Source organism: Halichoerus grypus, chromosome 7, assembly GCF_964656455.1.
Source record: "Halichoerus grypus chromosome 7, mHalGry1.hap1.1, whole genome shotgun sequence".
Classification (NCBI taxonomy): domain Eukaryota; kingdom Metazoa; phylum Chordata; class Mammalia; order Carnivora; family Phocidae; genus Halichoerus; species Halichoerus grypus.
Window position 1 is genome coordinate 21237316 of NC_135718.1, and position 288358 is coordinate 21525673.

Genomic DNA, 288358 nt, shown 5'->3' on the forward strand with positions numbered 1-288358 from the left:
CAGATTCATATTAAAAACCTGTGTACCCTCCTTTAATTACTCACAGGCAATTGTTATAATGAATCTAATGTTTGTCATTCACATTCATTTCTATATTTCCTACTCATGTATGGATTTTCATATAACCTACAATATTCCTATTCTATCTTTTTAGACTTTATAAAATATTTTGTTCCCAGTCTCCAAATTGCTTTTTTACCCATTAAGTATGCCTGAGAGATAAACTCATGCTGTTTCAGGTCTAGTTCATTTACTTCTATTTTTTTTTTTTTTTGTATTCCTTTTTATGAATATACAATAATGGGTTTTTCCATTCTTAGGTTAATGGGCTTTAGGTCATTTCCAGTTTTCACTATCACCACAATGCTGTGGTGAACATCTGTACACATGTCTGATGTCTGATAAGCAGGTGGATATAGAGCATGTTAGGAGTGGAAATGCTGAGTTCTAGTCTGTGCAAATTGCATTTTTATTAACGTTTTCCAGACAGCTCTCCAAAATGGTTGTGCAACTTACTGAGTCCTTATTTTATAAAATTATATTTTTCAATGCTATTAGCCCTTTAGGAATTGACATTTATGCTGGTGTTTGCTGTCAGTCTTGCTCAAGGCACTATACATAACTCCAAGGCCCTAAACTGCTCTGGTGTCCAAGAACAGGGACACAAGATCACTATATTATGGATCTCTATCTCTCTACTGTTATTATTGCATGGCCTAAAGCCACAAGAGTTTAGTGTCCATAACATATATTGCAATATTTGTTTCAGAGGTACAGATCTGTGTTAAGAAAAAAAAAAAAAAGAAGAAGATAGCAGGAGGGGAAGAATGAAGGGGGGGAAATCGGAGGGGGAGAGGAACCATGAGAGATGATGGACTCTGAAAAACAAACTGAGGGTTCTAGAGGGGAGGGGGGTGGGGGGATGGGTTAGCCTGGTGATGGGTATTAAAGAGGGCACGTTCTGCATGGAGCACTGGGTGTTATGCACAAACAATGAATCATGGAACACTACATCAAAAACTAATGATGTAATGTATGGTGATTAACATAACAATAAAAAATTTTAAAAAAGTTTAGTGTCCAAAGCATATGAATTCCTTCTTCCTAACACTTAACTATTTAGAATCCTTTCATTTCAAACACAGCTTCCGTTATAATTTAAAGTTTGGTTTAATGGCAAAGGGCTGCATTTATCTAAGTGTGATCTGTTTTAATTAGATGAATTGCAATCTAATTTAAATGCTGTATTCTCCCTAGTTCTTGATAAGCTTAATACCCTTTCTTATTGTGCTGTGGAATACCAGCACCACAGGGCAGTAATATGGCTGCTAAGATTGTAAAGTCTGGATAACTATAGACTTCAACTAATTCCCCATAACTTAAGTTTATTAAATACATAATGCCTCATAGCATAATTTAAGTAACAATGAAGTATTCAGGCCATATTTCAAAGGAAAGGCACATGCTAAGTGATCATTTAAATAAGAATTAACAACCAAGAACAGTCCATTCTGATTTAATGTTGAGCTTAATACTTTTTCTTTCTCCTAACAGTTATTTTTCACTTGACTTTTGGTAACTCCTACAAATATGATTATGAATCAGGATAGATAGAGGTATATCTCCATTTGGCCTTTTGTTCAATAAGGATTTGAGGTGGCTTCTAGATTTTGTTTTACCAGGTTGTTTTATCTGTAAGTATTGTATACATATTGAAAAGTACATAAATAAGTATCTAATAATGAATTTTCCAGTGAATACACCCATGTAATTAGCATTCAGATCAAGAAAATGAATGTTATCTACAAAATCTTAGAAGTCTTTTTGGGCCCACTTCCAAACATCCCTACCAAGTTAACTACTATGAAAGGGTTTTTTTCTGTTGTTGTTGTTTTTTAATGATAGTCAGATACTCATTTAAACATTAGACCAAATAGTTCCTTAGGAAATAAAGTGAGTAAAGGATTAACCTGGAGTCAGAACAGGCAGCAGAATGTGAATTAAGCACTAGGTTGGACTTTGTGATGCCTTTCTAGTGTCCACTCTATTACATTCCACAACTACTCAGTTTGCTTTTACTTCCATTTAAAAGTGAAAAGAAATTCAGCAGCTAATTGAATGATGTTATCTTTCCATTATGAAAAATTAGATTCTCTGCCCTGGTTGTGTGCCTTCAACCCCAGGTAACCCTCCACTATTAGTTTTTGTTAGTTTCAGTTTTTTGCCCCTTACATTTTGTCTGAAAATAAGTAGAGCAACTGGAGGGAGCTTATTTTCTTTCTTTCTTTCTTATTTCTTTGTAGGACAAATAATCAGGCTTACATCAATCTGTAATTCTAAACAACACTCATAGGATATGCTAGCATCACAACACACCTCTGACTAATATCAAAATACATTATTGAAATTCCTTTTCAAGCAAGGACAAGTCAGACATACACAACGAGTGTAGTACCTATAGCCTGTAGTTGTTTCCTCAAGATTCATTTTAGTTTTTGAGTTGAGGTCAGGTTATTTGTGATGTGACCTCTGCCAATTAATGAATAAAGGAGTGGTAGTTAAGGTTAGACCTTACTTGGGAGGCACTAGACAGTGACTGAGCAAAACGATTATACAATGGCCTAGCCAGTTTCACCCAACATGGAATTCCTCAAACAGATGATCTTTGCTCTGGTATCCCATTAGGCTGCCAGACTATTGGAAAGACTGATAATTTTTCAGCTCCCTCTGTCAAATTCTGGCCTTCCACCACCTTTTGTTGTGCATAGAGTTTGTACCCATAACTGTAATAAGAGTTTGTACCCGTAACTGCTAATAAGAGTTTGTACTCTTAACTGTTCAACATATGCTATTGTAAAATCTAACCTGGAAAAATATCAGTACAGTTGTTATTTCTTAACTTATTGATTCTAGTCATTCTGATAGGTGTGAGGGGATATCTTATTGTGGTTTTGATTTGCATTCTCCTGATTAGTGATGTTGAGCATCTGTTGGCCATCTGTAGGTCTTATTTGAAAAAAAAAAAAAATGTCTATTTAGGTCCTCTACCCATATTTTAATCAGATTGCTTTTGGTGTTGAGTTGTAAGTTCTTTATACATTTTAGATATTATTCTCTTATCAGATATATCATTTGCAAATATGCTCTCCCATTCAGTAAGTTACCTGTTTTGTTGGTTTCCTTCACTGTGTAGCAGCTTTTTATTTTAATGTAGTCTCCGTAGTTTATTTGTGTTTATCCCTTACCTTAGGAGATTTATCTAGAAAAATATTTCTATGGCTCATGTCAGAGAAAAAGGAATCCCCATGCACTGTTGGTGGTAATATAAGTTAGTAGAGCCAATATGGAAGACAAAATGGAGGTTCCTCAAAAAAGTTAAAAGAAATACCCTATGATCTATTAATTCCACTACTGGATGTTTACCCAAAGAAAATGAAAATACTAACTTGAAAGGATATATGCACCCCTATGTTTATTGCAGAATTATTTATAATAGCCAAGATAGGTTGCTTCCCTAAATCTCCACTGATAGACAAACGGATACTGAAGATGTGGTATATGGTCAATGGAATATTATGTAGCCATAAAAAGGGAGGCGATCTTGCCATTTGTGACAACATAGATGGACCTATGGGATATTATGCTAAGTGAAGTCAGACTGAGAGAGACAAATACCATAGGATTCTACTTACAGGAGGCATCTAAAAACCAAATGAATAAGCAAACACACAAAAAGCAGACTCACACCTATAAATACAGAGAACAAACTGATAGTTGCCAAACAGAAGGAGGGCTGGGAGGGCAGGCATAATGTGTGAAGAAAAGTGGGAAATGCAGGCTTCCAGTTAGGAAAGTAATGAGTCACAGGAATAAAAGGTACAGCATAGGGAATGTAGTTAACAATACTGTATTAACTCTGTAAGAGGACAGATGGTAGCTACACTTGCAGTGAGCATGGCATAAAATATAGACTTGTCAATCTGTATGTTGTAGACCTGAAACTGAAGTAACATGGTATGTCAACTATACCTAAAAAAATTTCAGACCGCCTAAGCACAAAGCCATTTCCATGATGTCAGTCTCTAAATATTTTAGTTAGTTAAGGTTTTGTTGGATGGTTTTAGCACAAAAAGCTTGAAATTTCAGATTCTATTTTTTGTGTTTTACCACCAGTTTTACTCATAATACCTTCTGCGAGTCCTTTTAGTGTCCTCTACACTTAGGGGCCATTGCTTCTATTTTTGAGCCTCTATGTCCTTTATGACATTATCAGTCCAGACTCTACTATTTTCCAAATCATTCTATGTTAAGGACACTTTCATCTGAGACTTCTTTTAGGGATGAGAAGGATAGATGTATTTAACAACTGAAAGTACTTGGCTGCTTCTGGAAATAGATTTTTCAAGAGATTTGCCAACAGAATCTGTTCAGCTAGCAAGACTCTAGGGGCAAAGTACTTATTTCCATAATGTCCAATATGTAGTATAACTCTGGGCCAATGAGACTAGACCTAAGGCTACCAGTTGGTGAAGGGCATTTCTACTTTCATGGTGAATTGTGCTACACACACACACACACACACACACACACACACACACACACACACTATGACCACATTACCACTCTACAGGAAGTCAGCATCCCAGCCAGAATGCCTCATCAATTCTATCTTTTTTAGGCTGGTTGATCAATTCTATCTGATCTGTGCCAGGGAGATCAAGTCTAAAGTTATGCACCAGAGCTTATTATCTCAACTCAATTATCTCCTCTATGTCTAAGAAATTATATACATTAGGTGAAATAATACTTTTCTCAGATAAGTTTGAGAACTTGGATCATTTTAACCTGATATTCTCTAATAATCTAATTACAAGACAGAATGCATTTGTCTCTAGTTAGTGATTATTATACTTAAAACATGGAAAATGAATTTTTAGGAGATATAGAAAGAGGTTATCAAGAGTATTATTAGGTCGGGGCACCTGGGTGGCTCAGTCGGTTAAGTGTCTGCCTTTGGCTCAGGTCATGATCCCAGGGTCCTGGGATCGAGCCCTGCATCAGGCTCCCTGCTCCATGGGAAGCCTGCTTCTCCCTCTCCCACTCCCCCTGCTTGTGTTCCCTCTCTCGCTGTCTCTCTCTGTCAAATAAATAAATAAAATCTTAAAAAAAAAAAAAGTATTATTAGGTCAAATGAAAGCTTCAAATTTTATAAGGGAACATACCACTAGCTAGATTTGGTTTTATATGCCATTAGGTAATTTCATATGATCAGGCAAAATTAGGGAGAAAGTTCAATCCGGATTCTCACTAATGCCACTTGTAGAACAAGAAACTTGGCTTTGACACTCTTCTTTCCCCTCCTCCTTCCATATCCCTTTTAAGTATTTGAATTCTACTTACATAACAGGCACTGTGTTAGGGTCCATGTCCCACCCTTCTTTAGTTTGTCGTTGATGGTTTGCTTCTACCCATCTCTACCACCACCAAAACCCACACTTGCCTCTTGTTTCGACTAGTCTCCTAGGTGGTCTCACATCCTTGCATACCTCTAACCATTCTTCAGAACAGCAAGAGTTTCTCCCCCTACTCCTATCCCCCTCCCAAATCTGATCAAGGTAGAAAAGGTTGTCTTCTCAACTCTTTAATTACTTCTCAGATAACAGCTTTGGAATACTTATGTTGAGCTAGATTCTAGGGGCAGGACATGGGAAACATATGATCTGTCCCAGTACTTAAGGTGTTAAGACTAGCACTTACCATTCCACTGAACTACAGGTTCTATCTGTGGGCAAGGAAAAAGAGAAAAACAAAAAAACAAAAAACTGAGGCATATAGATTGGAAAGGAAATAAAAACAGCCTTTATTTGCAGATAAGACTTTCTACAATAACTTATTACTTCTATTAAATTTTTGGTGGACTTAAGTTTAACCAACATGTGGGACTGAAGATGAGAGTCCATTGTGTTTCTATACACAGACAATTACTGGAAATTAAAGTATTTTTCATAACAGAATATAAAAATAGGGGACAATATGAGGAGGGACCTGCAAGACTTATATAGTGAGACCTATAAAACATTACTGAGAAGACATAAATAGCTATACCATGCCCACAGATCAGAGGACAATATTGGTGATACGATGTCAGTTCTCTTAAAGTTGGTCTACATATTAGACACCACCATAAACAATTTCTACAAGAAAAGCATTACAAGCTGAATCTAAAAGTATAAAAATGCAAAGAACCTAGAAAAGCCACAACTTTGAAGAATTAAATGCAAAGATCTACACTGCTTGACTTTGATTACTCTAGCTTGAAAATGATTTTTGAAGTGTAGAATTGGAAAATAGACCAGTAGATCAAAGGACAGAATACAATTCAGAAATAGACCCATATAAAATAAAGTAAGTTTGAAAAATAAATTAAATGGGTAAAGGATACTTTTCCTATAGTAGTGCTGGAAAAACTAAATATATGTTTAAAAAAAAGTCCATTCTTAATCTCAAGCTTTGTAAGAATTAAATTACAGCTTTAAATGCAAACTCAGAAGTTCTAAGTCTTCTGTAGGAAAACCTAGGAGAATATTTGAGATTATACATGAAACACAAATTTTAGATAATATATGGTCCATAAAGAAAAGTATAATTGTACTTTTTCAAAATGCAGGACTTCTTTTCAAATGACATTATTAAGATGAAAAAAGTAATCCACAAACCCAGAAAATGTTTGCAAATCTGGGAGTTTTATCTAGAATATATAATGAAATAAAGAACTCAATGAGAAAATAATCAAATGAAAAAATGAGCCAAAAATTGAGCTGACAAAAAAAAAATGTTAATGGCAAATAAATACATGACTTGATGTGTGCAATATCTTTAGTTACTATCAACTTCATTGGCTGCAGTGAAGATTTGGAAATGTAATTTAAAATTACAATGTAATACTATCACCTATTAAAAAAAACAAAATTATTAAAAGGTCAAAATTAAGTAAGAAAGACAGACCACCAAGTATTTCAGATATGGTGAAAACAGAATCCTCATAAAGTGGAAATGTAAGAGGGCACAACCTCTTCAGCAAACAGGTATTTTCTTAAAATATAATATAGACCCCCCAATGCAATTCTAATTCCAAGTAACTACCCAGAGGACTGAAAACCTATGCCCACACAAAAACTTACACAAACTGCCTAGCTGCATTGTTTGTAGTAGTCCCAAACCAGTTATGGCTTCCATGCCCTAAATATTGAATTCTACTCAGCAATAAGAATGAACCATAGATATAGTCAACAACGTAGATAAACCAAAATGATTATATTGGAAGAAGCCCTACTAAAAGATGACATGTTGTAGGGTTTTTTTAATGTAAAATTCCATAAAATATCAACTAAGCTGTTTTGACAAAAGATAGAGCAGTAGTTTTGTGGGAAATAGAGGGAATAGAGATGGTCAAGACTGAGGAATTACAGAGGAGTAGAAGTAAATTTGGGGGAGTGATGGATATGTACATTATATTAATTGCAATGATTTCATAGGTACACACAAGTCAAAGTTAAAAATTCTATTTAAGTATGTGCCATATGTTTCATACTTCAGAGTTGTTGATAGTCTATTGTGAAATGAGTAAAAAATGCTGCTAGATGGAAAATGCTCTTAAGAAATTGCAGTGCTTGGGGCATCTGGGTGGCTCAGTGAGTTAAGTGTTAAGTGTCTGCCTTCTGCTCAGGTCATATCTCCTGGTCCTGGGATGGCCCCAAGTCATGCTCCCTGCTCCCCGCTTTTTCCTCTCCCTCTGCCCTTCCCCCCTCCCCACTGCCTCGCTTGTGTGCGAGCTCTAATAAATAAATAAATAAATAAATAAATAAATAAAGTCTTAAAAAAAGAAAAAGAAATTGCAGTGCTTTCCTTAACATTTTTTTTTTTAATTTTTTAAATGCCATTTTATTTTTTTATTTTTTAAAGATTTTATTTATTTTTTTGACAGAGACATAGCGAGAGAGGGAACACAAGCAGGGGGAGTGGGAGAGGGAGAGAGAATAGCAGGCTTCCCGCTGAGCCGGGAGCCCGATGGAAGGCTCGATTCCAGGACACTGGGATCATGACCTGAGCCGAAGGCAGATGCTTAACGACTGAGCCACCCAGGCGCCCTTTCCTTAACATTTCTAGTATACTTCTGGTTGTCTGGATTTCCAGTCTTGAGAAGTGTCATTGTGTTAACTACATCTTTTATTTTCTATATTCTGATGCTCTGACCTCTGTGACTTTGCCCCTCCCAGAACTAGCAAATTTCCTGGGGATAGTAAACAACTTACCCAGTGAGAAAGCTTTTCAAATGCAAGCATACCAATCCAGACTTCAAACTCCAGTTAAGCACAGAATTTAGACTTGCTTTCAGTATGGATAACCTGTCTGATTATAGCTTTGTGAATTAGGTTACCCATTTCTTTACTATTAGTTTCTAGTTATTAACTAATGTCACCAAATATTTGGTGGTAAAAGCAATAAATATATATATCTCCAGTATTGAGTTTTTGAGACAGCATAATTATACTGTCAATTTTTTGGCTATCAAGGAGTACATAGATTCTCTCAAAGCCATTTATATCCTTTAGTTTTGGTTTCACAGGCTGTCAAGATGGTAAGACTCACTTTTCTTTACTATGCTAGTCATTGTGTCAAGGAAAACATGCCTGTGATCATCACTTTTCAGTAGTAAGCCGAATCTTTACCTTTACTTGCTAAGCAATTAAGTGCACAGTTATTATAATAGTTTAGATGCCAAGGGTGAGGGGACCAGAGACAAAACAGCTCTGGGGAGCTATGGGGTTACAGTTAGCTGTTTAATATGTAACAACTAGTGATTTATTCATTAGCGATAAGGTGAAAAATGTGCTCCTTCTACAATATGTCTTCCCTACTTGGAGCTCAAAGGAACTATTCTGAGAATGTGGAGTTTGACCTTTTTTGTGCAAATTTCTTGAGTTTGCATTCTCATGAATTAAATATAGAGCACACATTATTCAACCTTAATGGCCATTTAAATGTCTGTGAGTAGCCTCCTCTCAATCACAGATATATTTTACACATAAATCAATAGAGACACATGGTAACCTAGTACTTAGGACCAGGACTTAAAATCCTGACAGCTCTCCTTGGTTCTAGGATTTGCATCACTATGGGGTGATCTCACTGGTCTAGGACTTCTCTAATTCCTCAAATGTTCACTTCTGTTCAATACTGCTCTTTCAATGGAATTTGAGCACACCTAGGATTTGTTTTGTGCTAGATCTCAGAGGAATATTCAGGGAACATAGGATTTATCCCAGGTCTCAGAGCACTTGGTCTAAGTCCAGTTAGACTAAGTTAGTGTAACACTGGAAAGTTAAACTTGTGTTAAGAAATGGAGAACAAGATACAACTTTATATAATTAGATGGCAATCAGTAGTTACAGATGTAAGTGAATGCTTTAGTAAAGCTCGGCAACAGAGGACAGTGTTCAGAAACCACTTTCCTACATCTGAATTCCACATTTACCACTAGTTGTGTGGTCCTGTGTAGTTCAGCTATGATCTTGCTCTGTTAAATTTGGATTTTACTATCAACCTCAGTGGCTGTAGTGAAGATTAAATGCAATAATCTATGTAAGTGTTCACCATAATGCCTGGTTAAGATCTAATCTTGCTAAGAAGCAGGAGCTCCACTTTTCCATGACAAGCCTATCAAGAATGGAGGCCCTTCTATAGGAAGTGAAGTTTGTCCATAGAAGTTGGAAAAACATTGAAATCATAGTCAAAGGGGAAATTTGTTGTTATAGTCAGAGTGTTGAGACTTCTTACACTGAGTAGGAAGAAAAACGAACCAAAAAGTTCAAAAGTTACAAGTCCTTGAAAAACTGAGAAAGAACAAATTTATCAGAATAGAAAGACAAAACTAAGACCATGAGCTATGTTGGAATGTTGAGGGATAAGTTTATATAGAGATTGCTCCACGGCACAGGGGTTAACTTTCATGTTAGGGAGCTGGGCAGAATTAAGGAAGAATTAAATGAGTTTAAGACATTATTTTGGGTCAGGATAGTAAAAGCTACATAGTTCTATGTATTGTTTAGATAATACCAATACTGTCAATTCTATACCTTACGTTCTAGGAAACAAATGAGTATATACAAAAATGCTAGTGCAAGTTATAGAAACTTAGTCAAATAAACAATTGAGACCTAGAGGTAGTATGCAGTCCATCTACAGAGAATGTGTGGCTCCTGGTCTATAGTATAATACCTGCATGAAATATACGCTTAACTAAAAATAGTAATACTAAGAGCAGCTAACAGGTATGTAGCATACTATGTACCAGGCTCCCTAATAGAGACTCTTTCCCTATTTTAACTGATTTAATTAAACATTTACATTAGAACAGATTATAAATAGCAGGGTTTGTTGCTATTCCCCAGCATAGGTACACAGCATAGCTAAGTAAGGTATAACATAAGGTATATTGGTTATATTTGTAACAGTTCAGAGGAAAGAATGTCAAAGAGGTATGCAGAAGTTGACCCATAGATCTGTGCTGAATTTAAGTAGACAGATGAGAACCTGGAGCTGTAGTTATTTCCCAGTAACCCGACCACCACCATTGAAATCATCATCTTCGTTGTGGTCATCAGCACTACCACCTTTATTATTTCTGAGCACCTATTTGTATATCACGGGCTATTGCATTTAATGCACTTAAGCCTTGTTGGAAGAATAGTCTTCCATTCTGTATGAATGCTGTGATACTCAGTATAAATAACTTTCCTAAGTTTATGAAGATAAGTGGGGGCAGGAGAAGAGGGAAGATCAAGACTTGAATCCATACTGGGTGACTTCAAATTCTACATATTTCCCCTGTGCTTTAGGGGGCCTTTTAAAACAAATGTCAAGATGGAACTACTACAACTGGATGTGGCATTCTACATGCAAAGTCATTGCGTTTTCTTTAGTGAAATGAAGAACCACTAGAAATAGACAAGATTACTATATACTAAGTCTTGTTTTTGTTTAAGAAAAAGACATCTGTTCTAAATACTTCGCTCTTCATGAGAGAGTTCCACTCTACCTACATCACCAAGATCTCAGGTCTATTATTCACATGGAGGAAATATAGTGAAACCAGAGTTCTGCTTTTATTTGGAGTATAGAAAGCTGCATAGGAATGTTACCCCCACACTAACAATTATAAACCCAAGCTAGATTGTCCATAAAGTCATACATCTGGTGGAGGCACAAAAGTTGAATTCATAAGGCAATATGAACCCAGAAAAAAACTAAAATTCAGAGTATTAAGTCTTTCAACACCATCCCAAGACAGGATAGAAGGTGCAAATCATTTCATCCTTGGCAGAGAAGCAGGACTAAGATGTGGCCAACATGAAAGTAGATAAAAATAAGAGACCTCAATTCTCAAGTTCTTCTAATTGGCTTTCCCCAGATGGTTATGAATATAGAACATAGTTTAGCACTTAAAACATGAACTTGAAAAAAATTAAGTCATACTTCAAAATGATTTCTAGCCTCTTGAGGTCAGGAACAAGGTCTTACATCCTCTCCATTTTTACAGAGTACTGTTTTGATACTTCAAGGTACTCCCAGCAATCAGTTTAATTCAAAGAACACAGGTCATTGTAGTTTCTTTTTTCTTTCTCCCTCCACTGAAAAGAATATGAATTGGATCCAAAATTATAGACATGAATTTATCTATTTTCAGCCATTTATTCTGAGAGCTTAGGCAAGGATTTAATTAATTGTTCATTATGTAATTTTAAGGTTAAAATAAAACACGTCATGGGTCTAACACAGACCCTACTTTCAAACATACTTTAGTGATTGCAAAGACAGTCAGGGATTTAACCACTTCTCTTTTTTTTTCTTTGCAAATATTACAAATTATCCATGGCAGATTCTCCCTACACTGAGCCTATTCAAAGCCTCAAATTCTGCTCAACACAGAGGTACATGAAACATCTACAAACTAATAGGACCTGGCAAGTGGCTAATGACCTTTGTAATATCTCTGGTTTAATAAGAGTGGATACATGGAAGCAAATGAAATTGAAAACCTGATAGTTCAAAACCTTTGAGATGCAGCAAAGACAGTCCTACCTGCAATACAGGCCTACCTCAATAAGCAAGGGAAGTCTCAAATACACAAACTAACTTTACACCTACAGGAGCTAGAAAAGGAATAAATAAAGCCTAGAACCAGCAGAAGAAAGGAAATAAAGATTAGAGCAGAAATAAATGATATGGAAACAAACAACAAAAAACCCAGTAGAACAGATGAAACTAAGAGCTGGTTCTTTCAAAGAATAAAATGAGAAACCCCTAGCCAGAGTTACCAAAAAGAAAAGAGAAAGGACTGAAATAAATAAGATCACGAATGAAAGAGGAGAGAGCACCACCAACACCAAAGAAATACAAACAAAGGGGAACCCTATTACACTATTGGTGGGAATGCAAGCTGGCACAGCCACTCTGGAAAACAATATGGAGTTTCCTCAAGACATTAAAAATAGAGCTACCCCATGACCCAGCAATTGCACTACTAGGTATTTACCCCAAAATACAGACATAGTGAAAAGAAAGGGCACATGAACCCCAATGTGCAGCAATGTCCATAATAGCCAAACTGTGGAAGGAGCTGAGATGCCCTTCTCAGATGAATGGATAAAGAAGATGTGGTTTATATATACAGTGGAATATTACTCAGCCATCAGAAAGGATGAATACCTACCATTTGCATCGACATGGATGGAACTGGAAGGGATTATGCTAAGTGAAATAAAGTCAAGCAGAGAAAGACAATTATCATATGGTTTCACTCATATGCAGAACATAAAGAATAGCGTGGAGGACCACAGGGGAAGGGAGGGAAAACTGAATGGGAAGAAATCAGAGAGGGAGACAAACCATGAAAGACTCTGGACTCCAGGAAACAAACTGAGGGTTACAGAAAGGAGGAGGGTGATGGGGTAACTGGATGATGGGCATTAAAGAGAGCATGTGATATGATAAGCACTGGGTGTTGTACTCAACTGATGAATCGTTGAACGCTACATCAAAAACTAATGATGTATTATATGTTGGCTAATTGAACATAATAAAAAAACACACAAACTAATAGATTATGAAAAAATTATATGCCAACAAATTGGGTAATCTGGAAGAAAGGGACAATTTCCTAGAAACATACAAACTACCAAAACTGAAATAGAAATAGGAAATTTTAACAGGCCCATAACCAGCAAAGAAATTGAAGCAGTAATCAAAAATCTCCCAACAAACAAAAGTCCAGGGCCTGTTGGCTTCCCAGGAGAATTCTACTGGACATTTAAAGGAGAGTTAATACCTATTCTTCTCAAATTGTTCCAAAAATAGAAATGGAAGGAAAACTTCCAAATTCATTCTACAAGGCCAGCATTACTTCAATTCCAAAACCAGCAAAGACCCCACTAAAAAGGAGAATTACAGACTTACATCACTGATGAACATGGATGCAAAAATTCTCAAGATACTAGCAAATCAAATCCAACAGTATATTAAAAAGATTATTCACCACAATAAAGTGGTATTTATTCCTGGGCTGCAAGGGTGGTTCAATATACACAAATCAATGTGATATACCACATTAATAAAAGGATGAAAATCATAGGATTCTTTCAATAGATGCAGAAAAAGGGTTTGACAAAGTACAGCATCCATTCTTGATAAAAACCCTCAATAAAGTAGGTATAGATGGAACATACCTCAACATCATAAAGGCCACATATGAAAGACACAGCTAATATCATCCTCTATGAGGAAAAACAGAGCTTTTTCTCTATAGTCAGAAGCAAGACAGGGATGTCCACTCTCACCATTACTATCTAACATAGTACTGGGAGTCTTAGCCTCAGGAATCAAACAACAAAAAGAAATAAAAGCCATCCAAATTGTCAAGGAAGAAATCAAACTTTCACTTTTTGCAGACAAGAGGATACTCTATGTGGAAAACACGAAAAATTCCACCAAAAAATTGCTAGAACTAATACATGAATTCAATAAAGTCACAGGATAAAAAAAAGTACAGAAATTTGTCACATTTCTATACACAAATAACAAAGTAGCAGTAAAAGAAATCAAGGAATCAATCCCATTTACAATTGTACCAAAAACCATAAGATACCTAGGAATAAACCTAACCAAAGAGGTAAGAGATCTGTACTCTGAAAACTATAGACAACTTATGAAAGAAATTGAAGAGGACACAAAGAAATGGGAAAATATTCCATGTTCATGGATTGTAAGAACAAATATTATTAAAATGTCTATGCTACCTGGGCACCTGGGTGGCTCAGTTGGTTAAGCAACTGCCTTCAGCTCAGGTCATGATCCCAGGGTCCTGGGATCAAGTTCCACATCAGGCTCCCTGCTCAGCCTGCCTCTTCCCTCTGCCTACCCCTCTCCCTGCTTGTGTGTGCATACACTCTCTCTGTGAAATAAATAAATAAGATCTTTAAAAATAAATAAATAAACTCAGTTTCACTGTAAAAAAAAAAAAAAAAAGTCTATGCTACCCAAAGCAATCTACACATACAATGCATCCCTATCAAAATATCACTAGCACTTTTCACAGAGCTAGATCAATCCTAAAATTTGTATGGAACCACAAAAGACCCCAAATAGCCAAAGCAATCCTGAAAAACAAAAACAAAAGCTGGAAGCATCACAATTCCAGACTTCACACTATATTATAAAGCTGTAATCATCAAGACAGTATAGTACTGACACAAAAACAGTCACATAGATCAATGGAACAGAATAGAGAACCCAGAAATGGACCCACAACTCTATGGTCAACTAACCTTTGACAAAGCAGGAAAGAATAGTGGAAAAAAGTCTCTTCAACAAATGGTATTGGGAAAATTGAACAGCAACATGAAGAATGAAACTGGACCACTTTCTTACACTATACACAAAAATAAATTCAAATTGCATGAAAGTCCTAAATGTGAGACAGGAAATCATCAAAATCCTAGAGGAGAACATAGGCAGCAACCTCTTTGACCTCAGCCATAACAGCTTCTTACCAGATGTATCATGGGAGGCAAGGGAAACCAAAGCAAAAATGAACCATTGGGACTTTATCACGATAAAGAGCTTCTGCACAGTGAAGGAAACAATCAACAAAACTAAAAGGCAGCCTAGGGAATGGGAGAAGATATTTGCCAAGGACATGTCTGATAAAGGGTTAGTATCCAGCGTCTATAAAGAACTTATCAAATTCCACACCCAAAAAACAAATAATCCAGTTAAGAAATGGGCAGAAGATATGAATAGACATTTTTCCAAAGAAGACATACAGATGGCTAACAGGCACATGAAAAGATGCTCAACATCACTCACCATCAGGGAAATACAAATCAATATCACAATGAGATACCACCTCATACCTGTAAGAATGGCTAAAATTAACAGCACAGGAAATAATAGATATTGGCGAGGATTCAGAGAAATGGTAACCTTATACTGTTGGTGGGAGTGGAAACTGGTGCAGACATTCTGGAAAACAGCATGGAGATTCCTCAAAAAGTTAAAAATAGAACTACCTAGGACCCAGCAATTGCACTACTAGGTATTTACCCAAAGGATACAAAAATACAGATTCAAAGAGGTACATGCACCCCAATGTTTAGAGCAGCACTATGAACAATAGTCAAACTATAGAAAGAGCCTAAATGTCCATCGACTGTTGAATGGATAAAGAAGATGTGGTACATACATGTGTGTACACACACACACACACACACACACACACACAAGAATACTATTCAGCCATCAAAAAGAATGAAATCTTACCATTTGCAATGACATGGATGGAGCTAGGGTGTATTATGCTAAGCAAAAGAAGTCAGAAAAAGATACTATATGATTTCACTCATATGTGGAATTTAAAAAACACTCACATGTGGATTTAAGAAACAGAGGAACATATGGGAAGGGGGAGGAAGAGGGAAACAAACCTTAAGAGACTCTTAACAATAGAAAACAAACAGGGTTGATGGAAGGAGGTGGGTGGGGGATGGACTAAATGACTGATGGGTATTAAAGAGGGCACTTGTTATAATGAGTACTGGGTATTATATGTAAATGATGAATCACCAAGTTATATTACTAAAACCAATACTACACTGTATGTTAACTAACTAGAATTTAAATAAAAATTTGAAAAAAACGTGTCTGTTAGCCATTTGTATGTATTCTTTGGAGAAGTGTCTGTTCATGTCTTCTGCCCATTTTTTGACTTGATTATGTTTTTTGGGTGTTGAGTTTGCGTTCTTTATAGATCTTGGATACCAGCCCTTTATCTGTAGTGTCATTTGCAAATATCTTCTCCCATTCTGTGGGTTGCCTCCTTGTTTTGTTGACTGTTTCCTTTGCTGTGCAGAAACCTTTTATCTTGATGAAGTCCCAAAAGTTCATTTTTGCTTTTGTTTCACTAGCGTTTGGAGATGTATCTTGAAAGAAGTTGCTGTGGCTGATGTCAAAGAGGTTACTGCCTATGTTCTCCTCTAGGATTTTGATAGATTGCTGTCTCACATTGAGGTCTTTCATCCATTTTGAGTTTATCTTTGTGTATGGTGTTAGACATGAACAGACACTTCTCCAAAGACATACAAATGGCTGACACATGAAAAAATGTTCATCATCATTAGCCGTCAAGGAAATTCAAATCAAAACCACATTGAGATACCACCTTATACCAGTTAGAATGGCAAAAATTGACAAGGCAAGAAACAACAAATGTTGGAGAGGTTGTGGAGAAAGGGGAACCCTCTTACACTGTTGGTGGGATTGCAAGTTGGTACAGCCACTTCGGAAAACAGTGTGGAAATTCCTCAAAAAATAAAAAAGAGAGCTACCTTATGACCCAGAAATTGCACTACTGGATATTTACCCCAAAGACACAGATGTAGTGAAAAGAAGGGCTGTATGCACCCCAATGTTCATAGCAGCAATGTCCGCAATAGCCAAATTGTGGAAAGAGCTGAGATGCCCTTCAACAGATGAATGGATAAAGAAGATGTGGTCCATGTATACAATGGAATATTACTCAGCCATCAGAAAGGATGAATACCCAACTTTTACATCAACATGGATGGGTCTGGAGGAGATTATGCTAAGTGAAATAAATCAAGCAGAGAAAGTCAATTATCATATGGCTTCACTTATTTGTGGAACATAAAGAATAGCATGGAGGACATTAGGACAAGGAAGGGAAAAATGAAGGGGGGGAAATTGGAAGGAGAGATGAACCATGAAAGACTATGGAATCTGAGAAACAAACTGAGGGTTTTAGAGGGGAGGAGGGTAAGAGGATGGGTTAGCCCAGTGATGGGTATTAAGGAGGGCATGTACTGCATGGAGCACTGGGAGTTGTACAAAAACAATGAATCGTGGATCACTGCATCGAAAACTGGTGATGTATTTTATGGTGACTAACATAACATAATAAAATAACATTTAAAAAAAGATTTGAAAAAACAAACAAGGTGGCAAGGAGGCAAATTATAGCAGTCAACTGAAAAGCATAAAATACATGTTGAAGAAATACTTGAGTTGAGGAGTTGATATGACAGGAGATAGAAGACCATGATAGGTTCAATGAAATGAAAATTCTAGGTGTTTACAAGAATAAAGTGTACATTAGTAATAGAAGAGTCAAAGAGAAGCCAGATAAATGCTTTTCTAAACTGTGCCAAAGAGTTTGAACCTTACACCAGAGAATTTTAAGTAGGGGAATGGGATCAAGTTTATATTTTCAGAAGAATATCTAACTGTAATGTTAGATATTGGGACAATAAATTTAATAATGTTAGATATGACAATAAATTGGGAGGGGCAGACTTGACACTATAAGAGCAGTTCAGATCTATTTTAAGATTATAGTTAAGAGGAGAGTGATGGCTTCTGCAGTGGGAATGGGGAGAACTAAGATAATTATGACTGGGAATGTCTTGTAGCTAATGTTTAGAAATACTAAGAAAGATTTCTAAATATCTTGTGATTTATATCCCCAGTGACTTCCCTGCCCCACCATGAGATTATCTTAAAGCAAATCAGACATTACATCTTGTCATCTATAAATATTTCTATCTCGAAACATTAATTTTCAAACCTCACTATTATAACCAAAAAAATAGACCATTCCTTAGTATCATTTATACCTACTTGATGTTCAAAATCTTATATAAGGTCTTTTTTAAAAGAACAGTTGGTTTCCTCAAACTAGAAGGCAAAGTAACTCATTGCATGTGGTTAATGGCTCTAAAATCTTTTTAATAGGTTACTTCTCCATTTTGAAGAAAAAAAAAAAAAGAAGAAGAAGAAGAGGAAGAGGAGGAGGAAACCAAGAAGAGTTGGTTGCCTATTGGAAGAGGTTATCAAAAGGACCTGTCCATCAGTTGACCACTGAGCTGTACCTGGGAAATTGGAGGCTTCTCACATCTCCCTTGTCCTTGTAATGTAGGTCTGGCCTACTATCTTCATACTAGCTGCCATTTCAGGGATGCAGCCTTCAGAGGATAAGGTGGTATTGAGACTATTTGGACTGAACACATGCCTAAGCCCAGTTAAAACCCTTCTATATACTTTCATAATTCTGGTGGGTTGGTGCAGATATCTACTCATCTTGCAACAGTCCAGAGCAAGCCTCAGATGGAAGTTTCCTTGCTTATTAAAGCTGCCTCTTACCAATCTGAAGTGGTTTGCCTCATTTTTAAGTCTCTCAGATTTCACCCAGGAAACTCCTGAGATTGCAACCCAGCAGTTAGTTAGTAGCTTTGCATATAAAGGAAGGGAAAACAATGCCCGAACTAATGAATTTTGTTGTCAAGATTGAGAATGCCATTTGTTGAGGTAGAAATCACTGGAGAAATGGCAAGTTTGTTGGAATGGATAACAAATTCTGTTGATATTTTTCATTGAAGAGGACCATGTGATATACTGACAAATATGCTTCATAATCAGGTAATATCACCAGTCCATAGTTCAGAGGGAATGAACACCTCCAGCCATGGGTTATGACTAAAACAGTTTTTATAAGATTGTTTATGGTAAGTGTCTAAAGAGAAGGGTAAAAGCCTGAGAACACGATATTGAAAATTTTTACTCTCTTATATTTAGGAGTTAAATACAGTAACTCTAAATACTTCTCTGCTTGGATTTAAAGAAGTCTTTCTTGAGATATTGTAAGAAGGGCAAATATGGATCCATAGAAGCCAACTATACAAATAGTATACTGTGAGAAAGAGTAATTGATTTTTATTAAGGAGGCAGGAGAATGTGTCTTAAGTTTGAAGCTGTGCCATAAAGAACATTTAAGGAACTGACAGATGGATATGGGGTAAGAGGGGAAGATACCCAGGCAAATGGGAGCACTTGCACAAAAGCAGAGGAAAGGTAAATAATAGTGTTAGATGGCTTCCAAGCAACTGGCACAAAAATATAGGAACTTGTTAAATGATTGACTTATTGATGTAATGATGGAAAACTCATTTCAAGTAGGAATTCAATATAAATACTACCATCCCCATATACAAAAATAGGTCTTGATCCTGATCCATATTGACTTGGTTCACTCACCTAGAAAGGGTTCTGATGTACTGTTACTAAGTCCACCATACTGTGTGTGCCTCCCATCAACTTAAACCCAAACTTGTCAAACAGGTCATAGAGAATAGCAGTGAGTTTTTGCACGTAACTTCTACACCATTCATTTGTCTAAAACTTGATGTTAGTATTTCAAGGTCTATATTTGGAAGGAAATGTTCATTCTATTTCCCTGATTGTAAACTAGTACTTTATGAATGGCATTTAGAGGTATTAGATGGTATTAATGGCATTAGAAGGCTAATCCTATCTCAATTCCTGAAATTTCTCAACAGAAACACTTGCAATGTTGTACATTCCTTAATTGTTACAGAAAGGAAGAGCACTTTTCAGCAATAGAGCTCTTTGAAATCATGATGATGTGATTGATTGCTTCTATTATAATAATCTTTCCTCTTGATAAGAGGATGTTTTTCTTCCTTTTCTGCTGCTAACATAGTTACCATATAGTATGTAATCAGACCAGGCCATAAGTGAAGGTTTTGGATTCTCTAAAACAAAAGTTGCCAGCTGATGTTCAGGGGACCAAATCTCGTTTGCAGGAGTTTTGCATGTTCTGCACACAGGTACCCTGAACAACAATGTTTCAAAACAAACACAAAGATAGCGGCCATATTTCAAGTTAGTGAGAATCAATCTGTATTTCTGGCTCCTCCTTAAAAAATACACACGCATGCATGCATGCACACACACAAACACATACACACACACACACACATCAGCTGAAGCTGATAAAAAGGACTGCTCTTTGTTAATGTAAATTACAAAATGGAAACCAAATTTGAAAACTTCCTGAGCAAACAAAACCATTTAAGCCACATAAGCAAAAAATATCTAGCTTATTTCATGAGCATAAGTGCAACTTAGGCTCTTATAAATGCCTCTGATAAAAAAAATCCTTTCTAAAATGGTTTAAGATAATTTAACCAATCTTCTGCTGTCTAGAAACTCCCACTGTAATAATCAAGCATTGTAGAGGTTAAACAACTCCCTCATTCTCATTTTATATCACTTCACTTCATATCAGTTATGGATTTGAAGACTTCTAGCTCATGAACTGTTGTACGTACAATAAGATCTTACTAAAAACTATTTTACTGATATGATTTTAATTTTTAGCATTTCTGGATTTGACATCCTTTGAAATGCACTTGCTGGTTTGCATAATTGCTACTATTTCTAATTCTCAACTTTGAGGCCAACAGAGGTTGTCTTTCTATATAACAATCATACTTAAACTACCAGTTTTAAGCAAAGGAAAGTCTTTATTGCATTCCTGTCTCTAGCAGACATGGGACCATCAAGTTAGACCAAGAGAATAAGATGTTTTTAACACCATAAATAAGTAAACAACAACAACAAGGTACTTTTCCATAGAAGAGAAAAAGCATTTGTGCCTATTATGCAAACCAAATGTGAATGGGGGGAGGGGGGAGCAAATCCTAATTTATTAACTATCAATAAGGGTCCAAAAAACAAACAAAAGTTCATGTAGAAGAGGTGTTAAGTATTAAAGAATTAAAATTGGAGAAAGAAAGCATTAAAATATCATGAGGCTAACAAGATCTGAGATACAGCTGAAAATGCTACCAACCCAAAGGTTGATGAACAGTAAGGAGAGAATGAAATTATTTAAACTTGGAAATTCAGAGCCCTACAGAGAAGGAATTCAAATCTGTGAGAAGGGGTTACTGCTTACTGGTGTTTGTATCTCTAGGCTAAGATGAGATACCCAATTTGGCTGGGACCCAGAACTCTAAAGAACAGGTGCTGACAGGCTGGTGCTGGAGTCTGAGAGGCACAGCAGAGCTACTTCTGGAACTGTTGGGATGATAATGAAAGGGAATCCACTGCCGGTATTGGAGTAACTTGCTCCTGGTGGGATGAACAAATTTGCTAGGGTCTTGCTAAGAGATTAAGAAGAGTGCCCACCCAAACACACACCCCAAGAGAAAACAAAAAACAAGAAGCAAAATGATAAGAGACAACAAATCCCTTGTACTTTCTCCAACTTTCTAGTCTCCCATTACTGTGCCCTCTCAGTAAAATTTAACAGGAGGCCGCTGGCAAAACAGAAATGAGGTGTAAGTCCCAGCTGCAGCTGGGAAGCAATACTTCAATAATTGTCAGTTATTGAAGTATTGCTTACCTAACTAGTAATTTAGGAATTACTTACCTAACTAGTAATTTAGGAATTCGTTTGGGTCTACAAAGTTCTTCCCTATTTATGTCATTCAATGTATTTGATCTCCACATAGCAGACATGAGGACATCCATTTTCCATATGAAGACATCAGGTTAGAACAAATGACATTTACATAACCAACAGCCTATGGATTGCAGAGTCAGCTTTAGAACATAAAACTTAGCCTACCCTTCCACTGTTGCAATAATCACAAGATGCAAATCCTACAGGCAACTGAACCCTTAAGGCTACTTGATTCCATGAATCCTGATCTCCTGCAGCAATAGAAAGCTGGATCTTTGAAATGCTTATTGTCCCAAGTACAGATGATAGGCATTTGTCTTAATTAAATTCAGAATAAAATGAAATGTCTACAGCTGAAAATATGGGATATCCAAGATCAACTGACTGTAATGTTCACTGAAACAATTATATGCCTTTTACAAATGCTGGAAGAATACAATTTAATTTAGCACCTTAAAATAACTATCTAGAGAGGTAACACCCCCCTTCTCCTGCCCCTGTGAAAGAAATGGACTCCAGTTCGTTTTAAAATAGGATTTTCCTCACCCTGCCACCATACAAGGTGAATTACCACGACTAGAGGAAAAAACAAATGTATCCCTACCTCGAGGGATGGCATTCCTTCTTGCCATGTGCGAAAAACAAACAAATGTTGGTTTAAAAGCTGCACATAGTTGTGATGTCTCAAGGTTAATGGCAACTTTGAGCATTTTGCAGTTGTGCAGCATACAACATAAACAATTCTAAAGGTCAACCTGTTTTCCACAGAAGGCTAGTTGTGTAGATGCTTGATAAATGTTTTTTTAGGAGAGATGCATTTCTACAATTAAGTTTAGCTACATATGTATTATGTTCTAATTGCTGGACTTACTAGTATCGTTATTTTAGTGGGCATTATAGAGCTTTATGTATTTTCCAAGTTTGTATGCCAAAAACTGAAGACTTTTTCTAGGAACATCTGCAGAGAATTATGCTAATAGTCCATGAAACAGATTTGGAAAAACATTTATTTAAACAGATAACATTTTTGGCCCTACCACCAATACCCTTATCTTTTACCAAAAATTTACCCGGAAAGAAAAGTTCCACTTGATTTCAAGACTTCTTTTTCTCCACTGCTATTTTATGCCCCAATGACACATACTTGGGTTGATTTTGTTATTTAGTACACAACTGTAGTTCTTTTACAAAAAAAAAAAAAAAAGATAAAAGATTACCAATAGAAAATATGCTAAAGAGCCCTCCCAAAAATCTAAGATTTTTCCTCAGGGCTATTTCAGGGTAAATGTGTATTCAAAATTCCACAGTCTCTCTCTTTTCCCCTGACAAAGCCAGACTGTTTCCTCCACTCACTAGAAAAGGGCCTTGTCCCTTGTGATGTGAATGTAGAGAAGTCTGTTACAAATAGTGTTTGCATCTCTTAGTGTGTGTAGCCTTCTTGACTCAGGCACCCCTTAAAGGAAGAGGGACTCTGAGAGTGGCTGTGGGCTTGGCTTTTTTGGATGGAAAAAAGATGGTAAAAGGGAGAGGGGAGATAGAATTGGCCAAAATACTTACATCTTTTCATTTCAAGCTGCCTTCTCCTATCAAAAGATACTAGAGCTAGAAAGGTCATCCAACCCTCGCCTTTTACAAGGAAGAAACAGAACCATGAAGTGGCTTGTCCAAAACCCACAACAGACACACACACTAGCTTCCAAACAAGAAATAAACCTGAAATCTCCTATCCCTTCATGCCTGGTTAGTACTTACTCACTGAAGAGCCTTCTTCAGGTGGGCTGGGTTAGGTTGAGATGAATTTCACATGGTTTACATCTATGGCATCTAAGCCTGGCTAATCATCAGATTCCCCTGGATTTCTTTTACAGCTACAGATTTCCGGGTCCCATCTCACAGCTCATGATATCAAAATCCTAGAGACTGTATTTCTCCAATCTAAAATCTGTCCCAGTGGTCTGAGATCATAAAAGTTTGATATCTCTGGAGAAGATAATGCATTTTGAGAATCATGAGATATAACTCAGTTTGTCCTAGACTTGCCTTTATTCTATATGTAAATATAAAAGGTTCAGGAGTCAAGAGTATGATTGCTACTTTGACCATGCCTAGCTAGGCCTTGCTATATGACATATGGTGAGTTGGTTACTTTTTATTTTTTCAAGTCACACTCATTCTGAAAGCTGGGTTACTATGACCTGTCTGGAGGTCCTATGAAAGACTAATTAATTACTAGGAGAAGAGGACTTTAATCTTTCAACAAAAATCATCCAGAAATTATAATCTGTCTCTCCATTTAACAACACTTTAAATTCCAAATATGCCAAAATGATGGAGAAACTTCCAAGTGATTAAAAACAAACAAAGCCTGCTCTATACATAGACCCAGGATCTGGATACTTCATACAGAAATATTTTTTTGGACGAGAAACAGGTGCTCTGCAATTTAAAAGCATATTTTACCCTAAATAGACTGGTCTTTCCCATTTCTGTCTTTCTCTTTAAAGTTGGGCTATCTCACCTGTTTTCTGTTTGTTTGTTTTGTTTTGTTTTGATTTTCTGTTTTGTTTTTAATGAGAATAAAAGGACAAGTGGTATTTTCATTACAGATAAGAAATATATGTTTTAAGCATACTCTGGGGAAATACACCAGTTGTCCAATTATGATTAGAAGCAAGCTGCCATAGAAAATGAAATTCTACCGAGGTCTCTTATGTATTTGCATGTTTGCAAGGTGCAAGTGTTTATACTGACAGAAGAGGGTTTTCAGATCTTGCAGGTAGCAACAAGATCAAAAGATGCATTTTAAACAGAAGAACAAACCAATAGCTGAAATTTGACTTCTAATTACCATAAGTCTCATATTTTTTTCCTATTTTATTGTAGGTATGTAGACTCTAAACTGTATTCGAAATTCTGTAGTTAGAGACAGTTCACTTCCTGGAGCTGTAGGTGAGAACAGCATTGCTTCTTGCATCTCACAAGTCAAGGTTATAAGCAGCCATCTTTGTTATCAACACCAAAACACCTTTCCGTGTAGCTGTTGTGTGTGAGGGAGTAAACAAAGTCTGGAAAACAACGTGAAGTGATAGTTAAGAATGTGAGCTCTGCCATCAGACTTCCTGGAACCAAAGCCTGACTTCATCATTTTACCAGATGTGTACATCTGGGCAATTTACTTAACCTCTCTATGGCTCAGTTTAGTTGTATGATAAATGACAGAGATGATAATATCTCCAACATTGAATGTTTCCAAAGTGTTAGATCCTATAATGTCTGACAGATACTCAGCAAAGTGTATATTTAGTAGCTGGGACCCAATAAATGGAAATACTGACATGAAGAATATGGAATTATAATTATGGAGTAAATTAATAATAATCCAGGGAATATAATATTCTAATATAACCAAATGAGTTAACAAATATTTATTGAGCATTTTACTATGTGCCCGGAATTGAGCTCTAAGATGAAGATGATATAGAAATCTTCTTGCCTCAGAGAAAACCTAATAAACGTGGGTAAGGCATAAATAACTGTTAATGATGCCACAAGGCTGGCTGTGGTAAATGTTCTAAATTCAAAGGAGGAAGGGACTAGTAAATATAAGGGAGGATTCATGGGTGAGGAAACACTGAAGTTTGACCTTATAAGAGGTATAATTTTGCCAGAAAGAGAATGAGGGGGATGATATTCTAGAGTCAGGAAATGGACTGAACAAGAGTATGGCATTTGGAACAGGCAGGTATATTTAAGAAACAATGAGTAGATCCTTTGTTTGTAGCAGATTCCTTTTGTTTTGAAAATCAGAGGGAAACACAAGGTTGCATCCTGGGCTAATGGAAGAATTGAAATGTGGAGGCAAATTTGAGCATAGTGTAGACAGGAATTATCCGGTCAAGCCTAAGTTTTCAGGAAGCTCCCCAGTACCTACAATGTCATAGGGAAGTCCCACTTCGTGTGGGAGGTGAGTGAATGTCCTTTGATGTCTTTCTGAAGGTCTGATTTGTGGCTCAGCTTTGCTTGCCATGGGGAGCCAAGGACAGGCCACCAGCAAGGGAATAACGAGATGAAAGAGGTGATTCCTGGCCTCTGCTCTGCCAGATATTCAAAGTGTAACCATGAGCAAGTCTATCTCCCCCTCAGACTGCTACTCCCTTCATGGTTTCTCTTTTACAGACTGACTGTGAGAATTCAATGAGCTAATTTCTATGGCAAGTGCTTTGTGGGTTGTCAGGAGCTGTGTTAATAAAAGAGTAAGGAAATTAAGATAAATTTGATAATATCCGCTGAGATTCATATTGAGAAAAAAGCAGAACACAAATCCAGCTTTCAGCCCCCAGTCTCTTCTTTCCTCCGAGCCCCAACCGTATCAATACTTCCATGGGTAGAGATCTCTCGCTCTTATGCTAGACACTGTGATAAGTGCCTTGTAAACATTATTTCTAGCCAGCACCTCCACTCCATGAAGTAAGCACTACTGGCATCCCAGTTTACAGATTAGAAAAAGGATGCCCAAGGCTCCCTCATTCACAGTGGGCCAACCCTCTGTCATAAACCACTTTTGCAATGAACCTCCAAGTTTACATCACAGGGGCCCTGAGGCCAGGGACCAGCTGCTTACATGCTGCTCCTTATGACCTGGGTTTCAGGGTACCCAGGAAGGCCCACTGCTACCACTTTCCCCTATGTTACGCTCTTGGCCTCCAAGCACCTCCAATTTGCCTTCTTGGTTGACAATATGTTCATTTTAAAAATTAGAGAGAACAGAAGCACATACTAAATGGTCTTTTGGTTACTGATGGCCTATCATGGTGCCGTAGAAGGAGCCATGCTAGAATGTCCTTCAGAGAAGCTTCTGACTCTGATTCAGCCCCTAAATTCCCATGTTCCCTCAGGCAAATAGTTTAACCACTTTGAGCCTCCGTTTCTTCATCTGTAAAAGAGACCACTGCCTGCCATTTTTACTTGCTAGAATTCTTATAAAGATAAAATTAGGTGACAGGTAATGGAGTAGATTTGTGAACTCTGAAGCACTGAGATGCTAATCCCCGTTGCTTAACAGCAGCTTAATGGAGTGATGGAATGGAATATAAAGCAGTGAAATACAAAACCGGACTTGAATTCAGGCCCCAACAATACCATTTAAAACCATGTGATTTTATTCAGGTGAATTCTAGTCTCTGAGCCTTTTTAATCCAATATCAAGGGATATAAAATCTACTTTTCACAGCAAGATTGCAGGGATAAAAGTGGGAAATTGCTTAAGACTGAACTCTACAAATCATTTTAATATATGCCATAATTCATGACTGCTAGCAATTAATATACATTAATTTTTTATTATAAAAAACTTGTTAGGGTATATTATAACTTGTCAAATAGACTCAAGGTGAATGGGTCTCTTTGGGAGGCTAAGTAACCCTGTTTAAAATATGAATAACCTGTCTTAAGAGGCGATGAGAGGGTTGAAGAAGACACATCAGCCTATGAGGTAAACCTCCTTTTAGTGATGGAAGGGTTAACAAGACTTAAAGAATGGATGCTATTAATGATACAGTCAGCTCTGGGCTAGGCCAGCTCCCACTGTTTCTCTTGGCAGTGAGTGCTGGATCTGCTTTCATCATTCATGACCTTTTCACCCTTGGAAGAGCAGCTAAGACAGCTTCTTGCTGTGAGGGGCCCAGGTAACCAAGTTCTTGGAGTAAGATCAAGACTTTCTTGCAATCTGTCATGTCTTCTCCTTTGATATTTAGCTAGGCCCGGGGCTTGCTCAGTGCTGTTGTCTAGGGGCCCTATGCTGCATGGAATGAACTAAATGTAGCCCTTCACATGTCTTTAGTTTCCAGTACCTCCAGAGTCCAGAAAAAATGAAGGAAGTTGTTTGTTCTGAAAGGGAAAAAGTAGCCTAAGAGACAGCAGGTGAGTTATCACTTAAGAAACCAGTGTTTATAGGTCTTACATGGACTTTGGGGTCAGCCCCATCATTGTCTAGCTTTGTATCTTTATGGTGTTATATAACCTCTCTGGGTTTCAGTTTTCTTATCTGTTCAAAGAGGACAATAATGCCAAACTTTCTTGGTTGTCATGAGAATTGCTTGAGTTAATGGATAAAGAAATTAGCATAGCAATTAATTCATGTTAAGTATCTAAAGTACAGTTGCTTTTACTGTTGTTTCTTTCCCTTTGCAGATCATAGAAATATGGGGGATTTTGCAGTGAGCTTGGGCTGGTTTGTGGCATTCTGAAGAGTTTTCTTTAGCACTAATGATAGACAAGAGGATTTGCTAGAAGCTGTGGGGAATACAAAGATGTTTACATTGTGGCCCTGTCTGTAAGTAGCTTCAAAGCCAGCTGGTAAGATGGAGCATATGTAGAGAATGAGATCTAACAGAAGGAGATGCATATGGGTGCCTAATGAGGGGCCCAAGTGGCAAGTGCTGCAGGCGCTGAAAGGCGGAAAGGTCACGCTCTATGGGATGAAGTTGCTGGAGACCTGAGGTCAGACAGACTAAGTTTGAATCCCAGCAACACTATTTGCTAGATGTTGGCCTTAAGTAATTATCTTGCTACTATGATGTCATTCTCTCAAAAATGGGTGAGCAATTGCCACTAGCTTAGGTAGTTAAGGTGACATATGTGAATTTAGAATATAAAAAACATTTGCAATGGTACCCATTACTCAGTAACTGCCCAGAAAATCTTATAACTATCATTGTCATCTCTGTTCTAGACTCTTCCACATGATTTCCCTGTACCCTGCGGGCTTCAGAACGGCTTTCTTAGAAGCTAATTCTAATCATATCATTGATTTTGACAACAACCCTGCTGATTCACACTTGAGTGTAAATGAGATAAACAAATCTCACATCCTCAGCTTTTCAGGATCTGGACACAACCACCCTTCTCCTTTAAATACCCCCTCTGTCTTCATCCAGTCATTAAACCAAAATAAACAGTGAATCTCTTCCCCTCCTGCTAATGTGTCTGAGCTTTCTTGATCCTTTCAAAGTTCTCCTTGGTTTTTCCTCCTTTCCTCCCTCCACCTTGCATTCTTTATGTACTTCCATCGTAGCCATAATCTGTATTAGTCCTAGCACTATGGCTGGTATATATTAAGTGCTCAGCAAACATTTACTGGGTAAGTGCATAAATGAATGAATGACTATATTTAATAATTGAATAGTTTTTAGAAGAATTGCACTATGTGAGATGTTTTCCCATCACTATAGACTACCTAAAAATCCAACGTCTTAGTTGAGTTTATGAATTATTTCATCCTCAAGGGAAAAACCCCCAAAATAATTAGTAATAATAATATAAAATAATATTTTACTTTAGGGTGACCAAAAATAAGTATAAGCTCATCTTACTTGGAACTTGAACACGTTGGTTTAGAGAACATGCTGTCATCACATCTTATTATAAATAGGGTAAACTCATATCTGCCTTTCCAGGAGAGTTCCAATTTATGACTATTATTCTGGATTAATTTTAAAAAGCACCTTCTTTCTCTTTCAAAAATATTCTGATTTGGGTGATAAATTATAATGTCACCCTAATTATAAAGAAGGTTTACTTTTAATGTTAAAACAAAATTAAAAGATCGCATAGTCAGGAAGTCCTAAGGTAATTAACCCTGTCTATAGACAACATCCCAAGGGCAAGCTAGCATCATTTACATCATACAAAGTATACAGCTTATCTTTCAAAAATGTTATTAGGAGTCCTCTGTGAACTACTGTTTTTACACTCTGCTACATAATGGTCTGCTTATTATCTGCCTCATACACATTCTTTTCCTTCTTTTTCCTGTATCTTGGGCCATGAACAACAGGAAACAGGCTAAAGACCTACAGACACAGGCTAAAGATTCAAAATAACTCTCTTTGGGGTTTAAGTGATAGAAATACAAATCACATCCATTATGGTGTGCTAAATAATGACTCCACAGGGATATCCATGTCCTAATTCCCAGAAATTATAACCATGTTGTCTTACATGGCAAAAGGGACTTTGCAAATAGGATTAAATTAAGAATCCTGAAATGGGGAAAGTATTATGGATATGGCACAACATAATCACAAGGTCCTTATAGGAGGGAGACAGGAGGGTCAGAGTCAAAGAGATATAAAGATGAAAGCAGAAGTCACACAGGAAAGAAGATGCTACACTCTTGGCTACCAACATGGAGGAAGGAGCCAGGGAATGTAGGCAGCCTACAGAAGCAGGAACAAACAGGAAACACCTCTGCCAATGCTTTGATTTTAGCTCAGTGAACCTGATTTCAGACTTTGACCTCCAGAGCTATATGAGAATAAATGTGTGTGTGTTTTAAACTGCTAATTTTTTTTTTTGTAATTTGTTATAGCAGCAATAGAAAACAAATACACTGACTCACTGAAAAAGAGCAGTATATATGCTAGCATAACTCAAAATTTCATGGGCACCTTGCTTCAGATTTGACTGGATTCAATGTCACAAAAAAACCTCTCTCTATTTCTCATTTCTGCTTTATCTGGCTGGTATTCCTCACATAGAACCCTAGAATCTCCACAATAACATTCTCATAACTGCAAGTCTGGTAAAATATAATGCCGCATTTCTTATGACATAGACAAAAATCCTAATAATTTTACTTGGCTCAGTTTAGGTTACAGGTCTATCTATCATGGTAGAGGAGGGGGATTTGATATGGTCATTGTGTCCTAGGTCATATGCTCACCTCTGAATCTAGAGGGAGATGGGGGTCAACCCAGTGAAACTATATGAACTAAAGGTATGAGCAGTTTTTGGGAATTTTAGGGTGGTTCTATTAGGAGACTGAAGTATGATAATACTGGGCAGGCAAAATCCATACAAGTCACTGTTATCAGCCTTATGAGCATTTTTATGTTTGAATAGTAGATTAGTTGTTCTAACATGAGAAAATGTCCATGTCTTACTACAGGAAAATGTATTCCTCAACAGTCTCAGGCAGGTGTTCCTAGTTGGGTAAGTTTTGTTTATTTTTGGTTTTGTTTGACAAGATATTCTCCTTCAAGTGGCATGTCCAGTTCTTGAGTTAATTCCACATTATGGCTCTATTATCCGTGTCTACAGAGTTCTCTCCTATGAGACAAAAGATGGTTACAAAGGGTGGAGGATCAACCATGGGAGAAATTTATAGGTGGGGTCTGAAAATAGAATTCATCATTTCCATCTGATTTCATTGTCCAAAACTCAGGCATGTAGCTGTACTAAAATATAAGGAAAACAGGAATGTTATTATCTGTGAGCATAAAAGGAAAAGAGAAGTGTTTGGTGAATTGCCAACCAGTTTTTCCCATAGACTCATTCTTATAATTGGTTTCTTTCTATTCCCTAGGATCAATTTCTATACTCCAGGTATGTTAACCAGTGTCTCACTTATAATAGACAGAGATACTCAAGACAAGGGAGCACTGATAGTTTCAGAAATAGGAAGTGCCACAATTTCCTGGATCCTTGCCATTGCTGCTCTAGGGATTGGCTATTTGGCCCCCTTAATGCTAAGTGCCTGCTTAGATTCCCAGTCCTGGTCCATCAAGGTGGTGCTATCTCCAGGAAAAGTGAGTGTCTTTTCTACCAGTCATATTTTGTCCAACTCCATTCCCAAACTGACCACATTAGCTCCCAATCTTGTTTGCCATTTACCTACCTGGTTTTGATGGAGGAATTATTATATCCTTATTTTCCTACTTTTAGTAATTTTTTTTTTTTTTTTTGTGAGAGAGAGAGAGATAGCAAACACAGCAGGGAGGGGCAGAGGGAGAGGGAGAGAGAGAATCTTAAGCAGGCTCCATGCCCAGCATGGAGCCTGATGCAGGGCTTGATCTCACGACCCTGAGATCATCACCTGAGCCAAAATCAAGAGTTGGACACTTAACCAACTGAGCCACCCAGGCACCTCATCCTACTTTCAGCAATTCTCATGACAACATTTCCTTTCCTACTTTAGTTAAAAGTCTTTCAATACCTCAGAAATAATGCTGATTTATCACTTAGTTGTAGACATTTTCTCCAGGCAAGTTTTGGTTTCCATGATCTAGGCTCTGAAGTGCTTCTGTTTTTACTCACTTTCCAAATAAAACCTGTGGACCTAAGAAGGTGGCTAAGCAAGAGAGGAATTGGTGGGGGGAGTGGATTGGAAAAACAGGAGGGAGAAGGTGGGTACTTTTCTCCAAGCCATTCATGGAGCTTCTCCAAAGAAGGAGAACAAGAAAGGAGACTGGGGAACAGAGGATAACAAAAAGCTGGAGAGTCAGAGGCAAGGGGCAAAGTCACAGTGCAGCACCCTTCTGAAGATCTCTGAAATGATTCATTTGTCAGCAAAAGATACCAATAGGTTAAAAGAACAGAGCTTTGGCCATGCTGCGAGTTTCCCATGAGAGAGTCGATTCTTTTATTTTTTCTAGTAGTACACTGTAATCTTCCTTCAGGCTCTCCAACAAAAGTTTCATAGGGAAACCTCCTGGAGAATTCTGACAACTAGCAAGTGCATGTATAAGTTTTTATGAATTATGTCATTTCTTATGAACATGTAAATAATAATAACTCATTCTGAATGGGGAGCTCTGATATTTTATTATATAATATCTGATCATTGTCCAATCACACACTTGTACATGGTCTTGCTCCCTGCTTTCAGAGGATTGATCAGAAATAGGTCTTCTCTAGCCTGAGCAGACATCACAACCCCACATTATAGGCAACTGAATGGTCAAGAAAAAGTAAATTAAAAGTAAGTGATAACTGAGATAAAAATGGGGAAATGAAAGAAATAAGTAGAATGGGTGGGTTCTAGAGGGGAGGGGGTGGGAGGATGGGTTAGCCTGGTGATGGGTATTAAAGAGGGCACGCTCTGCATGGAGCACTGGGTGTTATACACAAACAATGAATCATGGAACACTACATCAAAAACTAATGATGTAATGTATAGTGATTAACATAACAATAAAAAATTAAAAAAAAAGAAATAAGTAGAATGGGGACTACAAAGGAGCCTTTTATAAAAGCATATCTTTTCACCAATAACCATTGATTTGTTAGCAAGCTTTTGTTGAGCATCTATTATTTTCCTATATGTGGTTTCCTGAGAATATCATGCAGGACTGTCTGTGAAAAAAAATAAATGCAGTGAGGGAGGAGCAAGATGGCGAAAGAGTAGGAGACCTAAATTTCGTCTGGTCCCAGGAATTCAGCTAGATAGGGATCAAACCATTCTGAACACCTATGAACTCAACAGGAGATCAAAGAAAAGAATAGCAGCAACACTATGAACAGAAAAGCGACCACTTTCTGGAAGGTAGGATGTGTGGAGAAGTGAATCTGAAGCAATATTTGGGAAAATAGGCCTCGGGGAAGGGAGCCTCCGTCAGCCGCTACCAGCAAGTGATAGAGCAGCGGAGCACAAAATTGGAACTTTTAGAAGTCTGCTCCACTGAGGGACGTCGCTCCAGTGGCTAAATGGGGGGGTGGAACCCTCACTGGGACAGTGTGGTCTCAGGACCCTTGGGGTCACAGAAAGACCGGGGGTGCCTGAGTGCGGCAGAGCTCCTAGGTATCAGAGCAGGGAAGCCGGCTGCAGAGACAGAGCCGAGGAGCAGGCTCTCAGCTCGGGGTTGCCATAAACCATGATCCACAGCACAGTCGGGCCACTGCTCTTCCAGCAGGGACACAACAAGCGGCAGATCCGGTGAGACTCCCATTCCTCCCCCAGGAAGAGTGGTGCAGGAGCACACCACAGGGATCTGCTGGGTTTGGAGGCTCCACACGGGGTTGTGTGCCAGAGACAGAGATGCTCGGTCACAGGCCAGGTGAGCACGGAGTGTGGCCAGAGACCGGGGAGATGGGAGTGATTGCTTTTCTCTGGGGGCTCATTGAGGAGTGGGGCCCTGAGTTCTCGGCTCCTCCAGGGCAGAGATGGGGAGGCTGCCATTTTCACTCTCGTCCTCCAAAGCTGTAGGGAAAGCTTGCAGGGAACAAAACCTCCCAAGAGGAAACTCGAGCAGATTACTTAGCCCGGACTGGGCAAGGGTGGGGCAATTCCGCCTCTGGCAAAGACATTTGAGAACCACAGCAACAGGCCCCTCCCCCAGAAGATCAGCAAGCACAGCCAGCCAAGACCAAGTTTACCACTCAATGAGAACGCCAGCACTAGGGGAATACAGCACATAGAATTCATGGCTTTTTTCCCCCTGATTCTTTAGTCTTTCAAAGATAATTTTTTAAGTTTTCTTTTTTTGAATTTTTCTTTGGCCCTTTTCCAACCAACATCTTATCAATCCCTTTTTTTGAAATCTTTTCTTTTTTTCATTTTTAGAGTCATATTCTATCCTTCATAGTAGCATATTCTATCCCTTCAGAGTAGTTAACCTTGTTTTTGGTATATATATATAAGGTTTTTCTTTCTTTAAAATTTTGGGATAGAGTTTCTTCTAACAGACCAAAATATACCATAAATCTCTAGTGTATGGCTTTGTTCTAGTCTCCTGCCTGATCACATTCTCTGCCTTTTTTTTTTTTAATTTTTCTTCTTTCTTTTTTCAAACAAATTCTTATCTTATCAATTCCTTTTTAAAAATCTTTTTAAATTTTCATCTTTACAGTTATATTCCATCCCTTCATCGTATTTACCCTTATTTTTATACATATATGTTTCTCTTTCTTTAAAATTTTGGGAGGCAGTTTCTTCTAACAGACCAAAATATGCCCAAAATCTAGTGTGTGGCAGTGATCTAATCACCAGCCTAATCATATTTGATCATATTCTTTTTTTCTTTTTTTATCTTTTTCTTTTTTTCTTTTTCTTTTTTCTTTCTTTCCCTTTCTTTTCCCCCAGTTTCAGGTCTCTTCTGATTTGTTTAGTGTATATTTTTCTGGGGTTGTTGTTACCCTGCTGGCATTTTGTTCTCTCATCTCTTTTCCTCTGGACAAAATGACAAGACAGAAAAAAATCACCTCAAAAAAAAGAACAAGAGGCAGTACCAACTGTGAGGGACCTAATCAATATGGACATTAGTAAGATGTTGGAATTAGAGTTCAGAATGATGATTATAAAGATTCTAGATGGGATTGAAAAAAGCATGGAAGATACTAGAGAAACCCCTTTGGAGAAATAAAAGAACTAAAATCTAACCAAGTTGAAATCAAAAAGGCTACTAATGAGGTGCAATCAAAAATGGAGGCTCTAACTGCTAGGAGAAATGAGGCAGAAGAGAGAATTAGTGATATAGAACACCAAATGATGGAAAATAAAGAAGCTGAGAAAAGAGAGATACACAACTACTGGATCATGAGGGCAGAATTCAAGAGATATATGATACCATAAGACGAAACAATATTAGAATAATTGGGATCCCAGAAGAAGAAAAAGAGAGAGGGGGGCAGAAGGTATATTGGAGCAAATTATAGCAGAGAACTTCCCTAATTTGGGGAAGGAAACAGGCATCAAAATGCAGGAGGCACAGAGAACCCCCTCAAAATCAATAAAAATAGGTCAACACCCCAACATCTAATAGTAAAACTTACGAGTCTCAGAGACAAAGAGAAAATCCTGAAAGCAGCTTGGAACAAGAGATATGTAACCTACAATGGTAGAAACATTAGATTGGGAACAGACCTATCCAAGGAGACCTGGCAGGCCAGAAAGGACTGGCATGATATATTCAGAGCACTAAATGAGAAAAATATACAGCCAAGAATACTATATCCAGCTAGGCAGTCATTGAAAATAAGAGAGATAAAAACCTTGCAGGACAAACAAAAACTGAAGGAATTTGCAAACACGAAACCAGCCCTACAAGAAATCTTGAAAGGGGTCCTCTAAGCAAAGAGAGAGCCTAAAAGCAATTTAGACCAGAAAGGAACACAGACATACACAATAACAGTCACCTTACAGGCAATACAATGGCACTAAATTCCTATCTTTCAATAGTTACCCTGAATGTAAATGGGCTAAATGCCCCAATCAAAAGACACAGGCTATCAGATTGGATAAAAAAACAAGACCCATTGATATGCTGTCTGCAAGACACTTATTGATATGCTGTCTGCAAAGACACCTCCAGATTGAAAGTGAGGGGGTGGAAAACCATTTACCAAGCTAATGGACACCAAAAGAAAGCTGGGGTGGCTATCCTTATATCAGACAAATTAGATTTTAAACCAAAGACTATAATAAGAGATGAGGAAAGACACTATATCCTACTTAAAGGGTCTATCCAACAAGAAGATCTAACAATTGTAAAATCTATGGCCCTAACATGGGAGCAGCCAATTATATAAGCCAATTAATAACAAAAGCAAAGAAACACATCGACAACAATACAATAATAGTGGGGGACTTTAACACCCCCCTCACTGAAATGGACAGATCATAAGCAAAAGATCAACAAGGACATAAGGACTTTAAATGACACACTAGACCAAATGGACTTCACAGATATATTCAGAACTTTCCATCCCAAAGCAACGGAATACACATTCTTCTCTAGTGCCCATGGAACATTCTCCAGAACAGATCATATCAACTGGTACCAAAAGATTGGGATCATTCCCTGCCTATTTTCGACCACAATGCTTTCAGAAAGAACTCAAATACATGGAGGCTAAAGAGCATCCTACTAAAGAATGAATAGGTCAACCAGGAAATTAAAGGAGAATTAAAAAAAATTCATGGAAACAAATGAAAATGAAAACACAACTGTTCAGAATCTTTGGGATGCAGCAAAGGCAGTCCTAAGAGGAAAGTATATAGCAATACAAGCCTTTCTCAAGAAACAAGAAAGGTCTCAAATACACAACCTAACCCTACACCTAAAAGAGCTGGAGAAAGAACAGCAAATAAAGCCTAAACCCAGCAGGAGAAGAGAAATTATTAATAAAGATCAGAGCAGAAATCAATGAAATAGAAACCAAAAGAACAGTAGAACAGATCAACGAAACTAGGAGCTGGTTCTTTGAAAGAATTAATAAGATTGATAAACCCCTGGCCAGACTTATCAGAAAGAAAAGAGAAATGACCCAAACAAATAAAATCATGAATGAAAGAGGAGAGATCACAACCAACACCAAAGAAATACAAACAATTATAAGAACACATTGTTAGCAACTCTATGCCAGCAAATTAGATAATCTGGAAGAAATGGATGCATTCCTAGAGATATATCACCTACCAAAACTGAACCAGGAAGAAATAGAAAACCTGAACAGACCTATAACCACTAAGGAAATTGAAGCAGTCATCAAACAAAAGCCCAGGGCCAGATGGCTTCCCAGGGGAATTCTACCTAACAATTAAAGAATAATTAAAACCTATTCTTCTGAAACTGTTCCAAAAAATAGAAATGGAAGGAAAACTTCCAAACTCATTTTATGAGGCCACCATTACCTTGATCCCAAAACCAGACAAAGACCCCATCAAAAAGGAGAATTACAGACCAATATCCCTGATGAACATGGATGCAAAACTTCTCACCAAAATACTAGCCAATAGGATCCAACAGTACATTAAAAGGATTATTCACTACAATCAAGTGGGATTTATTCCTGGGCTGCCAGTTTGGTTCAACATCTGCAAATCAATCAATGTGATGCAATACATTAATAAAAGAAAGAATGAGAACCATATGATCCTCTCAATAAATGCAGAAAAAGCATTTCACAAAGTACAGCATTGTTTCTTGATCAAAACTCTTCAGAGTATAGGCATAGAGGGTACATATCTCAATATCATAAAAGCCATCTATGAAAAACCCACAGCGAATATCATTCTCAATGGGGAAAAACTGAGAGCTTTCCCCCTAAGGTCAGGAACATGGCAGGGATGTCCACTATCACCACTGCTATTCAACATAGTATTAGAAGTCCTAGCCACAGCAATCAGACAACAAAAAGAAATAAAATGCATCATAATCAGTGAAAAAGAAGTCAAACTCTCACTCTTTGCAGATGATATGATACTTTATGTGGAAAACCCAAAAGACTCCACCCCAAAACTACTAGAACTTATACAGGAATTCAATAAAGTGGCAGGATATAAAATCAATGCACAGAAATCAGTGGAATTTCTATACACCAACAACAAGAGAGAAGAAAGAGAAATTAAGGAGTCGATCCCACTTACAATTGCACCCAAAACGATAAGACAGCTAGGAATAAATCTAACCAAAGAGGCAAAGGATCTGTACTCAGAAAACTATAAAATACTCATGAAAGAAATTGAGGAAGACACAAAGAAATGGAAAAACGTTCCATGCTCATGGATTGGAGGAACAAATACTGTGAAAATGTCTATGCTACCTAGAGCAATCTACACATTTAATGCAATATCTATCAAAATACCATCGAGTTTTTTCAAAGAAATGGAACAAATAATCCTAAAATTTGTATGGAACCAGAAAGACCCCGAATAGTCAGAGGAAGATTGAAAAAGAAAAGCAAAGCTGGTGGCATCACAATTCCGGACTTCCAGCTCTATTACAAAGCTGTCATCATCAAGACAATGTGGTACTGGCACAAAAACAGACACATAGTTCAGTGGAACAGAATAGAGAGCCCAGAAATGGACCCTCAACTCTATGGTCAACTAATCTTTGACAAAGCAGGAAAGAATGTCCAATGGAAAAAAGAGAGTCTCTTCAACAAATGGTGTTGGGAAAATTGGACAGCCACATGCAGAAGAATGAAACTGGACCATTTCCTTACACCACACACAAAAATAGACTCCAAATGTTTGGAAGACCTAAATGTGAGACAGGAGTCCATCAAAATCCTAGAGGAGAACACAGGCAGCAACCTCTTCGACCTCAGCCACAGCAACTTGTTCCTAGAAACATCACCAAAGCAAGGGAAGCAAGGACAAAAATGAACTATTGGGTCTTCATCAAGATAAATAGCTTTTGCACAGCAAAAGAAACAGTCAACAAAACCAAGGACTACCAACATTATGGGAGAAGATATTTGCAAATGACATATCAGATACAGGGCTGGTATCCAAAATCTATAAAGAACTTATCAAACTCAACACCCAAAGAACAAAGAATCCAATGAAGAAATGGGCAGAAGACATGAACAGACATTTTTCCAAAGAAGACATCCAAATGGCCAACAGACATATGAAAAAGTGCTCAAGATCACTTGGCATCAGGGAAATCCAAATCAAAACCTCAATGAGATACCACCTCACACCAGTCAGAATCGCTAGAATTAACAAGTCAGGAAATGACAGATGTTGGCGAGGATGTGGAGAAAGGGGAACCTTCCTCCACTGTTGGTGGGAATGCAAGCTGGTGCAGCCACTCTAGAAAACAGTATGGAGGTTCCTCAAAAATTTGAAAATAGAGCTACCCTATGACCCAGCAATTGCACTACTGGGTATTTACCCCAAAGATACAAACGTAGTGATCCCAAGGGGTATGTGCACCCCGATGTTTATAGCAGCAATGTCCACAATAGCCAAACTATGGAAAGAGTCAAGATGTCCATCAACAGATGAATGGATAAAGAAGATGTGGTGTATATATATATATATGTATATACACAATGGAATATTATGCAGCCATCAAAAAACCCCTGGAATCTTGCCATTTGCAATGACGTGGATGGAATTAGAGGGTATTATGCTAAGCGAAATAACTCAATCAGAGAAAGACATGTATCATATGATCTCACTGATATGAGGAATTCTTAATCTCAGGAAACAAACTAAGGTTTGTTGGAGTGGTAGGGGGTGGGAGGGATGGGGTGGCTGGGTGATAGACACTGGGAAGGGTATGTGCTATGGTGAGCGCTGTGAGTTGTGCAAGAATGTTGAATCTCAGATCTATATCTCTGAAACAAATAATGCAATATATGTAAAAAAAAAAAAAAAGAAGAAGATAGCAGGAGGGGAAGAATGAAGGGGGGGAAATCGGAGGGGGAGACGAACCATGAGAGATGATGGACTCTGAAAAACAAACTGAGGGTTCTAGAGGGGAGGAGTGTGGGGGGATGGGTTAGCCTCGTGATGGGTATTAAAGAGGGCACGTTCTGCGAGGAGCACTGGGTGTTATGCACAAACAATTAATCATGGAGCACTACATCTAAAACTAATGATGTAATGTATGGTGATTAACATAACAATAAAAATTTAAAAAAAGAAGAAGGAGAAGAAGATAGTAGGAAGGGAAAAATGAAGGAAAATGAAAACTAAATAAAGAATGATGAAGAAAAATGGGGTGGGTGAAAGAAGAGAGAGAATGAAAGAAGACAAACACAATTTCAGATGTTTACAAATTCCTGCATTTGAACCCACCAGGTTGATCTCATAAAGCCTGATACTGCCACAGTGGAGCCCTCATGACTTTGCTTCTCTATTGGCTTTCCAGATGGGTTCTGGGCAGAGATTTCCAGGCTGACTTGGTTGCGAAGTCTTGAATCATATTTCTGAATATAATAGAAGATTTCTTGTAAGCCACTAAATGGAAGTTCACCAAGTGAAATGAGAGAATCGAAACAGGAATATATAAATTCAACCAGTAATGGGTGGGAGAGTTTCTATATAAGATTAAATTTCCCTTTAAATATTCTACACATTTTTAATAGTAAGACTCTTAATATTTCAATATAGACCATGACAGTGACATTTTCTTCTAGTCTAAAATGAAATAAATAGGAGAGGGCTTGTTTTGATATATTTTGCATACTAGCTGTTAATGCATTTGACAAATTAGTTACTATTATTAAGACTCACCTCCAGTCTCAATTATCATTTGCATGGGAAAAACAAGACAAAATCTAGATGTATCTATCATACATCTCTTTCAAAATATCCAAACACCTTAACATGGCCTTCTTAGTAGTTTTGCACTGTGTTGATTTAGCTAAAATGGAAGTGTTTCCTAGAATTCTCTCCCTGTAGGCTCTATGTTAGGATTATTCACAAAAGACATATGAGTAAGATTTTGAAGGCACATATGAAGTAGCAGTGATGTTTACACTTGGAAAGTTGGTGTAGGGTCAGGCAATGTTGTAGTTCTTGTACACTGAGAGTCTTAGATCCTCCCTGTGGTTTGATCTAGTTAATGGCTCACAACAAGGTCTCTCTCAACCTTCAGACACCCAGATAGAAGAGTGGGAATGGTTCCAAGTTGACCTTAGTGCCTTGAAGCCAGACTGTATCCTCCTAGGACAGGTGACTTTTCTCTGGGGAGATAGTTATTTAGGATGTCACATTGAATCCGTGTAACCAGGCCATATTTGACAGGGGAACAGACAGAAAGAACAATTTCTGCCATAAGTACAAGGCTTTGCTATTTCCCAATGAGGATGAGGAAAAGATGTCCTGCTATAGCTCCTTCCAAAAGAATATACTTTTTTCTCTCAATTTTATCAGCCTCTAGATGAATACATGTCCCGGTCAGAGAAGGTTGGTCCTGAAAGAGGTTAGAAATTCCCTACCCAATTACATTTCAGTTCCAAAAACTAATTAATTTGGATAATTGACTCTCAGTTGGCAAAATGGAAAAATTCTAAAATTGAATTTTCACATATGAATTCTTAGTAATAATCACTAATCTTAGAAAAAAGAAACTCAGGTTTAAAAAAAAGTGTCATAAAGAGATAAATTTTAAAAACAGGTTTTTCTTCAAACTGTTTTATTGAATATTTAGTATCAATGTGTTGAAAGAAAATTCTGTACATGAAGGCAAAATGAAAATGATTCTTTTATATAAAAGAATCATAGTCTTTCCACCTAAAAGTAACTTGGGTAGCCATTTTGGTTGGATTTGAGTCCATACAGTATCACCCATCTGTATACATATTTTCTATTAAAAATACTCTTGTGCTATTCTATAATGTTTTTAAGTTTTTCAAAAACAGATTAAAATTGATATATTTTCACATTAATGATTGTACTTCTATAACATCAGAGGCATCAGTTTAAATAAGTAAATATGCTTAAATATAAACTGTCAGTTGCATAGGTTTGTAGTTGGAAGTTGTGGCCAACTGGATGGCAATAGTGGCTTGTTCACTTTGAGGCATTTCTTCAAATCTTTCTGAGCTGGCAGCATGAAGATATCTTTCCACAGGTATAAATGCCCTATTTTAATAATATAATCCTGATGAGCAATGACTTTCATCATTTACAGGAAAAGACAGCCTAAGACAAGCAGATGAACACACAAACAAAAAATGAATCAAGTTCAAGGAGCTTCCAAGAGTGGACTTCTGGAGGGGTAGAGGACTGTAGGACTACACTGTTGTCATTCTTGAAGGTAGTTGAATTCATTATGAATTCTCCTTCTGTCTGGAGCCATTAGGGAAGAACCTTAGCTCTAAAAGGCTGACTCCCAGGGAGGTAATAAAAGGAAATCTTTCTGGGGCTACACATTAACTTCACATGGAATAGTTCATGATTAAAAATAATGTTTGTTTTTATGGGACATCTTCTCTTGTAGAAGCTACCCTACTGGGCTACAGATTTTAATGTCATTGAGGTCTCACTTTATATGAGAGCAATAAATGCATTCCTGCAGAGTTGGGGTGATTTAGATTTAAAACAATTAAATTATATTTAGAATGCACTTGGATAACTCAATGTTTAAAGGAACCCTAGAGTGAATCCCTTGGAAACTTAAAGAATCCTTTGGTTCTGTGAATAATCATGGTTCTTGAAACCTCGCTGAATTGTTTGTGCAAGATCAAATTTTTATATTGAAGGAATGGAGTCTGTGGTTTTCTCTCAGGTAAACTGTGTTCATTAATGAGATTCTTTGTTTTAAATGGTGAGTTTTTGTTTATTTTTGTGGCCATCATGTTTCTTTCCTGAAATGTGATTTTTTCAGTTTTCATCATTATTTATATCATGCTAAATATTTTATATGTAATATTCATATTGTAGATTATATTTAGGTAAATAGAGAAAAAAATGGGAGTCAATTAGAACCCACTATTTATCACAGATTGAGAGCAAAACAGAAACACTATTATAATCATATCAACAAAAGGACTCTTCCCAACTGTGATAGAAAGAGAAGATGCTCAGACCAAGAAAATGTGTCAGAGACACTAGTGGGGGATCAAGAATCAACTATACAAAACCCATTACTAAATATATTAACTTTTACATTATTTGCTTCTGGTAGAAAAAAAAGAAATAGACCCCCCCAAAAAAAACAAAGACTAGCAGAAAAGGATGACAAAGTAGATCCATCTTTCAGGAAACTATAATTTATAAATTATTTAACAAAAAAGTGGCATTCTAGATTTATTTATGGAGCAAACTTCAAAACAGAGAAAGCCATTTTAGATTTTCTCCTATTATTATTATAGAACTGTGCTGCCATAAATACTAGATTTACACATAAATAGGTCACATTTTCCACCAGCCTATTATGAAGAATGTAAAGTATTGCTAGCTTGAGAGTTCAAGAAATGTGCCTGAGACAGTGTGGGTCACATCCATCATTACAAGCAGAGCAAAGCAGGGAATACTTTATTTTATATCTTATAATATACTACTAGCAAAAAAAAAAAAAAAGTAGGGCAATAAATTCTTTGGTATAAATACATATAATAACCCCTCCCCCCAAGCACATCAGGAAGAAAGAGGACCTATCCATATGCTGTCTACAAGAGACTCATTTTGAACCTAAAGATACATCCAGACTGAAAGTGAAGGGATGGAGATCCATCTTCCATGCCAGCAGACCTCAAAAGAAAGCTGGGGTAGCAATTCTTATATCAGACAAATTAGATTTTAAACTAAAGACTGTAGTTAGAGACACAGAAGGACACTATATCATTCTTAAAGGATCTATCCAACAAGAAGATCTAACAATTGTAAATATCTATGCCCCCAACATGGGAGCAGCCATCTACATAAGCGAACTGTTAACCAAAATAAAGAGTCATATTGATAACAATACGTTAATTGTAGGAGACCTCAATACTCCACTCTCAGCAATAGACAGATCATCTAAGCAGAAAATCAACAAAGAAATAAGAGCTTTGAATGACACAGTGGGCCAGATGGCCCTCATAGATATATACCAAACATTCCACCCTAAAACAACAGAATAAGCATTCTTCTTGAGCACACATGGAACATTCTCCAGAATAGACCACATACTGGGTCACTAATCAGGTCTCAACCAATACCAAAAGATTGAGATTATTCCCTGCATATTCTCAGACCATAATGCTTTAAAACTGGAATTCAATCACAAGAAAAAATTTGGAAGAAATTCAAACACTTGGAAGCTAAAGACCACTCTGCTCAAGAATGTTTGGGTCAACCAGGAAATCAAAGAAGAACTTAAACAATTCATGGAAACCAATAAGAATGAAAACACATCGGTCCGAAACCTATAGGATATTGCAAAGGTGGTCCTAAGGGGGAAATACATAGCCATCCAAGCCTCACTCAAAAAAATAGAAAACTCCCAAATTCACCAACTAACTTTACACCTTAAAGAACTAGAGAAAAAGAAACAAACGATGCCTAAGCCACACATTAGAAGAGAAATAATTAAGATTAGAGATCAATGAATTAGAAACCAGAAACACAGTAGATCAGATCAACTAAACTAGAAGGTGGTTCTTTGAAAGAATTAATAAGATTGATAAACCATTGGCCAGACTTATCCAGAAGAAAAGAGAAAGGACCCAAATTAATAAAATTATGAATGAAAGGGAGAGATCATGACTAACACCAAGGAAATAGAAACAATTATTAAAAATTATTATCAACAACTTTATGCCAATAAACTGAGCAATCTGAATAAAATGGATGCCTTCTTGGAAACCTATAAACTGCCAAGACTGAAACAGGAAGAAATTGACAATCTGAATAGGCCAATAACCAGTAACGAGATTGAAGCAGTGATTGAAAACCTCCCCAAAAACAAAATCCATCAGGGCCTGATGGATTCCCTTGGCAATTCTACCAAACAATCAAAGAAGAAATAATATCTATTGTCCTGAAGCTGTTTCAAAAAATAGAAACAGAAGGAAAGCTTCCAGACTCATTCTATGAGGCAAGCATTACCTTAATCCCAAAACCAGGCAAAGATCCCATCAAAAAAGAGAATTTCAGACCAATATCCCAGTGAATATGGATTCCAAAATCCTCAACAAAATCCTAGTTAATAGGATCCAACAATACATTAAAAGGATCATCCACCATGACCAAGTGGGATTCATCCCCGGGATGCAAGGGTGGTTCAACATTCACAAATCAATCAATGTGATAGAACACATTAATAAGAGGAGAGAGAAGAACCATATGGTCCTCTCAATTGATGCAGAAAAAGCATTTGACAAAATACAGCCTCCTTTCCTGATTAAAACTCTTCAGAGTATAGGGATAGAGGGAATATTCCTCAAGTTCATAAAATCCATCTATGAAAAACCCACAGTGAATATCATCCTCAATGGGGAAAAGCTGAGAGCCTTTCCCTTAAGATCAGGAACACATCAAGGATGCCCACTCTCATCACTATTGTTCAACATGGTACTAGAAGTCCTAGCCACAGCAATCAGACAACAAAAAGAAATAAAAGGTATTCAAATTGGCAAAGAAGAAGTCAAACTCTCTTTTCGCAGAGACATGATACTTTATGTGGAAAACCCAAAAGACTCCACCCCCAAATTACTAGAACTCATACAGCAATTCAGTAATGTGGCAGGATACAAAATCAATGCACAGAAATCAATTGCTCTCATATAAACTAACAATGCAACTGTAGAAAGAGAAATTAGAGAAATGATTCCATTTACAATAGCACCAAAAACCATAAGATAACTCGGAATAAACCTAACCAAAGAGGTAAAGGATCTATACTCTAGGAACTACAGAACACTCATGAAAGAAACTGAAGAAGATGGAAGATGGAAAAACATTCCATGCTCGTGGATTGGAAGAATAATCATTGTTAAAATGTCTATGCTACCCAGAGCAATCTATACCTTCAATGCTATCCCGATCAAAGTTCCAATGACATTTTTCAAAGTGCTGGAACAAAGAATCCTAAAATTTGTATGGAATCAGAAAAGACCCCAAATCGCCAAGGAAATGTTGAAAGAGAAAAACAAAGTTGGGGGCATCACGTTGCCCGATTTCAAGCTATATTACAAAGCAGTGATCACCAAGACAGCATGGTACTGACACAAAAACAGACATATTGACCAGTGGAACAGAATAGAGAGCCCAGATATGGAACCTTAACTCTATGGTCAAATAATCTTGACAAAGCAGGAAAAAATATGCAATGGAAAAAAAGTCTCTTCAATAAATGGTGCTGGCAAAATTGGGCAGTCACATGCAGAAGAATGAAACCCAACCATTCTCTAACACCATACACAAAGATAAACTCAAAATGGATGAAAGACCTCAATTTGAGGCAGGAATCCATCAAAATCCTAGAGGAGAACATAGGCAGTAACCTCTTTGACATTGCCCACAGTGACTTTTTTCAAGGTACATCTCCAAAAGCTAGTGAAACAAAGCAAAAATGAACTTTTGGGACTTCATCAAGATAAAAACTTCTACACAGCAAAGGAAACAGTCAACAAAACAAAGAGGCAACCCACAGAATGGGAGAAGATATTTGCAAATGACACTACAGATAAAGGACTGGTATCCAAGATCTATAAAGAACTTCTCAAACTCAACACCCAAAAAACAAATAATTAAGTCAAAAAATGGGCAGAAGACATGAACAGACACTTCTCTGAAGATGACATACAAATGGCTAACAGACACATGAAAAAATGTTCATCATCATTAGCCATCAGGGAAATTCAAATCAAAACCACATTGAGATACCACCTTACACCAATTAGAATGGCAAAAATGGACAGGGAAAGAAACAACAAATGTTGGAGAGGTTGTGGAGAAAGGGGAACCCTCTTACACTGTTGGTGGGAATGCAAGTTGGTACAGCCATTTTGGAAAACAGTGTGGAGATGCCTCAAAAAATTAAAAATAGAGCTACCTTATGACCCAGCAATTGCACTCCTGGGTATTTACCCCGAAGACACAGATGTAGTGAAAAGAAGGGCCATATGCACCCCAATGTTCATAGCAGCAATGTCCGCAATAGCCAAATTGTGGAAAGAGCCAAGATGCCCTTCAACAGATGAATGGATAAAGAAGATGTGGTCCATGTATACAATGGAATATTACTCAGCCATTAGAAAGGATGAATACCCAACTTTTACATCAACATGGATGGGACTGGAGGAGATTATGCTAAGTGAAATAAGTCAAGCAGAGAAAGTCAATTATCATTTTTTTCCACTTATTTGTGGAATATATGGAATAGCATAGAGGACATTAGGAGAAGGAAGGGAAAAATGAAGGGGGGGAAACCGGAGGGAAAGTTGAACCATGAGAGACTATGGACTCTGAGAAATAAACTGAGGGTTTTAGAGGGGAGGGGGGTGGGAGGATGGGTTAGCCCAGTGATGGGTATTAAGGAGGGCACATACTGCAAGGAGCACTGGGTGTTATATGAAAACAATGAATCGTGGATCACCACATCAAAAACTAATGATGTATTGTATGGTGACTAACATAATGTAATAAAATAAAATTCAAAAAAAATCAGAATGGAAATATAAAAGCCTCACTTCTGTTGGAGCTATTATCTTGACTACCTTTTCAAAGTGACCCTAAACCAGCCCTCACCAGTTTTTCAACATTCTCTTTTGTGAATGATCACTACTGCCAGAGTTAAGAAGATGACATTGAAATTTATGATAGTTAAATTTTATGTGTCAACTTGGCTAAGCTATAGTTCCCAGTTATTTCACCAAACACTAACTTAGGTGTTGCTGTGAAGATATTTTGTAGATGTGAGTAACATCTACAATCATTAATTGTAAGTAAAGGATTACTTTTAATACTGTGAGTGGGCCAGATCCAAACTGAAAGGCCTCAACAATGACAAAAAAAAGTAATTTTCCAGAAGAAGTAATTCTGCATCAACACTGCAATATTAGCTCTTTTGCTCAGCCTGCAAGTCTGCCCTACAGACTTTGGACTTGTCAGCCTCCAAAATTACATAAGCCATTTCCTTCAAATTCTCTCTCTCTCTCTCTGTATCTCTGTAAATATGTATCCTACTATGTGATTAGATGGATAGATAGACGATAGATAGATGGTAGGCAGATAGATAGATAGATAGATAGATAGATAGATAGATAGGTAGATAGATAGATAGATAGGGGATGTAGATACATATGTCTATATGTATCCTACTGTTTCTGTTTCTTTGGATAAACTTGTTCATGAATCAGAGAATGTACCAAGGGGCTGAATTTTGAAGTATGGTTAACTTCCAATCTGTCCAAGAGGATTTATCAACCTTTACAGGCTCATTTTCAGAAAACTTGCTTTTGCATACAGACAACTTCACATTCAGTCTCTGATGGCTCAGAACCACCTGGCAGAAACAGGTACAATTATTTGAGGACACGAACTTGATAGACCCAGCATGTGTGCATGGTAATTTTTAGAGCAGTTTTGGCTCTAAAATCTTAGTTCTATATCCTTCATCATCTTGTTCACCCTCCTTAAACCCTTTCATGAACTATCTTCTTTCCAACTTAGTCTTAATTCCTAAGGACATAGGTGATATATAATTCTCAACTCTTGCAAAAATACATTGGATCCTTTCTACTTCTGTAAATGGATAATTTTACTACTCAATATGTAATAGTATATTACCACCAGCAGCATATTTTTGATGGCCCTTTACACTAAAATGTAATAGTATAAATGAGATACCTAAGTAAGAAATCAAAATGTTTCTACTCCATCCTTTATGTGTGCACAAATCAGATAGCTTATTGTATGTGGGTAATAATATACCGTTTTATTATAAATAAGAAATGGTTTTAGAAAAGAAAAGCTGTTATAAGGTAATCTCAATAACTTCTTATTACCTCACTGTTTTACATTTAGGTTTATGTTTGATGACTTTTTGTGTAATGATTTATTGTACTGTACTATCTTATGCTTATATCATTGAAGCAATTTTATAAAGATTGAGAATCAATTGGATTTAAAGAAAATTTGAATGGAAGTTTAACTTTCTATTTAAATAAAAATATTACCATGCAGAGATAAGAAGGAAAAACACACATACATGATAGTTCTTCCTCAACTATGTTTATAGAAGACTAGTAATTTTCTGAAACATGTCTTTCTTCTTACTGCACCTTGTTTATAGCCTATAAAACACTTAGATTTATTCCTTCTCTGTCCCTGCAATACGACTGGTGATAATTTCTTAGATGCTTTTCTGTACTTGCACTTACATATTCCTTCCCAATTTTTAGACAAATATAGCTAAATGACTCATTGCTCTTAAAGAGAGAGAGAATGGAACTAAGAGAACACTTAATGTGTCAATAATTAAGTTATTATCTCTCATTTATAAGTACACAAGCCTCTACTCTGAAAACTGTGATTGTATGAAGAATGGATCTAGGGATTGGAACATAAAGATAAGATTCTGAAATGATATGATAATGGCCTTGGCTGTGATCACAGCATTGAACTTTTTTTCAACAAGAAATTGATACTAAAAATCCAAATAATGCAACAGACTAGTGAATAATTAAGTCATCACTTTGGATTAATTGTGATGAAGTGCCTACCTAAATAAGGAGAAAAAAGTTTGTGCTGAGCATGACAATTAAACATGTGTGTGTATGTGTGAATGTATGCAGGTGTGTGTGTATGTGTGTAGATGTATAATATATGTGTCTTGTATACTACGGTCTTGACAGAAATAAAGTGACAATCTCAGGTCTTAAAATTTCAGCTTAAGTTGCATTAAAAAGGAAAAAAAAAACAGGACAATGGGTATGCCAACATAGAGTATTCTCATCTCTTTCAGATCCTCCCTCTTACATTGAAAAGCTCTGGAAATTGCACAACAACAACCATAGGAAGTCTCTGAAAGATAGGAAACAGAAGCCATACTGCCTAGGAAACTCAGGACATGAGGAACAACATGGTGGTGAGTTCTTGGGGTTTCCTTATTGCCTCCTAAATAGCAAGACAGAGCATCACAAGCCTTCAACCGAGAACTGCCAAATGGCCTAGACAAAATCTCCAAGGAAAGTCTTCTCATATTGAAAAAGACATAAATAAATGAAGAGGCATACTATGTTAATGAATTAGAAGATTCAACACAGTAAACATATTAATTATTGAAAGTGATCTCTAGGCTTAATTAGATTCCTACCAAAATCCCAGAATGTTTTAGTGGATATAGACAAGCTTTCTCTAAAGTTATATGGAAAGGCAGTGACCCTAGGCTATTTAAAGCAATCTTAAAGTGGGGGAAATTATTCTACCCAATATTAAAGTCTACTAGATAGTCACATAAGAACACATACAACTCAATAGCAAAACAGTAAACAATCCATTTAAAAAAATGGACAAAGGACTTGAATAGACATTTTCCAAAGAAGATATCCAAATAGCCAACATCATGAAAAGTACATGAAAGGCACATGAAAAGGTACATGAAAATGTGCTTAATATCACTCACTCATTATCAGGGAAATGTAAATCAAAACCACAATGAGATATTACCTCACACCTGTTAGGATGGCTATTATCAAAAGACAACAAGTATTAGAAAAGATGTGGATAAACAGGAAGTCTGATGCACTGTTGATGGAATTGTAAACTTGTACAGCAACTGTAGGAAACAGTATGGAGGTTCCCCAAAAAGTTAAAAATAGAACTAGCATATGATCTAGCAATTCCTCTTCTACATAGATAACCTAAGAAAATTAAATGACTGTCTTCAAAAGATATCTTTACCCCCATGTTCATTACAGCATGATTTAAAATAGCCAAGACATGGAAACAATCTAAGTGTTCATCAATGGATGAATGGATAAAGGAAATATGAATATTTCACATATTATATATATGTAATATTACATATATGTAATACAATATAATTAAGCTATAAAAAAGAAAGAAATCATGACTTTTACAATAATATGGATGTATCTTTTGGGCATAATGCTAAGTAATGTAAATCAGAGAAAGATGAATACTGTAAAAATCTCACTTATATGTAGAATCTAAAAAGCTGAACTCATAGAAACAGAGAGTAGAAGGGTGGTTGTCAGGGGTGGGAAGTGGGGGAAATGGTGAAATGTTGGTCAAAGGGTACAAACTTCTAGTCATAAGATGAGTAAGTTCTGGGGATTATAGTCACAGCATGGTGACTATAATTAACCATACTGTGTTATATACTTGAAAGGTCTTAAGAGAGTAAATCTTAAATGTTATCACCACACACACACACAAATGGTTATTATGTGAGGGGATGAAGGTTTTAACTAACCTTATGGTGGTAATCACTTCCCAATATACACATGTATCAACTTGTCATATTTCATACCTTAAATTTATACATGGTATGTCAGTAATACCTCAAAAAGCTGGGGGGGGGGGGAAGAAAAGCAAAGAGTCTGGGCTTTGGCCCAGGGCAGACCAAGGAAGTGAAGAATAGGTGAAAAATACAGACTCATATCAGGTCAATAACAAGGTAGAAGGCTCACAGATTATATGGTGGCATTCAATATGTATTTTTGAGTTCTGGGATCTACAGCCTGGATCCCCTAGAGGCACTTATAAGATGTCAGATGCTATGTTGGCTGGATGCCACCTACAGAAGTGTATTTCTAAATTCTTATTGGAAACTTAAATCTGGAAGACCAAGAATAGAATAAAGTGATGTGGAAGACTTCAGCGTCAGAGCTGGAGACTCTTTCTAAAATAGCCTAAGTTTTGGGGCGCTTGGGTGGCTCAGTCGTTAAGTGTCTGCCTTCAGTTCAGGTCATGATCCCAGGGTCCTGGGATCAAGCCCCGCATTGAGCCGCCGCATCTGGCTCCCTGCTCAGCAGGAGGCCTGCTTCTTCCTCTCCCACTCCCCCTGCTTATGTTCCCTCTCTTGCTGTCTCTCTCTCTCTCTCTGTCAAATAAATAAATAAAATCTTTAAAAATAAATAAATAAAATAGTCTAAGTTTCTTCCCAAGATGCTTGGGCACTGGGCAGATTTTTTAAAGGTAGTAGATGTCAGCTGGATGCCCCAACCCTTTTTCTTTAAAAGTATTTAGAAAAACATTTTGGCCAATAAACAATTACATGAATGTTTCTATTTTTGGATTAATGATTATATTTTGCCTTGTATATGGGTATATCTACACTGCTTTTATTCTTCCCTCTAGATTGTAATTATGAGAATAGAAGGTATGGTTTATCCATCTCTAAATCTTTTTTTTTTTTTTTAAGATTTTATTTATTTATTTGACAGAGAGAGACACAGCGAGAGAGGGAACACAAGCAGGGGGAGTGTGGAAGGGAGAAGCAGGCTTCCCTTGGAGCAGGGAGCCCGATGTGGGGATCGATCCCAGGATCCCGGGATCATGACCTGAGCCAAAGGCAGATGCTTAACGACTGAGCCACCCAGGTGCCCCTATCCATCTCTAAATCTTTCCTCCTACCACTAGTTCTACTTAATCTAGTGTCTTAAACATGGTAGGAACACAATATATAGTGCAAAATTTAATGGAATTTCCTTAAAATGTGTGAAAAGTCATACTACCCTTAGGACATATTTAATCTCTCTGACAGTGTGATTTTTCTCCTTGCCACCAGCAGCACATCTGGACCTAACTTGTTTGCCCATACTTCCTTCTGGGTAACTAGAGGTGAACATTTTGCTGACCTTAAGTTATTTGTCACGATCACTTAAGATGAGATCTTTTCATTCTCCACAAAATTAATGAAAATAAATAAATGTGGGTTTATTAAAAATTGATAATTGGAAATATTTGTGTAATAAACTTGGTCAGATTATGCCTATGAACTTGAAACATCTCATTCATTAATAATATTCTGCTTTAAAAATAAACATGAGGATGCAAAAAAGAAATCTGTTAGGAGAGTAGATATGCTAAGTGTTCTTACCACAATAAAATAAAACAAAAATGAATATTTTAACAGTAAAAAAAATAAAAAAAGCAAAGGCACAAACATTTCACCAAAGAGAATATAATTGCAGGTGATGCATAAGCACATAAGATATTCACCATAATTAACCATCAGGGAAATGCAAATTGAAACCACAATGAGATTTCATTACACATTTATCTGAATAGCTAAAACTAAAACAATAACAACAATAAAAACAAAGTGACAACACCAGATGCTGACTAGGATGGGGAGAAACTGGGTTATTCCTAGATTGCTGATGGAAATATAGAATGGTCCAGCCACTCTGGAAAACTGTTTGGCAACTTTTTATAAAGCTAAACACGCAATTTCCATGTAACCCAATAACTGCACATTTTGACATTTTTCCCAGGAAAATAAAAGCTGTGTGCACATAAAAACATGTACAATAATGTTCAAAGGAAGTTAAGTGTAGCTATAAAATGGCAACATGAGGGATTTTTATGGCAATAGAGCTGTTAAGTATCTAAACTGTATCAATGTCAATATTCTGCTTTTGATATATTACTATAGTTTTACAACATATCCTCTTTCAAACTGGGTATACACGATCTTTGTATTATCCCTTACAACTGTTATACATCTGTAATCATCTCAAAATTAAAAGTTTAATTGTAAAGAAGTGCTTAAATGGTGGTTCTAAAACAATCTCTTAATTATTTACAGATGTACTTACTGCAAATTACAATTAATGTTTAATAGTGCTAGTTCCAATACCACATAAATGAATTTACAGATTTACCTACTTTTACTTGTCTCTCCTATCCTAAATTTTACATTCATGTGGGTTTCAGAATGAACCTCTTCCTCATCCAATTAGTCACCAGATTCTACTAATGATGAAACATTTAATCAGTTCCTAAGACATTCTGAACAAAGGCCAAACCCAAATATTACTTTGAAACACGCTTCACGGTTACATTTTTTTTACTCCACTTTAATTGTCCCCTTAAATTGTTTGATTATTGCTTTTCTTTCTTTTCACTTCAGGCCATATTTATTGACAGAAATACATCCAACCTCTCTAGAGAGCTTGTACATTTTGGTCTACAAAAAGAGTATCAACATAGAGACTTCATTAAAAAGGAAAGTACTACAGAACGTCATAGAGGTTATATGACTTTTAACACTTCTGTAACTGGAGGAACGAAAGCCTCTGAGTAAGCACAACTGTACAATGCAATTGGCTCACTGTTTTTCTGCAGAAAAGTAATTATGTCTAGAATTAATAGTACGGTATGAAATCTAGTTATTACATTTACAGTGCTGTTATGCACATAAAATAAATATATTGACTTAAATAACTGCCTCTTGCCTCTGCTATTGATGATTCTGGATATATATTCTATGTCTCACTAGCCCATATCGAAGACATCTTCCTTCAAGCATCTTGATTTAGTAAAAGTGGTGGGAGCAAAGACAGCTAGATGTTGATTTACTGTTAATGAAGAAAGCACCAAGGCTGGACTGACCTTTATTTAACCATATCCCATTTTAATTTAGAAAAATTCAGTCAGCTTTAAATGGATAAAAAAAAAAAAAGAAAAGAAAAGAAAACATGATTTTCTTATTTCCTTTTTCCTATCCTGGGGGAAGAAATAAAGAAGTAAACAGAATTGCCTGATCATCACAAAGAGCCACTCCACATTACTTTGATGTGGAGACACGGGAAATTGAAATTTATAGCACCAAGGGCACAGCTCCCTAACTGGTTTGCCCATACTTCCTGCTGGGTAACTAGAGGTGATGGGACAGGTCATCCTGATTGTATTTGTATTATTGGCTTGCTTTACATGTTCATCACATTTCGGTTATCCAGTTCATTTTGAGAAAGCTCTGTATTACACTGAGAGTAAGGTTGCATTACACATGGACAGACAACCCTTGGAATTCAGTAAATATCATTACATTTTAAAAATAAATTTTTCTCAGATTTTCATTTGCCTCCTTGTCCTTGCATCCTTGTCCCTGTCCCTTGAATTAATTTTACTCCTAAACTCACAGAAGCCAGCTGAGATCAGGGTAGGTCCAGAAACTGGCAATCTCAAATGTTCCTCTTGAGTGTTCTGTTCACAAACTTACCACGGGTATTATTCTTTTCCTAGAGGCACATTTCAAGTCTCAAATATACCCTATGTATTCTAGGCATACAATAGGACACTATATGCAGTATGTGTAATGATGAAAACTTTTTGAAGTCAAAATTATCAGAAATAAAATTTCTGGTCCATCACATATGAGTTTTTAACCTCTCAAAGCCTCATTTTTCTTATCTGTAAATTCTAACATACCCCCAGAGAGTTGGGATAAAGATAAGGTGTAATATAATGAACGTAAAAAGAAATCATCACAGTGACTAGATCAGAGTATAAGCTAAGTAGAATATTTTTCAAGAGAATCTCTGGGCTAGAATAGATTTGAAGAAGAACCTGCTAACTATATTACTCCCATAGACACTCAGACTTGAAATAGTCTATTCAGTCTATCTGATCCTTAGCTTTTCAGTCTATCTGAATAGACTAGAAAAAAGCTAAGGATCTTCAACCTTTAGTTTATCTATTTCTTCCCTCCTCCTTCCTCTAAAATCCATTTTGGAACATTCCATCAAGTATCACTTTAATCATCATTTACGTATCTCTACTGATAGACATCCATCACCTCTTGGAGAAGCCTTGTCCATAAGTAAGTAGTTTTGAAAATGCTTTCCAATATATAAGCAATGCGGGATCCAGTACATTCCACTCACTGAGGCTAATTCCACCATTGGGATCATAAAGAACAAATTTAACCTCTCTTCCCATTTGACAGCCCTTTGGGTATTAAAAAATACCTACTATGTCCTCCTTTGACTTCTCTCCTTTAAGGTTGTTTTACACTGTTTCCCAAAGTATGAGTTTTTGAAACCTAACTTTTTGTTTACCTCCCTGATCCAAGTGCTCTAGTCAAATACACTCCATATCTAGAGTCTTGGTTTCTATGTCCTTTTTTTGTCCTCTGACAAGTAACCCATCTTTAGTTTTCTCTTTCCCTGTTTTTAGTCAGTCCTTCGTTTGATAAGTGAAGACCAAAGTTAATTTGGGGGAGTGGTATTTGTATTTGTCTAGGCTTCCGTAAAATGATTCCTACATTTTTTCATCTATTTTCCATTTCTTAGCAATGCAAGATGCTTAAAGACAAAGGCCATTGCCAACAAGAGAATCTAAGATTTTAAAGTTGTGACGGGTGATATAAACAGAATTGAAAGAACACTTGGCCCAAATTCCTGTTATCATAATCATGTTCAGATTAGGCACTTGAGGCACCAGGAGGTTAACTGACTTCCAGAATTCATACAACAGTATTAGTCTCCTCCCTACTGTTCAAGGGCTTCTTGTAACAATAGAATTTTCCATTCACTTGGTACAGATATCTCAAGACAGAGCCCATACATTTTTTTAACCTGAATACCCTTTCTGAGATAATATTTAAATTTCAGATTTTACGTTAAAGTCATAGCTTTTCAGTTTCTTTTAAAATGGGGCTCTTGCAAGTTCTAAGGCCACATTCCCACTTTCCATGGAGCTCAATGGTGCTTGTGCTATGTAGAAGGGATCACACTCCATGTGACCTGGCTAGCTTCTGTAGGTATAAAGTTTAACATACTAATTTTGCAAAGTATTGCATAATTTTACAAGCATTCTCATATCTACCATTTTTATTTGAGCTCATGACAATACTACATAGTATATGGAACTGGTATAACAGTAAATGTGTATTTTAGTTGTATTGAGATGAGATATCTAGTGTGTTAGGTAGGGGTAGTGTGGTGCAGGGATGTGGAATACAAGTTTTTAATAAATGTTATCTATAAACATTTCCTTCAGACTAGGCAGTAAAAGTCAGATTTACTGGTATCAAATATAGGGATTCTACGACAGTGACACTAGCCATACTCACTGATTCATATACCTCTCTTATCTCCAGTTTCTGGATCATCTCAAAATTAAAGTCTCACTGGGCTGCCAATAAGCACTCTCTCATCATCAGGTACTAGATGAGTTACTGGAACATCTCAACATGTTGCCCCCACCCATCTCACCTCCATATTCCTGTATGAGGAGTGTGAAGAGTGTCCTGTGTACAAGGTGACCCATAAATCATATAGTCAGATCGGATATGGGGAAGACTAAATGCATTTTTTGTGACCTGTTAACACTGACTGCTAAAATGCATATTTTAAAAACTGGGTAATTGAATGCCATGCTTCATTGAGTAAATCACTGGCCATAGGACTGCAGCTGAGGTCCTTTTCAAATATTTCTAAAAACTTTGCAAAACTGATTGGTCATATAAATGCCTGACTTTTCCTTTGTGAATGAATATCAATCCGGAAAAGTTTCCTGTCAAAAACCTAAGTTCTTCATCCCTCCCCAACGCATACAAGTTTCACAAAGAAGATACGCAAGTGGTTCATGACATCATAAGATGCTCAGCACTATTAGTTATTAGGGAAATGGAAATCAAAACTACAGTCTACCACTCTATGCCCACTAGGATGGCTACAACTGAAAAGATAGATAATTATAAGTTTTGATAGGGATGTGAAGAAATTAGAACCCTCATATACCATTGGTAAGAATGTACAATGGTACAGCTGCTTTGGATAACTCTAGATGTTTTTTGAAAGTTTAAATATAGAGATACCAATATGGTCCAGGAATTTCACTCCTATATCCCCAAGAGCAATGAAAAAATATGTCCACACAAAAGCCTGTACTCAAATGTTTATAGGAACACTGTTCATAATTGCCAACAGTGAGAAAAGTTTTCATCATCTCATGAATAGAGAAATAAAATCCATACAATGGAATATTATCCTGCAGTAAAATCAACGGAGTACCAATATGTGCTAAAACATGGATGAACCTTGAAAACTTTATCCTACTAGAAAGAAACTAGTCACAAAAGATGACATATTGTATGATTCCATTTACCATTTCATAATGGTAAACCTATAGAGACAGAAATTCCATTAATGTTTGCTAGGGCTAGAAGGAGGGGGATAGATAGAAGTGACTATAAAGTGCCTGGGGTTCTTGTGGAGGGACAAAATTAGATTGCATTTTAAAATTAGATTGTGGTAGTTGCAACCTCGTGAACATTCAAACAACATTGAACTCTACCTTTAAAGGGGCAAAATTTATGGTTTGTGAATTATATCACAGTAAAGTTATTAAAGTACATTAATAAAATAAAATGAGAGGTCACAATCTCTTTGTCCAATTCTTCATGCTATCCTTAACAGGGAACAGTCACAGTAATAATAACTCTTGAATATTTTTCTAGGGTTCCTTTCCACTCTGGACCGAGGAAGGTAGACCTCGGTTCATTATTGGTTTCCATTCAAAGAGGAGCACATTTCTTCCCCTCCAGTTATATACTGTGCCCTATTAGATTTCTCATTTCATGATTCCTGAGAGTCTACAGTGAGGTGTCCCTGTGATGTTTTGAGATTTGGAAGCATCAGGCATGAAAGACATAGCTAAAAAAGTAGAGAGAGAGAATGAATGCGGACTCTCCTAAACCATAGGGCAACACCAGTGTCCTCAGTCTATGCTATATGGCATCTTGGAGTTTGTGTTTGGGAGGCAGCTGTTTCACCTTCTTGTGCGTAAACTGTATGTGCCTGTGTGCATGTGCACCCTTTAATCCTTGAATCATTTGTAGACACAATAAACATTAGAGAAGCATACACTCATTTTTTTTTAAGTAGTACTTAGTAAACAACTACAAATGACTGAAAATCCAGGGTAAGTAGACCCAGACTATTTTTGATTAGAAAAGATGGTTGGTTCTGTGTATAAGGAAACATAATTGATATCTGGTGCTTTTCTTAACCAATAATATTATTTTTTTCTGATAACCTCTCATTACAGAATAAATTTTACCATAAAAATAGGTTATTTTGTCTTAAGCCATGGGATTTTTAAAAATGCATTTTATAGACTATGCAAAGTCATACAAATATAAGGTATTATTATGTGTAATAACACAAAACTGCCTTTAGAAGTGTTATCCCATTGGGCTTTAACCATCTTTCAGCTACAGATACAAGTTTCTTTTCTCCCCAGGTAGCTGAGATACAGATTCCTCTGATAAAGGAAAAGTCTGAAGTAGAGAAGTTACTACTTGTTAGCATAAAGAGTGCAGGAGGAGAGAGGCTCTTGATGGTGATGAGGTGGAAAAGTTTGGGGGAACATTTCTTTTTATTTTCTGATCTGTTGATTTGGAGATATCTGCAATCGTCTGAATGGAGATTTCCCACAAACAGGCTGATATAAAGTCCTGGAATTTCGAAGAGAAATGTGGACTGAAGAAACAGTTTGGAACCATCTGTGTTTATGGGGTACAGAAACCACAGTAAAGGGGCATCAATGTGGCTCAGTCTGGTAAGCAGGCCAACTCTTGGTTTCAGCTGAGGTCATGATCTCAGGGTTGTGAGATCGAGCCCCATGTTAGCCTCCATGCTCAGCACACGGTCTGCTTGAGATTCCCTCTCTCCCTCTCCCTGTCTGCACATGCACACTCTCTCAAATAAAGAAATATTAAAGGGACGCCTGGGTGGCTCAGTTAAGTGGCTGCCTTCGGCTCAGGTCATGAGCCCAGGGTCCTGGGATCAAGTCCCACATCGGGCTCCTTGCTCAGCAGCGAGCCTGCTTCTCCCTCTCTCCCCCTCTGCTTGTGGTCTTGCTGTCAAATAAATAAAATCTTAAAAATAAATAAAATAAAACAAAAAAAATAAAAAAGAAATATTAAAGAAAGAAAGAAAAAATTAAAGAAAGGAAGAAAGCAAGCACAGTATAAATGCAATCACCTGGGAAGGACCTATGGGGTTGAAAAGCCAGAAGTTCCAACTCCTTTGAGAATCATCTCAATAGAGGAAAATAAGGTACAGAAGATGCTTATGTTTCCTCTTGGTTACATGGCCAATAAGCGATAATTCCAAAAAACTAAACCAAGTCCTTCTGCCTGAATCCCACATTCTCTTCTCTAAGCTAATCTCTCTCTGTACCACAAACACCTGTTGAATGCTCACCATGTACACAAAATGTATAAGTCCCCATGAGGAAAGAAAAAAAGAAAAGGCAGGACCCCTGAAAGGAGTATTGTCACAAAGAGACTGTCCTCTACAACATGTCTAGAATCCTTCTCCATTGTCTCTACTTCCACTCCTTCCCCTTAGATAGACATTCATTGTGCCATCTTTGAACCATTAGAGGCTTTCATATAATCTGAAGCCCCAACTTTGGTTCCTTCATTTTATTTATTTATTTATTTATTTATTTATTTATTTATTTATTTTTAAAGATTTTATTTATTTATTTTGACAGAAAGAGAGAGAGAGCACACAAACAGGGGGAGCAGCAGAGGGAGAGAGAGAAGCAGACTCCCCGTTGAGCAGGGAGCTCAATGTGGGGCTCAATCCCAGGACCCTGGGATTATGACCTGAGCTGAAGGCAGATACTTAACCAACCAAGCCACCCAGGCACCCCTGGTTCCTTCATTTTAATTCATGATTAGAACACATAAACCAGAATTATCTTACAAAGTCATCCCTCCTATTACTCTCCTTTATCCATAGAGTAAAAATCCAACACCCTTAGTCCCAAACCAGTCTTGTTCATCTGCTCTAACCATACTGGTCTCTCTTATTTCCCTCTTCAACCCAGGATAAAACCTCTGAAGAAGCCAGACTGATTCTTCCCAGTTCATCATTCAAGATTCTGCATCAGTAGACGTATTTTCCAGGCTTATAAGTTCTTACTCCATTTTTTCTACCCATCTAAGTTGCACTTATTTAAAAGATTCTACTTAAATGTCATGTCCTTTGAGAACATGTCCCTTAGAATCACAGGCTGTTATTACCTCTATACACCTACTTTCTACAACTCATTTGACTTAGAATATATTGCTAGATAAATTTCTGAATTTATATCATTATTAGAACAACTGGAAGCAAAGACCTCTGCTTTATCTGCGTTTGATCAGTTGTCTAGTTAAAGAGATTAAACAAGTTAAACTAGAACAATGACAAACTGAACACAATATACATAAGTAATTAAAACAACAGCATTTATTAATGACCCAGCTGTGAGCTATCATAGGTAGAAAATCAGGTTTAGGCATAGGACACTTGAGTTTTAATCCAACAATTGCTTCACAGAGAAAACAGTTCCTAGCTGCAGCATTATATTACCCATAAAATGCAAATAAGACCACTTGTCCCTAGTTATAGGAGAAATTGAGTAAGGAAAATAATTAACAGTAAGCTGCAACTGCACCTTCTTGGATGACATCAGGTTTGAGTTTTGAAACCTCAGGGCCTGTTCCAGAGTGTATTCTCCTGAGCCATTCCACACTGTACCTGAGGGCTTTGAGAAGACTCTAATCCTCCAAACACTAATTAAAATAAAAGGCTGCCTGGAGACCCTAGAGAAGAGCTCTGTCAAGAAGCCAATTAGCTTAGGTCCACCCCTGACTCTGCCTGCTCAGTACTTACTTTAAGGCTACTTTCCTATTCCCTTTTTATTTTATAACCTGTAATTAGTTACTGTGGCATATAATTTCCAAGACCACAGGCAGCATTTAACTGCAGCATCAGGGCATCTGGGATAAAGACCAACTCTAGGGAGATTGTATATTGGGTGATTAGAGCACCTCAGGACAGAACATCCCATTGTCTGAGGCATTTCGCTGATTTAAGGATCAAAAAAAAAAAAAGACTCTTTGCTGATATATCATACCAGATACCCTCCATTGTGGCCGTGTGATCCAGCTGAGAACAGCACGGACTTCTGAAAAAAGTATCCCCTCATTGTCACATCAGGTTTCTAGGTTGTAACCAGATGCGTCTTGGTCCTGAAAAGAATACAACCCTCTTCCCTTCACCAAACAACAGAAGGAGGCATCTTGGACTCTCATTTCAAATTATGAAAGAACTGTACCATGGTAAAATAGGAAAGGCTGGTTTTAATTTGACATCTCAGAACAGCACCCATCACACACACACACACACACACACACACACTGATCTTTATGATGATTATGATGTCTCATAATCTCTCACCTGCTTTTAACCCTTCCATATATTTGAAAAATGTTAATAACTAATTACTTCTCCTGGGATTATACTCCTTGCTATTCACCCTTTAACTTACTTTTGAATACCCACATTTGCTTTACTCAGCCAGATGTTTTTGTTTTTTTTTTTAAGATCTTATTTATTTATTTGCGAGAGAGAGAATGAGAGATAGAGAGCACGAGAGGGAGGAGGGTCAGAGGGAGAAGCAGACTCCCTGCTGAGCAGGGAGCCCGATGCGGGACTCGATCCCGGGACTCCAGGATCATGACCTGAGCCGAAGGCAGTCGCTTAACTGACTGAGCCACCCAGGCGCCCCTTCAGCCAGATGTTTTGAAAGATGTTTGGCTCAAACTACAAAAGGCTACTGCCCTCATGGATATTCGGGTTACTAGAAAGAAGGCAAAGCTAATGTTTGTGGCTCACTTCTATGTAAGGAACAAGGAAGGTTATATGCATCATTTTGTTTAACATCTACTATAAAGTCAGTATTATTAATCCCAGTTTTAAAAGAAGGTAACTGAGATATGCAGAGATTAAATAAATATTTAAAGTTCACAGATACAGCAATGTTAGAGATCCAATTTGAACTCAGGACTGTCTCCAAAATCCCTATTCATTTGCTGCAACACCGTTTATAATAATTGTAATACAATATAAAACAGTTTATAGCTTAGACAAAAGAGGAACTGTCAGAGTGGAAATTATCCAGATGCTGTCTTTGTTTGAAACTGTATTCACATGCCTATATGAAACACACAATAAAATTGAAAATGAATAGATATTTTCTGATAAAATATTACAGAGGAAGAAATACTTTGTGGCCAGGATGCACATCAATGGAAATCATGCATTACAGGTAAGCTTGGTCTGAAGACCTCTTCCTAGAGTGGTTCTCAAATGCATAGAGTTTCTATCACTTAGGGAAGGTTTTGTATGTACAGGCATTGTGTATATGGACAAAAGAAAATTTGTAGTACATTTGTAGAATACACAGATCACATTGGCAAGTCAGGCACAGGTAGGAAGAACTTACTTATCCATAGCTTTGTATAAAATGCCACCTCAAAGTGTTTAAAGAAGGGAAAAGATATAGAATGTAAGTGGGGGTGCATTTTACATGTACCTAAGTAGATGGAGAAAAATCATATCAGAATGTATGTCTCTCGTTGTTTACTAAGAATGTGGACCATCTGCCTATTCAACATCATCCCTCTTTATAATTTTATTCCATTTTGTTTCCTTGAATTGACATATTATTCAAAGCTTTCAGCTCTCCTTCCTCAGAAGTTAGAGCTCCTATCATCAGCATTACCAATTTGCAGTTGACATCACAACTCACTTTTGTAGTTAAGGGATGTGGATTTAAAAATAAATTTAAACAATTTATATGAGGCCTTTGTTCATAATCTATAACTCCAATCATTCTTAATTTCTTTCCTTCTCTAAAACCTGAATATCTTCAATGATTCCACAAAATCTTGGCACACGCTGTTTCCTTTTTTATGCTGTACTTTACTTGAATTATTTTTTAAGCTAATTCAGATTTTCACTCCTAGAAAGTTTCTGTGATTCCTTGAATCCAGGTTGGCTTAGATTCCACTCCTTTATGCTTCTATATCACCCCCTGTGTGTATGTGCATATTTATGCATGCTATACATCTTTTTCTGTCAACCTCCTCCTTGGATAAAATGCTCTCATACAGTGGTCCCTGGCTTACAATCTTTGCAGAAAAATAACTTCATCTTTCATTGTTTCAAATAAGATATTCTTGAAATGTTTCATTGGTCTATTTGAAGGATGGGGCAGTTCCAGGAAAATAAATAGTCTTTACTAAATTATAAAACTCTATATTTTATAAATCTCACTTGTTTGTACAATTCATTATGTACTTCATTTCTCTTTTGTCCATATTCTTTATATGCTAGATAATGTGTGCACAATCAATCATTTAATGATCACCACAACCCTGGGTGTCATGGTCTCAATTTCACAGATGAGTAAATAGTTTCAGCAATATTATATAACCTGCCCAGAGCCACCTGGCTTGTTGGAAGTGGTCAGAAGATTTGAACCTGAGTATGTGGAAGTCCAGAGACCTTGCCCCATTCATGATGGTGTGGCACTTGCTATCCTTGTCTTCTATTTCATTTAGAGTTACAGTTATACCTAGATATTTTGGGGGCTTTCCGTTTCATACATAGGCCTTATGCTTTTTTCTGCAACTTGTTAATTATAAGACATTTTCTCTCTAAGAACATGGTACTGAAATGATTAGATTTCTATCAGTAGAGTCTTCTTCCCAAAATGTTCACTGTCTCTCAGATGAAACAGCAGAATAATTATAGGAATTGAGAGCAGGATACATGTGAGAAACAGTGGAAGCAACTAGCTGTTCCTCTGTAATAATGATAAAGTCTGAATTTGAAGGATCATGTTTGTAATTTGTTGCCTCCTTATATGACTTTTACACCATCTGTATGTGGGTTTCCTAGCAAATGGACTGAGGATGAGCTTAGCATGATTTGACCTCACTGATCAAAAACAGAAATGGTGCTTTAAAGTTCTAATGAAAATAAATCAACTTGAACTAGATCATCAAGAGGCAATTTACGTAAGGGAGTGGAGACATAGCTGATGGAATAATGTCTTCCTCCTTCTCTCTGCTAATGTTTCCATTTCCATAGCTGGTTTTAGCCCTTAAAATAAATCATCAAAAATTAAAACTAGAAAAAGAGACATAAGATACATATGGAATTACAAAAAAAGTGAGATTTATAAAATATTCACCTGCAATGAAATTGTGTTTGATATTATCTTATATTAAAGACACATAAATATAGTATCCCTCTCCTTCTGGTTCTCCTCTATGCCGACACATCAGGACAATGTTATTGAATGATTCCATTATAGGGAATGAATATGGACAACCGATGTCTTGCTTACTTGTTTTCCTGTTCTCAAGAAGGTATTCTTCTAAATGTAGTCATGAAAGATAATTGGGACAATTATTCCTTGGTATGTATAAATTCAGTTTAACTATGTGTGATTGACCATGCCAGTCACTGTTTAGAAATATCCACAGTTAGGGGCGCCTGGGTGGCTCAGTCGTTAAGTGTCTGCCTTTGGCTCAGGTCATGATCCCAGGGTCCTTGGATCGAGCCCCACATTGGGCTCCCTGGTCTGCGGGAAGCCTGCTTCTCCCTCTCCCACTCTCCTTTCTTGTGTTCCCTCTCTCGCTGTCTCTCTCTGTCAAATAAATAAATAAAAATCTTAAAATAAAAAAAAAAGAAATATCCACAGTTACTCAATAGAGTAATTGTGGAGATTAAATGAGACAGTGCATGCAAAACACCTCACCAGAATTTGAATGGGTTAGTACTGAGGCTGGTATGAAAGAGGAATTTATGAGCTGGTGACTGTCCCTACCTGACTATCCTGCATCTTTATCTCAATTAGTGCTATTCCCTTAGAACAAAGTAGTTAACTATGCTTTGTAATCAAGAACAATTACTTCCCTAAACCTATTTCCTAATTTATAAAAGCACCTAGTTCATAATGCTGTTCTAAAGATTAAAAAAAAAAAGATAATGCATATAAAGAACTGGAACAGTGTCTGACACATAATAAATAATTAGTAAATGCTCTGCACTGTTACAAAGGTTGAGGATTTGCAAAGACTCTGAATAGATTCCCTCAAGAATATCAAGGATCAACTGTAGTTACTGTGATTTAGTGCTGGCATGGTTGCAAGTTCCAGATCCCTAGCATCAGTCCTGATAACAAATTATTTCTATAATAGGTTTAAAAATCATATTTGGGGGTGCCTGGGTGGCTCAGTTGGTTAAGCGTCCAACTCTTGATTTCAGCTTGGGTCATTATCTCAGGGTCGTGAGTTTGAGCCCTGTGTCTGTGCTCAGCGCAAGGTCTACTTGAGATTTTCTCTCTCTCTCTCCCTCTCCCTCTGCTCCTCCTCCATTTGTGGGCTCTCTCTCTGTCTCTGTCTCTCTCAAATAAAAATAAATAAATAAAATATTTAAAAATCATATTTGTGCCTACATATGTTCTTAAAGATGGGGGTTGGGAAGTGGAAGGCACAAACAATGTCCCTCTGCTCTCCCATGTACTGCAGCCATCGCTATTTAGTCCTAGCACTCTTTGTAAGCCCAGGCCAGACCTTAGAATCCCTCTAAACACCTACAATAATTGGATTAGAGCACAGGAGAGGTGACTTATTTGACATTGCTTTCATGGAAACTCAATCTGATGCCATTATTTTGAATCACAGCTGATAGAGTTGATTTGGAAAAGAGGGATAGAAAAAAATCTGGACAGGACAATGACAAAAAATGACTGCTATTCCTTTGAGCATCTTCTAAGCCCTTCCTCTATTATGAATATAGATATATTCCGATTCATACAGAGTCTCTTTTCCAATGGCAGAAGTATGCACTGGTTCAAGAGAGGAGGGGAAAGGAATAAGACAGAGAATGCCAGCGGGCATTTTTCTTTAATGTGTGGCTAAACATCCCTTCCTTAAGCTCTTGCCCTTTAGGGCCACTCATTTATCCTTTAACAGCCTTTCACAAGGAGTCATCTTCCTCATATCTTCTCCCCTTTGGACTCTTGGTTCAAATCATCCAGTTGGAAGCCTCTCTGTACATCCAGTCTGCACATGGTTTAATAGATATAGTAGCTTCCTTCACACTGCCCTGCATTTGTGAGGATACCTGAGTGACTCTTTGAAAGGGACACTAACATTTTTCTTCTAAACTCCTTCTCACCTGAGTAATTTCTGTAAAAGCTCCTGGATAAGACACTCCCATAGGCATTCTGGGGCTAATTCCAGCATAGTTGCAATGAATAAAGTGTTAATAGGAAGTGTATTTATGTTTTTTATGAGTCATGAGGCTCTTCTTTCATTACAGCCAACTCAGAGCACAGGACCTGTTGGGAATGATAAAGGATCATTCTCGTTATAAACTCAAATTTACCTCCCTTCTACCCATTGCAACAGCCTTTATCAGAGTAAGACATGACCATCAGAAAACAGAGCTTCTCAGAAGAGTTTAGTTTTATTTACGATGTGAGGCCAAGCAAATCATTGCTTTCTTTCCCCATATTTGTGGAATGAAAAATGGAAAGTGTGTCATTTGGTGGATACATAACAACATAAATATCATGATATTCTCTTAAGAAAACAATTTGCAGTTTACCCATCAGTCATTTGCCCAGGTCATATTAATTACATTAATTATTTCTCTCCCTCTCATTGAAAGAAATGAGAGAGAAGGGACAAGAGACAGAAAAAAGTAAAACTGATTCACTGAGGAGGAGACAGAAGAGATGAGAGGATGCAGGCAAGAGAGGCAGCCTCTCTTCTGAAGGCAGAAGTTAGGTTGTGAAATGACTAATAATATAAAACATATTGCAACAGTGGGGGGTGGGGTGGGAGGGATGGGGTGACTGGGTGATGGACACTGGGGAGGGTATGTGTTCTGGTAAGCGCTGTGAATTGTGCAAGACTGTTGAATCTCAGATCTGTACCTCTGAAACAAATAATGCAATATATGTTAAGAAAGAAAAAAAGAAGAAGAAGAATGTAGCAGGAGGGGAAGAATGAAGGGGGGGAAATCGGAGGGGGAGAAGAACCATGAGAGACAATGGACTCTGAAAAACAAACTGAGGGTTCTAGAGGGGAGGGGGTTGGGAGGATGGGTTAGCCTGGTGATGGGTATTGAGGAGGGCACGTTCTGCATGGAGCACTGGGTGTTATGCACAAACGATGAATCATGGAACACTATATCTAAAACTAATGATGTAATGTATGGGGATTAACATAACAATAAAAAAATTAAAAAAAAAACATATTGCAACAAAGTATAAGTTAAATAAATGATGTCTGGTTATTGAAAAACGCATTTCTTCCCAGTATCTACCAAAACTTAATATTTTTAAATAAAATTGAATGAAACAAGACTGGTCTTGTATGCTAAATAATAAATATTAGCCTTCTTCTGCTTTATGTTTCACCTGGAGATCTCAAAATTTGCTCAGCCAGGCCAGTCTTTTGCAGGGTCTCATTAATGGAGATAAATGAAAACATTTATTGAGTGGGTAATTAAAGTGAAATGAGTTTCTTCTCTATAAATGTAAGAAAATTAGGAATATCCCTTCTCAATAATTTCCCCAGCCTCTCTGCTGGAGGGTCCCTGCTTTTCAATCACTTCTTGTTCCTTCCATTCTTCTGTATTATGTAAGCCAATATTATTTTGTTACCAGTGACAAAACAAAAGTTAAGTCAAACTACTTTAAAATTAAAAAAAGAAAAGGAAATCTAAAGGATGTCCCTGAATGTGCAGACTATTCAAAAGAATCATTGAGTCTCTCTGCCTATTTATGACTTGTTCCTTGATATGACTTTATTAGTTTTATCAAGCTAATGCCCAGGAGCTTCAGCCCTGAATGGTCATTAAAGTGTATGATAGCTTGAAAAAAGCATGGAAGATATTAGAGAAACCCTTTCTGGAAAAATAAAAGAACTAAAATCTAACCAAGTCAAAATCAAAAAGGCTATTAATGATGTGCAATCAAAAATGGAGGCTCTAACTACTAGGATAAATGAGGCAGAAGAGAGAATTAGTGATATAGAACACCAAATGATGGAAAATAAAGAAGCTGAGAAAAAGAGAGATAAACAACTACTAGATCATGAGGGCAGAATTCAAGAGATAAGTGATACCATAAGATGAAACAATATTAGAATAATTGGGATCCCAGAAGAAGAAAAAGAGAGAGATGGGCAGAAGGTATATTGGAGCAAATTATAGCAGAGAACTTCCCTAATTTGGGGAAGGAAACAGGCATCAAAACCCAGGAGGCACAGAGAACCCCCCTCAAAATCAATAAAAATAGGTCAACACCCCGACATCTAAGAAGTAAAACTAACGAGTCTCAGAGACAAAGAGAAAATCCCGAAAGCAGATCGGGACAAGAGGTCTGTAACCTACAATGGTAGAAACATTAGACTGGCAACAGAACTATCCACAGAGACCTGGCAGGCCAGAAAGGACTGGCATGATGTATTCAGAGCACCAAATGAGACAAATATGCAGCCAAGAATACTATATCCAGCTAGGCTGTCATTGAAAATAAAAGGAGAGATAAAAACCTTGCAGGACAAACAAAATGTGAAGGAATTTGCGAACACGCAACCAGCCCTACAAGAAATATTGACAGAGGTCCTCTAAGCAAAGAGAGAGCCTAAAAGCAACATAGACCAGAAAGGAACACAGACAATATACAGTAACAGTCATCTTACAGGCAATACAATGGCACTAAATTCCTATCTTTCAATAGTTACCCTGAATGTAAATGGGCTAAATGCCCCAATCAAAAGACACAGGCTATCAGATTGGATTAAAAAATAAGACCCATCAATATGCTGTCTGCAAGAGACTTATTTTAGACCCAAAGACACCCCCAGATTGAAAGTGAGGGGGTAGAAAACCATTTACCATACTAATGGACACCAAAAGAAAGCTGGGGTGGCAATCCTTATATCAGACAAATTAGATTTTAAACCAAAGACTATAATAAGAGATGAGGAAGGACACTATATCCTACTTAAAGGGTCTATCCAACAAGAAGATCTAACAATTGTAAACATCTATGGCCCTAATATGGGAGCAGCCAATTACATAAGGCAATTAATAACAAAAGCAAAGAAACACATCAACAACAATACAATAATAGTGGGGGACTTTAACACCCCCCTCACTGAAATGGACAGATCATCTAAGCAAAAGATCAACAAGGAAATAAAGACTTTAAATGACACACTGGACCAAATGGACTTCACAGACATATTCAGAACATTCCATCCCAAAGCAATGGAATACACATTCTTCTCTAGTGCCCATGGAACATTCTCCAGAATAGATCACATCCTAGGTCACAAATCAGGTCTCAACCTGTACCAAAAGATTGGGATTATTCCCTGCCTATTTTCAGACCACAATGCTTTGAAACTAGAACTCAATCACAAGAGGAAAGTCAGAAAGAACTCAAATACATGGAGGCTAAAGAACATCCTACTAAAGAATGAATGGGTCAACCAGGAAATTAAAGAAGAATTAAAAAAATTCATGGAAACAAATGAAAATGAAAACACAACTGTTCAGAATCTTTGGGATGCAGCAAAGGCAGTCCTAAGAGGAAAGTATATAGCAATACAAGCCTTTCTCAAGAAACAAGAAAGGTCTCAAATACACAGCCTAACCCTACACCTAAAGGAGCTGGAGAAAGAACAGCAAATAAAGCCTAAACCCAGCAGGAGAAGAGAAATAATACAGATCAGAGCAGAAATCAATGAAATAGAAACCAAAAGAACAGTAGAACAGATCAACGAAACTAGGAGCTCGTTCTTTGAAAGAATAAATAAGATTGATAAACCCCTGGCCAGACTTATCAAAAAGAAAAGAGAAATGACCCAAATAAATAAAATCATGAATGAAAGAGGAGAGATCACAACCAACACCAAAGAAATACAAACAATTATAAGAACATACTATGAGCAACTGTATGCCAGCAAATTAGATAATCTGGAAGAAATGTATGCATTCCTAGAGATGTAGCAACTACCAAAACTGAACCCGGAAGAAATAGAAAACCTGAACAGACCTATAACCACTAAGGAAATTGAAGCAGTCATCAAAAATCTCCCAACAAACAAAAGCCCAGGACCAGATGGCTTCCCAGGGGAAATCTATCAAACATTTAAAGAAGAATTAATATCTATTCTTCTGAAACTGTTCCAAAAAATAGAAATGGAAGGAAAACTTCCAAACTCATTTAAGAGGCCACCATTACCTTGATCCCAAAACCAGACAAAAACCCCATCAAAAAGGAGAATTACAGACCAATATCCTTGATGAACATGGATGCAAAAATTCTCACCAAAATACTAGCCAATAGGATCCAACAGTACATTAAAAGGATTATTCACCACAACCAAGTGGGATTTATCCCTGGGCTGCAAGGTTGGTTCAACATCCACAAATCAATCAACGTGATACAATACATTAACAAAAGAAAGAACAAGAACCATATGATCCTCTCAATAGATGCAGAAAAAGCGTTTGAAAAAGTACAGCATCCTTTCTTGATCAAAACTCTTCAGAGTATAGGGATAGAGGGTACATACCTCAATATCATAAAAGCCATCTATGAAAAACCCACAGCGAATGTCATTCTCAATGGGGAAAAACTGAGAGCTTTCCCCCTAAGGTCAGGAACACGGCAGTGATGTCCACTATCACCACTGCTATTCAACATAGTATTGGAAGTCCTAGCCACAGCAATCAGACAACAAAAAGAAATAAAAGGCATCTGAATCAGCAAAGAAGAAGTCAAACTCTCACTCTTTGCAGATGATATAGTATTTTATGTGGAAAACCCAAGAGATGCCACCCCAAAACTGCTAGAACTCATACAGGAATTCAGTAAAGTGACAGGATTTAAAAATCAATGCACAGAAATCAGTGGCATTCCTATACACCAACAACAAGACAGAAGAAAGAGAAATTAAGGAGTCGATCCCATTTACAATTGCACCCAAAACCATAAGATACCTAGGAATAAATCTAACCAAAGAGGCAAAGAATCTGTACTCAGAAAACTATAAAATACTCATGAAAGAAATTGAGGAAGACACAAAGAAATGGAAAACATTCCATGCTCGTGGATTGGAAGAACAAATATTGTGAAGATGTCAATGCTACCTAGAGCAATCTACACATTTAATGCAATCTCTATCAAAATACTATCAACTTTTTTCAAAGAAATGGAACAAATAATCCTAAAATTTGTATGGAACCAGAAAAAAACCCGAGTAGCCAGAGGAATGTTGAAAAAGAAAAGCAAAGCTGGTGGCACCACAATTACGGACTTCTAGCTCTATTACAAAGCTGTCATCATCAAGACAGTATGGTACTGGCACAAAAACAGACACATAGATCAATGGAACAGAATAGAGAGCCCAGAAATGGACCCTCAACTCTATGGCCAACTAATCTTCGACAAAGCAGGAAAGAATCCGCAATGGAAAAAAGACAGTCTCTTCAACAAATGGTGTTGGGGAAATTGAACAGCCACATATAGAAGAATGAAACTGGACCATTTCCTTATACCACACACAAAAATAGACTCAAAATGGTTGAAAGACCTAAATGTGAGACAGGAGTCCATCAAAATCCTAAAGGAGAACACAGGCAGCAACCTCTTCCACCTCAGCCACAGTAACTTCTTCCTAGAAACATCGCCACAGGCAAGGGAAGCAAGGGCAAAAATGAACTATTGGGACTTCATCAAGATTAAAAGCTTTTGCACAGCAAAAGAAACAGTCAACAAATCCAAAGGCAACCGACAGAATGGGAGAAGATATTTGCAAATGACATATCAGATAAAGGGCTCGTATCCAAAATCTATAAAGAACTTATCAAACTCAACACCCAAAGAACAAATGATCCAATCAAGAAATGGGCAGAAGACATGAACAGACATTTTTCCAAAGAAGACATCCAAATGGCCAACAGACACATGAAAAAGTGCTCTACATCGCTCGGCATCAGGGAAATCCAAATCAAAACCTCAATGAGATACTACTTCACACCAGTCAGAATGGCTAAAATTAACAAGCCAGGAAACGACAGATGTTGGCAGGGATGTGGAGAAAGGGGAACCCTCCTACACTGCTGGTGGGAATGCAGGCTGTTGTAGCCACTCTGGAAAACAGTATGGAGGTTCCTCAAAAAGTTGAAAATAGAGCTACCGTACGACCCAGCAATTGTACTGCTTCATATTTACCCCAAAGATACAAATGTAGGGATCCATAGCGGTATGTGCACCCCGATGTTTATAGCAGCAATGTCCACAATAGCCAAACTGTGGAAAGAGCCAAGATGTTCATCGACAGATGAATGGATAAAGAAGAAGTGGTATATATATACAATGGAATATTATGCAGCCATCAAAAAAACCAAAATCTTGCCATTTGCAATGACATGGATGGAACTGGAGGGTATTATGCTGAGCAAAATAAGTCAATCAGAGAAAGACATGTATCATATGATCTCACTGATATGAGGAATTCTTAATCTCAGGAAACAAACTGAGGGTTGCTGACGTGGTGGGGGGTGGGAGGGATGGGGTGGCTGGGTGATAGACATTGGGGAGGGTATGTGCTATGGTGAGCGCTGTGAATTGTGTAAGACTATTGAATCACAGACCTGTACCTCTGAAACAAATAATACATTATATGTTAAAAAGGAAAAACAAAGAAGATAGTAGGAAGGGAAAAATGAAGGGGGGGAATCGGTGGGGGAGATGAACCATGAGAGACGATGGACTCTGAGAAGCAAACTGAGGGTTCTAGAGGGGAGGGATGTGGGGGGATGGGTTAGCCTGCTGATGGGCATTAAAGAGGGCACATACTGCATGGAGCACTGGGTGTTATACACAAACAATGAATCATGGAACACTACATCAAAAACTAATGATGTAATGTATGGTGATTAACATAATATAATAAAATTTTAAAAAATTAAAAAAAAAATAAAGTATATGATACCATATAACAAAAGTCCGTTTCATCTCCAAAAAGGTGCTGTACATTTTTATATGATATAATTTCAATCCCACCCTACTAACAATATACGATGTGTAACTCTGGAAAAGTTACTGTGTTGTTAACTGTTTTTCCCACATTAATGTGCTTTCTTACCCTGCCGTTTTGCCTATAAACCTGCCTACACCTTACGAGCCTTCTCCTAAGTGACCTTGGTGTCCACTCAACCTCATACAACAATCTGCATCACACAACTCTGTGCTTAATAACAGACTACTTCATATTACTAACATTTTATGAGTTCAACTTTGTTTCTCAACCGGACTGTGAGCCCAAGCACTGCCTCAATATGGCCAGCTTCACTTTTCATTGAAGAAACGCAATTAAGTAACAAGACAGACTACTTTCCACTGGCAAATATTGGAGGCTGGGAGGAGGTGGGGAGCTAATTTGTCTTGTTCCATTGTTAGTTTTCAAGTTAAATATACAACAGAGGATTATCCTGTGCTTCTGCCTTTTATTTATGGATTACTGTGGTTGGATACTTTAATACTTTTATGAGTCATTGAAACTTTCACGGCCTGAAAATTCATGGATTAAATTTAACAAAAATAAAGTCTTCTTTAGCATAGAAACAGAGGAGAGATTCAATTGCTTCTTTAAAATTCAATATTTTAAACATAAGGGAAATATTTTAAAGGTGAAATTATAGAAGTGGAAACCTTACCATTGATGGTACTGAGTCTATTTTCATTGGATGCGGGCTTATGATGAGTATTGAGGGTATATATTGAGGAGGGGCATCTGAGAATGAAAATCCATTCCTCCTCCAAGGTTAATGATTTTATAAGAGGCACCTGGAAGTACCCAGTAATTTATCATTCCTATTGTGCCCGCATGGGAGCAAATTTAGCATAAGGATATAAATCATGGGCTTTGAAATAGACAAACTTGAATTTGAGACTTGAGGCTAACATTTCCTAACTGATTGTGGGAAAGCTTTTTTAAAGTTGAGTTTTCTCGTCTTCAAAATTGAGATAACAATAGCACCTCTCATGTTGGATTAATGAAAGATTAAAATGATTAAATGAGAAAATATATGTAAAGTATTTGGCACAGCATATGGCACACAGTAAGCCCTCAGTAAATGCTGACAATGATGAGAGAATCAGATATCACGCTTAAGATGTGGCCTCTCCTCTCAAGGAATTATTTTAGGGAAATACAAGTTTCACTAATAGTCTTTAAGACCTGAAAATAATTAAGAATGAATAAACTGCTTAGTAATCCACTAACATATTTCATGTAAAAATAGATAGTTGTGTAGAATCCCAGAACAACAGTAAAAATGAACTGATTGAAGTCTAGTATCTTCTTTTCACAGATGCTGAGACTGAAGGTCACAGAGCTAGTTAGGAGCAGAGTCTAGATTAGCATCCATGACTCCAGTCTCCCAGTCCAAAGCTTTCAACTGCATCTTACTGAAAAGCTCAGTAATATTACCAACTGTTACAAAATGTCTGAGAGGTTTACCTAGTTGCATAAGTCTGTGGGGACCCAGATAGAGTCAATGATGACAGAAACAGCAAGGAGGAGAAAGACCAACTACATGAGAAAAGGTAAGACAGAGGCTGGTGCCAAGGAATGGCCCCTGTAGTGATTTATCCTTTTAAAGAGTGGTGGGCTATTCACTTGAACACGTAATTTGTGACCTAGGAAGCACAAGATTTTCTTTGACAATTAATCTAGTTTATATCTGAACCATGAGAAATATTTTACTGAGTATTTTCTACACTAATAGTCATATACAAATTTCAGAATGAACTATTCCTCCCTCATCTCACCAAAAAAAGGTGACTTACCAAAAACTAATTCTTCCTTACAGAATAATAGTAGATAATATATACAGAATACATGATAAAACAGGGGAAAAAACAACTTTGGATAACCACCAATGTAATAAATAATACAAAAAAGAATCATAGATTATTGCTAAAACTGATGGGTGAAAGGAATTTGGGAAGAGAATATCTACACAATCTCCAAGATTACTTACTAATGACAAAGCAGAAAAAAACACCTTTTCCTAGAAGAAACACAGAGCACCATCATTGACTGTGGGGCACACGGGTGTGCCTCTTGCTGGGAAGTAGTGGAAAGAACAGAGAGTATTCCTCCTACAGTGTAGACTCACTCAGAATTTTGCCTGGATTCAATAATGGAGAAAAATTAGAAAAAGCAAGATTAAAGGCCATTCGATAAGATATTTGTCCATTACTGTTTGAAAATGAAAATGTCATGAATGAAAAAGAAACGTGACAGATTTACCATAGATTAAAGAGATTAATGAAGCAGGATAACTAAATGCAAAATGAAAGTGTTTCACCTTCTCAGAGCACAGATTTGAAAGTCTTTATTTCTAGGGAAAGATGTAAAGCAACAACAACAACAACAAATGCATGAAATATGCTGTTGTATTGCTGAAAGGACCATCAAATAGCTCCTATCTTTTCAAAGAGATCTGGGACAGGAAAACAATATTTATCTCAGGTACTCTGCTTTTTCTTCTATAGACTCATCTGCCTCCTTTTTTTTTTTTTTTTTAACTATGTTATGTTAATCACCATACATTACATCATTAGTTTTTGATGTAGTGTTCCATGATTCATTGTTTGCGTATAACACCCAGTGCTCCATGCAGTATGTGCCCTCTTTAATGCCCATCAGCAGGCTAACCCACCCCCCCACCCCCCTCCCCTCTAGAACCCTCAGTTTATTTCTCAGAGTCCATAGTCTCTCATGGTTCGTCTCCCCCTCCGACTTCCCCCCCTTCATTTTTCCCTTCCTGCTACCTTCTTTTTCTTTCTTTCTTTCTTTTTTTTAACATATAATGTATTATTTGTTTCAGAGGTAGAGGTCTGTGATTCAAAAGTCTTACACACTTCACAGCGCTCACCATAGCACATACCCTCCCCAGTGTCTATCACCCAGCTGCCCCATCCCTCCCACCTCCCACCACTCCAGCAACCCTCAGTTTTTTCCCTGAGATTAAGAATTCCTCATATCAGTGAGGTCATATGATACACGTCTTTCTCTGATTGACTTATTTTGCTCAGCATAATACCCTCCAGTTCCATCCATCATCTGCCTCCTTCTTAAGCACAAGTGGCATGACCCTACCTTACATCTCTTGTATTTCCTCTTATTCCTCTTTCAGGTAGGCTTGACTCTCTTCTTCACCTCCGTCAGCTCTTTCCTTAAATAGCCTTCTCTGACTACCCAATTTCTTCTGACCCCCATCCCCTTTCATCTTTCCCTACTTAATTTATCTCCAGAGAATTTTTCACTAGCATACTGCATATTTTAAGTTATTCATATTGTATATTTTTGTCTCCTTATCCCTAGACTGTAAATACTGTAATGACAGAGAACTTTATCTATTCTCTTTCCTAGTTTTGAGTGCCTACTATATCCCAGCATCGTGCTGCATCTCATTCTGTTATACGCAGCCTGCCTGGAAGTTACAGTCTCTTAACCTGCATGAATCTGTTCACAACCCAGGAACTCTAAAAGAGTAAATGTGACCTTAGTAACATCTTTGGCTTGTGATGGTTATGAGAACAGCATAATTCTCCTGAGAAGAACATATCTAGGCTTCACAGCAGAAGTTTTATCTTTCTCTTCCCTGACTTATTACGTTGAATTTACATATTTTTTAAAATGTCAGAAATTAAGATAGTCACATCATTAAAAGTCCATTAATGTAGAAGAATTATTTTTCTAGAAGTCTGTGCATAAGATGGTACATTCTTCTTGATATGATAGTTATGGAAAATTCTGCTGAAAGATAGGGGAAAAATAAAATTAGATATTAAAGTTCCTCGGAATCTATCTTCTTACTATAGCCACACGATGAGATTAGGAACCTTGGTCAGACCTGGACAAGGCTGACCATCCCCCATGTATGATTTCTCCTCTAGATGCTATAAATGCTTTATATTTGAAATTATACTTGTGACCCATGATCAATAAATTCTGCATTCTGAGGACTATTCCCATAGGGTAATTCCTTTGAGTTGAGCCAAATATGCTTTCTTCCCCAACTCCCTCATAACATGGTCTCCCACCTTAAAAGTGACTAGTCAGGTTTTAATCTGAAGCCCCCAGGCCAGGGAACAGCATATAGTTAGCAGAGTCCCAAAGGAACTGAACCTCTCACTGTCAGCTCAGCACTGCCTCACCTTTAATCTCTAATAGCATATGTGGCAAAGCATTGTGCAGTTCTGATGCAGAAGTTCCTGTCCCAGTCAAGGTTTGCGAGAAAATCCCCTGCACACCTGGTGAGCTGCAAGGTGGACACTGAATGCTCTTTTTACCTGAGACTCAAACTAGAAGGATGGCTGTTCCCAAATAGACCAGTTTCCAAGACTGGATCTTCTGCCACTTAGATAAAAATTAAGAGATTCTCCTGGACATATTCAACAACCCACCCTTTCTCTCTCACCTCAGTGAATCCAACATCACTGTTATGTGTTTCCTATTAGCTCCATGATAAACTGGGCAATCAGAATGTCACTATCTGCCCTTCTGTTTATTATAAAGACTCCCTAGTACTTGAGACAACACATCGACAAGATTCTGATGACCGCGATAAGTCTTCCTCACTGCTTGAATGCACACATATAGAATGTCAAACAGTTTTAACAAATATTGATGAAGTCAGCAGTGTCCCGAGAGTAATGAGCCTGAAGGAGGGACATGGAAAATGGAAAAAGCCCACAGAGAGCATTCAGGGGAGATGCCAGCAAACCTTAAAGAAACCTTTTCAACACATTAGAGCTCTGAGGCAAACATCAAAACTAATGAAGTATTTGTAAAAAGATGTGTATTTGCCAGAAAAGCAGGGTAAATTAGGTGTGAGACCAAGTACAAGGGCTCTGCATGTGGTATTGAGGCAAAAGACTGGGAGAAGAAAAGCATAATTTCATAATCTTCCTTCCTGGAAAAGTTTCTGGCAAGTTAAATCAAGAGGCTTAAAGCATAGATTGAACAATAGCTCTGGTCTGTCAGGCATTCATCCCTTACTTCCTATTTTCTTTTTAAATGACCTATTTGCCACTCTCAAACCACGTTGTTGAAACTGAGAGGCTTGCACCATCTTCAGCTCCAGAGATTGGCATGTGATTCAGGAATGGCTGATCAGCACAGTACACCTGATTGGTTGAGGTGTAGACATGTGACTCAAGCCAAGACAACCTGAGTCAATGAGACTTATGTCACAGACCTTTTTTGAGAACCACTGAAAAACAGAACATTTTCTTTTGCCAGGTTGAAATTAATAGGATGTAAACCTTGAACTGCAGGGGTTACCATAAAGGGAGGTGAGCCTTACAATGAAGCCAAACCATGCAGAACAGAAAGATGGAAAGAAGTTATTTTATTTAAGGCATCTCTTGAGACTGAAACCAGCCTTGTTCTGCACAAATTTTTAATTTGATGAGCCAATAAATTTATCTTTTGCTTAAACCACTTTGTGTTAGATTTGTGTCATTTCAACCAAATGAGTCCATACTTCTGATGTATTTATTAACTTCTTTCCCATCAATATGTGAACCCTAGCCTTACTTGTTAAGCATGCAGCATCTGTTTTCAAAGTAATCAGCGTCCTGTATAGAACAAGGTCAGAAAACTCCCCTCTTCTTCTAAGCTGCCTAAAAGTGTTTACTTTATTTGCCAGGATATTCATACTCTATATCCTTATCATCTTCTCCCAGAATCTCTAAGTGCTTTTGACTGCCAACAGCCTCCTCTCAGGAGTAAGTTTCTTGACCCCACATCCTGATGCCTCAACTTAATGAATTAGATATATGATCTTCTACTTTTTCTCAACAACTGAGATTTGCCTCTTCCTCCAAAACAAACCTGATAACCTGCAGTATGAAAACTGACCTCTGCTAAATTCAAGTTCCTTAATCTCTAACTTCTATACTCACAGAAACCACTACTACCCTTCTTTATTATGGATAAGAACCTTTCACAATGGAACAAATAACAACCTTCCCAACAGATAAGACCTGTTGAAATAGCAGTGGATGCAAAACAGGTACTTCTTTATATTTCCTGAAAATGCCCTATGAAATAGCAGTGGATGCAAAACAGGTACTTCTTTATATTTCCTGAAAATGCCCTATGAAATAGCAGTGGATGCAAAACAGGTACTTCTTTATATTTCCTAAAAATGAGTGGCTTCTCTCCTGGAAGAGAATTCATTTTCCATAAACAGAATTTTAGATAAATATAATTTTAAAGATTTTTAAATAGTATGTACCTGTAATAGGAGACAGACTAAGCCTTTAAGCTGAAAATTATTTTACTCAATAATTTTACTCAATTCTGCTACACATATTCTAAGAGAAAGGCAACAGGTCTGGACGTGGTCTCTGTTCATGTGGTTCTTCACATGATGGCTATTTTACAGTAGAACAGAACTGGACATGGAGATTTCATGCCAGGAGAGTAAGATACTCTCAGAAAGAGTATTCTTTCAGTTTCTAAATCTAGGGGGTATGTAGCTCCCACCCACAGGTTTGGTCTAGATCAGTCTTATGGCACAGTCAAATCTTTGGCTGGGCAGACAAATTTTTTGACCCCCTGAAAATCTCCTTACACAGCACCAAGTCAGCTTTATTTATGGATAAATTAATATTCTGTTCTTAATACTCCTTCTTGCTTTGATCCCTATGGCCAAGATATCACCTCATTCTTCAGTCCCTTTAACTGAGTTCTTGACTGACAGCTCCGACTCCAAGAGAGAATGATGTTTTCACCTATGCCCTTGTCAGGTCTCCCAAGGAATAAAGTCCCACCCCCGAAGTCTGGTCACTGTGCTGTGGTTTCTACTAACCCTACCCTCATTCTGCAGATAGCAAATAACTGCCCAGTACAGCAGAGTAGTTAATAGCAAAATATCATGCCAGACAGATCTGCATGCAAATCCTCCCTCTTCAATTTGTTGCTATGCATTCTTAAATATTCAACCTCTATTAGCCTCATCTGTAAAATAAGAAAAAAATATTATTTAATTTAGAGAGAATTAAATATAATAATATTTGTAAAGTCTGTCACAATATCTGGTGTATTTGTTCATTTTTTTCACTTATTCAAAATATTTATCAAGCATTTACTGCATTTCAGGAATAGTCCTACATACTAGAGCACATAATACATGTTCAATACACGGAAGAATCAGCATAACATTCATTATCATCATCACCATCACCAATAGTACCATCAGAACTTCTGTTCATTTTCTTATTAATTCTTCTATTCAACATTATTCAAAAGCTTAAACCCAGCCTTTGCACATAAAGATGAATAAGTCACTGTCCCCACACTTCAGGAAATCATGGTTTTGTGGAAGAGACTAACATACTATAGGGTACTATAAAGATGCTATAAAGATGCACTGCCCTCTGTTCCCCCTGCAAAGAAAGCCTTACTGTGCAGCTGCAGAGACTGTGGTCAGCCAGCAGCCTGCATCCTTTCAGCAATTTCAGAGTCTATTTCATCTGCACAGAGTCACATGAAATGAAGAAATTTCCTTCTCAGGGAAGCGCTCCTCAGATGACTGAGCAAGGAAGCAATATAAATGCCAAGCCAAATTGACCCAACATGGGACAACTCTGATGGACAATATTTACTGAAAAGTTCCTTGCCAAGTGGACTGATATTTAAGGACCTGAGTTGCAATTTAATTTATCACTTTTCTCAATTGTTTTCACTCTTTTCCCTTCACAGGTGTTACTCCCTAAAAAATATCTTGCACCTCAAAGTTCATCTTAGCTTCTGCTTCTGGGGAATACAACCTACAATAGATGCTACCTTTAATAATTGCAACTTCAATTTATTGTTGAGAAAACAGGCAATAAAATGGAATTTCATGGTAGATTAATCCTCCTTCTGGTAACCAAGATAACATAACTGGTAGTAGGTAAAGCACAGACAGTTCCCGCAACAAAGTAAAGCCTTAATTGTTAAAATTTTCACCAGCAGTAAATAAACAAACAAACAAACAATAAAAATTGTCACCAGTGGCAAGTTGTTATGGTGAATTGATACCTTACACTGGAGGAAGGGATCGCACTAGTGGGCTCAGAACATCCAGCATTTGAGATGTATGGAGGAAACAGTAGATATAGACTAATGAATTTAGCTGACTAAGCAATAGTGATGATCTACCAAAAGATAATGAACAGCTGAGGAAGAGTGAAAATAATAGAAATCCAGAGGGCCTTTTCTGTTGTACACAAAGAGGCTCTCACCTCCTGTAGCAGATGGGTAAAGAAAGAAGAGAACCAAGATTGGGGCTGAACTTCAACGGCAATGAAAAACCCAACCAAGACAGGTTAAGTATGCCATATTCCGGGCCTTGGTTGGAAAAACCTGGATCCCTGACATATAGGGAGGGGACATATGGGTAGATGATCCCAAAGATCTTGATTCCTTTGAATACTTGAAGTCTATAGAAATGGCTCACCCATTCCTTTTAAAAGCTATCACTTCCCCTATTCTGGAAGACAAGGCAGAGATCCTTCTTCCATAAGACAACCTGTGTCCTACTCAAAATCCATTCCTACCTCTATGCGGGGCCACTGAGTCTATGACTAGAGTAATACGATCAGGACAATAGTAAGGGTCAAGATATAGTTCAGGATCAGGGCCAAGTCACTGCTCCCAGGCTTTGGTACTACTAAGCCAGCACCCATGTTCCGATAGGCAGTCCTGAGAGACCCATGTGGCCTGAAAAACTAGGTTGTTCTAGAGAACCCTACAAAATAAGTTAGGCATGATAAACCTAAGTCATAGCATAGTCCAGCTTGGGATACACAGAACCTAATAACGGAGTTGCAAGTTTGAACTAGTGAGCATTATCATGAACCAGGGGAGCTAAACTAGGTGTTCAAGACCTATAAATGTCCAGATCACAAAAATTCAAGTCTGTTGAGAAAGCAAAATAATAAATGGAGGCCTCACCATAGGTCAAGGCACAACTGTTCTCAGGTACTTTTTATGTGATAGGTATGTACAAATTTTGGCCAAAATCCGAAGTTTCTACTGTTCTCAACTAATTGTGAAAGTCCAATGATGATTTTAACTTTTTTTTGAAGCACAAAATTAAATCTGTATGCCATATGGCTGATGTATGAGAACGTCCCTAAACTTAAAAGTAAATCTAGCTTCTGTCCAGCATCCAAATTGCAACTAGTAAATGTGATGCCAGTACATGTGGACTTCCCTAATTCTGTATGGGTTTTTAGAAAGAAACTGATTCCAGAATAAGAGTTGGAGATACAGAATGAATTCTGGCCACTGCTGGAGTGGAGATAATGTTAGATAAAGAGTGTTAGCACAGGAGCCTTGCAATCATTGTCACTGGTAAAGGGTAAGAGGGGTATTAGATTTGATTGGGTACAGCCATAAGAAAAATATAACACAAAGGCTTTCATTCAGGTCATCAATTTGAGAATGTGACCTTAGAAGAGGGATAACAAGGGAGTTGAAGGGAGAAAGCCAACTGAGTTGTCTACTGCTATGGGCTACTTGTGCTTGATTCTGGGGAACCATCTGAGAAGGCTTAAGAACACATCTCAGAAATTTTCACCTGAAGAATGAAAAGAGAAAGATTTGCTGGATTTCTCCCACACCCATCAGTCAAACGTGATCCAGTTGTTGTGTGGGACATGAAATAAGGATTGGTCCATTTTTCCCCACTTGGACCCAAATCTAAGATTATAAGGAACATTATTTCCACAGTTACTTGTACAAAATATGAGGTTGGGAGGATACAAAACTGTACAAAACAAGTATCTGATATAGCTCTTTACCCCCTTTTTAGAATTCCAATCTCCATTATAGCTGTTGCCAGTTTTCTTTAACAACGCCATCAAATCTCGCCATTTAAAGGAATTGTGCACAACTACAGTGACTTTCTCAGGAATTACATGCTTTGAATCCATAATCTAATAATTTAGTTCAAATTCAAATTTAATCTCCAGGCATAGTAAACCATGGCATTCAAAATAAAGACAAAGCTATAACACAGGAAACAATGTCAATGGCATAAAATTAATAATGTAACATGCTAATAAATTAGGATAAAAACAGTAATTCCTTAACAAAATATTAGTGTAATGTATGCTTATTCTTCTGTTCTGGAAAAATACAATCCCCACAAGATTTTTGAGGAGTCATACAATAATAATAAAGCTGGAACATAATAAATGTTGAGATATGAAGGTAGTCCATAATGGGTTATAAATTTGTACCTTTCTTGTCTGCACATTTTCAATGAACTTGCAAAGTTACAGAACTTTTTAATTTAAAATGGTAAATGGTATACTTTTATTTCTTTTAGCCATAACGTAGTAATTTTCTTATCTATTATTAGAATGGCTTAATACTTTCATTAATCCATGCATCATAAAGCATAAAGCAGGACATTATTTTTATGCCTACTTTAATCAGTCATTTTACTTGTTCCAGAAAGCAAAACATCTGTTTTCTGCTGATTCCAAGGAAAGAATTAAGGCCATTGAAATTATATGGTGGTTTTTATAGCTAGAACTGCTATTGTTATCATCTCTTCTTTGGCATGATTAGTGTTGTTCCTACAGGTAGTAGAATGATTATGGGTATGTTAGAGACCTTTGACTTTGCAGAGGTAGAGAAGCACGATACCAGGAGCCATTGATGCTGACACTAGGGCATACAGATTTCCTCATTGAGCCCATGGGGAACCTGTGGAGTTACCCATTTCACCTCTTGCTCCTTAACTCTTAGGCAAAAATAATCATTTGCTGAGCAGCTGGAGTATGTTTGAAATCTTCAGATGAGGACCAAGGAAATTTTAGGTCCTCTTAGATATGATACAATATGCTTTATCTGTTGCCTACAAAAAATACTTGAATCCACATACAAAGTGAGCCACAGAAAGGAAAGAGTTACTTAAAATGATACATTAATAAATTTGCAGATTCCTAAGCGAAATGGGCTCCCAAAGAACTTATTCATCTGAGGTTATTTTCTAAGAATGCTGTATTATTAAAGAAACAATGTACAATAGAATAAAAGACCCCAAAGAACTGGAAGATTGGCCAGAATTTAAAACAATGAGGCCCATAAGACTAACACATATTGTGTAATAGAAAGCATGAATCTGTATTTCTATCCTCAACTAAAACATTTGAGATAGTAGGGGCTCAGTCAACCTAAGGAATGGTTTAAGTTCTAATACTAAGCACCCAGAGTTGAGGACATAGGAAAGAGAAAAGAGTAGAGAAAATCAAATAATCTAATCTATGACGTGGATACAAAATAGAGCACAAATACTGCCACTAAAATCTCCCACACATGGCATAAATCACCAATTTATCATAAAACTCTTACCTTCTGAATGTTAAGAAAGTCACAAAACTCTTATAAAGAAAGTCTTCTGTTCAACCACACCCAAATTTTTAAGGACAATCTTATTTGTTATCTTTGATGATCTATGACCATAATTAGTGTTATTTCAAATACTCTGAACAAAATGTACCCAACCTAGTCCTTTGGGATATTTTAAATGGGGAAAATAAAGTTATAGCATAAACCACGTAGAATCTTTCCCTCTCTCAATATTTTTTAGAATACTTCTTGTCTAAACCCCCATTTATCCCTTTGTTATGTCAAGTATTACCTTGAGAGTCTATCTTTTCCTGTAATAATATTATCTTAGCTGAACACTGTTTTATAATTTATAAAAGTGTTTTCACATGATTTACTATTTCTGATGTTTATAACAATGCTATGAGGTATATAATATAGGTATAATTGTTTTCCCATTCTAAGAAGTAAAATATGGGAATGAAAAAAGTTAAGACACTTCAGTTTCTTATTTTTAGTAAAAATTAGAATAGCTAAAATGAAAAGTTAGAACTTCAAGCAGAACAGTTGGATTTTATTAATTTTATGTATTGTGAAATCTGCTTCACATTAATATTTAAAGAAAGAAATAACTAATACAAGAACTTTGAAAACTGTGAGAAAAATTATTTATAAAGTATCTTCCAAAAATAGGACCTATAGATCCTGTGGCTAAGTCACAAAAGGATCTTCCAAGCTCTCCTGAGGGTCTCAAACTGCCTTTTAAGAGCTGAAAAACAGCTAGTTTAATCCATTAGTTCTGTTCCCTACCACTAATAATAGACCAAAACTCCAAAAATGGAGCAACCAGAAAATTACACAATGATATACCACGGGGAAGAGATTAGTTCCTCATCTTCCTGGCATTTGTTTTTGCACTTAAACAAAATTATTTGATTTTTAAAGCCTCTTAATTAGAATGGCTACAAATGCTATTACACACCAGGAAATTACCAGGCTTTACTAAATCTGCAAGAACAATTTTCAGCCTAATCGCCATCTCATGCATTTTGTGTCATTAAAATTTGTCATTTGTGGTCACACTATAAGCAAATAGTCTTAGAAAAGACCTATGGTCAAAAATTAATAAATTGTTCTTTGTCCTCTGAGCCACAGTTTCTTCCAGAAACAATGAGCCCAGAATTTTTTTTTTTAAATTTTTTTTAAAGATTTTATTTATTTGCGAGAGAGACAATGAGAGACAGAGAGCATGAGAGGGAGGAGGGTCAGAGGGAGAAGCAGACTCCCTGCTGAGCAGGGACCCTGATGTGGGACCCGATCCCAGGACTCCAGGATCATGACCTGAGCCGAAGGGAGTCGCTTAACCAACTGAGCCACCCAGGCGCCCAATGAGCCCAGAATTTATGACAGAATAAAAAAGCTTATAATATTTTCCTTAAAGAAAGAAAAATATTTCAGAAGGAAAACAAAAAAACCCTTAAATCTGGTAGAGAAATGACCAAAGTGCATTGTACAACAGTCTTTCTGCAGTGAAGTGCACAAGTCCTCTTGTCACAAACAGAGTTAAAATGATATAGATCCATTCCTAGAACAATGTCCTAAGATTTCATTAGGAAAAAAAAAGTACTGTGCATCCGTTGTATGTCTTCCATTGTGCTTGTCACTTTTTTTACATTGTCTCATGAGATTTTTGCAACTACAATCCAGTAACCTTGGGGGACTCAGGTCACTCCCTGTATAAGAGAAGTGTTTTTAGACATCACAAAATTTTGGAATAAAGATTGATTGATTGATTGGTCAAATTATGGAATAATCTCACCATTTCTAAGATAAAAAACAAATGAAGGATCAGGATAGCATTTTTAAAAGAGGTCTAAGTGTAGCATGAAAAGCTATGGGGTTAGGAAGAAAATTTTCAGATGTAGATCTAAATGACAAATGGAACTGAGAAAACAAACTTTAGTGCACTTCAAGCAAAAAGGATGGGTAGTTCTTTCACCTTACACTCAAGGTTCAATGTCAATTTGATGAGAGCTCCATTGCCAAATTATAGAACATTCTTTTTTAAACAACTTTTCATTTTCATGGATAAAGGCTTAGAAAGCACATTTAACAATATATAGATGACATGTATTAGAGGAAGAGCAAATATCAACACTCAAAATCACACAGATGGCATCCAGATAAGAGGGAGAGTGAATATTGATACTTGAGAAATGAGAGGAAATTTTTATTGTTAGAAAGTTTTTCAATTTAAAGTAAAAGGAATACAAGTTCATAAGTCAGAGAGGAGCTACAGAGAAATTTATTTTATAAAAAACCCTGGAGGGATCATTGACCACCTACTGGTTTTGAACTTGTAGTTCAACCAGCAGAACAATAAGAAAAAAATATATATCTAAGACTGAGAGCTTTAGCCTTCTTAGTTATATGAGCCCTTGGTGTCAAGCTTAGTGCTAGGCACTTTACATAATATATTCCATTTAAGCCTCACAACAATCTCATGAGATTAATATTGTTATCCTTATTTTGTAGCCAGGTCTGTTGATGTAAGAACCCATGCTCTTAATGCCACACTACACTGTCCTCCAAGAATGTCTATCATGGGACACCAGGCTCTGGACATGTCATATGATCTTGAGAGAAAACTAGATAGAACAACCTGCATAAGATAATAAAAATAAGGAAGGGATTTGAAATCTGGTCCATATGCAAAATAAATGTAGAACTTCTTTATAAAATAAAGCAACTCTTTAAAGAAAATGGATGATTTGTCTAGAGAAGGTGATATGCAGAGAACACAAGTAGTCTTTATATAGACATAGAACTGTCTGTGAATTGATATTGTTCTGGTAATCTGAAAAACTCGTTGATGGACTATTGTAGAAAGGCAAATTTTACCATCAGAAACCTTAGAACATCGTGACTAGCTTTGCAAAAGAGTAAATACCCCATCACTGCAATGCTCGAGACAACTCCAGAAGACACGTTAAAATTGCCTGAGAGAAACAGGAACAATCAATTTTTCTATTCATCTATTCATTCACTCCTCATCAACTCACCAAATCAAGGCTCTAGGCAATGTTGAAATTTTTTAAGCAGTATACATAGAGTCAAAAATCAATCATCTCAGGTTGTGCCAATTATTATCAAGTTAATTAACCGTCATTGGTTTCTTAAATAAATGTATCCAATAGAGTAGAGTAATTGTGTAGAATTACTGATTTAGCCATGCCTCTCCTCACTGTGTACACATTACTTCTTTAATAATGTAGAAATACATTTTTAATCACCTCCTATTAGAATGTTATTTTGTGGAGTTTTTGGAAATTTCTAACATGAAAATTGCACAAGTGACTTAATTAAAAAAAAAAAAAAAAAAAAACCTACCAGAGGCTGAAAGCAGAACCAGTTTTGCACAATTCATTACCGTCTGCTAGATAGTCCACCTAGCTGCTCTAAAAGAACCTAATATTAATGTTCACAACTCCTTCTTCTCCCCACCACTTCCTCTGTCATCTCTATTCAAGTTAACACTGTTTTCTGACCTCTCACAATGGTCTTTGTTCTGATGTCTTCACTTCTACCTACACCCTCCTCTAGTCCATCTGAGTCCATGTTGCCCTTTCCAGATATATCCTCCTAAAAGTAATAACCCTTCAAGCCTCAAGGTTTAGTCCAAACATCGTACTTGGCATAGAAAACCAAGTGTCATCCTGCCCCTCCTCCTCTTGATGACTACGTTCCTACCAAAAAGACTGGTAGAGCTCTTGGCCAGGACAACCATCCATAAATTATTGCTCAAATGTAACATGAAAGAGATATTTGTACTAGCTAGATCTAGTTTCAGGGAGAATACTGCATTGATTGAAAGGAGCATTTTGGTAGGATGCTTGAGGTCTGGAGTTAGTCTTCTAAAAGTCAAGACTTCCTAATTTAAACCCATTCTTTTCACATCATTTTGTGTTGTCTTTTCTGATGGAACATGCTTTCCTGGAGAGGTCTGTGAATCAGGTATGTCTGATCTTCATCTGAGGGTTGCCTTAAGGAGAGATTTGCTCCTCCTAGACTGTTCATCTCACCTTGGGTCAGCATGGTGCTTCAGAAAAACTATTTGTCCTTAGGATAATAGAAATCTAGAGGTCTGATATTTCATTTTTATCTCTTAAAACTGAACATAATTCCTCTTCCTCTTCAATAGTATCCTCCTTAGTCCTTCAAAATGAAGTTATTGGAAATGAGGATTTGCTGAATATACAAAAATTATGCAGTTGGCATTTATATCTCCTAGTTACTTGTTTGTGATGAACTGTATCTCCTGGCTTCTTAATTAGGGAGCTACATGAAGTCCCTCTTCTTGAAATCCCCTTATTACTTTGTGCATTCTTCTGATAATATGACTATTATGGGTTTTGGAAAAATTGAATTGCATCACATACCCCACTACTCTAAACTTTTGTAAAATTTCAGAGTAATTAAACGAACTTAAAGATAATGCAAATTGAATATTTTAAATCCTGATTAAGAAAAAATTTAGATACATTTTAAAAATAGATTATTACTTTAAAAATTAAACCTCTTTGATTAGTTAATGAGAAGAATTTTTAAAGCTGTGTTTAAAGTTAATTTACACATGTATTTTATCAAGTTTTATAACTTATTAATAAGTGATAAGAATTCTTTATGTATTATGGATATACTTTTTATCACATAGATGTTTTACAAATATATTCTGCAAGTCTGTGACTTGCCTTTTTGTTTCCTGAAAAAACATCTTTGGAAAAGCAAAAGGTTTTTTGTTTTTGTTTTTAATTTTGATAAAGTCATCATTTTTTATTGATTCATACTTCTGTGTCCTATATAAGAAATTTTGGCCTAATCCAAATCACAAATATTTTCTTTTTCTAGAAGTTTAATAACTTTAGTTTTTATATGTAGATCTATCATTCTTTTCAAGTTAAATAGGCAAAATATTTGAACAGACATTTCACCAAAGAAGATATGCAAATGGAAAATAGACATAGAAAAAGATGACCTATATCATTAGTCATTAAGGGAATAACATTAAAACCATAATGAGATATTACTATACCGTTAGTAGAATGCATAAAGTTTAAAAAACTAACAATATCAAGTGTTGGTGAAAATGCAGAATAAATGAAACTCTCATATATTGGTGATGGGAAGGCAAAATAGTATAATCACTTTGGAAAATTTTGTATATATATATATATATATATATACAAAATATGTATATATACATATATAATAAAATTATAGGATGAACCAGCAGTTCCACTCATAGGTAACTATATGAGAAAAACAAAACAAAATGAAACAAAACAAAAAAGCAGTATTCACATGGAGACTTGTTTGCAAATGGTGATAAGAGCATTGGAAAGAACCCAAATGTCCTTCAACTTGAGAACGGATAAACAAACTCTATGATATATCCATAAAGTGAAACATTATTCAGTAATAAAAAAGAATTAACTACTGGAATGTGCAATGACATGGATGAATCTCAAAAACTTTATGCTAAGTAAGAAAAACCAAACACAAATGACTACAAGCTATATGATTCCATTTACATGAACTTCTAGAAAAGACAAAACCATAGTGACCGAAAGCAGTGCAGTTTCCAGAGGATGAGAAGGGGCCAAAGAGGACTCTGGAGTGAGGGAAATATTCTCTATCTTTATTGTGACAGTAGTCACATAATTGTATGCATTTGTCAAAATGCACTGAAGTGTGGATTTAAATTGCTGAATTTTATTGTATGTAAATTATACTTTGATAAGCTGATTTAAAATACAGTTAAAGTATTTTTAAATTAAAGAACAGAATGATTTGCAAAATTTCATTTGTCCTCTCCCCAAAATAAATGAGGTAAATATTTTCTTTGTACATAGGCATATTTTATGGCATGTATACTGTGCTGGAGGAATCATCAAAGCTTTTAGTTCGTTGCAACCACTGACAGTTTTAACACCCCTTCTTACTGCAGCATAAATTAATTATAGTAACCACAAGGAGGTAAGACCTTAGTTATTTGATTTGAATTTGTTTAAGTACTTAAAACCCATTGACTTTGTCCTCTACTGAAAATTTCAAGTGCTTTGCAGTGAATACAACACTTTCTCTGGAAGCATTTGAAGTAACTGGAATTATTTATTCTTTAATGAAATGCCTGAGAATCTGTTCAAGTAAAAGTTCTCTGAAAAACATTATATTTTGTACTAAATTAAAACATTAGAGTATCATGATCTTTATTAACATTATTATCATCAGTAGTTTCTGTGCTTTTTAAATCAACTAAAATCCTTTTGCAAACAAGGTGAAAGAAATGACAGCAAAAGGGGACATCACTGATTCCCAAAATATGTAAAATGTTCTCAAAATACATGAAATGTACTGTGGGGCTACAAAACAATGAGTTTGTAATGTAAATTTGGAAATAAAAATTAACAAAATAAAATAATATGGCATGATGTACTTGAGAGCCTGTAGTCCCCGAGCTGACTAGAATAAGAAAACAAGAATTTAAATTTTAAAACATGGCATGGCTCATTACACAATTTGTAGCATTCAAATAAAAGTACTTAGAAAGAGCAGGCTATGGAGAACTCAAAGGGGCAGTACAGGGAACTTTCAGTGCCTACTTCCCACTGCCATGTATATAACAATGGTCAAGTCTGGAAACTTACTAGAGGATCCGGGAAGGAGAGAAAAGGACAGGAATAGTTAGAGGCCTTCTTAGCAGAAATGGGGCTGAACCTGGGCCTTGTAGGACTAGCAGGATTTGGATGAGTTGAAGGAAAAACAGAGAGAGGACTTAACCCAAGAAGAGAATGTGTATAATATAAGGTAGAGAACAGTTAGAGTGAACCGAAGCCACTGCCATCATGCCAAGCAATGCCGCCAGATCATCACACCAGGAAGAACAGGGTTGAATAAAAATATAAGTAGTTTCCAATAAACATAATGGGGATTAAAAAAAAAATTACATGAACATCGGATTGAAAATGGACTTTGGGGAGAAAAAAAAATTACATGCAAATTTTCCAGAGTTGAATGACATTCAAATTTAGATTGAAAGAGCCCAGTAAGTGTTCACTGTGAACAGTGAAGTGAATAAAATGAATCCAAACTAAGACACATATTTGTAGAATTTCAGAAGGCCAGGGATGAATGAAAGATCCTACAGGCTTTGATATAGCAAGATCAATGTGGGAATCAAAGGGCATCAATATTTCCTCTGTGAGAATTGTATGCTAAAAACAATAGAGCCATGGCTTCAAATATTAGACAGGAAAATTAATTTCAGCTTAGAATTATGTATTCAGCCACACTTTCATTAAATATGAAGATAGAAAATGCAATTTAGACATGCAATCACTCCTTTTGTTGTTTTTGTCTGTTTTGCATTGCTTTTGTCTTAGGCTTCCACGAATCTTTGTCAAGAAGCTACTGAGGAGAAAACCCACCAAAATGAGGTAAGTTAACAACTAAAAAAGAAAGAGTATCCAACATTCAGAATATAAGAGAGTTGTTACAGATCTACAAGTAATCAGTACAGATTTCAGTATTTGGATGGACAATGAAAACTTAAGGGTGAGAGCTCAGGGGAAATTAAAATTGAATCAATGATTTTCAAGTGTTTAAGCCATTTAGAAAAAAACAGTCATATAATGGTAATGGTAGAAATAGTTTATAATGGGTATGTTAAAATTATGCAAGTGATAAGAAAATAAACATGAGCATAATGTATTATTTGGCTCTTTAGAGAATAACATATACAGAGGCATAGTAATATAAATATTGGCATTATTTAAATAAATTTTGTTAACTCTATTGGAGAACAGGAAAAAATAGGAACTGGTGATGAGTTGCTATATGTTAGTGATAGTACTTAATCTTCCTCTGTAATAACAGAATTTCAACAGATAATTCATAAAATAATAAAGCAAGGGCATATAGACACAGCATTATAAATACACGAATGACAAGAAAATTGCACATCAATAATTAAAAACAGGTTTCTTCTAGGTAACTGAACTGGAGAATTTGAAATGGTGAAGCAAGATTCACATTATTTTGTTATAATTATTTTAGTATTTTATTTTTTATTTTATAATGAAAATATTTTTTCAAATTTTTTCTAATGAAAAATTGAGAGACACCATGGAGTTTATAATATTGGAAATCTTTACCAAAAAGTAAGTGACTCCTTGTTTAGGACTGAACAAAATTAATTTCCAAGATCTCCTTTACTCTGATTCAGGGTTTTAAAATGTCACAAAAATGATTAAACTTGTTGACTAACCTAAGCAATGGTGCTACAAGGAAGACTGGATAGCTTGGTGGTGTCTGTTGGTTCACAACCTTGGGAGTTCCCAGGTGAAATTTGAAACTGTCCCCCATGTACAGAGAGCAAGTGGAGACCAGAGAAAGAGGCAGGTCACTCCAGATTGGTAGGTAGCCAGTTTAATAGTCAACTTACCAAGAAGTTTGTCTTGGGGAGCTACAAGATGAGTAGATCTCGCTTTCTGCCAGAATCTTAAAGTTTATATAGACGACTTAAGTGGATTCTGTTACATATTCAGTGATGGCCTAAAAACCACCTTACTCTCTCAAGGCTACATCCCAGAAACAGCTACTAGAATGAGAATTGTAAGTGGAGAATACACCTACACCAGGAGAGGCTGGGGAAGAGCCCCTGATTGCCCTGGTCCAGCTTGTAGGTCAACTAATGGTCATTTCCTCAATATGACCTCCTCCAACAGAGCATGGTAAGCCAACAGGGAATATATTTCAGACAAACTTTGTTTAAAAAATATGTCCTTAGAGAAAGTAAGCTTGACAGTTTGTCTACTGTCCATTCTCGTATATTTGAATGTTTATCATATATCCCACATCTATATGATGTTATCTGAAATAGAGACTTCAGTGGCATTTTTCAAGAGGCCTGAGATATACTATAGTATTCATGTAGCAGAGTGACAGGGTCTCTAGATCACCCATTTGTTGAATGGTTCAAAGACATTAAAGCTGCTTCACCTGTAAAAGAAAGATCTGATAGAACATGTTGGATGGGTTCTAATATTTGCTGGTCTATTGTAATTTTATGTGTCCTGAGTGGGTAGAATTGTGACCAGTGGGTGGAAGTTACAATGAGGTGATACCAGTTCTATAAAACAAAAAGATTACCTATGATTGAAATTGTGTAACAATAGAATTCTGAGCATTCTGTCCCCATAGTTACCCCAAATTCTCAGGTCTCACCTATACAGCAATAGTACTGTCTTATCCTGTAAGTAATTTAAAGATTATTGCATTGTACTTGAGTGAACTCTAAAATGTTAGAGCTGTAAAGGACTTTCAACACCATTCTGCCAAGCTCCTCCATTTTACAGATGATGAACCTAAGGACCACAGGTATTAAATGGACTCAAACAAGGTGACACTACAAATGAAGATGGAACAAGTACTCAAATCTCCTTGAACACAGTCCCATTCCTTTTCTCCTACTTATTGCTGCTTTAACATGAGTTCAATTTAAAAAATAAATTATTTTTTTTAAAGAAATAAAAAGAGGAAGAGATTGAGGTGCAGATAGCAAAACTAATGAAATAACAAACATGGAGATTAAGAGTTTGTGATAAAAGGCCAGTCCTGAAGCAGGGCACAAAACAGAACTATTGCTCTGCAATTTACACTTTCTCCCTGGCTTCCCATGAATAGAAAGGCTGATGATGAGCCCGGTCTAGTGGTTGGCAAACTTTTTTCTATAATGGGTCAAATAATAAATATTTATGCTTTGTAGGCCACATATGCTCTCTGCCCCACATTCTTTGTTTTTGTTTGTTTACAACTTTCTAAAAATATAAAAATCATTTTTAACTCAAAGGCTATACAAAAACAGTCCAACTGGCCATATTCAGGCACTGCCCAGTTTCCTGACCACTGGCCTAGGCTATTATAGTAAGAGAGAACAAGATAATGTCCTTTGAGAGACAGAGACTTCAGATAAGAGAGATCCACAAAACAGTGTAGATAGATGATCCTATTATGAGCAGAAAATAATTTAAGGACTTCTAAGCTATTAAAAAGCCCTTTCAAATCTATTAGAGAGAGAAAAAAAAAAAAAAAGAAGTAACAGCCAGAGAAAAGAGACAGGCAACCACAGATCAACAATGAGTCATGTGTGATCCCTGAGACTTGATGAGTTTTATGCAGAATAATATTGTTAGTGGCTTGATGTGATATCAATTAATGACATAACACAGTGATTATAAAGCAATTATAATTAAATCTAACAAAGAACTTCATGGGCAAAAAAGGAGACGAAGGAAATAAGATGCATAATTCAGTAAGGAAAATGTTGTTTACTGAATAATTAATCAAAAACACACAAAAAAATGATGGGAATCTTAGAAAATCTCCACTGTCAGTGTCACCTTTCACAGCAGGAAGAAGGATGAGACTCCAGCATGCAGCCATTAAGCAGAGAATTCTTCCCCTCAGTGCAAAGTGAAAAACAAGTAAACAGAAATTAAAATCACACCTGTCCTTCTGCTCAAGTATTTTTGCAATGCTCTTGAATACTGAGCTTCCTGTGGGTATAGTCTGGAGATAGGTGATTAGATAGATGAATACATAGATGGATTGATCAATAGATGGATAGAAAGATGGAAAGCTAGAGAAAAATAGAGAGAGAGTTATACCATGTACTACTGCATATGCATCAATCAATCCTCACAAAGAAAGGTACACAGATTATATTCCCCATTTTAGAGGTGAAACACCGAGGTTTCCAGAAGTTAGGTAATTGTCCGAGTCCCATAGGCAGGAAGTGGCAGAGTGAGAATTTGAATATTGGTTATTTAATACCAAAGCTTTTGCTTTTTCACCATCTCTCTCTGCCTCCTTTATAGGCATCTTGCACCTGTGGTAATTGCAAGAATGCCCAGGTTCTATGTTTTCTATTCCAAACACGTCAGACTGCCTATGGCTTTAAGTTAAACTCCAGTGTAGAGCCACAAAGAGGCCTCCTTAAAACACTGTCTCCTGGTAGATGAAGCCTTGGATAAAGGGGATGCTTTGGCGGTGTGGCTGGAGACATGATATTGAGAAGAAGTATGATCATGAGAGAGGCTGTGGATGGGCAAAAAGGAACCACCCATGGCTTAAGGCTAGATTTACTGAAGTGCTTTTAATGCAACCAACAGGTATAATTGCCTCTTGTCCCAGTTCTTATCCTCTGACTCTGTCCATTAACACTACTATTATTGCTGCTGCTGCTATTATCTCTACTCTTTTACTCTGCTGGTACTACCATCACCACCACCACCACCACAATAGCCCATGACCCTTCATGAAGTTTGTATTCTCTCTTATGGATTTTAATGTTGTATTAAAGTAGGGGAATTATTTCCCCTTTGTGTCTTGTACATAAGAGGAGTCTAAAACACCCAAGGGTCAAGCAAGTGGGGAAAAAAACAAAAGCATACTCTTGCTACTTTCTCAATACCAGCACATCCTTATTAATATTTAAATTTAAGACAGAAGAATGGCATACTTTATCCAGCAAGGCTGTCATTCAGAATAGGAGAGAGAAAGAATTTCCAAGACAAACAAAAACTAACGGAATTTGTGAACACTAAACCAGAAATATTAAATAATCTATTTATTATTGCAAGAAATATTAAAAGGGGCCCTTTGAACAGAGATAGCAAAAGGAACAAAGACCAGAAAGGAACAGAAACAATCTACAGGAACAGTGACATTAGAGGTAATACAATGGCACCAAACTCATATCTTTCAATAATTACTCTAAATGTAAATGGACTAAATGCTCCAATCAAAAGACATTGGGTATCAGAATGGATAAAAAAAAAACAAAAACAAAAACAAAAAAAACAAAAATCCCTCCCTCTGCCTCTCTCTCTCTTTCTCTCTCTCTAATTAAAAAAAAAAAAAAAAAGTGATACACTAGAGTTAAAGCAGAACTACCAGATACATGAATACACCATAAAGTTGACAACAATTAATTGCACAAGTAATTGTGAACCATGACAACAATGAGCTTGAGAGCAAAAGAGACTTTGATGGGACTCAGGATTTTTGAATTCTTTCACATGAGAGATGTCATAAGTGAGAGATGGAAGATGCTTTGACAAGTAAATACCATTTTTTTCCCAGAGGAATTGAGTTTAATAAAAATCTTCCAATTTTTCTTGGAAGGATAGCAACAAAGAAATAGAGAAAAACTGTGTCTCAAGGCATCACTGAGCATCAGCCCAAGTCTAAAATGTTCAAAACTACTGAGGCCAATGTAATTGTCCCTTGCCCACTAAAAAAATATATACATATATATAGTGTGTATGTGTATGTGTGTGTTCATTTAAGAGTTTTGAAAAGTAATTTATTTTACTTAAAAAAATCCTTTCATTTTCTCCAAATACTGATAAGGAGATTTTTCTTCTCCTTGCTCTCCATATTTTCTGGTAGATTGACTTGTATCATATCATTCCCTCATGTAACAGATACAACAAGGTAAAACAATGCTGCCATCTCCCTCAATATAATTAATCCCTAATCCTTAAAGGCTGGTAAATGTAGGAGCATCCTCACAGGGTACAATTTACAGGAATCACAAAGATTTCCCAAAGAAAATGTGAAGCTTTGGGGGCAGAAATCTGATTAAATCACCCAACCATCTTCATGCATTGCTTGTCAGGTTGGTGGTAGGTGGGCTCAGTCCACAGTCAGTAAGAAAGATATGGAATGACTCTTGTGTTGAGTCATCTTAATATTAAACACTTTAATATTAAGTTGAATATTAATATTAAATAATTGCTGGCATTTTTCATCCTGGTGGTTCATTTTATGTGCCTCCATCTTTTTAATGTCTTATTACTTGTTCTTGAGAGTGGCTGGAATCTTCTATATGGATATACATCCATGCATAGCTTTCATTTTGTAAAGTTCAGTTAGTCCTTTAAGGGGAATTATTCTTCCAATATATCTTCTTTCTTAATCACATTTAGAAGCCACAGAAATATGTTAATCTCATTTGGATTGTAATATAAAGTAGCATATAAGTATACCACAGAGACAAAAACCAAGGGTCTCAGGAGTGAACATGGATTACTTGGAGGGAGTGCAAAATGCCAAAATAAAGTCTAAGAGGAATTTTAAAAAGCACACATATAATAGCAAGCAGCAGGATAGTTACTCTAATAAAATAAGAATTGCAGGGAACCTCCCTGACTGGAGACAGTAAGAGCTCAGCCTCAGTTCCCCAGAGCAAAGGTCAAGGGCTCTTCCTCAACCTGGCTCTTAGGGCTCACTTCTTGGAACTGCTATTTGTCTTTTGCTAAACATATTCCTTTTCTCTGACTAAGTTAGACAGCCCTCTGGGACAAGTTTTCTCTGTATTTCCAATTTCTAGCCGGCATGAGATGCCTTGGATGTCACTGAAACTCAATAAAGCTTTGCTGTTAACATTTCTGCAAATGAAATGGATTGTAGCTTCTGCAACTTATGTTGACTCACCTAGTGGAAAAAATGTGATTATTTGAGAATTATAAACAAATAGGGAAAGATGTTGAATTTCTAAAAGATTTTTACATATCCCATATAAAAATATTAAAGCTTAAATGACAAGTAAAACTAATTTCCATTCTAAGCAACATAAGCAAACAAATATTCTGAGGCCAGTTAACTTCATTCTTCAACCAGGATGCTGATTACAGAAGTCAGCCTGTGATAGCCCCACCTTCTACCACAGATAGTGACAATTTTGTAAAAAGGAAGTAGATTAATAATACAACAAATCTGAGCTGAATGCTTTCTTCTGTTATTTTGCCAGCTAGGCAGCACTGCTGTCTTATTTTAGAATCGAGCTTAACCTTATTTTCTATTTTGTACTTACTGTTGTTCCAAAATAAGATAGATTTATTTTCTACAAGCCACTGAGCAGTTGCCATTAAAATAAGATTGATTCTGAATCTCTCTAAGGCAAACTCCCCTTTTACTTTATTTTTCATCAGTGTTAATGAAACCACAGTGTGCTCATAAAATTCAATTTTTTTTTCCACATGGAGTGTTTTGGATACTTAAAAATCTCAGTCATCTGAGACATAAGTTAGAAAGATCTTTTTTCCTGCAATATTATTTTTAAAGAATATTCGAAGGGGAAGTTAAGGAGAGGGAAGACAATCTATTCTCAAATAAATCCTCAGTGAGGAACTAGGCAATAATGACTCTTGAGGGTTTGTGGTTATTTTTGCTTAAAACAATCAAAAGTGGAACATGCTCTTAAGATAATTTCAGTAGTTTGTTAAAACTTAGTACTAACAACTAAAATAAGATTTGCTCATTTTATTCATTTTGCTTAAAAAACAAAATATTCTTAGAAAATACATTTTAAAATAAAATCTCAGGAAATAAATATTTTTTCCTGTCCACAATGAACTTTTAATCTTAGGAAATATTCCCGTCAGCCAAAGAACAGTAGCATAATTTACTTTCACATTTTCATTCATTCAAGCTTTCACCAAAAATTTACGAAATACCTACTATCTGCTAGGAGAAATTATAGGTTCTATTTAATTCTACAATTATGTCCAGTTCTACAACTTTTACAATTGTCCTTTCCAAACCAAAGGAAAATTTTTCTATTCCCCAGTCATGTGGATGGTACCTTAATGAACCCTTTAAGGTTAAAATGTGTGCACTGTTTTATTTATTTATTTGTTTTTAAAGATTTTATTTATTTGACAGAGAGAGGTACAGCGGGAGAGGAAATACAAGCAGGGGGAGTGGGAGAGGGAGAAGCAGGCTTCCCCCTGAGCAGGGAGCCTGATGTGGGGCTCGATCCCAGGACCCTGGGATCATGACCTGAGCCGAAGGCAGACGCTTAACGACTGAGCCACCCAAGTGCCCCGTGTGCACTGTTTTAGTGATTCCTTTAGCGCATGTATTTAATACATTATTCATATTTATTTAAAATTTGAAAATATGACTCATGCAACTATACAGTATAGATATAAGATATTGCTTACAGTTATTAACTAAATGAGTATAATTTAACCAAATGTTAATAGGATTAATGTTCTGGGTTTTCCATATTAGATTTACATACTCTGTTTTTGAATACATCTCCATCCAGTTACTGAACATTTATCCATCACCATATTTTGCTTAAATTTAGAACTCATACAACCTGAGTCAATAATGTCATCTGTAGGGCACCTGGGTGGCTCTGCTGGTTAAGTGACTGCCTTCGGCTCAGGTCATGATCCCAGAGTCCCAGGATGGAGTCCGGTATCAGGCTCCCTGCTCAGCGGGGAGTCTGCTTCTCCCTCTGAACCTCTCCCCTCTCATGCTCTCTCTCACTCTTTCTCTCTCTCAAATAAATAAATAAAATCCTTAAAAAAATAATGTCATCTGTAGGAGTCAAATGACACATTCCAGGATTTGCGTGGATAAGAGTATTAAGACTTAGAGGTCTGCTCTCACTAATACCCTTATTAGAATTCCATTTTCCCTATGTTCTAGCCTCCATTATCTTACTTGGAACACTGCTAAAATCTCCCTCTTACAGTGTTTTTGAACATATGTGGTGATGTGTGTGTTCACAGTGTGTGTGGGTGGTATGCACATATGTGACTGTATGTGTGGATATGGGTATGTTTATATACTGTCTGAACGTGTGTGTACATGAGTTTGTATTGAGCAGCATGTAGTAATTGAGAGAATGAGTATGAAATGTAACAGATTTGTGTTTTAATCCTGGTTCCATTAATAGCCAGAGTTTGATGGTCAGCAAGTAACTCAACTTTCCTGACCTTTTATTCCACAAGTATAAAATGGGATAATATAGACTACTTATAGTTTTGTCATTACTTTTGGTACACGTCACATACAGAACATTAATAAAAGGGTGATTTTTTTTTCTTAATGTGATAAATGTTTTTGTTTGTTTGTTTTAACTCAGCTTTATTGTTGATCTTTGGAAAGAGTGAGGGATCTCCTTAAACCACACTAAATTTCTGATAATAATTTCTTAAATCAAATGCCCTGAATCATGTTTATGGGAAAAAAAGACACGTTAGCAACCCAAAGCATTGATTTTTCAATCATTGATTATTATATAAAATATCTTTCATTAAAGATACAACTTTCCAATAACATGTTTAAATCCATGATTATTTCATATTCTTCCTGGGAGGAAATATTAAAAAAATTGAATATTTTCAGCACCTAGATTTTGTTTCCCATGTTTATTAATAAAAGAGTAAGAACATCTCAACTTCAAAAAGAGTTCAGTTCTATAACAAAATTAGAAATAAATATGAAAAATGATTTTCATACCTCATTTCAAAAAATACAATTCACCCCTATGCCTTCATTTTTTTTTTAATATTTTTTTATTTACTTGAGAGAGAGAGAGCATGTACAGGAGCTGTGGGGAGGGGCAGACAGAGAGGGAGAGGGAGAGGGAGAAGCAGACTCCCTGCTGAGCAGGGAGTCCATTCCGTGGGGCTCAATCCCAGATCCCAGGACCCTGGGATCATGACCTGAGCCAAAGGCAGACACTTAACTGACTGAACCACCCAGGTGCCTTTAAAACACTAATATTCTTAAGGTCTAAAGCACATCAACCTGTTTTCATAAATTAAGGGGGAAGTAATCTTGTGAACAAGAGGTTTATTTTAGCTTATATCTGATGTGCTGAAGGAATTAATTAGGCAATAAGGGTTGCTACTGAAAATAACAATCCAGTTAATAGAATTTAGTGACATAAAAAACAACTTAGTGATTAAATTTCAGTGCTCTCATTAGTCACTTCTAAAAATAAAATACATTTTATTTACCAAAGGAGGTTGTTTATTGGTCTAAAAATGGTATCTCAAGTAGGGGTCATAGGTTCCAAAAGGATCATAGAAAGGATATATCAGAATCATGGAGCTGAAAGGTAAATTCTGAGAAAATATCTTCTTCCATGAAGCCATAGTTTACCAATATTAACAAAATATAACTGATATACCACTTCTGCATACATATCTATGTTTCCCCAATAGCAACTGGGGCTGTACATAAAATTATTTGGATGAAGATAGTGTGTAATCATGGTGTCTTACTAAAGAATCAAAGCATAGTGTCAGCATCATGAGTAGGACCTTCCAAAGAGGGAAAGTCTACCATACTACAGACCATGGTTAAATGGGAGCTCAGTTACATCATCCAAGACCCAGAGGCTTTTGTATTTCCATTTAGTATCTTCAACAAATTGGCCTTTACACCCAGACTTGATCTCTTTTGCTCTTACAATGTCTTCACTACTCCATCCATCATGTTATCAAACAAATAAGTTTAAATACAAGAAGGAGAGCATTTCTTTGCACTAACTTTCTCAGAAGTGCCTCTGTAGTCTTCCTATCAGTTTCCAATAGCTTGTATTAGGTCACATGCTTATAGTGCTAACTTCAAAATAGGCTGGGAAAGCAACAATCTGGTAATTTTAGCTTTTATATGGGAGGTGATCTCTGCTGAAAAAGGAGAGGTTACAAACTAGCAGTATCTGCCGTAATTGAGAGAGAGAGAGAGAGAGAGAGCGATCACACTGAGAAAATGCCTCAGATTAAATATTGTGATTCTATAAATCCTTTGGAGGATAGCTGACACAAGCCAGAGGTAAAGAAGGGGACTAGAAAGGTCCTTGGATATCTTCAGTCTAGCTCTAAAATGGATAACTAAATATGATTGTTATAGGAAAGAGAAAAACTCATTTTATTATTTTATAGCCCTTTTTAATTCTAGGACTCTCCATTCCCCATTGGGGCCTACCTTATATAATTGAGGTATATGAAGTCAGAGAAACCTCTCAGAAGGTTCCTTGCTTCTGCCTGAGGTTTTCAACATCATGAGACCCTCAGCCCACGAGTACTCTATGATCCAGACTGTATTGGACCCGGTGGTATTTCAGGTTCCTCTTCTCTGTCCAGTAGTATTAGATCAGACAAATATCCAGAATCCCAGAGAACTTTCAAATCAACCCAAATAAATGCAAGAGTCTAAGACAAAGAGAATAAGAAAATAAAATTTGTCATAGATGGTTAATTTTAATAGATAAGAAAATGTCAAAAAAGAGCTTGCAGCAGAATCTAGGAACATTAAACACCTACTTCATTCATGGGGATCCTAGAATAATCTTCTGGTTTTATCTAATAAATGCAAGTAGTTACTGCTGTCCCTTTCCCTTCTTTTCCCAATTTAAATAGGTGTGTTGCATCCATTATAGCCTGATTACCCCCAGGTTAGGGAGTGAGGAAATCACTCAGTGTGATTTTCTAAATGTTCTACTCCTGCTAAGGGACAAAGTGGTTGGGAATGATGCTGGATAATGAACCTTACATGCTCAGTGTCAGCTCTGCAGCACAAAGAACACCACTGCTACCAGGCTTGAGCCAATATGCTGTCAGCTGTGTCAATCTGCCCTCCCTATCATCTAGAAGGTCCACATCCAGGTCGATTTGAGCCAATATTTTCTTGCATATTTTAAGTATTTTTTAACTTAAGTAAGTCATAGAGTCTTTTCTATATAGACATTAGTAATGGTTGGCAAGAGACTGGGTAAACACACTTCTTTGATCTAAAAGTTGCAGGGGTAGGCTTTATAAAGTATGTAACCTTATTATAATAATTTTGCACATAAAAATGTTGAGATATAACAAGATTAAATGACTTTCTCAACATCACAGAGCTTACATTTGGTTGAACCAGAGTTTGAACCCAGGTCTTCAAAATACCAGAGAGCTGTTGATTCCTACATCACACCACAAGAATCCCTGGATCTTCAAAATGCTCCCCACTGATATAGAAACAACTGAGCTAACTTCACCAAATCCAGAGTTGCTGATCAAAGTTATTTTTCAAAAACTACATTTTTAAGCCACCGTGCTGTGATTCAGAGTAGGGAGAAATACTGGGGCAACATGGTATTGTGCATGAAAATTACCCAAAGTCCACGAATATGAAAACACTTTGGAACCACTGATCTAAAAAGATAATAAAAAGAATGATGTTTGTTAATGAAGCATGTGCTAAACACAAAAAGTACTGTGAGTGGGGAGGAAAGACTAGAGTTTCTGGGCTTCAGAGAAAGTGGAATGCACCACTCTCAGGGGTAATGAGATGAGTGTCTCCCTTGATGTCAACATGAATGATAGATACAACCACCGTACAGACTGGGCTTCCCTGAGTTCCTATTGTAACTTTATAATTTTCAATCAGGGTGGCTCAATGAAAATCACAACTAAATCTATAATTATTTCTAGGGGTTGGTATATTTTCACATACAGATATTATTTTATAATCAGAAAGAAATCCTTTGTCATACCAAATGCCCTACTTCTTACTTGGGAGAATATAAGAACTGTCATCGCATAATTTTGGTTTGGTGGCCTACTTATGGGAATATTAAACAAATACGGGAAGATTCTACTAAACTTTCTAAACCATCCAACATCTACAGCTAACTCTCCTCAGGGTTCCATATGCAACTCATGGTAGGAAGTGGAAAAGTCCCCTGCAAATAGTAACAATGGTGCTGAGGATAATAACGAAAATAACAAGAACAATTTGCATGGCTACCATTTGCAGGGCTCTGTGGGAAGTACTCCCTAGGTATTCACTAAAGCAGGCAGTGCACATGCATGTTAGGGAATGAATACATTTTTATCATTTTATACAGCAGGAACCTTGTATGGAGAAGTTAAATGATTTACGTAAAGTAACATCTACAAAAGGCTAAGCAGAGACTCTCTCCCTAATCCCCATGCCTTTAAAAGGAAAAACTGTGAATGTTATAAATATATCATAGTAACCAGGAACAAAAGCCAGGGGAATGAAAGCAAGCCCTCATTTCTCCTTCCAGGGTGGAGGGTCTCTTACTGTGAAGAGTACTTGTAGACACTGCTGAGTTGTGATCTTTGAACTGGGAGTTAGTATGGGGACTCTGAGTAGGACTTTAGCTCAAATTGCGTGCCGCTTACCGGCTTTATGACTTCAGCAATTTACTCTCTGTGCCTTATTTACCTCACTGATAAAATGGAAATGGTAATAATTGCCTGTTTCTTAGGACCAAATGTAATGTTAGAAGTATATAATTTAAAACAATAGATCATGCGCATAACAAAAATTCAGTAACTTACTGATGATATTTTAAATGCTGCAGCCTCTAGCATAACCTACATTTCCTTCCCCGTCTGAACTCAAATAAAATGATATTTAACCTTAAACCTTGAGGAATGACAATCCTTGGCAAAGAGCAACTCATCCTTCATGATGTGAACTTGAAAAATCCTAGTACCTCAAATCAGTTAAGCCAGATGGCCCACACTTACACTGAGTTCCTGCTATTTACAAAACACTGCCCTTGGCATGGGAGCTGCAGAAGTAAAATACAAACAGACCCCCTACGCTAGTGGACATTTCAATATCCTTCATGATGTGGTGTATTTCACACCAGGAGGTGAGACACAAGACCTGTTTGTGTGGTTTAGGTTTCAGAGGAAGGCAAAATAATCACACATGAAACAACTGGAGAATGGACTGGTGATTTTAAGTACAAAGTATTGATTTTAAGTGCAACATTCAGACAAGATCCCAGAGTCCAAAAGCAAGAGAGTCCAAGAGACTCCCAGAAACCTCTGGGAGAAATCCCTGGAAGAGGAAAATCCGAAGATATTAAATATATGCTTCATTATTTATAAATAAATAGCTTATGATTTATACATTTATAATTTATTATTATATACAGAATAAATATAATTATATTCTGCCTAAAACAATTTCGAATATTTTTTTAATTTATTATGAGCTTCTCCAGATTCTCAAAAATATATAATGAGTATAATGAATAATATAGTCTGCCTCTCAGCTGTGTATTAGCAAGTCTCGAAAGAAAGAAAGAAAGAAAGAAAGAAAAAGAAAAAAGAAATTCTCTATGACCGTTTTGCTGCTTCACGCAATCCTTACGTCCTTACAGATATATAGGCCTGAACCACCTATTTTATGTGCTGGAAATTAACACTTGTAATAAAGTTATAAGCAGATTGGTGATTTACTTGTATGATATGAATAAACCGGTATGTTCTGCTGTTGTAATACAGCTCCATGTAAAGGCAAAAATACAGTTTGTTTTATGAACGCTGTTACAGCTCTTAAGTTCAGAACCCAGTCATGTTTACATACGTTTGGCTAGAGAATGTGCTAAACACCCTCTCATTATCTTACTTAATTCTCATATGGAAATTAATTTTCCCCAATTTTCAGATGAGAAAACTCTACCTCATCTTAGAGGCTATGCAGGGTCACCTGAGTATGTAGAAGAGATGGATTTACATTTGGTCCCTCATTTACAAACCCACTGCTGTGTCTTTGGCCCAGTCCTGACATTTTGCAGTGATGTGATAAAGTTCAGTCTCTTCAGTTTTCCTAAATGGGTTTCAAATGCTGGTTTTAACCTATGCTATGCATGTGACTTCAGGCAAGTTACCTGAACTCTTTAGGGCTCTATTTTCTTTCTTTCTTTTTTTTTTTTTAAAGATTTTATTTATTTATTTGAGAGAGAGAGAATGAGAGACAGAGAGCACAAGAGGGAAGAGGGTCAGAAGGAGAAACAGACCCCCCGCCGAGCAGGGAGCCGGATGTGGGACTCGATCCCAGGACTCCAGGATCATGACCCGAGCCGAAGGCAGTCGCTTAACCAACTGAGCCACCCAGGTGCCCGGGCTCTATTTTCTAATCTTCAAATAAAGATAATATTGATAACTCTAAGAGTGTTCCAAATATTTAATGAAGTCATTTACTAAAAGTGCTTAGCATAATTCTCAGACACCTAGTAAAGGCTAAATAATGATAGTTGTTATTGTTATTTCTTTTGTGAAGGTGATCTGAAAGCCCCAAAGCAAAATGCATTGTGTGAACACTTGGAATTTTCTATGTCATTGAGTGTGTCCTGGAGGCAAATGGAGTGTTTAGGGGTATGGCCAGAGAGCCAGAGCAAGCTGCATGCACTGGGTTGACCTGTTGCCTTTTCTTTTAGGGTTAGACAACAAAAAATCCTGAAGGTGTGGCTCAACTCCGGACTCCACCATTACTACACGAAACCCTTCTCCTTTCTTTATGGACAAATCCATTCAGCCTTGAAATGACTTCCAAAATGCTGGAGAAAGCTTTGGCTTCCTCAGAAAATTATACTGAAGAGTGAGGGTGGGGAATTAGAAAATACCTTCCCTGGTGAAGTACTAAGTTAGCTGGGGGGGCTTCCTTCACCGCCACCTCAGCATCGCCTATCCACCTACCCCCCATTCAGCTCCCTCCCCCTAGGAAAAGAAATGCTGAATCTGAATTAGGAACACTTTCAAAGGTTAAAGAGAGTTACATTTGAGTTCTTACTCATTTTCCAAAAGGAATGCCATAATGCCTCATATCAGAACAAATTCTCAGTTGATTCAGGGAAACAGGCAGACAATACACTCATCTTCCCATCCAGTGAAGAACATGGGAACTGCAATTGAAAAGACTTTAAAAAGCATTTAGAGAGACAGTTTGGGGTCAAAATCTGTCATTTCCATACTTGCCTCAGCAATTGTGCTACTCTCACATTTCCCCTCCAATAATAAGTTTTTTACAAAGATTTTTCAGAAGGAAAATTCTCCAGATACAGGTAGCAAGATTCATATTTAGTCTTCCCTATAAGGGAGAGTTGCTGTGGTTTACACATGTAAAGCCCTTTGTGGATTCCAGGTGTTCAGAAAATAGCAAGTTTGAATTAATTCACTGGTATTTTTTGTAGATCCTGAAATATTGGATATTGTCAAATCCAACTTCCACAAACCCCAGATGAATTTTTTTCAGCCAAGCATAATAATGAAGTGATCAAGGACATTTGAAGGGAAATGGTGTACACATTTTCCTCTCCTGTAGGAAGTACAGAGAGATTTATGAAAACCTGCCTGGCTTTCTTTACAGACAGATTATGATTTAATCCATTGTATATTCTGCTTTTGCAAGAGAATTCTTTGAACTTTTCATTGAGATTGGTGAACGTTATATCTTTGCTGATAGATTTGCCGGGGCCAGAGGCCACTTCTGAGCTTTCAGCTCTGAGCTGCCTCAAAGAAAAGGAAATGCAACGTTTGTGCCTCATGAGTGGAGAGTTGATCAAGTGTCCCCACCCCTCAGATACAAGGATAATTTCCAACATGGGCATTAAGGTTCAAGTCCCATCACTTCCTCCAGCTCTTTCCTTAACTCACAACCTGACCAAAGCATTCAAATACTCTTTCCATGTTTATTATACTAGTCAAACAAAAACCGGTTTTTTTGTTTTGTTTTCCTCCTTCTAGAAAGAGCCAAGTTCATTCCCCATTTCATATATTTTTATTTCAAGCTCTTACAACTCTTCCCTGCTTGTCTCCTGTCACCTCTGCTCGTTTTCCTGATTCACCTAACTGATTTTTTCTTCTTTATCACATTTTGGCTAGTTTGGGCTCTTCCTATTTCCATATAAATTTTATAATCAGCTTGTCAATTTCTATTATTTTTAAGTTTGCTGAAATTTTTATTGAGATGGCAAAGAATCTATAGTTAAATGCGGGTAGAATATCTTAAAAGACAATATTGACACTTCCTGTGAAGACTGAGCCACAGAAATGGGTCTTGTTTCTCACCTCCTGGTGTGAAATATATCACATATTGTGGCTCTGGGGCATTAATTTAATAAAAAAAAGATCTGTAAAGCACTTTTCATAGGGCCTAGACTGAGGCATAATTTATTTCCTTTGGTTCCTATCTAACTTTCTGGTGTCTTCTAATAAAGTACTTCCCCACGAGGCCACCAAGCTTAAGGCTCAATAAGGTTCTCACCATTGTCACAACACTTAGTGAATTTTTTAATATTCTGTATTTTCTACATACCGTTTCTCTTCGCAACAAATGTTCAGTTATTTTTATTCACCTGTTACGCTCCTACTAATCCTTCAAATCCCAGAAAATTGCAAAGTCCTTGGTAAACCCTTTCCTAATTCTCTTGGAATAGGTGGGATAATTGTTCCCCTTATCTATAATCCACATATCATTCTTTATGCCCATTAATTACTCTTAATGTTTAATATTAAAATATGTCTATTTGCATGATTCTGTCAGACTGCAAACATAACGGCAAAAGAAACAAGGTTGGTTTGTTTCATCTTTGTATCCCCAGCAAGTTGAACTTATTAATTAACTGTGGAGCTTAATGTACATACATATTTTGCAATTCAGTCACACACATTATTGGGCATCTATATGAGCCAATCCTTATTCTTGATGCAGGAATGAAAATGTAAGTATAAAACATGTTACAGAAGACAGCAAATGTTTAGACTCAGAATTTCTGAGTTATTGCAGGTTGTGTAATATCGGACACCAGTTTCGTCATCTTTCATATAGAATCAAGACATTCTAGCACATACGATTTTTTTTTTAAACAGAAAATGAATTTGTGGCAATGAAAGCCTGAAATCTTTATAGCTGTTTTTAAAACATGGCCCTTCGACTTTATGAAATTCCTAAGGTTTACATTGAATTTAATTGGGATTTATATTCAGAAAAATACAGTAATTTCCATAACATGATAAAAACATAAGACACTACAAGATGTGTCGGAACAATGGAGCCATTAGTTTCTTTTCTGACAAATAAGACAGGAATAACAATTGTAAGTTGAAGCATTAGGGAGTCTACATAGAGGAGACATAACCAGAAGAAAAGGTAAGATTCAAACGTAGGGAATGAAAACTAATTATGTATTTGTGGGGCTCCAGGTACCACAGCACAATGTGAATTTGCAATGCATCCAGTATAGTTTCAAAGAATATCTGCTGGTTCAGTTTATATTCAATGATGGGAAACAAAAGACAGCCACAGGTGCAAAATAACAGCAGTTCCCTCTTCATAACATCATGGTTGACAAATGTCACTATGCACCCTGAAATGTGGCTAGAGAATGGTGTGGGTAAGAATATGGAAATCACAAGAGGTGGCAGCTGCAGAAATGGAGCCTGAGAAGGATTCTTGAGTAGCCGCAGGCTCCTAGCCTTTCCTCCACCCAACCTTTCACTTCAAGGCAGTTTCTGTCTCTTGATTATGTTTCCCAGGGTGCAATTGAGTGATTCTGTTCTCCCCTTTTCTCTCAGGAATGCCCCTACTCATTCTGTTTAGTGATGGATTGAACGAATAATATAGCCAGACATTTGCATGCACATTGCAAGCCAACATCACCTTTGCAGAGCTGTCAGTGTTAAGGTCAGGTTTTTTCACCACCAAACCTGATAAAAACAGAGATCAGAGGCAGGCATCACAAGCAAGAGCGGAGTAAGGTTTCTGTAGTTGGTTTTGATGAAAATGAAGCCTTCTCCTAACTGTCCTTCCCCAGCCACTGATTCATAAACAACATCCTTCTGGACCTCTCCAATTTACTGTCCTCCAATTACAGACTTAAAACTTGTCTTTTCATCTATTTTTCATTGACATGACATCCCAATCCTTTGTGTAGGTAACACATAATCTGTACACTTAACAGACAAGTTCAGAAATCATCAAATATTATTTTACTCACAGTAATGTTCTTCACTGCATAGGTACTGCACTTGGCAACCACCACCCAGAGACTCAAATGCAATAGATAAATATATACTTTAAAGAAAGAGCAATGTCCAGAAGAAAAATAGTCAAATTAAACTCTATTTGGAAATAATTGAAGTCACTAATCACAATTTTATGTATTTATCTTCTTGACTCAATCCAATGAAATTGGAACTTAACAAATTTTGTTTCTCAAAAGCTAAGGACATTGGATATATATATTTGGAAATAGCTCATTTTCAATTTTTTAATTATTTTTTTTTGATGTAGTGTTCCATGATTCATTGTTTGTGTGTAACACCCAGTGCTCCATGCAGTACATGCCCTCTTTAATACCCATCACCAGGCTAACCCATCCCCCCACACCCCTCCCCTCTAGAACCCTCAGTTTGTTTCTCAGAGTCCATAGTCTCTCATGGTTTGTCTCCCCCTCCAATTTCCCCCACTTCATTTTTCCCTTCCTGCTATCTTCTTTTTTTTAACATATAATATATGATTTGTTTCAGAGGTACAGGTCTGTGATTCAACGGTCTTACACAATTCACAGCACTCACCATAGCACACACCCTTCCCAATGTCTATCACCCAGCCACCCCATCCCTCCCACCCCGATCACTCCAGCAACCCTCAGTTTGTTTCCTGAGATTAAGAATTCCTCATATCAGTGAGATCATATGATACATGTCTGTCTCTGATTGACTTGTTTCGCTCAGCATAATACCCTCCAGTTCTATCCATGTCATTGCAAATGGCAAGATTTCAGTTTTTTTGATGGCTTCATAATATTTCATTGTATATAAATACCACATCTTCTTTATCCATTCATCTGTCGATGGACATCTTGACTCTTTCCATAGTTTGGCTATTGCGGACATTGCTGCTATAAACATCGGGGTGCACATACCCCTTCAGATCCCTACATTTGTATCTTTGGGGTAAATACCCAGTAGTGCAATTGCTGGGTCGTACGGTAGCTCTATTTTCAACTTTTTGAGAAACCTCCATACTGTTTTCCAGAGTGGCTGCACCAGCTTGCATTCCCACCAACAGTGGAAGAGTGTCGCCCATTCTCCGCATCCCCACCAACATCTGTCGTTTCCTCACTTGTTAATTTTAGCCATTCTGACTGGTGTGAGGTGGTATCTCATTGAGGTTTTGATTTGGATTTCCCTGATGCCGAGCAATGTTGAGCACTTTTTCATGTGTCTGTTGGCCATTTGGATGTCTTCTTTGGAAAAATGTCTGATCATGTCTTCTGCCCATTTCTTGATTGGATCATTTGTTCTTTGGGTGTTGAGTTTGATAAGTTCTTTATAGATTTTGGATATGAGCCCTTTATCTGATATGTCATTTGCAAATATATTCTCCCATTCTGTCGGTTGTCTTTTGGTTTTATTGACTGTTTCTTTTGCTGTGCAAAAGCTTTTAATCTTGATGAAGTCCCAATAGTTCATTTTTGCCCTTGCTTCCCTTGCCTTTGGTGATGTTTCTAGGAAGAAGTTGCTGCGGCTGAGGTCGAGGAGGTTGCTGCCTGTGTTCTCCTTTAGGGTTTTGATGGACTCCTGTCTCACATTTAGGTCTTTCAACCATTTTGAGTCTATTTTTGTGTGTGGTGTAAGGAAATGGTCCAGTTTCATTCTTCTGCATGTGGCTGTCCAATTTTCCCAACACCATTTGTTGAAGAGACTGTCTTTTTGCCATTGGACATTCTTTCCTGCTTTGTCGAAGATTAGTTGACCATAGAGTTGAGGGTCCATTTCTGGGCTCTGTATTCTGTTCCATTGATCTATGTGTCTGTTTTTGTGCCAGTACCATACTGTCTTGATGAGGACAGCTTTGTAATAGAGCTGGAAGTCTGGAATTGTGATGCCACCAGCTTTGCTTTTCTTTTTCAACATTCCTCTGGCTATTCGGGGTCTTTTCTGGTTCCATACAAATTTTAGGATTATTTGTTCCATTTCTTTGAAAAAAGTGGATGGTATTTTGATGGGGATTGCATTGACTGTGTAGATTGCTCTAGGTAGCATTGACATCTTCACAATATTTGTTCTTCCAATCCATGAGCATGGAACGTTTTTCCATTTCTTTGTGTCTTCCTCAATTTCTTTCATGAGTATTTTATAGTTTTCTGAGTACAGATCCTTTGCCTCTGTGGTTAGATTTATTCCTAGGTATCTTATGGTTTGGGTGCAATTGTAAATGGGGTCGACTCCTTAATTTCTCTTTCTTCCATCTTGTTGTTGGTGTATAAGAATGCCACTGATTTCTGTGCATTGATTTTATATATCCTGCCACTTGACTGAATTCCTGTATGAGCTTTAGCAGTTTTGGGGTGGAGTCTATTGGGTTATCCACATAAAGTATCATATCATCTGCAAAGAGTGAGAGTTTGACTTCTTCTTTGCCGATTCAGATGCCTTGTATTTGTTTTTGTTGTCTGATTGCTGTAGCTAGGACTTCTAATACTATGTTGAACAGCAGTGGTGATAGTGGACATCCCTGCAGTGTAATTATTTTAAAATATTTTTAATGTTTTTATTTAAATTCCAGTTAGTTAACATGCAGTGTAATATTAGTTTCAGGTGTACAATACTATGATTCAACACTTCCATACATCACCCAGGGCTCGTAACAAGTGCACTCCTTAATCCCCATGGTCTATTTAACCCATACCCCTGCCCATCTCCCCTCTGGTAACCATCATTTTGTTCTCTATAGATAAGAGTCTGTTTCTTGGTTTGCCTCTCTTTCTTTTTTTCCCTATGCTCGTTTGTTTTATTTCATAAATTCCACACATGAGTGAAATCATATCATATCTTTCTCTGACTGACTTATTTCACTTAACATAATACCCTCTAGTTCCATCCATGTCATTGCTAATGGCAAGATTTCATTCTTTTTTATGGTTAATATTCCACAATATATATATCACTATTTATAATATATAATATATACCACTCTTTTTTATCCATTCATCATTTATGGACACTTGGGCTGCTTCCATAGTTTGGCTATTGTAGATAATGCTGCTATAAACTTTGGGGTGCATGTATCCCTTTGAATTAGTATTTTTGTATTCTTTGGTAAATACCTAGTAGTGCAATTGCTGGATCATAGGGTAAATTCTATTTTTTTTTCTATTTTTAACTCTTTGAGGAAACTCCATACTGCTTTCCAGAGTGGCTGCACCAGTTTGCATTGCCACCAACAGTGCAGGAGGGTTACCCTTTCTCCACATCCTCCCCAACACCTGTATTGTTGTATTGTTGATTTTAGCCATTCTGACTGGTGTGAGGTGATTTGCATTTCCCTGATGATGAGTGATGTTGAGCATCTTTTCATGTGTCTCTTGGCCATCTGTATGTCTTCTTTAGAAAAATGTCTATTCATGTCTTCTGCCCATTTTTAATTAGATTATTCATTTTGGGGGTGTTGAGTTTTATAAATTCTTTAAATATATTGGATACCTTTATCAGATATGTCATTTGCAAATATCTTCTCCCATTCTCTAGGTTGCCTCTCTTGTGCAGAAGTTGTTCATTTTGATGAAGTCCCAATAGTTTATTTTTGCTTTTGTTTCCTTTGCCTCAGGAGACATATCTAGTAAGAAGTTGTTACAACCAAAATCAAAGAGGTTACTCCCTCTGTACTCCTCTAGGATTTTAATGGTTTCATGTCTCACACTTAGGCCTTTAATCCATTTTAAATTTATTTTTGCATATGGTGTAAGAAAATAGCTCAATTTTTAAATTAAGACACAGCTGATTGGTCCAGCTTTTTTCTTCACAGAGCTGGCTGGTAAGGCCCAGTTTTTGCAGGCACCTGATAGTCTTCAAGAATTAATAAGATACTAAGAAAGAATTATTCAGAACCACAGAAAGTCTCACACAGAAGGCTTTGAGGCTCCTCCAACTTAGCCACAAACTACTTGCTTTTTCCTTTTTTAAACCAACTCACTTTTATGAAAGGAAGATGAATTGTTACTTACCAGACTTTTATGAATATGCTATATATTTAAGTCCATGATAAATATAATACTAGAGAGCATTCAGTATTTGTTAAGGTTCTCTACCTTGCCTGTTACAGATATGATTTCACTTCCTGCTCCAGCAATCCCCACTCCTATCTGCAGCATCATTTCCACACCCCTCAATTTTTACACTTCACACATACTGGCTTTCTTTTATTACTAGCTACCATGCTTTTTGTTACCACATGGCCTTTGCACACACTATTTCATAAAATTAGAATCCCCTTTCTCTCCTTCCCCTCTCCATTCTTCATTACCTAATATATTTTATATTCTTCACATCTTAGTTGAAACATCATTGGCTCAGAAACTTATATTTGCCTATTTCAGATGTACATACAAATTCTATAATAAATGGGTCACTTTTATTACATTTTTAATTATTTTCAATATTTATCTCCCCTGATATAAACACTAGAAGCTCAACATCTATATCTGTCTTGATCAGAACTCACCTCCTGAGCCTAAAATATTCTTTAGAAGTCTGTTTTACTAGTTTTAGTTCTGTGTTTCTACACAAGGGTTATTTCTTTTAAAACAGTTCTTAGAGAAGAATGATTTGTAGGACATCCAGAATTTTATTAAATTAACTCGAGACCTAACAATATTGTATGTTAGGATGACCAACACTCTTAACAACAACAAAAATAATCAAGCACATATTTCTAGAGGTAAATCTGGCTCAATTTCCTTTAATTAGACATTAAGTTTTATGTAAAATATTGTATTTTTTTTAAGCTTTATTTATTTATTTGAGAGAGAGAGAGAGGCAGGGAGGCACAGAGGGAGAGGGGAAAAGTCTTAAACAGACTCCGCACTAAGCATGAAGCCCCACGCAAGGCTCCACATGGGGCTTGATCTCACGACCCTGAAATCAGGGACCTGAGATCATGACCTGAGCCAAAACCAAGAGTCAGACACTTAACCAACTGTGTCAACCAGGTGCCCCCTAATTAGCTTTTTGTTTTGATTCTCAGGAAGGTGGTAGTTTACCTTTTTACATTGTGAGACTATCTTCTCTAAGTTTTGATTTTATTTTTTTTTTAAGATTTTATTTATTTTAGAGAGAGACAGCAAGAGCAAGCACAAGCGAGGGAAGGGGGAGAGGGAGAAGCAGGCCTCCCGGGGAGCAGGGAGCCCAATGCGGATCATGACCTGAGCTGAAGACAGACACTTAACTTACTGAGCCACCCAGGTGCCCTCCAACCTTTGATTTTCAAATAGAGTATTTTTTTTTTACTCTTCATCATTATCCTGATTTTCTCCTCCTCCTCCTTCTCATATTCCTCCTCCAGCTCCTTCTTCTCCCCCTTTGTCTTTCTGTTTAAGCCCTGCTTCATGTTATGATTTGTTTGAAGGTCACTTGTTCTTGGCAGTGATTTATTTTTGATGGATTCTTGGATATTTTGTCTTAGTTTCTGTACATTTATTAAATGTTCTTTCAAATATTATTTAGAGCACTCTTTAATGAATAATACTAGTGAATAAACTATACATTCATAGAAAAATTACATATTCACAAAAAAGTAAATATATAAAACAGAAGTGCCTTGAGAGATAGTATTAGTTTTATACTAGGTTTATATTATGCCCAATGTCTAATATGATACCTTCTCCCTTGCAAGAGCTCAGCCTTTGCTTGAAATGAAAAATTATGCCATTGATTCATTGCATTGGGGTGTGAGATGAAGGGATATACAGAATGGAGTGCATGAATTACTGATTTCTCAGGTGTGACCCACGTTCTTCTTCACAGTATAACTGCATAGAGTTACCAAAATTTGCCAAAAACCTGAGACAGGAGGGCAGATTATGAATCTGGAGGTCTTCATAATTCCTGAGTTTGAGTTCCAGTTCTTTCACTTACCGGCTCTGACAACTTTAAGCAATTCACCTCTGTGACCTTCATTTTGCTCCAAGGTCAAATAAAGATAGTAACAGAATCTGCATTCAGGCTTTTATTCAATCAACATTTATTGGGTGCCAACCACATGCATGCTATTATATATGGATTAGCTCATTCAAACTTCACATCAGCCCCATGGTTTTGTGTCATCCATTTTACAGATGAGAGAAACTGAGGCTCAGAGAGGTGAAGTAATCTGCCCAAAGTAATGCAGTTTAAAAAAGTGGCACAATTTTTCCTGCTCATCAAATGTTCCCTCAGAAACCACCTTTTAAAAAGGCAGCTGCACATTGTGTTCCCATAGCAGCAACCTACATATTCCAATTTCAGCAGATTATCACATTATACTACAATTACATGCAATATAAACATACAATAACACTATATGCCAAGAACACAGCAAAGAGCTTTGCAGTAATTATCCCATGTAATCTTACTCTCCTGTGAGATAGATACAATTATTATGCTCGTATTTTGAATGAGGAAACTAAGGCACAAAAAATTTGAGTTCCCTAATGTCATATATCTAACATGTGGAAGAGCCAAGATTTTAATCTTTCTCTCTGTCTGCTTCCAAGTTCAAGTCCTTACTAGTTGCTAAAATTCAGTTTACTGAGAAACTTTCAAGGGCAAAAAGTATAAATGAAAGGGGACCTAACTGGAAAGTCAATCAAGGCTACAACATCAAGAAATATAATAGATGGGTGGAATATCCACATAGTTACAGGTTTTAACAATAGAGTCAAATAATCAAGGAACAGGTTTTCCAGGCTATGCTACTATCTTGGTAAATAGCTGTTAGCATGGATGCAAGTGGGTCAGATGATCTGGAACATGGTAGTAAAGATATTACAGGTGCTCAATAAGTATGCACTATTTTATTGATTCGCACAATATCTATCCCACATTATTCTAACAGAGAGTCTCTGAGAAAATAAAACAATCTAGCTGCTTATTTGCAGTAAACACCCGTTTTCCTAATATAATGAATGAAGCTATACAACATCAAGTGGGTGCGGATATTTCTGCTCAGCCTGTGAGGCGCTGCTAGTTGTAGGGAGAATCTAAAATAGAAGCAATAACTGATCTATCTGTATGCTGGATGGTCGTTTGCAACTCTCATTTGTTGCTGGAAAACATACACAAGAATTTTCAAGTTTGTCTGTATTCTTAGAAGGACTGTATGAGATGTAAACCTTCTCAAGTATTAATAATCTCTGTCCAAAATGCAAAATCTTATCCTTTTCTATGACTGCATTTTGCTGTTTTTGGCTTCAGCCACATCCAGGCCTTATTCTTCAGGTGGGTAAACATTCTCCCTTTTTGGTATTCCATTTGGGGCATTTGTGTCATGTAAATACATGAGTGTTTCTTGTAAGAAATTTCTTTTGCTGCTCTAATAAGAGGGTATAATGTATTTATTTATTACAATAATAAACACAGCTGTAAAATGGGCCATAAAAAATAAATGAAATGAACATTCCTGTAACTAATGTGTCAGCTGTAATTGAGAAATAAATTAAATGATCCATCTGTGTCCCTACATTATTCCACTATTTTCTTCAGTGTTTAGGATATGTAAAATGAAGTCAGTATTATTAATACTAATTATTCACTAACAAAAATGCCACATTGGTATTGATTGGCTCTGTAATATAATTCTGCCAATATCTAACATACTATTACTCTTTCCAATGCACTCAAATCTAATGAGCATATGAACTCTCTCTGTCTCATTAATATTGTTTTCTCTTTAATTGATACTATTAAGTTTTATCTATGTGGTTGAACTTACAGGCTTCTGTGTAATAAGTGGAACAATAACCTAATCAATTACTGTGATTATGATTTCAAAGGAAAGAAGAAAATAAATAAGTAAATAAATAGATGAGTTCCATGTGTGTTAAATCATAAGATGTAACCTTGGTTAAAGTATAAATAGAAAAGCAGGGTCAGAAAAAGATGAGGAGTAGAAGGGAGACGGCGGAAGACTCAGTCTGTAACAGAGTCCGCGAAGGGGTTGGCAGGAAAGGATATTAGACATGAAGTTTAAGGCGGAAAGAAAGAGTATTGTAAAAGCTAAGAACTTTTTGCTTCACTCTGAGAGCAATGAAGAGTCATAAAAGATATTTTCATTAGGGAGTGGTAAGTTCAAAGCTCTATTTTATAAAGATTAACAGGTATAGAATGCTGTGGATGCACAGGTATCACCTATGGGTTTAATTATGCTCATATTGCTGAGAGAAAAACTGAGGCTCAGAGATACTAAGATAAATAACTTCTTAAGGTTCTCCAAATAGTAAGTAAACATGAGATTAAGAGAGGTGATAGACACTGGGGAGGGTATGTGCTATGGTGAGCGCTGTGAATTGTGCAAGACTGTTGAATCTCAGATCTGTACCTCTGAAACAAATAATGCAATATATGTTAAGGAAAAAAAAGAAAAAAGAAGATAGCAGGAGGGGAAGAATGAAGGGGGGAATCGGAGGGGGAGACGAACTCTGAGAGATGATGGACTGAAAAACAAACTGAGGGTTCTAGAGGGGAGGGGGGTGGGAGGATGGGTTAGCCTGGTGATGGGTATTAAAGAGGGCACGTTCTGCATGGAGCACTGGGTGTTATGCACAAACAATGAATCATGGAACACTACATCAAAAACTAATGACGTAATGTATGGTGATTAACATAACAATAAAAAATTAAAAAAAAAGAGAGTTAGCATTAAAAATCCAGTTTCTGTGGCTCCAAAACATCTTTCCTTTCCTCTCCTCTCCTTTACCTTTTCCTTTCCTTTCTTTTCCTTTCCTTTCCTTCCCTTCCCTTCCCTTTCCTTTCTCCCTTTCTCTCTCTTTTCTTTCCTTTCCTTTCCTTGCCTTGCTTTTCCTTTCCTTTCCTTTCTTTTCCTTTCCTTTTCTTTCCCTTTATTTTCTTTTCTACAAGGAGAAGAGACTTGAAGGCAGGGATGCCAGCTAGGCAACTACAGTAATACACAGCAGATGTAGTAAAAACTTGCAGCAGGAAGAAAAAGGATAGTTTCCAAGGACTTGGAGCATGCAGAATCATCTTGTTTCCACTGTTGATTAGGACTGGGGAACTTGGAAAAAGATACCTATAGCAGAGCAGTTAGAAACCCTGGTTCTAGAGTCAAACTATAGGGTTTCATATCCTAGTTCTGTTACTTGCCAGCTGTGTGCCCTTGGGTGGGTGACTTAACCACTCTGTGCCTTGGTTTATCCATTCGTAAAATGGAATAATATACCTATACCATAAGATAATTATGAAGGTTAAAATAATTATTAAACACTTAGAATAATACCAGATGGCAAAGAAGTATTAATAAATATCAGTTATTATTAGATAGTTCCAACTCAATATCCTTCAAATATGAGCTATATCACATACTTCAGGAAGCTTTTTCTAGTGCCCTCAGCTGAATATGAACTTCCTCAGTTCTGAACTTATCCTTCACCTGTATGCAGCCTATTTAGTTTCTATTACGTATTATAATTAAATGTATGTGTTATTTCTCCTAAGATCTAACTAAAATTTTTTAAAAATTCAGTGTACACAAAAATTATTCACTATGCTAGGATGTTAATTTGGAAGGAATTACATGGAATATATTCTGCATTTGAATCAAAGTTATGTTCCTTATTCATTCATTCAAAAACTCAGAACTCTAGGGGGCATCTGGGTGGCACAGTCGGTTAAGCCTCTGACTCTTAGTTTTGGCTGAGGTCATGATCTCAAAGTTGTGAGACTGAGCTCCATGTCCAGCTCTGCACTCAGAAGGGAGTCTGCTTAAGATTCTCTCTCCATCTCCCTCTGTCCCTCCTGCTTGTTCCCTCCCCCCACCCCTCTCTCTCAAACAAACAAACAAAAAACCTCAGAACCCTAGGTGCAAGTCACTTCCACTTCCTGGGGACCAGACCTTCCACTAATTCAAAGCAAAATCTAGAATAGTGTTTTCATAAAATAAAGGAAGTTGACTCATACTTTTTTATTCTCTCCAAGATTTCCCTTTCCCCTCCTCTGGTTCTAGAGACCCATATCTCCTGATACACATTGCCCAGATCACCTGATCAGTTAATCAACTTGTATGTTGAGGATGGGCCTACCATGTACCTGGCAGTGCTAAGATAAGAAATAGAGTAACCTGCTAGGTCATACCTTATCAGGCTGGCAGGCCAGTCTCCAAGAGTTTGGAGAGACTGAACACTCCCTAAGGACAAAAGCTGTGTTAACAATCTTACTCTTGCTGCAAAGGCATCAAAGGAGGTCAGTGTACTGTGTGGCAGGCTTTGAATATACACAAAGCTTGACCAAAGGACAATATTCTCCATAAACTTAGGCCAGACAAAAATTATGATATTCCAGACAAAGTCTTTCTCCATAGTGAACTGACCTCTTGGCAAAAGCCCTGACCCTGTAGGTACCCATGAGGATGCTTTTGAACGTAAGGGACAGAAACACTATTATAATTGGCTTAAATGATTTCAAAAATAGCCAGGGATAATAAATTAAGATTTATTGTATTGAATAATAAGAATGGCAGAGGCAGGCAATTCCTGGGTCATTAAATACATAGCTTAATGATAGCATCATGGCCCGGTTTCCTCCTAATTTTTGGTTCTGCCAGCCTCAATGTGTTGGTCCTTTCTGTGGCCATATAATGTGAACTGCAATTCCAACTGGCATTTGCTGATAAGCAATGTTGTACGAAAGAATGTGTCTCCTTGCTTTTTGTTGTTGTTGCTATATTTATCTATTTATTTATTTATTTAGAGAGAGGGAGAGTGTGAGTGGGGGGGAGGGGCAGAGGGAGAGAATCCTTAGGCAGACTACCCAATGAGTGCAGAGCCTTTGAGACTCCATCCCAGGACCCATGAGATCATGACCTGAGCTGAAACCAAGTTGGACACTCAATGGACTGTGCCACCCAGGCTCCCCAGGAAGTGTCTCTTTTCATGGGTCTTTGTAAAAGATAAAAAGAAAAAAACAAAAGAAACAAAACAAAACAAAACAAAACAAAAAACCTCTTTCTCCAGAGCATACCCTTAGCATACCTCTCCTTACACGGCAATCACATCTCAAGACACTCATTGGTAATAGAAATTGGATGACTCTGTCTTGGCAGTAAACAATGTTTCCTACACTCTGCTACTAACCAGTTTTACAATTTAAGATACATATTTTTTCCCTCTGGGAGTCAACTTCCTTGATTTCCCTATTGAGCTATAGTACCTATCTTTAACCACACCTTTACCTGAAAATCTAATTCTATATATTTGCTAGGCGTAGAGTTCTGTGCCAGATTTCAAGATTTTCAAAGGTGACTAAATGACAGTTGTTGCCTTTGAGGATCTTAAGTGACTAGAAAAAAATAAAAACCCATTCCATTGGATTCATCATAAGAAGACACAGATCCAGAGCTGCTGATGAGGAACTGAACACCTGGTGGATCTGGAGACTAAAACTTAGATGAGATTAGAGTCAGGAAGTAGATGGAGAGAGAATAGGCTCTGAGCTTTAGATCACCACCCTCCTCCCATGAACGCTCATAGGTCATGGAATTTTCTGTAATTTGGAACAATAAAATTTCTCCTAATTGAAATGGTTAAACTGATAAAGTGGAAAAAAATGCATGAACTGGAGAAGTCTTGAGTGTTTCAAAAATAGCCAGGGAAAATAAATTAAGATTCTTGCACCACAGTCAGTAAAGTACGAGTGATAGTAGGACTGACCTCACAGGGTCGCTAAGGAGAATAAATGGTAACCACATGGAGAGTGCACAATAGATGCTTACTTTAAAAATAAGTAAATCAAAAAACGTCTTTTTTTTTTTTTTTCATCTAAGGCCTTATTAACTGGAGTCGTGGCTTCTCACTAACTGGAACTCTTAATTCATAATAGTGTGTATGGTACCACATACCACACACACACATACATACACACACGCACCATTTTTAAAAATCATCAAGTACTCTTTAAATGAGCCATTCCTAAGTGTCTAACATTGTGCTAGGTGTGCTAGAGATATAATGGAGAGCAAGGTGGGAAGAGAAATGGGGTCCCTGTCATGTTCCAGCACCTCCCTGGTAGCAGATATAGCCTCCAGAGGATCCAAGGATAACTTCAAAAAAGACAATCAATCCACACTAACGTGAAATATTATCTTTGTGAAACCCAGAGGTTATACAGAAGAAAGCAATGCCACGTTTCAAGCTTCTGGCTAAGGAGACCATGTTGGCCCAATCTGGGCACAAAAGACAAAAAGTAATGCAAAAATGCCAGCAATCAAATGAAATAACATTTTAATAAAATATTTAAAAAATTAAAAATAAATTCAAAATAACTCATGTAGAACAAAATTATCAATACAAGATAAATACAGGCTTGAACCCTGATGTTTCATGATTTGGCCTCATTTTCTTCACCCTAATACTGGCCCTGGCCCCAGATTTCTAGTGCATCCCATAAGCCTGTTGTTCCCAGTGTACAACAGGAGGACCAACTAATAGCTCTTGTCCATAGCAGAGCAGAGGACTTAGAAGACACCAGGGCCAAGAGCACACGTGATTCTTTCCTGACCTTCTACTATTTGCATCCAAGATCAGAACCTCTCCTTTGGAGGTCTTGGGTTCTCTAACTCTTAGAGACAGAAGAATGTAGGTCATAATGCCAATAATAATGTCTAGGCTAGACTCACCATGGCAAGAAAGAAGAAGAGGTGTGGGATAAGAAAGGGTGCGTGACTGGCTCTTGGTAAAGCAAAGCACAAATTAATTATTACATTGCCCATTCACTCCTGTTCATTGACCTTTATTTACATCTTGTCTGGAATAAGCAGAAAGATATCACTAGTTGAGAAACCACTAAAAAATTGGAAATCTGAAAACATGAATAAAATGATGGAACAGAATTAAGGCAGAGAGAAATTTCTAAGTAAAAAGCAATTCAAAAACCTAAAAAGATTTTTACTCTAACAATTTAAACTCCATTCTCTTTAATTTATTTTTTTAATTTATTTTTTATTTTATTATGTTAATCACCAGACATTACAGCATTAGTTTTTGATGTAGTGTTCCATGATTCATTGTTTGCATATAACACCCAGTGCATTCTCTTTAATTTACAAAAAAAAAAAAAAATGAAAAAAATATGTAAGCAATAAATATGTCATGGGATTATTATTTTTTCCTAGCAATTGTCCTGTTTTAAAGGAGCTTACAATCTAATTGAGGAAGATCAATATCACATGGAAGTAAATAAGATAAAATATTAATGATAAAAAATATGCTACCTGTGAGAAAGCAGCAGCAGGGCAAAGGAGGATAAATGATATCAGAACATTAAAAATTTAATTTTTATTCATTTTGACCTTTAAGTCGTAAAACAAATATCCATTTTATTGTAGGAAAAATAATAAATCAGAAGGCATGAAAGGAAGAATATAAAAATTATCTGTAATCCCTCAGACAAACATAATTAAAATTTCACGGTAGTTTCATCTTTCCTCCTTATATTTAATTATTATTTTTCCTCCTGCAGACACAGGCTTGGGTTAGGAAAGATAAGACTTAGAAAATAATTACTGGATGTTCATGGGAGAACCAATCAAAGGGGTCTTTTAAATTTGCCTGTGCTGATATGGCAATGATGTAGACATCATGCCAGTGAAATTTAAAGCATTTTCTGGTGCTTTATGGGGGAAAAAACCCCCAAAAAAACAGTAGATGAAAATATATTCATAGAGGGACAAACATCAAAGTTAAGAAAAGACTTAGAGTGACATCGATTCTAGCCCCACCCTTTGAGATTTTAAAGTAGCTGCTACACCCAACATGGGGTTCGAACTCAAACCTCTGAGATCAAGAGTCACATGCTCCACCAACTGAGCCAGCCAGGCACCCGTAGCCCTACACTTTAATAATATATAAATAAATAAAGCAAGTGGGGATCATTGGTTTGCACACGGTCCAAACCTGAGCCCCTAAGTGACTTAACAATGGAGCTTGGACTTCCTGACTCTCCTGAATGTGACATCATGTGGTGTTGCAGGGAATGGACCCATTTTGTGAAGATTTCTTGGGATGTGCATCCCAAACATTATTCTTTGGGAAATTCTGGTGCAGACTCTTCAGACTCTAATCAGAATCTATAGTTTCATCAACAAGACAGCCTACCTCACCAGAAACTGCACTAGAAGTCCAGACATCTCCCTGCATCCACGGAAGTTGCTCTGCCCTGACATGGGGGATTGTGTTCATGGTACTTGAAGGACCTGGCCATCCTTACCACTCCCTCCCTCAGGGTTTAACTCTAGTTTCACATGTAATTACAGAGGAAATCAAGACCTTAAGATGACTAACATCGGTAGTAAATCACAAATACCTTAAATCTTAAAAGGAAAGTGATTAACTACTCAAGAGGTATTCCCATTATCAAATAGTAGAAATGACATATAGGGAACTCCTTCTGTCCCCTGATTCAGGCTAACATGTAATGAATACCTACCATGTAATGGGAGATGCACTGGGAACATTCTGGGGGCACCTCATTTAGTCCTTTTGACAGCCTTATGAGGCAGGTCTGGTTATATGCTTTATATAAGGCAGCTAAGGATTAGAGAAGTTAACTGACACTCAAGGCATTGAGCTTGTAAACTGTGGGGCTGGGATGGCAACTCAGGCCTTCTGACTCCAAACCAGTGTCCTTAAGTCTCCCCAGCCACACCCTGGCCAAACCAGTCAGTCCTTCTTGGTAATCAGGAAATGAGACATTATCAGTGATACACAAAATAAGAGTTATTTGAAAAGTGAATCCCTTCAAATGCTATGAAATCACATGTGCTAGAAAGATCCTAGACCAGCTAGTAGAAATAATTGCAATCTTTGAGTCCTTACTGTTAACCAGGAACAGGATAAGACCTTTTCCCAAATTCCAATCATGTTGTGGTGCCACAAAATCCATGCAGTAATCCTAAGAAGGTACAGTTACCCTCGAACAATGTTGGGGGGGATTAGAGGCACAGACCCCCCCCCATGCAGTTAAAAATCAGTGTGTGACCTTTGACTCCCCAGAAACTTAACTATTAATAGCTACTATTGACCAGAAGCCTTTCCGGTAACATAAACAGTCAATTAATACATATTTTGTACTGTTACATGTATTACATGCTGTATTCTTCCAATAAAGTAAGCTAGAGAAAAGAAAGTATTATTAAGAAAATCAAAGGATGAGAAATACATTATAGCCCTGTACTGTAAAAACTCTGCATATAGGCATCTGTCTCTTGCTTCAGAATTGTTTGGAGGGCGCAGACCTAGGGACGCCCCTTCTTCCATCCTCCAGCCTCCCTATAACCTCTTTTCACGTCAAAACCTTTGGAACCATCTTCTCAGGCATCCTCTGCCTCCTGGACCAGCCAACACCATTATTTGAGCTTATTGCTGATCAGTCATGAGCTCACAGATTCCTCAGAATTATTCCACTGAGATAGAGTTGCTGTCAAGCCCCTGGTCAACATGCATCTGCATGCCTCCTACACTTACCTTTCTCTGGGCTTTTATTTCCACTGCAACAATGTAGCTCCAGAGAGCTGGGCCATCTTTCTGGAGTTGGGGAAGAGAAGTGCAAGGCTGCCAGTCTCTTAAAGGCAAAACCAGCATGGTGGCCACGCCCTCTTCCAGGATGTACAGAAGCTGTTCCAAGATGAGCGGGGTAAAGCGGTGGACTCCATGGAAGCTGCCATAATTCTGGGAAAGAACCTAAACCAGGCCCTTTTGGATCTGCATGCTCTGGGTTCCTCTGGCACAGACGCCCATCCTTGTGACTTCCTGGAGAACCATTTGCTGGGTGAGGAAAAACTAATCAAGAAGATTAGGACCACCTGAGACCCCTGCAGGCTGGCTGTTCCCCAGGCTGGGTTGTGAGAGTATCTTTTTGAAAGGCTCACTTTTAAACCTGGTCAGGAGTCCCCAGAGCCCAGCAGCCCTTGAGGGGTTCCTCTGGCATCCCCCAGGTGTCAGAGCTTCTAGAAGCCTGAACCGATGCCTGCAGCCACTAGGTGGCTTTTTAACCAGCCTGAAGCCCTATCCCAAGCTGTGGACCAAATGGAATTAATTAAGCTTTTTGCAAGAAAAAGAAAATCCGTGTTTAAATGGACCTATGAAGTTCAAACCCACATTATTCAAGGGTCACCTGTACTACTCTTATCATCTTCATTTTACAGATAATAAAATTGAAAATCATAGATTCTAAACTCAGGTTATACAACTTGGGATTTAAAATAAGCAATGTGACAAAAAAAAATCTGTCCTTGATTATGGTAGGTGTTTACATTTCAGAAGGGGTTGCCACTGGAGAAGTCATCATCGAAACATGGGAAGGACATACTTTCAGAATATAGAACATCCCTAAAATTGGCTTTTTGAAAAATTAATGTGCTGTCCTTTTTGTCGTTGGTTAAAGCCTTGTCAAAGGCTGGAGCTGGCCCACAGACCTGCATTCAGGAACACATCAGCAAAATAAATGGATGTTTTTAATTCTCATCTTACACTTACTTTCCAAAACATCTAGAACAGGAGCACAAGCTTGATAGGTGTTTTCAGGACGCCATTCACATTTCATTTTGCAAATGGCCTTCAAACATGTACACAAAATATCTGAATCCAATCCCCTCTGACTCCATTTAAAAATTTTTTCTACACTAAACTCTTAATATTGTATTAGTTGGACCAAGAAACAACCACCCCAAAACATTGGAAATGGCCCTCATTAAGGAAGGGTCCTTAGCAAGGAGTCAAAGGATAAACTGAAAGGATCTGAAAATTCTTAGAAGCAACTAGCAAATTTTTACCAAAATGGTTATATCTGCTGTGGCTTTAGAACACAAAGAGCTTAAAAATCACCACTTTAGTTTCAGTCAAGAGCTCACTGAGTAACCCTGGGAAAGTCACTTGACTATTAAGTCATATGGAAATAATGTAATACCTGAAGGTTACACCTTTAATGTGAACACTATTGCATGAAATAAAGAGCTATATAAAACTGACCAGTTATTACTGTTCTGACTCATTTTGCTAAAGAGAAATGTATAATACTTTTCATAATATTCAGTATACTGGTTCATGAGAGTCCTTTTGTTGCACCCGTGTTACTTAGAGGCTCTACTTTGATGCTTTAACTATTTTTATTCTTTACCACTTTTTATTATTCTGTACCCATTGCATTCTGTAAAGTTTATCTTTAATGTGTTCCTTGTTTTTTTTAGTTTATTTTTTATTATGTTAATCATCATACATTATATCATTAGTTTTTTTTGATTCATCTTTTTTCTTTGTTTATTAAATTCCAGATATGAGTGAAATCATATGGTATTTGTCTTTCTCTGACTTCTTTTTTTTATTATTATGTTATGTTAATCAGCATACATTATATCATTAGTTTTTGATGTAGTGTTCCACGATTCATTGTTTGCGTATAACACCCAGTGCTCCATGCAGTATGTGCCTTCTTTAATACCCATCACCAGGCTAACCCATCCCCCCACCCCCTTCCCCTCTAGAACCCTCAGTTTGTAATGTGTTCCAAAATCCTTTAGGTTAAGAATAAATGATAATAGTTAATATTGCATTTCTGCCTATTGATATGTGGATGGGAGTTCAAATGAAAAGTTAGCTATCTGCAATTGTCCAGGTGACACACAATCATTCCCAGGCACATTAAGGATCATCAGTAACGACTGTTATAAATCAGAGAATCTCTTCTGAGTAGAAAGGGAGAGCTTGCTGTGAAGATGCCTTCCAAATTTAAAATATTTCCACCTAGGAAAAAATCCAATTAATGTGACTTTGTCACACAAATAAAAAGCTCTCCTGCAAGGATGATAGACACCAAGGACACAACCATTATAGCTCTCTTTCAACCTTGCTGATTTGTCCAAAATGACAGCACACACACACACATTACATGGACCTCAGCAACACTTAGCTTTTAGATGATACTTAGGATCAACACTTATGGAACATTTAATAATATGAATTCTATTGATTATGGTCCTGCTCCCATAGTGAATTTTCTGCAGAAGCTTCACAACCTGGCATCATTTAGGAAAAAAAATTTGTTAAGTTATGTTCCCAAGTTAGGACTCTACTATTGGCCTGAGCAACCTGAATCTTTGAAAATCAAGGTAATGAGGTTGCAATCAAGATGAAGGTGATCTAGAAAGAATAAAGGAGAAGACCTTTAGAGTTAGTTCCAGTGTAACAATGACTCCCTCCCCCAGTTGTCTGAAGCAGAGCTAGCTCTCCTCATCATAGATCAAGAAATTATGCCTCCTTGACAAATGCTTTGAAGGTAGAGAAGGTAGATTTCCCTAACTTGATAAAGTACTTCATATGCAGAGAAAACACATGTTCTAATTTAATGGAATCCTAGAAGATCAAGGTTAGATTATACAGACAGACATTGCATGTTATCTAATCCAACCTCTATGCTTTCATTCTTGCTTCATACCCAGGCTGTATAATGACTTGGGCAATTCTATAACACCTACATTGATAGGAGGTTCACTATTCCCATATGGGTGGGCAGTTCTAATAATTATTTACATATGCATTTATGCAAACATTTATTAAACACTACTTTTGTTTTTTGAGTTTTTTTAAGATTTATTTTTTTATTTGCGAGAGAGAGAGAGTGCATGAGCAGTGGGAGGGGCAGAGGAAGAGGGAGTGAGAGAATCACCAATCAAACTCCCTTCTGAGCCCAAGACCCCGAGATCATGACCTGAGCTGAAATTAAGAGTCGGTCGCCCAACCAATGGAACCACCCAGGCACCCCTAAAATACTACTTTGGGACAAAAATTCTGCTGGACAGTTAACTAGATACACATGGACACACATGCAGAGAGGCTCTATATTAGCAGGAGCTGCGCTATACCGGCAATTACAATAGCACGTTCTCCCTCATGTTGAACTGAATTCTTTCCCTAAAACTTAATCACTATTCCTAGATTAACCTCTCAAGGGTACACATAATATGTCTAACAATTTCCCACAGGTCAAATTCTACAGCTGCCATAATTTTATGAGGCTTCTCTTCTGTTGGATAACAATCCCCATTTCCATTAGTTTATTCCTTGATTCATTCATTCACTCAACAAGTGTGTATTAATTACTTATCATGTGCCAAGTGCTGGAGACATGGCAGAAAAAAATGTAAACATTGCCCCTGTCTTCATGAAGTAGATGACCTGCTCTTCTGAATCTCTACTATTTTTGAGTAAAAATTCCTCTGTAAACATCTCTCTACTTACTATTTGAAATAACAACTATTGTAAAAAGATGTATGGAACTCTGAAAAACAAACTGAGGGCTCTAGAGGGAAGGGGGATGGGGGAATGGGTTAGCCTGGTGATGAGTATTAAAGAGGGCATGTTCTGCATGGAGCACTGGGTGTTATACGCAAATAATGAATCGTGGAACACTACATCAAAAACTAATGATGTAATGTATGGTGACTAACGTAACATAATAATAATAAAAAAAAAATGTATGGAGCATAGCTCCTGCCTTCACAGACCATAAGGTTTTGTAGAGCCAAGTGTAGTTTCTGTATCCTTGTTGGTATCATGAATCCCCAAAGAAATTGGTTATATGGCAATATTTCTGATTGATGAATTTCCCTATAGCATCAGTCTTGCAGATATATGAGATATGTGATTGCCATCACAATAGGTGTAATTAACTTAACATTTTTAATAGAACACATACCAAATAATTTCAAAGACTGACTATAGATCCTGAAAATTTCTTCTATGATAGGTAAATAAGCAAAATCCAGGGTTTTGTGCTAAGGAAGCAGGAAAAAAGAGATCTTCCACTCTTTTCCTGAAAGGAGATTGACTACATGCTTTCCAAACTACTGCCTCAGGGTCTAACATCCAATTAGCATGCATCTCAGCACTAACACTGATCCTCTCTGGAACCCAAAAGAGGAATCTTCCAGCATTTTCCTGGAAGGACTTTTCCACACACATAGTGGCCCAACTTTTACAGCTGCTACCGGAGGGATGAGTCCCCAGATCACTTACCTCTGAGCATCAATAGGACTTGCAATCATGAGTCCCATAGGACTATCACAAAGTCATTTTTAAATGGAACAATCTCCATTCCTATACACTCAAGCTCAGTGTATAACCTCAACATAATAATGGACATTTATGCCAACCCACAGCTAACATTATACTCCATGGTGAAAAGCTAAAAATGTTTCTTCTAAGATCAGGGATAAGACAAGGATACCTACTCTCACCACTTTTATTCGACAGAGTACTTGAAGTCCTTGCCAGAGCAAGTAGGCAAGGAAAAAAATTTGAAAAGCATCCAATTCACAGAAGAAGAAGCAAAATTACCTCTGTTTCTAGATGACATTTTTTTTTTTTTTTTTTTTTTTACAAAGGCACTAAAGACTCCACCAAGATATTATTTGAACTAGTAAAAAATCAGTAAAGTTTCAGGGTACAAAATTACTATATAAAAATAAATTGTATTTGTATCCACTAACAATGACTTATTGGAAAAAGAAATTAAGAAAGCAATCTCATATATAAAGCAACAAAAATAATAAAATACTTAGAAAAAAATTTAGCCAAGGAGGTGAAAGTTCTACTCACTGAAAAGTATAAAACATTGGGCGCCTGGGTGGCTCAGTTGGTTAAGCGACTGCCTTCGGCTCAGGTCATGATCCTGGAGTCCCTGGATCGAGTCCCGCATCAGGCTCCCTGCTCGGCAGGGAGTCTGCTTCTCCCTCTGACCCTCCCCCCTCTCATGTGCTTGCTCTCTCTCATTCTGTCTCTCTCAAATAAATAAATAATCTTTAAAAAAAAAAAAAGTATAAAACATTAATGAAAAAAATTGAAAAAGACACAAATACATAGAAAGATATTCCATGTTAAGATATTGGAAGAATTAATATTGTTATGATGTCTCTACTACCCAAAGTGGTAGATAGATTCAATACAATCAGTATCAAAATTCCAATTGCATTTTCACAGAAATAGAAGAAACAATCCTAAAATTTATACAGAAGCACAAAAATAACAACAACAACAACAACAAAAACTTGAATAACCAAAACACTCTGAAGAAAGAAAAACAAAACTGGAGGCATAACAATTCCTGATTTCAAATTATGTTACAAATCTATAATAATCAAAACAGTATGGTACTGGCATTAATAACAGACACAATGACCAATGGAAAAGAACTGAGATCCCAGAAATAAACCCATGCACATACATGATCAATTACTTTTTGACAAAAGATCCAAGACTACACCATGATGAACAGACAGTTTCTTCAACAAATGGTACTGGGAAAACTGATATCTGCATACATAAGAATGAACTTGAACCCCCTATCTCAACCCAAATGGATTAAAGATTTGAATGCAGTACTTGAAACCGTAAAACTCTAAGAAAACAGAGTGGGTAGGCTCCTTGAAATTAATGTTGGCAAAGACTTTTTGGCTAAGATATCAAAAGCAAAGACAACATAAGCAAGAATAAATAAGTAGGGCTACATCACCAAAAAGCTTCTGCCCAGCAAAGGAAACCATCAATGAAATAAAAGGCAATCTGTGGAATGGGAGAAAAATATTTGCAAGCCACATATCTAGGCTTGGGTTAATTGGGTTAATTTTTGCTCTTGCAAAAATTATGTCATGTCAATTAGGTCATGTCAAATTTTTGCTCTTGCAAAAATTAACCCAATTAAAAAATTGGTAAAGGACCTGAATTGACATTTTTCCAAAGAAGACATAAAAATAGCCAAAAGATAAATGAAAAGGTGCTCAAAACACTAATCTTCAGGGAAATGCAAATCTAAACCACAATGGCCCACCTCATGCCTATTAGGATATCTCTTACCAAAAAGGCAACAGGTAACAGATATTGGTGAGCATATGGAGAAAGGTGAACCCATGTATATTGTTGGTGGGAATGCAAACTTGCACAGCTACTTTGGAAAACAATATGGAGATTCTTCAAAAAATTCAAAATAGAGATACCTATGTTCTAACAATCCCACTTCTGGTTGTATATCCAAAAGAAACATAATCACTATCTCAAAGAGATATCTGCACTCCCACGTTTACTACAGCATTATTCACAATAGCCAGGTTATAAAAACAACCTAAGCATTCCTCAACAGATGAATAAAGAAGATGTGATACGTATACACAATTGAATATTATTCAGCCTTATAAAAGAGGGGAAATCTGCCATTTGCAACAATATAAATGAACCTAGAGAACATTATGCTAAGTGAAATAAGCCAGACAGGTAAAGAAAATACTGCATGATATCACTCATATGTATGAAATCCAAAAACAAAACAAAACAAAAAAACAAACAAAAAAATGAACTCTGAACTCATAGAGAGTAGAATGGTTGCCAGGAGCTGGGGAGTGGGGGAAAAGGGGACAGGGTGGAAAAACAGACAGACTTTCTTTTCTAAGATGAAAAAAAGTTAAGGGTCTAATAGATAACATGGTGACCTGAACTGATAATACTATTTTGTATAATTGAAATTTGCTAAGGAAGTAGAAGTATTTCACCAAAAAATGAAAACAAAAACAAAACAAAAAACACACAAGCAAACAAAAAAAGATAAATGTATGGGGTGATATATTAACTCAACAGTAGAAATCCTTTCATAATGTATTCATATACCAAATCATTATATTGTACACTTTAAATGTAAATTCTATTGACTGTGACAGTCTCAAAATGCTTGAATTATTTACAATTGAACATGAAATTAAGGTAGATGAAGAAAGGGAGAACTTTCTCAAGACCGGAACAGCAATACTCAATATGTCAAGTGATCAGATAGCTGCCAATCTACAAGCAGTAATCAATGAAGTCTGTAGGCACAGACTGCTGAGTTTGGGATCCCATGTGATAGTGCTTCCCTGGAGAGTTCAACAAGCAAAGGCTTGCTGCTAAAGATTGAGGCACTGTTGCCTAAAGAAGGAGAAAGCAAAGAAAGTAGCAAAGAAACTGTCTAAAGTGTTACATTGTAAAGTTATTTTTGGTGGATTAAAAAGCAACAGTGAAAACTATAAAATTGACAATTTTATTTATCAATTATACCTCAGTAAAGCTGAAAAGAGATGATAGATTGATAGATAAAAAGATGATAGAAAAATCTGTCTGCAAAATTACTACATTTAAGCTATTTTCCACATTAAAATTTATAATTTGTATTTCTATATATTGCTTTATTTTGCTTAATTATATATTAGACACATGGGGTTGGGATAAGGACAGGCAGAGGATATTTGAGCTACATGTGGTCTCTTTTTTGCCATTTCAGACTTCAAAATAAATTCTAAATTACATTTCTAACAGTTTTTTCTGCACTTTAACTTAAAAAAAAACCAGACTAATCATTTAGTTTAGTTTAAAAAATGGCTTTGGTGATCATTTCTGATACAGACACTAACTTTATTCTAATAGATTTTTTGAAAATTCTTATTTTCCCCCAAGTATAAATAATCGAATCAAAAGTGAAAAAAAAATGACGATATTTTATAGTCTGGGAGACGTTCACAATGGAGCATGGGTAACAGATATTTAGTAATATTTTATAAACACATAAGAGATTTACATTTTGTTAAGAAGGTTTGATGTGGTCATGTCAAAATATCTTGCTTTCTTATGGAATAATATTCTACCACAACTTTAATACACAAGAAACAACCATCAACATGAGATTGTGCTGAAGTTTACAGTTTCCCTCATCAAAAATATTTTTTTAATAAATACATAATTATACCTCAGTCAAGGCATTTCCTTTCAGTACATTCCTACTTACTGGTGGTGGTGGTGGTGGTGGTGGTGGAGTGTCCGCTGCTGCCCATGGTAACTTATTTTTGCTACTATGTAGCAAACATATGTATGTAGAAGACATACATAGAAGACATACGTTACTGCATTAAAACTTACTAACACTGAGAAGTAGGTGTCTGTACCACCTCTTATAAGTGCTAATCTATCCAAAATAACACAAATAAAAGGGCGAAAGGGCAGGAATTGGAACGCCCGCTATAAGGGGATCACTGGGAGTAGAAAAACATGACAGCAGAGGCCCATGAGGAAAGAGAAACCATGAAATTGGAAAATTAAGAATGATTCCACCTAACTTTGCAACAAAACAAGTCATGCCTGGGGGCACCTGGTGGCTTAGTCAGTTAAGCATCTGACTCTTCATTTCAGCTCAGATCAGATCTCAGTGTCCTGGGATCAAGCCTAGAGACAGGCTCTGTGCTTAGCAGGGAGTCATCTTGAGGACTGTCCCTCTTCCTCTCCCTCTGCTCTTCCCCCTGTTCACGTGCTGTTTCTCAAATAAATAAATAAAATCTTTAAAAAACAAAAACACAAGTGATACCTGGGCTATAACCACACTTTTTTGGATACTCACAGTTAGTAAACTCTAGGATATTGGGCCACAAATTCTATAAATGAGCTGTGGTCCAATATCCTAGAGTTTACTAACTGTGAGTATCCAAAAAGGTGTGGTTATAAATTAATTCATTCATGGGCCATCTCAAATTCTATAAATGAGCTATGACCCAATATCCTAGAATTTACTAACGGTGAGTATCCAAAAAGGTGTGGTTATAATTTAATTTAATCCATTCACTTGTGCACTTATACATACCTTCTTTCAAATATTTGAGGTCCTAGTAAATGTCAGGCACTTGGGCACACTCTGCCCTGCCCTGGATAAATAGATTTCACCTTAGTGGGGCCAAGAGTGAAGCGAACAGATCCAGACAAACACAGAGCTCAGACCCCATATGTCTCCAAACAGTATTAAACATCTCTCCTGTCCATTAAAGGTCAGTTCAACAAAATCCAAATCTCGGAAAATATTTGTCTGTAATGTGTAAGCTCTTGAAAAACTCAATTCTCTCTCATCCACGCATTGTGACAACCAAGAAAATCATTTAACCACAGGTCCACAAGATGCTTTCATGATAACTTAAAATGGTATTTCAAACATAAATTAGTCTCTCTCAATGTCTTTTCTCAACTAAGGAAGATTTACAGTATTAATTAAAAAGAAAATCTATAGAAAACACTTTTGTTTCTTTGTATTGATTTACCAGCCATTAAAATACTTTTTCACTTACTAAGAAATAAAAAACAATCATAAAATAGAAAAGATTGATTTTTTAAAAACTGTAATAGAAGTGTTTTTTTAATTGTTTTGTTTCCTAATATCCTTAAAGCTTTTCAGGCTAACCAGAGTTTACATAATGTGTTTCCTCAATTCTAAATCTGAACCTGTGAAACTCAATTCATTATAAAGCAGAGCTTCAACTTTTCTCTCCTAAAGAGAAAAAGGAAGAACAATGGGGTAAATAAACGTGTGGTGTTAAACATTAGGATATTGTTACCATAGCATTTCTCCTGAGGAAAGGCCAAAAATGTGACAATTAGGTAAGCCTCCACAGGACAAGAAACAGCACCCTTAAATATATGCACAGTCAGGAGAACATACATTACATAAGCACAAGTTGGCCAATACTTTGGCTTCCTTTTTTTACCTTCTAAAAATGACACATGACTGCATTCAAGAAGCAAAGTCACTGCTTGCATACAGATTTCTCACCTTTCATCATCTGCTTAGAAAATCAGCTTTTTTCATCTGTGTTCATACCTCCTCTCAACTATTTAGACATTTATTACATTCTTCATAACCTTGAAGTTATTCCAAAAGAAAGAGAATAGCTAAGAAAGAAACCTAAACAAATTAAATAGAACCTATTCTTTGACATGCAAATGTGTTTTAGTTTTGCCCCACTGCGGTCTTATGTTTCGTTATTATTAAAAATGTCAAGCAATATTTTGCCTGCTGGGAGTGTAGGTTTTACTCCTATTTTTCAATCTTACTCAAAACCTCTTACTGCATAATTTATGAGGTACAGCAGCCTTTGGTTGTTGTTTTTGAAAATTACAAACTATGAACCCCACGGTGGCATTTTGCTAAATAGTTTTGTACATATTGGCTTTTGAGCATTTATAGGATAAAAGTATAAAATGAGAAACCCTTTCTGGATGATTATTCCCTTGTGTGCAACCTTCAGGAATGAAAATAATCTGTTCTCATTAATGTGGCAAGTGAGTCCTCGACTCTCAGTTCGTGAACTTTTTTTTCATCTTGGGTAGCATAATCCTCAAAATACTTCATCAGTCAGACTCTCTCTCTCTTTCCTCACTAGCACCCCCTCACCCTACTTTGTTGAGAAACCTATTGATTAGGGACTACATGGTGAGAACTTACTTGCTGAAAGCTTGAGTGGTGTATTAAAGCAACCTGTTTTTTTCCCTTGCTTACCCTGGGGGTTCTGTGAGCTTAATGAACTTGCCATGTGTGTTTGCAGTGTGCTAAGGCTTCTGAAAAAGTAATTTCCTTTGTAATAGGCAATATTTGAAGGGCATTCATGGGAGAAATGAAACAACGTATTTGGGAAAACCAAGACAGTTGAGGACACACGTTTACAAATAGATTTTAAAATAGTTGTGCTTTGTTCAGTAACTTTTCAGAATAGTAGTTTACTATAGTCAAAATTTTTCTGTCAGGATGGACAGAGTAGCTGTGAAGATCTGAAGAAATAATATATGTTTAGAGCAGGGCCAGGCCCATGGTGAATGCTCAGCAAATGCTTGGTATTATTATTAAGTTTCCCTTTATATGAGAGTCACTGTAAACCCATCAAGAGGAGTTGGGATATAACTTCTTTAAGAGGAACATTGATTGTATCAGAAAACTTATAGGAAAAATGAATATTCAGATTCTAGGACCATAGCTGTGATGAATATGGAAGATGCACTAAAATGGCTAAAATCAAAAAGACAAAAAAAAATATTGGTGACTATGTGAAGAGGTTGAAATCCATATACACTGCTAGTAGGATTGTAAAATGGTGTGGCCACTTTAGAAAACAGTCTGGTAGTTCCTCAAAGTGTTAAACACAGAGTTACCATATGACCCATCAATTCCACTTCTGGGTATCTGCTCAAGAGAAATGAAAACATGATGTCTACACAGAAACTTCCCTATACGAATCTTTATAATAGCATTAATTATAATAGCCAGAAAGTGTAAAGAGTTCATCAACTGGTGAACTTATGTTCTTCATGGTGAGTAGATAAGCAAAACATGGTCTACATACATGATGGAATATTATTTTGCCATATAAAAAGAATGAAATATTGATATATACTACAATGTTTATGGTAAGCAGAAAAAAAAGCCAGATGCAGAAGAAAAGAAGGGAGGGAGGGAAGGGAAGTGTAAAGGAGGAAAAAAAAGAAGAAAGGTGGGCAGATGGTGGATAATTAATGATATAGAGAGTTGACCCTTAAACAACATGGGGGTTAGGGGCACCAATCCTGCAGCGGAGGAAAATCCATGTATAACTCTGACTTCCCAAAAACTTAACTACTAATAGCCTACTGTTGACCAGAAGCCTTACTGATAACATAAAGAGTCAATTAACACATATTCTGTAGGTTATATGCATTATATACTGTATTCTTAACAATAAAGTAAGCTAGAGAAAATAAAATGTTATTAAGAAAATTATAAGAAAGGGAAAACACATTTGTAGTATTGTGCTTTATTTATTGAAACAATCTGTGTATAAGTGGACCTGCACAGTTCAGATCTGTTGTTCCAGGGTCAACTGTAATTGATATATATTGCCTTGCTCATATATACATATATATATATATATATTTTTTTTTTTCTTGCAGGAAGTAGTACATGGGGCTAGAGGAATAGATGTTATGTGAAATTTCTGGCACCAAGATTAAGTAGGTGATGAAAAAATCTAAAACAAATGTTTCCTAATAGTCCTCAGATGGCCCCAGAGTTAATAACTAGCCTTTTTCAGATATGTCTTCCCTGCTTCTTCTAGCTCTAAGCACATGCTCTGTTTCTGATTTCACTTTTGTCCAGCCTTAAAGTAACATTGGCTGGTGCCATGATCCTGACAATCCAGGACTTGCACCTCCCTTTCAGAAGCAGCGTAGCCAGGAACTTGTTTCTTTGAAGCAGAAAATATGTCTGGACTTCCAGGCTGAAGGCCTCAGCAAAACTACAGCTCAGACCTAACCCTCACCTCCCCTCACCTCCACCCCCAGTGAGCCCTTGGATCACAGAGAGAGCATGGCTGGAAGCCTGAGGGGTTCCCTTCCCAGGTCCCAGTGGACATATTACATCTGGAGTTGTTCCTTGATGATGGACTTACTCTGCTCTCAAGTACCCAAAATGTCCCCAAGGCTAAAGGCAGAGACAGAAGGGAAGGTTTTTATAGTAATCCAGGCAAGAAATATAGCAGGTGAGAAGCCCCTCCATGTGTGAGTAGGAGGGGGGCACTGCAAATTGGGAAAATAAATAAATGTATCATCAACAAGTGTCAGTGATTAATTTAAAGTGGGAAGCGGGAAGAAGCTTTCTGGCTGAAATGGCCAAAAAGGTGCTGAAGCTACTTATGGAATGATGAATTATAAGGAGGGGGTTCTTCAGGGAACCCTGTGGAAGCACACAGAGTCAGAAGAGGCTGCAGGACTTTGAGCTGAGAATGGGCAGCAGCAGCTCGAATCCTGAGTGAAGATAGCCTTTAACACCAGTCGATATCTTTGAAATAGCAAAAATACAGCATTCAAAGCAAGAATGTGGGAGGGATGTATGACCTAATACATGAAATGAGGACCTTACACAGCACAGCCAAATAGGAGAGGATGAGGGGAAATTGAAGGGAGGAGAGAAAGACAAGCTGCCAGTAAAGAAGTACCCTTCCACAACCCCCACTCTGTTCAGGAAGGCCTATGGAAACAGGTTTTGATTAAGTGCAGTGGTCTCCTGCAACCAAAATGCGTCGTTGATTCCTACTGGTTAGAAGCTGATTTTCTCTAAACTACTGAATTTAAGTGTAACAATTGTATCAGGGTCTAATGAGTTTGGGATCACTTTATAAATGCCACATGGGACAGTCTTCGGTGATTTGGGGCCACACTCCAAATCATGTTCCACCTCCAAGCTATCTTAAACCACCCTGTCTCAGACAGAGCCCAGCTTTCTGTTCACCTCCAGAAGAGGGGCTGTGAAATTCTTCATAATGAAAACAGAGTACCAGGGTGCTGGGTGGCTCAGTAGGTTAAGTGTCCTACTCTTGATTTCAGCTCAGGTTGTGAGATTGGAGCCCCACATTGGGCTCTGCGCTGGGTGCTGGGTATGGGGCCTGCTTAAGATTCTCTCTCTCTCCCTCTGCCCCTCCCTGCTTGTGCGAGTGCTCTCTTTCTCTCGAAAGAAAAAGAAAGAAAGAAAGAAAGAAAGAAAGAAAGAAAGAAAGAAAGAAAGAAAGAAAGAAAGAAAGAAAGAAAAAAGAAAGGAAGAAAGAAAGAGAAAACAGAGTACCTTGAAGGTGAAGTTGTCCTGATATATACATGTCAAGTGAGAAGTATGCCTACTTGGACATCGTGTGTATGTTCAGAAATACCCAGGTCTACATTATAGGAATATGAAGATGCGAAGCTGCTAAAATTGAACAAGAGCTTTGGGCCAACTAGGAATTCAAATGTCAAGTAAGCTACAACAACAGGCTCTAAACCAGCAGCTCTGACCACAGATTGAAAACAGTCAAATGAAAATAGTACTAAAGGTGCAATTGCATATCTACTAGACTTTGTAGCTACAATTGCTCATTCAGAGAAAAGCCCCTATTAGCATTGGCATCCTGAAACACAAGAGCCCCTGACAAACGAGTCACAAAAGTTTTTGCCAGCCAGACACCAATAACTAAAGTATGGAACAGAGGAAAATAATGAGCAAATACAAGGTCAATCATTTATTATCAGTGAGATAGTCTTCTTAATTAAAGTCATAAATGCCCATTATTAAATTTAAAAGGACTTTGTGTTTCTTTACTTGTATATTAATTTCATACATTTCACAGCAGAAGCCCAATTAGTTTCTACTTCTATAGTTAATAAAAAATAGATAATTAATTTTCAAAAAAATAGTCTGACCAGATTCCTAATACATTAATTTACTGAATGTTCTTCCCTCATTTTATTAATTTATTGTATGTTATTTTCATCTATAAACATCAACTAAGGTTTCACGTTTGTTTTTTGACATTTTTTGAAGCCCTGCCTAATGATAAACTGGGTATTTTTTTCTTAAATTAAGATTTTTTGAATGTTACTCAAATTGCCCAACCCTAAAATAAAAATGCAATATATGTCTGTGGAGATCAGTCTATAGCTCTTCTATATCTTTATTAAAATAATGTTCAGGTAACATTTTTAGCTTTCCAAACCACATATATACCCAAGAATAATTTGTTACTTTTTATCATCATATAAAATTATAAATAAAGTTTTCAAGACTATTACTGGATGGTTTTCCTTTGACTTTATCAGTGAATTCAGTATCTCCCTTAATGTACTTGCTACCTCAGTTCTCTCTTTAAAACTGCATTTCTTTTAAGAATAAGAAGATCAGGGGCACCTGGGTGGTTCAGTCGTTAAGTGTCTGCTTTTGGCTCAGGTCATGATCCCAGAGTCCTGGGATCCGAGTCCCGCATCCCACTCCCTGCTCAGCGGGAAGCCTGCTTCTCCCTCTCCCACTCCCCTGCTTGTGTTCCCTCTCTCGCTGTGTCTCTCTCTGTCAAATAAATAAATAAAGTCTTTAAAAAAAAAAAAAAAGAAAAAGGAGAAGATCAAATCTCTTTAGCTTAATGTTAATAGAAAGCAGAGGGCAGAGGGTCACTGCAATCTTGGTAAAGAAAGGAGCTCACTTTTCAATGCTATTTTGACTTGTAGCAAATAAGAAAGATTGTTTCACATGGCTAATACAATTTTCATGTCCTCAAGATGCAAATCTGATATGCTGTCAGGAATCACCTTAGCTTTCCTCCTGCTGAGAAGCCACAAGCTAATCTTTGGTGGTTTTTTTTGTTGTTGTTCTTAATCAAACATAATATCAGGCCCCATATTTTTGGGTAGTGTAAAAAAAGCCATGAGAACCAGCTTCCAATTCCTCAAGAAGGCAAATTAACTCACCTTCCCAAGAACTTTTTCCCAAGATTTTCTCATGCGTACTAAGTATTGCGAATAATCCACCATTATTTTCTCAGATCTGTCTACATCTGCCTATTTTGCAGAAAGATAAGTAAATGGCAAGATATCCATATGCAGTGAAATGACAGAAATAAAACTAAAACAAGGATAAGACTGAGGGGTGCTAGATAAGAAACCAGAAGCTTGACAAAGGCATAAACATGTAAGTATATAAGTAGGTAGCTTATACCCACTTTTTGCTTTGATTTTTAGCTTGATTTCATAGAAAGTGTTAAGAATTATTGAGAAATAATGGAGTTTGAATGTCAGTCTGTCACTTATTAAACCATGTGTCTTTAGGCAAGTAATTTACGTTCTCTGAGACTCATATTTTCCATTTAGAGAAAGGACATAAAAAATGATTTCTTATGGGGCACCTGGACGGCTCATTCGTTTAAGATTCTGACTCTTGATTTTGGCTCACGTCATGATCTCAGGGTCATGAGATTGAGCCCCACATCTTCGCTCATGATTGTGCTCAGCAGGAGTCTGCTCAAGATTTTCCTTCTCCCTCTCCTCTGCCCCTACCCCTGCACTCTCTCTCTTTCTCTCTCTAAAATAAATCAATCATTTAAAAAAAGATTTCTTATAAGATTATTGTGAAAATAAATGTGAAGTGTAGAAAACATAGCCTGGTATATGCAAAAAACTTCCCGACCCTATTCTCTTTCAACAGGTATGCATTTTCAAATGTAGCTCTTCACAAGTGCCTTTGGTGATGATGGTGGTGGCAATGGTGAAGGTTCTGATCTTTGTTTCTCCAACTTTGGGCAAAAGATTACTTGCAAAACAATTTACCTCCATTTTCAGACCTTGTTCGCTTCTAAACAATGTGTAGCCCATCTTCTCTGCTTCTCAGTAATAGTTGGTTTGTTGTCTGGATGACAATATCAAACTTTGTCAGGATTTGTGTGGAAGAAACTGTTCCTTATAAATGTCTTGCTTGAATCAGAATAATGAATGACATACAGATGGACTATCGGGAGTGGTCTATCAATTTCATTATCTGAACTTCACTCAATAATCTTCCATAGTTTGCTAACACTGCCATTCTCCCCATCTCTCAAGAATAATAATATTCCACCCGCTCACAGTAACATCAATTTTTTGGCCTTAAAATAATTTTTATATAGATATTTTTAAAATAGAGTATTTCATTTTGTCCTTGCAAGTGTTCTTTAAAATCTCCACGCTTTGCAATAACACACAACAAGCATCACAGAATTTATGAGGGAATAGTAGAATTAGGGGCACAAGACTCAAAAAGTTCATGAGAGAAATATATATATTTCAGTAACACAGCCTTATATATATTAAGTTGTTACATAATGTTCCAATAAATATGGCGCTTTAACTTAAAAATATCAGAAGTTTGTTTGTGGAAGCAGATGCCTAAAGGGTGCAGCTTGTAAGTTATTGTAAAGTAGTAGAAGTAGGATTTGGTCTGAAATTAGATGAAAAGTTGTAACACTGGAGTGCATGGATGTAGCTCGTAACACAGACAGTGAACTGAACTGGCTGGTAGATGTCTGAAATGTATGATGTGTGTTTGTTTTGGGTATCCCTACACAGCTCTGTTCAGCTGGGTGCAGTTCTCTAAGTCTACTTTGTATTTCACATGAGCAAAAATGTCCATAAGCAAAAACAAAGTGTGTGTATATTGATACCTAATATATCAACCATGTTAGAAGAAATTCATGTTTTTAAAACATGGAATTACAGCAGAAATGACTGAATGTACTTTTTCCTCAGAATATCCACATATGCTATTTTGGATGGGGGGAAAGAGCTGGCAAAACATTCTCAAGTGAATTCGGTAGTTTTATGCAATTAACCAATACCTATTTTAAGAAAACCAGTATTGAATCCCTTTCAAGAAGTAGATGGGATTAATGATCCATTGGTTCTATATTGGATTAAGTTTATTTGATGAGAAATGGACAGAGAATAGATACCAGATAAATCATAACACCATCTATGTTTGGTTTAAATTTTTATTTAAAAATTAACAGTAACACTTGTGTTACTGAAGTAAAGTGAAGTTTGGTGAGAAATGCATTGAGCGTCTAGGGGAAACTAGTCTGGGCATTATCTATCTCTCAAAGAGTCAAGATCTATTTAGTAGCCATGTGCTTAGAACCTTCTAGATGTGAGGAGAAAAAGCTCAGACTGGCCAGTACTCTCTTGGGCCCTACTGATAACCCAGGGGTTCTCATCTGAAGGCCTTGCTCACAGACTCATCTCAGAAATGAAGGGCTTTTCATTGAACACCTGCTTTTTTGTCTTACCTCTGGCTAACATCCTTGTTCACGTTTTTATTTATTGGGAGTTTTATTTTTTTTAATTATAGTACTTTAAGCACACTGTTAGAAATATCAAATTGTACTGAAGGGTTTATCAGCAACAACAATGGCAATGACAAGAGCAGAAACACAAAAAAGACAGCAGGGTGACTCCACCTCCCCCCCACAGAAATAAAATCTTCATTTCATCCTTCTCTCCAATCCTTTGGGATGGAGGAGTGCTGGGAGATGCCCACATCCAGTTAAGGATGAATCTTATTTAAACCACTAAAAGGAGAAGAAGGGAGCAAAAAAAGCAATACTCTATATTGGGAACAAGCAACACTACATCATGCCATTCTTTATTTCCCTCTTGGTTTCATTCCTGGAGCCAGCCTGAGATAATACAGCACATCAGAGTGCCTGGGTGGCTCAGTTGGTTAAGCGTCTGACTTCAGATCAGGTCATGGTCCTGGGATGGAGCTCTGTGCTCAGCAGGGAGTCTGTTTGTCCCTCTGTCCCTCCCCCTGCTCATGTGCTATCAAGCTCTCCTGCTCTCTCTCTCAAATAAATAAATAAAATCTTAAGAAAAAATAATACAGGAGGTCTTGCACTGCCCCTGCCCCCAACTCTTCCTTCCACCTCCCTGCCCACTGCCTCGTGTGCCTGCTGACTTCCTTTGGACCCCTCACATTTTCTTTCCCATAGCCCTACTTCTCTTTTCCAGCAAAACTTTGGTACTCTCAGTATCTACCCCCTCATTTCTCTCTCTTGACCTTATCTCAGGTTTTCACACCAAGGGGTCAATGATGGGTATCAACTGTCTTAGAAATAGGATGCTTTGTGGTTAGCCCAGTAGAGTTGGGTTTTCCTCTCCAGTCTGGGCAGTTTCAGGATGACCCTGGGGAAGTTACTTCACCTCTCTAAACTTCAGTGACATCATTTCCCAAATAAATATAATACCTGTCAGGATAGCTTTGAAGATAAAATAAGCGATGTAAAAACCTGGCATATAATAAGTGCCATAATAATGCTTTCGTTTCCCCTGTACTGACCATCTTTTGCAGGAAAAAAACAAAAAGCCTTTAGGTATTAAAAGCTCAATTCTACCCTTTGTAGGATAATACAACTCAGTCAAGGGTAAAGAAGTTAGTTCGTGTCTGGGATAGTTTCTGAGACCTCTGCTTTAAAGATTTCAAATATGCTTTCTGATGAGAGGTGGCGAGGCTTGTGGTTAAAGCCTCCAGCATATTAAAACAAAAACAAACAGACCATGCTGACCCCAGCACTTATTAGTGGAGTCGCCTTGAGCAAGTTGCTTAGTAGCTCTAAGGTTCACCTGTAAAATACAGATAATAAAAGTGCTACTTCATAGGTGTGTGTGTGTATGTATGTATGTGTGTGTTAGAATTAAATGAGATAACACATTTAAGTGTATAGTTCAGTGTCTCATTTATATGAAATGCATTTTTTTGTTATTTTTATGGTGATGATGAAGATGCTACTGATGAAAGTAATGAGGAAGTTGGTGATGATGATGATGTCAAGGAGTGTAAAAAAATACCAAGATTTCAAGAAGGCTTAAAGGTTCTTAAACTTTTTTTAAAAAAATTTTTAAATTTATTTATTTGACAGAGAGAGACACAGTGAGAGAGGGAACACAAGCAGGAGGAGTGGGAGAAGGAGAAGCAGGCTCCCCGCCAAGCAGGAAGTCCGATGTGGGGCTAGATCCCAGGACCCTGGGATCATGACCTGAGGGGAAGGCAGATGCTTAACGACTGAGCCACCCAGGTGCCCCAGGTCCTTAAACTTTTCATGAAAGAGCTTATTTCTGCCTTTGTTATGGGCATTTAATCAGACCATTGATACAAAATGTGCTGTGTGAATTTACTTCTTTATCACAGGATAACTGGATCCATTACCTCCTTCCCCATGACTCACCTAATGACCAATGGTGATAGTGTGTGCTAAGAGGAGCAAAGGATTTTTTTTTCTTTTATCTTATGGTTTTTATCTTCTGAGGAGAAAAATGTTAGTTCTTTCCTGATTCTGTGTCTCAAATGCTTAGAGAAGAGGCTCATTAGCTATATTTAAATATTTTCATTTTTTAGGGCTTTCATAACAAAGCACCACAAATCATGTGGCTTAAAAAATAAAAAGATAATTGTCTCACGGTTCTGGGAGCTATGAGTTCAAGATCAAGGTGTCACCGGGGTTGATTCCTTCGAACAGAGTGGGGGCAGGATCTGTTTGAGGCTTCTGTCTCCTTGTCTTGTAGGTGGCTGTCTTCTCCCTCTTTTCCCACTGCTCTCTGTGTCCTAATTTCCCCTTTTTATAAATTCATCAGTGGCATTGGATTATGGCTCCTCCTAATGGACTCACATAACTTGATTAGCTCTGTGAACACCCTATATCCAGATAAAGTGACATTCTGAGGTACTAGGAGTTAGGACTTCAACATATGAATTTTGGTGGGACACAATGCAACTCATAACATATATATAGGAGCACCCTTCCCACAGCTCCCAAGAGTGTTGTTAGCTAACACCTCTAGCCCCCTACCGCTGGAAATTGTTCTCAGTTAAACAGAAGCTGCCTTGCCTACAATATTACCCTCTATCACCAAAAGACCAGGTCACAGACAAATAAATAGTGGCTGACTTGAAGGTACAAAAGTCCAACCTCCTTGCCTCAAAATTTGACCAATAGTGTGGTACAATTTAGGCTCTAGATCTTCTCATGGTTTCTGGTTGTGCTTTAAGAATCTTGTGCGTTCAGTTCATCTTCTTTACACAATTGCAAACTCTTTCCGTCTTTTATAATAATTATAAATTTTATAATAATCATTATCAATAACATTGTCATTAACATTTACCTTGATCTACCCATTAGATCCAGTAGAATGATGCTGGTACATTCTTGGTAAATACATATTCAGAAACAAATTTTGGTGAGATGAGGTTTACCATCGCGTACACAAGGCACACTGAGCAAGCACAGAAAGCCCAACGAATGAATGGCAGGGTACTGACTTTCACTGAGATGTAAATGGACTCCTACACACTGGATATTATGCTAAAAAGTGGCATTAGGCTGAAAGATTAAAAGTGAAATATTTGTAATATGAGGGAGAGTGCTCTGTTACCACTACATGTGGTGAAACTTAGATGAAGAATAAAATTATCCTATTCCTTCTCTTCTCTAATTAGAAAATATCTTATAAGACAAGAAATTCAGATGCTTTGGGGAGATTTTTGTTTTTGTTTTTAACAAAACCTTGTCACCTTTCCACCTTTGTCAATGTAGGTATTGCAAATGACTGGCCTACTAGTTCAGTAAGTGAAATGATGAGCATTTTGAATTTCTGAAAAGGAAAATTCATGAAATACATTTAAAAGCACAATAACCACAATCTGTATTTAAAAAATTCTACCAGAAGCCATTCCATGGAGAGAACCTGTTTTAGTAAACTAATTCTGAAAATTTGTCATTACCATATTTATTGTTAGTATAAAAATAATATTCCCAGAGAGACTGAAGAGAGCTTATTCTTTGAAGTGATATAATTTCTTCCCAACATAATTGTCTAAATCATTGTTTCTTGGATTTAATCTTGACAATACTTTCTTACATTTCTGTTGGACTTTATAACCGAAAAGCACATTATCGGAGGACTCCTGGTTCTGGCTAAGATGGAGTGGCTGTTTCCCTTTAGCCCAACCTAAAAAGCCTTGGAGAGAATATAATGAGAAAGTATAGGAAGGCCCTTTAAGATGGAAAGAAGGTAGACTGCCCAGACACCTAAGACTTACAGAACAACATAGTAATGAGTTTCCTGGGTTTTCCCATTGCCTCCCATATTTCCTGGGCAAAGCATGGCAGAAGCCTCCAGCCCAGAACTGCTAATAGACATAGAAACATAAAATAGTAACATAAAATTCCTCCAAGGAAAGTCTGTCTCCCCTAGCCAAAGGATTAGAAAAGGGGTGATGACCTAAAATAAATAGCAATACCCAAACTACTCCAGCAAAATACCAGCAGGAAGTGTCCAAAGTGTCAGTGGAGCTGAGTGGGAACTGACCTTCTACCCCTCCTTTAGAGAAACATCCTAGGAAGTAGGCAACAGAGCTCCAATTCCTCTGCCCACTATGTCTGTGGGGCTGAATGGGGGGATGATTTTCAATCCTCTACTCATTGAAACCAGATGGTGCTCCAAATCCCATTCCCAAAGAGGACAGAGTGGAAAGCTGATCTCCATTATTCCTACAGTGGAAGTAGGGGGTATTCTAATTCCCCTGCCAGGGTGGTATTCAGCAGAGGCTATAAACTGAACCTCTATACTCAGCCAGGTTTTAAATGGTGCTAGGTCGGGGTGCCTGGGTGGCTCAGTCGTTAAGAGTCTGCCTTCCGCTCAGGTCATGATCCCAGTGTCCTGGGATCGAGCCCCGCGTTGGGCTCCCTGCTCTGCGGGGAGCCTGCTTCTCCATCTCCCACTCCCTCTGCTTGTGTTCCCTCTCTTGCTGTGTCTCTCTCTCTTAAATAAAATCCTTAAAAAATTATTTATAAAAAATAAAAAATAAATGGTGCTGGGTCATATGGTATTTCTATTTTTAATTTTTCAAGAAAACTTCATATTGTTTTCCATGGTGACAGCACCAATTTACATGCCCACCAACAACACATGAGTATTCCTTTTTCTACACATCCTCACCAACAATGGCTATTTCTTGTCTCTTTGATTCTAGCCTTTCTGACAAGTGTAAGGTGATATATCTGTGCGGTTTTGATTTGCATCTCTCGATGATCAGTGATACTAAGCACATCTTCATGTATCTGTTGTCCATCTGTATATCTTCTTTGGAAAAATGTCTATTCAGGTCCTCTGCCCATTTTTTCATCATATTATTTGTGGTGTTTTGTTGTTGTTTTGATTTTTTTTTTTTTTTTTTGGTTTTGAGTCATATAAGTTCTTTATGTATTTTGGATATTAATCCTTTATTTAATATATCATTTGCAAATATCTTCTCCCATTCAGTAGGTTGCCTTTTTGTTTTATTGATGGTTTCCTTCACTGTACAAATGCTTTTTATTTTGGTGTACTCCTAATAGTTTATTTTTGGTTTTGTTTCCCTTGTCTGAGGAGACACATCTAGAAAAATGTTACTAAGGCTGATGTCAAAGAAATTATTGCCTATGTTTTCTTTAAGGAGGCTTATGATTTTAGGTCTCACATTAAGGTCTTTAATTCATTTCGAGATTATTTTTGTGTATAGTGTAAGAAAGTGGTCCAGTTTCATTCTTTTGTAACTGTCCAGTTTTCCCAGCAGCATTTACTAAGAGATTGTCTTTTCCCCATTGTATATTTTTGCTGCCTTTGTCCATTATATGACCAAATTAATTGACTATTTCTGGACTCTTTATGTGTCTACTTTTGTGTCAGTACTATACTGTTTTGATTACAACAGCTTTGTACCATATATTGAAATCTGAGATTGTGATACCTCCAGCTTTGATCTGGCAATCCCGCTACTGGGTTTTTACTCAAAGAAATTAAAACACTGATTTGAAGATATATGCATCCTATGTTTATAGCAGCATTATTTACAATAGTCAAGATATGGAAGCAGCCTAAATGTATATCTTTAGATGAATAAAGATGTAAAAAGATGTGTATACACACACACACACACACACACACAGGAATATTACCGAGCCATAAAAAGAACAAGATCTTTCTCATTTATAATGACACGGATGGAACTAGAGGGTATTATGCTTAGTGAAATAAGTCAGACAGAGGAAGACAAATACTATAGAATTTCACTTATATGTGACATCTAAAACAAAACAAAACAAACCAACCAATGAAAACACACTCTTAAAAACAGAGAACAAACTGGTGGTTGCCAGAGAGGAGGTAAGTGAGGGAATGGGTGAAATAGATAAAGGGGATTAAGAGTTATAAGCTTCTAGTTATAAAATAAATAACTCAAGGAAATGAAAAGTATAGCATAGGGAATAGAGTCGATAACACTTAATAATGCTGTATGGTGACTATACTTACCATGGTGAACACTAAGTAATGTATAGAATTGTTGAATCAATATGTTGAACACCTGAAACCAATATAACATTGTATGGTAATTATATTTCAATACAAACAAATTATTCTGGGAAATGGGATTAGTTGGAACCTGCTTCCTTCTTTTCCTTTCCTAATGTCAGTGAAACCCAGTGTGAAACTGAGCTTCCACTTCAACCTGCAGCAATAAAGTGATGTGAATCAACTAGTGCTTTCCAGCTGTGTCTGAGGTTTGGCGTTCTGCTTCCAAAGGGTAAAAATGGTCAATCTCAAAAATACTTCATCCTTATTTACAGATACATAAACTAAAGCTCAGGGAGTTTAATTAACCTGCCTAAGGCCGTACAGTTGGTAATTCAAAGAGATGTATACAGTTTAGACTTTTCCTGGGAAGACACAAATACATTTTCTTCTCATTCCCCTGCACTAATCCAAAAGGCCAGGTATTATTCCTATAATGCCTTCACTGTCATTATTTACTTTTACTTAAAGGTTAAGCTTTAACCCAACTGATAATTCCTCCCCCAACCTCCCACCTCAAGCAAAACATCCAGTAGATCTTAATGCTGTTTTAAGGAGAGAAGACCAGATAGCTCCTAGATGGCTATAATGAATCAGATGAGGACAGAGCAAATGACAGATGGGTTTCTTCATTTCTCGGCAATGTGAAAATGCAGACACATATACGAGATTATTGAGCAGTTTTGAATGCCAGGCTTCAGAACTGCCTACTGGTGGCCTTTGGATGGAAAGCTGGTGATAGGAACAAAAACAAGGAGTGAATATGACCCACATATCACCATTGTCTATGGATCCACTGACCAGACCACCGAAGGAGATGTTGGCTTTCCTTCATACAGATGAAACCAACCAAGAAATATTAACCTTCAAATACAAAAAGCCCATTCCTCCCAAGCTACTATAAGGAAAATATTTATAACTAGATCAGCTACTGGCATGAGCAGAATCAAAAGGGTCAAGTTGATGAAGCACTGAGAGATTCTATGACAGAGCTTGAAATGCCTTGCCTGTGTGTGTATGTGTGTATGTGTGTGTGTGTGTGTGTGTGTGTGTGTGTGTGTGTGTGTATTCATTGCTTCCATTAGTTCATTTGCTGGAAAGACAATACTTAAAAGGTCAGAATTATAAAAATGATCCGTGTGTGGAACACAAATTTACTTTCTCCACAATTAATCTCTGATTCCATCCCACCCAAACCTCCTCAAGTCATAAAGAGGGTCAGGACAGAAAGGGTAAGTGACAAAAAGAACACTATCCCAACTATTAGGAAAACAACAACTACAACAACAACGCTGAGAACAACAAAAGCAAAGACCATTATTTGATAGTGCCTTTTTATATAAGAAACGTTGTTAGGCTTTTTTTCCCTAATGCTTGAGACACCTTCTTAAGGTAAAAATTATCCATGAAATAGATTTGGTCATTATAATATTGTTTGACAGAACTGAATTTATGTCTGTTAGTTACCAGAGATTATGTCTTTATGGAGCACAGGATCCTTAAATATCTGGCTTCAGAGCTATCTGAGGTACAAGTTCATGAGGTTTTTCAAAAAGGGACCATTCTGGCAAAAGCATTATTATAGACATGTGTATCATCCCCTAGCCTTCTCACAGCCCTTGGGCTCTCAGCCTTAATTGAACAGAACTTAAAAAAAGACCCAAATTTATTGTCAGTTGACATAGGCATCTATGAGGGTCACATATCCAATGTTCCACAGAAATCTAATTTTGAGAGGAGAATAAAGCAAGAGAGTAAATTTGAAGCAGTGGATTGCACAGAGAAAGGAACATAAGAGCAGAAGCAGAAACAAGAGATTGAAGGATATCAGAGACTCTGAGAGATAGAGATTGATAAACAAACAAACAAACACTTGAGGAGCGATCAGAGACAGGGACAAACAGGAAGCCATTTTTACTTCATATAGTTTCTCAGCTTCTAGATCCATATCCATGAAATGGCCAAAGGTACTGCATCCTTAAAATAATAGTTCCCACCCCAGGCTCTACCCGGTTTAGGCAAATTAGTTAAACAAGTTTCTTTTCTTTACATGCCAAAGACAAGTGCATATTCTCAGGTGCACAGGGCCTCTCACCCAAAGTCATATCCCTCCTGGGGCAGTTTATTTAATTGTCACCAAACTCTGGAGAAGATTACAGCATTCTCCCCATCGTTAGGGTACCCATAAAATAAACCTTGCAAACCATCAACAAGTGAATGTGGAATGAACTAAGAATGACCCTTACAAACCAGAGAGTGTGATAAGATCCATTACAGCTGTGGAAGGCCCAGATATCCTGAGGACCCATGACACCTTGGTAATCTGACCAAGATAAGGGGTCAGGAGGTTTAGACCAGATATTTCCTCTTTCCTTCTAGAGCTTCCTGACTCCCCCTTTTTATAGTTTTATCTCTATTTAGTATGATTGTTTATAACATCACAGCCAAAAAGACAAATCTGATCCATGTTGCCGTATAAATGATCATCAAAAGCTAGAATCAAAATGTGAGGAATATAATTTGGGTCCTTAAAGTAAGAAAATAAACAATTTACGCAAGTTTAAGGATGTTTTTTCAGACTTTAGGCCATTAATCGTGGACAGGTCTGTCTCTGCAGCTATTAATCCTGACACTGCAGTTCTGGAACAAAGAGAAAGAACAAGCAAACTGACTTTCCAGTCCTCCCCGTGAGCTCAGGTGCCTGGCAACTGATGTAGACATACGTTGTGTTGCTTCTCCAGGTCCTTGTGATTCTGAAAGGACTGGACTGGAACTGTGAGGAGGTCAAGTTGCTGCTACTCTAGGGAGACTCTGAGCTACCCCTCGTGATGTTCAAGGATATTCTCTGGTCATTTCAGGCATGGGAAAGGTAGGGCAGTAGTTCTTTGCATCTTTAAGAGCAATATAGCCAACTGTCTTTTTTACTCTTATGTGCCTAGTGTGGGATTCGGGTCAGAGAAAAAAGATGTTGTCAGTTGGGTCTAAATTTGCAACTGTACTGTCATCTATCCAATATGGTCAACCAGTTGGCATTGTCTTGTGTCTGTAAGCATGGACTCTGGAGTCAGACAGATTTAAATGCTGACTTTGTCACTTACTTGCTGTATGACCATGGATAAATTATTTAAACTTGCTGCTCCTTCCCATAAATGAGGATATTGACTACTTATCTCATGGATCTATTGAGAGAAATGCATGAACTAAATACACGTAAAGTGTGTAAAAGACTTTGGACAAATTCACTTTTGATAAGTACTTGATATTATAAAAAATAATAAAGCTTAGGACAAACTTACAAGGCATTCTCCAGGACCAAATGAGAAGTAATCTCAAACTGTTTTTTAAACTTCTGTGAAGAAGAGGAGGAAGAGTGTAAGCTGAGTAAGTCGTAGTTTCAATAGTTTTTTCGGGCACTTCACTCAGCCCTGTTGAAAGACTCACAATTATACTACAGGATTCTGGATGAGTAAAGGCTGTGTGTGCACTCACACGCGTGCACACATGCACACACACATGTACACACACACGTCCCTAGATCCCTCTAATTAAGATGATGTTGTCCTGGAAATCTTTTCATCTTCACAGATATATCTGCTTCAAATTTATTAGTTGGCGACAAACTTGTTATTTGTCTAGATGTATTATAATCTATTATCCACTCCACTTAGGTGGAGTTACTAGAAAAAGGTCAATGATTGCTGTGTAGATAACAAGATAAAGGAAACAAGAAAAGGCTGTAACTAAAAGCCTAATCATTCATGGAATTGTAGATCAAGGTAAGAAGCTATACTTTTATGTAAAGTACAGCATGGCAATATCTAAGGAAGAATGTCCACTAATGGCTTTGCTTTGCTAATACAATCAACCCTGCAATAAACATCTTTCTGTACATCTTTGCACACATGTGTAAATATGTCTTCAAGAAAAATTGCTAGAGGTGGGATTAAAAAGTCAAGCAATTTGCACATTTAAGGTTCATAGAGATTGACAAATTGCTTTATGAAAATGTTATGTTCAGACTCTTAACTGAAGTGTATGAGAGCTCACATCCAAGCTTAGCTGACTCATTATTATCAATGATTTTAAGAATTGTCAATCTTTAGGGTGAGAAACAATGAAATAGAATTGCTTCTTTTACTAAGGTTATGTTCCATACTCAGCAAGTAATATAAAATTGCATGTTGTCAAAATTATATTGTAAAGTCCCTTGAGTCACCTAAAATGTATATTATATGCAGTTAGAAATACACAGCCCTGCACAGTAATATATATGTACCCTGAAGTAAAAGAACCACTGAATTTGATAAAGGAAGGAACAAAAAGAAAGTCCCAGACTTATGTCAGGGAAGCAAAACCATTCTGCGTTTAAGGAAACTGTCAAAACCCTGGCGTTTTTCCTCGAGCAGTGGAAGGGCCTCCTATACTCTAGTTGTTATGTCCAGGTAAAAAGTGACTCCCAGGTGAAAAGTGACTCCCAGGTGAAAAAATCTCTCCACATGGGTTGCCACAGCACATTAAAAACACATTTATGAATAAAAAGTCTCTATTAGCTATACCATATTAGAGCCTGCGCCTTATAAAATTAATTATGCATCAAGTTAAATTCACCCTGCTGCTCTTGGTGATGCAGAGCATCTTTTTCACTCTTGACCAGCACTGAGATTATGATGAGCGTCAACTGTATTAACTCTAGCCAAGAAAAAAATCATAAAACAATCCCCTCCCTGAAAGGGACACAGGCCTGTGCGAGGGTCATTGGTTGACCTGCAGTGTAATGTGCCGCTGCAGACATTCATTAAGCAGAGTCCTGAAGAGATGGCCCTTAGCAGAGCTGCACTTCAGAGAGACAGAGTAAGGCTGGAAATGTGGTCATTCATTCATGTTGCCATATGAACTTTGCCTCCTGCCTGCTCCCAGCAATCAATCCAAACTTCCTCTTAGCAATGAATTAATCCAAGGCAAAGATGCAGTAATATGGTCAGAACAACATAAAACAAGAAAATGTCAATGCAGGAAAGCGCCTTGTACTGAACGGCATCACTCTGTGAAAAAGGAAACAGGCTTAACAGAAACACAATGTATTGAAGGTAACATTACACAGAAGAAAAAAAATATATATATATCTCCATTACCAATCTTCCTTTTATATTTCCTATTGCACAAGTGCTTGTTACTATATTCATTTTATTTTAATTTTTTTCCTAACTCTAAGGGGAAGGGAATCTTCACAAGGAAATTACTCCTCTCTTACTTGGACACATTAATGTGTTATTTAATGTGCTATTTATTTATTTTCTTGATTATTCCTTAAAATATCCATGTAAAACTTATGTACCTTGTTCAGGTAAAAAAATTCAAAGAACAGCAGAAGAAGCCAAGTGACTGATAAAGAGCTTGATATTCACACCACTGATATGATCCAGTTTAACACTGAATAGAGTGGGTGGAATGGAATTAACAGTTAATGAGAATCTACTGTTGACCAGCTATTGTGTAGAGGTCTAGCATATATTCCCTACCTTGCAGAAATTCTGTGATGTCAGTTTTGGCGTCCTTATGACCCTTTTATAGGTGAAACCACTGAATTCCAGGAAGTTTAAGAAAATCATTCAAGATTACCTAGCAAGTAAATGATAACCTAGATTTAAACCCAAGTTTACCTACTTCTAAAAAGCACTCTTTCAATTCCCACACATCATCCCCAAGGCACAACTTTAGGGATCATATCTTCTGCAATGCTGTTTTTTTGCATCAGAAGTAGTTGTATTCTAGTGTCTCATAAAAAGAGTTGGATTTCTATCACAATAGAAACAATATAAGAGTGGGAGACATGCCTGCCTCTCTATAACAGTTTGGCTTTTAAAAGCTTGTAGCATAAACTACATAATAGGTCATTAGAAAAATAGAACAGATTTTTATATGCCATTTTTACAGATGGGATAACAGAGGCCAAATGAGCTCCTGAAGTTCCTAAGGTAAGTTAATGGAGGGTTCAGCCTGCAAACCAGATCTCCTACCTCCAAGTCCTGATCCTCTCAGTCACATCATGCTGCTCAGAGATGTGAACAGAGGGACCCCCGTTGATTCTGACATTTCTGACAGTAGGCACTCTTTTTTTTTCCTCAAAGAAGCTAAATTGTCTCCTCCACTCAAGATAGGAGGGTGGAAGGTGAAATGTTTTTTCAACCACCAGGCTTAAGAGCTGCTGAACCATGGGGATTTAGTCTCATCTCCATCCTGCTCTCAATCCCTCCTACCCAGAGAAACTACAGTAGAAACATTTCACTGGAAAATCTCCCCTTAGAGAAAGGGTCAGGCCTGGAGGAGATATAATATGTCTCATGCTGGGAGCTGGCTCAGTATGCTTGGCTATTCCAGCTGCTCTGTAAGGACCAGTAGCAAAGGGAAAGTTTCCCACTGTGCCCTACTTGAGCACTGATCTGTTTACTGTATGCAAGCTCAACTTCCACATGGCCTCTGGGCTTTTGGAGTCCCAGGGACAGATATTTATCCTTCAAATAAATAAGTGAGCTAACATTTGTGAGAGCTTTACAAAGTTCTGCCACATAAATAATCTAATTAAATTCTGAACTGAATCCAATATGTATTTATCTGCATTTTTGTCATATAGGGAAACTGCTTAGTGATGAAATTACTGAATCGACTTAATGTCATTTGGCCTCCAAAAACCCCATGCTCTCTTCTCCACACCATTCTTTGCATTTACTCAATTACCTCAGACTATCTATTTAAACCTTGGTAGTGGGGATTTCCCCCAAAAAGCTTCTGGAGAACTTACCTTTCAGTATGTCAGGTATCCAGGTAGTGAGCAGCTCTTGAACACTACATGAGAGCCCTTCCATGAGGGAGATACCTCACAGGGAAGCCAAGACTAGATCACTCAGACACGTGCCCACCTCTTGACTACTGTGTAGATAGGAGGGGTTTGGCTTTGAACTGATGCTCACTGAACACCATGTGAGCTCTTGACTTGAATTTTCTATCTCATTTCTTCTCTCCGTTTGTTATAGTAGGCCATAGCTTCTTTATCACCAAGGTCACAACTGCCCTCCAAATGCTAGTTCATTACAGAAGCTTCTTGTTCTTAAGTTTTTGAATTTGTGGTTGCAGAGACAAACTTATGTGTGGGAAGCAGGATGGAAGAGAAATAACTGAACAGTAGATTTGGGCTTGCTGCTTTGCCCTTTAAATAGAGCTGACTCTCCCATGCATCTTAACACAGTCTATTTGTATGAATCCTGGCACATCATGCCATACTACCTCTTCCAAGCAATTGCTCTGTCCTGTTTTCTGCCTTGATAATTTCTACTAATCTACAATAATAATTTCTTCATTTCTACTAATCTACAATTTTTAACCCCATTTCCTGGATCCTTATAGTGTTTTTTAGTCCTTTACTTTGTTAAAAAGGCAAACTTCTTCCTCTGGCTTAGTGAATGCATTGCCCATGTCAATTCTGCAGCCATGACCTTTACCTTTTGTCTGTGTGTTTTCACTCTCACTATTCCATTCCAATACTCTTGCTATTCCATTCCAACAACTGTATATAAAATTTCCCTTTGGTAAAACCTGATTGTAAAACACCCTAACACCCAGCACCCACACAAGGGAGCAACAAACCACATGAATTCTGGGAAGTCGCTACTCCTCAGTGGAGCTTATTGTCATCTATAAATGGGGACTTGACTACATTATCTAAGGAAGGAAGAAGAAAAAGAAGGAAGAGCGGGGGATAGGTTAGTTTGGACATGCAAGATGAATGATCAGAATCTGAGAGCTGAAATGAAATTGAGGGAAAATAAAATCTATTGTTTTCAATTTACCAATGGAGAAAGTATTATGTCAGTAGAGCTCAGATGAATGGGTCATGGACCCCCTTGAGATTATATGAGAGCTATGAACATTTAACAGAAGAAAGTGTATGTATATACAATATAGACATATGCATACAACTTCACTGAAGCCTACACTAACCTTAGGTTAAGAACCCTGAAATTGGTACTCAGCTCAAGACTCGCTGCGACTAGTGTATGGGTCACACATTTGGTACTTCATTTAGAAAACATGTTCGTGTATTATATAATCATCTTGAATTTTCTCTAGCTGTTCCATGTGTATTAAATTAGCATATTAAACTATGACACTTGCTGAATTAAATATGTATGGAAATTAAATATTAATTATGTATTAATTATTAAATTAATTAATAATTACATTAAATGTGCATGAAAAAAACAGAAGGAAATGTGTAATCATCTAGGTCAAATTAAATAAATAAATAGATAGATGATAGATAGATAGATAGATAGATAGATTGATTTATGGTACAAACACCATTTTACATTATATTTAATCATTTCCATAAAGATAGCAAAACATTTTTTTATTAAATACATTTACCAATCAGCAAATAATAATAATTTATCACATGAAGTATTCTATTTTTAGTATGGGTAATATGTTCCCATATTGAGGGCTTAGATGATTTGAGTTCCACTTCATATCCCAAGATATTCGAAGTTGAAAGATTATCAGGTTAGGTTTTATATTAAATTGATAAAGTGCAAACTAGAGAAAGAAAGAGGTACCTCTCTGCTTGGGTGATAAATGATACTGCATCTAAAATGTTATTACAATTTCACTGAATCATGAAACATAGCAAATATAATTAATCATAAAACCATACCAAATCTGCTGAAGACAGATAAAAAAGACTCAGCAATTTTCTAAAACCTAATAAAGGGTGTTTAAAATGTTGCTTTAACCATAAGTGTTTTCAGATTACTTCATATTCTTGTTTAAAACGAGTTTTGTTATATTCCACAATAAGAACATATAACTAAATTCACCAGGGTAGGTAGAATTAGGCCCAAAACTACAGAAAGTATCTGGAAGACAAATAAATGAGAAAATATCCAAATGTCATAGAATTCTTAAACAAACTCCTAAATATATTTTTATTAACATGTTCAATTAGAAAGGCTAGCGGATGCTAAATCCTAAAGCTTTATCAGTGAAGAAGTTGTCCAACTAATTCAGGAGATCATAATTGCAATTATGAAAATTCACAGATGCCTTAGTTCTCCCTTGAATAAGTGGCTCAATGTGGTCATTGTAAAGAGAAAATTTCTCAAGACCTTTGATCTGAACTTAAGTAAATGGGAGACATCAGGAGAGGTTTGTAAAAGGGTTAAAAACTTTCAGCTGTAAAGTCTGAGGATACAATGCATAACATATTGACTATAGTTGATGACACTGTATTATATAACTGAAATTTGCCAAGAAAGTAAAACTTAAATGCATACATGTATAAAATTTTAAAATATATATAAATTATATGTAATATAGTTATATAAATATTATATCTAAAATATATACATATATATAATATACAAATACATGGGGTGATGGATATGTTAACTACATGGGAGAAACTTTTTCACAATATATATATCCTACAATTTTATTTTATTTTATTTTATTTTATTTTTAAGCTCCTTAAGAGCAGGGACCCCAACCACTTGGTTTATTATCTCCAGTCCCAAGCACAGTGTGGGGTATACACAAGGGTTCAACAAATATCTGTTAATGTCCAGCAGCCATCAAGCATTTTGTGAGGACTCATGTCTCACATGCAGGTTTGATCCCAAGGTTGGTGTGTGAAGTAACAATGAGAGTCACATCTCTGAAATTCCTTAGGGAGGTGCCAAGTTGGAGACTAAAACACCAGCTTCTTTTCCTCCGGGGAGGGAATAGATCACTGTTTCTTTTTTTTTTTTTTTAAGATTTTATTTATTTATTTGAGAGAGAGAATGAGAGAGAGAGCATGAGAGGGGTGAGGGTCAGAGGGAGAAGCAGACTCCCCGCTGAGCAGGGAGCCCGATGCGGGACTCAATCCCGGGACTCCAGGATCATGACCTGAGCCGAAGGCAGTCGCTTAACCAACTGAGCCACCCAGGCGCCCTAGATCACTGTTTCTAAACCAGCACCCAGATAAGGCTTCAGTTAGGGACCGGGTGTAATACAAAATGATAGACTTGCAACTCAATGAGGTCAAGTGAGGCCCAAAGGGGCCACAGAGTCACTGTAGGGAAGGGCAACAGTTTCATCACTCATTTCTCGTTCAAAGTGCCACGGCCAATTCCCATGTTAGAGTGAGTGCAAGCAAGGGGACTTCACAGTAGTGCTGACCTGACCAATTACTGTATTCAGGCTCAGGCCAAGGGGGCCACAGGCTTGCATTACCCTGACAACCTCTTCAAGCTGGAGGAAGCCCACATGATTGCTCAGCCTCTAGGGAGCCCAACAAAAGTAAGACACCTCCATGGGAACTTTATTCATTCCCCTAGCCATGGTCTATAGGAAAGAGGTTATGGGTACTTTTTGTGGGGCACAGATTCTGTGCTGCTAGGGTCATTCTCAGAGTCATCCTTGGGTCTCCGCACAGGCTGGAACTTGAGCAAGACAGGTGGGGTGAAAATGGAGGTCTTCACAGGAGGGGGGTGGCATCTTCTCAGTATTGGGGGAACCACTACAGGCCCAGGAGCCTGGGAGCCAAAGTAATGGAGCTTGTGCTTCACTATTTCCAGCCATGTATGAGAAATGAAGCCTCCCAAGTTGAGGACCAAGGGGGTCAAATCAACCATGTGGCTTTTTGGGTTCAATGACAGGCCAGCTCAGTTTAATTTCACTTCAGACCTTACAACTTCCAACTTCACCATAGACATGCTAGTCAGCAGAGGGAAGGGGCCAAAGACCCTAGGCACAGTGTAGATAGGGGGTGATGGTGCCATCATGGAGGCCATGGTGGTAGCAGCTGATGGCAGTGGTGGAGGTGGCAGCAGGGTGGGTGGCAGGCATGGGGAGGTTGACTGGTCTTGCAAGAGGATTGGCTCTGGTTTCTACAATTTTTTTCTTCTCTTCTTGACATCCTGGGAGTAGAGGTGAAGCTCCTCTTCAGCTATTCCAAGCGCTGGTGCATCTTCAGGTCACCCATGCTGTTGAAACAATTCAGGTCCTTCTGGACTGCACAGAAGAAATTTACTAGGCCTGTTTGCCCTTATGTACTACCCTCTGGACCAGTGCAGGGCTGTGGTGGTCTATGCTGCAGAAGAGGCTGTGCAGAATGTGCCCCATGTAGGTGGCCACCTGCCTCTCGAAGTCTGCCTTGGAGATGAGCTGGCAGAGGTCATACTCTGGGGGAACTCACTGCTGAAGTCATCTAGTACCTCTATCTGAGAGGGACTGCAAATGGCCAGGGAGGTGTCAGAGTGGAGTGGCCATTGGGATCGGGCCACCAAGGCTCCAGGTGTGTGAACCCCTACCCTGTCTTAAGCTGGGGGAGTGGGGCAGCTCCCAAGGTCTGGGTCAGGTCACCCTGTTTGGTGGGAGTCCTACAGGTGGGGGCTGCAGGGGTGCACCTACTATCTTCCCCACAGCCACTCCTTCCACACATCTTCCTTCCACCATCTTCGGCCACCACCAGGCTGCTCTCTAAATATCTTACAATTTTATTTGTAAATTTACCTCAATAAAGCTGGAAAAGGGAACTTAAGTAGCCTAGAGTCCATTTTAACCTAGAGAATTCAAAATCAAAAGACTCATGTCAATTCTAGACTGGGCCATAAAGGAGTATACATTCCTAGTCCAAACCATAATACCATTTCACCAGATGATTTTTGGAAAATCATAGATTCAGAACTGGTAGAGTATATGCTATATTTACTGGAACTCATTTTATTTTAAATGAGAAAAATCTAACCCCAAATAGCCTAACAAATAAACAAAACAAATAACAAAAGGAAATTTATATAATGTCCCACAAAAGTAAGAAGTCAAAGGAAATCTGAAGCTAGATCTTTAGTCATGCCTATATTCAAACATTGAAATAATATCAAGGGAGCTTTTTTGTTTCTCACTGTTTAAAAGGATATACTAATACATCAGCCATAGCAACATATTTAAGTATGCCCTAGAAATCTAAGATAGTAAATAATTAGGTAATCTTTACAACCTGTTCTCATCCTTAGATTCACATTTTAACAGTTTCTAAGCAAACTAATATCCAGCATGAAAGGTATTCCATAGTCATAATAGTTTGAGTTAATTATTTTATATCAATGTTTTAATTATTGTTGAGTCTGGCAAACTTTCAGTTTTTGTACTGTGCCCTAAAGACTCAGCTAGAGATTCATGTTGAAGTCAGCACACACATATTTAGGAGATACCAAGAGATTTAGAACTACATAATCCTGGGTTTACATGCTTTCTTATCAGCCATGTGACCTTAGCCAATTCACTTAACTTCTCTGACCCTTAATTTCTTCACCTGAAAAATAAGGATAACAATATTACCACCTATTCCAAAAGGTTATTTTAGTTAATGAAGGATACCATATGTGAAATCTACATAACACAGTGCCTAGTACACAGAAAGAACCTCTCTAATTGCAGTCCTTTCTCTAAGCTGAAATGTAACTCTAATTTCTATTTATTCAAAAATACTTATTAACTGTCTACTATGGGCCAGGTATTATGGTAGACACCAGGAATTTAAAGATGAGTAATACATGTTCTATATTGTTCAAGCTCTTAAATTCTTGTGAGATGAAAGAAGAAAAAAATATCAGGACCCTAATAGGTGCATGCCCTCAACCTTTCATGTTGTACTGAGAATCAACTATCTCTTCCCTAATGACGAGGCTTTATAAGAAAAAGTCCATCTTGGGACAACTGAGTGGCTCAGTCAGTTAAGCATTTGACTCTTGGTTTTAGCTCAGGTCATGATCTCAGGGTATGGGATTGAGGCCAGCATCTGGCTCACACTCAGTGTAGAGTCTGCTTGAGATTCTATCTCCCTCTCCCTCTGCCTCTCCCTCCCTTCAACTCTAAAATAAAGAAATAAATCTTAAAAAAAAGAAGAGAAAAAGTCCATTTCAACTAACTGACTGCAGCCAGATATAGATTTCTTTGCACCTTCTCCACTTCCATGGCTTCACTTGACTGGCCTATGAAGAGGAAAAGGAAGGAAGGAAGGAGGGAGAGTAGGAAGGAAAGGAGGAATGGAAGAGGGAGGAAGGGAAGAAGGAAAGAAGGAAGGAGGGGGGAAAAAAAAGTCTATCTCCCTGAGAATGAGCTCTTTCCCCAGATACAGCTTAGTCCCATATACAGGTAACTAATTGGCAAGCTAGCCCACTGGTCAGTCAGACTTTCCATAACATATATGACTGTTAATAGTAGGCAGAGCACCTTGGTCACAGCAACTTCTTTCAAGACACATCTCTAAAGGCAGGGGAAACAAAAGCAAAAATGAACTTTTGGGACTTCATCAAGATAAAAAACTTTTGCACAGCAAAGGAAATAGTCCAAAAAACTAAGGAAATCCACTAATGGGAGAAGATATTTGCAAATGGCATTAAGGATAAAGGGCTGGTGTCCACGATCTATAAAGAATTTCTCAAATTCAACATCCAAAAAACAAATAATCCAGTCAAAAATGGGTAGAAGACATGAACAGACACTTCTCCAAAGAAGACATACAAATGGCTAACAGACACATAAAAAAATGTTCAACATCACTAGTCCGCAGGGAAATACAAATCAAAACCACAATGAGATACCACCTTACACCAGTTAGAATGGCCAAAATTAACAAGACAGGAAACAAAAAGTGTTGGCGAGGATGTGGAGAAAGGGGAGCCCTTTTACACTGCTGGCGGGAATGCAAGCTGGTACAGCAACTCTGGAAAACACTATGGCGGTTCCTCAAGATGTAAAAATAGAGCTACCCTATGGCCCAGAGATTGCACTACTAGGTATTTACCCCAAGGATACAGATGTAGTAAAATGAAGGGGCACATGCACCCCAATGTTCATAGCAGCAATGTCCACAATAGCCAAACTGTGGAAGGAGCTGAGATGCCCTTGAACAGATGAATGAATAAAGAAGATGTGATACATATATACAATAGAATATTACTCAGCCATCAGAAAGGATGAATACCCACCATTTGCATTGACATGGATGGTCAGTGAAATAAGTCAAGCAGAGAAAGACAATTATCATATGGTTTCACTCATATGTGGAACATAAAGAATAGAGACGAAGACCACAGGGGAAGAGAGGGAAAACTGAATGGGAAGAAATTGGAGAGGGAGACAAACCATGAAAGACTCTGGATTCTGGGAAACAAACTGAGGGTTACAGAAAGGAGGAGGGTGGGGGGATGGGGAAACTGTGTGATGGGTATTAAGGAGGGCACGTGTTGTGATGAGCACTGGGTGTTATACACAACTAATGAATCGTTGAACACTACATCAAAAACTTATGATGTACTATATGCTGGCTAACTGACCATAATAAAAAAAAATAGTAGGCAGAGCACAAAATCAAAACAGTGACCTCATTCTAAAATAGGAATTCAGAATGTGATAAAATGTGAGATGACCCAGTCTTCTAAATATAGGCTGGTAGCATATATGTGTTGGGGCCAATTATTTACTCACTTACCAAGAGGAAGTCAGCAAAATTCTCTGATAAATGCTGAAAAAGAGGATCTGTATTAAGTGTAGTCAGTTTGAATTGCATTAGTTTCTCCCAAGCACAAAGCCCTACAGTTTGGCAGTCATTTCATGTCCTAAGGGGATTTCATATGTCACTGCCACTGAAGCCAAAGTGTGTATTCAACCTCCTTGAATATGGACTAATGGAAATTGTATTTTAACCTGCAGCTCCTGGACTGAAAGAACGGCTGAGGGATTAAGTTTCTAAATATAAATACAATAACTCTCTGTGGATATAGCTGAAGCATCTCTCAGCCCCTTAACTTGATGGGTTCTGCCAATCATGGGGGACAGTGAAGAGAAGTAGAGAAGTGTTGAATAGTAGAGAATTGGAAGTGACTTTCCCAATTCACAATTTATTCATTAGTTTACTTGGGCATATATACAGATATGAGACTACCAGATTATAAGTTATGAGAAAACATGAATCATGCATATCATTTCCACCACTGTATGCTTAGAATCTGGCACAGTCCCTGGTACATATTTTTTGCTCAGTAATGAACTCCTAGCAAGATCATGACACTCCATAGAAAAGGGTCTTTTGGAGACAGTTATTCACTCTGAAATCTGTTTCCCTCTTCACACTCTGGACAGCCAACTCTATGCAAAGTGCTATTCAATACCATCACCTTACCATTCTATTTATCTCAGTGGTAAAGACAGACATCTTCAGCAAACTACAGTAATCTGAGGTTGAAATTCAGATATGTAGGAGTCTCTGAAATCCTATTGAACTAACCAATGCTATAAAAATATGATAGGAATTTATAGAAGGCTGGGCATTGAGAGATAAGTAAAAGATTCATCATAAGTTGTATAACACATGAAGTGTAAAAAAAAGAGAAAAAAGAAAAAAGAAAAGTTTAGACAAAAACTGCTACTTCATTTATACAAAAATGTTTTCATTATTCTAAAAATAAAATGTCACACTAAATTTTAGAGAAATAAGGAACACAAGAAAACTTCTTTATGAATTGAAGTCCAACATAATGACAATCACATTGGCAAAGCCCAAACATCTCTTCAAATTATTTTACTTTGTCTGTTTCCTCCTTTGTAAATGTGATAATTATTGTGCCTACTTCATAGGACTGTTCCAATGATTACTTTAGACATTTCTTGTAGAACTCTTGATATACAGTTTTTCTAAGATGACATTTTTTTTTTTAGATATTAAGAAGGAAGGAGCAAAAAGTTTTGATAATCAATAACTTAAGAAGAAATGAATTACATCAAGTTAAACAGGTGTAATTTCTATAGGATATCTCAGATCAGCTCCAATAATATAAGATGTATTGTAAATTTCCAAGAGAGGGATATAGTATCGACAAAAAGATAGAAAATATAACAAAGTACCAAAGAAGTTATAACTGAACTAAAAAATACAGCAGAGGAATTCACCTGCAGAATGGATGAAATAAAAGCACAAATCAGTGAAATGGAAGACAAGACAATGGAAAACACCCAGAGAGCAATGAAATGAAAAAGAGAATTAAAATAAGTGAGAATACTTTAAGGAACCTTTGGGACAATATCAAGAGGAATCACATTTGTAATATAGAAGACTCAGAAGAAGACCAAGAGCCAGAAAAATTATTTGAAGAAATAATAGCTGAAAAATTCTTTAATCTGGGGAAGGAAATAGACATCTAGGTCCAGAAAGCTCAGAGAGTACTAAATAAGAATAACCCAAAGAGAAACACACCAGGACACATTACTAAAAATAGTAAAAGTTAAAAAGAAAGAAAGAATATTAAAAGCAGCAAGAGAAAAGCAACATATTACATACAAAGGAAACCCCATAAGGCTAATAGCATATTTTTCAGAAGAAATTTTATAGGCCAGAAGGGAATGACATAACATATGTAAAGTGCTGAGAGGAAAAAAAAAAACAAACCTGCTAACCAAGGATTCTCTGCCCAGCAATGTTATCATTCAGAATTGAAGGAGAAATTAAGACTTTTCCAGATAAGCAAAAACTAAGGGAGATCATCACCACTAAACCAGCCTTATAAGAAATGTTAAAAGGACTTTTCTGTGCTAAAAAGTAAAGGCACAAATTAACAATAAGAAAACATATAAAAATAAAAATCATACTGGAAAAGATAAATACATAATAAAGGTAATGGATCAGCCAATTATAAGGCAAGTATGAAGCATAAAAGAAAAAAGCGATAAAATTAATTAAAACTTCAATAATTAGTAAAGAATACATAGACTAAAAAAGATGTAAAATGTGTCTTCAAAGATATAAAACATGGAAGGGGAAGTAAAAATATAGAGCTTTAGAATGTGTTCAAAATTAACTTACTATCAACTTAAAAGAGACTGTTATATAATAAGATGTTATATGTGAACCTTACAGTAACCACAAGGAAAAACTTAGAGTGAGTAAAAGAAAAAGAAATCTAAACATAACACTAAAGAAAACAAACTACAGGAAGAGAGAAAAGAAAGGAACAGAGAGGAACTACAAAACAGTCAGAGAACAATTAACAAAATGGTCATAAGTACACAACTTACCAAGAATCACTTTACATGTAAATGGACTAAACTCTTCAATCAAAATACATTGGGGTGACTGAATGGATAAAAAATAAAAACCTTCTATATGCTAAGTATAAGAGATTCACTTCAAACATAAGGATAATCAGAGTGACTATGAAGGGATGGAAAAATATATACCATACAAATGAAAGCAGAATAAAGCTGGGGTAGCAATACCTACATCAGACAAAATAGACTTTAAAACAAAAACTGTAACAAAAGACAAAGAAGAGCATTGCATAATGATAAAGAGGTTAATCCAACAAATGATATTTGTGAACACTTATGTACACAATATAGGAGCACCTGAATATATAAAGTGAAAATTAACAGAAATAAAGAGACAGATAGACAGCAATACAATAATAGTAGGAAATTTTAATACCTTATTTACATCAGGGCATAGATCATTTAGACAGAAAATCAAAAAGGAAACATTGGCCTTAAATGACACCTCAGACCAGATAGACTTAATAGATACATAGAGAACATTCCATGCCCTGTTGGTGGGAACATAAGTTGGTGCAGCCACTAAGGAAAACAATATGGAGGTTCCTCAAAACACTAAAAATCTAACTACCACACAATCCAGTAATTACACTTCAGGGTATTTTTCTGAAGAAAACAAAAACACTAGTTTGAAAGTTTGAAAAGATGTATGTCCTCCTGTTTATTACAGCTTTACTTATAATAGCCAAGATATGGAAGCAACCTAAGTGTCCATCAAGAGTTGAATGGATAGGGCGCCTGGGTGGCTCAGTTGGTTAAGCGACTGCCTTCGGCTCAGGTCATGATCCTGGAGTCCCTGGATCGAGTCCCGCATCGGGCTCCCTGCTCGGCGGGGAGCCTGCTTCTCCCTCTGACCCCCCCCCCATGTGCTCTCTCTCATTCTCTCTCAAATAAATAAATAAAATCTTTAAAAAAAAAAAAAGAGTTGAATGGATAAAAAAGATGTGATATATCAGATATATCAGGTATATATAATTCATCAATAAATGAATGGATAAAAAGATGTGCGATATATATACATATATATATCTCACAAATATATATCATGTATATATGATATATATAATGGATTATTACTCAACCATAAAAAATGAAATCTTTCCATTTGCAACAACATGGATGGACCTAGAGAGTCTTATGCTAAGTGAAATAAGTCAGAGAGAGAAATACCATATGATTTCACTTATATATAGATCTAAAAGAAACAAAGCAAACAAAGCAAAATAGAAACAAACTCATTGATACAGAGAATACACTGGTACTTGCCAGAGGGGAGGGAGATGGGCGAACAGGTGAAATAGGTGAAGCAGATTAAGAAGTACAAACTTCTAGTTATAAAATTAAGCCACAGGGATATAATGTATAGAATACAGAATATAGACAACAATACATAAGTTTAATAACTTTGTGTCATGATAGAAAGTAAGTAGACATATTGAGGTGATCATTTCATAATGTATAAAGATATAGAATCACTATGTTGTATACCTGAAACTAATATAATAGTGTATGTCAGTTATAACTCAAGGCAAAGTCAGCTGGCTCTTTGTACCCAGCAGTGGACTTCTCAAACATCCTGCTCAATTCTACACCCATCCTGACCTCTTCCTCCAAGGCTTTACCTGCAAGAAATAATAGAATCCCTATCAGAAGCTTAGTCTAGAGCTGCACCAAGCAATATGATATCTAATAGCCATGTGTGGCCATTTAACATTTGAAATGTGGCTAGTCTTGAGGATCCTATAAATGTACTCCCTATATTAATATTTTTGTAATGATTACATATCAAAATGTTAATGTTTGTATTACTGTATTAAATAAAACATATTATGGAAATTAATGTCATCTGTTTATTTTTATGCTTTTCAATGCAGCCACTAAAATTTTTTTAAAGTAGACTCCACAGCCAACGTAGGGCTTGAACTCATGACCCTGAGATCAAGAGTCACATGCTTTACCAACTAAGCCAGCCAGGCACCTCTAAAATTTTTTAAATTATACAGAAAGCTCATATTCTATTTTATTGGCTAGTTCTGGTCCAGAGTCAACCATTTAACTTAAAGCCATGGGCAGCTTACTAACTTTGCCTCAAATAATCCAGAAGCTGAGTTAAGGAAGCTCTTGTAAATAAAAGAGGAAGAAGGTGTCTAAAAAGGAGGCAGCAGGAAATGGTAGAAAAGAACAAAGATTTTGGCATCAGGAGTGACCAAGGTTTAAGTCCTGACTCACCACTTTCTGCTGTGCAACCATGGGCAAATAACCTAGCTTCAGTGAACCTCAATTTTCCTTCTCTAAAACAAGAATATAATACCTCTTGCTAGTTTTTAAAAGCATTAAGTGAGATAGTTTATGTGAAGTGCTTGGTATAGTACATATTTAATAAATGGCATAACAAAGAAAATGCCAACAGGAGACTCAGAATTCAGTCATATTGCATAATTACTAAGATCTGAAGGGCAGGCACTGGGTTTGGAGGTAGGGTGAGGTCACTGCTTAGTGGCTGGGGTCTCATCCTTCTTACTGTAAAAGTGAGCAGTGTGGAGGTTTCTAAGAAGTCTGATTTTTTGGTGTGTATTTTGGTTAATTATCCCTTAAGCTATATTTTTATTGATAAATTATACAACTTAGTTTTTTCATATTCTTTTTGCTTATAAATTTATTTTGGTAACCTAAGTGTAATCACTTTATAATTATTGTGTTAAGACATTTATTAATGTCAGTCAAGTCATTGATAATATTACTTAGCATAAAACTCATCAAACCATGACCATGTTTAGCCCAGAGCTTGTCTGTTACAGCCATCTCCTCTGTGTGCTTTTGTCTTCTTTTTAATAACCTTGAAATGGCATTTTAATACCTTAGTATTATCCCATTAATCCTATTAATAACATAAACCCACCACAAATGTATTGTGGAGCCTGCTTCTTAGAGCCTTCTGTCTCTCAAAGAGGAATTATTTCTCCCTCCTTTCCCTCTGTTTTAGTTTTCTAGGGCAGCTGAGACATGGTAACACAAACTGGGTAGCTTAAACAACAGAAATTTGTCCCACAGTTCTAGAGGTTAAACATCTATGATCAAGGTGTCAGCAGGGTTGGTTCTTCTAAGGGCTACAAGGGAAAGATTTGTTCCAGCCCATTCTCCTTGCCTTGTAGATGGCTGTCTTCATGTTCATGTGGTATTCTACCAGTATTTCAGTCTATCTTCAAATTCCTCTCCCTTTTGTTTTTGAGGACATCAGTCATATTGGATTGAGGCTCACCCCAGTGATCTCATTTTAACTTGACAAAGACCCTAATTTCAGATAAACTTACATTTTGAGGTGCTGGGGGTTAGGAACATGTGAATTTTGGGGGGACATAACTCAACCCATAACATCCACCAATAGCCTGGACTCATTTATTAGTTTTTCCAGCCAAAAGAGACTAAAAATGAAATGGAAAATACTGAATCACAGTGCTATTTTTTTTTTTTTTTTACCTTCTCCAGGACCAGTCTCTTGTCACAAAATATAAGTACGTATGTCTGTCATCTGCTATTATAGAACTTTATCTGAATCTAGATATCTTTTTGTTCTTTGAGTCAGACTTCTGTCAGAGAAACTCCATGTGGCAGAAAGATCAAGAAACTGTGTCAAGGAAACTTGAGTTCTAGTTCTGTCTCTAACTTGATTTATGACCCTTAGAATGTTCTTTCACCATCTGTGGTTCTTTGTTTATTCATTTATGAAATCAGGTAGATTTGATGATGTCAAAAGCCCTTTATGATTCTATCCTTCTAGAATCAATTAAATTAAAATGCAATTTATCCTTACAGACTAAAAAGCACTTCTACTAGTTTTTGTATGGATTATAAAAACAAACAAACAAAATTTTCTTACTTCCTGGAATGTTGCCATAGTAAGTATGTAAATCTGTGTTGCTTATAAATAGCAGTGTTGTCCCCTAGAGTTTGTTACCATGCAACTTGTACCAGGAGATTGCTGGGGAGGAAAATGTCTGAAAAGGGGAATATGAATCATGGATAAGAAAATTTCACTTCTGAACCACCCAAAGCACCAATATAAGTAGACAAGTCAGAGCTTTCATGGAAAACACATTCTGGTGCCAAAGTGGGCCCAGGAAGGGAGAGCTTGTGGAGAGTTCTATGCAAAGGTATTTTTATTGTGTAACTACCACTTTTGTGTCTGCAGCCACACAACTGCTGATGAGTTGGAGGTTCCTATTAGGCAGCATCTTCAGCTTTCAGGACAATGGGTAGGTTGTTGGGTACTTCCTCATCTACTCATCATTATATCTAAATTTAGACAGTAATGTCTATTGTTACTCCTGCCTTCCAAGTCAATTCCAAGTCTCTATGTTCACTAAAGGTAACCCAGAACTGTAGCATAACCTAATGGGTTATATTAGTTTTCTAGAACTGCTCTAGAAATTATAAACTTGGTGGCTTAACACAACAGGAATTTGTACTCCCACATTTCTGGAGGCCATAAGTTTAAAATCATGGTATTGGGAGAGTCATGCTCCCTTTAAAGGCACTAAGGGAAAATTCTTCCTTGCTTCTTCCAGGTGCAGGTGGCTCCAGGCCCTCCTTGGCTTGTGACAGCATAAGTCTAATCTCTGCCTGTATCTTCATATGGCCTTCTCCTCTAGTCTTTTCCTCTTCTGTTTGTCTTCTTCTCTTCCTAGAATGACACTCATATTTGGATTTATGGTTCCCCTAGATATTCAAGGATGAATTCATTTCAAGATCCTAAAGTTAATTATATTGGCAAAGACACTTTTTACAAATAAAGTCACATTCATGGGTTCTAGGTGGTCATTTCTTTTGAGGGCCACCATTCAACCTATTACATGGTCATTCTGGGAAATAAAGTTCCAGCATACTTAATCAGGTTGACATGATACAATCCAGAATTAGCAATCTCTTTGCAACTTGTCATACACACATACCTCATTTAACCAAATTTGCTTCTACATAAAATCAATAGCAAAATCATGCTTCTTTATAAGATCATACAATTATTCTTTGCAAAACTGAAAACACACTAACCTTCTCCCTAGAGCAGAAACAAAACTATCATTTGTCATGTCTTCATTTCTTCCTCATCTAGTTATATTCTTCCTATATATTCTGAATTTACAATAGTGAGATTTAAGTTTAATCATTATTACTCATTCTTTTTTTTTAAAGATTTTATTTATTTATTTGACAGAGAGAGAGAGAGAGCACAAGTAGGCAGAGAGGCAGGCAGAGGGAGAGGGAGAAGCAGACTCTCCACTGAGCAGGGAGCCCGACGCGGGGCTCGATCCCAGGACCCCGGGATCATGACCTGAGCCGAAGGCAGCCACTTAACCGACTGAGCCACCCAGGCACCCCCATTATTACTCATTCTTAACACTACTTATATTTAGATGTTTGATAAATAGGAGACGGAAAAATTTAAATGAGTTACATATGCAAAAATATTCATGTCAAAGCATAGAAGAAATACTCATAAACACTAAGGGGCTCATTTGTGCAATTGCTCACATGTTGATACCTGGTATTCAAAGCTTCTTTCTTCCAGTACCCACACCACATGCCCTTTGTCTTCAGAAATAACTTCAGCTGGTCACGATTCCAGGCCTGGTGGGATGACCCAAATGTCCATACCTGAAATTTCTGTGCTATTAGAAGTTCTACCTGTATTTCATTGTTGATATTTATTATCAAGATTTTTGATAGGACAGAGAAGTAGCACTCCAGAAGACATCCTACATTTCAGTCATAGCATTCCATATCTCTATTTTCTAGAAACAATCCAATTTCTCCTTCATAGTCAGGATAAATCACCCTAATCATAGTTTCTCCCTTCTTTGCCTATCAGTTCATTGACATGAAAAGCCCTAAGTTTTCAAGTGACATTCTTAGCATCTGGTCAATACAATTATGTTATTGTGTCACATGTTAGAAGTATTTAGAGCAAAATCATCTAAACCAGAAGAACCCAAATTTTTCTATCAGGCATGAAAAAATTTATAATGGATGAGTAGAGCTAATAATGCCCACAAATTACATGCCTTGATCCATGAGTTCTAGAAGTAGAATAAAGATTACTGTATATTTATCACAGATTCAGAGAATAAAATACATCCTGGAAGACATACCTCAGAGCCTCAAAGTGTTGTCATCCTCAGATGCTGTCAGTGCACCTTTAAGAAGTTATCCTCTATTCTGTCGAGCCAGATACATCATGATGACTAATAATGTGGTAAACACAATGAATTCCCTGAGTTTGAATCTACTTGTATACTTCATTTTCTGCAAAATGAGTACCCTAGTCAGAAGCAATGCTAAGTAATGCATGACAAAAAATAAGGCATCCTGTAAGTCTTTAATCGGGAGCTTTGGCAGAATCATTGTAGTCAGGAAAGAAAATCTATATCCAAAATAAGTGCCCACTTCAATGAGAATAAACTACTACCTCTTTCTTGATGAAAATAGTCCAATGTAATTAACTAGCCACTTAATGGCTGGTTGGTTCCCCAGCTAACTTTGAGCTCAGTGTTAATCTGTGCTGTTGACAGGTTGAGTTCTCACCAGTAGCTGTAGCCAGATTAGCCTTGATGAAGTGAAATTTGAGCTTCTGAAACCATGCATAAACTCTAACCTTGTCACCATGGCCAATTTGTTCATGAGCTCATTGGCAAGGATAGTGAGGCCTATGGAGAGAGACTAACTGACATTCACTGAATATTTTATCTTATCCATATGATTACTGATATCATTGAGATTCTCTCCCAGCTGAGTTTACTCTTTTGTGAGCATTGACACACACCTCTTCCCTAGACCCATTGGTCAGCAATTTTCCCATTGTGTTCTTTCTAAATAATTGAACATCTAGGCAATTAGTCACTGTCCACAAATTAGAGTAACTCTATGTCTTTGGCCATTTCTCCTTAACGGCAAAATTCACTGTCCTCTGGGTTGAGCATATCTTTCATAATAAATCAACTCAAGCATTCTGATATCTAAGTTTTGGGAAACCTTCTCTGTTTTAAACTGTGGACATCCTGACATCTCAGCTTGATTCAGTGCAGACCACCTCTGAGTTAAGTTTTTAGACATCTCAGAAAACTATTAGAACCATCTTCAGTGCTCCAGCTTACGGAATCCAGGAATTTTGTCTAATGTACCCATTTGAAATAGTTGGCTTAACTCAACAATATATTCCTTCTTCTCTGACTCAAAATTCTCCCAATTATTTCCATATATATTTCAGTTCTAATGAAGTAAATTAGCAGTCTTAAAATTATGTTGGTGTCTACAATCCCTCTTCAGGGCTCACACCTTGGATCCAGTGTCCTGGAACCTGCTGGCACTACATCTGGTTATAAATCTAGATGCAATCAGCTATTATGTGGGATAGGTCTTGAACAGTATCCCCGTTCCACTCAATCAACTACCTCAGGAAAACCCATTACACATTCTTTGAGAAAGTTATAAAAATTCCATTCAGATAGGGCAGGTGATAAAAATTCCATTCAGATAAGGCAGGATGAGCTGCTTCTCCTGGCAGTTGAGATTTGGCAGAATTTGGAGCTTCAAAGCCAGCAGCCTCATCAGAATTTTCCATTTTATTTTATTCTGATTTTCAATGTCCCACTCCTTCCCAAAAATATCCTAACATTAACATAAGAGAACCTATAAAGTTTAGTCTTGAGTTTAAATTTTCAGCAATTTCAACACTGTGGCTGTAGAAGATACGGGTTACTTTTAAGGTAGGATGGAAATATTCTGGTTTCTTATTATTCAAATATTTATCTGGGAATTTGAAGTCTTGTGCTCAAATCTGTTTTTTTCTTTTCTCAAGTACATCAGTACTCTTAGAAGCAACCAGAAATGCCCACAATCATTATAGTCTTTATTTCCACTATATTGTTCTTTGACTCTATAGCAACAGCTATTTGACCCCCCAAAGACTTGCCTTCTGAAAGGACTTTACTCAAGGTGACCAAAGGTCTTAAATTTAGTAACACTTTGGCCAAGGCCTAACAGGTACTATAAATGTCCTATTTATCCCTGATAGCAGTGTCATTAGCCCAGCTAAATCTTGTCAGATCAGTAAATCAATTCCACATTTCTATCCTTAAGCTTCTCTTTCCATGAAACCACTTCTCATACCAATACCTGAATCTTCAAACCTTTAGTCATAGAGGCAGAGTAGAGTATTAAGAGATTAAAGGACTTATTTTAGATACTAGATATGTGGCAAGAGATGGAGAGATAAAGGTCAGAAAGTAGGAGTCAGAAGATTAGAGAAAGTATCACTAATTGTTCCTCTGAAGCACTGACATAGGTGAACAAATCAGAGCTTTTGGTGAAATCTGAAAAGCTAAACAAGATCCAGCTGCTAAAGTAGATCTATAAAGGGTGAGCTCGAGAGGAGATTGGCAGGAAGGTGTGCTGTTATAAAATTACCACTCAGTGTTTCTGCGGTTGTTTGTCTGGTAGAGGACTGATGGCAGCAAGGTCTGCAGTCTGGAAAAGAAGCCAGATGCAAAGCAGAGGACATCAAAGACAAATTGGACATGCTGAGCTGATTTCTATCTGTATATGAGCATATCTTCTCAAGACAACCTTCTGATATTAATGGCAGTTGCTATATTTCCTCCTTCCAAGTCTCATGCAACTTTCTCCTTGCCAACCTAACCTGGTATCATACAGAGGTGGGCATTCTGGGAAACACAGCTCCAGCTTAGCTAAGTTCCCACCTTAATCAAGTTGACCTGGAAACATCCAGCACATATACGGCAATGTTCACTTAAATAAGTAGTCACTGCTCACCCTGGTTTGGTACTGTAGGCACTGTTCAGTGCAAAGTGAAGCTTTCTGTGGACTACATCTAAACTCTCATATGCCAGGCAATATTTATCTTTCCAAATTCTGAACTGTAACTCAGAATTTATTGATTGCAGTTTTGTTCTCCTGGAGATCCACATTCCACAGACTTCTGACCTCCTACTGAAAAATAGATTGCATTCTGTAGGTTTTATATCTGCTGAGTGTAGCTTGTTGTTTTTGGATTCTGATGCCATGATCTTTGTCAGTTTGTTTGTTTTGTTTAATCTATGTGGTTGTATACCTTCCAGGTCAGTAGCTTCCTAAAGAAATTGTAGAAGGGCAGGGGGAAAAAGGAGGAGGAGGAGATGGGGGAAGAGGAGAAAAAGAAGGGAAAAAGAGATTATGCATGTCTGAAAATTCTCTTTATTCTATCATCCCTGGATCATGAGTTTTCCTGAACATACAATTCTAGGTTGAAAGTAATTTTTTCTTAGAATGTTATTGAACGCATATATCTTATGTTTTCTATCACCAATAAGCTTATTGAGATTCCTGTTACTATTCTTATTTTCCATCCTATCTTAGCTCTCTAGAAATTCTTATGATCTTTTTACTTTCGAATTCTGAAAAACAGCAAGGCATGCCTTGATTCAGATCCTTCTTATTCACTGTATGGACTATTTAGCCTATTGCTATTCAATCTGGAAATGAATCAATTATTTCCTAATTTTTCCCTCAAGTTAATATTTTAAATAGGAAACCCAGATTAAATTTTGTTTTTAATTACCATTATTTGCCTATATAAAACAAACCTGATATTCATTCAAACCTATTTTTCATTGTTTGGTTCTCTGGAGATTATGCTCCGTATGATGGTTACCAAACCTATTGCTAAGTGCCTCCAACACTATGCCATGTTTGTTACAATTTGTGTAGTCCTGCACAAGTTCTGGCTTACTTTTCATTCCATTCACCCAGACAGCAGTAGACTAAGAAGGTCCAGTGCATGTGCCATGTCCTACAGGGAGTCTTCTTAGTATCCATTTATTAATTCTCTTTCTCTGAACTCTTGAACCCCACATGTTAGTGATGTTATATGCATAGTAGTAGGAAGAAGTCATCATAATATTTTAGGTAATGTTTCTAGATTAAAGATAGTTTGGTCATTCTAAGTACATTTATATAAATATTTCAGAAAGTTCTGTGATAGGTTATGTTATTTTAATTTTAATTTTATTAGAGACTCTGTTTAGAACAGTTTTAAGTTTATAGTAACATTGAGAGAGAGGTACAGAGACTTCCCATGTACCCACTGCCCCCACACATGCATATCCTCCTCTGTTATTGACATTATTCACCAGAAAGGTACATTCGTTTTACTGAGGATAAACCCACAATGACATATTAAAATTCAGTTTATCTTAGGGCTCACTCTTGGTGTTGTACATTTTATAGGTTTGGACATATATATGACAAATATCTTATCATTATAATATCATATATAGTATTTTTATTGCCCTTAAAGTCCTCTGTGATCTCCCTATCCATCTTCCCACCTCTACCTAGCCTTGGGAAGCACTGATCTTTTTATTGTCTCCATGGTTCCTTTTCCAGAATGTCATACAGTTGGAATCGCACAGTAGTAGCCTTCTCAGATTGGCTTTTTTCAAGTAATATATTTAACGTTCCCCCTATCTTTTCATGGTTTGATAGCCCATTTCTTTTTAGCAATGAATAATATTCTATTGCCTGGATATATCCATTTATTTACCCATGTAACTACTGAAGGACAACTTGGTAGCTTCCATGTCTTAACAGTTATGTATAAAGCCTCTATAAATATCCTTGTGCAGGTTTTTATGTAGTCATAAGTTTTCAAGTCCTTTGGGTAAATACCAAGGAGCACAGTTGCTGGATCATATGGTAAGAGTATGTTGAGTTTTGTTAAGACACAGCCAAAATGTCTTCCAAAGTGGCTGTACCACTTTTTGTATTCCCACCAGGAATGTATGAGAGTTCCTTTTGCTCCCCATCTTTGCCAGCATTTGGTATTGTGAGTTCTCAATTTTGGCCATTCCAATAGATCTATAGTGGTATATCTTTTTGTTTTAATTTACATTTCCCTGATGACATCTGATGTGGTATATCTTTTCATATGCTTATTTGCCATCTGTTTATCTTATTTGGTGACATATCAGTTAAAGTCTTTGGCCTATTTTTTTAATTGGGCTGTTTTTTTAATTGGGCTGTTTTTTGTTTGTTTGTGTAGTTTTAATAGTTCTTTGCATATTTCAGTTAACAGTTCTTTATCAGATGCATCTTTTGCAAATATTTTCTCCCAGTCTATGGTTTATCTTCTGATTCTCTTGATAATTACCTTTTGCAGAGCAGAAGCTGTTTTTTTTTTTTAATTTTAATAAAGTCCAGTTTATCAATTATTTCTTTTATGGCTCATGTGTTTGGTGTCATAACTAAAAAGGCATCACCATACCCAATGTCATCTAAGTTTTCTCCTATGTCGTCTTCTAGGAATTTTAGTTTTTCATTTACGTTTAAGTATATGACCCATTTTGAGTTATATTTTGTGAATGACATAAAATCTGTGTCTAGATGATGCTGATGATGAATGCATGTGGAAGTTCAGTTGTTCCAGGACCATTTATTGAAAAAGCTATCTTTCCTCCTTTGTATTGCCTTTATTAAAGGCAAACCCTTTGCTCTTTGACAAAGATTAGCTGACTATATTTATGCAGGTCTATTTTTGGGATCTCTATTCTATTCTATCGATCTATTTGCCTATTCTTTCATCAGTATCACAGTCTCTTGATTACTATAGCTTTATAGTAAGTCTTAAAGTCAGATAGCATCAGTCCTCCAACTTTGTTCTTTTCTTTCAGTACTGTGCTGGCTCTTTTGAGTCTTTTGACTCTAGATAAAAACTGTGCTATGGTGAGTGCTGTGAATTGTGTAAGACTGTTGAATCACAGACCTATACCTCTGAAACAAATAATATATTATATGTTTAAAAAAAAAAAAAGGAAGATAGTAGGAAGGGAAAAATAAAAGGGGGGGGAACCGGAGGGGGAGATGAACCATGAGAGACTATGGACTCTGAGAAACAAAATGAGGGTTCAAGAGGGGCGGGGGGTGGGGGGGATGGGTTAGCCTGGTGATGGGTATTAAAGAGGGCACGTACTGCATGGAGCACTGGGTGTTATACGCAAACAATGAATCACGGAACACTACATCAAAAACTAATGATGTAATGTATAGTGATTAACATAATAAAATTTAAAAAAATGTAAACAAAACAAAAACTTTAGACTACATTTGTTAAGATCCACAAAATTACATGCTGGGATTTTGACTGGGATTGCACTGAATCTATATCACTTTGGGAAAAACTGACATCTTGACAATACTGAATCTTCCTATCTGTGAGCATGAAATATTTCTCCATTTATTTCATTCTTTCTTTATATTATTCATCAGAATTTTATAGTTTTCCTCATATAGATTTTGATATATTTTATTAGATTTGTACCTAAACATTTCATTTTGGGGGGTTCTAATGTAAATGGGATTATGTTTTTAATTTCAAATTTCATTGGTTTATTGTTGGTATGTAGAAAAAGGAATCAACTTTTATATATTAACCTTATATCCTGCAACCTTGTTATAATTGCTTATTAGTTCCAGGGTTATGTTGTATTTTGATTTGTAAAGTTTTTTGTTTCTCCAGCTCTGCCTTACTTATTAATAAGGACAGAGGAACTATAAGCACTTGAATATATAATACTATTTTATATGTGTTAGTCTTATCTTTCAAGCTGTGTTATTTATTTATTATTCTGTACTGTCTTAGGACATGGTTTTGGAAACATAGAATTTCGGAAATTCATAATTTCCTTTCACTTTTTTATTACTTTCATCTTGTTTCAGAAAGAATCAAAGTATAGCATATAAATTACTTGTGAAAACAATATTGATCATAATACCTTAGATGTGTTTTATGGCACAGAATGTGGTTTATTTTGTTGAATATTCCATGTGAATTTGAAAAGAATGTGTAATCTGCCCTTATTGTATGAAATAGATGTCAATTATATCCAGTTGATTCATAGTGCTATTGAGTTCTACTATGCCCTTACTGATTTTTTGCCTCATTGATCCATTTTTCATAGAGAAGTATTCAAGTTTCCAAATATAATAGTGGATTTATCTTTTTCTCCTTGTAGTTGTATCAGTTTTTACTTCATATATTTTGACACTTTGTTGTTAGGTTTATATACAGTGAGAATTGTTGTCTTCTTGGAGTACTGACCCCTTTACCATGTAATGGCTCTCTTTATCCATGATAACTTTGACTGTTCTGCAATCTGCTCTGTTGGAAATTAATAGAACTTCACCTGCTTTTTTTTTTTTTTGATTAGTGATAACATGGAATATCTTTCTGTATCCTGTTCCTTTTAATCTACATGTCTTTATGTTTACAGATAATTTTTCTAAACAACAACAACTGGGTCTTGTGTTTTTATTCAATCTGACAATCTCTGTCTTTTAATTAGTGTCTTTACACCATTGATATTTTAGGGGATTATTGATATAGTTGGAATCATATCAACCATATTTATTTTTACTATTTTCCCACTGTTGCCCTTGCTCTTTGTTCCTATTTTTGTCTTCAAATTTTTTTTTTGCCTTTTGAGTTTTAATTGGGAGTTATATGACTCCATTTTTCTCTCCTTTTTTGTTGTATCAACTGGGTTTATTGGAAAAAAAAAATTAGTGGTTGCCCTAGGGTTTGAATTATACATTCACAACTCATGTCCACTTTCTTTTTTGTTGTTGTTGGTTTGTTTGTTTTATAAGATTTATTTATTTGAGAGAGAGAGTGAGCGGGGAAAGCAGAAGGAGAGGGAGAGAGTCTTAAACAGACTCCACACTGAGCCCAGAGCCTGACAAGGGGCTTGATCTCAGGACCCTGAGATCATGACCTGAGCTGAAACCAAGAGTCTGATTCTTAACCGACTGCACCACCCAGGTGTCCCCCAAGTCCACTTTATAATAACACTATATCACTTCATGGATAGTGAAAGTATCTAATAAAAACAAAATAATCCTAATTACATCCTCTCATCTCTTGTATCATTGCTGTCGTTCATTTAACTTATACATAAGCATATTTTCCGCACACCCATAATTGCATACATGAATATTATTATTTTGAACAGTGATTTGTAAATCAACTAAGAATAAGAAAAATAAAAGTTTTCACTTTACCTTTGCTTATTCTTTTTCCAATTCTCCTCCTTTCTTTATATAGATCCAAGTGTCTGAACTATATCATTTTCCATTTCTCAAAAACACTTCTATAATTTCTTATAAGACAGAACTTGTGGAAATAAATTCCCTTGATTTTTGCTTTTCTGAGAAAGTCTTTAATTCTCCTTCACTTTTGAAGGATATTTTGTAGAGTAAAAAGTTCTAGGTATGAGTTTTTAATCTCTCAACACGTTTTTTTAAATCTCTCAATACTTTAAATATTCAGTCTACTCTTTTTTTGCATGCATGATTTTTGAGAAGTTGGATGAAATTCTTATCTTTTTTCATCCACAGGTATGATGTTTTCTCTTCTACCTTCTTTCAAGATTTTTTTTTATCTTTGACTTTCTGAGTTTTGAGTATAAAATGCCTAGGTGTTTTATTTATTTATTTATTTATTTATTTATTTATTTATTTATTTATTTATTTATCTTGGCATTCTCTGAGCTTTCTGTATCTGTGATTTGGTGTCTGCCATTAATTCGGGGGAAATTCTCTGTCATTATTGTTTCAAATATCACTTCTGTTCCTTTCTCTCTTTCCCCTCCTTCTGGTATTTCAATTATGTGTATTTTATACATTTTGTAGTTTTCCTATAGCTCTTGGATACTCTCTTCTCTTTTTTCACTATTTTATTTTTGTTTTTCAGCTTTAGAAATTTGAATTGTCATGTCTTTAAACTTAGAGACTCTTTCATCAGCTATGTCTGGTCTACTAATGAGCCCATCAAGGACAGTCTTCATTAAAAAAAAAAAAAAAAAAAGGACAGTCTTCATTTCTATTACAGTGTTTTTAATCCCTGGTGCTTTTTATTCTTTCTTAGAATTCTCATCTTCTCACTTATTTCATCTATTTGTTCTTGCATATTGACTACTTTTTCCATTAAAGCCTTTAGCATATTGGTCATAGTTTTTCTAAATCATTACTCTGCTTTTCAACAAAATATTATAGGGTATAGTAAAAGGCAAAAATAGACCTTTAATAATGTAATGAGTAGGGGAGAATTCTATAGTCCTATGATTAGGTCTTAGTCTTTTTGTGAGCCTAGATGATGAACTTTATCACTGCTCTTCTCAGTCTCCTCCTCCCCTTTAGGTAAGACACGATGACTGGAGAGGCTACAGCTATGTATTTCCCTTCCCTTATGGGGAAGGCTAGAGGGGTTGGAGTCAGGTGGTTCTATTCCTCATATGGAAACTTAGAGCTGACTAGAGTTGGATATCACTCTCCCCACCCCTGGGTAGGTTAGTCTCTAATAAAACTCCAGCAGGCTAGGTTCTAGTAAAATTGTTTCCCTTGAGAATAGGCCTTGTTAAGAATGGAATGCTCTGAGGTATTTCCAAATGGGCCCTTTTCCTCACCCCCTGCTGAAACCAAAAGGGGATTTTTCTCTGATATTTACTGTGAGGATTGGTAGAGCTTTTACAGGTAAAACTCACAAACGTGTGGAAAGCCCACTCTATTACTAGATTCCTCCAGAGCTTTTAATTCTCATATTTGTCTACAATGAGCCTCCAGCAATTTATCAATTATAATTCAGGTTTCCTACTTGCCATTGGTTTCCACAGAGGTTTCTGCTCCAGTAAATTATGATTCTCTGTGTCTGCCTGTGTGTCCCTCCGAATTTGGGGGCAGTGGTTTACCCTGAAACATCACTTTTCTGTCAGATCCCCCCAAAATTTGTTATTTTTCAGTTTGTTTAGTGTTTTCCTTGTTTTCAGGATGGAGTGGCAACTTCTAAGTTCCTCACATTCTGCACCAGAAACCAGGAGTCCATAATACCTCTGTACTTTCATTTTTGTAAATAATTGAAGATTTTCTCAAAGTTTTTCCATTTGGAATGATCTTCAGCAAATTCATGTCCAGTAAAAGACAAACAAACAAATAAGCAAAAACAACAACAAAACATTTGCCTCAAACTTTTTCATAAAAAAGTAACCATTTTAAATGACTTAGAAATATCCTTTGTAGAGAAGGCAAAGAGGTTTCTTTTTTAATACTGATAAAAATCTTATTAGAAAATTAAACTCTTACTTGGTCATGATGAGTGTAATAAATTTTTGCTCCAATGAAAGGAAGCTTAAATCAATTTTGGTATTCTCATTGAGCTGCAAAATTGTTATTTTTTCCTCCAGGATAATATAGATGCCATAAGCCATGCCTAAATGTGCAAAAGACATTTACTTTCATTAGGTTTTTTGAGCAAGATGAGACTTTATAAGTGACTATATTATACCTTATAACTACATTTTAATTTAAATGTATTTTTAAACACAGCTTTAATCTCTTACTAGCTGACCAAATAGGTTTAATTTCTAAAGTAATAGCATATTTTAAAAATCTCTTTTAATATGCTCTTAGAACCTTTAAATACTCTACTTCTATTATTTTTAAGCTTACTTAATTATTTGTAATTTTGTGAAGTTTTAGAATAGTGGAGAATGGGATGTGATTTGTAATTACCAATTTCCTAGCCTCATGTCTAGGCTTAATCAAAAGATTTCGTAAACTAACAGATTGTTTTCCAGAGAAAGATCTTTAAGAGGCCAAACAGTTGAAAGCCTATATACAAACATCTGAAAGTTAAGGGACAGAAAGGTAAATTTAATCATATGTAAGTATGTTTGGGGTGTGGATTGAAACAAATGATGAAAAATGTATACACAGTATATTGGAGAAAAATTAATCTGTGAACATTTTAAATAAGTATCCTAATTTTTGTATTTAATGAAATTGTCACTTCCAATGATTTTATTTGACTAGATAGTCTGCTGTTCAAGAGAGAAGATAATTATTTTCTGGGTACAAGATATATAAATGAAGCATCAGATTTATTGATATATCTTATCTTAAGGAAAAGCAAACTGATTAATTTCCTCAAAGTCTATGCTGAGAAAGGATGGGATCAATTCTGCCTGGGGAAACAAATCTCTCATCTGGACATCCATCAGTAAGAATATAACTCTTCCCTGTATAATCAAAAAGATGCTCCAAATCAAAATGTTCCATTAGAAAAGACAACAGGGGCATTATCTATAAGGAAGGGGATGATAAATTATGGGACTTAAAATGGATCCTAGGTTAGGATTAGAAAAAATAAAATTAGTAAAAATCAGACTAATAATATCAGATGCCTAAGTAGTACTTATGTGTCAGTGGCTATTCTATATATTATACACGTACTAATGAATTTGGTTGTTACAATGGCACAATGAGGTGGGTACTCTTATCATCTTCTTGAAAAAGTCAAGCAAAAAAAAAAAAAAAAAGAAGAAACTGGGGCACTGAGAATATATGTGATCTGCCCATACCACAGTGCTTAGCAATGGGCATTTGTTTCTCTTTTTAAGAAACTGTATAACTGCTTTCCAAATGTCTGTAACATTTTAATCCCCACCACTAGTGCATGAGATTTTCCTTTGCTTCTATCCTTAGGGATGCTTGATAGGATCAGTCTCTTTCTTTTTTTCTTTTTAATATGATCATTCTTTTTAATGTTAACCCTTATAGTGGAAGTATAGCACCTCATTGTGGTTTAAATTTGCATTCCTTTAATGACTAATGATGAATATCTTTTTATGTGCTCATTTTCCATTCACATATCTTTTTTTAGTAAAATATCTGTTGAAATATTCTGCTCCTTTTTGTTAGGCATTTGTTTTATCATAGACTTACATATATTTTAGATAAGTGCTCTCTGTCAGATATTTGTTCTGCAAATATTTTCCCATTATCTGTGACTTTCCTTTTGTTTTAATAGTATATTTTGGAGAACAAGTGCTCTTAATTATGATTAAGCCCAATTTATGTATTTTTTTCTGTGCTTTTTATGTCCTATTTAAAAAATTATTGCTGAATTCAGGGTCATTATGATTTTTCTCTTACATTTTTTCTAGAAATTTTATAGCCCTAGCTCTTACAGATTTTGATCCATTTTAATTTTTGTATATAGTATGAGGAAACAGACAGATGTTGTTTATTTTTGTTTGTTTGCTTTTAATATGGCTATCCATTGTCCAGTACCATTTGTTGAAATAAAAATTATTCTCGAATTGCTTTGGCACCTCTGTCAAATATCAATTTTCTACAAATATGTGGGTCTATTTCTGAAACCATCTATTCTATTCCTTTAAGATATATATCCATGTTTATGCTAATACTTTCTTGATTGCTAGAGTATAATAACCCTAAAATCAAATACTTCGAGCCCTTCCACTTTGTTCTTTTTACAAAATCTACATTTTACAACATTATACCTTTTTGTTTGAGACATTTTTCCTTCTAAAGGGAAAATACTACTATCTTATTCTACAAAAAAAGCCTAGGCATCCAAGTCTGGAGGAAACTGTGTCTCTTAAGATGGAGTGCAACTCATTATTTTTGACCACAGATCCCTCCTGAGACCAGAATGTTAGTGAGTCCACCAATGGCCTTTTACATTTCAGTGACACACTACACAGGTGACAAATAAAGGAGAACATTAGTAGCCATGTGCCTTATGTTTATAGTCAGTCATATAGCCAGCTAAAAGAATTATTAAATATCTATCTATCTATCTATCTATCTATCTATCTATCTATCTATCTACCTACCTACCTACTTACCTATAATGCCCTGGAGGATAAAAAGACATTTTTTCCCATGAAATATTATTGTGTAGTTTTTTTGACTTTCTCTAATCTTGGCATCTTTAGATACTGTTTATGTAGAGACAGAATTGCCTGATTAGACAGGGTAGCTATTAGTTACAAACAGGATCCAAGTAAGAACTCAGGAAAACTAGGAAGACCCTTTATAACTGTAGGCAAATAATTCTTAGATGCTTTTCTTGGAATAGTCCTTAATAAATTATTCTTAAACTTCATTTTCACAAGTGGCTTTTTAAAAATAATTAATCTTTATATATATGTAAATATAAATATGCCCCCAAAATCAGCTGTTTTATTTTTGTTGTTCATTCATATGTTGCATTTACTTTTTTATTTTTTAATCTTAGATTAGTAATAATACTTGCTTTGCTTTACCTCATGTAGCTGTTGCAAGGATCAAAAAGGTAATGTGTGTGAAATAATTGTGTAAATTATATCATAAGTACATTTACATAACTGTGTAAATTATAATATATCATAAGCACATAAATACATGGTAAAGTGACAAATAGATGCCAAATATTCTAAAATAGTGAGATGGAGCACTCCATGTAGTTTGTGAAAATGCTAGTTGTTTTTTTAATCCACTTTTAATGTTCCCTTCATACTGACACATTATATTGGGGGTCAGAGTGGAGATAAAACTGTCCATGATCATAGCTCACAGATTACACATAGAATTCTCTTTGAAAAGTTGAGAATGTTTGCTTGGAGATTTCTGTTGCAAAAGTTTTGAGATTTTCTCAGTCCTCTGCATTAAAGAGTTTTTTTGTAGATTAATGATGTTTTATATGAGTAGAAGATGGGAGTGCTATACATCTCCCTTCATATCTTAGGTTATATTTACTTCTTTGATTATTTATCCCCTTTCCTCATAATTAAAGTCCTAATCCTTCATTCTTGGTGTTGTAGACCCTATTATTTCAGGAGACAGCTAGAATCCACCATTCCCAAAATTGCTGATGGGACCTAAGTTATCAGGATTTCTCTTAGCACAGTATCCTCTGGGCCTCTCTGTTTTTAAATTATTGCCAGTGGCCAGTCTACTAACTCATCAGTGAGCTTTCCTTCATAGTACATGCTATTCTTCATGCCACAGCAATTTTAGAAAATCACCAAAAATTGTAAGTTTCATCAGGGCCCATATCATTTGTTTTTACAGTGTTATAAATGCCTCTTCCCTCTCTCCAATACGTTTTGAACACAAATTCAAGCAGCACTCTATATAGGGGAAAGAGTTTTTTGAAGAGATATTAAGTAGATGAAGAAAATAAGGTAATATTCAAGGCTCCTCTGGGAGCAGTGACTCAGACATCTTTAGTTATCTTGAGCTGCTACTTACAAACCCAGCCATGTGTTTTGCTCATGAGAAATTGTGCCACTAAGAAAAAGGGTAAGGTAGGAAAGGAGCATATCAAGTCTCCCATGAGTTTGGTAACCAGAGCTGGTAACCCAGCTTTCTGTTCGCAAGAGTCACCATTGCTGATTTCAAATTAGACATTCAGCATTGCAATGTCGGTTTCTGATTTGTTCCAAAGCCTAACTATATCCCTAGTTATTCATGGCTCTAAAGAAATAGTGATAATAGAAGCCCTATTTCTTTATCTTCCTATTCTAATTGTGATAGATCCTGAAGATATTCCTTTGGTCTATCTTTGGAATCAGCAAAAAACAGTCCCTTCTTTTCTGGAACAGGAGCAAAGAGTGATTGAGATAGGCATAAAAATCACTCCCTGCTTTATGATGTGTGAATTAATGAAGGTATTAAACCATTCTAATGATAGATAAGGAAATTATATCTGCTGTTGCTGAAAGAAATAAAACTGTTTTATCATAAATTAAAGAGGTTTAAACGTTGCAAGCTCATCAATAGTACATGGGCAACAAAGAGGTACAATTTTATAACCCATTACAAGGCACCTTAATTTCTTAACATCTATCATTTTTTTCTGCTTCATATCTGTTGGTTTTATTCTTAAAAACTTAGGGAAAACACCAATTTTTGCAGAAAGGAAGAATAAATATGTGTCAGGCTATTATTTTTAAGAGGAATGCTGGGATTTCCCTATTTTATTAGCATGTTGCTTTGTTAATTGTTATTCCATTGACACTCTTCTCTAGATAGCAGTGCCCTGAGCTTGAATGGCATGATTTACTACTCAAAGGTCGAATCCAGATTTGTAATAGATGGTTAATTATATTCCTAAACTTTCACAGCAGGAATGCCACCCCTCATATTGGTAAAATCCTATGAGATTTGTTGACTCATTAACACAGGGTATTACACAGTATAATATCATAAAAAGTGGATGGGAGAATATCTTTATAGAACTTTGTCTATAGAGTTTCCACTGGTGCAACCTGGTAATGCCTTGCCTCAGGCCTTGCATGTAATTCTTACTTCTCATCTTAGAACTATTTCAATGCCAGGATGTAAGATGCCTTCAGGAAACTATTCAACACTCATACATGTCCAATCTGGCAATACAATCTGGGAGTGAAGAATTGGCACACTGCAGCTATTCTTGACAAGTTCAGGGTAAAAGGCATTCAATAACTGTTTCCTCCTTTCATCACCAAGATAATATCTGTCTCACCACTTCTTTTAGGAATGCCAAGTAAAATTTGTCTGCTAACCCTTTGCATTCTCTTATCCATCACTGATGAAAGATGGAGTTATTTTTCACAACATGACCTCAGAAATTCATGTAAAACAATGTAGATTCTAGATAGGCATTATCACTTGATTGGAGTTGGTATCCTTGTGCTACTTTTTCCATTGCTCCAAAGAGAATACATTTCATGGGTTATCATAGATTCTCTGTCTTTCATCCATTAGCCACTGGTCCCTGTTGTACCTGAAGAACTAAGACTAACTACATGGAACAGACAGAGCATTCACTGCTACAGAGTAGAGGCAGGACGGTAGGTAGGGCTTGCTCATCTACCTACTGATTCCTACTTCTGAATCTCACAGAAGTAATAGGAAATAAATTTGTGTCTCAGTATAATCACTATTTCACCATAAGGATAAGCTGAAAATGGTTAAAAGCACAAACATTGATTGTGCAAATTGCATTAATCTACCATATAACCGGTACTCAAGAACAATCATGACCAAGATAAGGCCTGGCTCTGTTTTTACTCCCTCAATGGACCAGACCTTTTGAATTCAGAATGGCTTTGAAACACTGTCTGTTGTGCCGTATTCCTCCCATTTTTATAATTTTGAAAGAGATTCAGTAGTGGTTATCCTAGGTTTACCCTACCATTATATATTGAGTGCATGACCAGTAGCTACTGCTTTATTCCATTTTGGGGATGAGCAATACTGGAAATGTTCCTAGCAGCATTGGTCATCTATAGGCCATTCTAATAATAAACTTGATAACAAAACTTTAGGTTAACTTTGCCTATTACTCTGTTACTACCCAGTCCTCACGCCCACTGGTTGGGATTATTTCGTAAGATAAACCAGCTGTGTATGAGGTTATAAAGGGCCTTGTTTGTCAGGTTCTGTATTTTAAGAGAAAATAAATCAGACACATAGCATTAGAATTAAGAACTTGCATAACATGACAATTCTGAGGAATGCCAGTGACAGAAATCTGACCCAAGTTAATTTCAAGCAAAAAAAATTATTTGCTTATATATACGAATAATGTGGGGAAACTGGATAGGGACTCAATGAGTTTATCAGTAATTGGCCTCTCTCTATCTTTTGGATGTGTGTGTGTGTGCACTTATGTATGTGTGTGTGTGTGTGCGCGCACTTATGTGTGTGTGTGTGTGCGCGCGCACTTATGTGTGTGTGTGTGTGTGTTGGCTTCATTCTGAAACAGGCTCTTATTATGGTAACATCCTACAGCTTACTGGTTTGTACCTTACTAATTTCTGAATTTAGCAAAAAAAAAAAAAAAAAAGTTCTCTTTCCAAAGTTTTCAACAGAAGGTGTAGAACTGAACTAAATTTCTCTGGCTAGTCTGACTCCATTTACATGCTACCCCATGGCCAATAAGATGTGATACTCTGATTAGACATGTCTGAGCTACATGTCAATCTCTATAGCTAATGCCTACCCAACTTGACAACATGGTTTGCAAGCATAAAATACTTGTTTACCAGGTAAAATCAGAATGATAAGAATTGAAGATTAATGTTGGGAAGACAAAAACGAATGACACTACACAGTTCAGTCATTTCATTCATACTTCACAGCCCCTTTGACAGAAATCTTATGGGTTTTGCTTCCCTGTTCCTGCCCCAATACCCTAAAGCCCACCCATAAATCTTGTGTTTGTTCTCTTGTCTCATTTATCCTACTCTCCTGGATAATATACATCATTTTACAAGCACTTCATTATTTTTTTTTAAAGATTTTATTTATTTTTTTTGTCAGAGAGAGAGAGCACAAGCAGGGGGAGCGGCAGGCAGAGCAGGTAGAGGGAGAAGCAGGCTCTCTGCCAAGCAAGGAGCCCGATGCGGGACTCGATCCCAGGACCCTGGGATCATGACCTGAGCCAAAGGCAGACGTTTAACCGACTGAGCCACCCAGGCATCCCACACTTCATTAGTTTTGATACTTGGCTCTGTGCTTTGGTGTATTTGAATGGTTTGTTTAGAGTCAGATGACATCTCTTAAATGTTCACTGTGGGACTTCACAGTTTTCCTACATGGCGATCACTCTTAAAAAGGTACTTGTATTATCAATATTTTTTTCAGTGACTCTCTTTATGGTGACATCCAAGCACATGAAGGGGGCCTACTGAGGCCATCAGAAGAAACTTCTTGATGTGTTTCACCTACTAGGGAGCTTTCATAATAAATACAGGGGCAAGATACAGAGTTCTGATAGCTCAGTCCATCGAGGGACTAACAAGATAGATATGGTAGGATGATGGCAGAGAGATGGTGGTGAGAGGGAAGGAACAAGTTGTTCAAATTGCTGAGCTTATCTCTTACTCATGATCTCTGTTAAGGAACACCAACTCCTGTTCAGGAACATGTGGGATCATTTTAGATTGCATTTCAAGTTAAAAAAGTGGTAAGTAAAGCATTCAGGGTGCATCTGGTAGCTCTGCATCTAGGTAATGGATATATTTTCATATAACCTTCATTGTCCCCAACAGTTCTCCACTGATTCAAGTCAAAAGACTTGTAAAATTAGCTGCCTGAAATGCCATTAAAACTTACGTCAACCATGGCTAATCCACCATACGGCATCCACAGGGATGTTTTAATTCCTGGGGGGCCTATTAACTTTAGCTCCTTCCTTTACAGCAGGATTTAGCTCAAACCCTTACTATTTAGCTTTCCATCTGGTGTGAGATGGTTGGCACAAAAATGGAAGGCTAAGACACACTGGGCTCAGGGCAACAAGATCTCCCATGGTGGAGGAACTATTCAGAAAGTATGTTTTATTAAAGATAAATTGGGAGAGACAACTTCAAATGTAAAGAAATATAAACATTGAATTGGGATTCATATGCAAAGTGGTCAGCTTTGACCAAATCATAGCAATTGGCCAGAATACCCCATCATTCTGTTACCACAGCAAAAAGATGATATCCTAAGGGATTTGATAGATTATCTTTATTTCCTTTGTCTACTTTCTAGAAAGTCTTCCCTTAATCTGTCCAACACATTTTTGCATATCATACTAAATACATGTCTCTAAATGACATATATTGTGAGTTAATAGTGGGCAATTTATTATCTAAAATTAATTCCTTCAACTGTGAAGAGAAGCACGTACAATTTCTGCTGTGAAGCCTGTATATGTCCTTCAAAGAATTAATGATACAAAAATATCTATGGACCTTTCATATAGAGATATGGGTGCCAGACTTGTGCCTTTGACATTCCTTTCTGGGATCCCAAAAGTTGACAGAAATCACTGGACTGCAACTCCATAAGGGCAGGCTTTAGGACATCTAGCATAATGACTATTAGGTACTGAAATACTTTTGAATTAATTAATAGGTGAAGCATATGCTGCTTTGTGACCATTCTATTTACTCTGCTCACATATCCAAATAATATTGTCATTTCTACCCACAAATCATTTTTGGAAGAGTTTTCACTGCTGCTTCTTTAACTCAGCTCTTTATTCTTAATTCCCTATTCACCTGGATTGTAGCAGTTGATTTTTATTGATCTTTCCTGCCACTTCCTCTTTCTTCTCATTCCAGCCCATCATACACACTACCATTGCATTTAATCATAATCATACTCTACCCTTTTAAAATCATTCTAGCTTTTTGACTGCCAGAAGATAACAGGCAGACTTTCTGGCCCATCACATGAGGAATTCATATGAAGTGCCCCATGAAAGAAAAATTGCACCAGACCAGTAAAACAGGCAAGGAAGACTACTCAAGTCTCTTGCAGCAACAGAGAGATTGAACTCAACTCTTTTTAAAACAAAAGGCAGATTGTGTAAGCACAGGAGTGAACTATTGGAAAAGTACTAGAGGATGTTGGGGGTAGGTGAGCCGAAGTGCTGAAGGCCAGTAGGGTTTGTTAATTGTGCTTATCCAAGTGCTAATCCTACTCTCCCTCAGAGACCGGGGATAGAGGCTCTATGTTTCCCAGTAATTACATTTCAAAGGGATAGCTCCCAGGTTTTTGAGAAAGACATTTCTGTGTTGTAGAAAATTTACATCTCAAAGGAGGGGAGAAAAAAAAAATTACAATCGCAAGTTTTCTGAAGTAAATAATACTCTGAGAAAAGGGAGACCAGACGGCTATAGTCAGGAAGAAACCTGTCTAAAATTAGTCAAACTGAGGGGAAAGCTGTCTTGATCACTCTTCAATCTGGTCAGAATAGAAAGCAACTACACTGCTTAATACCCTCAACATGATCCTCTTCCCTCTTGTCCTTGCTGTTTCTTTCATGCGGGATTCCTCTGTGTTTACTTGGGATTAACCTTATTAAACAGATTATCAGATGTTAAGGATAAAGTAAATAAAAAAGCTGTGGTTGTTTCCAATGTGTAGTTCAAATGGTCTGCAAAAATGGCCTGGAATTCTAGAGTCAAAATTGCTGATAACCAGCTCTGTGACCCTCATTTCAACATCTCTAATGTGCACCTTTCATTCCTCTGTATTCTAACATGGGCTGCCTCTACTCAATTTGTTGTGAGATTTTCTGATGGAATTCAGAAGGCCTTTTAGAGTTGTAATCATTTTATAGCTTTTTAGAAAGTTTCTGTGAAATCTATATTTTCCCAAAAAATAAATCATTGGGGGAGAAGCCATGTTGAGGGTGTCATATCTGACACCATCATGATCATGATCGTTATCATCAAGGTTATTTATGGCTTATTATGTGCCAAAATGCTAGTGTTTTATATCCATCATCTCACTTAACTTTCCAATAATGTTGTAAAATAGCCTTTATGAATATTCTAGCTTTACAGGTTAAAAAAAAGTTTTTTTTTTTACCAATTTTACAAAGGTAGGAAGTAACTGAAAAGTAACTGAAAGCACACAGAGAGGTTTACCAATTTTACAAAGGTAGGAAGTAACTGAAAAGTAACTGAAAACATGTTTTCAATGTTAGATTTTTCTGATTTCAAAGCCCAGGCGCCTCAGCAATATGCCACACTTGCTCCCATATGGACATAATAATGGCCATAATAACTGGGCCATTTTATTGCACTTTATGAAAAAGCAAACTTACTTTAAAGATAGTTTTTTATTTTTTTTTTCAGTTCTCTCCCTCCCCCTTCCTCCCATATGCACACACGGTGCTCATTAAAATTAATCCTTCATATCTTACTGATGCCATGAAAATAGGCCTAGAAACCTATTACTGTTAAATTTCCCACATCCAGGATCTAAAACTTCAAAATGTTTCCCATAGATGCACAAGGGCTTTAAACTTTTCTTATTAAGAAACTACTAACTCACTCCTCCTTTTCATTGCTATGTAATCATGAATCTTCCAGTACTCTGAACATTTTATTGACTCATAAGACCACTAAAATACTTAGCCCTGGTAAGCCATACACAAAAAACACAAACACAAAACAAACAAATAAGCTTATGTCCATAATTTGAAAATAAATAATAAAAAAGATAGATAAGACTACTTTTTCTTTGGGAAGTACTGAAAAGGTGCATTCATAATAGTAGGGTTGTTTTTTTTTTATAATTATCATGGCACAAAATAGAAATAGCAAAAGGAGTAGAACTTGAATGTCAAAATCAACTAGACTGTCAGATGCACACATATAGTGCTACCTGTACACCAGCTTCGGCTTTATAAACCTCAGTGTAGTAATATAAAGAAAGGATAGATACAGGCTTTCTCCTGAAGAAAAGTGTCATCCAGAGATGTGATACATACACGCACACGAATAGGTGTACGTATGTGTGCACACACATTATGTATTGTATACCTATGCTTATTCAATGTTTCCAATTCTTTTCATTTTTTTTTTTACTTTTTTAGCTTAAGCTATATTCAGTTTTTTATCACATGTCGACAAATATTGTCTTGAATAACATAATCTTGAAGAATGGAAGAATGGTCATAATGTGATTGAATTGAAGGGTAGGGGCCTATCAGTAGAGACATTTGGGGGATGACCAACAAGGTACGTCCTTTTTTCCTTCTCATTTGCAGAGAAACAACTCCTTTGGCTTTAATTATATAATTAATAAAACAGGGAGTCTGGGTTTTTACCTCTATAAATGGGACCTTGCAAAGTTCTAAGCTAAGCAAAGGAATATGAGATTTCTGGACAAAAGTTAAAGTAAGCAAAGACTAATATTTATAATGAAACCTGCAAAGGGAATGATTTCCCTTTTGTTTTCTCTAGAGATATTAAAGTGTAGTGGAAGCTGTGAAAAGATGCCTAGAGATGCATTTTTTTGATAACTAAATATCATTTATTTAACTTGCAGTGGATGCTTTATAATTTCTTTTATAGACATCATTTCACATATTGCTGCTTTCAGGACAGCAACTCTCACTTGCATGCTCTTTCTCTCTCTCTCTCTCCCTCCCTCCCTCCGTCCTTCTCACCCTCTGGAACCAATTAGTCAATGTCTCAGTCTCTGTCTTGCTTTCCCTATATCCTCATTTGTTCATCTCAAAGAGAGAACCCTTTTACCCTGAGTGGACATATAATCCAGTGATTAGATATCCTAGTCAATTATCTTCTTAAAGAAATATAATGATTCTTAAAATATTTATTTAATAACACATTTTCTAATTCTCATTTCACACTCAAGCTAAAACAATGACTTCCTTGTTTTCACATCTTAAACAAAATTAAACCTTTCTTCTTTAGCTCTAGTTTCTGATGGTCATGCAATATACTAACAAAGATAATATAATGGGTGGAAATGAGGTGAAATTGAGTTAATAATGAGAATGATCCTTTATTATTTTCAAGAGATCTTCAGTTCTGTGTAGGCAGTAATGAAATAAGGGGTTTTGTCTCATAAACCCATAAATAAGATTCCCAGCAATCAATCTTTATTGTTACTGAATTGAGACTGGGACCAGAGTGCTCAGGCAAGATATTTTGTTCAACAAGTGTTTTAGAAATCATGTCAGGGATGTATAGGTTAGATGAAGGGAGATGGAATGCGTGCTCATGGACAACTCCATTCTCAAGTATCCTTGGAATGGTAGAGAGAGAATGAAGAGACAATTGTTATTAAACAATTGTCGGAATGGAACTCCAAAAAGGTAACAGACATAGAGATATTCAGATCAATTCAAGAACCTAGAGTAGAGTAGAAATGAGAAATGACTCCATGTTTAGGGCTTTTTTGTAAGAGAACATGGTGACCAGCACTCAATATTTTCTGAGGTCTGAACAATAGGCAATGAGCTCACCATGTACCTTGGCTTAGATTAGGCTGCAGAAAAATTCCTTGACAAGATGAATCAGAAGCTGTAGACTGGGTAACAGAGGGTAGTTATTGAAGCTCCCGTATCTCAAGATCTTGTCAACAGTGATTCTCAATTGAGATTAAAGGATCTATAACATCCTTACAAATGTTTTCTTATCACAGAAACCAGGATATGAGGTGTGGTTTTGAGAAGTCGTCATAAAAAGTATAGGTCCATTTCTCTTAACCTATTGCATTCTCTTGACTTTACTGCCTGAAGAGGGAGGGAAGGAGGGAGGGGAAAAGATAGAAAAATAAACAAGACAGAGGGAAATGAGAGCATGAAATAGGAAAAAAAAAAAAAGGAGGAATCAAGAGAGGATAAACAGGAATCGCCTGAGCAATAAGAAGGCATAAGATCACGTGTGTCAACGATCCAGGAGAAATCAGGTTGAAACAAACATCAACTGGCTTAAAGAGTAAAAAAGAAAAAGAGGTGCCACAAAATGGTGTCTCATGGCCTGGGGATAGGAGAAGGTAGAGCCTGGGAGAGAAATGTTACTATAAAGTTATCTACCATAGACTTTCTTAAAGTTGGAGGTATGACGAAAAATTGTACACATCTCTAGTATCATTTTGTCCTGTTTGGATGTAAAACCTTTTTCTCTTTCTGCTTTTTTGTTTTTACTGTTTATCATTACTTCCATGCATTTGTTCTTAAGAACAGCACAAGGACAAGCTAAGTGATTAAGTTGACTATGCTCTAGTTATTACTTGAAAGGTAAGAGAGAAGGTGGAGTTGGAGCAGTTGGGGAATCTATTTTTTACTAGTTTCAAATAAGTACAATACAATGGTTAAGTGCATCAGTCAGATAAACTTGGATGTGATGTCCAACCATCATAAAGTCAGTGACTTTTGACAATCTCTTAATCTTACTATTGAGTTTAAAATTTGGCAAATGGGAACAATTATAGTCTATCAAGAATTATAATGAGGATTAAGTTAAATAATGCATGTCATTTTTTTTTAGTATGGTTTTTGTTAAATTTTCAACAAGTGCTAGTTGTTATTTTAGTTGAAAGATCAATAACAAGAAAGTCTTCAAGGAAAAATGTACTTTTCTACCTTTCAACAACTCCCACACTGGACCTTGTTTGAGATGTTGTTTAGACACTATAGGTCATTCAGTTTTCTACCTCAGTGTCCAGATGTGTGTTAACATAATATTGCCTCTGCTCTGGAAGCTAATTTGGACTACTAAAGCTAGGCAAAATTAATTTTAGCAGGTTGAGATTAAATTATTAGTAAATAGTTTTAGGAACAAAAAGATAGCTATGTCCTGTATCATCTTCAAATATATATGTATATATTTGACAGCCAAAAGAAGTCTTTATCTTTAAGGTATATATATGTATTTTTTTCCAAAACAGGATTCACATATCCATAAAGTGGGGTGTGGCTGGGAGCATTTCACAATGACTTGAGGGAACTGCCCAAATAAAACTTAAACAGTCTTAGCACAGAAGATAAATCCAGGGGTGCCTGGGTGGCTCAGTCATTGGGCGTCTGCCTTCGGCTTGGGTCATGGTCCCAGGATCCTGGGATCGATCCCCGCATCGGGCTCCCTGCTCAGCGGAGAGCCTGCTTCTCCTTCTCCCACTCCCCCTGCTTATGTTCCCTCGCTATCTCTCTCTCTCTCTGTCAAATAAATAAATAAAATCTTAAAAAAAAAAAAAAAGAAGATAAATCCACATTCAGTGCCCATATTCAGGGGTAAGCAAAAGATCTAAGGATGACTGCTTGTCTATGAGGAAGAGGAAGAAAGAGACTGGTGCCCTATAAATAAGTTTGTGATTCCTGGCTGTCCTAAGTTAACATTCTAGCTCACTTACCAGCTACTTAGCATTAAATTCATTTATTAATCTGAGTTTCCATTCATCCACCTGTAAAATGTAAATATTAATATTTATCTCATGGTTGTTATAAGAGTTAGTCAGGATGTTCCTCATTTTATTAAGTTTTTTTTACCTTAATTCCAGTATAATTAACACACAGTTGTTATATTTGTTTCAGGTATAATATAGTGATTCAGTTCTATACGTCATTACTCAGTGCTGATCATGATAAGTGTACTCTTAATGCCCTTTTACCTATTTCACCCACCCCCATCTCCCTTTGATATGCTTTATTCTAAATGAGTACACTCATTTAAAGTTTTTTTTTTTTTTCAGCAAGAACATTATTTACTTGAAGCATACTTCAGAATACAGGGTTCTAAAAGATATATATAAGACATTTCATTTAAGAAAAATAGAATACACATTTTCTTTAAGTACACACAGAAGAATTCCCTGGTTAACTCATAAAAAGAGACATAACAAATATTAAAAATTTTAGAAGACTGAAATCATACCAAGTATATTTTCAACCACAATGGTACAAAACTAAAGATCAACAATAAAACAGAGCTGGAAAATCTACAATGTAAATATTAAATATTTAATATGTAAATATTAAACAACACACTACCGCACAAGCAATGGGCCAAATAAGAAATCAAGTGGCAAATCAAAATATGTCTCAAAAGAAAAAGAAAACACAATATTCCAAAACTTATGGGATGCAGTGAAAGCAGATGTTAGAGTGAAATTTATAGTATAAATGCTTATATTAAGAAAAAAAGTTCAAATAAATGACATTATACCACAAGGGACTAGAAAAAGAAGAAACTTAGCTAGAATTTAGTGGAGGAAGGAAATAACAAAAAAAAATTAGAAATAAATAAAAATAGAGACCAGAATAAACAATAACATAATATTGAAATGACCAGTTTAAAAAAAAAATGGCAGTGCTTTAACTACATTAACTAAGACAAAAAAGAGAGACTACTCAAAAACCAAAATGAGAAATGGAAGAGAAAACGAGACATCAGTCATTTTTTGTTCTCTTCCTAACTCTAATTAGTCATCTTGACTCCATTAAGTCCATTACTTCTGAGTCTCATACACTGCCTCTTATCAATGAATCATGGTTGTGGTAGGCTGAATAATAGCCCACAAAAATATCCAAATTCTACTTTCTGGAACCTGTTCCAATGTTACCTTATATGGAAAAAGAGACTGTGCAGATGGGATTAAATTAAAGATTTTGAGATGAAGAGATTATCTAGGATTATCTGAATAGGTACTACATATAATCACAAGTATCCTTATATAGGTAGATAGGTATCTGCTGATATCTTGATTTTAGCCACATTACATTGAGTCTCTTTTCTCTAGAACAATAAGAGAATAGACTTATGTTATTTCAAGCCCCAAATTTTGTGGCAGTTTGTTATAGCAGCAACAGTGAACTAATACAGTGGTGGTCCAGATTTATACGGAGAAAGATTCTAAGGACTTTTCAGAACTCAGAAGTATGTTGGAATTTATTGGTCTTGGTTGTCATGAGTTAGGAAGAAATGCAATGGCATTTGTGCTGTTTATGTTTAATTTCTGCATATTTTGAAAGATACTATAGGACAAAGAGTAGTTTAAAACCAATTGTAGAGATTAGATGTTATGAAATCTGGAGCCTGTTGTCACTGTGCTGGCATTTACCACATGAATAGTTGTCCCTTGGCATTCTGGAGAGATATATTCAGACATCTTGGCAAATCACTAGTTGGTCACATCACCCAAAATTTCCAAAGCATTTTTATGTACCATTCACTATTCTGAATATTTTATACATACTCTCTTTTTTTAATCTTCACACCAGTCTGATGAATAGGGGTAATTATAACCCAGCTAACCTATAAGAAAATTGAGCTTAAAGAAGTTTAAAAGTGGGGGTACCTGGATAACTCAGTCGTTAAACGTCTGCCTTCGGCTCAGGTCAGGATCCCAGGGTCCTGGGATCAAGCCCGGAATCGGGCTCCCTGCTCAGCGGAGAGCCTGTTTCTCCCTTTCCCACTCCCCTTACTTGTGTTCCCTCTCTCACTGTGTCTCTCTCTGTCAAATAAATAAATAAAATTTTAAAAAAAGAAGTTAAATAGTGTATTGATGACTACACAGCTAGTAAATGGTTGAGCTGTGCTTCAAGCCCCAGCACTCCGACTTCATAAGTCTTAACCCCTGTGTTGTTGGTCTCCAGCACGTTGAGGAATTATTACTAATTGCAACAGGAAGTCAGGAAGGTGAGGTCATTGAGTAGGTTTGCTCCTGAGTGGCCTAACTTGCTCTTTCACAGCAGTCTGGTGAGTACCTCTATTCAACCTTGGCTGCGCACTCTGTGTACACGGTCCTACTTAATCTCCACAACAACCTTATAGCATAGCTGTGATTTTTCCTACATGTTCACTTTCAGGGTCTCTAGAAAATATTAAAAACTCTGAAACGCTAAACATCAGTGGACTATCATAGCATAAAATATTTTTCACTGATCCATTTAAAGATTAGATTAGCTCTTGACAAGAAAGCAGTAAAGACTAGTAGGCAAGGACATTATCATTTGCAATGATAGAAAATTTCAGTAAAAATGAAAAAAATAAAAAGGGGTCAAGATACAGAGAATGTGGATGCATATTGTAGAGCTACATTTATCTTCCCTTATGTCCAGATAACAGCATGTTCCCCTTCTCTATACATAGCTCATTTGTGTGTCCCATACATTATGTACTTAATTTCTCTTTTGAGAGAGTTATTTGTTATTTATTTTAAAGGATGAGATGGTCAAACAACAGAAAAACCATGAAAATATCAAAAAGCTGCACAAAGGGTCTCCCTCCTCTCTGGCACTAGGGAAATGCCCAGAGCTGAACTCATGTGGTGACACCAGGGCCTGAGGCACATCTTTCACTGTAGAAAAATCCTGTTATATTTGTGGAATATTTCATTACTCCTCTGGCTGCAATGTGGGATAATGTAGAGAAAAGAAGGGAAGAGGAATGCTTAAGGTGCATTAATATTTAATTTTAAGGTTTAAATTGTTTCTGCGTTAATAGAGTTATCTGATTCATAATTCAAATATTAAACTCAGCCACCTTTGAATTTGTAATTGGATGTGGGCCAGCATAATTTGCTCGTTACTATATTCTAAGAAATTAGAATAAGCATTAGCATTTTTCTGTTTATGGTATTCTTTTTTCTTATTTTTATATTTTCTCTTTTCTGAGAGAAGATGGAATAATAAATTAATAATCATGTGATCAGTCTTTAATCCTGCTTCATCATCTTTAGTTTTATGACCTGGGATGACTTATTTAGCTTCTCTGTCTCAACAACAAAGGCTGGAGATAAAACACTGGCCCTGTCTATGTGGGAGAGATATATATGTGCTATCAATAAAAGTAAATATAAATATTACATGAATAAAATAAAAGATATATTTTTACATATGTGGAGAGGGGGGAGAGAGGAAAAGAGAGGGGGAAGAAAGAGAGAGAGAGACTATCAGCATTTTGTGAGATAATGAGATGAAGTGTTTACTCCTTATTCTAAACTCACACAAATCATACTTTTTTTTTTTTTTTTGCCACAGTCTACTATTTTGTCTTTTACTCTCTATAAGATTGCATGTTCCTTGAGGGCGCAGTCTTTTCTGTTGTACTTTTAGCAGTGCTCATCACGAAGCAGGTGGTTAATAAATGTGCTTACGTGTCTACATGGCATGTAAGAGCCAGATATCCTTGATTTTCAGCTACTAAATTAATATTATTTGGATTTCATCCTTCCCGTAGTAAGCATTTTAGTTTCATGATTGAACCTCTGATTTTGCCCTTAGGTGAGCAGCCTCCATGATTGGTTTCTAAAGTATGCATCAAAGGCTTATTCAGGCAACAAAGCCAACCTATACTTCAAAAGGGAAGGAAAGCAGGGTTGGAGGTAATAAGTCTTTTTTACAGATGCTCTCTGGGCATTTTATTTTCTTCCAGCAACATGAAGAGTGTTGTAGGCAGAATAATCCCCCCCACCACCCTGCCAAAAATGTGCATGTCCTAATCCCTGGAATTTTTTAACATGGGACCTTACATGGCAGAAGGAACTTTGCAGATGTGGTTAAATTAAGGATTTTGATTAGCCTGGATTATCCAGGAGGATCCAATGTAATCACAAGGGTCCCTATAAGAAGGAAGCAGGAAGATCTGAGAAGGAGAGGTGACAATGGAATGTCTGATGATGAGGCCAAGACTTGGGGAATGTGGGCAGCCTCCAGAAGCTACAAAGTACAAGGTTCCCTAGAACCTCCAAACAGAACACATCTCTTGACACTTTCATTTTAGCCTATAAGACTCATAAGACCCTTACCTCCAGAACTGTAAGATTATACATTTATGTTGTTGCACTAACTTTGTGGTAATTTGTCATAGTAACAACGGCAAGTAATACAGAGAGGAATCTAAGAGAAACTCAAGGGCGTAGGAGAGAATAAATACCCAGGAAAGGGGTCATCCTGGCAGATAATGTTCCTTTCTGTCCCAGTGACCAACAGATAACATTTTTGCTTTGTAGCTTGGACAATGCTGCCCTGAGTTTGATCCTTAAAACTGAATCTCCTGGAGAGGGAATACCACTTGGAAGGCTTTCTTAAAATGCCTGACATTTTCAGTCCTGATTTTGTGAATCCACAAAATCACTTCAAATAGCTCTTTACATTCCCAATATGAATTTAAATTTCTCTAAACTTATAATAAATGTCCTGCATTGTTTTATTATTTATATTATCCTTTTGCCCCTATGGGTATGACATGGCAATAATTGCATACATCGTACGATTGCACTCAAAATGGTACACCTGTAGTCTACAGCACTTTCCCACAGGGTACATTATGCCACAGGATAAATATGATCTATCTTGCTGCATAAATATGACATATTAGTATTCTGGAACCTGTTATTATGGTAAAGCATATATGAATATAAGCCTATGTGAATATATCAGTAAATTGCTCATATATTCATATATTATATGACAAAACATAACACAAAATCCCCTTGTTTTTTTGAAGAAAAAGTACAAGGTTTCAGAGGAATATTACACTAGACAAAATCAAATGACACCTCTACTTCCACCAAAAAAATCCCAAGGCTGTTGTAGAGCGATTTCATGGAGTAATTTCATTTGGAGTAATATCTTTTGGCCACAAAATATTTATTTCTCTACTTATGCACATATAGGCAAATGTCTAATACTCCACTATCAGCTTTGAGTCTCTTTAATACAAGGGTTTTACTTACTCTACCCCTTCACACACCTTCTATTCACTCAGACTTGATTATTCACCGTTCTTCAAACTCAATCTACAATTTCACATCTCAATGCCTTTATTCATTTTGGTCCACATTCCATGAAATCTCTTCTATTGTTTCTGTTCCTGATTTGTGTCTGACAATTCTTTAAAACCAAGCTCAAATTTCACTTCTTTCAGAAGCCTTTTGTAAACCTTCCTTTCTCCTTTTGTCGCATTAAGCAGGAACATTCACTCAACAATTGATAGACTCACACAAATCATACTTTTTTTTTTTTACCACAGATTGAATTGATAGATAGAATTGAATTGATATCAATTCCCAGCTTTATGCCAGGAACCATGCCAGGCACTGGGTATACAAACTGTGAACAAGGACAATGTTTGGATGATTTCTCTTCTGATCTTTTTCTATCTCATATAAGTAATTACTTTATTGCCTGGTACTATATTCATTTGAAAACATATATTTGAAAGAGCACGGAACTGAGAATCAGGCAGACCTGAGTAACAATCAGCTTTGGGAGTGATAAGTCTATGAAACTGAAAAATAAAGTAACTTCTCTGAACCTTCTTCTCATCGTCCCAGTTATGGTAAGATTTTTAATTATGGTGGAGTTTTAAATAACGTGTATCAATAATTTTGCATGCTAAGCAGTCAGTGATTGAAAAATATTAGTTCCCTTGCTTCCTACTAGCTTGCATATTTGTTGAGGCAGCATTCTTATGTGGTTAATCATTATATCCTCTATAACACCCAACCTGATTCTAAGCAACAAGTGAGGACTCAATAAAAAGTGAAAGAACAAGTATCAATAAAATTGCCCTCCAGCAGAAGTGATACAGTCACTTTTGAATAAATGGAAGCTCTGAGAAGAGTTTGGGGGAATGGAGAGAGCACTATTGAGTATATGTTTGAGGAAGCTGGAAATGAGTGTCAGACAATTAGTTAATAGAATACAATAATAACCAGTTGGCATGAAGCCTAAATATTTCATATGCATATCCCTTGGAAAATATAACCTTTAGCAAAATCATTCTGAAGAATCTGATTAGTCAGGGCACCGGTTCATAACAAGAAGAGGGGGAAGTCTTCTAATAATAGTGGAAAGGCTGAGATAGCATTAACTGAACACTTTATGAGACATTCAAGTTCTATCAGGGGTAAATGCTAATTGGAGAGTGAAATTACATCCTAAAAAATGAAATCATTTGAGGGAGATATTCGTTTGAAAACTTCATCTGGGAGTTCTAATTCAATCTATAGAAATAAACAAAAGCTACATATTCCTTCTCATATACCATATCCCTAGAAACGTTGGGGGGCCCTTCACTGAATAAGAAACTGTATCATCTGAAAAGGTGAAAAACAAAAGGAAATAGACAGATGAAGAACATCCCAATCACAACATGGACATCATGGAACTGCTGTGGATTTAGGAGCATCATGCCCAGAGGTGTTGGATCCTGAAAGTCAGAGAGGGTTCGTGGACTTTCTCCTCTTCAAATCTTTTAAGGGCTACCCCATCTCAGTTATCGTCATGACTTTTGCTTTACTGGCCCTCTAACCTCCTGTTTCCTGTTTCTCTCTTGAGCCTACTCAATTCAATCTTTTTGTGTATTAGACTTGGGCCTCCTATCCCAATGTGCTGCCTTCCTTTGGCTATTAGACCAACATTTGGAATAAAGTCTGACAGTACCTTTTTAATGCCAACAGAAATGAAGTCTCATTATAAGAAGTAGGCAGAATATAGCTATCAGAAGCCTCTCCCAATAACAAATGCTTCCACTTGCCAGTAAGGATCCAAGGAATTTCTTCATCAGATAAATATGTGCATGTCCACACATCAGTGCCTCAAACGCCATCCCACCATCGACAATAGTTCCAGACCATGTGAATGAGTGGTACTGACCAAATCAGTAGATGGAAAGAGAAAGGGAAAAAACTTTCCCTGATTTTTCAAAATGGTGGGAAGTGTGTGTGTGCTAATTTTCCAAGCTATGTGTTAATTTTCCAAGCTATATCTTCCAAGTTAGATAGCAAAGGAATTATTAAATGCAACTCAAAATCCTGAGAAAGAATATGATTCTGCATTATAGACTATTAAAATGACAGAGGTTTTCAGTTCCCATTTCAACAATTCACTATGCTAAGTCTAATGGGTAGATCTTCTTTCATATATACATTTTCACAGAGGGGCTCTTCTGATTCCCAGCTAGACATACACAGAAATTCCTGAATTTCTGCTTTCATCTTTGTTCTGGTTTTATCACTTTATCCTGCACTTAGTGGAGAATTTGGTTGCTGTTTCAAGGGCTTCATTCTATTTTCTATCACTTTAGACCCAAAATAGGATTGGTTCACTATGAAGGAGATTTTGCAGGTCAAATGTCACAGTCAGTTTCACACTGGGTATACTGTAAGCTGGATCCAGGGATTTCCATTGGTATAGGACACTACAACGTAATATAGAAAGTATTTCTGCCAGGAGTACTTTTGGAAACAGGACACTCATAAGTATTCTTTTTATTCCCATTTATTCATAATTCATACCTTTCTTCATCACCCACAAACAATGTAGTACGTCTACATTACATTACATTAGCATCTCCCTCCATTTATCCATATTCTCCATTTTTACATGGAAAATCCTATCTTTTGTTCATCCTTTAATTTCTTGTGAGATTTTAGGACATGTTTCAAATCATGTTACGTCCTTTTCCAAATTATTTTTGTTTACTATTAGATCTTTATCACCGAATTCTTATGGCACTTATCTGCACTGCCCATATTAATACTTAATCATTAACATCTACTTTTATTACACATAAAGAGCTTAATAAAGTACACACTCCTATTGGGTTGGTTCCATAACTTTGAAGTCCCTAGTATAGCTCTTACATGGTAAGATCTATTGCTGAAATGATTCAAATAGTGTTCTTCCTCTGTGTGTTTCCTCAAATCTCAAACATTTCCAAGAGGTTTATATTACAAAAGCAGATTCTTAGACTCTTCCCTATAGAGACTGTGAAGTTTATTTCACTATGAGTTTGAAATATTTCTTCTATTCTCAGTCTCCATCTCGCTCTCTTTTTTTCTCTCATATATTTTCCTTCTGTTTGTTGTGGTGGTATTTTTTCTTATTTTTTTTCCTACAATTATATCACCCAATTCTGAGGCAGGGGAGCCAAAGAACAAACTCTAAAAAATACTGCATGCTTGCTTCAGACACTTTTATTCCTGAGGCTCCAGAGGCATTAAGAATTACTGTCTAAAGAAAAATCTCTGCTGAGTCTGGATTCTCTTATGCAATATTTGGCCATAAACTGTCAATATTCAGGATTAAATGCTTGAAACTGGAGAAACAAGAAAGAACATTGAGAATATGAAGTGTGGCTGTCCCCAGACATGAGGTTGAGTAGTTTGGATTTGGGGTACAGGTAAATTTTTCACATTACTGATTTAACAGAGGTAAAACTGCCCACTTAGGTGGCCAATGAATTGCATAAGTCTCTTAGCAGCATTTGAAAAGGACATCATCTGCACTTCTACAGCCATTGATTTACCTAGTAAAGCATGAAATTTGATTATACTCTTTTTTTTATTCTTTAACAGTCACGGCTAATTGGACACAAAACCATCTAGTCCTATTCAGGATCAAACTAAATATATGACTCAGTGAGCCCTGCCCACACAAGGCAATCATGAGATTCCTCATATACAAATCTTTAGGGGTAGATTTGGTTAGCACAGAATGCTGAAAATGTTCAGTTGCTCATTAAGTTCTTAGATAAAAGACATCGCAGAATCTCCCCACACCATGAAGCTTTTAGTTTGCAAAGCAGCAGAGACTGGGAACAAGGGAGACACAATAGGAACATTGAAGTTAGGAGACCTTGGTCCCAGCTCCCAGCCTGGAATAAATCTCCAAAATTAACATTTATCAAGCACTTTGTTAATAGTTTTCATACCTTTTGTTTAATTTCTTTCCAAAAAATGTAATCATATTCACTTTACAAATGAAATCATTTCTCAGTAAATTAAGTAACTTTCCCAATGTTACATAGCTCCTAAGTGGTAAAACCGGGATCTAAAGTAGGCTGTTTAACTCCAGAAGCCTCTAAACCACTGTATTTCTCTTCCACTATTTGATTCATGGAAAAACTTCAGATAACTTAATCTGTGTATGTGTATGCATGTATATGTATATGTAAATGTTTTTGCATATGTGTATTCTAGTTCTGTATTGTCTTAGTTGTCCTATAGTAGAAACTAAAATGTTCATCAAAGTATATGATACTATACCAACATTTGGCCTGCAAATATAACTGTCTACAGGAATCAGACAGAATGTATATAGAAAGGGTTTATTTGTTTTATATAAAATGTCAGGTATCACTGAGCTATTGTCAGAAACCAAAGCAATATCCTATTGTATAAGGCCTAAGATTTGTAGGATCTCTCAATTGTTTCTACATAGTTTTTTGTGAAGTCTTTTGATTTTAAAATATTGTGTCAGAGGGGCACCTGGTAGCTCAGTCAGTTAGACATCTGCCTTCAGCTCAGGTAGTGATCCTGGAGTCCCAGGATCCAGCCCTGCATCAGGCTCCCTGCTCAGCGGGGAGTCTGCTTCTCCCTCTGCCCCTCACCCTGCTCATGCCCCCTCTCTGTCGCACGCGCGCTCTCTCTTCTCTCAAATAAATAAATAAAATCTTTTTAAAATACTGTGTCAGAAAAACAAAGAAAATGCTGGTCAACAGAAAGTCTGCAAGCTACTGGCTTGAGATACCTGGAATACCAAAGTGCATAGTCTCATTGTTAAAAGGAGCCCTTATATTAGAAGGCAGGAGAATATCTATATGGACTTGGGAAATATCTCCCAGGATCTCAGTTGCCTATGTACAATATGGGTCTGGCAGTTGGTTGCTCTAGTTGCTTTTGCCTGTTCTCCAAATTTAAATTTTAGATTCTCATAATAAAATTCATGGTCTTAACTGGAGTGCCTTACATTATGACTGAGGAGATAGAAAACTCATAGATAAAAATGATGTGAGGAACATTTTATAGCAACTTAGAGACAAGAGCATCTTTTGTGCTCAGCCCTCAAGGGAAAGTGATTATAATAGAGCAATGTAAAATATTCAAAAGGCAGGCCAGATATCAGAGAAGAGGAAGTGTGAACAACTATTCTAACTGGGGGAATATATTTGACAAGTATTTGGTAAGTGCAAGGTTGGTACTTTAGTGTGGGAAAAATTATCCTATAGAGAGAAGATTCAAGGGGAAGTGGTAAGTGTTTTTAAATAATTGCAAGGCTTTCAAATAGGAATAGAAGTTACATTTATTGTTTGTGGCCTAAGGAACATTTCTGAGTGAAAAGAATGAGACATCTTGGTTGGGTAGAATGAAGGTGTTAAATATAGGACGCTTGCTCCAAAAGGAAGTGAGTTCAGCCTTAAGGATTCTCTTTAGTGTTGCTTTTAAGACACATCTATTAGCAATGGATTCTCTAAGTTTTTGTATATCTGAGAATTTCTAACTTAACTTTCTTTTTTGGTAGTAATTTACTAGGTATGGAATTCTTGGTTGTGAGCCTTTTCCTTTCATCATGTTGAATATGGCCTACATGGATTTTGATGATGGCGGTTTATGATGTATCTAGATGAGGATTTATTTGGCTATCCCACTTGGAGTTTGATGAACTTCTTGCTTGTGTATATTAATATTTTGTCAAGTTTGGGAAACTGTATTAGGTCTTCAAATATTCTTTCTGCTCCTTTCTTTCTTTCCTCCTCTGGGATTCCCTTATGCAGATGTTGATATACTTGATGATGTCCTGCAGGTGTCTGAGGCTCTTTTCATTTTCCTTCAGGATAATCTCAATTGAGGTATATTCAAGTTCACTAATTTTCATTTTCTTGCCTGTTCAAATCTGCCTTTGAGCCCTCCATTGACTTTTTCTTTTCACTATCAACCTTTCAACTCCAGAATTTTTATTTGGCTCATTTAAAAAAATCTACCTATTTAGTAATAGTTCCTATTTTCCAAGACATCATTCTTATACTAAACTCATAGTAAACTAAAAAAAATTTAGTTCTTCAAATATGATTTCCTTTAGTTATCTGAACTTACTGAAAATAGATGATTTGTTTAGTAAGTCCAGTGTCTGGATTTCTTCAGGGATAGTTTCTATTGATTGATTTTCTTTTTCTGTATATGAGCCATATTTTCTAGTTTCTTTGCATGTTTCATTTTGTTGTTGTCATTGTTGAAAACTGGACATTTTACCTAATACAATATAGCAACTCTGGAAACTAGGTTCTCTCCCATCTGCAGACTTTGTTGTTGTTTATTTAGTGACTTTTGTGATCTAAATATGAAAATCTGTATTCTTTGTTGTGTGAGGCCACTGAAGCCTCTGCTAAGTTAGCTTTAGTGGTCAGCTAATGATTTAACAAACATTCCCCTAAATGCCTAAAGCAAATAAGTCTACCAAATGAAATAAGGTCTGTGGTATTACACATTTCAATTTACCAGAAACTGGAGTATAAGACAACTCAGCTCTGTTCACCCATTTAGTTTCCTTATTTTCCAAGATAAGAAAATAGAAATGTGAAAGCCTTTCTTTTTTTTTTTTTAACGTTAGGGACACCAATTTTGTTATATTAAAATGGGCTCTGGATATATATAGGTCAGCAGGGCACTTTTTTCTTCATTATCAACAAATCAACATATAACTATGATTGCTTTCAGCTCTTTTACCAAATAGAAAAGCTTGGAAATGCTATCAGAAGGGATCAGTGATGCATACATTATGTTACAGAATTGTATACTCCTGAGGCAAAAGCCAATTATATATAACATACCCAGAGAGATAAATACATTCACATAAGAGGTTTTATATCTGCAAATCACATTATCTGATAATTATGTAACCCATACAGTAGAATGTGAATTAATTTTCCACAGATGTTTTTCTATGTTTATAAGAAATATGATACTAGTTTCCAGCCACCAATGAAGCTCAAAGCTGTTACTTTGACATTGAACCGATCTCAGAGATTAGGCTCAAGCTTATTATTTTTTTCACAAAATGCTCCTGTGCAATGAACATCGGCTATCCTAGGAGCTCTCATAGCCTTCATCACTACTGTGACAGTCAAATGCAGTCACTGCTTAGTTCCCGACACAACTGCTCTGTAGGTTCTTTGCCACAATCAACAGGTAGTATTTTGCTTAATTGTGATGAAACTATATGCCATGGATTGCCAGCTTCCTGTGTTCTTTTAGAAAAGAGCTAGCATTAAGTTCAGTACCAAGTAACCACCAAATCATTTCCAGAACACATACTCAGATGGTTCTGCGGCTTTGAAGAGGCACAAGAAGAACAGTTTGGAAAATAACAAAAGAAACTGGAGCCTGTAACACTGCCAATTGATTCTTGGGTGAAAGACCATTGCTGACAGAAACAGGAAACAAAATAGGAAGGAGCAATTCCTGCTCCCTTCCTCCTGTCTTCCTTTTGTGCCTTTTTTTTTTTTTTTTAAATGGGACCTAAGAGGAAGCCATCTAATGAAGGCGAGATGCAGTTTGTAGTCTCAGTTCCAGCATCATAAAGCAGAGTACAGAAGGATAAATATGAGAGAAAAAGGAACAACATAATAATTGGTAGAACTTTTTTGACAGCAATGAATCATTTCTTCAAAGTGAGCTTTTCTTCAGGTCTATACTATATTTTTGTATAACATAAGGAATGAATCTCTAAGTTCAAGCTCAAAGATATTTATATATCTATATAATTACATATATATATTATATAATTTTACATAATATAAATATTTAATTTTATATAATTGTAAATACATATTACTTATATATTAAAGTCACAAACTTTTAGTTTTCCATGAAGATAGTAAAGAAAACCTGATTATGTGTGTGTGTGTTTCTGAGTTCTTACCTTTCTAGGTAGTATTTTAGCTTCAAGGTAAAATTAAATTTGCATACATATTTATCCTAAACCTATTATACCACTGCTTTTGGAAAAAAAAAATTGTTTTTTATTGAGTTAGCTATAATGCACTACAGTACAGCAAATCATTACCAAAAAATATCAGATGTAAGAAAATAAAACTGAGGATATCAGAGTTTATTTAAATTTATAACACATTTTCTTTTTCTATAAGAGTTCATCATTTACAACAAAGCAGTATAATGGAACTCATATACAATAAGCTATCCCATTTGAGTGTCTGTAAATAAAAGAATAAGGCATTTTGGACCTTCCACTTGGGAATTTAATCGAATTCCTTGTTTTGAGCCATCAAAAATAGACTACTGGCCATAATGTATTTTTGCATAAACAGTAGTTTCATTCTCCCTCCACAGGAAGTGAATGGAATCAGATACTTTTTTGCCAAACTTAAGGATTATGCATAGCTCGTGCCTTCTAGAGTCTAGAGTCTAGACAAAATGTACAAGGAGATCTCCCGGGGGAAGTGATGGATTAGAAGGGAAGCAAAGAGTGGGGAAGAGGTAGATTTTGAAAGCCCAATTATATACTGGCAGGCACAAAATTCTAGGCTACATTAAAGCATTTGTTTCTACAGAGAATTTCCCCAGTAATTGTCAGGTAAACCTGAGCAACAGGAGGGACGGCTTCTGGAGTTGTCTGGTTGCTACAGCAAGGATTTCAGAAAGTGAATCTTGGTGTGCTGAGAAACTCTCCTGGAAAGCTTGAAAGCCAAAAATAGTTTTGAAGATTTTGTCTCTCAAGTGCATGTTAAGATTAATAAGCAAGTTCAGGGTATTTCAAAAAGAAATAAGAGGAAAATTAATGTCCTTTATAACAGGTGATGAGTTTTAAAACTACAGATAACACCTCAAGTTAAAAGAGCATATTTGTAACACTGAAAATAGTGACCTTTCAAGAAAGAACAGTGTGTTCAAACCAGTGAGGAATGGTGTGAGTTACTAGATGGAAAGATAAACAAGAGTTCTTGCTTTTATATCTGTAGCTTTTGGAACAGTGGAATAAAGGTAGAGTCAAAAAAGGTAAGACTTTTATATCATTTTGATCAGAAAAGCTTCATATTTGCCAAACATATTGGATTCTTTATAATAAAAATCTTCAAAATTAATTAGTATTTGGCACTTTTTTTTTTTTTTTTTTTTTTTTGCCCATTCAGGATTACTTGAGCTATAATACATTTGGAAGCAACAAGAAGATAGGCTAGAAACAAACTTACTTATTTCTGATGAAAGATAAGGCTTGTCTAGATCATAGTTGTTTGTATTCATGGTCCTCAGGGAATGTCTGAGGTACTAATCCTCAGGCTAGTCAGAATTTTACAGGAAGGAGGGAGGGAAGGAGGAAGGAGGAAAAAGGGAAGGAGGGAGGGAGGGAGGGAGGGAGGGAAGAAGAAAAGAACTTCACTGGCAGGATTATACATCCAACTATTTTTATATTAAGTGAAAAGCTCCATTGAGTCAAGGAAGTCAATCAATTAGCAACATCTCCTTCTACATCTACCCACCCTTATCCCTAAAAAGGTTATAACTAGGTTGATGTACCCAAGTGTCATTTTACCTAACAATAATGGTAGTACATGATAAGAGTTAGAGAAAGTGAACCATGGCTACTCTATACATTGATTTTGTATTCAAATGCAAAAAAATGAGGATGGGCGGAGCAAGATGGCGGAGGAGTAGGAGACCTGGATTTCGTCTCCTCTCAGGAATTCAGCTGGATAGGGATCAAACCATTCTGAACACCTACAAACTCAACAGGAGATCAAAGAAAAGAAGAGCAACAACTCTCTGAACAGAAAAGCGACCACTTTTTGGAAGGTAGGACGTGCGGAGAAGTGAATCCGAGGCGATATTCGGGAGGATAGACGGCGGGGGAGGGGCCTCCGACGGCCGCTTCTGGCAAGTGATAGAGCCACGGAGCACAAAATCGGAACTTTTAAAAGTCTGCTCCGCTGAGGGACGTCACTCTGGTGGCGAAGTGGGGGGTGGAACCCTCGCGGGACAGTGTGGTCTCAGGACCCTCGGGGTCACAGAAAGACCGGGGGTGCCTGAGTGCGGCAGAGCTCCCAGGTATCGGAGCGGGGAAGCCGGCTGGAGAGACGGAGTCCAGGCGCGGGCTCTCAGCTCGGGGTTGCTATAAACCGTGATCCGCGGCACAGTCGGGCCACAGCTCCTCCAGCAGGGACCCAACAAGCGGCAGATCCGGGGAGACTCACCTTCTTCCCCCGGGAGGAGAGGTGCGGGAGTGCACCGCGGGGATCTGCTGGGTTTGGAGACTCCACCTGGGGTCGGGTGCCAGATAGAAAGGCGCGGTCACAGGCTGGGTGAGCGCGGAGTGTGGCCGGAGACCGGGGAGACGGGAGTGACTGACTGCTTTTCTCTGGGGGCTCGCTGAGGAGCGGACCCCGAGTTCTCGGCTCCGCCGGGGCGGAGACTGGGAGGCCGCCATTTTCACTCTCCGCCTCCAAAGCTGTACGGAAAGCTTGCAGGGAACAAAAGCTCCGGAGAGCAAACCCGAGCAGATTACTTAGCCCGGACCGGCAAGGGCGGGGCAATTTTGCCTCCGGCAAAGACATTTGGGAACCACGGCAACAGGCCCCTCCCCCAGAAGATCAGCGAGAACAGCCAGCCAAGACCAAGTTTACCGATCAATGAGAACGGCAGAACTCCAGCGCTAGGGGAACACTGCACATAGAATTCATGGCTTTTTTACCATGATTCTTTAGTCTTTCAAAGTTAATTATTTTTTTTAACTGTCTTTTTTTCTTTTTTCCTTTTTTCTTTTTTTTTGAATTTTTCTTTTTCCCTTTTTCAACCAACATCTTATCAATCCCTTTTTTAAAAAAAAAACATTTTTATTTTTCATTTTTAAAGTCATATTCTATCCCTTCATAGTAGTTACCCGTATTTTTGGCATATATATATAAGTTGTTCTCTCTTTAAAATCTTGAGATAGTTTCTTCTAACAGATCAAAATATACTCTAAATCTCTAGTGTATGGTTTTTTTCTACTCCCCTGCCTGATCACATTCTCTCCCTTTTTTCTTTCTTTTTTTTTTTTTTTTAATCCTCTTCTTTCTTTTTTCAAACAACTTATCAAATCCTTTTTTAAAATTTTTTATAATTTCCATCTTTACAGTCATATTCCATCCCTTCATCATATCAACCCTTATTTTTGTACATATATAAGTTTTTCTTTCTTTAAAATTTTGGGAGGGACTTTCTTTTAACAGACCAAAATACACCCAAAATCTAGTGTGTGGCACTGATCTATAATCCAGCCTGATCATATTTGATCACATTCTGTTTTTGTTTTGTTTTGTTTTGTTCTGCTTTTGTTTGTTTTTATCTTTATCTTTTTCTTTTTTCTTTTTTTCTTTCCTTTTCTTTTTTCTCTCTTTCCCTTTCTTTTCCCACTGCTTCAGGTCTTTTCTGATTTGTTTAGAGTATATTTTCTGGGGACGTTGTTACCCTGCTAGCATTTTGTTTTCTCATTAATCTATTCTCCTCTGCACAAAATGACAAGACGGAAAAAATCACCTCAACAAAAAGAACAAGAGGTAGTACCGACTGCCAGGGACCTACTCAATACGGACATTAGTACAATGTCAGATCTAGAGTTCAGAATCATCACTTTAAAGATACTAGCTGGGCTTGAAAAAAACATGGAAGTTATTAGAGAAACCCTTTCTGGAGAAGTAAAAGAACTAAAATCGAACCAAGTAGAAATCAAAAAGGCTATTAATGAGGTGCAATCAAATATGGGGGCACTAACTGCTAGGATAAATGAGGCAGAAGAAAGAATCAGTGAGATAGAAGACCAAATGATGGAAAATAAAGAAGCTGAGAAAAAGAGAGATAAACAACTACTGGATCACGAGGGCAGAATTCGAGAAATAAACGATACCATAAGACGAAACAACATTAGAATAATTGGGATCCCAGAAGAAGAAGAAAGAGAGAGAGGTGCAGAAGGTATAATGGAGCAAATTATAGCAGAGAACTTCCCTAATTTGGGGAAGGAAACAGGCATCAAAATCCAGGAAGCACAGAGAACCCCTCTCAAAATCAATAAAAATAGGTCAACACCCCGACATCTAATAGTAAAACTTACGAGTCTCAGAGACAAAGAGAAAATCCTGAAAGCAGCTCGGGAGAAGAGATATGTAACCTACAATGGTAGAAACATTAGATTGGCAACAGACTTATCCACAGAGACCTGGCAGGCCAGAAAGGACTGGCAGGACATATTCAGAGCACTAAATGAGAAAAATATGCAGCCAAGAATACTATATCCAGCTAGGCTGTCATTGAAAATTGAAGGAGAGATCAAAAGCTTCCAGGACAAACAAAAACTAAAGGAATTTGCAAACACGAAACCAGCCCTACAACAAATATTGAAAGGGGTCCTCTAAGCAAAGAGAGAGCCTAAAAGCAACATAGACCAGAAAGGAACACAAACAATATACAGTAACAGTCACTTTACAGGCAATACAATGGCACTGAACTCCTATCTTTCAATAGTTACCCTGAATGTAAATGGGCTAAATGCCCCAATCAAAAGACACAGGCTATCAGATTGGATTAAAAAACAAGACCCATCGATATGCTGTCTGCAAGAGACTCATTTTAGACCCAAAGACACCCCCAGATTGAAAGTGAGGGGGTGGAAAACCATTTACCATGCTAATGGACACCAAAAGAAAGCTGGGGTGGCAATCCTTATATCAGACAAATTAGATTTTAAACCAAAGACTGTAATAAGAGATGAGGAAGGACACTATATCATACTTAAAGGGTCTATCCAACAAGAAGATCTAACAATTGTAAATATCTATGCCCCTAACATGGGAGCAGCCAATTATATAAGGCAATTAATAACAAAAGCAAAGAAACACATCGACAACAATACAATAATAGTGGGGGACTTTAACACCCCCCTCACTGAAATGGACAGATCGTCTAAGCAAAAGATCAACAAGGAAATAAAGACTTTAAATGACACACTGGACCAAATGGACTTCACAGACATATTCAGAACATTCCATCCCAAAGCAACAGAATACACATTCTTCTCTAGTGCCCATGGAACATTCTCCAGAATAGATCACATCCTAGGTCATAAATCAGGTCTCAACCGGTACCAGAAGATTGGGATCATCCCCTGCCTATTTTCAGACCACAATGCTTTGAAACTAGAACTCAATCACAAGAGGAAAGTCAGAAAGAACTCAAATACATGGAGGCTAAAGAGCATCCTACTGAAGAATGAATGGGTCAACCAGGAAATTAAAGAAGAATTAAAAAAATTCATGGAAACCAATGAAAATGAAAACACAACTATTCAAAATCTTTGGGATACAGCAAAGGCAGTCCTAAGAGGAAAGTATATAGCAATACAAGCCTTTCTCAAGAAACAAGAAAGGTCTCAAGTACACAACCTAACCCTACACCTAAAGGAGCTGGAGAAAGAACAGCAAATAAAGCCTAAACCCAGCAGGAGAAGAGAAATAATAAAGATCAGAGCAGAAATCAATGAAATAGAAACCAAAAGAACAGTAGAACAGATCAACGAAACTAGGAGCTGGTTCTTTGAAAGAATTAACAAGATTGATAAGCCCCTGGCCAGACTTATCAAAAAGAAAAGAGAAATGACCCAAATCAACAAAATCATGAATGAAAGAGGAGAAATCACAACCAACACCAAGGAAATACAAACAATTATAAGAACATATTATGAGCAACTCTATGCCAACAAATTAGATAACCTGGAAGTAATGGATGATTTCCTAGAGATGTATCAACTACCAAAACTGAACCAGGAAGAAATAGAACACCTGAACAGACCTATAACCACTAAGGAAATAGAAGCAGTCATCAAAAATCTCCCAAAACACAAAAGCCCAGGGCCAGATGGCTTCCCAGGGGAATTCTACCAAACATTTCAAGAAGAATTAATACCTATCCTTCTGAAACTGTTCCAAAAAATAGAAATGGAAGGAAAACTTCCAAACTCATTTTATGAGGCCAGCATTACCTTGATCCCAAAACCAGACAAAGACCCCATCAAAAAGGAGAATTACAGACCAATATCCCTGATGAACATGGATGCAAAAATTCTCACCAAAATACTAGCCAATAGGATCCAACAGTACATTAAAAGGATTATTCACCACGACCAAGTCGGATTTATCCCTGGGCTGCAAGGTTGGTTCAACATCCGCAAATCAATCAACGTGATACAATACATTAACAAAAGAAAAAACAAGAATCACATGATCCTCTCAATAGATGCAGAAAAAGCATTTGACAAAGTACAGCATCCTTTCTTGATCAAAACTCTTCAGAGTATAGGGATAGAGGGTACATACCTCAATATCATAAAAGCCATCTATGAAAAACCTACAGCGAATATCATTCTCAATGGGGAAAAACTGAGAGCTTTCCCCCTAAGGTCAGGAACGCGGCAGGGATGTCCACTATCACCACTGCTATTCAACATAGTATTGGAAGTCCTAGCCACAGCAATCAGACAACAAAAAGAAATCAAAGGCATCCAAATTGGCAAAGAAGAAGTCAAACTCTCACTCTTTGCAGATGATATGATACTTTATGTGGAAAATCCCAAAGACTCCACCCCAAAACTGCTAGAACTCATACAGGAATTCAGTAAAGTGGCAGGATATAAAATCAATGCACAGAAGTCAGTGGCATTCCTATACACCAACAACAAGTCAGAAGAAAGAGAAATTAAGGAGTCGATCCCATTTACAATTGCACCCAAAACCATAAGATACCTAGGAATAAATCTAACCAAAGAGGCAAAGGATCTGTACTCAGAAAACTATAAAATACTCATGAAAGAAATTGAGGAAGACACAAAGAAATGGAAAAACGTTCCATGCTCATGGATTGGAAGAACAAATATTGTGAAGATGTCAATCCTACCTAGAGCAATCTACACATTCAATGCAATCCCCATCAAAATACCATCCACTTTCTTCAAAGAAATGGAACAAATAATCCTAAAATTTGTATGGAACCAGAAAAGACCCCGCATAGCCAGAGGAATGTTGAAAAAGAAAAGCAAAGCTGGCGGCATCACAATTCCAGACTTCCAGCTCTACTACAAAGCTGTCATCATTAAGACAGTATGGTACTGGCACAAAAACAGGCACATAGATCAATGGAACAGAATAGAGAGCCCAGAAATGGACCCTCAACTCTATGGTCAACTAATCTTCGACAAAGCAGGAAAGAATGTCCAATGGAAAAAAGACAGTCTCTTCAACAAATGGTGTTGGGAAAATTGGACAGCCACATGCAGGAGAATGAAACTGGACCATTTCCTTACACCACACACAAAAATAGACTCCAAATGGTTGAAAGACCTCAATGTGAGACAGGAGTCCATCAAAATCCTAAAGGAGAACACAGGCAGCAACCTCTTCGACCTCAGCCGCAGCAACTTCTTCCTAGAAACATCGCCAAAGGCAAGGGAAGCAAGGGCAAAAATGAACTATTGGGACTTCATCAAGATAAAAAGCTTTTGCAAAGCAAAGGAAACAGTCAACAAAACCAAAAGACAACTGACAGAATGGGAGAAGATATTTGCAAATGACATATCAGATAAAGGGCTAGTATCCAAAATCTATAAAGAACTCATCAAACTCAACACCAAAAGAACAAATAATCCAATCAAGAAATGGGCAGAAGACATGAACAGACATTTCTCCAAAGAAGACATCCAAATGGCCAACGGACACATGAAAAAGTGTTCAATATCGCTCGGCATCAGGGAAATCCAAATCAAAACCTCAATGAGATACCACCTCACACCAGTCAGAATGGCTAAAATTAACAAGTCAGGAAATGACAGATGTTGGCGGGGATGCGGAGAAAGGGGAACCCTCCTACACTGTTGGTGGGAATGCAAGCTGGTGCAGCCACTCTGGAAAACAGTATGGAGGTTCCTCAAAAAGTTGAAAATAGAGCTACCATATGATCCAGCAATTGCACTACTGGGTATTTACCCCAAAGATACAAAAGTAGGGACCCGAAAGGCTACGTGCACCCCGATGTTTATAGCAGCAATGTCCACAATAGCCAAACTGTGGAAAGAGCCAAGATGTCCATCAACAGATGACTGGATAAAGAAGATGTGGTATATATATACAATGGAATATTATGCAGCCATCAAAAGGAATAAGATCTTGCCATTTGCAACGACGTGGATGGAACTGGAGGGTATTATGCTGAGCGAAATAAGTCAAACAGAGAAAGACATGTATCATATGACCTCACTGATATGAGGAATTCTTAATCTCAGGAAACAAACTGAGGGTTGCTGGAGTGGGGGGTGGGGTGGGAGGGATGGGGTGACTGGGTGATGGACACTGGGGAGGGTATGTGTTCTGGTAAGCGCTGTGAATTGTGCAGGACTGTTGAATCTCAGATCTGTACCTCTGAAACAAATAATGCAATATATGTTAAGAAAGAAAAAAAGAAGAAGAAGAATGTAGCAGGAGGGGAAGAATGAAGGGGGGGAAATCGGAGGGGGAGAAGAACCATGAGAGACAATGGACTCTGAAAAACAAACTGAGGGTTCTAGAGGGGAGGGGGTTGGGAGGATGGGTTAGCCTGGTGATGGGTATTGAGGAGGGCACGTTCTGCATGGAGCACTGGGTGTTATGCATAAACAATGAATCATGGAACACTATATCTAAAACTAATGATGTAATGTATGGGGATTAACATAACAATAAAAAAATTTAAAAAAAAAAAAAAAACAAATGCAAAAAAATGAAACTATGAAAATTCTTCAGTATTTTAAGTACATGTTCAATTTGCAAGTAGGTACATGAAATTTTTGAGCATTATCATGCAAATAAATATTCCTATATTCCATATCCACATAGCTGGGGGGTTCAACTAAGAGGAACAATGCCATTCTTGGTTTCATAAAGTGCTGAACTAAAAGCAAATGGTTTTCTGGAATCCAGAGTTGTTGTCACTTGGAACAAATAATAACTATGCAGGACACTGGCGGGAACAGCTTCCGGTTAGGGAAAGGTTTTCTGCACTCCATTATTTTCCTATGTGCCCTTTTCTCCTTTTCCAAGTGACATATTTTTGTTTTTGTTTTCATTGCTTTTTAAATCATGAGCACCTTACTATGAAAAGGACAACAACAACAAAATAATGACTCTCCATGAAAACAGACAAAAATTCTTCTCTCTACTCCAGTTCACCATCTCACCCCATTCCTCAAAAAAGATTCCTAATCAAACAATCTCCATGGATCCCCTAGAAATGTATTTGCCCAAGAAGCAGAAAAAACAGAGCCTCAGACTGCAGGTCCTGAGTAGCTTCCATGGCTTTGGTTCAGAACTGTAGTTTCCAAATCTTACTGACAGAAAAGATGGGAAGTTGATTGCCTTGGTGAATGTTTTGCTGTCAAATTTTGCAAACTCAGAGCAGTCTATCAGACAGTCTATCTGGAGCACATCTGCATTCTTGTGTGGAGAAATTCAAGAAAGAAATTTGAGAAATCTAAAACCTACGCTTTACCTCAAAGAGCTGCATGAGAACCCATCAGGCAAGATGTAGAACATCGGAGCTGGACTGGACCTTAAATGATGCTGCCATCCTGGCCCTACTCTTAGGCTACAGGCATCCTCTGGCCCAGAAAGCTGAGCATTATTTTCTGAAATAATATAATTGTCTTCCCTCTGGAGGCAGGCTCTGACAAAATCCCAGCCTATAATTTCAGCTTTCTTGATGAAGAACTCAGGGTTAACTTTCTGTTTTGTTTTGATCTCTTGTCATTGGTTGGGCCTCCAGAGTCCAGTCTTTTTTTGGAGTTATTATCCATTCCTAGCATTTACCTTCCCAGTTCAAGGCCCTGATGTTTCCTATCTCTTGATATTTACAAACTTTTGTAACCAAAAGAATATGATAACATTGAGAGAGGTCACTTCATAATTAGATTACAAAATATGGGGACATCTGTCTTGCAACATACTCTATTTTCCTCTTGACTGATATGCTTTAATGAAACCAGCGGCCATTTTGAAGAAGATTACATAGCAAGGAAATGAAGGCACCTTGCAGCTGACAGCCAGTTAGGAACTGAGGCTCTCCAATCCCATAGCCCTTGAGTTACAGATTCTGCAAACAATCAGAGGACCTTGGATGTGGATGCTTCCCTAGTCAAGTCCTCAGATGAGACCCCGGCTCTGGCTGCCACCTTGATTGTAGCTTTGTGAGAGACCTTAAACAAAGACTCAGTTAGTTTTGTATACTTTCCTGGCCCATAGCAACTGTAAGGGAATAGGTGTGTTGTGTGTGTGTGTGTGTGTGTGTGTGTGTGTGTGTGTGTGTGTGTGTGTGTTGTGTTGAAGGTGCGTGTGTGTGTTGTGTTGTGTTGAAGTATACATAACATGAAAGGTAACATTTTAACCACTTTTAAGTATAAAATTCTATGGTGTTAAGTACATTCACATTGTTGTGTAACCATCACCACCATCCATCTTCAGAATTTTTTCATCTTCCCCAACTGAAACTCTCTCATTCAATGTTAATTTCCTATCTCCCTCCCCTCCAGCTCCTAACATCTGCCATTCTACTTTCTGTCTCTATGATTCTGACTATTCTAGGTATCTCATATAAGTTGAATCATACATTACTTGTCCTTTTGTGACTGGGTTATTTCATTTAGCATTATTTTTTCAAAATCCATTCATGTTGAGCACCTGGGTGGTTCAGTCGGTTAAGCATCTGCTTTCAGCTCAGGTTATGATCCTGGGGTCCTGGGATCAAGTCCCACATTGGGCTCCTCGCTCAGTGGGGAGCCTGCTTCTCCCTCTCCCCTTGCTCCTCCCCCCTGCTCATGCATACTTTATCTCTGTCAAACAAATAAATAAAATCTTTTTTAAAAATCCATACATGTTGTAGCCTATGTCTGAGTTTTCTTCCTTTTTAAGGCTAATATTCCATTGTATGTGTATGACACATTTTGTTTATCCATTCATCCATTGATGGATGCTTGGATTGCTTCCATTTTTGGCTATTATGAATAATACTGCTACAAACATGGGTGCACAGTATCTATTCAGGTCCTTGCTTTCAATGGTTTTGGATATATACCCATAAGTAGTAATTCTATGTGTACATTTATTTTATTTTAGTAATTACCATACTGGTTTCCACTGTCTGCACCATTTTACTAAATGTGTGTTGTGATACGTCACCAGGGTCTGTAGTAATTTGGTGCACAAGAATACATAACTAAAAGGAATAGCTATTAGGACACACAAAAATGGAAAAAACAACAACAACAACAACCATGGTCCTTGTACTGATGATGCTTATAGACTACTAGAGAAGACAGAAATGATCAAATGTTCATGGCATTGCATATATGCTAACAACTGTTGTATATATTAAAAAAGAGAAGTATATGGCATAATAAGATTTTATAAAAATTGATTTCACCCAGGCTAGGGAGTCAGAATCACTATCAATGCAAGCAATAGGAGTAGGTTCAGTTGAGCCAGCTGGCTAATAGCTTGTGGCCCAGATTTAACAACAACAACAAAAAAAGCTCCTTGCTTTGAGATCCCATCCTTCCCTAGCAGCAGAGGTTACAAACCATGCAAGAAGAGAAGAAAGCATGTTATCAAGGCCTCATCCTTACCCATCCCTAATGCCAACTGTCTAACTTCTTCTTATATGCAATTGTTTAGAGTGGCAGAAATTTATTGCATTTCATAGCAAAGACCTTTCTGGCCTATTACTGTTTTGTGTGTTTGCTTTATTTTATTTTGTTTTTGTTTTAAAATAGTGTTTTCTGCTTTGCTAAGCCTTAATTAACAGATGTGAGTCTTAGTATCCCTCGAAGCAAAGATTTAGAAAGATTCAGTATTATGTGAGTTAATGTGGAAATGGGAGCAAGCATTATTAGAATCTCCTGCTATAAAGGCTAAAGGGTTTTTTTTGTTTTTGTTTTTTTGTGTTTTGTTTTTTGTTTTAATTTTGGACCTTTCATTTCCCTCAAGTTATCTTGCAGAAATTTTGGCTTATTTTGGTTGAAATCCTAGATGTCTGGCAGCTAAGCTCCAAAATAAAAATAAAGAAATGAATATATCTGGTCTCTCTCAGAAGTTTACAAATATTATGATTCTAGACTTAAATATAACAATTCAGAAATGACAGTTCTCCTGAAAGCTTTTATGTTTATATCCTTTCCACAAGAAACAAGCAATGGAAAAGAAAATTTACTAAGAAAAATAAATTTTGGAGTTTGTTTTGCATAGTTAGTTAGGATTCTCGACTATGGTGTTTGTTTTCCCCTAGGCATGAGCAACCTCTCTTCCTCTCATATCTAGGACGGGGGGTATTACTAATGATATGGTTAGGACAGTTTTGATTCTTTTTTCTTTTCTTCTTTCCTGTTGTCCTACTGTCACAAATCCAGTGCTAATTGGCTACATGATTTGGAACAGTGCATTTTCCATATCCTATATTTAGAATAGCAATATTAGAGATGATAAACCAAAGGATTGATTTTAGGGGGGGAAAAGACACATGGATCACAAAATGAAAATAACACTCACCATTAAAAACACTCACCATTTAAAACATAAATAATGGTAAGATGAAAAAAAAGCAAGGTAATCACACACAAGTATAACAAACTAAACTTATACAACCAAGTAGCATAATTTTGAGAGCCATATTTTCTCATAAAGGGAAGGTTTGAATTTCTTGAGAATTCATTGCAAAGTAACTTCAGTATTGAGTTACTCTAATGCTTGTAAGTGGAATTGTCTGTAAATTCTAACTTGACTATGCAGGAATGGGTTATTACTCTTATATAAAGGGAGGGATATGCAGAATTGGAAGGGCTGATTGTAGTACCTTTTATGGCCCAATGGGGTCTCTTCTTCAAAGAGAAAAAGTGCATAAATCTTTGAAGTATTTTCAGAATCATTCACTATTCAAGTATAAAGTTAATGTCTAGGCCAAGAAAGTTTCCCTTCAGTTATTTTCCTCGAAGTCAAATTTTTACATCTGAAAAGTCTATCCATAATGGCTTTGGACCAAGGTAGGATTAGTGAAAATCACAAGTACAATCAAGAGTGGCACAGGAAAAGTGCAAGGCACTTGGGTTGTGCAGTCCTTAAGTGTTCGACTCGGTTTCAGCTCAGGTCCTGATCTCAGGGCATTGAGATCAAGCCCCATTTAGGGCTCTGTGCTCAGCATAGAGTCTAAGTTTCTCCCTCCCCCTTTGCCCTTCCCCCCAGCCTGCTCTCGCTCTCTCTTTCTGAATTAAATAAATAAATCTTAAAAAAAAAAAAAAAAAGAGTGGCACAGGGAAAGTGCATTTTTTCTTCTGTTCGCTCTCCCAAGCAGTATGCTTTCTGAAACTATCTGTGACTTATTTTCTTTGCTTGTCTGCCATTTCTTGAAAATAATAGAGGTCATTGGTTATTAATATTGAGCTCTTATATCAGCCCATTATCCCCAAGGAAAACACAGCACGACTATACTGGGGAAGCCAACTAAAGAAGGAAATCAGAGTAAATAGGTCCTTTCACAGCCCAACCTGCCATGACCTATAGAGGGTTAAACTTTGCTTTCAATTTATGCACCTGAGGATCCATCTTCTTATTTCAATAAGAATAGAAGCAAGTGAAAGGATAACAGATCCTTCAAGTTCCCAAGCAAAGTTTGGCTTTAGTTAACACTGGGATTAAAAAGCAGATCTTGATTTTTTTGTTGTTGTTTATTATAAAGCTTTCTAATTTAATTTAATGTATTTAATCTAGGAGTGCCATGTTCTGTGTTGTGGTAGATATGGAATATAAGGGGACTTGGTGGTCCAGTTAACCACTCCAACAAGCAGTGAGTAAATCAGCTCTGCCCTAAAGTTTCTAACCACCATCATTTCTTCTCTGATATCAAGGATTTGGGGTCTGACTGCCTTGGTCACCAGATTTATACTTGACCCACTCTACAAATATCAGACCACCTATATCTAGTGTTCCCATTAGACTTGATATAGAATCATAAAACACTCCCCCCTCACCCAAAGAGGTTATAGTCTACACTGGGAGAATAGGTGTATATTCTCTCTCAATATATGTATTTACATATACACACATAAACACAGATAGAGATATAGACACATATATATCTCTATGTTTGTGTGTGTATGTGTATATTCTTCCAACATAGTCTGTTATCTATCTTCTATTTATCTACATACATAACAAGGGAATATATATATATGTATGTATACACACACACACACATATACACACATGATGGAGTTTTAGAAACATAGTTATTTTATTATATAAAAAGCTGAGTCTGAAACCAGGCCCACTAGAGGAGTTTTACAGAATAGACCACTGCCTTCTGTAATTCTTAATTTCTTAATCTGAAAAATGGGAATAGAGACAGAGACAATGCTTGTATTCTAATTTCTTCCATTCAAACTTCAAGAGACTGAGAACACTCCTTAAAGGACTTATTCCCAAAGGGATGGGCCCTCGGTGGGTGGCATTTGTACTGTGTGTATATAAATTTCAATAACAAAAGACAGAAATTTCTTTGTTGTGAGCACCATTGTCAATGGCAGGGCCGCACCTGGGACAGCAGCTTTCTCATTTATATGTATGCAACTTATCCAATTGGTTAAGCTTCCTTAGGACAGGTAGGAGGTGCAGTGCAGCAGATAAGCATATAATATTTTAGCCATCATGATCTTACACTGTCAAAGCTAGCACTCTGAGCGCAGACAGGTAGACAGACATGCACACACAAGCAAATGCATAACAAATACGCAAATTAACATTCTACTTTCTGGGGTATACTGTGTTTAAGAGACCAGAAAATAGGGTGGGTTGACTTTAGGAGGTATGAGGATACCTGAGGAAGTGAAAAAATGAGCTGGAACATAGAGGATGAGTTGGAGTTTCTAGGTGTGATTGGATAGGAGGAGGGAGAAGATATGAGAAGCAGGAACTGTAACGAGTATGGAGGGCATAAAGCAGGTGCATATGGTGGATGTGGTTGGGTGAAACAGAGTAAGAGTATGAAGTAGGAGAGAAGGCTGGACTGACAAGCAGTGGCTAGACCGTGCAGGCTCTTGCATCCTATGTAATTGCCCTAATAATTTTTATCTATTTTAGGAACAAGGAGAAACCTTTGAAGAAGTGGTAAAACTAAAGAAAGAGGTTGGCATAATCAGAGACAGCCTTTTTTTTTTTTTTTTTAATAAGTGCTCTTTGGAAATAACGTGGAGATTGATTAGTTTGGGGGTAACATGGCCTAAGGAGAAAAGTCAGGAGACTCATGAAGCCTTTTCTAGACAGAGACCATGGTAACATGAAGTAGTTGTTGATAACTGGGTGTATTTTTCCCCTGTGGCTTCTCTAACAAATATGGTGGCTTAAAACAACAAAAATTTATTCTATTCAGTTCTGTAGCCCAGAAGTCCAAAATTAGTTTCACTGGGTCAAAACCAATATATCCATCAACAGGTCCTTCTGGAGGCTGTAGGGGAGAATCTGTTCCTTCCCTCTTCCAGCTTCTGGTGGCTACTGGCATTCCTTGGCTTGTGGCTACATCACTCCAATCTCTCTTTTTGGTCCCATTGTCTTCTCCTCTTCAATGTGTGTCAAATCTCCCTCTGCCTCCCTCTTACAAAGATACATTTAACTGCATTTAGTATCCACCGGGATATTTCAGGATAATCTCCCCAAATCAAGATCCTTAATTTAACCACATCTGAAAAGTCCCTTTTGCCATATACTACAAAGAACTAGCCGAATTGCAAAGTTTGAAGGCAACATCTCCCTAGACTGACATCAACAGCAAGTTTAGAGGGTTACAAAAATCAGCCTCAGTTTCAATAATTTACTAGAATGATTCACAGAACTCATTAAAATGTATTACACTTACAGTTATGGCTAATTACAGGGAAAGGGATAGGTCAAAATCAGCCAAGAAAAGAGACACACAGGGCAGAGTCTGGAAGCTTCGAACTTCAAAGCTGCTTTTGTCCTCGGGACACACTATGCTCCAGGCACTGATGTGTGATGCCACACTTGGAGTATTGTTAACCAGGGAAGCTCATTCAAGTTTTAGTGTTGAGAATGTTGTTGTCTAGTATTTTTTGGTGTCCAGTGACATCCAAGTTTTAGTGTCCACATGATTGATTATCCATGAGGCTAAACACAGTCTCCAAGTTGTGATACCAGATGATTTAAAATACCCACTCTAAATCACAGAATTGGTCTTTCTGGCAATGGCCAGCTTCTACTCTAAGATGTAGTATGGCCAGGCCAGTGCTAAACAAAGAGAATCCTATGAGGTATAAAACAGATTACCTCCCAAAAGCCAAGGGCAAAGACCAGAGGTCTCTTGGGCTAAAATAAAATTCTTTATTACATAGTAACATTCACAGTTTCCAGGTATTAGGGTATAGTTTTTTTTTTTTTTTTTTTTTTGGTGGGGGGAGTGCTGGGAGGGATTATTTAGTCTACTACATGGATATTTACTAATCAAAATTTTAGTTGTTGCACATTATTATATCCACATCAAATCCACATAGGTGAAGAGATCTAAATAGGAGTTAAGAAATAAACTATATAAGAGTTGATAGTGTGTTGGATATGAAATAAAAAAGAGAAGGAAGTGATAATGTTTACTCCTATGTTTCTGGCATAAAAAAATGGAATGTGGGTGGTAGAGCTGAAGGGAGACCAGGTTTGGGGGGAAAGATTATACATTTGGTCCAGCACATATTAAGTTTGCAGTTTCTTTTTTTCTTTTAGATCTCTAAATACCAATTTCCATGTGACAATTGCTCAAGAGAATCCCAAACTCAGTAGAGTTGTCTGGGTCAATGTGCTACTTATTAGAGTATTGCTTCTCCCATCCCAATCCGCCTTAAAAAAAAAAAAAAAAAGATTTTATTTATTTATTTGAGAGAGTGAGAGAGAGCCAAAGGAAGCACGAGTGGGGAGGAGAGGGAGAAGCAGGCTCCCCACGAACAGGGAGACTGACACGGGGCTCCATCCCAGGACCCTGGGATCATGTCCTGAGCCAAAGGCAGACGCTTCACCGACTGAGTCACCCAGGCGCCCCTCAATTCACCTTTTATTGCCTACATAAAGGCGGACTCTGTAACTATTTCTTGTTTGCCAGCTGGATCAATGTCAAGCATGAAAGTAGAGGGACCTGGAAGGACCTGGAGGAGGAAGGGGTCAGTCTTCCCAGTGCTGGTATTCTCACTCAACAGGTTCCTGAACTGGACAGCCCTTGCGGTGCCGTTCTGGAGCACAGGCAGGCAGGGCACCCCCAGGTGCTTCTCCAGGCAGACTTGCAGGCAGGTTTTCAATGAGTTTTAATGAGGGCACCTCCCTAAGCCTGTTCCCCTGACACCCCGGAAGACAGATTCCCAGCAAGCTTCTGGGGTGTAGCATCTCAACCAAGGGCAGGTTGGCCCTAGAATGTATCACTTTTGCATATTGATTATTTTATTTTATTTTTTAAAGATTTTATTTATTTGAGAGAGAGTGAGAGAGAGAGAGCATACACATGGGGGAGGGGAGGGACCTAGGGAGAGGGAGAAGCAGATTCCCCGCTGAGCAGGGAGCCTGATGTGGAGCTGGATCCCAGGACCCTGGGATCATGACTGTAGCTGAAGGCAGATGCTTAATTGACTGAACCACCCAGGCACCCCAAGCATATTGATTGTTCTAAATAAAAGTTACTTAAGAGCCTGTGTAAAAACTCTCAAACCCTCTTCTTTTCTCCTAAATCTCCCAAGTGAAAGGTACCTTCCCAGTACCAGGAAGTAAAGAGACCTTCTTATCACCAGAAATGGGAAATTTAGAGCCAAGAGGGCTTGCTTATCTTTTGCTAATTTACTACCCCAGTCCAAATTCTATTTAGAATTCCTTACTAATTGAAGCTCCCAAAGTTAAGTTTTCTTTCTCCTGTCAATTCCCCACATATTTATTGTCTGTCTAAAAAGCACAAGAAATGCCTGCCTTGGTCCTTTCTTTATGTCTCAATTTCATTACTAGGCCTCCGTGTGAATGTAATAAAACTTTGGTTATTTCTCCAGTTAATCTGTTTCATTTAAATTTAATTCTTAGTCCAATTGGAAGGCCTTAAGGAGGAATAATTTTTCCTTCCCTTCAATCATAAGGACAGCTCTTGTGATAGAGAAGTAGGCAGGAACAGACTGAAGAGGAAAGAACAAGGGAGAACGTCAAGAAAATTCTGAAAATGGTTTTACTGTCAAAAGAGGGAAGAAAATGTGAGAAGTTACATGCTTGTCCAGCTACTTTATGCAGCTTTACTTTTAGCTCTTCAATTCTGGTATTTCTACCTCTAGATTCTGTGGAATTTTCCAAGGTCAGATCTCAAGATGTTACTGAGGCAGCCCCAGACATATCTCAGGATATTCACTGGGCTTCTGACATGCCAGAATCACCACAGGGCATAAGTATCCTGCAATATCTTATCCCAAAGCCAGGAAACTGTTGGGATGGTCCCCAGAATAGGAAGATACCATCTGATGGCCCCACAAGAAATTTATCTTTATTAAGAAAAATGCAGCTCTGCGGAATATCTCAATAGGAACAGATGCTCTTTCTGTTAATGTAGCCAGGGTTCAACAATAACAAACCCACTATTTTATGTGGCAAGCCACAGTGACATCCTGTTTTCCAAAACAATCTGTCTCATTAACTGAAACTGTCTATTTCCCTCCCAATTACTCCCTTGATTCCGCAACTTGAGTAAATACAAACTGATACATACATACTTTCCACGTGATCTTGAAATCCTGTTTTGCTATGCTTCTTTTTTTTTTTTTTAAAAGATTTATTTATTTGAGAGAGTGAGAATGAGAGAGAGAGAGAGAGTACATGAGAGGGGGGAGGGTTAGAGGGAGAAGCAGGCTCCTCGCCGAGCAGGGAGCCCGATGCGGGCGGGACTCGATCCACGGACTCCAGGATCATGACCTGAGCCGAAAGCCGTCGCTTAACCAACTGAGCCACCCAGGCGCCCTATTTTGCTATGCTTCTTTTTGTTTTTATAAGTGAGTTTCATGATGATAAAAGGTTGCAAACCATCACTTGCTACTTGCTCACAGCAGTAATTTAGCATTTAATAGCCGTAACTCACAAGCATGAGGAAATGCTGAAGCTAGGCAGATGATGATGGGGCACAAACGGGAAATGACTTTAAAAGGGGAGCAAACTGCGGCCATAGGGGCCTAGGGCAGGCTGCCCCGACATGTTCCTAATGGCATATTTTGAATTGAAGCTACTTGGGAATGTCTGGGAAACATCCAGCGCAAGAACACTCTGACCCTTTTCTGTCCCCCTGAAAACAGGAAACACATTTCCTGTATGAAAAATACCATCCCTATTCTAAGAAATAAAATGACATCCTCATCACCAGAGATAGAAACTCTAAAGTCGAAAAAGCTGTAGAAACAAACCTTATTTTTTTTCTAATCTATTTTCTCAACCTAAATTTTGCTTAAAATCCCTTACTAATTAAAGCTCCCAAACACCTGTTTTCTCTATGCTGTCAATTTTTCACAATTTATTGTCTCTGTCTAAAATGTATAAAAACTTCTTGCCTTGGTCATTTCTTTGGGTCTCGATTTCATTATTGGGCCTCCATGTGTATGTAATAAAACTTTGTGGGTTTTTTTTTTCTCTTGTTAACCTGCCTCATGTCAATTTAATTCCTAAACCAGCCAGAAGAACTCTGGAGCGGGGAGGGATGGGGGAGGAAATATTTTTCTTCCCCAGCACAGTTCAGAAATAGAAATCAAGCTGAAGAAACATGCTCCAAGTGTACATGAAAAGGAAATATAAGAAAGAAACTTAAAGGCAGATTATTGGTGGATGTTGGCTACACTGAAGAGGGACAGTGGATGTTTTGTAATACTAGTAATAATAATGACCATAAGACTGATACTACTACTCTTTTACTAAGTGCCGTGTGCTGTGATATCATGCATTGTGCCAAAGACTTTGCAAGGTGATCTTAGTTGTGCACATAAAGTTCATATTCAGCATATAGAGTACACTCTGTGCAATGGGAAAATTATTTAACTTAGTCTACAAATGTGTAAAATGTGACTAAGTTCACAAAGTGGGTTTAAATTTGTAGATACAGATTTTAACCTTAAGTACAGCAGATGTTTGGGAGTAAATTTTTGCTGTCCTGCAGGATTTGGATTGATAATAAGGGTCTCTGAATTTTTCCTAAGACCATGAATGAACTGTGTGACTCAGAATCAGAAAGGGAAAGCAGTATTTCCTTTCATGCAACTTTCTGCAAGTTTCCCTGTCTGTATAATGAAGAGGTTGGACTAGGCGATTGCTCTGGTCCTCTCCAAAGTTAACATTTTACCATTCTCCTTGCAGCAAGCTTTTGTAGAGAGACTGCCTGATTTCCTTCCGTTGCCACCAGGCAAAGTAAACTCTAAATAGTCCTTCTCAGTTGTAGACCAGAACGAATACATGAAAGAAAGAATGACTCAGGATCATAGCTCACAGTGCTGTTTCAGATACCAGAGGAATAAAGGTATATGCAAGGTACGGAGTGAGAACCAACCTTTCTCTGATGTCCCTGGACTCTGGGGTGTCAGTCCACGCAGAGAACACTAAGGCTGGGAGGAATCCACAGATATCAGAGAAAATCAGTCTCCAAATGCTCTTGCTGCAACAATCTCTTGATTTTTTTTTCTTTCATCTTGATTTTCCAACATCTAATAACTCTGGAGTTCAGAAAATTCACCACCTTGTACTCAGGGGCAACCAACCAACTGAAGTGGAAAAAGAAGGTCTTAGCAGGCCCTCTGTACCCCTCCTCCGTACGGTCAGAGGCTCTGTCTGCCGCAGACACCGATGGGCTCTGCGATCCGTTTTCAACTCACACCACCTGCCGCCACGGGAACTCTCCTGGGCGAACGGTTCTTGCAGGAATACTGAGTAGGTGTAACGGAGAGCACCTGCTAGCACTGATTTATTTATGGTGGCCTGCAAGCAGGCCAGGGGAAGAAATTACCCAAGAGATTCCCAAACACACATGGATTTATTTACTTACATAAAACCTTACACTCCTTTGAAAGTTCCACTCAGCTTCCCTCTGAAGTCAATCTGCACCATCTGGTTGGTCTTTCTCAGTACTTACACATTTTTTTTTCCATTAAATTAGGTCTGTCTATCCAATTCCTTATATTACTATGTTATTAAAATGTAAAAGTGGTTTGGGGTCTTTTCCTTCTCTGACTATAATCCTAATGCTGCTTGATTTTCTTTTAAATGTGAACAAATCAAATTTACTTTTGAGATGCAAATGAACACACTCATTTTTCATTTTAAGTCACTACCTGTTCTTTTTTTTTAAGATTTTATTTGACAGAGAGTGAGAGCACAAGCAGGGGAAGCAGCAGAGGGAGAGGGAAAAGCAGGCTCCCCACTGAGCAGGGAGCCCCAATGCAGGGCTGGATCCCAGGACCCTGAGATCAGGACCTGAGCTGAAGGCAGACGCTTAACCCAGCTGAGCCATTCAGGCACCCCTCCCTGTCCTTAAATTCAGAACTCTTCCCTCACTGTCCTTGCCTTCTTGGTTTTGATATTTTCTTTTTTTTTCATTTTTATTTTTTGGCTGCTTTTCCTTCTCTTTTTTTTTGCAAGCCTCTTTTCTTATTTATAAAGTTTGCTAATTCCAAAAATTTGTTTTGATAAACTTTGATTTTTATTTCTCTCCCGGTAAAAAATGCTCAGACAAGCAGTGTGTTTATTATGGGGAAAGGTAAAAGGCCAGCCTTGGGTACACAGAATACTAAATTCTACTTTGTAGCCCAAACACCATATATCTTACCCCCAAGCCTTTTAAAGTATGTTAACTATTTTAAAATAGAGTTCTTTCTGTAAATAACTCACATATAGTTAAGCTGAACCCAAGCAAACCTTTGCTCTTTCTCCTATTTCAACAGATTGTTAAAGACGATATGCAAATATCCAGATTGGGTTTCGTTTTCGCTTTTTCACCTCTTAAGAAAAAACTTAGTGCAGCTCCACTGTTGCTAGAGAGAGACTGGGATTTGGACAAGAGTGAGTGAGCCAAGTTCTCAGTTGCCCATTTTGGCTTAATTCATCAATTTTGGGAAAGTGTAAACCAACCCCTTTTCCCTTAGCGCCATGGCCCTGGGGCAGGCCCCCGAGAAGTTCACAGCTCCACGTGGTCTTTCTCATCAACTGCCTTTTCCTCGGCTGTCCCGGTAACTGCTCGCCCTGGGAGCAGGGGCTGTGCGGTTGTCCTGGGCAGACCAGGAGCCGGAGACCCCCCGCAACTACACGTTGTTTCATTTCCCGCCATTCCCGGCTTCTCCAATCCCTGCCACTTAAAAGTGGTTGTCAGTTTGTTAAACTGAAACACTTGTGGGTTTTGGACTAGGTCTCCTACGGATGACACACGGCCCAGCTGTGTAAACAGGCTCATCGGCACAGAACCTTTCTAGCTCTGCCCCTCCCCGCAACAGACCTTCACACCTCAGGGGCCGCCCACCTTTTAATCCGTATTTCATAAGCAAGGTCCTCATTACGGTCCAAGGTTTTAGGATTTCTGAAAAGTCAGCTGTGGGTTGAGTAATTCTTCCCCATCTGCTCCTTTTCAGAGACTAATGGACTCTGCCAGGATGCGGTTGAATCTCTTTAACCTCTCTGCCATGAGGTCTTCCTAGATAATGAGCTGTGAAAAGAAGCTGAGGCTTAAAAGTGCTAGAATCACCCAAGATTTGAGGCTTTGAGAAGTTAAAATAATCTACAACCCAAGATCACCTGTGGAGAGGTGATGGCCCAAGGTTTAAACCAGGCACTTCAACCCTAGAGACAAGGGTCTTAATCACTCTACCACGTTATTTTCCCAGGCTTCCCCCCGCCACGCCCCGGGGAGTCCAGCTGAAAACTATTTTTCAACAGTGACTGGAGCACGTATGAGACCCTGCCCATACGTGTGAGTGTGCGCTCCATCCAGCTCTCGGGAACAAATTTCTAAAGCCCACACCTGTGACTGTTCAGGGCCCATCCATCTTTGCCGCTCCCTAGGACCAAGCAACATCCACGGTGCTCCTTCCTGAGACGTCCTTTGTGAAACTTCTTCCGTGCTTAGATCAGACTTTTGCTCCAAATGCAACCACTGCAGTTCTACCCGGTGCCAGGTGACGTACTCATGCTGCTAAAATGAACCCCCTCAAAGGTGAATTCAAATCACTAATCATCAATGGCATTTCCAGATTGTTCATTAGTATTTTAGAATGGCCCGGAATCAATGGTGTTTAGTCACAAGAAAGGGAATTCTTTAAGATTAATTGTTGTATCCTGTCCTAGCTATGTTCACCAGTTTGTGTGTGTACATACATTCCTGTCTTTATATATACCTGTATAAAGGCATATGTGTATATGTACATAAATATGTGTTATTTGGGGGACGTTCTACAGAAATACTGAAAGCTCTTTCTGCTGTGTGTGGAGTCATTTCCTTCTAAGACACAAGGCATTTTTAAGAACATATGTAGAAAACTTTGTTATTTTTCTCAAAAGCAATCTCAGTTTGGGAAACAGAATAATGAAAGGTAAGTGACAAACTTAAGATGGGAATTGAATTAAGAATCGGTCCTGTTTCTAATGGCTTGTGTGAATGTATATTGCAGCATGTTCATGGCATAAATTATAGCTATGGAAACAGGTAATGGTAAAAGTTGAAAAATACTAAACTACCCTCTGTTTAGCCTTCATTTATCAAGCTGTTATTTCAGTGAAAACATGTCCTATACCATTTCACTCAAGAATTCTATCCTAAGAGTTTAACCAAGAAAAATACTTTTTATTTTTTTATTTTTTTAAAGGAATTTTTTATTTATTCATTTGAGACAGAGAGATACAGAGAGAGAGAGCAGGAACAGTGGAGAGAGGCCGAGGAAGAGGGAGAAGCAGACTCCTTGCCGAGCAGGGAGCCTGAGGTGGGGCTCAATCCCAGGACCTGGAGATCATGACCTGAGCCGAAGGCAGACGCTTAACCATCTGAGCCACCCAGGTGCCCCAAGAAAAATACTTTTTAAAACTCTGTAGAAATAGAGGAACCTGGGTGTCTCAGTTGGTTAAGTGTCCGACTCTTGATTTTAGCTCAGGTCATGATCTCAGAGTTGTAAGATCAAGCCCTGAGTGGGGCTCCACGCTCAGTGGGGAGTCTGCTTAAGATTCTCTCTTTCCCCAAGTGTGATGTTGAGCACTGGGTGTTATACTCAACTGATGAATCATTGAATACTACATCAAAAACTAATGATGTACTATATGTCGGCTAATTGAACATAATAATAAAAAAATTAAAAAAAAAATGAAACGAAAGGAAACAGGATTCAGGATTCCGCCCCCGCCCTCCCCCCCCCCGGCAAAAAAAGAAAGGAAATAGTAAGAGAACACTGTTAAACTTTGGAGGCTCAGGAAAGATGTCTAAAAAACATAGCTTTAGGGCAACCCTCTCGGGTCCCTTCCCCCTTTGGGAGCTTTGTACTCTATCATTCAATAAACTTTACTATTGCTCAATAAAAGAAATAAAAATTAAAAAAAGATTCCCTCTCCCTCTGCCATTCCCCCCACTCTCTCCCTCTCTAGAAAAAGCAAAAAAACAATAAACAAATGTGTAGAAATATAATTATATGAACGTTCACCAGAGCATTGTTGATGATACTGAAAAACTCAAAAACTCATTATGTAGATTAGACAATTGGTAAAAAAAAAAAATGAATTTAATTGAATACAAGCTATCTTTAAACATGTCATTGTTGAATGAATTTACTGATGCACAAATATGTCAATATTAAACTGTTACCTTAAAATATAAGTTAAACCATGGAGATGTAAGGTACAGCATGGGGACTATAGTGAATAATACTGCATTGTATATTTGTAGCTGGGAGAATGGCTCTCCTAAGTTCTCATCACAAGGAAAAAAAAATGTAACTATGTATGGTAATGGATGTTAACTGATTTGTTGTGGGGATCATTTTGCAATATATGCAAATTTTGAATCATTACATTGTACACCTGGAACTAATATAATGTTTTATCAATTATATCACAAAAATATCACACAACAAAATACTAGCCAGAGGGAAAAAACATCAAAACACCAATTAAAATATCCACAACACAGCAAAAAGTAAAAATATATTACTTATAGTTCATGTTATACTTCTAAAACCCGAACTAATTTTTTGCTCCAGAAAGAAATTTTACCTTGAATAAAACTCTAAAAGTTGATTAATAAATACAATGTCTCTTATGTATTTCCATGTATTTCAAATTTTATAGGAAAGATTCAAGGTTTGGTGAAATTTTTCCTCCATTAGCTCTAGTAATCAAGTCATAGTAGCTTATCTACCCTAAAAAAATAAATGTCATGATGCATCAGAAAAAATAAGTTAATAAACATTACAACATAAACCTCTTTTTGAAAAAAAATACAGGTAGGGAAAATGTGTTGAAGCATATCCACAAAAATGTTTAGAGGTTATTTTTAAGTAGAGGGTTTATGAATTATTTCTATTTTATTTATTTCTATTTTTTCTTAATATTATTATTTGTACGAAGATTTTATTATAATTACTTCATACAGAAAAATGCTTATGCCTTTGTAAGGGTTGATGGTACCCTTATGAAAACTCTATAGTTTCTTTCTTGACTTGGGTTTTGCTTGAATAAGTGATTATAATTCTCAAAAAATATATGAATATATATTCATAGAATATGTGAAACACTGGGAATTTCACAATTTTTATAGTTTACCACTGAGAAGCAATTAGGCAAATTAATAACAATTTTCAGAATAAAGCATGGGATTAGAGAATTCATATATTCTTCAATTGTCGTTCCTTGCTACGGACAGGACCACAGTGGAGAGAGAAAGAGGGAGCATTCTCTTGGAAGGAGATAAAGTATGTTCCTCTTCCTCATTCCAGTCTTCAAGCCTCTCACTGTGAGCAAAGCCTTGAGTGCTCGTGAGGTGCTGTTTTAACTGCAGAAATGGTTTTATTGTCAGTCAGCTGCATTGTGAAATTTAACCTGATCACATGGGAGAAAGCACCTGAGAAGCTTGTCTCTCTGGAGAAAAATCTTATCAGGAAGGAAACTGTCTGGCCTCAGGCCACTGTGGACCAGTCAGGTGATAATCCTATTTCTGCTTTTGTCCCTTGTTTCAAAGTGAATAAAGGTGGAAACCTTGCTGTGAGTCATGACACAACTCATCTCACCCAATTAATTTAGGAATCTAAAATATTATTGTCATTTACCTAGAGTAGCTTCAGAGTAACTCATCCTGCAGAGAATCTGAGCTATTCAGGCTATCCCTGTCCTTAACCACAAACTTCCTCTCTAGGCCTATCTCTCATAATTTGTCTGCTTTTAATCTGAAGAGAGGAATCAACAATTAGCCTAGAAGTGGAACTCACATACTGTAAAGGTAATGGTGGCACCCATATTGAAAGGAGAGTGTTCTTAGTCTGGCCCTCTCCCGTAATAGTGATGATTAGACATAGAAGACCTGGATCTTACCAGGGACTCCAGCTAAAAGGGCTGGGCTGCACTGGAATCTGGACCTATGGGTACCAATGGGTCTTTTGTACAGATCCAGATCCAGATGCAGAGAGAAAGGTCATCCTCAACATTCCGGCTTGGGACAAAGGGCTATGGTACCAGAGGTCGTGGTCAGGGCCAACTGTCCACTTAGAAATTCTGAGGTATGACAGTAGACAAGAATCCAGGGCTGGAATTATGCACAGGTATAGGCAGACACATGTTTGGCATCATGGAAGTCTAGCAGCTGGGAGCTAGGTCTTGGCCCTAAAATGAGACTCAACACAGGATTCCAGAGATTGGGAAAAACTCTGAAGGAAAATGACAGGGCCTTAATTTTATAGATATTAGGATAATAGACAAGTAGACCCTGGGAATGTGGTTTACATGCTGTGATTTGAATGGGATCTCAGGTCACAGCTGGCTGATAAGCAAGCATGAGAATACTGAGCTTTCCTGTCTGAGGTTGGTCCAAGAGATGAGGGCAGATGATCCTGCAGATGGCCATAGGGCAAAGGGATTGACCAAATGTGCAGCTCTGGTACAGCTTTTGGACATAACTACCAGAAGGAATGACTAGCACCAGAAAAATCTGACCTTCTTTCTAAAGATCTGGGTCCCTGGATCAGAGATTGACAATGAGGAGAGGGAATACTATTCCAAAGCCTGCTCAGTGATACAGATAAGTAGGTGCCACCCTGCCTGGAAGCTTGTCACAGCATTGGGAAGATCCCTGTGCCACAGATATAACTCCTAAGGTAATGGAGGAGAAGTCCAGCTTTAACACAAATTGTCTGTGCTCATGGTTGCATCTCTTTGATGGGCCTGCTGTACCTCAGGGTGAGGAAAACAGAGAAAAAATGAGTCACAGAGAGAGAAGTGTGATCCTTCTAGCCTGCTTAGCACACGTCTATTCTCTTGTTCATTATCTGTGCTCCCTACTAGAATGCAAGCCCTGTGAGGGTAGTGATGATGCCAGTCTTATTCACTGGAGTTCCATACAGCAGGGTCAGGTTGAGTAGTTGTAGGACAGGGTAATGTTGAGAAGGTGCATGAGGTGTTGCTTCTATGCTGGACTGGTAAGACTGGCACAGGTCAGCTGGATCTGGATACTGGGAAAGAGGAGAATATGTGATTTGGGAGCTCTCTAAAGCAGGGCAGAGACCCAAATGGGAAATTGAGTGGGACATGGGAAGAAGAACTTAGGTCTGAAAGAAAGAAGGACAGAGTGTCAGGTAGCCCAGAGTGGGACCAACTGCAAGAGAGATGGAAGGGGCCATGAGCACAGCAACAAGCTTGGAGTCAGCAATGTTTGAGTGTTCTTCTAAGAAAAGAGCTTTCTACAACATGACGAGGTCTTCCATTGTCTCTTCAGACTCTCATCACAAGGTAATGGTGTTGGTGGTGAGGATCTGACCTATAACCATCTCAAAGTAAAAATGCTAGTTGTCGGCAACTCAGCTCAGTTGCCAGGTGTCTGAGTGGCCAGTGAAAGTAATAGCTGTGTTTAATCACTTGCTGTTATAATATAAGCAAGAGGTCAAACTGGAGAAGGAACTGACTCCCTTTTTTATTTTCCTATCCACACCCGCTGAGCAGTGTCATTGCCTACTGACCCCCAAACAAAAAACTGGTGTAGTCTGTGAGTCCAGGGGCCAGGAGGAGAGAGAGGGGGAATACTAAAAGTAGAAAAGTACTGAACACTGTGAGTCATAGTGTAGAGAAGTGTCCAAGATCCTGACACCTCCCGAGGAGGCCTTGGCAGAGGTGCCCGAGAAAGTCCTCAGCCGAGGACCCAGATAAAGGGACCTCAGAGGTGCTTGGGCTAGTAATGCAAATATGTGTAAGAGTGTAGCTGGCCAGAGGGTCCTGAGCCCTTAACTGCAACTTCCATTAGAGATTGCAGTGCACTGGCTGTCACCAAATCCAGTGTGGGGAGGGCAGCTCTCCCCCATGAAGCCTATGGGGTAGCCTGGACATATTGGCTGCCTTATACTGCTCCTGAGAACCAGTTTTCTCAGCAACATGGATTCTGGGACCATCATGCTTGGCCATGATTTTCACGTGGCTTCTGAGTGAGGATACGAAAAGGAGGGGGACTCTAGTAAGTTGCTTAAACCGAGAGTTGACAATTGTATATGTACAATATTTTGTAAACACTGCCTACTAATATAAAGGTAAAATGGTCTGGGTCCTTTTAAGATTTATTTATTTTTTTTTTTTTTTGAGAGAGAGAGGAAATGCACAGGCAAGAGTAGGGGGGCGGGCAGAGGGAGAAAATCTCAAGCAGACTCCCTGCTGAGCAGGGAGCCCACAGCAGGTCTCAATCTCATAACCCATGAGATCACAACCCCAGCCAAAATCATGAGTCAGACGCTCAACCTACGAGCCAGCCAGGCATCCCTGGGTCTTTTCCTATAAATTACTTAGTATCTAATTTATAACTTCTTTTCCTTGGAAGATCATCCTTTTAAAACTTTTACCTATTTTACTAGGATGCATATGTAAATTTTGGAGAATATGGTGGTGCATATGTACATACACACATGCACACACATATGCGTACCCAGGGATTATCTGGGGCTTTCCCATATTAATGACCATCCAGTTGGAAACCAAGGTATATATTTAGAAAGGAGAAAGTTGTGTAGGAATAGGAAGAGAAGGACATTATTAGGTAGAGGAAAGTGCAATTATTTTCATGGAATCCAGAGCTTATAACACAAAAAACACTCACAAAATATATTTTATTAATGGGATTTATAACCTGCATCATGTAAACAATGCCACAATAGCCTTGGGACATCATTTGTAGACAAAGGTTTGCTTCATTTGGATATCTTAACCATACTACGCTTAGATTCCGTCCACCACCTTAAAGGTCAAAACTTACTTTATAACTAGGGTGACCATAAAGTTAAAATTGGTAGTCCAAATCAAAACACGTTTGAGAGTTTAAGGTAGTGAATTAGGACAACCAGCTTACCTGGGAAATATCCTGGACAAACTGGGAACTATGGTCATTCTACTTATAACAAGTTATTTTATATAACCCAGTGTCAAAACTATCTTCCTTGAAAAGCTGTATTAGTTTTCTATTGCCATGTAACAAATTACTACAAACTCAGCAGCTGAAAACAATGGCCATTTTACTGTCTCACAGTTTCCGTGGGACAAGAGTCAGAACGCTCTGATCAGGCTCTTTCCGTGCTGAAATCAAGGTGTTAGCTGGGGCTGTGAGCTCATCTGAGGCTGAAGCGCATTGGTTATTGGCAGAATTTGGTTCCTTGTGGTGTGAGGGCTGAAATCTCTGTTGTCTTTCCAGCTGTTGTCTGGGGGTTACTCTGAGCACCTGGAGGCCACCCTCAGTGATCCTTTCACAGCAGAAGCTTGCTTGTTCAAAGCCTGTAGGAGATTATCTCCATAGTCTGCTTCAGTAGAGTTTTATATAGTGTAGCATAAACATGGAAAGGATTATCCCATCACCTTTGCCACTTAATGTACACCAATTAAGGGAATGACTGTCCCATCATAGTTACAAATCCATCCTAAACTCAAGGGGAAAGGATGATAAAGGGCAATTTTATAATCCCATCTACCACAGAAGAGATACTCTTACTCTGAAATCTGCTTTATAAAAAAATACACAATAACAAAACAAAACAAAAATCACACAATCAAACAAACAAAAACTAGGAAGGTTGAGTAGGTAAAAACAATCACAAATTAGTGCCTAGAGTGTTTTCCCCCTGAATGAAAAATAATTAGGAGTTTCTGAAAGGCACTAGCCTTTCTTTAAAAAAAAAAAATTATTTGTTTATTTGAGAGAGAGAGAGAGAGAGTGCGCGCATGAGCAGGGGGAGGAGCAAAGATCTCAAGCAGACTCTGCACTGAGAGCAAAGCCTGATTCGGGTCTCAAGCTCATGACCCTGAGATCATGACCTGAGCTGAAACCAAGAGTCAGACACCTAACCAACTGAGCCATCCAGGTGTCCCAAGACATTAGCCTTTCTTAAGAACCATGACATTGGAGACAAAATAGTTTTTTATGGTGAGCTCCTACTAGGAAATAATTGCTGTTAACTTCATTCAGTGCTAAAATTTACAACTTTGGGGCATTCGTTCATTTGGTCATCCACTCATTTATCTATCATTTATTGAGCATCTGCTATCATTTATTGAGCCTTCTGTGCCAGGACAGGAGTTAGACATGGCTCTTATTCTAACCTGGAAAAAGAAGTTCAAATATATACTTAGAGGGCACTGCAATCAGGGCAATGGCAGATTTCATATACATACGAGGAGGAAAGACAAAAGGACACTCAGTGGCATGGAGGACATCACTGAAAGGGTCAGAAAAGGCTATGACATGTATGGCGACATAGGGATTATTTATTTTGCCTAAATGTTGGGTAAAGTTGAGCAATATTTACAGAAAAGGATTAAGTTGGGTTCATATCTTGAAGGACCAAGAAGTGAGATGAAAGAGGGCACTTGTTGTGATGAGCACTGGATATTTTATGGAAGTGCTGAATCACTAAATTGTACATCTGAAACTAATATTACACTGTATGTTAACGAACTGGAACTTAAATAAAAATTAAAAAAAAAGTAAGATTGAGAGGGAGACGGAGTAAAGTCATAGATAGCAGTGGAAGTGGTTGTAGAAAAGATGGACAATGAAGGTAGAAATGGGACTCTTTTTTCCACTTTGTACCCAGATTCTGTGCTATAGATGTCAAATGTATCATTTTTGTTTAAATCTTACCTCTACAATGTCTGAGACAATGTGCAAGGCACTTTCACTGGAATAAGCTCATTGAATCTTCACATAAAAGATAATGGAGTAGGAATTAGGATGACAGAGAAAGGGAAGGGTATGCCTTTGGTCACAGATGAAGGGTCCAGAAATAAGGCAAGGTCCAGAAATACCTCATTCATTCCACCACTTTCATCCTGCAGGCCCCCACTGCAAGCATGATAGAACCATGAAACATCACTATCAGAAAGAATAGCAAAAGTCTTCTACGCATCTCCCAACTGATTTAGGATCTTTCTGTGCTTCCCTGAGGAACCCATCCTTACACTGTGCTCTGATTTCTGGGATGTAAAAACAAGTTTTAAATATCTAATTTTAAAAATGTAAAAAGTTTTCACAAACACAAGTTTTAATTTTCCACTGTGGTTATAAGGATTCTGAGGAATGGGGCACATTATATGCTGACTGCTTCTTAATGTCAGGGCCTAGCACAAAATGAGACATCAGCTTTGTACCTTCCAAATCTCTTTCAATATATGATATTAAACAGAAATGGATTTTGAGGAGTTGGGATGAATGCAGACAAATGAGATTAACATATAATGGCATAAGTTGCTGATCCAAGGAGGTATGCCAATATTGACTCCATTCCCTGCATCCTCAGTTCTAGATTGTTGTCTGCCTTTTTACGGTTTATATGTGAAATTTCTGGGGTTAAAAGGGGGGACTGCTCACAAACCTTGAACTAGCCATAAAGCTAACATTCTTTGGTAGGCAGTTGCTTCCAGCTTCAATTCAGAGAAATGCCCTTTTGGAAAGGTGTACTTTCAGTCTTCCCACTATTCATAAATCTTCACTGTGATATATGTTACCACATTTGACCGGCACAACAGGACTTTAATGCCTGTTCTTCTCCAGTTCCACTGGGATGCGAGCCAGTCTCTTAATTGTGCACATAAGTGAATATAAAAGCAACGCCATGGATCTAGCTCTCTTCTCAAAAGCAGGCACCACATATACATTTTCCCATAAAATGCCTGCCATGGTGCAATTAAAGGAGAAATAAATCTTACCATCTTGATGACAGCCTGTGAAACCTAAACTAGGCGATAGAGATTTCTCTGAGAAAGTGGAAACTTGTATTCTTTGACAGTGTAATTATTACGCTCTGTCAAATTACTTGGCTTTTGTTCAAAAAAAATCACTTAATACTTGATGCAGATATTACTTTCACCATCAAAACTCACTTTGAGAAAAGTTAATAATTTAGGAACTTTTATATTTAAAAATGGCAAGTCCAACAGATGCATGAGATACCATAGCTGGATATCTCTCCCACCCTGGAAGCTTTGTGTTATTGCTTCAGCCTCCAAGTAGGGTTTTGGAGAGAACAAGGGGATTGTGCACATTAAGGAGACCCTGCTTAGGAGATGTGGAGGTCCAAGTGTCCACAATAGGGTTGGAAATAGTTTAAGAGAATATTGTGACTTCTATTTAGAAGGGAGACCTTTCCTCTCCAGCAATAGTTTCTTTTATTTTAGGACATTTAAACTTGAAGCAAGGATCTCATTTTTGCAGATAGTCTCCAAGTTAATGTTTACTGGTGAGTAAAATGCATTTTTATTCTGGTGACAGCAATTATAGCAATAATGATCATCTTAATAGACATTTAATAAGTGATTAATATATGACTGGCATGTTTCTACGTTCTTTAAACATGCTACGTTGTTTAACTTCCTTAACAGTGTAAGATAGGTTATGGCATTACCCCATTTTTTGGAAACAGAAGTTCAACAATACTAAAGAACTTTCCCAAGGTCACAGAGCTAGCATGAATTTGTACCCAGGCAATCTGAGTCAGAGCCAATCATTATGACCACCATACTTTACTGCTTTCCTGTAACAGCCGTCAGTGATTGAGTACTAGCTCATGAGCACACAGTTGTTTTTTTTTTATTTGAAACTTACACCAAATTAGATATATCTTCCAATTCTCATTTTATAAACGAAACTGAATCTTATAGAGATTAAGCCATCTGTCCACTGTCACTCTGCTAACATTAATTTTCAAACACATCTCTAAATCTCAGTCTTAGAAGTTAGAGGATGTTTATTTTTTAACATCATCATCCTGTTTGCTTATTGATTCTTTATTTCCTATTTATTTCAGCACAGACACAGCTTTTGCTGTTAGAATGACTTGTTGGACACAAGTAGCATCTTTCATACTCTAAGATAATGAAGGAAATTGTAAAATATATTTGGTAGAAAAGAGATCTGGTCTTTATCTTTTATTTATTTTATTTTTGATTTTTAAGGGTTAAAAAAACTGTACTCAAACCTAATTACATGGAGGGGGAATGCAGTGTAGAGGGGAAATTTTATATACATTTCCATATTAAATTATCACTCAAGAGGCTACATCTTTTTTCAAAGATGAAGATTTAAAAAAAATAATAATGCTAGCTGATATTAATGCCTTTTTTTGTGATCACTATTGAATTAGAAGCATCTGGGTGCCTGGGTGGCTCAGTCGGTTAAGCATCTGACTTCACCTTAGGTCATGATCCCAGGGTCCTGGGATGGAGCCCTGCTGTGGGCTCCGCGCTCAGTGAGGAATCTGCTTCTCCCTCTCCCTTTGACCCTCCCCTGCTTATGCTTGCTTTCTCTTTCTCAAGTAAATAAATAAAATCTCTTAAAAAAAGAATTAGAAGCATCCACTGTCTATGAGAGATGTATAAAGAGAGAATTTCGTTGGTTTTCCAAGTGTATTTGTGATGATTGATAATGATATTGTGTTCAGCTCTTAAAACTTCTGAATGACCCTAAAAATTTCAGTTAAATTTCCAAGCCTTGCCAAGTAGACTCTTTTGCACCTTTAGTTAGATTCACCATATTCTTTGTCATCATAGGATTTTCATAACAGTGTCTTGTCCATGAGTAGCTGTTAGCTGGTCTTCCTGTGACAGGGAGTGAAGGCTGGAATGACCTATGTTGCCATCATGGTGACTTCACTCCTTCTTTTTCATCATAGAAACCGGTCCTGCTTGAGATTTTTTCAGAACCATGCTGTAGTTTGAAGCTGTTCTTTCCAAACCACCTTTCTTCCTTTTCCCCTCACAGATTTCAGAACTACAGTGTGGTCTGAAAGTTATCTCCACTTACTCCTGTTCTCTCCCACACTACCTTTCACAGGTATTCCTTCAGTGAATCTCTTACACATCTCACCCCATGTGGGCATCTGCTTCTCAGAGGACCAAACCTGACATGTCTAAGCTATTAATATTCAAGTGATTGCAGCTTCCTCTTGAGCAATATGAATTTGGTCATAAATTGCAGCCATCACTTTTATATTAATGATACTCATCAGATTCCTCAAGAATTGACTAGGCAGGTGTCAGCATCCACTACACATTTAAAGATGGAAATCCCTGGGCCCATGAACATGCCCTCCTCCTACTTCCTCACTTGGACACATCCTCTCTACTCTCACCAACTTCTGTACCACAGGCGGTGGGCAGTGTTAAAGTGGACTTTGCAGGTGTGTCCAAGTCTGAATCTTCCCATGCTCAGAGATCCCCAATCCCTCTCTTTTAGGGATATTCACAGTAGAGTACTTCAATAATGTGTCTCTATAGAGAATTTTGAATGACACAATCTATGCGCATTTGAAGCTTAGGGTAAAAACCAAGAAATCCCCAATTTCAAGCCAAGTTCCAAGGCAGTTCTTCAATTACTGAAGCAACTTCACCTCTAAGCATAATAGCATATATCCCCTTCCAACTTTCCTTTCTAGTCTAAGAACAAAAGAGCTATGAGTGACTGAAAATACTACCCCTGCCCTTTCTTAGTCCAGGTCTGGAGGAATGACACTAATGAAGTCCTGGCATCTGCAGAGTGCCACGTAGGGGTAGGAGGAGATGCCTGATTCTCCTGTGGGGAGTTTGAGACAGAGACCAGCATGAGTCTCTACCATTCCCAGCACTACCACCTAATCTGACCAAACCTGTTCTCTGGCTTTGCCTCAATGGGACATTTCTGTCCTTATTTTCTCTCCCAGGTCACTGTGAGCCATGTAATGTTTTCACTACTATATTTCAAATCCAGTGTATCCTCTAAACTCAGCACAACCTGTGGCACTTCCCATGCAGAATGTTTTGCCTTCCCCATGGCCTTATCTCCCATTCCACAAAATACAACAAAACTTTCCTTCTCTACTGAACATTAATTACCTACTGAACTGGTAACTTTCTCCTTTTCCTCAAATGCTGCCTTATCTCCTTAACTAGACTATTAGTTCCTAGAAGCTCTGTGTTAAGTGCTTTTTCCATCTGTTATAACATCTAATGAAGAACTTCTGGCAAAGTAGGCTCAATTAATATTTGTGGTTGATTCATATGGCTTTGTATAGATACATTTAGCAATATTTTTTTTTAAAAGATTTTATTTATTTATTTGAGAGAGGATGAGAGGAGAGAGAGAGCACATGAGGGGGGGGTCAGAGGGAGAAGCAGACTCCCTGCTGAGCAGGGAGCCCGATGCGGGACTCGATCCCGGGACTCCAGGATCATGACCTGAGCCGAAGGCAGTTGCTTAACCAACTGAGCCACCCAGGCGCCCCATTTAGCAACATTTTATGAAATTATCGCCTAATAAAGAATAAGACAAGTCTTTCCTCTAATATTAAGAACTCAGGATTTTAAAGATAGAGGAGACATAGGGCTTCATTATCTAACTTCCTTACTTTTCGGGGGAATAATCTAAGCCCAGAAGGTGAAGTGACTCGATTAAGATTACACAGCTGATGTTGATGCAATCTCACTTGTGCTAATTAGCTTGATCATGGTGGTTATTTCATAATGTATACATCAATCATCATGTTGCATGGCCTCAGTGCAGATAGCTACAGGAGGAGAGGTGTCTAATACATAATGCTGTTGTGCAAACAAAATGCAGGTCAGTTGTCAGGTAAGGCATGTTTTCACTGCACAGTGCTACATCCACACAAAGCACAACAGTGATTGTTTTTGGGAATGACAGTAAAAGCAACGGCTATAGAAAATCATCAAAAACTGCATTCAAGTCCACCAGGATTTCCCCCTCACTCCCCAAATCTGTGTTCAAACTTTGTTCCTGGTGTTTACAAAAATGTGTTATTTGAAACTAAGTTATACCTTTGAAAGATTCTTCAATAGTCTAGGAATGATTTGTTTAAAGGATTACATATAAAATACAAATGATGGTTATCAAAAGACCAGCTGTGTAGCAATGGAGTCCATCTGCCCCACTTCCATTATTAATATGACCAGGGAAAGTGGTGTGTGGGTAGAGGACTTAACTGAGCACAACTCTGCTTTCCACGTTTAGGTCTATTACTCTTTAATGCATTAGGTATTTCTATTATTGTTATCATCATCAACATTATTTTTGAGAATGAGATTGGTGCTTCTAAGGACATATTAGTTTTCTATTGCTATCTAGCCAATTACCATCAAGTTAGTAGTTTAAAATATTAAACATTTATTCATTATCTCACAGTGGGTCAGGAGTGCAGGCACAGATTAACTAGGTCTTTTGCTCAAGATCTCTAAAGCTTAAATCAATATTTTGGTAGGACTGCATTTTCACCTGGGGACAAGGGTCCTCTTCTGAGCTCATTCAGGTTGTTGACAGAATTCAGTTACTTGTCACTGAAAGACTGAGGACCCTGTTTCTGTTGTTATTGCTTGTTTGTTTTGTTTTGTTTTGTTTGGCTAGCTATTGGCCAAGGGTCATTCTCAGTTCCTGGGTTCTGCTCATATGGCCATCTTTTAATATGAGTGACCTTCTCCAGAACCAGCACAAAAATCTCTCTCCAATCTGCTACAAAAGAGTCTTCTATAACATGGCCCAATCAAGGGAGAGGGATATGCAATTATAGTCAGGTGTCCTATCACACCAAAGGGAAAGGATCATATGGAGTATATGCAAGGGAGCAGGAATCTTAGGGCCCAACTCAGAAATCTACCTACCACCAAGAGGTTTTATCCTGCTGTGGATCTAGACATAAGTTAAAAAAAGATAAACATCCTCAGCAAAGTAGGAAACTCAGTCAGTGGATCTACTCATCTCCCCATCCTTCCAGCCCCTTGGGTGAAGATATTGCTTTGCCTCAGGAGTCAGAAAACCAGAAAGACTTCTAATTTCTGCTTCAGAAATCTTCAATAATCTGGGTAGGGCAGTGATTTACCTCTCCTGGGTCTTAGTTTTCTCATTAAACACCAAGATCTAACACAGCTTCTTCCTTCTCACAAAGGATTTTGAGAAGAAAATGAAAAGTAAAATAATAAAAGTGATAATGAACTTGGAAACTTTAAAAAGAATGAGACTCTATATAACTATAAAATATAGAGAGAAACTAGCCAACACTTTTATAAAGTTCTTAATTTGGGCCAGATACCCTTTTAAACACTTTACATAAAAAACACATTATTGACTAGTTACAACAATTAAGGAGGACTAAATTTAATAGAAATCTATTCATATGGCTATTCACATTTTTAATGCAAAATATCAACACTTTTCACCTTTGCCATGTACCTCTCTATCTTAGTTGCAGGACAGGAAGTTGAAATATTGTTGCCAAGCCTTTCATGACTTGTAGGAAAAGTGGGGTAGACTGTTTTACCTCTAAAGGGGTTTGAGTGAATTTTTCTGACCTTTGTCACCCTCATCAAAATAGATTGTGCGAAGTCTCTGCTTTTTTTGACTCCCTGACTTCAGAATCAAAGTCCAATGTGGGCTCCTCAGATTGACAGAGGTGAGGTCACATATCTGCGACCTACCTATGGAGGACTCTAGGAGCATGAGCGTCTTGCATCCTCATCTTCTAGAGAGGGAGGCAAACTTTGTAACTCACCAAATAAAGGAAAGAGATACAGATGTTGGGTAGTGAAAAAAAAAAAAGATGGTAAATGTTCACAGAGCCAAGAACTGAGCCTTTACCATATTTTTATTCCCAGCACCTAGCACAGTATCTGGTGCATAGATGACTCTCAGAAAATACATAGCGAGGGAATGAAAGCTAGAAATCTCAATATTAACTTTATTCCCATTGTTGAAAATGCATCCCAAGAAATAATGAACACTATCATTATAATTGACTATTTATTTGCAAACTAGAAGAGGCAAATACATACTTAACCCTTAATGTTGATACTAAGGTTGATTATAGTCTTCCTAAAATATATACCTTGAGGGCTTCAGAACCATTAATTAGTAGAGGGATATCAACATCCACATCTTAATTAAAGACTACTGAGAGAGCCAACCATCCATCTATCCATTCATTCATTCAATCATTCATTTATGTTATGACTTTAATGCATACTTCATATTCTTTATAACTTCCTTAATTAAAATGGTGAGCATAAAGAGACGTTGTACTTACCCAGATGTAGTATATAGTTAAGCCTGGAGAAATGGTAATCCTTAAAAAAAAGAAATAAATAAGCAATTCATGCTATTTTCTAGGCTCTCAAAGAGAGTACCTGGTGCAAAGAGATTATACGAAAGGTATGACCTAAACACAAGGTTCAAAAAAGACCCGTTTTTGAAGAAGTAATGATTGAATTGTGGTTAAAATTACGAATAGGAAATAACCAACCAACAGGGGTAGAGGCAACACCTATGCAAGTACCCCAGAAGGGCAGAAATAGAGTATTTTTCAGAAATTTAAAAAAAAAGGAAAAGAAAAAGGAAAGACAGTGCTGTTGGAGCATATGGAGTGTCCTGTGAGATTAACTGAGGTGTGTGGCAGGGGAGACCCCAGGCCAATTTGAAGATCTTTATTTTTACTTGTATCGGAAAAACTGAAGCAGGGGGAGGGCTCATTAGCAGGTTTGCATGAGAAGAGAGCTTCCTCTGCCATGGTCGGAGTCGCGATTTGGAAAGACAGTCTTTGTTGTACTGTGAAGAATGGTCAGCCGGCATAAGAGAGGAAGGAGGAGACAGTCTGGCAGACTAGTTCCAACAAGAGATGATCAGGGGTGCTTTGACAAAAGTGGTGGTGGAGTTGAGGAGAGGCAAACTTTTACGGACAAACAGAGCTGGGGTGGGGTTGGGGGAAGAGGGGAAGCAGGAGAACAAATACCAGCTTCGTCTCCGTCCAATTCCAACTCGGTGCTACATGAGGATGCCCGTGAGAATCCGGCCGCATTAGCTTCCCCTCACAGTTCATCATGTGCCTCTTTTGAGAATTAGCATGTAAACCCATAAACCAAATCTAATTAGTCTTTTTATTCTTTGCTAATAAAACTTGAAACTTTCATTTGATCCAGTAAAACTCTTAATAATCCTTCTTTATTCCCCTTTTAAAAGCCATTTTTATATGTTCAAAGTAAAATAATTACTGACTAGTGAAAAATGTATTCCTAATTCCACAATTACTGTATTAAAAAAATTACCAGCTTAAAAATGCTTAAAGTCTGAGATTAATCTAGGAAATAAATTACTTTATTTAATGTGTATTGTAATTTTCTCTCAAATAATTACCTAGGGGTTGTGGAGAAACAGGGTTGGAGGGTTGTGGAGAAACACTGAGAAGATCCAGTGTATAATTTTAGGCCTGATCTGCTGGCACAGATCAGACAGCCTGGATTGCTGTGATAGGAGATGGGGTCCTGGTTTCCTGTGGAGTGCAAACAGATATAGATCTCTTTGTGTATACACATGTGTGCATGTATGTATACGTATAGTTGTGGTTTGTCATGAACAGGGAGGGGTCTTCCACTAGCAAGCTCATTTTCAGTCTCAATGGTCAACAGTTGAAGTAAGTGTCTATGTGGTGAGTCCCCTCCCCCCTGTACCACTGAAAGCTTCTTCTCCCTATCTCTATTACAGCATCTGACATGCATGTTTGAAAGCTTATACTTCCTAGACAGGTGGCATAGAATACTTTAGTCATCTAGTAATGACCCAAAGGGAATGTAATTATCAAATTATCTTTATTTTCCAACAAGTGAGAATAAATACCAGGGTTAATGGAAAGTTTGGTGGAGGGCAGGTGGGAATCATAAATTGGGACCTGAGCACTTCCAAACACCTGATGAACAAACACAAGCCCTGGAAACTACTAGTTAGGGGGTTGGGAAATAGGTAACCCACAACTGAGTTCGGTAATTGTTCAATTTCACAAATTTCTGGGGAACTGTTTGTCTCCCAAATGAATCATACATGAAAAGTAGATATGATTTTTGCTTATGTAGACAGTCTTCTCAAGGCTTAGCTTGGTTCACCTCACTTCCCAGGAATATGGCATTTTTGTAGCTCAGGCATGGGGCCAGAGAGTACACTGTCTATATAGTAGCATAATTAGTATGTTGTAGAAAATTTCCAAATAATTCTCAAGTCCAAATATTCCCTTTAGGTTTATTGGACTTTTCTGGAGAAATTGCACTACCTATGATAGATGGATGGATTGGGCTATACTGAAGGGGTCTAGGGTATGGGTTTTGTTCTTTCAGTTCTCCCCTTTATTTCCATTTTTCCCTCTTCTCTCCTCCTCTTGACCTCCTTTCCCCTTCTATCATAATTCTTTTCCTGGCTCCTGTACTTGAAAACCTAAATATAGCAAAACCTTACCCATTTTCACTCTGCTTACTTCTACTCATCCTTCAGACTTCAGCATATGTGTCATTTCCCCTGGAAAATCCTCTCTCCCCTCAAACCACCCCCCCCCCACCACCACCTCTTTCTTCAGACTACATTAGGCCCTGCTTTTGTATCATCTAATTTAATACTGGTATTTATTCTGCACTTGATTGCTGATTGCTGATTGTGTAACACCAATGTCAGCTGGGGGCCTTCTTGCTTCTTGAAATCTGGGTAAAATTGAGTTGAACCTCTCAATACCATGGCCTCAGAAAGCTCATCCCTCCACAGGTTGGCTGGTAATGAAAAAGTGAAAGGATTGTGAGTGGACATGTATTCTCCTGGCTTAGAATTGGTGAGAAGACTGGGACATAAATGTCCTACACTACCTGGGCCTCAGTTGAAATTCATGTCAGTGCTCACTTTTAATGACAGCAAAACAATGATAATTAAAAGCATTTATGTATATATTGTATTTTATTCAAGAGTTTTTGAGGGAGAGCTTCCCAGAATGGGCTCATATATCAAGCATATTTCTGCCCCTCATCTCCTGCATCTCCTGCTGTTCTAGAGAATCAAAGCACATCTCTTTTTAGTCAGAACATCTTCTCCCTGTGAAATCCGGGCATCAGCCAGCACTTGGGCACTGAGGGTAGGTGGGAGAAGTTCAACTTCTATCCCAAGTCCTTATCCAAATTTCATCCATCAAATTTCTCTCTCCAAGAGAAATCCTGCCATTGCTACTAAAATAATACAATTTTCTCCAGCTCATTACACTTGCTTATTTCCTTCATTAGATTATAGGTTACATGAGAGAAGGGATTATATTCATCCTATTCAGATCTGTATTCCCAGCAGAATGTCTGGCATATGAAAGTGACCAGAAAGAATTTGTTCCAGGGAATAAATGAATGGGAAAGACACCATCCACCTATTGAAATTATGGAAATGACTGCAGTCTTTGGCATTCCAGTCTCTTAGTCAAGAAACCATTCAATTAAACTTTACTGAGTCACTCTTTGATGCATTAGTAAAATATGTCTATTTGGGGGGGTATATAAATTGATTATGTCCTTGTCCTAATAAAATATACAATGACAAAGATAAAACTAATGCATCTGAAATAATGAGCCAATTAGTAAGGATCTGTTTGGAATTTTCCATATGATGAAATAAATTTATAGAAGTAGAGAGTAGAATGGAAGTTGCCAGGGGCTGGGGGGAGGAGGAAATGGGGGGTTACTCTTCAACAGGTATAAAGTTTCAGTTATGCTAGCCAAAGTGTTCTAGAGATGTGCTGTATAACATAATGCCTATAGGTAACAATAGTGTACTGTGCGCTTAAACATTTGATGAGTGGATTCATCTCATGTTAAGTGTCATCACCGTTACTAAAAGCATACAAAAATTTCAGAGAAGGATATGGTCAGTGCTGGCTGGGATATTTGAGTGAACTTTTATAGAGGGGGAGCCTGATCAGCGTCTTAAAGGATGGATAAGATTTGGACTGCTGGTGGAAGTGGGGTGGAATGTTTTCCCACATGAGGGAGTGGATCATGAGTCAGGATAGTGAGATTGAAGTGAGCTTGGGAAGTATTCTTAACAGGTAGAGGAATTCAGCCTGGTGGAGGAACATATGTTAGGGAGAAGTAAATCTCAGGTCACATAATTAACTTATGCTTGGAAAGCCAGGTAGAAATATTTTAACTCTGTATATGTAAGAAATGAGAAGCCAGGGCGCCTGGATGGCTCAGTCGTTAAGCGTCTGCCTTCGGCTCAGGTCATGATCCCAGGGTCCTGGGATCGAGTCCCACATCGGGCTCCCTGCTCGGCGGGAAGCCTGCTTCTCCCTCTCCCACTGCCCCTGCTTGTGTCCCCTCTCTCGCTATCTCTCTCTCTGTCAAATAAATAAATAAAATCTTTAAAAAAAAAAAAAAAAGAAATGAGAAGCCATTGTAGGATTTTGAGCAGAGGCGTGACTTGATTGATGTTTATATGTCAGACTCATTGTCATCATTTATACCTTTTAACTATCCAGTGGGTTGAGACAATCTGAGACTCAAAGAGGCTGATTAAACTCCCCCATGGACGCACAGCAAGCTACTGGTAGAGGTTAGGTCCATTACGGATCCTCAGATTTCAAATTTGAGCTCTTTATATTCATCTTTTGGATTGTAGAAGAAAGATTACAGACAGATTAAGAGGAGACAGGAGTGGTGGGATCCTGAGCTGGCACCTCATTTCCTGAAGGGTGGAATTAAATATGGTTAGAGGGCAGGGGAAGAAACTCTCAATAGGTAGACTCCGCACAGCAAATACTGAGAAAGAGCTCAGGCTCTCAGTCTGCTCTGAACTGAGCCTGGAGGAGGCTGATACACCCAGAAAAGAAGAATCTTTGGGGATCCTTTGACGCTCTTGCAAAATCTCTGGGCTCTGGGCTGTGAGTTGTGTCCCAGAGAAATCACAGCAGGGTTAGGCATGGTCAGAAATGAATATTCGATCCTCAGACTCTGAGCAGATACCACTTTGCAACTCTAGTCAGTTGCTAATGACTTGCTTGACTGAGCCTATGTCAATTTCTGGGTTTCTTGTTTTTCTGCTGGGCCTCTAACTGGCCTGTAGGCCCCAGAGTGCAACTGCAAAGGCAGGGAGGAAGTGAGGTAATGGAAGAGGAAGAAAGAAAGGAAAGGGCTGTGCCCAAAGTATCTGTGGCCAATGATGTGACTCAGGTGTTTATATGGACAAGTGGTAGGGAACCATCTTAGGAAGTCAGATGTTGCTGTGAGGTCCTGAGGAGAGTGTTGAAGGCCACAGCAGGTCAAGCTGCCACTTTGTTTCGGGTCAGTAGTTCCTAAACCACTCAGAGCAGAAGCTGAACAAAACCTCTTGTCACTCTCCAGCCAAGCATGGCTTTTGTTAAAAATCCAATGAAGGTGTTCCCAGAGGAACTGCCCATCCATTGTTTATTCATTATGTGAACATCGCCTTCTCTGCCACTGGCTGATCCCTCATCTGGAGATGGGAAATTTTCCTTGCTATATACCTATAGGATAGTATCATTGTTTGTCCAAACCCAGACAATATTATCATAAAAGCTGTAGATGCTAAAAGTAGAGAATATTAGCCCAGTAGTAATCTTAGGGCATGGGTTTGAAATGATCACAAGGGAGGTGAATAGTCTCATTACAGGTTTTAGATCAAGTTTTCATATGTTGAGAACTTTTAAAGAATCAAGCTCTAATATTACATTATTAAGAATTCTATGAGCAATGCTCTAAGATGATTTTTATTCTTATTCTACAGATAAGATATAGAATGCAAAATTCTACAATTCAAAGCTTCAGGAACTGAGGTAACTAAACTAAGATATACATGAGGAAACAAACTGAGATGTTGGTCTCCAATATTTCAGTCTGTCGCATCACAAAATAATAAAATCACGATTCATAGGAATATGTAATAACTGACATATGATGTTATGGGAAAGGATTTTCAGCTTAAAGGCAAGAATTCCAGTTGAATTGAATGTGTCCATATTTCAGCACATGCTCTGAAAATTGTCAAGCCTTGAATTATATAACTTACGTGTACTTGACTTTTGTTGTCATTTCTCCTTGACTGTTTGAAAGTACATGTAGCAATGCAGTTCTAGTGCTGATTCTTCTACTCCTGTGTAATCCTGAATGGATTATTTCTTCTTTCTGGGCTTTACTGGTATCATATGTAAAATGTTTATTTGATGTATTGTGTGAGTTTAAAACCCAGATAAACACTTTGTTTGGCCATTGGAGAGTGCCTGGAAAAGAGAACCAGGGGGGCTCTGCAGGTGTGGGGAATGTTCTATTTATTGATCTATGCTCTGGTTACAAGCTATATTCACTTGGTGAAAATTTATTGAACTGTGCATTTATGAATTTTTCACTTCTCTATATTCATGTTTTATTCAATAGTTTTTTTCTTTAAAGGTTAATAAACAACAACAAAAATATACTCTCTAAAAGAAGGCGGGTATAAATGCATAGAAAATAAGCAAATAGACAACCAAAAAATGTAAAATGGTATATGAATCTTCATTTCTTTTGAGAGATTACTATTCTCAGAGGACATTGAAGGCCAAAGTAACTGTTAGAAGATTAAGTATATGCCAGTAGTGACCACAGCTCTAAATGGGATGGGTTTTTCTTGGTATCAAATGCATAATTAAAAGATCACCTAATGCAAGCTGCCTTTTGAAATACAGCTGTGTTAACACTTCAGAACCTGATTTGTTAAATTAAACTTTATTCTGAGGTACTATGATATTTAATAAATGGAACACAGAGATAGTCAATTGAAAATTGAAACGTGCAGTTTTCCCAGACCTCAGAACCTCAGCAGCCATATTGTTGCCCTGTGGTGCTATTAAACCATAGCACAACGTCACAAAATATTGAAGGTCTTAGAACACAGGAAGACTAGAATCAAGTGAGTAGGAACATAATCAGTTTTGTTAACACAGATCAATTTAGACAAATCCAAGCCTTTCTTTGCCACTAATGGTAATCTTCAACCATGCTGGAACTTCTGTTTATAATAAATGGGTGGCAAACCATTGAAGATAAGAAGGAAAGAAATCTTAGACTCCAGATACTGGGCACCACCGTGACATCAAGTTGTGAATTGAAACTGGAACCCATCTGGACGATGGCAGATACAATTTCCTGATCTTGAACACACACAAATTCTCTTAGGAGTTTTGAGACATAGTTCCTTAAGCAAGCCTGTGGGCAAAGACTTCCTTCTTGTAGAAGTTAGTGCCTAAAGACTAAGGCTAGTGTTAGAAAGCTGAAGTTTTATAAAATGAGGATTCATAAGAGTATAAATTGAATAACCACATGGTAATCCCTAGTAACACTGAATATATGTACAACTTATGGTACAGCAGTTCCACTCTTGGGGTTATTCTCTAGAGAAACCTGCTTGTTTGTGCAACCTAAGACATGTATGTCTATAGTAGCATTTGGTTAAAAAAAAAATGGGAACAAACCCCAAATTTTTATCAATATAAAGGTGTATAAATTAAATGCTATGAATGTATAAATTAAATACAATAAGATACTATTGAGCAGGAACAAGAAATGTATTAGAATCTCTGAAATGAATAAAAGTAAGCTGCAGAAAGAAAAAATAAGATAATTTTAAAAACATGAAAAAAACCACTATTTTTTTTTAGGAATCAATATATAAGAAGTAAATTAGAGGTGCACATGAACAATAGTGTGAAGTTCATTATGTGGTTACCTCTGAAAAAGTTCACAAATAATTAATTAAAATAAATTCGTAATCCATCTACTTACCCACATGCCCACTTCTTCGTGTACACGATAAATATTTACAGAGCTTCTTCCTTGTCTTACTCCATCTTCTGAGGGCTAAGAAACAAACAAAAGAAGAATATGATATAGTCCTTGTCCTCAAAGATTTATACTCTAATTGGAAGGCATATGGGAGACTTTAGACCAAAGTGTCAGCATTTAATAGTGAAGAAATGGTCTGAAATGAAGATACAGCTTGAAGCAAAAGTATACACAAAACCTAACTCCCAGTGTATGGCTAAGGAGGGAGAAATTAATGTGTGTGAAGCAAAACCAACTCTGCAAGCACAGAGTATAAATCCTCCCATTGAGCTCTTCATTCTTCTTTCCAAGATGCAGTGAAATCCATTGATTTGACAAATGATTCTATTCAAGCCTAGTTACTTCAAACACCTTACAACAGCCTAAAGTTCTGCAAAAGGATTTTTTTTTTGTTCTGTGGTATATATACTTTTTTTTTTTTTTTTAGTGTAAGTGTGATGACTCTCCTCATGAATTCAGATCGGTGATGGGTGTCGCATAAATTAGTCATTTTGTATTTGAAGAACACACACAATGTTTTTCACCAAGTCCTTTATAAAAGAATACAGTGGAACAGACTAAAGCAGATTCTCCCCCTCAAGAGAAAACAAGGGTGTATTATAGGAAAGATCCAATGTCATTCCTGACAACATGTGTTCTGGATTGTAAGAGACTTGCAGCGACATGCTAGGTTCAATCACCTGGAAGGACCTTTTCCAGATCTAAGACTCTCTAGCTTCTGCTTTCAAAAGTGTATATAAATACTGTCTTTAAACATTGCCATGTATCTTTAAGAGTCTACTGTGGGAGTGTCATCCTTTAGAGTCCGCAATCCCTTGGTTAAGCTGTATTATCATCATTAAATTAGTTTTATTACAGCTTGGAAGATCTCAAAAATAACAAGCTTGGTGCAGTTGCTCCATTTATATATGTCCTAAAATTCTCTCTTCTGAAATTCAAAGGGACTCCATAAGTCTTGTACTTCAGAGGTTAATAAAAAGGACTGAGTTCTTCTTACATGAGTTTTCTATAATTTTTATAGTTTAAAGCTCAGCTCCTCATTCTGCCTTCATTTTTCTAGGATGAGAACCTATTTAATTTTGAGCCCAATTTTACACACTTTATTCTTAAAATCCTCATAAGTAAGGCAGGGCAGCTACTATTGAATCCATCTTCCAAGTAAGAAAACTAACACATGAAGAGGTTGATTTGCTTAGATTATTGTGACGACCAGACACAATCTGAGGCAGTTAGTTCCCAACCTCATGCTCTTCTCTGCTACCTCGCCTTAAAATGTAGGAAAGTTTTGGGCAAATATGCATGTATGCCCACATACACACATATGCGCACGTGCACACACACTTCTCTGAGAGTAGGCGGAAGGAAAGAGGCTATACCCAAATTATTAAACCTGTTTTTTGTTTGTTTCCTAAAATATGGGAAGAGTTGGTAGGGAAGGGCTATCTCATAATGAGGATTTATAAATCCTGTTACATAATTGGGCAGTCTAATATGGCAACAACATCAAGGTTTTAAAAAAATTTTAGACTTCATACTGTTTAGAGCAATTTTAGGTTCACAGCAAAATTGAGAAGGCACCAATTTCCTGTATACCCCGGCCCCACACATGCGTAGCCTGCCCTATTGTCAACATCTCCCATCAGAGTGGTACATTTGTGATAACTGATAAACCTGCATTGACACATGTTATCGCCCAAAGTTCATAGTTTACATTAGGGTTCACTCTTGGTGTTGTACATTCTATGGGTTTGCTCAAAAGTATGATGATATGTATCCCTCGTTGGAGTATCAGACAGAATATTTCCCCTGCCCTAAAAATCCTCTGACAACATTACAGTTTGAATCCACATAAACAATCCAAGAAACCTTGGAAATTATATACTATCAAGTGTCCTCAATGTGCATCCAGGTCATTGTATCTTATGGCTTTTTATTAATTACTATGATTCAGAAATAAAGAATTCCATAGTTAAATAAATCTGACATAAACTGGGAGATCTAAAAAGGTTTCTTCTCTGTCATACTTCTCAGAGCCTCTAATGTATGATGAGAAAGCCAGATTTCTGAGAAGAAGCATGGAATGCAGCATTTTCCAAACACTTGACTATAGAACTCTGTTTCTTTTATGGTACATTTTCTAAAACTCCTTTGGGAAATATTGCTCTAATTCAACTTTAATATTTTTGCTCTAATTCAACTTTAATATTTTTAGCAAAAGAGGAAAGTGAAATGATTATCCAGAAATAGACAGCTTGATAAGGGAAATTAAGCTAAAGAGTTGGGAGAGATCATTAACTATCATTTTTCCCAAAAAAGAGTGAATATAATTAGATGCTACTTTACAGCCTATATAATGCTATTGAAACAAATGTAATCTCCAGAAAACTAAATAGGGAATTATGTAATGCATGTATATTTCACACTTCTAAAAACATCTATCATCATTAAACAGCATACAGAAGGCACACAATTTCATTTTGGCAGCAATAATATTACTCATACATTAAATATCTATTAGACATCTGGAATACCTATAAGAGATTAACATCACTGACATTATTCTCACATATAGAAATGCTCTGATAGTAATAAGCTAGAATGTGTTAATATATGCTTCATAGGCCCATGGATGGATCTATGTAATTAAGGGGAACAGAGTTTTTTTTTTTTTTTAAATCATTTAGGCTAATCCTCTCATTTTGAGTAAACTGAGGCCCAGGTGGATGAAAGGTAAACACATGGCTTTTGGCAGCTATGACCCAAGAGCCTGAATTCCATAAGCATGTGTAACCATGCCAACTTTCTGGAGATGGTTCATGGAGTACTCCATTCCATTCTCATTTAAACTTCCATTCAGGTTTATAGCATAGAGGACAATTATAAAATAATATCACACCATTCCTGGGAGAAAAATTCTCCTGTTCAGACAGAACAAATAAGTGCATCCTTTCCCTTCTGAGGAGGGTGAGTGGTGGGAAATAGCTGCACAATGTGTGCCTGGATTCATCAGCCATATATTCCCTTGTTTAGAAAAACCTGCTTTATTTAGAGATGCACACCCTTTTCAAGGAGAATAGGTCTTCTTTCTTGTCTGTAAATTTCATTGGGGTTAAAAAGCATGAATAAAACCAGTGAATGCAAGAAATAGAATCATCTTTCAGAAAAAAAAAAAAATTTAACTTTCCTTGACATACATAATGGAAAGAAGAAGGAACATTATTCTTTCTCTGTTTGTTGTCTGTCACTAGGTAGGCTTGGTGTCATTACAAATGATTTGATATCTCATCACTTACATCAGAAGCAAGCGTTTATTCTTTCTCTTTAGGCTTGCTCAGTGGCTCTCTTTTTTTTTTTTTTTTAGATTTTATTTATTTATTTGAGAGAGAGAGAGAGTGAGAGAGTGAGTGAGCATGAGAGGGGGGAGCAGGAGAGGGAGAAGCAGACTCCCTGCTGAGCAGGGAGCCTGATGCGGCACTCGATCCCGGGACTCCAGGATCATGACCTGAGCCGAAGGCAGTCGCTTAACCAACTGAGCCACCCAGGCGCCCTGCTCACTGGCTCTCTGATTTCCAACTCTAGAGTCCAAATAATTCCCACTTAGTCAGAAATGCCGAACACCTGCGTATCTAGCACCAAGTTCTTCTCTGTGTAAAGTTCTTGGGATTTAGTATTTCTGCTTTGTCCCAGTATTGTATAGGGTCTGCCAGAATTTTTGGTACAACATCAGATCTTTTCACCAAGGCTGCTTGATCTTAGCAAAACCAATATTTCCAAGTACCAGTTTGGCCAATGAGCAGCAGAGATGAGATTATCTTTACCTTCTGATAAAGAGAAGCAATATTTGATAAACTTCTAAGACATGATAAATGTCAGAGACTGTGACTCAGCAATATGTGGGCCACCTAGGATCTCAAGCCCAAATAGTCACAGCATCTCTGTTATTGGTGATTTTTCCCTTCCCAAAGAGGATTAAAGTAGAATCATTTATCAGAATCCAAATCCATCCAGACTAGGTCTGAATTTCTCACTCCTTGTCAGATTATTTTGATTCTTAGATATCAAGGCATAGTATAGACTAACTATACCTGAGAATCACAAGCAGAAAAGGAAAACAACAAAAGAAAAATGATGTGGCTTCATGGTTTAGCGCTTCCGATACATATTAGCATAGATTTGTTTTTTCTTTATGATTGATTACATGATTGAAGAAAAAAGACCTGGGCTTCTGACTTTGGCTTTCATTTAAAATCCAAACCAAAAGCTGAATATCATGACTCTACTGGCTGACTGGGTGAGGACTCTTCAGATCTTCTATAACTCCTGTGATTATGATTGGCCATACCTGCCACATTGATGTACAGGGAGCATCCTTATCTCAGAATGATAAAAGAAGCTCTCTTGCCACCTGAAATAAAAAGCAAACTTTTCAACACCAAGAATTACAACTCATGTCCCTAAAAGTGGGTTCTTTGGGAAAATTTCAGCCTCAACAAGTGAATGATGACTTGCTGGTGAATCACATCTCTTGACAGGGAAAGGGACAAAGACTCAAACAACACCTCTACACAATAAGAGACTGGAACTTTTCTCTAGCAAGCTGCCCTATGTAAAGTAAGTCCTTAGTGAAATTTGACAAGCCAAAATGTCACCACCTGCTGAGGTAACCATTTCTTGCTGGTCTCCTGTAAATCTGAAATTTGGGGATTAGTGATAAAGTCTTTTTTATTAATAGGTACTTTTATTTAAAACAGAAATTGATGACACAATGGAAATGGGTTGAGTTACAGAGTAGAGTGGGTTAGCTTAACTGATGTCATTCAAACCAAGCCTTTTTAGCTCTTCCTCTTGGGACATATTGCCCATTTTCACAGAATTTTGTACTTTACATTTAAACAAAAGGCAACTTCATCTCTCACCAGGATTATTCAAAGATTAGCTACAATAAAGCACCACATTTAAATAGGCCCTGCTTCTGCAGTCTTCTCTTGTACCATATTTACCATATTCATGGGGCAACCAAAAGGACTGAAGTCTGGATTCTCAGCCTTTATAGTTTGTACCTCTCTGAAGATACATCTCAATTCCTCTGTCTAAAGAAAGGAGAGGAGTAGTGAGACAGCCTAGTAGAGATGAATTGAGGTGATTGAAACGAGAGAGAGAGAAAGAGAGGACAAGTTTATTCAGGTCTTAGAAACACAAATCGAGACTTCAGGCCAGTGTCAGAAGATGTCAGACTGATGCTGTGGGATGTCTACTGTCTTTATGGGCCAAAGGTACTTTCAGCCTAGGTACTCCAGGGGTAAAGGATCTATCTGTCCCCTCAGCCTCATAATAGTTGACTGTACCTGCCTTGTTACACTGTGACTAAGCCTTAATGAAGGTCAGGGTGATAGAGTACCCAGTAGATTCAATTCTGAGACATAGGAGATTGTGGCTTTTCCCAAGGCAGTTCCAATCTTAAATCTCTTTATACAAATGTAAACAACTGTGTATATGCACATGCATGTGTCTATATTACTTGCAATTTATTGGGTACTTACCATATGCCTGACTCTATAAGTTGTTTACACTATTATTTCGTCTTCATGACAACTCTCTGAAGTAGGTACTTAGTATTACCTATTATGCATGGGCATAAGAAGTATATTACAAAAGGAAGAGAATGGTTACTTAAGACCACTTGGACCCAGATGTCAATTTTGCCAGGGGTTAGCCTCATCACAAGCCCCTTACAACTTCCTGGGAACTAGCTGGAGAGTCTACCCCTGTCCTGATCTGACACATCCTCAACATCACCAGCAGAGATACCAAACTGGTGTCCACAGAGCCATAGATTGTGAAGAACCAAACAATTTAATGCGTAGATGACTCTTAGTCCCATAAAACATAAGGCCCCCAGAACAGGAAGACAGCCAGTATATAAAAGAGGCAGTTCTGATCCTAGGTCCTATTCCTTTATGGTCTTTGCTCTTTTCCTCATTAGCTATTTGACCTGGGATAATTTTATAACCTCTCTGAGCCTCAGATTCATCTTTTACAAAATGAGAGTAATGAAGTCTATCTTTACAATGCACTTTTCTGTGTGGTGCCTGGCAACAGAGTAAACTTTAGATAAATTATTAACTTTCAGAATTATTACTTTCAAAATTATTACTAGTAGTAGTAATACCAAAATTTGCAGAATTACTTGGCATATATTAGGTGCCAAAAGTATTTGTGGAAGGATGCTGGCTTTTTCAAAGCTTATATGTTTTCTTATCCTTACAAACATAAAGAAAAACAGACACAGTAATGCATACCAATCTTTTTACCTACTTCAGTTTGCTCTGCTGCTCCTCTGTTCCACATCATATAGAAACCAACATAGTTATTCTAGGGTGTGATGGCTGGACTTTTCTGTGACACTAAACATGTTGACATTCTTCGTCTTTGCCATCTTTACAACTTCTCAACAGAGTAGTCAGAACAAGTATCACTTGGCTAATGAGGTTATCTAACCAGTAAAATATCAGAAAAGGAGTCAAACTCCAGATTATCTGAATCTTCACCATCAACTCTGGTTACACTGTTACAAATTTGGTCTATTCTATATTCCTACTCCCCTCAAACCTGTGAATCAACAGATCAAAAGTAATAAGATCATTTGTTACTGCTTTCAAGACAGTCTTGAGCAAAGCCATTCTGCAGGGCATCAAGCATTGTCAACACAGTGTTAGGGGAAGAATGGGGGTGATACTGATCCACAATTTAGACCTCTCTATCGATAAGCACCTTCTTATTTCATTGGAGGGAAACACACAACACTCATGAAAGTTATGAGCAGAAATTATGATGGAAGCAGCATAAGAATAGATATAAATTTGTATCCATTGTGAAAAGGAAGGAACCTTGGAAAAATCTTATATTAGTACTTGGTTCTACATGGACAAGATCCCCAACTCTGAATAATTAATGTTTCCTTCTTGAGTCCCAGGTTTCTCATAGAAGACTTTGGTGTATTACTTAGACCTAAAAACAAAACAAGCAAGTATAGCTGAATGAGTTTTTTTGCCTAGACCTTGTACCAACTTAGGTGAAAGTAGCTTCATCATAAAATAAATAACCAAATGAATAAATAGGGTAAATAAACACATAAATAAAACTTGGAATGAAATTTCTAGCAGCAAACCCCCCACCAAAAAAAAAACCCCTTTTTTTAAAAGTAAAAAATAATAGACTAATACTGTTTGGTATTGGGATGCATAATTTACCTCCTGTCAGAAATCTCAGGATTTGATGTTGGGTTTGTTAAGGTGTTTTTGTTTTTCAAGGAGCATATACATATCTGTGAAATATTGAAGATCAGAGGAAAATAAACCTTCTTTAAAAAAGAAAGATTTTTTATTTATTTATTTGAGAGGAGGGAGGGGCAGAGGGACAAGCAGACTCGCTGCTGCGTGGGGAGCCTGACACAGTGCTCCATCCCAGGACCCTGAGATTATGATCTGAGTCAAAGTCAAACACTTAACCGACGGAGCCACCCAGGTGCCCCAAAAATAAACCTTTAAAAGAATACATATAAGATACTTGCAAAATGACACTCCATCAAAAAAAGCCAACACATATTAAGGGTGTAATATGTTAAATTGTGATCCCCCCCAAAAATACTCATTTTGATGTCCTATCCCCAGTACTTTAGAATACAACCTTATTTGTCAATAGGATTGTTGCAGATATAATTAGTTAACATGAAGTCATACTGAGTGGGACGGGTCTGTACTCCAGTACTGCTGGTATTTTTATATAAAGGGAAAATTTAGACACAGAAATGAACACAGTGAGAATGCCATGTGAATATGAAGATGCAATGTTTCTACAGGCCAAGAGATGCTAAAGATTGCCAGCAACTGACCAGAAGCTAGGGGGGACACATGGAACAGATTCTTCTTCAGGCCCTCCAAAAGAACCAACCCCTTTGACACCCTAAATGTGGACTCTCCTAGCCAGAATTGTAAGATAATGCATTTTTAATTTCTTTATTTTTATTTTATTTTTTTTTTATTTTATTATCATTATTTTTTAAATTTCTGCTTAAGCCACTAGGTTAGTGGTTCTTTGCTATGGCAGCTCTAGAAAGCTGCTAATACCAAGGGAAATAGAATTTGTCAGAATTGTTGAAAGCCACTTATATCACTGGGTTCTTTTACAATGTTAACCATCATTTACATAAGATGTTTGGAACGAAAAACTCAAAAAAAGTGGACAATCCTAAATATATTCAAAGCTGTCTCCTCCTCGGGTTTAAGTGTTGCTCTGGAGAAAGTTTCAGATTTTTATTTCAACTGAGAGTCTTCCCAATTTGTGATGTAATAAGATTCCAACAGGTAGAACGCATTGAGGAAAATTACTTTCTGCAAAGATGTATGATTCATCATACATCCCTATGTCTAAGCTATTTAAAAGAAATTATCTATAGGGTTATATCACCAATTTAAAAGTTACTGCAATTGTTAATTGTGTCAGTATGACTTTTTTTTATTATGTTATGTTAATCACCATACATTACATCATTAGTTTTTGATGTAGTGTTCCATGATTCATTGTTTACGTATAACACCCAGTGCTCCATTCAATATGTGCCCTCTTTAATTCCCATCACAAGGCTAACCCATCCCCCTACCCCCCTCCCCTCTAGAACCCTCAGTTTGTTTCTCAGAGTCCATAGTCCCTCATGGTTCATCTCCCCCTCCAATTTCCCCACCTTCATTTTTCCCTTCCTACTATCTTCTTCTTTTTTTTTTTTTAAAGATTTTATTTATTTGACAGAGAGAGAGATAGCGAAAGCGGGAACACAAGCAGGGGGAGTGGGAGAGGGAGAAGCAGGCTTCCTGCCGAGCAGGGAGCCCGATGTGGGACTCGATCCCAGGACCCTGGGATCATGACCTGAGCCGAATGCAGATGCTTAACGACTGAGCCACCCAGGTGCCCTCTTCTTCTTTTTTTTCACATATAATGTATTATTTGTTTCAGAGGTACAGGTCTGTGATTCAACAGTCTTACACAATTCACAGTGCTCACCATAGCACACACCCTTCCCAATGTCTATCACCCAACCACCCCATCCCGCTCACCACCCCACCACTTCAGCAACCCTCAGTTTGTTTCCTGAGATTAAGAATTCCTCATATCAGTGAGATCATATGATACATGTCTTTCTCTCATTGACTTATTTCGCTCAGCATAATACCCTCCAGTTCCATCCACGTCATTGTAAATGGCAAGATCTCATTCCTTTTGATGGCTGCATAATATTCCATTGTATATATATACCACATATTCTTTATCCGTTCATTTGTCGATGGACATCTTGGCTCTTTCCACAGTTTGGCTATTGTGGACATTGCTGCTATAAACATCGGGGTGCATGTACCCCTTTGGATCACTACATTTGTGTCTTTGGGATAAATAACAGGTAGTGCAATTGCTGGGTCGTACGGTAGCTCTATTTTCAACTTTTTGAGGAACCTCCATACTGTTTTCCAGAATGGTTGCACCAGCCTGCATTCCCACCAACAGTGTAGGAGGGTTCCCCTTTCTCCACATCCCCTCCAACATCTGTCATTTCCAGACTTGTTAATTTTAGCCATTCTGACTGGTGTGAGGTGGTATCTCATTGAGGTTTTGATTTGGATTTCCCTGATGCCGAGTGATGTTGAGCACCTTTTCATGTGTCTGTTGGTCATTTGGATGTCTTCTTTGGAAAAATGTCTGTTCATGTCTTCTGTCCATTTCTTCACAGGATTATTTGCTTTTTGGGTATTGAGTTTGATAAGTTCTTTATAGATTTTGGATACTAGCCCTTTATCTGATACATCATTTGCAAATATCTTCTCCCATTCTGTCGGTAGTCTTTTGGTTTTGTTGACTGTTTCTTTTGCTGAGCAAAAGCTTTTTATCTTGATGAAGACCCAATAGTTCATTTTACCCTTGCTTCCCTTGCCTTTGGTGATGTTTCTAGGAACAAGTTGCTGTGGCTGAGGCTGAAGAGGTTGCTGCCTGTGTTCTCCTCTAGGATTTTGATGGATTCCCCATCTCACATTCAGGTCTTTCAACCATTTTGAGTCTATTTTTGTGTGTGGTGTAAGGAAATGGTCCAGTTTCATTCTTCTGCATGTGGCTGTCCAATTTTCCCAACACCATTTGTTGAAGAGACTGTCTTTTTTCCATTGGACATTCTTTCCTGCTTTGTTGAAGATTAGTTGACCATAGAGTTGAGGGTCCATTTCTGGGCTCTCTATTCTGTTCCATTGATCTATGTGTCTGTTTTTGTGCCAGTACCATACTGTCTTGATGATGACACCTTTGTAATAGAGCTGGAAGTCCGGAATTGTGATGCCACCAGCTTTGCTTTTCTTTTTCAACATTATTCTGGCTATTCAGGGTCTTTTCTGGTTCCATAAAAGTTTTAGGATTATTTGTTCCATTTCTTTGAAAAAAGTGGATGGTATTTTGATGGGGATTGCATTAAATTTGCAGATTGCTCTAGGTAGCATTGACATCTTCACAGTATTTGTTCTTCCAATCCATGAGTGTGGAATGTTTTTCCATTTCTTTGTGTCTTCCTCAATTTTTTTCATGAGTATTTTATAGTTTTCTGAGTACAGATTCTTTGCCTCTTTGGTTAGATTTATTCCTAGGTATCTTATGATTTTGGGTGCAATTGTAAATGGGATTGACTCTTTAATTTCTCTTTCTTCTGTCTTATTGTTGGTGTATAGGAATGCCACTGATTTCTGTGCATTGATTTTATATCCTGCCACTTGACTGAATTCCTGTATGAATTCTAGCAGTTTTGGGGTGGAGTCTATTGGGTTATCCACATAAAGTATCATATCATCTGCAAAGAGTGAAAGTTTGACTTCTTTGCTGATTTGGATGCCTTGTATTTCTTTTTGTTGTCTGATTGCTGTGGCTAGGACTTCTAATACTATGTTGAATAGCAGTGGTGATAGTGGACATCCCTGCAGTGTAATTATTTTAAAATATTTTTAATGTTTTTATTTAAATTCCAGTTAGTTAACATGCAGTGTAATATTAGTTTCAGGTGTACAATACTATGATTCAACACTTCCATACATCTTCTTTAAATGTTTGGTAGACTTCCCCTGGGAAGCCATCTGGCCCTGGGCTCTTGTTTGTTGGGAGATTTTTGATGACTGCTTCAATTTCCTTAGTGGTTATAGGTCTGTTCAGGTTTTCTATTTCTTCCTGGTTCAGTTTTGGTAGTTTATACATCTCTAGGAATGCATCCATTCCTTCCAGATTATCTAATTTGCTGGCATATAGTTGCTCATAATATGTTCTTATAATTGTTTGTATTTCTTTGGTGTTGGTTGTGATCTCACCTCTTTCATTCATGATTTTATTTATTTGGGTTCTTTCTCTTTTCTTTTTGATAAGTCTGACCAGGGGCTTATCAATCTTGTTAATTCTTTCAAAGAACCAGCTCCTAGTTTCGCTGACCTGTTCTACTGTTCTTTTGGTTTCTATTTCATTGATTTCTGCTCTGATCTTTATTATTTCTCTTCTCCTGCTGGGTTTAGGCTTTATTTGCTGTTCTTTCTCCAGCTCCTTTAGGTGTAGGGTTAGGTTGTGTACTTGAGACCTTTCTTTTTTCTTGAGAAAGGCTTGTATTGCTATATACTTTCCTCTTAGGACTGCCTTTGCTGCATCCCAAAGATTCTGAACAGTTGTGTTTTCATTTTCATTGGTTTCCATGAATTTTTTAAATTCTTCTTTAATTTCCTGGTTGACCCATTCATTCTTTAGTAGGATGTTCTTTAGCCTCCATGTATTTGAGTTCTTTCTGACTTTCCTCTTGTGATTGAGTTCTAGTTTCAAAGCATTGTGGTTTGAAAATATGCAGGGAATAATCCCAATTTTTGGTACCAGTTGAGACCTGATTTGTGACCTAGGATGTGATCGATTCTGGAGAATGTTCCATGGGCACTAGAGAAGAATGTGTATTCCGTTGCTTTGGGATGGAATGTTCTGAATATGTCTGTGAAGTCCATTTGGTCCAGTGTGTCATTTAAAGTCTTTATTTCCTTGTTGATCTTTTGCTTAGATGACCTGTCCATTTCAGTGAGGGAGGTGTTAAAGTCCCCCACTATTATTGCATTGTTGCCAATGTGTTTCTTTGCTTTTGTTATTAATTGCCCTATGTAACTGGCTGCTCCCATGTTAGGGGCATAGATATTTACAATTGTTAGATCTTCTTATTGGATAGACCCTTTAAGTAGGATATAGTGTCCTTCCTCATCTCTTATTACAGTCTTTGGTTTAAAATCTAATTTGTCTGATAAAGGATTGCCACCCCAGCTTTCTTTTGGTGTCCATTAGCATGGTAAATGGTTTTCCACCTCCTCACTTTCAATCTGGGAGTGTCTTTGGATCTAAAATGAGTCTCTTGCAGACAGCATATCGGTGGGTCTTGTTTTTTTATCCAATCTGATACCCTGTGTCTTTTGATTGTGGCATTTAGCCTATTTACATTCAGGGTAACTATTGAAAGATATGAATTTAGTGCCATTGTATTGCCTGTAAAGTGACTGTTACTGTGTATTGTCTGTGTTCCCTTCTGGTCTATGTTACTTTTAGGCTCTCTCTTTGCTTAGAGGACCCCTTTCAATATTTCTTGTAGGGCTGGTTTCATGTTTGCAAATTCCTTTAGTTTTTGTTTGTCCTGGAAGCTTTTTATCTCTCTATTTTCAATGACAGCCTAGCTGGATATAGTATTCTTGGCTGCATATTTTTCTCATTTAGTGCTCTGAATATATCATGCCAGTCCTTTCTGGCCTGGCAGGTCTCTGTGGATAGGTCTGTTGCCAGTCTAATGTTTCTACCATTGTAGGTTACAGATCTCTTGTCCTGAGCTGCTTTCAGGATTTTCTCTTTGTCTCTGAGACTCGTAAGTTTTACTTCTTAGATGTCGGGGTGTTGACCTATTTTTATTGATTTTGATGGGGGTTCTCTGTGCTTCCTGGATTTTGATGCCTGTTTCCTTCCCCAAATTAGGGAAGTTCTCTGCTAAAATTTGCTCCAGTATACTTTCTGCCCTTCTCTCTCTTTCTTCTTCTTCTGGGATCCCAATTATTCTAATATTGTTTCATCTTATGGTATCGCTTATCTCTCGAATTCTGCCCTCGTGATCCAGCAGTTGTTTATCTCTCTTTTTCTCAGCTTCTTTATTTTCCATCATTTGGCCTTCTATATTACTAATTCTCTCTTCTGCCTCATTTATCCTAGCAGTTAGAGCCTCCATTTTTGATTGCACCTCATTAATAGCCTTTTTGATTTCGACTTGGTTAGATTTTGGTTCTTTTATTTCTCCAGAAAGGGTTTCTCTAATATCTTCCATGCTTTTTTCAAGCCCAGCTAGTATCTTTGTAATCGTCATTCTGAACTCTAGTTCCAACATCTTACTAATGTCCATATTGATTAGGTCCCTGGCAGTCAGTACTGCCTCTTGTTCTTTTTTTGGAGGTGATTTTTTCTGTCTTGTCATTTTGTCCAGACAATAATAGATGAATGAGAGAACAAAATGCTAACAGGTAACAAAGACCCCAGAAAAATATACACTAAACAAATCAGAAGAGGCCTGAAACCAGGGGAAGGAAAGGGAAAGAAAGAAAAAAGAAAAAAAAAAGAGAAAAAGAAAAAGATAAAAAAAAGAAAAAGATAAAAAAAAGAATACGATCAAATATGATCAGGCTGGTGCATAGATCAGTGCCACACACTAGATTTTGGGCGTATTTTGGTCTGTTCAAAGAAAGTGCCTCCCAAAATTTTAAAGAAAGAAAAACTTATATATGTACAAAAATAAAGGTAAATATGATAAAGGGATGGAATATGACTGTAAAGATGAAAATTATAAAATATTTTATAAAAGGAATTGATAAGAAGTTGGTTGAAAAAAGCAAAAAGAGGAATTAAAAAAAAGGGGTGGGAGGGAATGTTATCAGGCAGGAGACTAGATCAAAGCCATACACTAGAGATTTAGGGTATATTTTGGTCTGTTAGAAGAAACTGTATCCCAAAATTTTAATGAGAGAACAACTTATATATACCAAAAATAAGGGTAACTACTAGGAAGGGATAGAATATGACTCTAAAAATGAAAAATAAAAAAGATTTTTTAAAAAGGGATTGATAAGATGTTGGTTGAAAAAGGAAAAAAGAAAAATTCAAAAAAAAAAATTAAAAACATTAACTTTGAAAGACTAAAGAATCATGGGGAAAAAAGCCATGAATTCTATGTGCAATATTCCCCTAGTGCTGGAGTTCTGCCATTCTCATTGATCTCATTAACTTGGTCTTGGCTGGCTGTTCTTACTGATCTTCTGGTGGAGGGGCCTGTTGCAGTGGTTCTCAGATGTCTTTGCTGGAGGTGGAATTGCCCCTCCTTTGCCGAGTCTGGGCTAAGTAATCTGCTCGGTTTGCTCTTGGGAGCTTTTGTTCCCTGCAAGCTTTCCTTACAGCTTTGGAGGACGATAGTGAAAATGGCGGCCTCCCAATCTCCCCCCCGGAGGAGCCGAGAGCTCGGGGCCCCACTCCTCAGTGCACCCCCAGAGAAAAGCAGTCAATCACTCCCGTCTTCCCGGTCTCCAGCCGCACTCCGTGCTCACCCGGCCTGTGACCGAGCATTTCTATCTCTGGCACCCGACCCTGTGTGGAGTCTCCAAACCCAGCAGATCCCTGTGGTGCGCTCCCGCGCTGCTCCTCCCTGGGGAGGAAGGGGAGTCTCCCCGGATCTGCCGCTTGTTGGGTCCCTGCTGGAGGAGCAGGGGCCCGACTGTGCCGCAGATCATGGTTTATGCCAACCCCGAGTTGAGAACCCACACCTCGGCTCTGTCTCTGTAGCGGCTTCTTTGCTCCGATACCTGGGAGCTCTGCCGCACTCAGGCACCCCCGGTCTTTCTGTGACCCCGAGTGTCCTGAGTCCACACTGTCCCACAAGGGTTCCACCCCCCACTTAGCCACTGGAGCGATGTCCCTAAGCGGAACAGCTTCTAAAAGTTACGATTTTGTGCTCTGCAGCTCTATCACTTGCCGGTAGTGGTTGACAGAGGCCCCCTCCCTCACTGTCTATCCTCCCGAACATCGCCTCGGATTCACTTCTCCACATGTCCTACCTTCCAGAAGGTGGTCACCTTTCTGTTCAGAGAGTTGCTGCTATTCTTTTCTTCAATCTCCTGTTGAGTTCATATGTGTTGAGAATGGTTTGATCCCTATCTAGCTGAATTCCTGGGACCAGACAAAATTTAGGTCTCCTCCTCCTCCGCCATCTTGCTCCCTCTAATTGTGTCAGTATGACTTTAAATCATGTTAGAGCATCAACTGGAAAAACACATTTGAAAAACTGACTAACTCATTCATTTTGTTAAAAAATGTGATTCAAAGATCATTTGACTCCTTATTTTTAACTGGCTCCATAGATGGGGTTGAGAACAGAACCACCCCTCTTTTGCTGTTTTCAAAAGCTATAATTCACTCCTAAATCCTGCATTAGAGATTGTTGCATAGTCAGATGGGAAGGTCAGTCCCTACTGTGCTTAGGCTTATATATGCTGAGAGAAAAAGGCTTTACACTCCTTTCCTGTTAAGTGCTTTTGAAAGCCTGGTTATAGCAGATGAGTCTTTGAGTTCCATATGGATCTTAACATATTTCTCGGAATTCCATATGGACCTAAGTAATTCCTCAAAGTTGCATAAAAAGCAAATTTTCTTTTTGCTACAATGCAAGCATTAGGAGTTTATAGCCAAGAGGGATTCTCTTAAAACCAGAAAAGTACTAACTATATCTAAATTCTTATCATCTACCTATCTATCTATGTCTGTTTATACATCTCTATCTCATTTATTATAAATTTTAAATGTCCAGGAAAACCATATTTAAAGCGCAAACCAAAAGTAAAGTCAGACTTCCATGGAAGAAATTTAATCAGAGATCAACACTTAGGTCAGCAAAATCAAAAGGAAAAACATCCTTTTTTTTTTTTTTCCCGGTTAACATTTGTAGGCATTTCTTTAACCTAAAGAGATGGACTATATGTGAGAAAAGTGGACATTTTCTCTTTTCAAAATAAATACTTGCAGTATGTGAAGTCAAAGTCCATTTGCCTACATTTGTCAAACTCTTTTTTTTTAATTCCAATATAGTTAACATACAGTGTTATATTAATTTCGGTGTACAATATAGTGATTCGACAATTCTATACACCACACGGTGCTCATCATAAGTGTACTCTTAGTCCCCTTCCCTTCACCTATTTCATCCATCCCCCCACCCACCTCCCCTCCGGTAACCACCAGTTTTATCTCTATAATTAAGAGTCTGTTTCTTTTTTTCTTCATTCATTTGTTTTGTTTCTTAAATTCCACATTTGAGTGAAATCATATGTTATTTGTTTTTCTCTGATTAACTTATTTCACTTAGCATTATACCTTCTAGGTCCATCCATGTTGTTGCAAATGGCAAGATCCAATCTTTTTATGGCTGAGTAATATTTTATATATATATGTATACATATATATATATATATAAATATGTAATCACTTCTTCTTTATCCAGTCATCTATCATGGACACTTTGATTGCTTCTATAATTTGGCGACTGTAAATAATGCTGCAGTAAACATAGGGGCACATATATCTTTTTGAATTAGTGTTTTTGTATTCTTTGGGTAAAAACCAAGTGGTGAAATTACTGGATCATATGGTAATTCTATGCTTAATTTTTTGAGGAAACTCCATACTCACATTTATCAAACTCTTTATGGAAATGGTTGTCACGATATATTGCAGGTGTTTGATGCCTTATCTTTACTATATATCCTGACAAATAGCTATCCTTTAGTTTCTTTATACTCAGCATTTATAGAGGCGGATCAAAAAAATAATTTCACAGAAAATCTGCTTAAAAAAATTTTTAAAGATGCTTAGTGAGATAGAATTTAGGGGCAAGAAAAAATCACTCTATTAATTTGACGCTTTTTGAGAAATAGGTAACTGGGGCTATTTATTTATTTGAGGCTTTTTAAAAAGACATTTATGGGTTTACAACAAAATGAAGAGAAAGATACAGAGATTTTCTATTTATCCCTATCCCCACATATGATTAATCTGAAACATTATCAACATCATTTACCAGAATTGTACTTTTTTTTTTTTTTTTTTTTTTTTTTTTCGCCAAGGATGAACCTACATTGAGAAATCATGATCACCTAAACTCCATAGTTTATCTCTGGACTCACTCTTGCTGTTGCGAATTCTATGGTTTGTACAAAAGTATAATCTACATAGCTACCATTATAATATCATAGAGGGTATTTTCACCACCCTAAAAATCCTCTGTGATCTGAATATTCATCTCACTCCAACCCCTCACAACCATTGATCTTTTAATTGTCTCCATAGTTTTGCTTTTTCCATAGAGTTATATAGTTGGATTCATGCAATACATAGCTTTTTCAGATCGGCTTCTTTCACTTAGTAACACACATTTAATGTTCGTCCATGTCTTTTCATGGATTGGTAGCTCATATCTTTTTAATGCTGAATAATATTCCATTGCCTGTCTTGCAAAGTGGCTGTAGCATTTTGCATCCCCACCAGTGCTGCGGGAGAGCTCCCAGTGCTCCACATCCTAGCTAGCATTTCGTCAGTGTTCCGCATTTGGCCATTCTAGTAGGTATTTAGTGGTGTCTCGTTTTTTATTTATGTTGTGAATTTACATTTCCCTTATGACATGTGATGTGGAACATCTTTTCCTATGCTTATTTATCATCTGTACTCTTTATTGGTGAGGTATCTTTTAAGCCTTTGGCCTATATTTTAATTGAGTTCTTTGCTTTCCTATTGTTGAGTTTTAAGAGTTCTTTGTTTATTTGGATAATATTTATTTATCAGATGTGTCTTTTGCAAATGTTTCTCCCAGGCTGTGGCTTTTCTTCTTGTTTTCTTAATGTTGTATTTCATAAAGCAAAAGTATTAAATTTTAATGAAGTCAACTCTATTATTTCTTCCATGGATTATGTCTTTGCTGTATTTGAAAAGGCCTCATCTGCCCAAGGTCATCTGGGTTTTCTTCTATGTTATCTTCTATAAGTTTTATGATTTTTGTGTCTTATATTTAGGTCTATGATCCATATTGAGGTAAAATATGTGAGGTATGTAAGGTCTATGGTCTATGTTTAGACTTTTTTTTTTTTTTTTGCATGTGGATTTCCAGTTATTCCAGCACCATTTGTTGAAAAAACTATCTTTGTTCCATTGCATTCCCTTTGCTTCTTAGTCAAAGACCAGTTGACTATTTATGGACATCTATGTCTGGGTTTTCTATTCTGTACCATTGATCTATGTGTCTTTTCTTTCTCCAATATCACACTGTCTTGATTACTATAGCTTCAGGTTTTATTAATGAGCAGTTTTCATGTCATTAGTGTTCAATCTTTCTTAAGTTTACTTATGGAAATTCTAGCAAGTTTTCCCTGAGTCAAATACGTGGGTTTTTTTTAGGTGTGTGATCAGTAACTAAACATTCTCTCCTTGAACTTGTATGCATTAACTATGTGGAGAAGGTGAAAAAGAAAAGAAAAATAAGGCTTAAAATAAGGCAAAAAAAACCAAACACACAAAATCCCAATATATGAAAACTCTGCTTTAAATTATAGTTTTTGACTATTTTCAAATGTCTTTTGGGTTCTTTCACTTGTATCTCTGATCTACAGGTGACTTTAAATTTCCACACAAATGAGAGAGGAGCATCAATATGAGTTTTCTAATCAATGCTGCACATAGTAATTTGGTGTCTATATCTGAACATGAAGATCAACTCCAACTTCTCCATGTACTCTTCCACAAACAGCCTAAAATAACCATTAAAATCACAGAACTTCAGAGGTAGAGGGGGCTCTATAATCCTTTTAATTAAAGTTAAGTGTAAACAAATCTAATAATTAGTATCACCTGGAAGAAATATATTTTATTTCAAAATACAGGGACCTGAATCCCAGATGTACTGAATCAGAAGTTCTATGGTCAGGGCCTAGGTAAATATAAAAAGAAAATACCCATGTAATTTATCTGCACACTCCACACCATCATAATGAACCATTGACCGATTTCTGCCTTTATTCAAAAGTACTATACTAAATACTTTATCATTTTTTTCTTCCTCTAAGCAACCCTACAAAGTTAAGAGACTTAACTCAATGTCATATGATAGTAAATGTCAACCAAGATCTCAATACTTAATCTGAAGCCTGAATTATCACCCTTAGCCACCACAATATTCTGCCACATTATTGTATAATTTCTCCACAGATGACATAAAGTGAAGTGAAATTGACACCCTTGCCTTTTTCTCAAAAGCGCTATTCATAATTTTTCTGAATAGACCTATGTTTTAAGATAAAGAACATGAGATTTGGAATCAATATTTAGATAAACAATATTAACCTTTATCAGTGAGTTTTATATTTTTAAATATTTTTATGTTGCTGTTTGGCATCCTTTCATTTCAAGTTGAAGAACCCTCTTCAGCATTTTTATAAAGCATATATAGTGGTAGTAAGATCTCTCAGCCTTCATTTGTCTGGGTAAGTCTTTATTTCTCTTTATTTTTTGAACAACAGCTTTTCAGAGTATACTGATCCTGGTTGGCATTTTTCCCCCTCTTTCTCAGCACATTGAATATGTCATCTCACTCCCATCTGGCCTGCTGGGAGGAGGGGTAAATATGGTGTTTCTGTTTAGGGGACATAAAGTTTCAGTTATAGAAGATAGAATAAATTCTAGAGATCTGCTGTACAACATTGTGCTTCTAGCTAACAATATTGTACTAGGCACTTAAAATTTTAAGAGGGTAGATCTCATGTTAAGTGTCCTTTCCAAAACAAAAAAAGAGAAAGATATGAAGAATTCTCATGTATATCACACAAACCACTGAATAATACCTGCACAGCACAGACACAATCCAAAATAGGAAAGGCACTCAGAACTGAACTGATATCTAGAACATATATTCAAATTTTAACCTAACTGCTAAGCCATACATGTACAAACAGACACAAAAGTAATATAACAAAGCCTCTGAAGACTGAATTGGAATTTGAACTATGGAAGATAAGGCAGAGCCTGGTACTGCATTGATGATCTGTTAAAACATCATCATTCTGCATTGATGATCTGTTAAAACATCACAAATTACAGATTGAAACTTTCATAATATCTAGAAATAATCCAAACTTAATTAACACACGAAGAATAAGGAAAGTGTTCCATAGTCTCAAGAGAAAAGACAAAAAACAAAGGTCATCCTTGAGATCATTCAAATGTTGCAATTATGAGCCTAAGACTTTTGGACAGCTACTATAATTATATCTAAGAGCTAAAGGAAGAAAAATATAGAATGAATTAAATGATAGAAAATTTCAGCAGAGAAATAGAGATAAGGAAGACCAAAATGTAAACTTCAGAATTACAAGTTAAAAAATGTTTAGATGAGATTGATAGCAGAATTAAAATAACAAAGAAAAATTCAGGGAACTTGAGGAACTATAAATATGAATGATCTAATCTGGAGAATGGAGAAAAAAATGAATACAATTTAAAAAATAATAAACCAAGACCGAAGAACCAATGCAGAAAAAGAAAAAAAAAAAAAAAAAAAAAAAAGCTGATAGAAAAAAGGAAAATGTTATCAATGAAGAAGCCTATTTTCAGCAAAAACATCCTTCAGGAATGAAGGTAAAATACATTTCAGAGAGAGTAATTCATACAAATTGTCACCATCAGATCTTCTCTACAAGAAATTCAAAAAGAATTTCTACAAACTGGAGGAAAATACCTGAAGGAAACTTGAATTTTCAGAAATGAAGGAGTAGTATTTGAAATGGTGTTATCTGGGTAAATGCAAAATATTTTTTTTTCTCTTAATTTATTTAAAATACAGATGACCACTTCTATTTTTCTTTTTAATTCTTAAAGGATTTTTTTATTTATTAGAGAGAGAAAAGAGAGTACAGGGGCGGGGAGGGGCAGAGGGAGAGGGACTCCCTGTTGAGTGCAAATCCCACCATGGGTCTCAATCCCTGGACCCTGAGTTCATGACCTGAGCTGAAATCAACAGTCAGACACAGCCACCTGAGCCATCCAGGCACCCCTACAGAGGACCACTTTTTTTTTTTTAATATTTTATTTATTTATTCATGAGAGTCAGAGAGAGAGAGAGAGAGAGGCAGAGGCAGAGGCAGAGGGAGAAGCAGGCTCCCTGCCTAGCAGGAAGCCCGATGCAGGACTCGATCCCAGGACCCTGGGATCATGACCCGAGCCGAAGGCAGACGCCTAACCATCTGAGCCACCCAGGCGCCCCCAGAGGACCACTTTTAAAGCAAATATTATAACATTGTCTTCAATTTAGATTTAGTGAAATAATATTAAGTGTAAACTAACTGTTAAAGTTTAGATTTGTAAATTATACTCCCTGATGTAAGTAAAAATACAAAGAAATGTAGAGAAAATAGATGTATTAAAATCAAATAAGACTTCTGGGGAAGATGGCAGAGTAGGAGGACCCTGAGCTCACTTCCTCACATGGGTACAAGAAGATGACACCCACATCAGTGTAAATAATTGAGAATGTGACCTGAAGACCTGCAGAACAGACTCTCCACAACTAAATGTAAAGAAGAGGCCACAGAGAAGGGGATAGGAAGGGTTGGACACACACTCAGGAGCTAAATGGACCCAAGGGAATGTCCAAAGGAGGGAGCCATGCCATGGGCACCAAGAGGGGGGGACAGAAACAGACTTTCACACCAGGTACCCCAGATGTGAGGAACTTGCATGGGGAAGATGAATCCTCATAACATTTAGATTTAAAAACCAGAGGGGCATAATTTTACAAGTTCTTACAATCAGCAGGGTTTGACACCTGAACCTTTACAAATCAGTAGGCTTGGCTTTGAGAAAGCAGGAAGGGCAAGAGGAAATTGAGTCCCCACGTGTAAAGACACAGCATGGCAAACAGCCCCTCAGAGATACAGGATAGAAGTAGCAGTTTGAAAATTGCTTGCGGTATACAAGAGGGAGATTTTTTCATAATCTCAGAGAGTGTGTTGGATGGACAGGGATCATTGGGACACTTCTCCAGGAACACTGAGGTGGCAGGTGGCATTTCTCTCCCTGGACACCCAGGCTGACATACAGACAACTGCAGGAACCAGTGCAATGACCACACTCTCCACCTAACTTGCTAACTGTGCACTGCATGCCATGCACTTCTGCTGATCTATCCCCTCCAACCCAGTGGGCCTTCCACAGGAATTTTGGATGGCTGCAAGTCCCCTCCCAAAACAGACACCTGCAAATCTTGCTAACACTGAGTTCCCCACCCATGCATTTTTCAGCAGACCTGCCCCCTTCAATACACCCTTGGTGGGAGTCCATCCAAAATGGTATCATAAGCCTGGCAGTGTGCATACAGCCTAGACAGTGGCCAGTGACACTCCAAAGTGACTCCTGCTCTGGGAAGAGAAGAAGATAATCACACACACCAATCCAACTGCAGCTACAGCAGTGGGCTGGGGCTGAGATCTGGTCTGACTGTGAGCCTCACCTACCAACAAGTGCTTCTCAGGGGACCACACAGAGAGAGCACCTTGCAGCTTGGTGCTACAGCATCTCTGTTAAACGCTTGGTTTGACTCAACTCAAGCCCAAGGTGGCCCCAGACTGGCCCACTAACAGCAGTGACCAAACCCTGCCCAAAGCAGGCAAAGAGAGCTGTTGCAGATGACTTAACTGAAGACAAACATGGCTCAGCCACAAAAGTAAGGTGCATGCAACACACATAGGAGACACTTGTGAAGCACCAGATTCTGATGAACAGAGGACACTGCACTACAGGGCTCTATAGGAACTTTTTCTTCATAATGTCTCTACTTTCAAGAGCAGGAGATTTAACTGACTTTCCTAATACATAGAAACAGACACAAAATGTTAGACAAAATGAGGAGACAGAGGAATATGTCTCAAATGAAAGAACAAGACAAAATCACAGCAAGAAATGGAAAGAAGTAATATGCCTGACAGAGAATTTAAAGTAAGGGTAATAAAAATACAGGACTTGAGAAGAGTGGAGGACCTCAGTGTGAACCTTAGCAATGAGACTGAAAACATAAAAAAGAACCAGTCAGAAATGAACTTGAAAACTGAAATTAGGAATACAGTACATGGAACAAATAGCAGAAATAGGAAGTAGAAGAACAGATCAATGAGCTGAAGAACAAAATAATGGAAAGAAAGCAAGCTGAACAGGAAAGAGAAAAAAAACAATAATAAATGAAAATAGACTTAGGGAACTCAGCAACACCATCAAGCATAATAACATTGGCATTATAAGAATCCCAAGAAGAGAGGATAGAGAAACAAGAGCAGAAAATTTATTTGAAGAAATAGTAGCTAAAAACTTCCTGAATCTGGGAAAGGAAACAGAAATCCAGATACATCAGGCACAGACAGCCCTCAACAAAATCAATCCAAGGAGGTTCACACCAAGGTACATAGTAATTAAAATAGCAAAAAAAGTAGTAATAAAGAGAGGGAAAAAAACCCAAAACAATTACATATGAGAGAACCCCTATAAGGCTATCAGCTGATTTTTCAGCAGAAACCTTACAAACCAGAAGCGACTGACATGATAAATTCAAAGTGCTGAAAGGAAAATACCTATAGCCAAGAATACTCTATCCAGTAAGGCTATCATTCAGAATAGGAGAGGTAAAGAGTTTCCCAGACAAACAAAAGTTAAAGGAATTCATTGCCACTAAAAGAGCCCTACAAGAAATGTTAAAGGAGACTCTTTGAGGGGAAAGAAAAGACTGAAAGCAGGAGTAGGAAAAGTATAAAGCACAAAAGCAGTAAAATTAAGTATATCTAAAACATGACTCAAGGGATTCACAAAATAAAAGAAACTATAACATCATTACCTAAAACACGGGGGGAGAGGAGTAAAGAATGGGTTCAAATGTTTAAATGACCATGAACTTAATATAGACTGCTATATGCATAAAATGTTATATACAAACCTAAGGGTAATTACAGATCAAAAATTGGTAATAGATATGCAAAAAATAAAGAGAAAGGAATCCAAATATATCACTAAAGAAAGCCAGCAATTTGCGAGAAAAGAGCAAGAGAAGAGAGGAATAGAGAAGAACTACAAAAACAATCATAAAACAGGTAACAACATGGCAATAAGTACATACCTATCAATAATTACTTTGAATGCAAGTTGACTAAACGATCCACTTAAAAGACATAGGGTGATGGAATGGATTAAAAAACAAGCCCCATTTCTACGCTGCATATAAGAGACTCATTTCAACTAAAGACACATGCAGATTGAAAGTAAAGGGATAGAAAAGCACTTATTATGCAAATGGAATTGGAAAGAAAGCTGGGATAGCAATATTTGCATCATATAATATAGACTTTAAAACAAAGATTGTAACAAGAAACAAAGAAGGACACTATATAATCATAAATGGAACAATGCAACAAGATTTAACAATTGTAAATATTCATGTACCAAACATAGGAGCACTCAGATATATAAAGCAGTTAATAACAAACATAAGGGAAGTAATTGAAGCTAGAAATCAATCACAAAAATAAATCTAAAAAGAGCACAAATGCATGGAAGTTAAATGACATGGTACTACACAATGAATGGGTCAACCAAGAAATCAAAGAGGAAATCAAAAAATACATGGAGACAAATAAAAATGAAAACAGTAATCTGAAATCTTTGGAATGCAGCAAAAGCTGTTCTAAGAGGGAAGTTTATAGCGATACAGACCTATCTCAAGAAGCAAGACAAATCTCAAATAAACAATCTAACTTTACACCTAAGGAACTAGAAAAAGAACAAACTAACCCAAAACAAGTAGAAAGAAGGAAATAATAAAGAGTAGAGCAGAAATAAATGAAACAAACAAACAATAAAACCACAATAGACAAGATCAATAAAACCAGGAGCAGGTTCTTTGAAAAAGATCAAAAAATTGATAAACCTTTAGCCAAACTCATCAAAATAAAAAGAGAGAAAGAGAGAGAGGACACAAATAAACAAAATCAGAAGTGAAAGAGAACAAATATCAACTGACACCACAAAAATACACAGGTTAATAAGACAATATTATGAAAAATGGTATGCCGACAAATTGGACAATCTGGAAGAAATAAGTAATTCCTAGAAACATATAACTTTCCAAAACTGAATCAGAAAGAAATGGAAAATTTGAACAGACTGATTACCAGCAATGAAATTGAATCAGTAATCAAAAAACTCCCAGGGCACCTGGGTGGCTCAGTCAGTTAAGCATCTGCCTTCGACTCAGGTCATGATCCTGGGGTCCTAGCATCAAGCCTGTGTCTGACTCTCTGCTCGGCAGGAAGTCTGCTTCTCTCTTTCCCTCTCCCTTTGCCCTTCACCCCCCAACTTGTACGCTTTCTCTCTTGCTCTGCTCTCTCTCTCTGTCAAATAAATAAATAAAATCTTAAAAAAGAAAAACTCCCAACAAACAAAAGCCAAGACAAGACAGTTTTACATATGAATTTCTACCAAACATTTAAAGAAGACTTAATAACTACCCTTCTCAAAATATTTCACAAAATAGAAGAGGAAGAAAAGCTTCCATATTCATTCTATGAATCCAGAATTACCCTGATACCAAAACCAGATAAAGATACTAAAAAGAAAAAAAAAAAAAAAGACAGATACAGGCCAAGACTTTTGATGAATGTAGATACAAAAATCCTCAACAAAATACTAGCAAACTGAATCCTACAATACATTAAAAAAATTGTTCACCACAGTCAAGTGGAGTTATTCCAAGGGTGCAGTTGTGGTTCACTATTCACAGGTCAATTAATGTGATACATCCATCAAGAAGAGAAAGGATAAAAACCATATGATCATTCCAATAGATGCAGAAAAAGCATTTGACAAAGTACAATAATAATTCATGATAAAAACCCTCAACAAAATAGGTTTAGAGGGAACATACCTCAATGTAATAAAAGCCATATATGAAAAACCCACAGGTAACATCATACTCCATGGTGAAAAACTGAGAGCTTTTCCACTAAGGTTAGGAAAAAGACAAGGATGTCCACTCTCACCACTTAATATAGTATTGGAAATTCTAGCCACAGCAATCAGACAAAAGAAAAGAATAAAAGGAATCCAAATAGGTAATGAATAAGTAAAACTTTCACTATTCACAGATGACAAGATATTATATGTGGAAAGCCCTAAAGACTCCACCAAAAAACTACTAGAACTGATAAATTAATTCAGTAAGGTCACAGGATGCAAAATCAATGTATAGAAATCTGTTGCATTTCTCTACACTAATAATGAAGGACCAGGAAGAGAGAAATTAAGAAGCAACTCCATTTATAATTACCTCAAAAACAATAAAATACTTAAGGATAAACTTAACCAAAGAGGTAAAAGATCAGGGCTCCTGGGTGGCTCAGGCTTTAAGTGTCTGCCTTCAGCTCAGGTCATGATCCCAGGGTCCTGGGATCGAGACCCGCATCAGGCTCCCTGCTCCTCAGGAAGCCTGCTTCTCCCTCTCCCACTCCCCCTGCTTGTGTTCCCTCTCTCACTGTGTCTCTCTCTGTTAAATGAATAAATAAAATCTTCAGGAAAAAAAAGAGGTGAAAGATCTGTTCTCTAAAAACTATAAAACACTGATGAAAGAAACTGAAGATGACACAAACAACTGGAAAGATATTACATGTTCATGGATTCAAAGAAAAAAATTGTTAAAATGTGCATACTATCCAAAGCAACCTACAGATTTAATGCAATCCCTATCAAAATACCCATAGCATTTTTCACAGAGCTAGGACAAAATAATACCAAAATTTGTATGGAATCACAAAAGACTCCAAATAGTCAAAGCAATCCTGAAAGAGAACCACAAAGCTGGAAGTATGACAATCCCATATTTCAAGATACTCTACAAAGCTAAAGTAATCAAAACAGTACAGTACCAGCACAAAAAATGGACATATAGATCAATGGAACAGAATAGAAAACCCAGAAATAAACCCACAATTATATGATCAATTAATCTTTGACAAAACAGGAAAGAATATCCAATGGGAAAAGGACAGCCTCATCACCAAATCATGTTTGGAAAACTGGACAGTAACATGCAAAAGAATGAAACTGGACCACTTTTTTATACCATAAACAAAAATAAATTCAAAATGGATTAAAGACCTAAAAAAGAGACATGAAACCATTAAAATTCTAGAAGAGAACACAGGCTGTAACTTCTTTGACATCAGCTGTAACAACTTTTTTCTAGATATGTCTTCTGAGGCAAGGGAAAGAAAAGCAATAATAAACTGTTGGGACTACATCAAAATTAAAACTTCTATACAGCAAAGGAAACAAGAAAACTAAAAGGCAACCTACAGAATGGGAGAAGATATTTACATGTGACATATCCAATAAAGGGTTACTATTCAAAATATATAAAGAACTCACAAAACTCAACACCCAAAAAACAAGTAATCCAATTTAAAAATGGGGAGAAGACATGAACAGACATTTTCCAAAGAAGACATACAAATGGCCAACAGACACGTGAAAAGATGCTCAACATCGCCTATCATCAGGGAAATACAAACGGAAGCCACAATGAGATATGACCTCATACCTGTCAGAATGGCTAAAATCAAAAACACAGGAAACAACAGGTGTGGGGGTGCCTGGGTGGCTCAGTCAGTTAAGCATCTGCCTTTGGCTCAGGTCATGATCCCAGGGTCCTGGGATTGAGCCCCACGTCAGGCTCCCTTCTCAGTAGGGAGTCTGCTTCTCTCTCTCCCTCTCCCTCTGTGTGTGCTCTCTCTCTAGCTCTCACTCTTTCTCAAATAGATAATATCTTAAAAAATAAAAGACACGGGGCGCCTGGGTGGCTCAGTTGTTTAAGCGACTGTCTTCGGCTCAGGCCATGATCCTGGAGTCCCGGGATCGAGTCCCACATCGGGCTCCCTGCTCAGTGGGGAGTCTGCTTCTCCCTGTGACTCTCCCCCTCTCATGCTCTCTCTCTATCACTATCTCTCTCAATAAATAAATAAAAATCTTTAAAAAAAAATAAAATAAAAGACACAACAGGTGTTGGCAAGCATGTGGAAAAATGCACTGTTGGTGGGAATGTAAACTGATGTAGCCACTGTGGAAAACAAGATGGAGGTTCCTCAAAAAGTAAAAATTGAACTACACTAGCATCCAGTAATCATACTACTAGGTATTTACCCAAAGGATACAAAAACACTAATTCAAAGGGATACACACACCCCTATGTTTATAGCAGCATTATCTACAATAGCGAAGATATGTAAGCAGCCCAAGTATCCATCAATTGATGAATGGATAAAGAAGAGGTGATGTATATACACAATGGAATATTACTCAGCCATAAAAAAAAATGAAGTCTTGCCATTTGCAAGGACATGGATAGAGCTAGAGAGTATAATGCTAAATGAAATAAGTCAGTCAGAGAAAGACAAATACTGCATGATTTCACTCATATGTGGAATTTAAGAAACAAAACAACAAAGAGAAAAAGAGACAAACCAAAAAATGGACGCTTAACTATAGAGAACAAACTGATGGTTACCAGAGGGGAGTTGGGTGGGGGGATGGGTGAAATAGGTGAAGGGGATTAAGAGGATACTAATCATGTCGAACACTGAGAAATGTACAGAATTGATGAATCACTATACTGTATGCCTGAAGCTAATATAACACTGTATGTTAACTGTACCAGAATTAAAATTAAAAAAATATAAACATACATACATACATAAAATAGTATAATAAAAATATTCAAAGTACAGAAGATAGCAGGGGCACCTGGGTGGCTCAGTCCATTGAGTGTCTTACTCTTGGTTTCGGCTGGGGTCATAATCGAAGGATCATGAGATCCAGCCCCACATGGGACTCCTCGTTCAGCGGGGAGTCTGCTTCCCCTCTCACTCTGCCCCTTCCCCCTGCTCGCACACTTACTGTTTCTAAAATAAATAAATAAATAAAATTAAAAAAAAAATACAGAAGATAGAAGAAAAGGAATTAGAGAGATAAAACAACCAAAAAAAACAGGGGCAATCAGGAAATACTTGATAAAATCATATACTTAAATATAACTATATGAGTATTTATGCTAAATTTTAATATTCTACAACATTCCAATTAAAAGACAGAGATTGACATTAGATCAAAGCACACATGCAGCTCAACTACATGCTATCTCGAAGATATACATATAAATATAAAATACAAATAGATTTAGTTAAAGAAGAAAGTGTACCATGCAAATGGTATGTATAAGCAGGCTGAAGTGGCTTTATTAACAACAGATATCTAGATTTCAAGATAAATAGTGTTACCCGAGATATAGAAGGACATTTCACAATTAAAAAGGACAACATTCATCCTAAATATATAACCACATATGCAGGTGCTTTATAAGAAATCTAAAAACAAACAAAAGAAATCTACAAAATGCATAAAGCCAAAATTATGGGAATTAAAGCGACAAAAAAAAATTCCCAATCACATCTGAAAATTTTAAACCCTTCTCAGCAATTGGCAGACATCAGACAAAAACTTCACTGGAGACACAGAGGATTTGAAAAACCAACTTGATCTAATTTTCATTTATAGAACAGTATTTCCAACTGCAGAGTACGACACCTTTTTTTTTAAGTATGCAAGATACTTTGATTTGAATAGACAGCTTTCTAGGTAATAAAACAAATTTCAGTATATTTAAAAGGATGTTACTCTGAATGGCTGTAATAAAATTAGTAATAATACATCCAGGAAAATACCATGTAAATAAAAGTTAACAATATTTTATAGATAAAATAAAAAAATTTTAAACAACATAATTAAGCAATAATGTCTAAATAATCAGTTACTCAAATACAAAATCTCAGTTAATATTAGAAAACACTTAGAGATGGGAGGGAAAATGCAAATAATATATATAAATATAGTATCAATCATTCATTCTCCTTGAAAGGATTTTGGGAGCACTCACTAAAAACACAAGTCCCATGAGAATATGACAAAATCTTAGGGAAGTTTTTAGATCTCCAGTTGGTGGTGTTTAAATCAGCTTTTTCTGGATCATGAGAATCAGAGAAATCTTCCTGGCACATCTGGATTCAACAAAGAGAAGGAGCAACAACCCCAGTTTTATCAAAGCTTCCCACTGTGTTTAAAATGAGTTCACTTATGATGCTCTGGTAGAAGTGGAAGGGAGATAGATACATGAGGTAAGGGGGTTCTGCTTAATTCAAGAAAGACAGTTCTACAATAAATTAACAATAATTGAATGCTTGATAAT